Below are 288,358 nucleotides of genomic sequence, written 5' to 3'. Positions count from 1 at the left end.
CCTAGGAGAGTCCATGCTACATATAATTCCTGAGGGCTACCAGGTTAAAGGATCTCTCCTATTTTATTTACTTATTTTATATTTATTTCATTTTTTTGAGAATTTTATGCAGGAGTGCTGATTTACATAATTTCTGTATCTTTACTTCTCCAGTGGCACCCCTCTATTTCTCAAGTTCAAGGCATATTCTTTATTATTGTTTTACACACACACACACACACACACACACACACACACACACTTGTATGTATAAGTCCAATCTTCTGAATTCATTTAGTGTTGTTTTTTTGTGTATGTGTTTAGGGCTGACTACTTGGGGTTACATAACTGACTAGGGAGCAATAGGCAATTAATGGCTGCTAAGAATAGGGGTATTTCTCATTCAGAGAGGTCAGTCTTCCATTCTATTCAAGTTTTCAACTGATTGGATGAAGCTTACTTATCTTCTGGACTGCACACTCCTTTACCCTACATTCACTGATTTTAATGTGAATTTCATCTGAATAAATAAAACAAAAATCTGAACAAAAATTGTAATCATTTTAAAAGAATATAGCAAAATATGTTCCTAATTTTAGGAAAAAACAAATAATCAAAGTCTATTATTTAAAATAAAATGCAAGACGATATAAAAGGGTCCATAAATAGTTCCATTAATATGTAAAAATCGAAATATAAAAGGTGTATTATTATGGATGATTCTGTAACATTGAGGTTCATGAAAAATATATAATTTGATTCCCACTTACTTCATATAAAAAAAATCAGGGTCTGGAGAGATGGCTCAGTGATTAAGAGCACTGGCTACTCTTCTAGAGGTCCTGAGTTCAATTCCCAGCAACCACATGGAGGCTCACAATTATCTATAATAGGATTTGATGTCTTCTGGCATTCAGGTATACATGCAGACCACTCATATAAAAACAAAACAAAACAAAAAATGAACCTGTCAATTTTAAATCCTGAATATAATTAGAAAATAAATTTGATGTATTTAGTGTTCAAATTTTCTTTCCATCTACCAGTTCATATCTCTTATTTCTATCTTGATTAATATGAAAAATTATAATTACCTATAAAAGCCCTAGAGATCTTGGCAAATAAAAAAATACCCCCCCAGGGAAACATTATATTTCAGGGTTCATAGCATTCACATGCTTAAAAAAATAAAACAGCAATAACAAACTCAACTATAATAATTCACTTTTGAAGAATACCATTTCCATGAAGGATACTTTGTCAGAGAAGACTTTGGAAAAGCGCTACCCTTGAAAAGTAGCAAAATAATAAAACAATTTCAAAGATGAGATGAAGTAATTTTGAAACTAAGAAATGTAATAACGTAAAAAGAAGGAAATAAAGAAGGCATGTTTCATGAATAGATCAAGTAGAACTACAGGGATTAACGGTATAGTCATTAAAATTGAAATATCCAATAATGTATACAATATTAGATAAAGCTAAAGAAAGAATGAGTAACTAGAAGGTAAATTTGAAGAAATAAAGGGTACAGTGACAATTAAAAACAGAAAATGGAGAATTTAAAAACATTATATATTAAATAAAAGGAGCAATTGAATAATAACAATTACTGTAAAATAAGAAAGGTGCCAACTAGAAACTTTTATATGGAGGTTTAACATCAAAGAAATCATCAGAATTTAAGCTAACTCCTTACATAGCACACATGTTTCTGACACAAGTAGATAAGAATAAATCCAGACAAACACAGTGAACTGAAACATGAAATGCAAAGATAAGGAGGTATTATTAAGAGCAATTATGCCATTGCTGAAAATTAATGTCAATTAGAATAAAGGCTTTCTCCTTTTGTTACCAAAGAGTCTGAAGGTGATGGAAACACTTCTAAAAAATACTAAGGAAAAATTAAAGAAAAAGTCAATCTGGAATTCTAAGCCCTATTAAACTGTCAAGGAGATGCAGTAGAAAATGAAGATATTTGCAATGATATATTAAGACTCTGGCAAAGGAAAAAATCATGGAACACAAAATGAAAAGACAAGTTAGCAATTGGGAGAAATAGTTGCCGCTAGCAAATAGGAAAAGATGATTAAGTATAAAGCAATGGCCAATGAATTCTTTAATATATTTGATTAATAGTTACTATGGGAGACATTACCTCCCTACTAGAAAATAACCTCTGTTACTCAAATATTAAAAATGGTAATAGTCATCCCTAAGGAAGATATAGTCCAATAAGTGTTTTCCTAATATACTATGGTGAGTGGAAACTGGTGATAATATTTCTGGGAAATAATACCTAATAGAATAAAAATGAACAAACCCTGCAATCAGTTAAATTTATCCCGTACATGAATTTTGACCATATGGTTAGAAAGCAGCATTTCAAGGTGCTTATGCTCTGAACCTATCCTTATTTTGTAATATCATTACCCAATTTATTCAAATTAAACATGTAAACTAAATAAATGTATTACAAATTAAGTTAATGCCCCTTGGGTAAATATATTAAATGAAATCATGATAATCCCACCTATCTATAATTTTACAGACATTCCCCTCATGTAGATACTTTGCTATCATACTTCCATGGTGACATTTCTTTCTTTCTGTATGTTAGTCTATAGAGAAACCTAGAATTCTAGAATAAGAAATTCACTGTGACATTTAGCTGTCATTTTTTTGTAATAGTGGTTAATGCACTGTGTAAGCAACACCTCCTCTACCCTGAAAATTGTTCCTCATAGAAGAACAATCACCTGTTACTTTGTTTTTCCTATAACATTCCTGTCTGTGTACAGCTGGCTTTACTATAAAAATGCGTTTTTTTCTTTAATTTTTGATGATATGTATTTATTTTGGATGTACATGAGTGCTGGTGCTGCAGATGTCAGAAGAGGTCACCAACTGGATTTTACAAGCTTGTGAGAATCCTAATTTGGGTGCTGGGAACTGAACTCTGCAAGAGCAGTATCTGCCCTGAACCTCTGAGCCTTGATGCTAAAAATGCAGATTTGAGGGATTAAGAGGTTTCAGTAGCTTTTAAACCCTGGCAAATTTGTCAAGGTATTCTCTGAGGAAGTTGTATTTACATCCCAGATTCCTGCATTACCACAGCATGCCTAGTCCTTCTCATTACCTCTGTTGAGAAGTCAAGACTTCTAATAAATTACTTCTCAGCAAATTGTGACAATAGTCTGGTTTTGTCATTAATAATCAAAAGAACTGGCACATATTGTCATGGAATATTTTACTAAAGTTTTTGAGACTCTTTAGAAACTTTCATGTCCAATCTTCAACTTTCTTTCCAAGACAACACAGGTGCTGTGGCTGATGTACACTTCCTTACTCCCTCACTATTCACCCTGTGCATGCCAGCATGCTAGCATGTTGCTTTTCTTGAGTTTTGGCTTTTTTTCCCTCTTTGGCATTAGGTGTAATTCCCTATGCTCCCTTTTACAATGAGTAACATTTCATTTTGTCATAAAACTGGGTATAAAATTTTACAGATATTATATTTTGTTTCTTGCAGTTGTTTGTCTGTTTAATGGTAGACACTTAATTTCCATGTGTCAATTTAGGTAAATGAAAATAACATATGTTCCTTTTAAAAAACAAAGTGGTACTTCTTTCTTAAAGAACTGTAGTTGTTTTACATCATTTAGTTTTGGTAGTGGTAATTCAGCGTTTCCATTAAGAGAAAGATGTTGTCTCTATTTAATGGCAGCTCCTTTCCCTGCTGCAGATAGAATTTTGATTGTGAAATTTATATGAGTGATGGAAATGTAACATTCTAAAGAGTCTCTTCTCAAATTCAAGTGGTTTCATTAAATGAAGTTACTAATACTTTCTTACATCCAAATGTTTCTGTAACTTTATCTACTAAAACTTGTGGAGGGAAAAAAAAGAAAGGTTGTTAAAAAGATATATGCCTACTTTTTACCTTATTCACTTAAGAATTCTGGAGAGGAAGCACTAGATTTCATATATCAACTGATTGCCAAACTGCTTAGCTTCAGCTCCTAGCAATAGGCAGAGGCCTCCTGACAGAGCAAATGGCAAGTTCAGTGCCTAAGAAACAAACTGCTAGTCTTCTCTTCCTGGAGATGCTTACTGAGTCATCAGGTGGGTTCCTGTTGCTCCTGCAGCATTTTGTTCAATCAACTTTCCTGGCAGCTTAAAAAAGAAGAGAGAGATTAAACACAGACACTGAGGTATTAAATGCAATTCAGGACAAAGGTGAAGACCTTCAAGGGTTTAAATACAAAATTTTCTGCATTATCATTCTATTAACCTAATTGAAGTACTCTATATTTATCTTAAAGTAAATGGAAGCCTTTTACTTTTTATACTTCTCTTACTTAAACAAGTCTACCTTTTCAGTAAGAACATCAGTGTTTCAACTTTAGTGAGGTGATGCAGTAATCACTCTCCTGTGCCTGGAATATTCCATTCAGCTCCATGGCTTGCATGTTCACCCATGCAAGAGTTCCTTCTCTTCTTGCCCTCTGACCTCTTCTCTTCTTCCCTTCTTCTTGTCCTTCCTTTTGAGGCTTACAGCATTCCATTTTTTGCTTATTTGCTTGTTTGTCAGAGACCCAACTTCACTGGCCTAGAATTTGGTGTGTAGAGCAGGCTAGCTGCATACTCAGAGATCCACATACCTGTCCCTCCTGAGTGCTGGACTTACAATAGCACATGCTGACCATATCTGTGCACATTTTTCATTAGTCAAGTACTTCTTAAGGAAACTAAAAGATATGAATAACGTTGACACAGCTTGGTAGATTAAAATTTCATCCTTCACAATTTTTTGTGAAGCCTTGTCCTAGTTCCCTGCAAGTTCCCAGAGACAGTGCTTTCCAGGGACACCTGCAGTGTCTAGTGCTGCTGGTACTCAGTTCTGTCACACAGATGACTGGAATTTTAGCTGTCTGCTTTGTTCCTGACACATTAAGATAGTACTAGTATTTGACAAAGCTCACTTAGCCAATCTGAAATAGAAAAAAGGCCCTTGCATTTGCATCCTAGGGTGAGTCTCTGACTCATTGCTAAATATATCCTTTTCTTATCCTGATTAAACACAAGTGGTGGTATTGTGTTCCCCAAAATATTGTGCACTCTAATAAACTTATCTGGGGCCAGAGACAGAACAGCCACAATATTAAACATAGAGGTTAGGCAGTGGTAGCACACTCCTTTAATCCTAGCATTCCAGAGGAAGAAATCCATCTGTTCAAGGATACAGCCAAGCATGGTGACTCTTACCTTTAATCCCAGAAAGCAAGCCTTTAATCCCAGGGAGTGAAGGTAGAAAAAAAGAAAGGTGTTCAAGGCGTGAGGGCGGAAACTAGAAGCATTTGGCTGGTTAAGCTTTTAGGCTTTGAGCAGCACAATTCAGCTGAGATTCATTCTGGATGAGGACTCAGAGGCTTCCAGTCTGAGGAAACAGGATCAGCTGAGGAACTGGTGAGGTAAGGTAGCTGTAGCTTGTTCTTCTTCTCTGATCTTCCAGCATTCACCCCAATAACTGGCCACAGGTTTAATTTTATTAATAAGACCTGTTAAGATTTATGCTACAAGCACAAATACACAGGTTGATATCACAAGGGCCACCTGAACTGCCCTCTTCTGTTTTGACTCTCTCTTGATCTTTCCCCTACTCTCTGACCTTGCCACATGAAGTAAATAATTCTTTGAAATGCTCAAAACACATGATACCTGATTTTCATTCTTATCTTTTTAGTGTCCTTTTCCACATAGTTTACTGCCTCCACCCAAAGCCTAGACTTATTTTTGTTGACCTATTACTTCCATCCCATTCCACACGTTGTGAATTGGTAATGCTCTGACAGGCATCTTCACTGTGCCAGTCCATAACATGTCTGGTTTGCTTTATCTCTTTCTTTCTTTCTTTCTTTTTTTTTTTTCAATTGAATGGGGAATGCCTTCAGGTAAAGTAAGAAATTCAAACTCATTTCACCAGCTATTTCCTCTTCACATATTTAGGTCTCCTGTCTGCCCCTGAAGTCACTGGATTTATTACTAGAACTTCTCTTAATTAAAGCTAACAAATGAATCACTCCTTGTCTGCCTCTCCTTAGTTCAATTAAGTCTTTATTAGCCCCTTTATACGATCTAACATGTCAGAAGAAGTGAGATGGGGGAAAGACAGGATGATTTTAATCTCTGCAGCTAATAGTTGCAGAGATTTTAACAGGATGTAGCTTACAAATAAAAAAAAAACTCATATTCAAATGTGAGTTATTTAAGGATGTTTTGACATTGCTTATGGAAGAGCATATACAACAAAATTAACAAAATTCCTCTTTCTAAATAAGGAACTCATGGATATTCAACCCTCTCAAACTCTGTTTTGGCAAGTGAAGAGATTGAGGCTAAATGAGCAACTATATCCTCACTACTCATGAACAAGAGACCCATGGAATCTGTCTCAGTTAGGTTTTATTGCTGCAAAGAGACAGCAGGACCACAGCAACTCTTATAAGGAAAGCCTTTAATTGGGGCTGGCTTGCAGTTTCAGAGGTTTATCCTCATGGTGGGAAGCATGGCAGCATACAGGCAGACATGGTGCTGGAGAAGGAGCTGAGAGTTCTACATCTTGATCCTCAAACAACAGGATGCGCACTGGCTTGAGCTTAGGACACCCACCCTAGTGACACCTCTTCTTGAACAAGCCATACCTTCTCCTACACGGCCTCTCTCCGTGGGCCTATAGTGACCATTTTCATTCACACCACCACAGAGTCCCAATATTGTATTTAGGAATTATGTTGTTATTCAATACAGTATTATAATTAATATGTTGAATCCATTGTTCTAAAAAGTATTCCAGTGTAATGCCCCTGGCTTCCTTAAGAATAACACTGATAATGCATTTTAGTATCCTTTTCCTTACTCTGTAAGACTCTAGCTTTGGTATAGAAAGGAAAATGAAGGAGCGGAATCAAACACAAGTGGAAATACTCATCACAGGTCCCGTGTTGGGTGCTTTGCAAAAATTGCCTACTCTTGTTGGTCCAAGGACACATTCATTGATTAAGAAGAAGTGAAGGAAAGTATATGATCCTAGGCTTATGATGAAGTTTCATCTTGACTAACCTACTATATAATAATTTGAAATGATCATAACTACCAGAACATGACAGTTTAGCAATACAGACTATTGTAGCAGGCCAGTTATGTGTGTAGCTGTAAGTGTTCCTGTGTCCTGCCTAGCCCACAGTCAGGACAAATCTCTTTCATCCCCAGTCTCACAGCTGCTTATAAAATAATTACTCAGAAGCTTGTAATAATTATAACTGCTTGGCCACTAGCTCAGACTTATTACTGACTAGCTCTTACACTTGAATTAACCCATAATTTTTATCTATGTTTAGCCACATGGCTTGGTACCTTTTCTCAGTTCTGCCTTGTCATCTTGCTTCCTCTGTGTCTAACTGGTGACTCCTGAGTGAGCCTTCCTCTTCCCAGCATTCTCCTCATCGGCTTGCCTTCCTATACTTCCTGCCTGGCAACTGGCCAATCAGTGTTTTATTTACCAACCAATCAGAGCAACACATATGCACAGCATGCAGAACAACATCCCGCAGCACTTGTGATCAAGTGGTTTCATAGGAGCTGGGGCTATTCGTTACCATCATGAAACAGTGATTTAAATTGCTAGTCTATGAAAAGATCAAAATTCAAAGTTCAGTTTTTCAAATTCACATTCTAAAACTGAAGTGGTTGAAAATCTGAATGTCTTCCAACCTACCCATTTCAAAGTTGAACAAATTTATGTCAAATCATCTTAATTTGGAGACCCTTGGTAGAAGAATGAATAAGAGAGGGTTGGGTGGACCTATGCCCTAAGTCAGTGCCATTTACATCAGAACAGAGGTGTTATAGCCAGTGCCAATTAAGGGACATCAGTAAAGAGCTGCAATAGAACCAAGACCTGAAAATGTATATAACAACAAACATAAAAGCCTTGTTCTTAAATACAGTACTTGTGGCTATCCAACCCTCTAAGCCTGTTTCTAATTTAGTAAGTAAAGAAATCAAGGCTAAATGAGCACTGATGTTTACATGCAGGCTTAGGGTAATCATGGGAAAAGTAAGGTTTAATATATTAATTTATTTATCTTTTTTGTTAATGTAACTTTTATCCACTGTTTCTGAGATTAAAATTTTAAAAAATTAAGTAGAATTTTGAGGTATTCTAAGTGTTGAACACAGTCCAGAGGTCTTAGTTAACTAAATTATGCAGCACTCTGTATAAATGTGTTAAATTTTATTCACAAGGCTCAGATGAAGAGATCTGGTACTTGACCATCCATAACTGTCTTTCTAAAAGTAAATAAGATCTCATAAGGCTGAGAGGACTAGCAAGCAGTCCTAGAACTTGTTCTGATTCCAGATCTCCACTGTTCTGTGTTTGTATCAAAAGGGGTGTGTATAACTTGGTTAGCAGTAAAAATATCCACTTAGATAGACATTTATCAGGCTGATGGAGACTCAGAGACTCCTTAACTCCTCATCCAAGGGCTCTTTGATCACTTTGAAGTCACATATTCCCCATCTGTCCTTTCATGTACTTTTGTCACTCCCTAATGTGTTAAATGCATTATTTGGAACATGACATCTCTCAGATGTGTCTAAAAACACATGTTTCCTTACATTCACCTCTGGTGCCTCCTTCTCCACAAGGCTTTTCTCACTGTTGAGCTCTGTGGTTCACCTTTTGCTGCTTTCCTCATCTATAGTCATAGCATCATTGTATGTGATCAAGCTTCCTGAATCTAGAGGAGTGTTTATTGCCCATGTGAGGTTCTGGCTTCGTCTCAATGCAATGGCATTCTTAAGATACAAAAGTGACAATGCCTAAACTCACCTCTGTTCTCATGACTCACAATCTATTGGGTTTGTAACTAAGAATCCATGTTTTTAAACAAGTGCCTTAAATAATTCTGAACCACACTAAGAACTTTTGAGGGTTAATGAGGGATGAGGAAAATGATTGACTGAATAAATTGTGATTAAAAACCTTAATTTGATTCTTAGGCATCACCGCCTGTATGTTTCCTGGTTATCCATAAGAAAAATACTCTGAATTACTTCTAGTTGGAGTTCAAGTTCTTTTAATTGTATGAGAATGACCTTAGGTAAGGCATTAAACCTTCTATGCTCCACAACAGCCACAACTCTGCACTCCACCCCTGCAGGAGTCTTTCACCAGGGTGCTTTCTTCTATGACCCTGACTCCACATCTCATGAAGGAGCAGGGAAGGTACAGCCATTTCCACTCAAAGCAAAACAACTTTAATGTCCACAGGCAATACAGCCACTGCAGAATTCCCTCTATGTAGGTCAATGTGCGGGTTAGTTTTTGTCAACCAGTCACAAACTAAAATCATCAAGAGGAGGGAACCTCAATTGAGGTCCCTCCATCAGACTTGGTGGTGGGCGTATCCATTGGGGCATTTTCTTAATTTCTGTTTGAGATAAGAGGCCCACTGTGAGTGGTGCCAGCACTTGGCAGGTAAACATGGCTTATACAAGATCGTAGGCTGTGCAAGTTATGGAGAGCAAACCAGTAAGCAAATTTTCCCTGTGTTCTCTTGTTGTGTTCCTGTCTCCAGGATTCCTACTTGAGCTCCTGCCCTAGCTTGCCTTGATGAAGGACTCTGATGTGGCTGTGTAGGCTGTTAAGTCTTACAGAAACATGGGACAAATGGCTGCCTATTAGCATATGAAAGTGGACAGTGGATGCTGGCCACCAGGCTCTTAGCATGGCAAGTACCTGGTACAGAGTCCTGGCTTCTGAGCACTTCTCACCTTGCCCCCATCCTAAACCTCTCCAGCCTCTGAGCTTCGCTTCCCTTCCTGCAGAATCTTTTCTATATAACCTCAGCCATTTGGGCTACAGCTCCCTTGGTCTCTTGGTTCTGCTTTTAGCTTCACTCCTGGACCTCTCTTCATCTTCCTCTCTAGCTCCCGCCCCCCTCTCCTCTCAAGGCCTGGTCTGTTCTACCTACCGGCATGGTTCAGTCTAGATACTTCCAGATGCCTCTAGCTCTGCTCTTCCCCATGTCTACAATAAAAACCCTGGTCTTCAACCATACCTAGGCATCTTCTACCATACCTAGGCACCATCATGTCCTCACTTTTCATTCACAAGCCTAACAGATCCCTTCTTCCTCTGGTTTGCTCAGTTTTAATCAAAGCAACATAAACCCAAGTAGTAATATAGGGAAACCTGGGTCCTCTTTGGGAGTTCTTAGTATTTTTTTCCTTTTTATTTACTTTTTTGGAGCTGGATGTGGTGACACACACCTTTAATTCCAGCACTGGAGAGGCAGAGGCAAACATATCTTTGTGATTTTGAGGCTAGCCTGGTATAAAAAGGGAGTTCCACAACAGCTTGGGCTGTTACACCCAGAAACCCTCTCTCAACAAAATAAAAACAAAACAAAAACAAAATTAGATTTTTTTTCATTCTGATTATGGTTTCCCCTCCTCTATGCCCCACAGTTCCTACCATCTCCTCTCCCATCCAGATCCACCCTCTTTCTGTCTCTCATTAGAAAACAAACAGGCACCTAAGGAATAACAATAAAATAATTCAAGAACAAATTGGATTATGGCAAAACAGTCAAACAAGAAAAAGAGCCAGGGAATAAATGAATTTAAGTTACAAACTCCTACAGTAGCTCAAGGTCAAATTTTTTAGAGTTAAAAATAAAATAAAACAAAATAAAATAAAAACCCTCACGGCAGGCAAGCTATAAAGCCCTGGAAGTTGCCTGAAGGAGGAGAATGGAAGAGAAAGAAATGAAGGCATGCCATTTTAAGTTGGCATGGATGTTAGAGGGACGGCAGGTAAGCTCTGGCAAGGAGGGAGGCTTTAAAGGAATCAGAAAGCCTAAACTGTTGGGGACAAAGCCCAAAGTGTTAAGGAAAGTATGCTTAGAGAAGACACAGAAGAAAGAAAAGGAAGTTATGTTTTTCTAAATAATTCAAAAACCTGGGCAGGGCATAAAAAAATTAATAAGGAAGCACATGACAGTTTCCAGGTATGGTGGAGGTGAAAGTACTGTAATAGAAGAGAGAGAGCATGGCCAGAGGCAGGGCCAGCTGGGAGAGTCCAGAGTGGACATGACCCTGACCCACACAATGTGAGGAGAGAAGGGAAGAAAGAGAGGAGAGGAGCCACTGACCCAGAAGGGTAACCTGGGCCAAGAAACTGCCCAAGAGCAGAAAGGGTCAATCAAAAGGGCCAAATTCTCCAGACAGCTGGATTATAGAGGGAAGGGCAGCTGGGGGAAGGACATCTCAGCCCCTGGGCTGGAGTTTAGGGTATGGGGTCAGGTATGCCAGCAAATCCCTGTAACAGGTAGGGTCTGAAGGATGCAGGGAGAACCTGGAGGCCAGGTCAGCTTTGATATGCTAAGTAGGTACCTCAGTTAGTTGGTTGTCTTGGGTTTGAGCCCTGAAGTCAGATTTATGATCTGTATGGCTCCAGCCTACAAGCTCCTGCATTAGAAACAGGAGTTCTGGGGAGGAAAAACCACAGTATCTCATAAAATGCCTAATTATTCTTCCTATCTTGTTAGCATGGCCTAAAGTGAGCCTGCTTCCTAAGAGTGCTTCCTTGGCTAAGTGATTGACAAGGACCAGCTAAAACGTGTTTCTAGCCAGGCCAGAGATTCTATTCTCTTGACTAGGAGATTTTTATTCTAGCATTTCCTTCTCTGAAAGCCTAACCTTAAACACATTTAGGAATCAAGTGAGAGATCAGAGCCCGAGCACTTTAGCATCTCTGGCTGCCAAAAGGACCAAGAATATCTTTTTGTTTTCAGACAAGAAAAAGTATTTTTACTTTCTTGGGGTCTTTTTACCCTAAACTGCTTGGCAAATTTCTACTTCTTGTTCTCATCACTAGCGCAGAAACTTGTACCGGAAAGCAGGCTATTGCTGTAACAGACTTGGCTATGTTGTCTGGGGGAGACTTGTGGGAGTAACTGGAACTGGAAGAGCCATTGAGTGTTCAAAGTACAATGGGCTGTTCTGTCGGAGCTTGGAAGGTAAAAGTGTTGAGAGAAATCTGGATGATGGAGACCTGGCCTGTGAAGTTTCAGAGGGAAGAAAAGGTTCTGTCAGAGCCAGTCATGTTTCTAATGCACTGGGGTAAGGGAAATAGTTACGATGAACATGAGACCAGCACCACAGAAGTGAAAAGAGTTTTCAATAAGAGTGCCCCGTCACAGCAACAATATAAAAGCACGACACTCAGCATCTGTTGCTCAGCCTGCTGATTGCTCTTCACAGGACATGGATTTGCCAACCAAACTGTGCTGGTTTCTGTTCTAGAGAGCCCATCACTGAGAAACTTCAGTCTACATGTTTCATATGGGTTGGCTTCTCTAGACTGGAGTGGTTATAAATCCATATCACAGCATGCATGACTTGCTGGGTCCCATCTGCAAAGCTGAGTCTATCATAAAATTTCTCTTGTTTTCCTCCCCATGTTATTTCTTGAAAAAGTGTTCTTCTGCCAGTAGATGTTGTTATGAATATAGATTTTCTGATTAAGTTATCTTCATACAGATCTGTTATTTTCACCCAAACGCCTAAGCATGTGATAGAAAACTAGTCTTTCCTCCTGAGAGAAATGCTTGTTTTTAAACACGTTGCCAAGTACTTCTATCTCAGAAGATCAGAGTTCTTTCCAATATTCCAGAGTAAATTACCCACGAAAGTCTCTGCAGATCTTCTGCGCATTATCTTGAAATGGAATGAAAAGGTTTTTCTGTTGAGAAATACGCCATCCTTGGCAGTGTTTGTTATCTTCCCACCACACTACAGCAATATCAGCAGCCACACTTCTATTACTCACTTGTTTCACTTTGGTCCTTCCTATTTAAGCTTTATGAATGCTATCAGAAATGTGTTCAAAAAATTTATTATAATAAATACAGTGCTGCGGATTTGGCCCTTGGGTGGAAAAAATGAAGCCATTACTGAAAGGCTTTGTTTATAACTGAACCATTAAAGAAACTACCATTAATGAACATTCTCATCTTAGTCCAGTGGGCTGAGGAGGCTTCCACCTTGGAAAAAGACTTTAGGCTATGACTTTGTAATGGCAAAATATGACAAAGGTGGAATACTTCCTACTTGCAGAACATATTTAATTTTGTCCAGATGCAAATGTGTCCCAATTGCTAAACTTCATATTCAGTGGGCCAATAACAGAGTATCCAAGTTTATATTACCCAATTTTCCCTGCCCTACAACTTTCCTTCACTGAGCCATTAACAGACTCCTACAGAGATTTACAATGGCAGGGATATTATATGCAAGGAAAAAACAAAACAAAACAAAAAAATATGACTGAAAAATGCCACAAAGGGCAGAATTTATCATGAGTATAACTTTATGTGATGGTTCAAAAAAATATGATGAGTCTTGTGTTTCCACTCCCCCAGAACTGTTATTTTCAGAGTTGTACTGTTTCTTTTGCACTAGAATACCTCCACATACACTCCTTAGCATCCTGTTTAGAAACCCTTCTGGAATTTTGCAGGAACTTCGAAGATAAGAAAGGGCTCAGAAACAAAAATGAGGCAGACATCCTGTTGAAGCTCATTCAGGTAGTGGATCCTATGGGTCTCGCTCTTCACCAGCTGCTCCCACATTCTCTGCTGAACCTAGACTAATTTTACACACAGAGTTGAGTTAACGATGCACATTGCATGTTTGCCAGATGCTACCAAAGAATGTGGAGGAGATAGCTACATAATCACACTGAAGAAAGAATTTGAAGATCACCTTGTCCTTTTAGCATCAGGGATTCAGCTAAACAAGATGACCGATTTATCGATGCATCTCAAGTCATTATTAAATAAGCAAAAAATACAAGCATGCTGTTTCCAACAGTGTGATTGGTATGAGTCATGGTACCTGTAGTTTAGCACTCATATTGTCTAGCTCAAACAGGTGCCATTGTCTGGCAGATGGCAATGAGGATTTAGTTCCAGGGCTGACAATTTCCCTCAAAATGCCTTGTGTCTTTCAAAATGTGTGTTAATTCGCATTGATTCAGGATTATATTAGCTCACTGCGTTTTCTCTTAGTGTTAATTCAAGTTTGTTTAAAGCAGATATCTGGAACCTATTACGTGACATGTACTATTTTAGACTTTTAAGATATACTAATATAAAGAAGTCAACGTCTGTAACTTAGATGTATTAAAATGACCTACTTTATAAAAATAAAATACTTAATTTGAAATCAATATTCCTATATACTATCACTATCTGACTTTTGTAAATTGGCATTGTTGGATGTGTATTATTCATATACTTTCATTTTCAACCCTACTGAAGCTTTTGTTTATTCCTGTTTCTTATAAGCACATCAGTTTCTTTATATATATTTGCAATATTTCTCCTTCAAACAAAGAAATTCCATCCAACTATGATTTCAAAACTATTGATATATTTGAATGCATTCATATAATTTCCATATTTAATGAAGGTCCTGCTCCCATAATGCAATTTCTCTTTTTATTCTTTAAATCCCATTTTATCACTTAATTGTTGTGCTAGAAACTTGACCCCTGGTGCAATAGTCCAGGGAAATGGAGTCCTTAGGTGGTGTGTGACATGGGCCACAAACTCCTCATGGCCTGTACAAAAGGCTTGCAAAAACAAACTCTCTCTCCAGCTCTACTCCTGTGTAAGGAGGAAGCAGGAAACCAGTCTCCACATGCTTGAACTTTCCAGATGCAGGACTTTCAGCTTCAGGAACTGTTGACAACAAATCTCTATATTTATAAATCACCCAGTCTCTTTTATTTTGTTATACTAATATAAGTGGACTCTCATATTATTTAAGTTCTTTGTTCTTCCCTATTCTCTTTTATGAATTTAAAATCATGTATTGTATTTGCCTCTTTTTCTTGAGTGTTGAATGGAATGCCTTAATTGTTAGTATATAATTCTTGTAACAACATTTAACATGAATGAATATGCCCAATAACCTTCCTCAACACAAAGTCATTAAACATTTTAACTCAGCAATTGCCCATCTCATCTTCCATGTCTATATTTTGAAGGTAAACACATCGAATTTGTCACCACTTGGACTGTACAGATAGCTCAGTCTCGAACCTTCTTGCCTTGTAAATATAAAGAATTCAGTCTAATCCCTCGAACCCAAGTCTAAAAAAGAAAAGTTGGGCAGGGTGTAATTCCTGTACTGGGGAGTGGTGTGAGACAGGAGGAAACATGGTGCTCGCTGGACAGTGAACCCCTAGCCTGATGAGTATTATACACACACACACACACACACACACACACACACACACACACACACACTTCATTGATGTCACTGTGCTTTGATGTCAAGACACTTAGTAGTAGTCTTAATTATTTTTATTTTATTTTAAATGTATACTTCATACATTAATGTGTACTTTTTATTTCATGTGTCAGCATGTTCTAAGTTAAATCCCCCTCTCTTGAAGTGCTTCTATAATGGGCTTTCACAGAAATCTGTGAGTTGTTTAGCCTTTGATTGAAAACCTATTTTACCTCAGTCATGATTGAAAGCCTAACTGGGGATATAATCCTAGGCTGACAGATATTGTCTCACAAGACACAGAGTGTAGTATTCTTCTGCTGTCTTCTCTCCTCTGTGGTGGTTAATTCTAAGGCTGCTGTCAATCCACTCAATCAGGGTTGTTAGCAACCTTCAGGAGTTTTGTCTCTTGTATTTACGAAGTTTAAGTCGTTTTTCTAAATTAAGTGGTTTCAGTAGGGGCATTTTTATTTCACACATTTAATTCATTTCTTCAGGACGCCTGTCTTCCTTTGTGAATGATTTTGATTCACTTTCTTGATTCACCTCTCTTCTCTTGGCCCGGCCCGCTTCTTCCTGATTGCTGTGCTTCATATGTCATCCTTCTCACGGTGCTTTGTGTACTAACTTCTCTTGTCTGTATCATCCTCTGAGTTCAGTTCTCCGCATCTCATTAGTTCTATATTGTTACTTCAATACATTTATCATCATCTGTTTCTAATTTATTTTAAGTTTAGCTAATAGGTTTTAAAGCACTTCTTTGGCATACTTCATTCAATGTTTGTACTTGTAGAATGATGCTATGCTAAATAATTGGGTCAACCCTAGTATTAGAAATCTGTGACTCTTCTTATGAGCTAAGTAAGGTTTTGGAGGGCTTCAAACATAATAAAATATTGTTGTCATAAATACTCCTAACAGACAATAAGGATAACATAGTAATGGAAATGGTGGGACAAGGATATTGACATATTTTGTAGAAGGTATATTTGTTTACTAAAGCTGATACATAAATTACCACCAGCCATGTGTCCTGAACAACAGGAAGGTACTCTCTCTTAGAAACTAGAAGTCTCATTCTTTTTGCACTTATATGGTAGAATATTCCATGTGCCTTTACTGGCTTCTGATGATCTATTAGAATCTATGTCTTAGCCTCTGCTGTGTTACATCAGTTTCTTCCCAAAGCTTCACATGGCCTTCTCCCTGAGTGCACATCTGTGTCTAATTCTCCCCTTTTCTGGAAGTGTCTTGTTTTATAATTCAACCTGGTTTCTATGGTTTGTGTTTTCAAATTCTGTGTAGTTGGGTGCCTATTGGAAAGATAGCACCAGGTTTTAACACAAAGATTTTATTTATCACAATTTGTCACTGAGTGAGAATGACTGAATATTCCAGGGCTATGGCAATCACAGTGGACGGCCAGTGACCCATGCAGCCCACCTCTGTCTACCTCTGTTTCTTGTGCTTGGTTTGTTTATTCAAGGTTCTTTCGATCCACTGGCTTTAGGCAAGGCGAGGTGTCTGTTCATGCACTATTGCTCAGCTATAGTAAATGTGTACTGGCAGCAGTATTTTAGCAGCGACCTTACTTTTGCATTTAACTTAACTGGAAAATATTGAAAACTGCTTGGATGAAATTTCAAATATTTCCTTCAGAAAGTACAGTATTTGTTTCTGGAAGGTTAAGAATCTTTAATTAGTAAACTTCGTAGATTTTTTAAATTACGTGGGGGTAAAAAAGAGATGAAATGTAAACCCATAATTGTATGTATCATTTAAATTTCTCTATCATATTTGGACACACAGTGACAAGAATCCTTTCTCCACATTTCAGGTCTTCATGCTATTTTCTGTTCTTTTGGTGCAGGGTTGCTCTCTTGCTTCTGTGTACCCTAAGTAAAATATACCCCATATTTCTGAATGTTTAATGTGATAAAAATAAAATAAAAAAATCTTATTATTAAAAACAGAAACAATTTTAAAAAGTGGCTCCCTCACCTAATACAGAGTTCAGACATTCTTTCTAATCTCAAGAGCAGTGAAGGTAAGGGCTAACGTCGAGTTTCCCTACACCTGCAAGGCTACCAGGTATCAGCAGCATTTCCTTTTCCGGATTTGGCCCTCTCTCCTGCTCTCTCACTCTCTGTCTCTCCTCTCTCCTCTCTCCCCTTTCTCCCTTCTTCCCTCCCTGCTATCTCTCTGTCTCTCTGTCTCTCTCTCTCTCTCTCTCTCTCTCTCTCTCTCTCTCTCTCTACACACACACACACACACACACACACACACACACACACACACACACAGAGATTATATACATATGTATATATATTGAAAGACCCCCGGAGAGGTCTCCCCTCAGGAGAGACCCCCGGCTCAAGGAGCACGCAGCGACCACGGATCAGATGCAACAGCACGAGGTTTATTTAAACACAGGTACCTGGGGCAACCAAGTCTCTCGGAAAACTTGCGCGCCTCTGGGTTGGTAAGATGGGTTTTTATAGCAAGAAGCGCGGGAAAGCATTAGTCAAAGGGTTCTGATTGGATAATTTAAACAAGGCGCGAATGGTTACAAAGCTCTGATTGGACAATTCAAAGTGAGGCGCGAATAGTCAAAGGGTTCTAATTGGACAAAGCTCTGATTGGACAATTCAAAGTGAGGCGCGAATAGTCAAAGGGTTCTAATTGGACAAAGCTCTGATTGGACAATTCAAAGTGAGGCGCGAATAGTCAAAGGGTTCTAATTGGACAAAGCTCTGATTGGACAATTCAAAGTGAGGCGCGAATAGTCAAAGGGTTCTAATTGGACAAAGCTCTGTCAAAGTGAGGCGCGAATATATGAGCATAAATCAAATGGGGCGTGAACTCAGGCTCAGGGCGGTTTGTGGGTTTTTCCCTTGGTAACCAGATATGTGTGTTGGCTCAACCCCTATCTAGAATTCCAGCTGCTCTGGCCCTCCCGCACTGACGCCAGGCAGTCTGCCCCTGACATCCTGCTTATCTATCGGCTATCTGGGCTGCGGTGGGGCCATTCTATTTCCTGGAACTGTCTTTTGTTCCCTTATAAGCCTTGCAAACATAGCATTACTATAGGGGTGCCGGGGGGTCTTTCAATATACATATATATAAAATTCATATGTGTACATTATTCACCATTTTTGTGCTTGTAGCACACCAGACGTAGGATTGTACATCTTTCATATCCCTTGCTATTGACGTCCTGAACCTTGTCTCTGTGAATATGCAGTTATATATATTAGACCATGATCCCCTAGACCCTCTACAAAAGAAATAGATATTGATTGCTTTAAGATAATAGGGACAACAACAACTGTGCTTCCTTTATCTAACATGCTAGCAGTGGCTACCCTGATCTCCTACTCCCTCTCCAAGATGGCAGAGCATATTGAGTGCATTTCACTTGGTAGAATATTCATGTATTTCTTCAGAATAAAAATATAATCTAAGCCCTCTTAAATTTAGGAAATACTGAATATAACTTAGAAATAACTATTTCTAGTAGATTATAGCTACTTCCTGATCAACTCAATTGACATAAGCATGCTTTTCAGTGTCGCCTACTATCCCATTTTCCCGTTGTTTGAATGCCATAAAGCTTGTGGTGTCTGCTCTATTTATGTACACAAATTGATCAGTGTATACATACGTAATTTTGGAACTTCATAGATATTTATGTAATACTTTCTCTGCAATATTATGTGCTCTTAGGAATTCTTGTGAACTGAGAAAAATGTCATCTACAAATTGGTGATTCTGAATATTAACCAATAATTAAGTAAACATAATGTCTATTTTTATACCTCAATTTTGATTTTGTGGGTTTTTTATAATTAATACTGTATTAATATCATTTCTACCCTTCCCTCTCTCCTCTCAAACTCCTCCCTTCCCTCCATTTCCTATCAAATTCATTACCTCTTTTTTAATTGTTGTTACACATACATACACACACGTGTGTGGTGTGTGATGTGTGTGTGTGTGTGTGTGTGTGTGTGTGTGTGTGTGTGCAGCCTATTGAGTCCATAGCCATTAAATTCCTGCAGCTCTTTATAAGTAGTACCTCGTGAGATTTCCCCATCCATGCTGATGTTTCACCTGGTGTTGTCCTTGTGTGGGTTTTGTTTAGGCAGCCATATTTTTGAGACTTCATGGGTGCAGCCTCCATGTCATATGTAGAAGACATGTATATACATGTTGTATGCATCAAGAGTCTTCTGGCTCTTACTGTCTTTCTGTTTCCTCCTCTGTGATGTACCCTGAGCCTTACCGGTAGAGGTCATGTTGTAGATGTGTCAATTAGAGTTTGGAATCTCAAAATCAGTTGTCCTTTGCATTTTGACTTGATGTGGATTTCTGTAATATTGTCCATCTACTGTGAAAACAAGCTTCTCTGATGAAGGGTGAGAGCTACACTCATCTTTTGGTATGAGGATAAGTATTTAGAATGCAGTCAGAAATTTCACTAGTTTAGGAATGTGCCAATAGAGGCTTTCTTCCTGGTCCATGACCTCACCAGTCCCAGGTATTTGGCTTGGATACAGCTCCAGTCCTCCAAGTCCTACATCTGGAGTGTACAGTGTCTTCAGATACAGACTCTTGACTTCAGATTCTCAGAAACAACCAAAGGCAGTGACAATAGTCAATATAAATTTGGAGTCTCTTTGACTCCCTTAACACACAGATCAGAGGAGGGTCTGGCACTACTGGGGTTTTCTTAGCATATGGCTCTTGGCAGTAGAATTAACAATCCAAGTAGCATAACTTCATTCCCACTATACATACAATACACATACATACATATCCATATATAGTGTGTGTGCATGTGTGTTTGTGATTTCTTATAGACATACATTTGTATATAGTCATTTGTAAGTAAACAAAATATTTCCCCATGTCTTCTTGAACAGTTTTTGTGTTAGCCATTCCTACCCTCTCCCTTTCCTTCTCCCTCTGTACCACCCTCCCTTCCTCATTCTGTGTGAAATCCCAGCCTCAGTTTTCAACCCAAGAAACTGTGTCATGAATAATAGAGATTTAAAACCATCTCTGTCTTTGTTGCTCTATAGCTAAGATTAAAATATAAATAGACGTTTTTATGATGGTAACAATGTTCATTCATATGCCTTTGTTTGTAAGTGAATACATTTAATTCAGAGTAGGATAAATGGCTTTTAATAGTATAAAATAGCTTTTGTTGATTAGCTAATTTTTAGCATGTAATAGTTCTTAGGGAGAGCAAACATAATATTTAAATAATATTATATTGCATAAAATACAATAGGAGAATAAATCTATTTTCTTAAAAGAATAAGAAGAGCAAAGGTTTATAATTGTAGTGTTAAAAAATCACTAGAAAATCAACATAAAACAAACCTCTGTTCATTGCTGGGTACAAAGAAAACTTTCTGTTTATCCATGAGAGTTGATTGTAATGACAGGTATGGAGAAGCTATAGTTACTCATAAAGTTCTATTTAAAAAGTCTACCTGTTAAGAAACTCTTCTCATACCAGTTTCCATTTTCTTTGGCCTGTATATAAGAAGCAAAGGTTCTCGGTAAATCTGGCATTCTAGGGTATGAGGGCAGATACATGGAAGAGACATTAAACAGAACTCATGGAACAAAGCTCTTTCAACTGCTCCCTTTTGCTGTGGGATAAGGCTTGTACACTGTAAAGATCTGTCACTCGAATTGGTTTAATAAAATGCTGATTGGCCAGTAGCAAGGCAGGAAGTATAGATGGGGCAAGCAGACTATGAGAATGCTGGAAAGAGGAAGCGGGGAGTCAGGAGTCACCAGCCAGATGCAGAGGAAGCAAGATGAGAATGTTAAACTGTGAAAAGAACCAAGCCACATGGCTAAACATAGATAAGAATTATGGGTTAATTTAAGTGAAAGAGCTAGTCAGTAATAAGCCTGAGCTAATGGCCGAGCATTTCTAATTAATATAAGCTTCTGTGCGGTAATTTGGGAAGCAGCTGCTGGGTATTTGGGAGTTGTTGACAAATAAAAGAGTGAGTATACAGTGATCAGACAGCCTCAAACTTTGGCACTGGTAGATAATGTAGGCAACACCTGTAGTGACTCAACCCAAATTTGAGAACGTGATCTCCATGTTCTCAAATGATCTTGTTGGAGTAGGTGTGGCCTTATTGTAGTAACTGCATCACTGGGGGTAATCTGTAAGGTTTTAAAAGCAGAAGTGCTGTGGATATCACTCTGTATAAATAAAATGCTGTTTGGCCAGTGGCCAAGCAGGAAGTATAGGCAGGACAAGAGAGAAGAGAATTCTAGGAGGTGGAAGGCTGGAGCAGAGAGGCTGGCAGCCACCACCATGACAAGGAAGATGTAAGGTAATGGTAAGCCACAAGCCATGTGGCAAACTATAGATTAATAGAAATGGGTTAATTTAAGATAGAAGAAGTAGATAACAAGAAGCCTACCACAGCCATACAGTTTCTAAACAATATACGTTTCTGTGTGTTTACTTGTTTGGTTCAGAGCATCTATGGGCCTGGCAGGTGAGAGAGATTTGTCCTGACTGTGGGCCAGGCAGGAAAACTCTAACTACACACAAGCCAGGCTCAATGTCTCTCTTCCTGCTGCCTATGAGTCTGGTTGTAGAACTCTCAGATTCTTCTCCAGTACCATGTCTGCCTGTGTGCTGCCATGCTTCCTGCCATGCTAATAATGAAATAAAGCTCTGAAACTGTAAGTCAGCCCCAGTTAATTGCTTTCCTTTGTAAGAGTTGCCATGGACATGATGTCTCTTCACAGCAATAGAACAATGACTGAAACAGGTCTCAATCTCAGCTACATCATTTAAAATTGGGACCAATTCTGGCCATGAAAGTATGGTTACAAGAGGTGAGTGACTGCCCTCATTGGAAACTGAGGTTTGCTCTATTACTATGGATTGAGTAGTCTGGAATGTCGGGGCAGAGGGAGCTAATCTTGGTTTTGTTAGAAACAATCAGCTTCTTCCTAGACCTACAGGATTGGCTTTGTAGGGTGGTATCTTTTTCTGTATGGTGAATTCCACAGCATAATTATATCTGTACCCTTTCAATTCAGGATAGAACCCCCAGGTCTAAGCTGTAAACTAGTGTTCAGCATTCAATTCTTTCCAGGCCATAACCCTTAAAGTAATGGGTTGCAGGTCCCAGGCTTAAACCCCAACAAAAGTCTTAGGAAGGAATTACCATTGAATGGGAATTTATGGATTTTTATCCATCCCAGGCAGACTTAGTCTTACAGCCTGTAGAGGAGCAATGATAATCTCTTTTCCACTTATGCCAGTAGTCAGCTCATTTGCTGTGCATGCATAAAATTGCAAATTCCATAGTGACAGTTTCTGAATTTTAGTCCACAAACCCTGGGTAAGTTGAATAGTAATTTCCTCATTTGGCCATGAGTTTATTGTTACCAAAGAAATCACACATGTCAAATCTAAACACAGGTTAGGAGGTAGTGTTCCAGAAAACACTTACTTTTCTGTCTGAAGTCTGGAACATTTCCTAGTCCCAGGTCTCAACATCTCTAGTTAACCACTTAATGAGAATCATCTGTAAAGATTTCCAACCTTGGTGTCAGTCTCAGTCCAAGATATGAATTAACCTCACCATTGGGGTGCTGGGAGCCCCACAGGACCTTCCAACTTTCACCCTTTTCATAGTTAGTCATGTCTGTTTTTAAATGGAAGTGATGGATCCAAGCTCCAGTCCCTGCTACCTCAATAGATGTGAGTGTCATATGGACCACAGGGTATAAGTCCTTCAAGGAAGGCTCTAGAGTCCTGATGGGCAGGCAGCAATCCCACACCAGGTTTCTGTGGGCTGGGACTTGGTACTGATTCTGTCAGGGCTGACAAGGGTGATGGAGGTGAGAGTCAGTCCAAATATTTCAAAAAACTTGTCGAAAGACCTGAAGAGACCCAAGGAAGGAGTAATTAAACATTTCAATGGGATGTGAGCTTCCTTTTACAGGGATTAGTGGAGGTGGGCTACCAAACATTATCTCAAATGGTGACTGTCTTGGTAAGTGGAGCACCTGATTCTGAGAGGAACAGTGGGGAGTTGCTCAATCCACCTTTCCTACACATTGCCAGTTTCTGCCCAAAATTTGGTTAATGTTTCTTTATGAATCTATTAGCTCTGTCTATCTGTCATGGACTCTGGGGACTATAGGCACAGTGTAATTGATTTTAGGCACTTGTGACACTTTAGCCATGGAGGCCAAGCTGTGGTCTGATTCCAAAGAGGAAGAACAGCAGAACCAGGGAATAACTTTTATTGGCCATATTTTTATGACTACACTAGCTCTTTCTGACCTAGGCCTCTATCTACCTTTGTAATTAGAAGTTTTTCTGTGTCCCAGCTGACTGGCAGTTAGGACAAATCTCTCCCACTCACGGCCCCCAAGTAAACACACACTGAGGCTTCTCTTAATTATAACTGTTTGGCCATTAGCTCAGGCTTATTTCTGACTAGCTCTTGAATTTAATTTAACCCATAATTCTTATCTATGTTTAGCCACATGGCTTAGTACCTTTTCTCAGTTCTGCCTTGTCATCTTGCTTCCTGGGTATCTGGCTGGCAACTTCTAACTCAGCCCTTCCTCTTCCCAGAATTCTCCTCATCTGCTTGCCCTGCCTATGCCTGGCTGCTGGACAATCAGTGTTTCATTAAACAAATGTACAAGGGCATTATCCCACAGCACACCCTGAAAAAGTATCTACAAAGACTAGCAAATACTGGTTGTCAAACCTTGTTGCAGTGACTTCAGAAAAGTCCACTTCCCATGTTTACCTGGACTAAGCCCACTCAATGGACTCCCATAGGTATAGGTTTACTTCCTTTGGGGTTTACTTGAAGCCCAGATAGTATAAGGGTAGGTAGTCTATTAGAATTTCTCATCCAGATGAAGCAAGAAATATCTTTCTCTGATTAGCTCCTTCAGCTTGGTAGAGCCCAGATGAGGGCTTTGTTAAATTTGAGAGAGAAGAGATGGCCCCAGAGTTCTGGGTAGAATAGGGCATCAGTCCAGAAGAACTCAGCAGTCCTCTGTCTTATTGGGCCCCTGTTGTCATGCCCACTTTTCTTCTTCATCCATGTATTCGGGATGCTCCAATAGGTTTGGTGCCAGCAGGAGGATGAGAATCTAGGAGGAACCTGGTATTACAGTGGCCTCACTGGTTCTTTGTTAGCACCCACCACCACCACCCCTGCTCTGGCCTTTGTAAATCTCTTGCCTCAGGCTCAGAGGAATCTCCTTTCTGGTGTTGAGGCAGAGAATAAAGGCAGGCAATTTTACTGGCCAAATGGCTGTCAAGGAGTAAAGATTTCTTCCTTGTTTTTAAACTCTTTTCCAGCCAACATAAGTAGGTGCAGAGTGATATAATGCACCACAGATATGTGCAGTAGCAAAAGCACACTGGCTGTCAGGACAACTATTAACTGTGCAACCATTTTCCTATCTATTAACCTATTAATTTTGCTTTCTGGGATGATGTTACCTAGCCAGGAATTGGGCCCAAATTATCTTGGAGAGTATCACCACTGCCACTCCTGCATCGCTGACCCCTTCCAGTATATAGCTGCTTCTGTCTGTATGAAGGGTTTATCTTCTTTCTCTGGGGGATTGTCTCAAAGGTGGTCAAAAACCTGGATATAGTCACTGGCTAGCTGCTCTCTGGAGTCAGGAAAGAGGGATAGGTGCTGTGGGATGTTCTGTATGTCAAATGTGTTGCTCTGATTGGTTAAAATAAATAAAGTGCTGATTGGCCAGTAGCCAGGCAGGAAGCATAGGGTAGGCAGGACAAGGAAGAGAAGGTGGGGAAGTGAAGGCTGAGGAGAGACGCTGCCAGCCACCGCCATGAGAGAAAAGACATAAGGTACTGGTAAGCCACAAGCCATGTGGCAAAGTATAGATTAATAGAAATGGACTAAATATAAGAGTAAGAGCTAGACAATGGTAGGCCTGAGCTAATGGCCAAGCAGTTTAAATAATATGAATGTGTGTGTGTTTATTTTATAAGTGGGTTGTTAGACTAATAGGGCTTGGCGGGGACTGGAGAGAAGCTCTCCAACTACAGATAGGGATGCTGGATTCAGTAATGCAGAAGGTGAAAAACTGATTCTCAGGGTATCTAGAGGGAGAGCCCGATAGTCAGTGATTTAAGCATTTGATATAGAACATTCAGGGGCTTGTGATGGCCAACTCCTGTCCCCACAGTCAGTTTATCAGTCACTTTCAGCAGCAACTCCATGACAATAATGATCCAAATGTAGGCAGGGCACTGTGTGGCAACAGAGTGAAAGTATTTAGACAGATATGCCATAGACATTCTCCAGGGTCCAAGAGTTTGGGGCAAGATACCCTTGGCCCCTCCATGCTGTTCATTTACAAACTGGCAGAAAGTTTTGGTTATGCCAAGGCAGGGGTTGACATCAGTGCCATCTTAAGGTTTTGGAACACCTCCTTTCCTTTCCTTTTCCACTTCAGAGGGCCACCCCTAACCCAGGGTGCTCGTGTGTGTGTGTGTGTGTGTGTGTGTGTGTGTGTGTGTGTGTGTGTGTGCATGAGTGCTCTGATATAATGGTTTAGCTATTTTTCTGAAATTGGGTGTCCATAATTTGAAGTATTCAACCCTTCCCAAAAAATTTTCACTTGCCTCTTGTAGTGCGGCTCAGGAATGTTTAAGATAGCTTGGATCCTTCTCAGGGACAATTTCCTGCTGCTCTCCAGACAGTACCCCAAATAAGTTACCTTGTTAGAATGAGGTTGGGCTTTCTTGGAAGATATATGATAACCCAATTGCTGGAGCATTTCCAGCAGTTTTTCAGTGGCTTGTTGACATTCTCCCATGGCATGGGTAACAATGAGAAGATCATTCACATACTGTAAGAGGGTAACATTCAGGTGCAGGTCAGTTTGGGGACCTTTTCTCCTCTTCTTTACCTACACTGCCAAATTTTTTTCTTCCAGTGTCCCTTTTCCTGGAAATAAGCATGTCGGTCTTTGTCTAGCCTTGCCTGAGCTAAGTTGTCCACTTAAGGTACTTTCATTCCCTGTCTTCTCCTTCTCTCAGTCACCATTACTGGAGCAGGTCTCCTACCCTTTCTTTCTTCTGGATCTCTATTGTTGAAACTCTTTCATTCTATTTCTGACAACTGCAACCCTTTGAACCCCTCCGACTTCTGCAAATGTCTGGGGCCCCCAGCTGAGTCACAAAGGCAATATCAATAGCCTGCTGGTTTTCTGGAGCATCAAGGTCAATGGGGATTAATTTCCTGTAAGCCTCCTGTAGGCTTTCCAGAAACCCAGCAGGAGACTCCTGATTCCCTGGATAACATCAGACACCTTGACACCTTTGAGGGTTTAGTTTGCTTCTTAGCTGCAGCTTTTATTCCAGTCAGTGGGGCCTGAAGGTAGGTGTCTAGAACTCTCTTACCTTGGTCAGTGTTAGGATCTCAGTTTTTTCAAGTCGAAGGCAAGATACACTTGACTCTTGCCTCAGTGTCCTCCCCTTATGCTTCAGAGCTTTCCATGGCTTTGTAGGCTTCAGTTAAATCTCGTCCCTCTCCTCAGCTGTGAACAGGGTGTCTAGGAGTTGCTGGAAGTTTTTCCATGCTGGCTGATTGAGTAAAGAAACAGTTTCCACCAAACTGGTAAGGCTCTAGAGTTTTACAGGAAAAGGAGGGAACAGGGTCTTCCAGTTACACAAATGATTGGTTGAAAAGGAGTCTGGAGGGCTCTCTCTCCCCTCTCTCCCTCTCTCCCTCTCTCCCTCTCTCCCTCTCTCCCTCTCTCCCTCTCTCCCTCTCTCCCTCTCTCCCTCTCTCCCTCTCTCCCTCTCTCCCTCTCTCCCTCTCTCCTCTCTCTCTCTCTCTCTCTCTCTCTCTCTCTCTCTCTCTCTCTCTCTCTCTTTCTCTCTCTCTCTCTCCCTGAGGTGTGGGAGCTTCTGTTAGTAGGTGCTTCTTCAAGAGGAAAAGAAAGCCAGAGGTGCAGTCTGGCTTGGCTGAGGCAGAGCATTACCTACCTGGCTCAAGGTATTCAGATATAAGAATAGGGCAGGGTAGATTACAGGGGCTGGAGCTTTAGGTGCAGAGGGCAGGCCAGAGCTGAACCAGCTGGGTGTGAGGGTATTAGGGTGAGGAATGTCTTCCTCCTCCCTGGGGGTTAGAACTGGGGATCCAAGCTTCTCCATCAGATGCCGGATGATTAAAACAGTACAGCCCTGTTTAAGAGTGCAACATTGTAGCCAGGGTGGAGGTAGAGGAGAACCAAGAGCCAGCTATCAGAGAGCCAGCAGTCCAAGCAGGGGAGCTGGTCAGGATGACCAGTGTAACCCCCGACTCTTAGGGCAGTTTGGAGATTGATCAACTTCACATCTGGCCATTCCATATTAAAAGAAAGCCAGTCTAGTTCAGAAAGAGTAATGGAACTTTCCTGGAGACACCTTAACTCAATAATCTCCCTCACAGAACTCCTGAAAATGATACAACATGCAGCCCATTGGAGTATTGGCCGTATAACAGCAGGATCCAATGTCTGCAACAAAACTGATGGCCATGCCAGAAAACACAAATCCACCAGACAAGAAAGAGGAACAAAAAGGAGAAATACACCAGTACAGACATTGAAGACCAAACTAACACAGACTGATGGTGGCCACTTTCAATAATCACTCATACACCTAAATTCGAACCAAGAGGACAGGATTATGGCTATATATTGCGTACCCTAATAAACTTGCCTGAGGATCAGAAGACAGAGCCAGCCACTAGATTAGACATAGAAGCCAGGCAGTGGTGGCACACACCCTTAATTCTATCACTCAGGAGGTAGAGATCCATCTGGATCTGTGAGTTCAAGGCCACACTGGAAACAGAGCCAGGCAGTGGTGGCATGCACTTTTAATCTCATTACTAGGAAGCACACATGCCTTTAATCCCAGGAGGTGATGTCTGGACAGAGAAAGGTGTACAAGGCATAAGGAAACAGGAACTCACTCTCTTTAGAGTCAGGATTTCATAGAGGTAAGAACTAGTGGCTAGCTGTTCTGCTTCTCTGATCTTTTAGCTTTCACCCTGATGTCTGACTCTGGGTTTTTTGTTTTTTGTTTTTTATTTTTTAACTAAAATAGCATTTTAGATTCTAACAACATTTGGCACCCAATGTGGGCTAGGATTAAATGTGTGTGCCACCCGCCAAGCAGTGATTCCACCCCTGGAGGGTACTTAAGGTCCAGCTCAAGACTCCCTTTCATGGTTTTCCCTCTTGGCTTCTCCTCTTCCCCTGGGAATACCTGGGAACTCTCTGCTCAGATTAAACTTACTTGGATTTTTTTCTCTCTCTGTGTGTGTGTGTGTGTGTGTGTGAGAGAGAGAGAGAGAGAGAGACAGACAGACAGACAGACAGACAGACAAAGACAGAGAGATTGTACTAGTTATTTGTTGCAGGTGTGTGCACATGAGCATGAAGTTGTGCATGCTTGTATGTGTTCATGCATATAGAAACTAGAAGTCAATTTCAGGTGCTTCTCCCTAATTGGATAGTACTCAGGTTACAGAGATGTTCTACCATGCTCAGCTTCTTACATAGTTGTTGGGAATCCAAACTCAGGAACTTGTGCTTGCACGGCAAGAACCTTACCTATAGAGCCATCTCCCCAGCCCACTTAAAAATTAGTTAAAAAGGAAAAGCACTACATAAAAAAGAAATGCATGATGAAGAAGTCTATTAATGACAGCACTCAGGGAGGGGGCTATGCAGTTGGATCCAGTGCCTGATGCCTGGAACAGCTGCTCCACAGCCTTCCACTTAGCCTTCACCCTAGCCTTCAGGTATTGGCTGGCTTTGTTATCTCATTTTCTCTAGCTAAATTCAGAGCTGATCTGTTTTAAGGTCAAGCAAAAGAGACAAGGCCTTTGAGGTCCTGTTGCTTCCTTTTGTTTTGTCTTGCTTTGTTTTCCTGCTTGTAGCATGTCAGCTGCCCTGAGAATGTGAAGAACTACCAGGCAACTGTTGAAGAAATAACTACTTATTTACAGTAACTACTTAGGGAAGGCTAATGTGAAGAAGTACCTTCGATCCATGGAGAATATTCAAAGTCTGTTTGTTTCTTTAGGAAACAAAAGAAGACAGCCAGGGCCTTCTTTATCCTGGAAAACAAAAACAGAGGACAAAGCCTGTGAATCAGAAAGTACCAAGAACGACAAAACTGTTTGAAGCTTTTCTCTCTTATGGCCTGCTTCAGCCAAAAGAGACTTGGCCTTTGTCTGGAATATTGACTTAGAACCCCTCAATCTTTCTTCCTGCCACCATATCCTTCTGGTCTCTACTGGGAATGCATTCTTTTCTTCATAATATCACTTCTGGAAGATGGAATGTCAAGAGATGGACTGAGGGTGGAATTTTAAAACAGGGTGATGGGGGAGGAGGTTGGGGAGCAAGCTGAAGAGGAACATCAACTCCATTTCACCTCAGTTCAGGCTCTCTGAAGAGATCCCCCCACTTTACATATGGAAAAATAGAGGCAGAAAGTACAGGTTTAAAATGTATGACTTTATGGCTTCTGCATGTATAAGAAAGTCCCAGCTCAGTTTAGTATCTTGCCACTTACACTGGCCTCATTTCTGTAAATCTGAATGACTCTTATTGGAACATTAGCAGTTTGTAGAATAAGGTAAAAACACTCTCATAACAGTTTAAAAACCATTTTCATGCTTTTAGATACCAATAACTACAATTTTAACATGCTATTTTATTTGTTCAGCTGTTAGCCCATAATATTTTTCAAATAAAGATGAATAATTTAGTGCTCTGAAAGTTTGGTATTGGCAAAGGCACAGTGTTTTCTGTAAAGAAGCTTGTTTGTTTTAACCCTTGAGGACCTGCACTACATCCTTATAGTCATTGGGCGTATTTCAAGAGTACATGGTAAAGTCTAAGGCTTTGTTTTCTTCAAGAATGTTAATATAAGTGAATAATGTTTGGAAAATAAATATATAGTATAATGATATTTTGCTAATTTTAATTTTACATAACTTTTTGTTAGATCTCAAAGCAACCCAAGACAAGTCTCACTTGGTACCTGTGGCCCCTCTCAGAACTTCTCACCCCACCCCTACCTTTAACTTCTTCCCAGGGTGGGCCTTCTGCTTCCCTTCCCCCAGCCTGATCCCCACCTATCACAACCATTTCGGCTACACCTGTCACTTGGCCTCTCGGCCCCAAAAGCATCTCTTGGTCAGCAGTTCCTCCTTTGCTCTTGCACCCCGTCTCATATCTACAGCAGCATTCTCTTCCACCACACCTGAAAGCAATCATGTTTTTCTTTTTTTCCTCCTTTCTTTCTTTCTTTCTTTCTTTCTCTCTCTCTCTCTCTCTCTCTCTCTCTCTCTCTCTCTCTCTCTCTCTCTCTTTCTTCCTTCCTTCCGTCTTTCCTTCCTTTTTTATTCATCTGGTGCAGAAACACTGGACAAACAGCTGAGGTGTCCATTAACATATCAATCTCCCAGCCATCCCTCAGTCCCAAGAGGGTCCTCCTGGCTGGCATACCCTGTCACCTACCCTAAACTTCTCCAGCCCAGGGACTGAGCTGGGCTGCCCTTTCTGCGGCTGCTCTTCCCTATATAATCCAGCCATTTGGGCTATGCTGGCCCTTTTTCGCTCTTTCTACCTCTCAGTCTCCTGGTCTCCCCGGTCTTCCTCCTCTCTTTCCTCTCATGGCCCAATTTAGTCAGCTAGCAGTGATCATCCTGGCCTCTTCCCTTTGCCTGCTTTCTCCCTTATCTCTACAATAAAAATCCTCTCCACACTTTAGGAGTAGCCATGTTTTCATCCTTTTATTTCATTTTTTATTAATTTTTTTCAATTGTATTATGTATCTTTATATTTCAATCCTAAACTAGGAAAACTACACACAGCAATTGCAAAATATGCATTCTCTTTTTGTTTGTATAAAATTCATGTATAATATTTTCAGATTATCTTTCTTTGAGATTTCAAGAACATTAAGTACAAGGAAGGAGCTTTTCAGTTGTGCTTTAAGAGGATATTGATGTTTTGATTTTTTTGAGACAGGATTTCTCTGTGTAACTCTGGCTGTCCTAGAACTAGCTCTGTACATCAGGCAGTCCTTGAACTCCCAAAGATGTAAAGGCGTGCACCACTACTGCCTGTCTGACATTGATATTTTTGATGGGAAATGCATTAACAAAGCATAGTGGAGGGGTCTCATCATGAATCTTTGGAAGGAACAAAAAAAAAGAAGGAAAGAGAGCACATGACTTAGAACTTCAAGGATTGCAAATGAAGGAAGGATTGAAAGCTGCTATGATATCAGGTAACTCCTGAACAGATGTTGTGTGTGATTTCCAAGAAGCATTCTTGAAAGGAGCCAGGAAGATGAAGATTTGGATTTGGTGAGGAAGACTTGAAACGTTCTTTTTCCAGAACAACATTTTTCTTTCTCAATCAATTCAGGTGTTGGGTTTCCTGATAAACTACAAGGTAGCAAGTATTTTCATTTAAAAATTCATAAGTATACCCCAACTAACACATGCAAAATATTGTATGGCTGAATTTCTAATAAAATATTTTGACCTTTATTTTAAAATTGTTTCATTTGATATTGTAAACTTTCTCTGCTATTTCTGCCTTCCAAAGTGACATGGTACCACCTAGAAACTGTCAGGGCTGTACATGATGACAAATGAGGGCTAGCCATGAGAAAAGGAAGTTCTTCATTATGTCCTTAATATGTGGTACACATATAAGCAAATAAATTTTAGAGCAGCGAAACCATGAGAAGTTTATCATGATCAGAAGACAGCAAAAGGAAATCAATTATTAGAGATTCTATATTACTGACTAAAATTGTGTAACATGTAGCAGATATTATATTTTTGTAATACATTATTGATTTTTATTCTCGCGACTGAGAACAACATCAAGCTCTTTTATAGGTTTTATTATTTTAATCTGATGTTTCCCTAAATTCTGAGTTCCCTGCAGTTTTCATTCTTCATACAAAACATCTGGGGAAGGCACTCTGTGGGGTTTACAAGAAACAATTGCATATTGTTAATTGGGTCAACCTGTGCATGGGCCTTCACATTTACTCAGCTAGGAAAGGGGAAAATTAGCATATTTATGAAGACATCACACTCTCTTTTTGTTGTTGCTGGGGCAAAGGCATGCCAATTTTAGGTGTTTTTTATTTGAACAAAACTGTATTGTATGTCGTGTAAAACCTGGCAAGTGTAATTATTGCCTGAGGGATGATTTGCTCAAAATGGAATGGCAGATGGTATATCCTGATATATTATTATAACACAAAATATTCTGCATTATTTTCATCATCTTCATCTCCATTACCATCATTGCAGTATTAGACACATCTGGAGCCATCTGATCCAAAACCATAGCTCGTGGTGATTTCCCCTCAAGACGATGGGAAGGAAATTTCTCCTCCTCTGCTCTCCAGTTTACCTCATCTCACAAGGACCATTTTGTATGTTCCTTCCTACCCCAAGCTCCCTTTTCTCTATCTAATTATGTTAAGGATCACTTCCTACTGACTCCTCCAGGCTTAATCACTGCATGTTAAAGCAATAACTTCTGTGACAAATTTAGACTTATTTTAAAGAAGAAAAAGTTGATGTCCAGAGTGATTGGTTAATGGAGGCAAGATTGAACAACTAATTACAAGGAGAAAAGAGATTGGAATATTTATTTTTGTTTTTGTTGTTGTTTTGCCTTTTGAAAAGGGGTTCACTGTATAGTCCAGGATGTCCTGGATCTCACTCTGTGGACCAGACTGGCCTCAAACTCACAGAAATCTGCCTGCTTCTGTTTCCACAGTGCTGGGATTGAAGGCATGTGCCACTACCTCTAGACTACATTATTTTCTAACCAATCAGTTTTAACATTTTTACAGCATATGTGCTTTTGAAATTCTTTTGTATCTCCCCAAGTGGTAAATCCAGTAACTAGAACAGCAATTGCAGATAAATGTATTCCAAGTTGTTCCTTTTTTAAAGTTTTATTCTTATGTATGTATTTATTTATTCATTCTTTTTTTTTTTTTTTTTTGAGACTGAGTCTTTCTGTGTATCTATCTCAGGCTGTCTTGGAACTCACTCTGTAGAACATGCTGGCCTCAAACTCACAGAGTTCCATCCACCTGCCTCTACCTCAGAGTGCTGGGATTTAAGGTGTTCACCACCATACCTAATTTGAAGTTCATCTTAATCAGTGCCTGGAGGGTAGATAAGGGAGGGTGGTAAAGCTTTTGGAAACTGCCATTTTTGGTATTTGTCTATGTTATCTTTGTGCTGTGACATTACATTATTTGTAACTATGAACAAATTACAGGATGAAGACATCCATCCTTCCAGTTATAAACAAGTGAAAAACACTATCATGGATTCATGACATGTAATTACTCTTAAAATGCAAAAATTGAATTTGTGTGAAGAGGTAAATAGTTTAAACAATAAAACTAATTATGAGGAAAAATATGGCTAAAATCTTGTTCTCTTCAATATTGAATCTATTTTAGAGAAATATATGTTTATTAATAATCAAAGTTGGCTTTCATTAGTTTCAACTTACATTTAGGCTTCCTTCCTACAAATCCACTATGGTAATAGAAGGAATGGGTCATTACAATGTTTAATGTCTATGTAGGTGCCAGCTGGATGCCAGCTGGACTTAATTTGGTGTTCCTGAAGGAAAGAGGAAACATAAGGGATCATCAGTAACTGCTCCTTTGATTAGAACTATACTAAAAGGAACTCCTGTCAATTCCACAGAGTGGAGGAATTAGTTATTTGAATATGTGGTCCTGGAGGAGGAAGGTGGCTCTCTTGGAAAAACCTTCGTTCAAACCCCAGATCCCATGTAAAATGGTAGGTGTGATAGCACATGCTTATAATCCTAGTGCTTGGGAGGCTGGAGGATGCTGGGGCTCCCTCATCAGCCAGTTTGGCCTAACTTGTGATATCTAGGCAAACCAGAGAACATAATCTCAAAGGAGGTAGGCAATGTTTGTAAAGACAATACCGGTAGTTTTTCTCCATTGTCCACAGGCACACAATACAAAGAAACATGCTCACATCCATGCAAACACACAAAAGGAATGAAATATCAAAATACCTTAACATTCACTATCTAGTAATGGAAATAAATTAATAAATGCTGTATTATTAAATAGCTGTTGATGCTGTGTTTAAGAAAGTAATTTTTATGGTAAAATATTGTCAACTAATATGGAATATGCTTTTGCTTCAAATAGTAGCTGGAGTGTTGGCATTATTTTTCATAGTATTTAGTATATAGTAAGGTTAAATTTCAGTGTCTCCTGGGGAGTTATTTGTGATGCAACTCAAAGACAACTACATAGCACAGCTCCTTGAGAGCCCTTTGAAACAAAGGCAACCTGAGTTATCTACACATTCATAATACAGATTATAATCAGTGTACGTGGTAAGCAGCAGTGGGCTTACTGTGGTTGCAGGTCACTCTACTCTTACATTAGCTGATAAAATATGAATAAATGATTAAAGTGGTCCTAGAAAAAGATAACAAGCACATGAAATTATACACCTAGCTAAATATGCTTAGGAGATTGGGCAAGTATACATTAACAGGAGGAAATTTACACAGCACAGGATTCCTTAAGAGGAAGTAACATTCAAAGAACCAGTTAAGAGGTTTTGTTATAACCTCAAATGGGCAAAGAATAGTAAGTTGTGCAAAAGCAGCTAAATTATGAGCAAAGGTGCAGAAGCTAAGAGTGCTATGGACAGAGTTTTCTCAGCCTTGACCCCTCAAAAGACGCTTCTCCTTGTAAAAGGAAGATCTTTCATAGCAAAGTTTTATCTCCTGGTTTCAGGCAGGAAAACGAAAGATTAGCAAGTCTTTATTGCACCTGCTGTTTCTGATGTGCTTTTTAACCCCTTGTAATTCTTATGTCAAAATGTCCTATTTCAGGGCATTGTATTCCACCACTCTGCAAGACTTCTTATTTCAAAGTGACTAAGACATGTGACTGACAGTGGGAAGAAATGGAAATCGGTATGTGGGGTAGAAATCCTACATTTTCTTCTTGATGTAACAATTGGAGAGCCAGAATTAATGCATGTCAGCTTTCAATTTTATTCATCTCATTTTTATATTGGAATGATAGTGTAGGGACACATGGGAGACCATTTGGAAGTCTACATGTCCCTGAGGGCCCCCCTGCAGGCTACAAGATGAGGTAACTGTCCCATCCATCATACCTTGGTCATGCCAGTGACTGGCTGCCAAGGCTAATGCAGAATGACACACAAATAAGATCCTGGGATCCAATTGGCCTTGCTTTTCTCATTTCCAGAATACTGTGTTCTCCCAATTTTAAAAGTTCTTCAATTTATAAATTCTGCTCCTGAAGCAGAGTGAATCAAAGCACTTGTGGCATTTGAATCTCTCTTCCTTGGAAATGATTTATTGTGTTTGAGTTTTCATTGTGCTTCTATTGGAAGAAATAGGCTGCTGCGTAAACATTTCTGCAGTGTGAAAATGTGCTCCAAGCAGCCCTGAGCATGTGCCAAGAAGTTCTAATGTTGCTTGAAAATTATGACTGCTCCATTAAGAATCCCTGAATATTTGAATATTCAATGTAACCATGTGATTAATTTGTACCTCCTCAATTCTAGATGACTGCTTTCCAAATGCTCTTTAATTTCAGCACATTTAAAAAATAATTAAAATGCAATTTACCGGTTTTTAAGAGTGTTTGCAATAGATGTTCATAAATGTTTCAGGTAAGGTTCTTTTCTGAGGGTTTCTTTCTTTCTTTTTTTCCCCTTTCCAAATAGGGTTTTCCTCCCCTCCAATTCCTTCAATTCAACATTTAACAGGTACAGCAATTCTCATAAATAAACATGTGAACTGATTGAAAAGAGTGATTAAATGGCATTCAGAAGTTAGTGTTCTAGGCCTCCTTTCCTAGAAAGTCTCGTATACATTTCAATTAAGAAGACAGAACAACCCTGAATCAGTTATATTAAAGGTCTGCTCTCCGAGAGACGTGTCCACTGTGCTGGGAGGGGGCGGAGGGTGGGGAGAAGAATTGAATTGAGTTTCAGCCCTCAGATTCATTTGTCTGTGGAAAAGACCTTTCCATCTGGTTAAGTGAAGATGAATGAATGAAGAATCACAGTGTTCTTACTTAATCAGCTTAATCACCTTGAAAAATCGAGGAAGTTATTCTGCCTACCAGGCAGGAAAGGGCCTAAGTGATATTTGCCAAGTTGTTTTCACACTGTAATAATCAAGTTGTATGTGTTGCCACAGAACTGCATTGCTTCAAATTCACTTTCACTCAGCTTTGTTGCTACTGTTTGAGAAGGAAAATAAAATAGGCTAGGGATGGGTCTTGCATTTTTAAAATATTTTCAAACATCTCCCAAAGTCTGGCAGAGAAAGAACACAGTTGTGTGTCACCTTACCTGGGCTCCATTTAGCATGAGGCAGTTCTTGGGATAGAACCTTTTCAGTACAGCAGCAGGAACAGCAATGTCAGCCGCAGGGAAACCACATGGCTGCTGAGGAGAGGCAGGTACTCGCCCCTCAGTGCTGCCACTGCACTGTTTTCCTTTAATGCTTGCGTGATTCCTATGAATTAAACACAACTGTATCACTACAAAAAAGAAAGTATGAAGAATTTAGCTTTTCCATGTTTGGAAGAATCGAAACCGTGTAGGATGCAGAGCCAGCATCATTTCTGGCACCATCTCTATCACTGCCAAAGACTGGAGCAGTCAACAGTGACATGTGTTCCTTCCTAGTCATTTCTAAAACCATCTGTTAGAGCTCACATCACTTCCTACTCTCTTCATGATGATAGTAAAGTATCCCCCAAGTCATTTGGATGTGATCCCTACCAGTCCTATTAGCTCCCACCCTCTGAGCAAGAAGGACTTCACTCAAATACATTTCTTTCACTCTACCACATTTCCTAATTGCTTTCATCTAAGATGGTTTCTTTTCAGAGTCTACTTTTTTTCTCTTATTAAAGGGATTGAAAAAAAAGATTTGAGGATGTTTATCTTGAGTACAAGAAAAAAATTGGGCTGAAAAGATAGTTCAATGGATAGAGGCACTTGCCACCAACTCTGGCAACCTAAATTCAACCCCTGGTATTACCATGGTGGAAGGAGAAAGCCAACTCCTGAAAGTTTTCCTTTGATCTCTACATACATGCCATGACATATGAGTGTGCATGCACACAATAAATAAATACATATAATGAAGTCATTTTTTAAAAATTTAAAAGAAAATTATCCATAGCTAAAATCATCAATAATTGTATTTTTGTGTTTTCAAATATAATCTGAAAGACTTTTAGATACATAGAAATGAAAACTGAAATGTTTTCAACATAGCTATAGGAAACATTGGATTCTAGATACTGTGGTAAGCATACATTATTTAAAAAAATTCATTTTATGCCAGATGTTATGTCATATGCCTTTAATTTCAGCACTTAGGCAGAGGCAGGCAGATCTCTGTGAGTTCAAAGTCTGTCTGGTCTACTTAGTGAGTTCCAGGCTAGCCAGAACTACATAGTGATGCTCTATCTCAAATAATGAAATATTAAAATAATAAAATAATACTTATTTGAATCTATAACTTCAAACTGCAACCATTTAACCTGCAGTTATCCTGTAATAGTCATTGCATGAATACAAATTATGTTGACAGATGAATGGACAGATGGATGGATGGATAGATAGATGATAAAGCTAGAATTAATCTGCATCTGCACAATTTTGTTTAGCTTTATTTACAACAAATAAAGTTTACATGGGGACAAAAAGTGTCTGTGTGTTTCGTGTATGTTTGTGTGTGTGTGTGTGTGTGTATGTGTGTGTGTGTGTGTGTACCTGTGCATTTGTGTGTTTCTAGACTTCTCTCAGTAAATTCTGTTAAGAAAAAAAGTCTCACTTTTAACAGAGTTATTTAACTTTACATTTCAAGCCAAAATTAGTAATTGTACATTTAAAGTACAGGGTTGCAAGCTGCCTACAAAGATCTATTATTGTGCAGGCCAAGCAACTGGCACTACATAAATACCATTTGTAATAAAAAAAAAAAAAAATCCTTATAGTAATTGTAATTGAATTGTGCTACTTTTTGTAGGACTGTATAAGTTTTGTTAAAATATTAACAGAATCAAAATCTGGACTTCATCTATGTGTCTACCAGGGCTATCATAACAAAACGCCACAGACCTAATGGCCTAAGCTGTAGACAGTATTTCTCCATGCATGGAGACTAGAAATCTAAGATGAAGGTATGGTGAAGAATTGTTTCTGTTAAGTTTTGTCTTCTGCCACAATACAGGCTCATTTTCATTTCACTAAAAGGGATAACAATACTGTAGGATTAAGGATATTATTATTTATCAACCTTACTTAACTATTTGTTACCTCTTTTGGGGCTCTATCTCTAAACACAACACATTAGAGAATCCACAATACATATTCCATAACTAATACATGAACATGGTTTACTCTTAATCATCTTCATCAGTTAAAAGTACCGTAAATAACAGAAAAAAAAAAAAAGTGCCGTAAATCACTGACTTGAAGGATATGCAGACAGAAAAATATATACCAGACAGGGAAGAACATTCTTTCCAACATAGTACAAAGGTAATGTCATTCATAAAAATCATGAGCCATAAAGATGGGTAGAATGATTGAATTGTTTCCTCTTAGATGTTTCATATAGAGAAACAATGTCAGGCTTTTAGTTCCAGAGATCTTAGCCCATTTGAGCAACAGTAGCAGGGGAAGTTCAGACACACCTTGACTTCGGGATTAATCTCTAATGTAGAATCTTTCCTGTGAAGGAGAAAGGAAGAAGCTAAGTAAAAACAGTAGGATCAGCGGAAGATGAGTTCTACGATGAAGGAAATGCAAGTGTGGTATCTTAGAGCCTCTGCTAGATTCTTTGCAGACTGCATGGTGCAAGCCTATTTATCTCTGTGAAGTCCCTTCCTTGCTACAGATGATGACAACTATGCTTAGGTGAAAAGCTAATCCAAAGAGCATGTATTCATCAACCGTGGTAGTGAGCATCCTTGTTTTCTAGTCTCATGATTTCTTAATGCCAACCAACATATTTTCTATGAAAAATGTAAGCAAAAAGATGTAAGCTAGCTGGGCGGTGGTGGTGCACGCCTTTAATTCCAGCACTTGGGAGGCAGAGGCAGGCGGATCTTTGTGAGTTTGAGGCCAGCCTGGTCTACCAAGCAAGCTCCAGGAAAGGCGCAAAGCTGCACAGAGAAACCCTGTCTGGAAAAAACAAAAACAAAAACAAAAAACAACAACAAAAAAATGTAAGCTATAGTTTCTGCTATCATTCCCTCTGTGGTGGTTTGAAAGAAAATGTCCCCCAAAGGGATTGCCACCTTTAGGAGGCGTGGCCTTGTTGGATGAAGTGTGTCATTGTAGGGGTGGGCTTTGAAGTCTCTTTTGCTCAAGTTTCCTTCAGTGTGACTGTTAGTCAACTTTTTCTTGCTTCTGAGTCAAAATGTAGGATTCTGAGTTCCTGCACCACATCTGCCTTCACACCTCTGAAACTGTAACTGCACCTCCCTCAATGAAATGTTTTCATTTATGAGAGTTTGCTGTCGTCATGGTGCCTCTTCACAGAAATAAAAACCTAACTAAGACCCTCCCAAAATGAAAATAATAACTAAAAAGACTTGAATAACCAACTTTCTGCTGGATATCCTCTTGAATCCAACACAAAACTTTGGGGTTAACCCAAAACAAATTCCAGAGCTTAGGAAGTTATAACCATATGTAAGAAGAAAGGAAAACCATACCACATATGAGCTAATTTTTGTTTTTGTTTTTGTTTTTGTTTTATATGAAAGAGCACAAAGGAAAGAGAAAAGCAAGATAAGCAGAAAAGGGCAATGGCAAGTAGGGCTTCCTTCTGGTACTTAGAATGCACTTGAATGTATTTACCAGTGTTCTTTCAAGTCATCTGAGGAAAATTGCCTTACCTTTAAAGCCCTACAGAATAGCACATACCAGCAAGCACTTACTTTCTTTTCTGCTATCAGTAATGAATATTAAGACTGTTATATACTGGCACACCAACAGATATAATGAGATTCTTAGAATTGCAACCTATGGACAAAGCAAGAAACCAAAAGAATGGGATGGTAGAGAGAAATGAGTTTTATGTCAATATTGAGTCATAAGCTTGTGCTGTGAGAAAGCTACATCTACATTTCTGAATTCTAAGTCTTGAGTTACCCCACGTATACTCAACCCACTCACTAAGGAAAAACTGATCTGAACACCTGTTATTATTCTTCCCAAATATGACAAAATATATTATTCAAAAGGCTGTCTTTACAGTGAACCCATCACTGTCATCTCAGCTCTAAGCAACAGAATGTTATACTTCAGTGAAATTCTTTAGCAAACACTAGGGCATATTTGTGCTGTTCTTGCAATGAGTTGATCCTGATTATACCCACAGTAGAAGTTTGTCATAAACAATTTAAATGAACCATTTTCTTGTCTTGTTGTAATGATAGATTTTTGGGTGTCCTCTGTCTTGATACAGCTGTTATTAATATTCAAACATACATTCTCTCAGATATTTTTCATATGCCAATGCACATGTGATTTAATGCATGTGTGGTTTAATGAAATGTAAATCAACCACATTCGTGGTCCTAATTTTTTTTGCATTTATTTACTATCATATTTTGTTTATCCTTGCCTTCCTGTCAATACATATGTTAGATTCCATTATGGAAAGAGGAAAACACTATAAATTCAAGTTCACATTTGTAAATCTGTCAAACGTCTGAAGTATGATTCTCAGTTGGACCAGGGACCTCAGAAGGGAGATCTGCTCAGAACAAATCCTTTGAGGACAGGTTTTCTTACAACAGACTGAAGAATATACACGGTACTCCTGAGAGATATAGTCAGGTACAGAATATTCCCAGGAGAAGATAATTCTCTTTAAATTTATTTAGTTATATTTGGTGTACAAAGCAACAGATTTTGTAATGACATCTTTATTCAAGGGTACCATGTAGTTTGACTGTATTCACTCTCTATTAACCTCTCTTAACCTCTCCTCTTCTGCCATTTCCCTTCTGTCCCCAAAGACAATAGACCCTCTTTGGTTTTCATCTTTGTGTGTGTGTGTGTGTGTGTGTGTGTGTGTGTGTGTGTGTGTGTATCTCTGCGGGTCTATATTTGTGTATATCTGCACACAACCTAGGTTCCATACATGAGAAAAAATGTGTCATATTTACCTTGTTAGTTCCACCTTATTTTTACTTGATGTGCTCACTGCCAATCCTATGCAATACTGCAATTCCTCTTGCCTCACTTTGGTGCTCACTGTGTACTCACTAACTTGCATCATCTTGAAGAATATTTCTGCTTCTGTTACAAGTTAGGAAATAGAGCCTCCAAGCTATGACTTACCTAATGTAGATATATCAGTAAAACACGCAGCAGGAGCTTTGGTGTAGACACTTTGTTTGAGTGTAAATTTAAATACAGTTACTTGAGATAGACTGTTACTATTAAGGTCAAATATAACTATGCCATAGAGTTAAAGCAACTTGAAATGTGTATGTTGGTATTTTCATTATTATTAATTAGAGGATTGAGGTATCCTTCTGAAAAGTGCTGAAGTCCACCTGCTGATAATCAGGGGGTAAAAGGCAGGAACATTTTTGCATAGGAATAACTTATTCTCAGACAGATACTAAGAAGAAGGCTATTAAGTTCATGTCATCAATGAATTTGAATGTCTTAATTTCCAAGAAATAACTCCCCCACCAACCTCCAAAATAGCCCTATATTCTATTGATATTCTGAGAAAAATAATTGGAAAATAGGTAGATACATGATACAATTAATGAATGGTATGTTGTCTAAAAATAAAAGAAAAGGAAATAAAATTGATTCGAATATAAATAATCTGAAAATTAGATTATTCGTTTATCTAACATTGTGTTCTGGACTCATGTTTGCAAATGCAGACTGTATACTAGTTACTAAAAGTAGAATTGTTAGCCCTAGGGTCAAAAAAGAAACATGAATGCAATATTTATATTCTAAAACCCTATGTGGATATTTGTTTATTATTGTTTATAATTATCACTTGACCCATTTCTAAACAGATGATACAGACTAAATATTTATAAGAACTGGCTCATAAAAATAAGATTTTGCAATTCAATGTGTAATTGGTCACAAATTAAGTTTAACTGAATAAACTTTAATTTCATCTTATCAAAACATAGAAAATGTAACAGTACCTAGCAAAGTTGCTTTCTTTCTTCACCCAGTTTGTCTGAATCTTTGGATGTTGTCGATAAAGTACAGCTAAGGGATTAAGTGAGAACAGCTGAGGAACATTTAATTTATATTTATTATTTTTGCCTTTGGCCCTACTCCAGTTGATTTTTGTGTGTTCAATATTTTCTTTGTTTCTTGATAGCAAAACAATGCATTTAGTTTTCTCCCTTTAGCTTATGCTTGCTTGAGTGAATTTTTAGTAATGTTCCCTAAATATCAAACACATTGTTCGATATTATTTTTCAAGTCATTATAGTTGTTTAATTGTGTTTAGCCAGTATGTCTTGGGGACCAATGTATCTCCTTGAGTTACTACTTCCATCAAAAGACTCATTTTACTTTTTCATTCAAGGGCCTTCTCCTGGATTGGCTTATGCTGAATGAACTAGTTGGTTTCTATCTTTCTCTAACTTGAATACTTCACTACACCTACTTGAGTTTCCTCATTGCCGTATCCTGCTCTTGCTTTTTCTTTACTTTTCACTGCCCCTTAGATCCTCTTCTCAAGCCACAGTTCTCATTTTGTCATCTCTGTGAAACCATGTCTACTCAAAATAGACATGTTTTCACCATTAAGTATGTTGTGTCTCCTGATGGTCTCTTCTCTCATTACAACTTCCCAGCTAACTCATACACAGATTAAGAGCTCTTGATTTTCTGATAATGACTGTTTTACTAGTAGGCACATATAAAGCATTTACTAACAGTTTGAAAATTATTTAATTTTAGAAATTTTCATGATGGAACTAAGTAAAAATTTAGGTTAAATGTCATGACAATAAATCTTTCTGGAAAAGACTAGTGAGACTAGAAGCAGATGAAATAAACTTTAAGTAAATAAATAATGCTCTGCAGATACAGACATGGCAGGCTTGGGCAGATCCTCTGGATCTGCAAGTCTGTGGTGTCAGTGTGCTTTATGCAATAGGCATGAGAAATAGTAGGCTTCTTTGTGTTGATTTTTGCTGCTTCTGTTACTGTGATTTTGAATATAGCATGACTAGATCTATCTGAAAAGTTCTGATACTCAACAGGTATCTAGTGTAGTGTCTTAAATGTTAAACACTACATATATGAGGAAATATAGAAAAATAATGGAGGAAAGACTGTCATAAGACTGTTGTACTCATAATATTTTCTTCAGTTTTTGAAGTTCAGTCACTAAGAAAGCTGTTTCCTAAAAATATTTTTTGAGACAGAATGCGAAATGACAATACATTTGTAGACTAGATACAACGTTGAGCTGACCTTTGTTGGCAGCTTTTGTGTTGTAGGAAAATCTGTTCTGTGTTTTCCCATTTAGAACTTGGAAACAGGAACAAAAGAAATCCTCAAGAGCAGATGGCTGCTGAATGCTGTTCATACTTAGGTGCCCTTTCTAGCCCACTCTTTCCTGATGCCTCACTGATCAGTCTTTCTCTTTTCTATTTTAACTTCCCTTTTGTGGTTTAGCTTGGTCCTTACACTGTCATCATAAGTCTCCTTGATTTCACCACCAGTTTGGTTGTGAGGACCACACCTTGATGGTTTCCTAGTTGAAGAACACCACTGACTATTTCTGTTCACTTAGCAGGAGCTTCTTGACCTATTCTTGACTAATACAAACAGTGCTTGATGTTGTTTAAGATTCCACTTGTTATATAACTAATACTTGATTTATAATTAATATATGATTGTGACTATACTATGTAAAAAGACGATGTATTAGTCTATATTGTGCAGCATTTAAAATTTCCTCTCTTTTTACAAAAAACCCTGAATTTTTGTTGTTGTTTTGTTGTTTCAGTTTTCCTTTCTCAGTGCTAGAGATCAAATCCAGTCCCTTAAGCATGCTAGGCTAGTATTCTGCTACTCATCCACATTCCCCAAACCTTGATTTCATGCCAATATGGCTCTCAAGTTGGCCTCACTATATGGCTGACACTGGTTCTGATCTGGCTCTCCTCTTATCTTCACCCCCATGTAGAGAGGAGGTATACACAACAACCCCTCCTAGAAAAGGTAATTTTAAGAAGTTACTTACTGAAGATTTTTCTGTAACTTTTACTCTCCAAAGAATGCCAGCAATATGGTATTAATATGCCTTTGACTTGGTGGGCATGTATTTTATTGTATTCTATTCTGTTCTCACCTGAAGGGGCTTATGGTAGCTGGATATTACACAGGGTACCTGGCATTGTGCTGCTGATGCAAACATTTGCTTACTTATTAGCCATGTACTCAGTGGTATATTGATCATATTGACTTCATTACTGCGTTCATCAATGATAACAATCTATCTTTTAAAAAGGTATTTTATGCAATTATTTTAATTGTCTGTGTTCATTTAGTATATTTTATAATGTAAACAGGACCTATGTGTCAAGTATTTTGCTCATTCTAGAGACAGAAAATTTATATTCAGAGCTGCTTAGATGGACCCCAAACTAATATATATAATGGACTCAAAAGAATACATATTTCTTTCCATGTTGGTTAACAATAGCTACTTGTTTGAGTTATATTTGTTAAATTCACACTGTAACATGCAAATCCATTTTTTCATTACTGATTCAGAGCAAAGAAAGCCAACAGGATAGCAAACACTAACATTTTGCCTCTAAGTGCTCAAGGACATAAAATAAATGAGCCATGGCTATTGATTGTCTTTGGCCTACATTATCTGCACAGGAACTATTAAGGAGGCTTTTCCATCTTCCTTTCATGCCTCATTTTCTCATACTATCTAATGAAGAGCTTCACTTAAACTATAATGTTCTACTCTCCTGAAAGTACATTTTTATGGCACTAAAAAGCAATACTTGCATACCAAGGATGGTTTTCACTGCTGTGTTTATTGGCTTGTCCCACTGTATGAAATTATAAGCCATTTCTAGATAGCTGTGTGCTATTATCAGCTCTTTTAATTAATTTCTGGCTTTAAAATTTATTTTGTCAACCAAGCATACTGAATAACAAATAACACCACACTGTTCACAAATATTTGCTGTGAGGGCCCAAGTGACAAATATGTATGAAACATATATTTATTTTGAGATATACTTTGTTTAGGTTTCTTCCCCAAAAGTTGAATGGAGAACTCAATATATCTATCATCATTATCTATACTGGGCAGAATCATGTCTAGTTATTACTTGTTGAAGCCAGAAAAAAAATTGGAGTATTTGGCAAGAGAACAACATAGGGGAGATGCAGATAATTTAACATGTAAGGGGTGGTGAATAGCACTATCCTGGAGAATGGGGAGGCAGAGAAGGGATGCAGATGAACATGGCATCCTCATGTGTACTTGATGAGAATATGGCATCATCATGTATACCTGATGAGAATATGGCATCATCATGTATACCTAAAAAAGTCCTTGGAAAGTGGCAAGAGGTCCAATAGGAGAGATTGTCTCCTCTCTCTCTCCTCTTTTCCTGTTTCCTTTCCTCTCTTTACTCCCTTTTCCTCCTCTCCCATTCTCTCCTTTCTTCCCTTGTCATTCCCTCCCCTCCCCTCTGTTCCTCTTCCTGCCCCTAACCTCCTCATCCCTCTCCTCTCCTCTCTCTTTTCCTCTCTGTTTCTTTCATTTTGAGGCCTGGAAACTAAACCTTGGATTTGGTACCAACTCATTCTCCTATATAATGCTATCTCCTCCTCCTCTTCTGACTATTTTGCCCCCTCTTCCTTTCCCCTCCTTTCTCTTCCCTTTCTTCCTTTTCCTCTGTCCTCTTTAGTGCTTTCTTCTCTCCCTCCTGTTTTTTCTCTTTAAATTTTACCAATGAATCCAGGAAATTGTCACACATTTTGTGCTACCACATTGACTCTCAAAGTTGATAATTTATTTTCTATTTATTGATGATATACTTCTCTTTTGTGGATTGTCATACACTCAGATGTACAAGTATTATAAATCACAAGTCAGTGAGTTTACTAAGAATTCCCAAGCAATACAAACAAATAGGCAGCAACTAAGGACATATGCCAACACTGGGTGTTGACTCAGAAATCTAAGAAGCATAAATAAATGTGCCAATTATCAGCTGGTAAGTGTATTGTCTACATATTGATGTATGGACATGTAGGAGTGTGAGTTTCTGAGGTTGCCTATTTTAAACTGGATTTTTCCTTTCTTTCCTGAAATTGAGACTCTCGCTTTTAAGGGGGGTGATTTAATGAAGCATGTTCTCATTACAGTGGTAACACATTTTTAGAAGTTCTTTTGCTACTGAAGCTTAGATTCACCCCTTTTCTTTCTTTTTACTTGAAATGCTTCCTTCTCCCTCACCCCTTATCTCTATACCTTTGTGGGACTAATGCAATGTTCTTTGCTCTGTTATTTTGTTATACAGATCCACAATTTCTTTACCTTGTAACACTCTGGTGGTAGCAGTCTTTGAGACTTTACTTATACTTTGTCAGTTTTTGAGTGACAGGGTCTCACTGAGTGTCTCTGACTGGACTGGAACTCACTGTGCAGGACGTTCTGTCCTCAGGTTCTTAAAGATGTTACTCTGGCCTCTCCAACTGGGATTTTAGCCTGGTGCCACCAGTCTTGGTTGACTTATACTTTTGATTATTTTTAATGTATTTATTATTCTTTCATACAATATAACCTGACCACAGTTTCCTGTACCTCCATTCCTCCCAGCTCTCCTACACCTTTCCTCTCCCCCAAATCCACTCCTTTTCTGTTTCCCTTCAGAAAAGGGCAGGCCTGCCAAAGATATCAGCCTAACATGTCATAACAAGATGCAATAAGACTAGGCACACACCCTTATATCAAGGATGGGTGAGGCAACCCAGTAGAAAGAAGAGGGTCCTAAGAGCAGGCAAAAGAGTCAGACACACCCTAACTCCCACTGTTAGGAGTTCCACAAGCTACACAACCATAACATATCTATAAAGGATCTAGCAAAGACCTATGCAGGCTCTGTTGTTCTACCAAACTTGCAATTATTTAGAATTAGTACCTGTGTCCAAGCAAAGGAAAACAGCATGCTTTATCTTCCACAGGCCCTGTTTAATTTTCAATTAAGATACATTGTTTCTTACTACTAATAATTTGTATATGACGTTTCATATATATTTCCATATATAAAGCATAATGATAACAAATGTGCTTAAAAGTGTTTCATGGATTTTGTATATTTATCTATATTATTTTTTCATTTTGCTAGACTATATTTTTTTAACAATTTTCTTTTCAGAAAGAACAGTCAGTTCCCAGGTAAAATGTCATAAAATACTTTTGTACATTTATTTTCTGGGTTAGAGTTTTTGAAGACATTACACTTTTATCTTCAGTCTTCCCTGGCAACTGCTAAAATATCTCAAGCTAATCCAATTTTCATTCCTTTGAATTCAGCCTGTTTTTTTTTTCTTCCTTATAGCTCTGTATAATTTGGTTTCTGAAACATGGCCACATTTTCAATTTCTTATTCTTTCTGCTCTGTACTAACCAGTCTTTATATTTGCTGTCATCTTATTGTTCTGATTTTGGATTTTTTTTGAAAATCATCTCCTTTATCATTTCTATGATATTAAAGATTATATTAGATGGAGTTTGGAACATTGAAGTCTGTCTTTCTTGTATCAAAGCTGTTCTATTGTCTGTCTTTCCTTCCTTTTTTCATTTGTCCCTTTATTTCTTCATTCTTTTGTTCCTTTCTCCCCTCTTCTCCTCTTTAACTTTTGGAGTATATTCTGAGAAAATTTCTTTGTCGTAAGCTTCCAACATCAGCTTAACATATACATATATAATCTATTAATATTTATAATAAATATAACACCAAAATAAACATAATTGTGATCAACTCACAATTCTAAGACTTGAACAGGTTTAGAACTATATTTCCTGGTTACATAACAAACTATTGCTATTATTATAACCTTACTCTGTAATACCTAAGAAGCTCTTGCAAAGATGGATAGGCTTTGGTACTATATGAACTAAAAAGTTTCTAGTAAATCACTGGACTGTTTTTCAGATGGTTGATGTCATCACCAGATGCCAAAATATCCATCTTCATTTGTCCTCTGTACTGCATTTGTTCTTTAGTATTTTGGCTGTGACTATCGTCTTTAATGGCCGAGTCTTCTTTCCAGTCTTGTACCATAGTTTCTTAAACTGTGAATCATGACTTGATGTCCAGTCACATAGTTGATTGTGGGGCTGAAAAAAAAGCAATAATAAAAGTAATGGTTTATATTGCTTGCCAACTGAAATAGAATCTAGAATTAATTGGAGACAAATCTCTGAACATGTCTCTAAGTGTTTCTAGATTGTTAGTTTAAGTTGGCATCTTCCTCTAAGTGTGGGTAGTACCATTCTATGGAACCCCTTAAACACATTGGTAGAAGTGTAAACTAGTCTAACCACGACAGAAATCAATAAGAAGTTTGCTCAAAACACTAAAAGTTGGTCTACCATATGACCCCGGTGTATGAGTCCTGGGCATATACCTAAAGGACTCTATATCCATCCACAGAGATATTTGCGCACCCATGTATTATTATTGTACTATTAATATTAGCTAAAAAATGGAATTAGGGTAGATGTCCATCAGCTGTTGAATGGATAATGATAACATGTTAAATATATACAATGGCAATTTATTAAGCTGTAAAAAATTGAAATTATGAAATTTGATGGACATTAATGAGCCAGGAATCATTATATTAATGATGTAATATAAGACCATAAAGAAAGTCCCATGGTGGCACAATGCCTTTAGTCCAGCACTCAGGAGGTAAAGGCAAATCTGTGAGTTTGAGGCCAGTTTGGTTTACATAGTGAACTCTAAGCCTACCCAAGGCTGTATAATGAGAACCTATCTTTAAAAGAAGAAGAAGAAGAAGAAGAAGAAGAAGAAGAAGAAGAAGAAGAAGAAGAAGAAGAAGAAAGAGAAACATCAAGTATTTATTCTCTTTCACATGTAGATCATAGCTGACAAATTTTTTGGTATATGTGCATTTAAGTGGAAATATATGTATGTGTATAGAGGCCAGGAAATTGGAAATGGGTCTTGAGAGGGAAGAAAATAGGCTTTAAGAGAGATGTTGGATAATGGAAAATACGTGAAATAAAAGTGAAAGGGATGGAATCAGGGGAGGCAGTATTAATTGCACTGAAGGGCAGGGAGATGGGGAAGAGGGGGGAGTAGAGAAAGGACTAGTGAAAATATGTATGAATTTGAAAGAAATGTTTAAACAGAAATATCCTATGTGGTTGGATGAAGCTGTTTCCACAAACCACAGGTTATTAAAGCATACCTAGATACTCAGAGAGGGCTACCTTGCTACAAACAGAGAAGTCACTGAGGCTCCCATAACCATAAATGCATTTCTTATGTTTGTTGAAACCCTGGGAAAACTAGATAGTAAGACTGACCGTACTGCAGGAAACATCACATGTTTTCCACAGACACAGAGGAATCAAGCTGGGACCGAGAGAGAAATTTTCTCCCCATGTCTAACTCTTAGTGCATGGAGGTGCTGTGCCAGTTACTGTGGGAAGGTTGTCATCAACACTGTTACTCAACTGTGGACCCTGAATACTATATTACCAACCCACCAGGCAAGAAGTGGCCATTGATGTGCGAGCAACAAGTCTTTCTGAGCAGATGTGAGATCTGCTTCACAGAAGGGAGTCTATCTAGTACTCTAACCCTGAGCAAAAGCTCATGGCTTAGGGAAGTTATAGGCACTATTGATATAGTTATTGATATGGCTGGCTAAATGTACAGTATGTGCTCAGCTTATCAAGTTGCTGCCCGATTCATGGTGTTTATATTCACAAATTAGTGTTACTGTCACCATTGGTAGAGATGCTCCTTTTTGTAGCAGCCTAAGCAGTGATATTGTTGCATGCTCAAACATTGATTGGATTTCTATATCACTTCTTCCAAGGCTCAAGAAATATCACAGATGACAGTATGAACAGCACAAGACAGCCTGTTGTGGAGTGGGATAGAGAAAACTGTCTTTGGAACATTTCTTTCCATTCTTAATCCCAGTGTAGTGGAGATTACATACACAGTATCTACTCAACATTAGTTCTATCAATACCCTTTTTATAGAGTTGTGAGGATATTATGAACCTCCACACATGGATGTATAGACCTATCTAATGGAAGATAGCAAGGCCTGTCTCTTGATCATTAAATCCCTATCATTCACTAAGTATCTATAGACACTGAAGGGGCCCTTTGGGGAGAGGGAGCTATTGTCTTTTGTGATGTAGCCACTGGTAAAACACAAACCTCTCAGTCAGGATCCTGTAAGCAACCCTAACGCAACTGAGGTGGGAGCTTTCTGGGGGAGGAGATAGAGGAAGAAAGCAAAGGGGGGGGGGGGCAGGAAACAAAAGGGATAAGAAAAGGTTGGAGAAATGGCTGAATGGTTAATGATTCTTCCAAATGAACATAGTTCAGTTCCCAGTCCCCATATCAGAAAGCTTACAAATGCCTTTAACTCCAGCTCTAGGGAAACTGATCATCTTCCCTCCATGGACCACCTGCACCTGTGTTTACATACCCTCCTACCTAAATACACATTGTTAAAAATAATAAAGAAAATTTGAAAGAAAGATGTAAAAATAGAGGATAGACAAGGTAGAAAGCAGAAGGGGATGAGTGTGTGAGCAACAGAAAAAGAACAGTGTAATGAGGACAAATATGATAAGAGGCATATGTGGGCATGAAATGTCATAATGAAACGTGTGTGATAAACATATGCTAGTCACAACAAAAGAACAACAATCTCAAGCAAATGGCTATGGATTGGAATAGGAGATATTTGTGTCTTTCATGATATTTTTTAATATGCCAATCACTCAAAGATTTTGAAGTAAGTAAGTGCCTGTTTATAAGAGTTCTTTGGGTTTTTGCTTATCTTTAGCTAGATAAACACAACACACTCTGAATATTTATATAATTCTATGGACTGTGCAAGCTACAGTTATTTTTAAGGTAATTGTTCAATAATTTAAAAAGTCCAGTAGTACACTACTTTTCTCTTTATAAACTTTGTTTTTTGTTTGCTTGTTTGTTTTTATAGTTGAGATTTCACTGGCTTCTCTCTTGTATAACAGATGGACAACAGTCCTGACCATGCTGTACAGGTCTATCACTTTGTCTATTTAGAATTCCCAGACCTATGACAATGAGGGACTCTCTTTAGTTGAACTCATTTCAAACATCTCCAGGACAGTGGAATAATTAACAGCTACCAGTATTTCAAAAGTTAGAAGCTTGAAGGGCATCGCAAAAAGTGATTTTTCAAAGCCTGCTTTTAAAATAATCACCAAAGTTCAATTCAATATGACTACATGTGGTGTTCAGCATAACATGAAGCTTTGTTATACAGCTCTAGGTTGTCAACTGCGTTGCCATCATGAAGTAGTTGCAGGAATTTATATAATGTCATATGTTGCAATAGTTTTTGATTCTTTATAAAACTGTGTCCCGGGATAGCATTCAGTTCTCAGATATTCATCATGTGAGTTAAAACAGTGCTGTCAATCCTTTGTTAACACAATGAGTTTCCCTGTGCAACAAAGAACTGGGAACTGGATAGTTCATGCAGAATAATCAGATATCATTATTATTCCTTAATCTACCTGGCCCATAGAAGATACATGGCACACAATGGAAGTCAGCTTTTATAGAAGATTCCTGTCCACTTCTGTTTCTGTTGGGAATCATAACAAAGAAGAATGAAAGTGAAATTGTGAAATGTGATTTGGAATTACTTTGAAGATGTAATTTAATAAGAACATCAAATGTTCATGCAATAATGTGCATGAGACATCTTCCACTGAATTGTCCAGATGTTTTAAGAAGAGAAAATATTAAAAAAACAAAACAAAACAGGAGTTTGTAGCTTTTTCAGGGGCTACAATGTACAGTTAGATTTAAAGCTTTTGATGTTGAATGTTCCTAAATAATTAATGGTTTCTTTAATTTCTTATAGTAGCACAGCAAACTTAATAGGAATTTGTATTACCAATAAATTTTGGGTTTTTTTTTCAGAATGTTGCATTTTGTCTTTTTTTTTTAATTGCAATAAAATAATATATATTAAAAAAATCTTAAAATCAATATTTTTATATTCATCATTACATACCCATGATGGATATAAATGTTAAGTAGTTTTCTAGAGTTGAAATTATTGGAGTTGAAATTACAGGTTATGGGCAATAACCTGGCAGTTCTGTTATATCCAGAAACATTATCCTACTGAATGACTCAACTAACATATGCAATCCAGAGAGATCTGAGTTTACCATTTCTCTGTGCCTTTGGCTATACCATTAAAACATACATCTTAATATATACATTTATAGTGAACATTTCCTGGATCTATTCACTTAACATATGAATATTTATGAATATACTGCCTTACACATAAAAAGACTGAGCTCATAACATGTTAACTTTAAGGAATTTGTTATAAATCAATACTGACAAAGAGGCTTGTAGTTATAGTATTGTCACATGCTGGATATATTGTTCTGGGTAAACATCTTTCTCCAGGTGCTCAAATTCCTAACTATCAATTTCACCGGAAGAAGTTTTAAAATGAACATTATTAATTCACGTACATTTATTCACTCAGAATCTCTTATAATAGAAACTGTGAAATTTTATTTTTAAAATACACTTGGGTTTATTCTTATGTAACCAGTAAGCAATAATATCAGGACACAATTAGGCAGCAGATGATTTAATATTTATGAGACTATTAATTTTTATTTTGTTAAATCACATCTATATATGATAAAATGTCTCCTGTGCTTTCATCCCTTCAAATCCTCCCATATATTTCTACTTGCTCTCTTTCAAATAGATGGCCTCTTTTTCTGCTGGTTGTTGCTACAAACATATATATATATATATATTCTGAAATATAACCTTGGTCTGTATGATGTTAATTGGAAATATACTTTCAGGGCTATCCATTCAATATTGGATAACCACTCAGTGTGTTCTTCCTAGAATCAGAATATTTGCCCTGCTCTGAGCATTGCTTGGTTGCCTATAGTACTTTGTGCAGGGTTGAGCCTTTGTAGGCTTTCCCTAGTTCACTTTGCCATACCTACCATTACTTCCTTCATTCAACTCATCATTAGGCAATGTTATTGGTGAGACTTTATGGGCATAGCTTTCAACATTACTAGGAGACACAGTTTCATAGCAAACACCCTAACCCTCTGGCTCCTACAGTCTTTTAACCCACTCTTTCTATAATGTTCCCTAAGTCTTGGGTACAGGAGTTGTTTTGGAAGTATGGCCATAGATAATGGGCTCTGTTACTCTGAATTTTGATTCATGTGGTTTTCTGTGAACATTCTCTGTTTTCAGTAAAGAGAAATTTCTTTTATGAGTGGTAAGGATTACATTTATCTGTGAGTATAAGGACAAATATTTAGAATGTGGTCAGGGATTATTCTGGTTTAGTAAAGTTGTGGTTGTAAATTCTCTTCAATAATCATGATTTCACTAAACCTGGGTAGTTGGCTGGGTTTCCAGTATCGGGGATGTTTTCCCATTTGTTGAGTGGATATTAAGTCCAGTTAGAGAGCTGCTGGTTACTGCCAATCTATGCATACCATTATTGCACCCTAATGATTATTGCACTATGCTGGTTGTTGTCAATTTTAAGGTGTCAAAATTGAGTAGGTTCTTTGGTTGCTTCCCTCCTTTGGAAGCTCATATGGTGTCTTCTGGTACCACAAAAGCATCTTCTCAGGGTGGAGGCATGTCAGATCATTTCCAAGTCATTTCATGTCATTTGCAGGCTCCTGCCTCTAAGCCCTGTGTCTGAAGTGCATGGTGTCTTCAGCAGACTTACCTTTTATCTTCAGAGGGAAGAGGGCAATAGAAGTAGGCTGTATGTTTTAAGAGTCTCCTGGAAAATCTTGACCAACAGCTCAAAGGAGGGTTTCTTGTGCCTGGTGCTGGGAGTTTTGTTATGTGATTTTTTTTCTCTTTGTTGTGTCCTCACCTGGTTTTGCTATTAGAATAATACTGCCTTCATAGAAGGAATTTGGGAGTGCTCCATCTCTTCCTTCCTTCTTCTTTTAAATAGTTTAAGAAAGATTGGCCATAGATCTTCTTTGAGGGTCTAGTAGAATTCTGCTATGAATAAATCTGTCCCTGCACATTTATTTCCCCTGGAAGGCCTTTTATTATAATTTCATTCTCCTTATTTGTAATAGGTCTGTTTAGTTTGTTGACTTCTTAGTTTAATTTTGGTGGTTTGGCTGAATCTATAATTTCTTCTATCCTTTTACTGAAAGATGCTTAGGCTTATATTTGGGGCAACTAGTAGTAGGAATACTATCAAAATACTAACAAAAGTAAGAAAAGCTATTGTCATAGGTTCCTCGCTTGATTCTAAATTTCTATCAGCATCTGAGTTGATTCTCATGACTATACAATGTGCATATTGTTTCTTTATTTTTTCACTGAGGAAATGGTTTCCTAACTAAGTCAATAAACAACCAATTGATGACAGTGCTAAAAACCTTAATTCTAGAATTCCCTGAAGAGTTGGTGATTTAAATTTTATACCACACAAAATCTCCTTTGCTGCCCTAGGAGACCTTACCTTGGGGGATCCTATAGAGTTGGGTCTATTTATAAAATTTTAGGTTTTGTCTTATCATATTATATTTTATTTTGTTAAAATAAAAAAAAAAAGAATGACTGTGTGGGTGAATAAAGAAATGAATAAAAACCTAGTCACTAGTGTAAAGATGAACAATGGGACTGTTACTTACACCTGCTGGGAGAGGGAAAGTCTGTCTTCTCCGATAGAGTGACACTGGGCATATCAACCCCTGCAGGACAGGCTTCATGTTCAGGAGCAGTGGACCAACATACAAATGACTCTGCAGTCATGTTTGTGCTTTTATTTAAGAAAGAACTTAAAGTTGTGTGGGTAGGGAAGGGGAGGATCTGGAAGAACTTGGAGGAGGAAAAGAATATAATCAAAATATATTTAAATTTAAAATTTTTAAGCAAAAATATAGTAAAAATTATAAAAATTTAGTTAAAAAGTAGTAGATTTTATTCATTTAACATGTGAATATTTATGAATATGCTGCTGTATACATAAAAAGGCTGAATTTATAACATGTTAACATTAAGGAATTTGTTATAAATCAATACTGGCAAAGTGGCTTCTGGTTCCAGCATTGTAACATGCTGGATTTATTGTTCGGGGTAAACCACTTTCTCCAGTTGCTCACACTCCTAACTACCTACCAATTTCACTGGAGAAATTTTAAAATAAACATTATTAGTTCACCTACGTTTACTCAATCAGGAGAAAGTGCTATGAAAACTGGTTATTGACCTGTAAAAGAATGAAGCTAGACCCTTTTCTCTCCATGAATACAAAGAAAAAAATCCAAATAGACCAGAGATTTAAAATAAAACCTTATACTCTAAAATGATGGAAGAAAAAGTAAAGAATATACTACATGGTGTAGGCACATGTAAGTGCTTTCTAAATTAAAAAGGCAAAGCAAGATGAACATTGCATGTTTTCTTCCATGTGTGGTCCTGGCTTTGAATCTTTCATTATATATGCTTAAATTGGAGCAACTGTAGGAGCCAGTAAACTAGAAAGCGGCCACCAGGAGAAACATCTTAAGGGGCGGTGGCTAGTGGAAGGTAAGTGATAAGAAAGCAAAGGAAAGGAGTATTGGTGTAGAGAGGTTCAAGTAGGGATGGACGGGTGTACTGGGCAGAAGAGAGGGAGAGAGAGGGTTAATTAAAGTGGAACATTTATGGAAAAGCTTTGTGGAAACCTATTACTAGGTGTCTTTTTTATAACAGATTTTTTGTTCCATCCCTCTCAGAGGATTGGCCATTTTAAAGATTTAACAGGCAGTGTAGATAAGTGATTGAAATGTCTGTGTGTTATAAACAGTGTACCCATTGCCACTTCCTCTCTCCCCACCCCCCACAAACATGAGTGCACACACACACACACACACACACACACACACACACACACACAATACCACCACCAAGCTGAGACTTCAATTTCTAATCCACTAAAATGTTAATAGATTTTTCACTTAGTTCTTCTTCTGCCTATTTTTGTGAAAAGGAAATGATTTTAACTTTAGACCTCATTATCCCTCACAAACCAGAACAATTTTCCATTCATCTTACACTGTTCTGTTTGTGCTGGAGTTTTAGAAATGTTGTCTTATGCATATTTTCAAAGGACACATTGATAATTTGAAGTCTATCCAGAAGAAGGTAACCAGAATAGTGAAATTTCTTTTTTTATTGTAGATAATTCTCTTTTTTTAAAATTAGTTTCTTTATTAAGAAATTTTTTATTCATTTTACATACCAACCACAGATCTCCCTCTCATCTCTCCTCCTGCTCCCCACCAGCCTTCCCCCCACCTCCCAGCCCATACCCCTGGCCCTCCTCTGAAAAGGTAAGGCCTCCCATGGGGAGTCAGCAGAGCCCAGTTCATTCAGCTGAGGCAGGTCCAAGCCCCTCCCCCTACATCAAGGATGGGCAAGATGTTCCACCATAGGTAATGGGCTCCAAAACGACAGCTCTTGCACCAGGGATAGATCCTGATCCTACTGCCAGGGGCTCCTTAAACAGATCAAGCTATGTAGCTGTCTCGATTATGCAGAGGACCTAATTCAGTTCCATGCCGGCTCCACAGCTGTTGGTCTAAAGTTCATGAGTTCCCACTAGCTTGGTTCCGCTGTCTCTGTAGAGTTTCCCATCCTGATCCTGATGCTGCTAGCTCATAGAATCCCACTTCCCTCTCTTCTGCTGGACTCCTGGAACTCATCCTGGTGCTTGGCTGTAGATCTCCAGAATAGTAAAATTTCCACTAACTCATCGTGTAAGGAATGTGGCTATCATTTGTGTTCAGGATGTTCCTGCTGCTAAGGCTGGAAGATGCTGCGTATCCTGGTGTGGCCATGACAGCTTCTTTCAGTGAATTGGAAAACTGCCATTTATATATTGAGTAGTTATAGAAAACAATCCTTGGACCAAGGTGTGACAATTTCTCCAATAGTCAAAGCTGTTTATTCAGCTCAGCTGGTGCCAAGAGAGCTTCAGTGTATAGCATCTTGTCAACACCAACATCCTCATAGAGAGTAGGGAATAGAAGGGATGACCTACATCACTTGAAGGCTGTGTGATTGTCTCTGTCACTGAACAAGTCTCCAACAGATGGCAATCAAACTTCAATGAGCAATCTTCCCTCAGCACACTCAAGTGAGGAGTGTCCCAGGAAAGATCAGGCTACTAGAATCCACTGCTTATGCCGAGGCAACTGGTTAAGTGCTCAGGCTCTAGACAGAACTGAGTCTACTGTCTTGAGGTGGCATTGCTTCCTCCATATCTCCCTTACCAGACTCTGAAGTTTTTCCTACAGCAGCAGAAAAAGTTCTCTAGGAAGCTTGTCTCCATCGATCTATGTGAAAGGAGTAGAATGTCTTTAAAATAACCTCTTACCCTACAATCTTTTCAGGTTAACAGTGTGTACCCAGGGCAGCTTATATAATACAAGCATAATTTAATGAGCTACAGCTACGGAAGTGCTAGAAAATGAATCAACGTGTAACTTACGCCAGAGGCTTTGAAATAAATAAAGCCATGTTTGGGTGTATTTGAAATAGTGTCACAGCGAGGCAGCATATATAATATAAACACTCTTTCACTTCTCACTTGGATTAGAATAGAAAATACATATGACACCTAGGGTTTTTTTGTGTCATGAATCTGACTCAAGTTACAGTTTGTTCCTTTTATCTTTCCCTCCTTTTACTAAGGCAGCAGGCAGAGCTCATATTTAGGCTTAATAGAGATTTCATTGAGCACACTGGTTCCATGGTGGAGCTCATTTTATTAGACTTTACACTCGACACAAGGCATCAATTGCAGAAGGTCACACTGCATCTTTCTAGCCGTCACACCAATATCTTCCTGAGTGCCGTCTGCAATATCTCAGGCTCTTTATTTATACTGGAACTCATTTAGTTTGATACAAGCTATTTTCAAAGTGCCTGCAGTACACACGCACACACACACACACACACACACACACACACACACACACAAAATATCTCCAGACAGTCCATTGCTGTGTGGATCGGAGTACTAGCGAGATTCTTCCTGGTTGTGGAGCTCCCAACAAATGATGATAAGACCTATGAGGAAAAGCAATCTTAATTCTCATAAAACCCATAATAAATGACAAGAAAAAGGTGGATCAAAGACAGTTGAATACATCAAGCTTAAGTTTCATTAGAAACCAGAGCTCGGTTCCCTACTTCTTTTATTTCACAGCCTGTAACAGTTTTAGTAATAGGCTAGCAAGATTCTAACTCTGATTTAAAGATATAATCTGATCAAATTGGTGGAGGGACTCAGATATGAAAAAGAGCCAGTGTTGCTGTTGATGAAGGTGAATTGCATAAGAAACTACAGCCAGGTGTAGCGGCAGCAGCTTCAGTGAGTCAGAAATAGACTCAGTAATGTCCTCCTTTCAGGAAAGTCTAGCTACTGTCGATCAAATGGTACATTATTGAAGGTCATCAAAGCCTGAAGGAGGAAGTTAGATCCTAGAAGAAGTAAATGAAGTTAAATTTAAAAAGTGGACAGGAAGCATGGAAACATTTGAGAAAAAGGCTAGGTAGAAAGGAAACTGGATTCTAAGGAGCTGGAAGCAGGTGAGTTCCTTCTGTAAAATCTTATCTCAGATTCTTCCTCATAGTTAGGGGTCCCCTTTCATATTCCATATTTGGAACACGCATATACATGCCTATATACAGTTTATATTTTCCATTTGTTACAATCTAAAGTTTTCTCAGATTTTTGTTTGTTTGTTTGTTTTTTTGTTTTCTGAGACAGGGTTTCTATGTGTAGCTTTGCACCTTTCTTGGAACTTACTCTGTAGCCCAGTCTGGCCTCGAACTCACAGAGATCTGCCTGCCTCTGCCTCCCGAGTGCTGGGATTAAAGGTGTGCGCCACCACTGCCTGGCTTGGATTTTGTTTTTATTCCTACATTTGCATCATGAATTCTCTAAATGTGTTAGTATCGTATCTGCTCTTGGAAAGAATAAACTTTTCAGAACAATAGATTTTCAGAAATAACCAAAGCTAAGGTGCTATGGTATAGGCCACCTGGATGTTTTCTTTCAGAAGGATAGCTTCAGATAATATTTGAATTTGCAAGGAAAGATATGAAATGGTAGGGTGGGTCTCTGGAGTCATGCAAACAAGATGAATTGTACTAGCATATTGGTTAGACTGTATCTTTCCTGTGCTGTTAAAATGTCTTGATTAGGTATTGAATACAAGTAAAATCAATTTTAACATACAATAGTGATAGTGGAAAATGTTTGTAGATACTAATTAACCTCACATTAAATTATAACATTGCATAACCTATTAAAGTAGACAATAGTAATTCAATATGATAATTGAAATATTGCATATGAAGTAACTCTTAAACGTTCCCCCAAATATAATTTTATAAGCACATGTGAATAAAATGGTTCACTAGCTATCATATACTTTGGGAATGGTGCAGCAGTATACATAGGGAAAAAATGGTGATGGCAGATATAACACATTTCGAGACCTATTGCATGCCTTTAATCTCAGCACTAGGGAGGGAAAGGCAGGCTGAATTCTAAGTTTGAAGCTAACATGGCCTACATATATTCTAGGAAAGCCAGGACTAAATAGTTTGACCCTGTTTCCACAAAACATATTTGATTTAAAAAAAAAAAAAAAGATGTGCACACATGGTAGCTCAGGTTGGTCTTGCATTTCTAGTGTCTTATTCCTCAAAGTAATAAAAAAAACTAACATATACCTTGGTGACAGAGAAAAGTATAAATCCATATTCTGGATAAATATGGCAACACATTGCCTTTAAAATGGAAAATACCAAACCCATGAAATAGGCTAATCTCTACTATTGTTTTAAAAGTTTATTAAACCAGTCAAAGGTATGGGAACTCCAAAGATTGAAGCATCATTTCATTTTCCTTTTTCTTCCATTTTTTCCTTGCAGCATAGTAAGAGAATTATTTTTAAAAAGCTTCTAAGATAAAGAGCACAGGTGGCTACCACCAGCATGAGGAGCCCACTTCAAATTGGTAAGTGGACAAATGCAACTCTATGCTTCCTTTTCTACATGTCATGACTTCTGTCGGTACTGTTTTTTGTTTGCCTGTTTTTAATACAAAAGATCCCCTGGTATATTGATTGTAAAGATGACAATGCTTCTCAAATTTTGCCTGTGAATTTTATTCTTGTGATTGGAAGACATTTATTTCACTGAAATTGTGTTTCCTTTAATCAGTTTCTCCATCAAAATTCCTTCTCCAAAAGTCCTCATCCTTTACTAACCTATTCTACATTCGAGTTCTATTAGTTCAGTCTTCATAAATTCTATATATGAATAGGTTCCTGTGGTATTTTGCTTCTTGTTCCTTGATAAACTTCTGTTGGGGGGAGGGACTATTACAAATTGACAGGGACTTAAAGTAGTGATGCGATCATGGGAAAATGTTTGTATTTTTTGAAATTTAGTTTGTTCATTTTATAGAAGGGGCTATGCTTGCCTTCTTAGATTTCTTAAGTGTCAAACAAGAAACTGCATATAAACATTCTAGTAGTTTTCTCTACATGTGAAAAGAATTTAAAGACAGCAGCTTAGCTTATACTGAGTATTTTCCACATGCCAGGTAATACACCCAAGATACTTTACTGTATTGCTTTGTTTACCTGTCACTATAAACTGAAACGTGGTAGGTGTAATGACCCTTGCTTTAGCAGGCAGAGAAACTGCACTGTCAACATGTCAGTAAATTGCCTTGGAATCCCTGTATTTCCTGGGAGCTTTCTGATCCATTTCTTTTTGGTGGCAGTTTCTGCTCTTACATTGATTTATAAAGTCAACACTTTGGAGTAGTTAAGATACACTAAGTTTCTTTTAGATGAGATGCTATGCTACTTTCCAGAGGATATTTACTTAGAATATGATGCTTGTGTGTTTATATGCAGTCCTATAACTTTCAAATGGCTTATAAATATGTAAATGCATCTAGTATTCACAGGCTGATAAGAAAACAGGGTGGGATTTGTTCTTTCCGTTTTCAAAGATAGGGAAGCTGCAGTCCTGAGGGGTTAGCTGGCTCACCAGATATCTTATTTCTCTGAGCTTCTCAGACTTTCTGTAGTTCGGGGTCAGTATATTTTTTATCCATTGCAGACTGAGTGTTTTTGTAAGATTACTGAAGAGTATTTGCAAGATATGTGAGAAGATTTGAAAGCAGGAGGTACAAACATCCACTTTTAATTCTCATCGCTGTTATCACACAAATACAAAATAACTGCATTGCATTTTTAGGAATATTTCTAGTGCTTTCTCTCAAAAATCGACATTCCTTCTGATGTCCTTAGTAAATGGCAGACACCAGACTGTAAGTCATAGAAAATGGGGTCAGCACTGACAAAGGAACACCAGGAAGTCTAACGCTGAGTCCTAACCATGAGCTTCTTAGCTCTTGCCTGCTCCTGTTGCTCTAGACAAGCCTTAACACATGGCAAGAATCTTACCTTTTAATCTGTGGAGGAAGAAGATTGAATTTCAAGTTGTTAAAAATGAAGCTGGTGTAAGGAGAGAGACAAGGACAGCATCCCTGGAAAGAGAGGTTTCAACCAATAGACAGGAAGAGTATGGCCACTGGAGTTGATAGGAATGACTTCTAAATGTCGAAGCTAAAATGTCTATACAACTTCTAAAATTTGAGACATGTTGTTGGATTGCTCAAAGAGTGTTGATTTCTTTTTCTTTTCTTTTACTCTTTTAAATTATTTTTATCCTTTAAAAAAAAAAGTTGGGTTGTATTAAGAAGGCCAGGCCTTGTCAGTTTCCAAACATCTCAGCCTTGGGTATCCTCTAAGATGTACAAGTGGCTCTTGGCCTGCTCTGAAATGAAAATGATCTATGTTTCTCCACTACACTGAAGAGGCATGAAAATAAATTACTTGTTCATTTCAAAAACTACCAAAAGAAACTGAAGCACTTTTGTGTGTAAAGTGAAACACACACTGAGGCAGCAGTGAGAATTTACTTTGCTGGATGTGTTTTGAGGCTTTCTCAGCTCTCCTGAAATGGATCCAAGCATTTACATGTACTATTTTATTAATAATTATTGTATTACTATGTCAAAGTATTACTGCACATATGTTCTTGGAGACAAATTTCTAAATGACCTTATTAATAGAAAACATGGAGTCAGATATAGGGGTCAAAACCTGAGAGAGATCAGAGGAATAAGAACAGCCACATGCTAACCTCACCTCACTAACTCCGCAGCTTCCAAAAAGTGACGTACTTCCTGTCTTTCCCATGCCTATCTGCCTTGCTGTTCTGTTATTTGATTTGTTCTTTCTGTCCAGCTACATCACTTTCCCTTCCTGCCCAGCCCTGTCACTTCCTGTCTGTCTGTATAGGCCTCCAGACGTCCATAGTTTACTAGTGTTGGAATTTAAGGCATGAATCACCATGCCTGGCTCTGTCCCAGTATGGCCTTGAACTCACAGAGATCCAAACAGATCGGTGGCTCCCAAGTGATAGGATTAAAGGTGTGTGCTACCATTGCCTGAGTTCTGTGTTTACTTATAATGGCTGGCTTTTTCCTCTGGTCTTCAGGCAAGCTTTATTTATTTATTAAAGCACAAATAAAATATCACCACATTTCAGCACAAATAAAATATCACCACATTTACCCTGTTTTTTCCTAAAAAATAAAATAAAAAATTATAACTAATAGAAGAAAAACTATATACAATAAGTACAATAACTATATACAATATATACAAGCAATAAATACATGAACAATGTCTCGTCCATTTGCATTTGACAAATTCAGAGAAAATATTCCATTATCTATCCTATCTTGGTGAGTCCTATGTACCTATTTCCTTTATATCCTAACTTATATTACCAACAGAAAACTATCTTATGGTGTCTTTTAAATCTACATACTTTACATCTCCTCTTGGTGAGTTTCTTTTCTGAACTTGTTAACAAAGAAATCTGTAACTACAACTATCTAATCTTCAACTCCCTCAGAAATCCCCAGAAGAATATATTACCTAAGCAAATAGGAAGAGCATTGTAAGCAACTTCCAAAAATCCAGAATGACAGAGACAGTTGGCTGCCTGGACAGTCACCCAAAGTTCTTCTGCAACATTAGGGCAGCCATCTTTAGCCCATAGATCTAGCGTCTCTCAGTCATTTTTCCTGTGTCCTGTAGAATGTCTGGCAGTCTCTTCTGCAAAGCAGGAACCTGAATGACCATCTCACCTTGCAAAGTACAGTGGTTACCTTCCTATGGGTACTACATGTTCAGTTTATACAACATACTGTCAATCAGTCAACACAATGGCACTTTTTTGCCTACTGGCTAACTTTTGCCACAAAGAAAGCAAACTCCATAATTAGTTTATTCAATGACCATCAGTCTCCTTAAAGTAATTGGTACTGCCAGGAGTATACATGTCTCATTGTCCAGAAAATTCTAAGTTTTTAGAACATTCTAAATGCCATATTCTGTAGGTCTTTGAAGTATTTGAAGATTACCTACCTAATTGAATTGTATCTATGTATACCTAGAAAACTTAAGTAACATGACTATACATGATGATAATTATTAATTAGATGACTAATTATTAATCTGTATTTCTTAATTCTTTACTACAATTTAAATGAGTTACATAAACATAATACCTTAAATGAAAGTAGGAATATATATACAGTATAACAAAATTAACTTTAAATTTGTATCAATATACTAAAACCCACAGCAGTGTAAAATATTTTAAATAAGTTGTTACTCTTTATCCCATCATATCTATATCCCTTTTATTCTTTAGTAAGAGATTGCATTTATAATCAATCCCTTTTAAATAAAAAAAAAATATAAACAATATTTTGGGAATTTGGGCGTAACATCTCATACTACTTCCTGCTGGTTGAGGGCACTGGCAATCTTATGGGGATCCTGAAAAAATTAAGAATTATGGTCAATTTAAATGTAAGAGCTAGTCGGTAATAAGCCTGAACAAGTGGCAGAGCAGTTATAATTAATATAAGCCTCTTTGTGTTTACTTGGGGGACATGAGTGGGAGAGATTTGTCTCGACCGCAGGCCAGGCAAGACACTGGAAAACTTCCAGCTACATGATCATAATAGCTCATAATTATGAGTAAATATTAGAGGAAGATTAGGCTTTTCCTCTAAATGATGTTGATTGAATGTTTTCTGTTGTTGTTTAAGATGTCAGAAAGCTACATTTTTTGTTTTGTTTTTATTTTTTTAAGTTTCACCTGCTTAATGTTGCTTTCTGTGTTTAAACAGACTATACTTAGGCTATAATCATGTTTCAATGGATGTTCAGCTATACACACATCACACACATATACAAGTGTATACATTCATGTAAAGGCTGTAAGAGGTTTAAGTTAAATATGAAGATGTATAACATTCAGCCATCATCAGAGAGGCTTCCTCCTAAAGTAGGTGGGAATACATACAGACATTGTGGAGAGAGAGTTGAGGGGTCAGGAAACACACAGCACTCTAAATGGGAAGTCTCCATCAAATCCCTACTCTCAGGCCTCAGGGCACTCTGTGGAAAAAGAGGCAGAAAGATTGTAAGAACCAGAGAAGATAGAGGGAACCAAGAAGACAATGACTTCTAAACAGAACAGGACTGGCATACATATGATCTTACACAGACTGTAGCAGCATACACAGAGCTGCACCAGGTAGAGTCCCTATGCAGAGAGGGAAAATGGACACAAGCCCCCATCCCTAACCCAGAAGCTAGCTCCAATTGATAACTGCTCCCAAAGGAAAAATCAGTTTTCTCCAAGGAAGTCACTGTCTATACAAACTGTACTTGAAGGCAGGTTCCATGGCTAGCAGGTGATAGTCAACCAAAAATAAACTCACTCAAATTTTTGGAGGTTCTTTATCTCATAATGTTTTGTCAGAGCATTATTGCAAACCATACAGGTCCTCTGCATATATATTATGATTTCTGGTTTTGTGTCCTATGGGATTTCTGTGTGCAAACGTGTATCTCTGAAACTATATGATCTATATGTATTTCTTGTATATTTTCCTTTGGCTCTTTTTCTTTTTGTTTATTTTGTCCTGTTGTAGTTTGTTTGATTTTGTTTTATCCTTCTTATTTATCTTTCTTTTATCTTCACGCACTCGCTCTCACACAAACACACACATACACACACAATTTTTTGCTTTGTATACAGTGTTGTGCCTACGTGTATGCCTGCATTCCAGAAGAGGGCACCAGATCTCATTACAGATGATTGTGAACCACCATGTGGTTGCTGGGAATTGAACTCAGGACCTCTGGAAGAGCAGCTAGAGCTCTTAACCTCTGAGCCATCTTTCCAACCCCATGTATACATATATTAATAATATATATATTAGATGCCTACTTGTTTTCTAACCAAAGAGAGAAAGAAAGGGAATGGATTTGGGAGGGAGAGGAGGTTGGGTGGAGGTATAGGAGGGAAAACTATAATAGGAATATACTATATGAAAAAATTACTTTCAGTAAAATAATAATGGAAAATAAAATTTATGACAATACCTGAAACTATGACATTAATCTATTATTAGCTTCTGAGAGGACTCTACATTGGTAACCTGAAATTCACAATTAAGTAGAGTCTACCAAAGGCCTTAAGTAAGTGAAGGAAGGATTTAGCTGAATATGTTGTATCCATGGAAGGAGGCACATAGGCCAAGCAGGCATTGGAAATGGGACTAGAGTTGCTTGTGCATGTGTGTGTGCAATACTCATTTAGGTTAAAGTGAGAGGACTGTAAAGCCAGGAAGGAAGAGGTTCCACAGGCATCATGGCACAGATGCTTTCTAGGAGCAGGCATTTGAGCATCTGAATTGAACCTCTCTCATCTTCATTGGTATTATTGCCTGAAGTTGTTCATGCAAGTGTAATCTTTGGTTGTGAAGCATAAGGTCTTCCTGTTAAAGTTCAAGCTACTAGTGATGAAAAGGGTTGAAAGTTAATCTTATCCATCATCTACTAGAAAATAAGACATTTTCTAGGAATTTGCAGAACCTCAGAAATGACAAAAAAAATAGCAAGAGTATCAGTGAAACTTGTCTAAACCTAAATAATGGTGAGAGAGAGAGAGATGAATGCCTCAGAGGACAAACCTCTGTAGGACAATGAGATAATAAAGAACCAGAAAGAGGCCCATTAGGAAGTTGTTTGCTATTCTTCTGTATTCATGACTAATGATTTAAAGCTCAGTGATTCAAGAACATGAACTTCAAAGAACGGAAAGGAGCATTTAAATTTGCCTTTGGAGACAACAAAGGACAATAATCTATGTGGTCAGAAAGTTCCAGGAGTTCTCAGCTTCTTCAGAACCACAGACAGCAAGGGCAGATGATGAAAATGACAAGGGGCAATAATGGTCAAGACTGAAAAAGAAATAAAGAGCAACAGGAACTGTTACTTAAAAATAGAATTAAAAAACAAAACAAGCTGGACAGTGGTGGCACAAGCCTTTAATCCCAGCACTTGGGAGGCAGAGGCAGGTGGATTTCTGTGAGTTTGAGGCTAGCCTGGTCATCAAAGCGAGTTTCAGGAAAGGTGCAAAGCTACACAGAGAAACCCTGTCTCTAAAAAAAAAAAAAACACAAGAAGAAAAACCCCCCAAACAAAACAGAACAAAAAAAAATCCAACCAAACAAGCAGGAAGTTAAAAAATAAGCAGGTAATTTTTTTTGTTGTTCAAATATAAATGGAAAATATTTTTAGCATTCTAGAGATTACCTACTGCAGTCTCAGAATTTTGTGTGGGGATGATGCCATTGGGATCTTAGGTCCTGTTGTTCCACCCAAAAGCTTGGAGACTGCAAATAGCATAAAGAGTTAGACTTATTTAGATTGTGGACCAGAACAAGAGACAGAGAAGTTCTAAATCTCTCTCAGCCTTGCCCATAAAAGTGCTAACAATTTATATTTGAAATAGTAAAAACAAAATACAGGGAATGGTCATATCAAATTTATCTCCCAAGATAGCCAAATTGGGAGAGAAGTCTTTTCTCTGTGGTTCCTGGAGTTGACAGGTTTCTTTATTATTAATTTTTATTTATTTATTTTACATCCTGGCTACAGTTTCCTCTCCTTCCTCTCCTCTTATTCCCTCCCCAACCTCCCCTCCACCCTCACCCCAAAATCTACTCCTCCTCTGTTTCTGTTCAGGCCTCCGATGGTATCAACAAAGCATGACATACCAAGTTGAGGTGGCACTATGCTCCTCCTCTTGTATCAAGGCTAGGCAAGGCAACCCACTATGAGGAATTGGTTTCCAAAAGTCAGCCAAAATGTTAGGGACAGCCCCTGGTCCCACTGCTAGGAGTCTCACAAGCAGACCAAGTTATACAATTGTCACACATTTTCTTTGTATGTGTGTATGTGCATGTGTGCATGTTCATGTATTTTAAGTGTGTGTGTGTATGGCAGACAGAGCCAGGGGATCAATTCCTCAGATACCATATACCATTTTTGGGGATAGAAACTCTCAGAGGGTTTAAACTGCAGAGTAGCTAGACTGCTGGGCTTGAGAGCCCGTGGGAGCTTGCTGTTTTTGTCTCCTCATTATTAGGATTGTAAACTTGCAGTAGTACCAGGTGGAGCTCCAGGAGTCCAATTGTCGAGAAAGAGGAGGGACTGTAAGAGCATGAATTGTTGAGACCAAGATTGGAGAGGCACAGGGACAAATAGCCAAATGAATGAAAGCACATGAATTATGAACCAAAGGCTGTGGAGCCCCAAGCTGGATCAGGCCCTCTGGATAAGTGAGACAATTGAATAGCTTGATCTGTTTGGGAGGCACCCAGGCAGTGGGACCAGGACCTGTCTTGGTGCATGAGCTGGCTGTTTGGAACCTTGGGCTTATACAGGGGCACTTTGCTCAGCCTGGAAGGAGGGGACAGGACCTGCCTGTACTGAATCCACCAGGTTTAAATGAATCCCCAGGGGTGTCTTGGCACTGGAGGAGATGGGAATGGAGGGGAAGGGATAGTGGGGGGAAGGTGGGGCCAGGGGTGGGAGGGGGGAGGACAGGGGAACCCATGGCTGATGTATAAAATTAAAACACAAATATAATAAATTTTAAAAAAGGGAAAAAATTAAAATAGATTCTTTGCTCATACCATATAATCCTGTTTAAAGTTTCCCCTCTATCTACTCCTCTCAAGTCCTCCCACCTTCCCTTCCATCTGGATCCACCCCCTTATGTCTCTCATCAGAAAAGAATAGTCTTCTTGTTTTGTTTTGTTTTTTTTTTTTTTTTTTTTTGGTTTTTTTTTTGAGACAGGGTTTCTCTGTGTAGCTTTGGTGCCTGTCCTGGAACTTACTCTATAGCCTAGGCCGGCCTTGAACTCACAGAGATCCACCTGCCCTTGCCTCCCACGTGCTGGGATTAAAGGAGTGTGCCACCACTGCCCAGCAAGAATAGTCTTCTAAGAGGTAATATGACATAACAAAATAAAATATAATATAAAACAAATGTAGCTGGAGAGTTTCTCTGCAGCTCCCAACAAGTCCCGGCAGCCCCTCAGCCCACTTATAAAATAAACACACAGATTATTTAATTTAAACTGTTTGGCCTAATGGCTCAGGCTTTTGGCTAACTGTTCTTATATCTTAAATTAACCCATTTTAATTAATCTATAAGTTGCCATATGACTCGTGGCTTACTGACATGATAACATCCTCTCATGGCAGCATCTCTCTGATCTAGCTTTCTAACTTTCCAGTATTCTCCTCTCTTCTTGTCCCACCTACACTATACTCCCTGTCTGGCTACTGGCCAATCAGCATTTTATTTATCAGTCAATCAGAGTAACACATTCAGAGCATACAGAACATCCCACAGCAAAGAAAAACTATCACATCAAAGTTGGGCAAGGCAAATCATCATCAACAACAACAACAAAAAGAGCCCAAGAGAAGGCTATTAAAACTACTAAGCTGAAAGCTATAATATATATGCAGAAGTCCTGGTGCAGACTCACGTAGGCAGTATTTGCTGCTTCAGTTTCTATGAGTTTATATAAGCTTTGTTGATTTAGAGGTACTTGCTCTCCTGTGTCCACCATACCCTCTGGTCGTTCACTCTTCTTCATCCACAGGGTTCCCTGAGCTCTGAGGGGAGGGGTTTGATGGAGACCTCCCATTTAGTGATGTGTGTTCCAACATCTTTCTCTGTGTAATGTCTGTCTATGGGTCTCTGTATTTACTCCATCCACTGCAGAAGGAAGCTCCTCTGAAAATAAGTGCTGAATAAGGGACTAATCTATGAGTATAGTAGAATATTATTAAGAGTCATTTTATCACTACTTTTTTTTTTTTAACCAGTGCTATTTGGTTATACCCTAGGTCTATGATCAATCTAGTCTCTGGCTCTTTGCTATTCAAGCAGTATCAGGTATGGGTCCCATTTTATGAAGAGGGGCTTAAGTCAAATCAGACATTTTTTGGTTATTCCCACAAGCTTTATGCCACCATTGCATTAGCTTATCTTGGCGGCATGATACCATTGTAAGTCAAAGAGTTAGTGACCAGTGTTTGTTTTTCTTTTGATAACCTTCAGAGTACCTCCCATACCAAAGACACTAGACTGTAGGGTGAAGGTTCTATGTAGACACCAGCTCATCCTCTCCACGTTCAATGAGTTCTAGGGGTTTTTTCTTCAGTTATAGAACATTGCTGTCAGTTTGTGGAGAGCAACCCATGGTCTTGGCAACAGTCTGAGCCGTTTGAGGATTTCTATGGGATCTCTTTGGCCAACAGTTCAATTAGACATAACCAAGTGACAGTATTGGAAGCTTCATTTGATGACAGGAGATGACTAGTTAAGATTCAGTCTCTCCTACTTTTTGGAGACTTCACTAGGCACTGCCTCATATTTTATGGGAAGTTTCCACTGTACTAGGTTTCTGTACCACCCCTCAAATGCCCCTCAATTCTATCTATTTCTCCCTGAATTCCCTTCCTCAAACCCACCTCCCCTCCTATTTCCCATTTGATCTTCCCTTTTCCTGTCCCTACATTAATATCTACATTTAATTGAATATCTACCATACTTATCTTTATTGGTCTGGGTTACCTCACAGAATATTTCACCTAGTTCCATTCATTTGCCCACAAATTTCATATTTTTTAAACATCAGAGTAGTAGTCCATTGTGTAAACATACCACATTTTCTTTATGCATTCTTCTATTAAGGTTTATCTAAGTTGTTTCCAGTTCCGAGCTATTATGAATAGAACAGCAATGAACATGGTTGAGTACATGTCCTTGTGGTGGATAAAGCATCCTTTAGATATATGCCCGAGATTGGTACAGCTGGATAGTAATGTAGATTGATTGCTATATTTTTGAAAAACTGTCAAACCAGTTTTCAGAGTGGCTGTCCAAATTGGCATTCTCAACAGCAGTGAATGAGTATTCTCCTTATTCCCGTCATCACCAGTATGAACTGTCACTTGTGTTATTGATCTTAGCCATCCTGACAGACATAAGATGGAATCTCATAGTTTTGATTTGTATTTTCTCCATGGCTAAGAAGTGTTTTTCAGCCATTTGAGATTCCTCTGTTGAGACTTCTTTGTATCTGTACCCCATTTTTAAATTGGATTACTCGGTTTTTCAATGTCTAGCTATTTGAGTTCTTTTTATACTTTGGATATTAGTCCTCTATCAGATGAAGAATTCAAAAATTTTATTTCCCATTCTATAGGCTACTGACTTCTATTCCTGGCTTGCTAATGACCTCTGATCTCCAGGCAAACTTTATTTATTAACATTCAAATAAAATCACATTTCAACACAATCAAAGTGTCACTACAAGAATGTTGATAGGGATCTCATTGAATCTGTAAATTGCTTTTGGTAGGATGGCCACTTTTACTGTGTGTCTGTAGGAAATAGGGGCACAGGGTGAAGGAAGACTGCAGCAGGTGTTCTATTGCAGGGCTAGGGGTGAAGCTGGGGATTGGATTTGAAGGAAGAAGAGGGAGTGATAAAGGTCTTCAGTTAGCTTACCTTCTCCCCTGACTTGCTCAGTTGCTTTGTTCCCAAAGTCTACCTACAGACTTTGGAGGTTGGGATAGTGGGATGGGTTGGGAGAAGGAAGGTTGGATCAGAAGATCTTCTTGATCTGTTGGAGAAGGGGTCTGAGAGAAAAGGAAAACCATAGTAGGTGTCCTGCTTCAGAGCTGTGTATGAGACTAGAGGATTTGGTCTAGAGGAGCAGAAGAGGTAAAAATCTGTAGGTAGCCTATTTGTTTCTCTGGCAGGAGTCCACACTTAGCTTTTTAATGTGGGTTCTAGGAATCAAAGCCAGTTCCTTATGAGTTCATTTTACTGACTAAGCTGTTTCCTCAGCTCCAGATTTTCTTACATTATCAATATTTGTTAAGAGAAGTAAGAAACAAAGGCTATCAACATGGGACAATTGTCAGTACAGGAATACATCACAAAATGCTGGCAAGTGGAATACATAATTTTTCTTTTCTAGTTGTCTCTTTTGCTTAATGACGTATACAATAATTGTCCATCTTAATTTCTATCCATGTTATGTGGAAATACATAGAAGAACAGTGCACAAATTGTAAGTGTATGGCTCAATGCATTTTCCATTATGTCAATAAAATTGTAATACCGCTCAGACTAGGAAACAGATCTTGACAAAACATTGAAATGACACTTGATGCTTCCCAACATGAATCCCAATCTTTCTTAAAGTAAACCATTTCCTGAGATTAAATTATGTCTTTTTAGTCTGATTTTACTTTTATAGAAATGGAATAATAATAGTTTTTACTCACATTGTGTGTGGATTTTGTTCTCAGTATTATAAATGCGAGATTCCTATGTGTAGCAGTAATTTATTTTTCAATGTATTTCATCATGAAAAATTCATGGATGCTAAATACTTATGTGTGTCTTCTGGGATTTTATGTGAAAAATCTTAGTTGGCTGTGCAACTTATTTTTGTGACTTGAAAGTGTATTTTTATTTTTAATAATAAGCATTTTATTAATTCTTAGAATCTTTCATATAACACATTTTGATTATATTCACTACACACTCCTTCCCCCAACTCCTCCCAGACCATACCACCTTTTCCTTACTCTCCTCCATTTTGATTGAATGGACAGTCTCACATCAAATACCCTGGTCCCCTGTCTCTCACCATCTTTGCATGCGTGCCTTCTTGTGTGATGTCCCCTGAGCCTTAGGTGAAGGGCTGTGTTGGCAATGTATTAACTGGGTACAGGCACCCCACTGTCACTTGTTCCCTGCATAAGATTAGTGGCAGCTTCCTTGTACTGATCTCTGTCTACTGCAAAAAGGAGCTTCTACAAGTGCTGCACTTTTCTGTGTGGATGCGTGTAAGAATTAGAATGCAGGAGATATTAGACTGATGCAAGAGAGTGGTCATGGAGCATTTATTCTCATTACATACTGCGACTTACCCAAATGTAAGAATTTAGAAAAGGCATTTAAGAAGTATGACTGCAGACATTCACCCCTTGAAGTCCCACAAACTCTGTAGTTCTTTCTCACTTTCACTTAATAAATCTTGATAAGGGGCTGCAGAGATGGATCTGTGGACAGCAGGCCTTTCTTCCAGAGAACCCGGGCTTGATTCCCAGCACATCTGGCACTCACAACCTCTGCCAGTTCTAGGGAGTTTGTGGGACTTCAAGGACATGTCATGCATTGTATGAACATGGTACACAGACATGCATGCAGACTAAACATTCATAATACATAAAATGAAAGGTTTAAATGTAAAAATAAATAACTTTAATACTACATTTACTCTGCAATGAAAAGAAGCAGGAAATATGGTGGCTTTATTTACACATGATGAATACACAGTCTAAAGAAATTCAAGGTTTTATTTGACATATATAACATACAAATTGAGGTTAAATAAATACAAACCTGGCAATTCCTTCAACTTAAAATTAAACATATTCCATTTATCCAACTTCAATTTTTTCCACTAGCTAATTGATGCTTAGTAATCTATCAATATTTTTTTTGTCTCACTGGCTGCCAACCAATCTCATGGCAGTGGAATCATAGCTGAGTAGTAATGATTGGAGTCTGCTGAGGGAGAATGATTGCACGTTCCATTTTTACATTGGGAAAAATAATTATTTGTCCAGTCATTTGAAACTATAATAGCAAATGTGTAACAGGCATGAAAATGCTCCAGAGGGCACATGATTTTATAGAGGTCTGGGGTTCTCACCCGTACAGCAAGTATGACAGCTCTGCCGCTTTCCTAGACATTTCTCTGGTGGCTGGCTGGATGCTTCATTAGCTTCAAGTGTCATTAATTTCCACAGCCTTAAAACTTCACGTCCATGCTGTTGAGAAATCTTTGATATGCATAATTTGATGTTACTCTGTCTTGTGGCATACTTTCAATGAAGCCATAATATTTGGAATTAGTTTAATGCATCTTACAGAGCAGGTACTATTTTCATGACGTTTAAGTGTATGGTTCTAAAGGATTAAATATATTGCTATTTTTGAACAACTATCATCTCCATTTATTTTCAGAATTTTGCCACATATGAGTATGAAAATTTTACTCATTCATCATTCTCCATAATTTATGGTATTGCTGTAAGCATTTTATATACTGTAAATCATTTTAAACAGATATAATTATTTTAATTCATTTGCCTTTTTAATCTTAGGAAAAATATTAAGTGAAATGTAAACAAAGTTACAATACTGTTATTTGTATTTGCCTATGCATTTACCTTTTCTTTATTTTTGTATGACTGTGTGTTACTGTCCAGAATATTTTTATTTCAGTTTGAAAAGACTCCCATTTACATTTCTTGCAGGGACATCCATTGGCAATCCACATTCTCAGTTTGTTTGGGAATGTATTTTGCTTTTGGCTTTAGAAAGCTGTGAGAGGGGCTAGAGGGATGGCTCAACAGTTAAGAGCACTGACTGCTCTTCCAGAGGACCTGGGTTCAGTTACCAGCCCCCATATGGCAGCTCACAACTGTCTGTAGCTCCAGTTCCAGGGGGATCCAACACCCTCATATAGATATACAGTCAGGCAAAAAAACAATGCATATAAAAATAAAAAGAAAAAGAAGAAAGTTGTGAGAAATGTGGAGTTTTAGTTGAGCAATTTATGTTTACTTTTGCTTTATTATGCAACTGTACCAGTGTGCTTTTCTGTTCATATTTCTAGTTAACTAATTTGTTGATAGTTTCACTGAGAAACCCTTGGCCAATTGCCCTCTGACTTTTTGACAGTGTCTCAGTATGTGTCTCTTTGTTTTGGGGAACCCAAGCCCTTGCCCAGAACTCTGTCTGTAGCCTGAAAGGCTGTGGAAAAGACCCAGCAGGATGTAGTCCCTTGGCTGAGCAAGATGTGCTCTTGAGCCCCCAACTTTGGGCCTAGCCCTAGTCACAATAAAAAACAAAAAAACAAAACAACAACAACAACAAAAAAGTTACAACTAGCAAGCTCATCCTAGGGTGTTCAAATTGTCCTAACTACCAAATCAGAAAATAAACATGACCACACACACACACACACACACACACACACACACACACAATGACAAACAAGACAGGCAGTCGTGTACAGATCTGAAAATGAGTCACTGGACTAACAGCTTGAAGTTGTGACCTGCTTAGTCTCTCCAGATGAACAAGGGAAATCCAATCCCCCTCTAAAGGGTCTCCTGACCCACCATCAGGGCCTTGGGATGTTTCCCAGGACCCCATCCCGAGATCTGCCAGTGTGTCCACTTAGATCTTTTGCAGGCTTTATAGAATGTCAGAAACAGCCAGAACCAGAAACCAGAAACTGAAATCAGAGCATGCCTGGGCTAGTAGGCACCTCAAGACTGAACAGAGGGTGGTCGTGGTGGGTTTGGGAAATCTCAATGGAATCTCTAAATGTGCCTAGAGTCCGGACTCCCAAAGTCCACCAAGAAACCAAATCCGATGCAACAGCAAAAAGTCTTTTATTGCAAGTTAACTTGGGTCTCTCCTGCTCCACTGCTGTGACAGACAGAGGGGAGCCCCGAGTTAAATCGAAATAAAAGATTCTTTGCTATTGCGTCAGATTTGGTCTCTTGGCGGACTTGGTGGTTCTGGACTCAAGGCACAACAGTTTGTCTTATTTGGACTTTGTTAATATTCATAGATTCATAGGTTAATGAATCTTTTTCAATTTGCAAACTTCACAATTATTGTTTCTTCATATGACCTTTCTTCCTTCAGAATACCTATGTTGGTTGGCTTCACCATGTCCCATACCTCTCATGGGCTCTTTTGTTCACCTGTTTTTATTTCCTCTTTTTGTTTCCTAGACTAGATCATTTGAAATGGCTTGTATTTGTGTTTCACTGATTTGTTGTCTGCCTCTTTAAAACTATTGTTCATCACCGTTAATGAAAGTTTCAGTTCGGGCGGGCAATGATTTTTGTGGTCCCAGAATTTATATTTTATTTTGTGTGTTTTCTGCCCTAAGATAGGAGACTGGGAATGTGGCCACTTCTTTCCAACTGTGAAGCATGGCACAGCATAGAGACTGGAAAGAGGCAAATGAAACCACAGAATTTCTCATCAGTGTGAACGTGGTTTCTATGGGGCATTTGGTTGGCTTCTGTAAATATTGCTACATCTGTGATCATGTTGTTTTAATTCAGCCCATAGTTTCTGATTTGTTCTGTGTTATACTATGTTTGTGTGGTAAAAAACAAAGTCTTGAGTTTCATATTGGCCCACCTTGCTGATGGTCTTTTTTCTTTTTAATTTTGATTCCTATTCATTTTGGATAAATTGAAACATTCTATATTTTGTATAACATTTTGATATATGGTTTCAGAATTCTCAGGAGAACCCTGCTGACCAAAAGTATAAATTTTCATCATAGGAATGGGAGAAAAAGTAAACTGATTATGTCAGTGTGATTCCTCCTGCATTGCTTGTTACTCTCATATAAATTTAGAGACTATAAACTCAAGAGTTAACAGGTTGAAGGTTTAGCAGTAGGTCAGATTTACCCATGTCTTTGTATCTTATCAGCAGAGCTAGATAAAAAATTAATACTCATTAAGCAATAGTCATAGTCAATTTCACCACACTCTTTGTAGTTAAACATTATGTACATAACATAGAGTTAATTTCATTATTTTATATATGACTTTGTCATATTATTCAGAAGAAGCAACCTTAAAATTAAAATTCAAGCAACAAATTCAGAAATGAATGTTTTGTTTTGTTTTGTTTCAAGACAGGGTTTCTCTGTATAGCTTTGGTGCCTGTCCTAGATCTCGCTCTGTAGACCAGGCTGGCCTCAAACTCACAGAGATCTGCCTGGTTTTGCCTTCCAAGTCTTGGAATTAAAGTTATGTGCCACCACTGCCTGGGCAGAAATGAATGTTTTTTTATTCTTAAATTTAAGCTATTATTAGTTTTCAAAATTAATTTCCCAACTTGAAATTAAATGTTAGTGATAAGCTTTATCAAAACATAATAAGAGATTAAAAGTAGAATAAAAAGAAGTAAGAGGCGATGTTACTAAAGTTCCTGTTATATTACTCTGATTAATACGTGAGAAATTATCATAGGGGAAGATAATTTCCATTCAAAATTTCAGAGGTTTCAGCTCCATTGTTTCTGGGTCTATAATGAAACATTACATATGAGAGAGAGCATATGAGAGAACAGAGGAGGGGGGTCGGGGAAGACAGAGACGTGCTTGTAATCCTAGCACTTAAGAGGTTGAAGGAGAAGGATCATGAATAAAAGGCCAGCTTGGGCTATATGGCAAATTACAGGCTATCCTGGGGATGCTTAAAAAGACACTGGAGTAAAATGAGTAGACCAAGGTCTGAGTCTCTAATTGCATTACCAATTTATTCAATCAGCACCTATACCATATTAGTCTCTTACCAAGTGTTGTGCTTTGAATATGAAACACCTTTTGTAGACCTGCACATGTGGTCTCCAACTGCAACTGTTTGGAAAAGTTGGAGCACCTGTAAGGCAGGAAGCCTTGCTTAAATAAGTGGGTCACTGAAAATGAGCTTTCAGGTTATATATGCTGTCTCACTGCACACACAGTGTGATCAGTTGTCTTTTATCTCTGCTGCCATGTCTTCTTTGTCATGATGGACTGTATTCCCTCTTAAACTGTGAGCCAAAATAAATCCTCTTTATGTTGCTTTTGTAAAAAACAACAAAAACAAAAACAAAAACCTGTGCAGATAGTGTGCCTGTAAGCACAGCTTCTGTGAGAGTTTACAATAAACATGTCATGTCCATCATCCAGCACTTCAGAGCCCTCCTTACTTACCATTCTCCAGCTTTTACTTTCTTTCTTCCACCTCCTTTATGAAGTTCTCTGAGAAGATGGGAGTTTGACAGAGGTGAACCATCCACAAATGAGCACTCATTGTTATTGATGCCAGGTTCTTTGACCAGATCTGAGTCTCTGAGTCAACCCACTGCAAAAACAAAGTTTATCTGGCTAAAGTTTATAGCACCGGAAATTGAAAGGTATGTGAATAGGATGTATGGGAGCATATAGTCTTCTCATTCAAGAGAAACGTTTAATCAGTAGGTACAGTAGAAAACAGTGACTGGAAAAGAGAGGAGAGGGTACTTAGAGCTAAATGTTTATGTTGAGATTGGAGAAAGGAGAAGGTAGGGGGTGAGTTAGTCAAAACTAAGGGTACACAAGGAAGCCTATGGAAATCCACTAGTTTGTAAGCTAATTTTAAAAGTACCCGGCATGGGTGGACATTGCTGCTCCCGGAGCTATGAACTATTAGATGAAAAAGCTTCTTTGTTTCCATTTTTGTTCTTTTTTTTATTAAGACTTTTTTAAAAATTCATTTTACATACCAACCACAGACCCCCCTCTCTTTCCTTCTCCTGTCCCCAACCTTCCCCCAATCCACACCCCCAGTTCCTCCTCGTAAAAGGTAAGGCCTCCCATGGGGAGTCAGCAGGGCCTAGTATATTCAGTTGAGACAGGTCCAAGCCCCTTTCTCCTGAATTAAAGTTGTGCAAGGTGTCCCACCATAGATAATGGACTCCAAAAACCCAGTTCATGAACCAGGGATGGATCCTGATCCTACCGCTAGGGGATAAGGGCAATTTATAGCAAAAATGAAAAAGCTTTAAAAACACCCATAACTACAGAGCCTACTTCCACGGCACTTGGTTCCCCAAAATACCTAGCTAGTTAAACCCACTGGTACAATAGTGGCACCATGGTTATGGGGTAACCACCCAATTTCTGTTAGATAGGAAATCTATTCCTCAAAAGGCATTTTATGACTGGTACTGTAAATTTGGTCACAAACGTTGACTACAGAGATTATAAACTCAACGAGGGAACCCATTGTTATTTTATTAAATCTTCACAGATAAAAGTGCATTAAATATTTATGTTTAGAGCTGTATATATTTTATACGCAGCTTTATTCCACAAGAAAGTGACCATTTAAGAGTTCTTCTTACCAGGTTATTATTAATTTCTTGGTAGAAAAGAGGAAAGGTACTTTGGTAATTATAATATTGGAATAAAATTTATGCCAGTTACTCACTATCATATAGTCTATAATACAAGGGTTCATAGTGTAGATTATTAGAATGATGGTGCATTAAATATGTCTCTGAATCAAATAAAATGTTTCTTCCGCACTAAGTGTTAGGAGAATGACTAGTCTTGATTCTTCTCTAAGAATCCCACCAATATCTTGACACTATATCATTGACAAATTTTCCCCTCAGAGAGGCATAATGTGAAGCAAGATGAGGTCTCAACCCTACACAAGGAACTTACAGGCAACTAAGGCATTTTGAGAAGAGGAGAAATACCCTTCATCAGGGAAAAACACACCAATTGCCATCCAATACCAAATTATCAGCTGTGAAAATATACAAGTAACTTTATATAGTCTGGCCAGGTTAGATTTAGGACTTAATATGTATATACATATACCTACCTGTATACATATAATAGTTATTAATGACAAAAGATGCCATGAATTTGAAAGAGAGCAAGAAAGGGTATATGGGAGAGTTTGGAAAGAGGGGAGAAGGGAGAAATGTAATTATAACAACTAATAAACAACAGCCTTACTTCCCATAATTTAAAATAAAAATAGTAATTATGAAATAAAGAATATAAAGAGCTTTAAATATGAGTCATCTTAAATAATTTTCCTCCCATTGTTCTCAAAACAGTTAAGCATATTTTCATTTCATAATTATATTCCCTTCATTTCATTGTATCATCAAATTATAACATTTCATATTTCTCACTTTCTCTCATGAGACCACTTAGTATGTGTATTTTCTCATATAACTCTATACATGGTAACATACTTGTATGTAAATATATTTGATTGTGTATTATTTAAGTAAAAGTCTGTGATTTTTCCCTCCTTTATTGTAATTCCGATTGCTTTTCTCAAGGTCACTTTCTCCTAACACAGAAGTGGATCCACTTCTGTGTGATTTTAATAATCTTATCCATTTTTCAGCAGAAATGGGAAGTGCTGGTATACCTAGAATCTGGAACAAAGATTAACATTTCCATAATTTCTCCATGTTTGTACCTTCTCCCTGAATCTTTTAACCATGATCTATTGTCCTACTGCATTGTTTGTCTACTGTCTGAAGGAAACAAAACATATTCAAACATCAGATTAAAAAGTTTTTGATAAAATACTTCACAGTAGCCAGACAGTGGTGGTTCGTGCCTTTAATCCCAGAACTAGGGAGGCAGAGGCAGGCAGATCTCTGTGAGTTCAAGGCCAACCTGGTCTACAGAGCAAGATCCAGGGCAAGCACCAAAGCTACACAGAGAAACCCTGTCTCAAAAAAAAAAAAAAAGCTTCACACTAATTGGAAAGTAATTGTTAAGCTCTCCTACATAATGCATAATGTCATTTTCTTGATAAATAACATTGCATGTGTTGGTTAAGAATTATAAGTACTAATGACAAAGAATAGGAATAATATTTACAGAACCTAGAATTTATATTACCATAAATCCACTGTTCTACTCAATAAATGGTAGCAAAATTACATTATTAAGAACTTCATGGTTATAATAGTTCCAAGTAGGAATGTCTTTGGTTAGTCCGAATGTATACACACAAACAGACACATACACATGCACCACACACACACACACACACACACACACACACACACACACACACACACACACCACATTATATGCATATAATAGAGCACAGTGAACCCTAGTGCTCTATCATCTGAACTCTTCTGTTGCCCATGAAACAAAGATAATGGTGTGGATTTTGACTCTTTATTCCCAAATTTATGCCAAGTTACAATTGTAATCTCTGTTATTTACCCTGGAAGAAGAGGGGCTTTGTAACCGTTGTTGACAATAGTAAATGAAAGCTGCATAGTTGTTTCTTGTTCGTGCAGCATCAGTTGTCATTAAGCTCTCTGGGATATTCATGCTGCCCTTCTGAACTATGGACTAAAGAGGTAGCCTACATGGGACCAGATAATAAGCAATGGATAGAGATTAGTATTAAGATTGGGAATAACTTTGGGGGAAAAATGAATATAGTTATTGTGCTTCAAACCTTGGCTCTGATGGTATCAGTTGAATAGGATCAAATCACTGATTCTCTGAGCCTGATCTTTCATTGGAAAAAGGGGGGGGTGCTGACATATAACTCACAGAATACTGGACAAAAGTAAATATGGAAAAGTAGGTGGATATGCCATAGACTTTCACACTAACTACTTTTCTTTCCTAAAAACTTTGACCATACAATCAAGAAACACTATTTTAAGCATTTATGTCTTTTGGGCTTTCTTTTCTTTTCTTTTCTTTTCTTTTTTTTTGTAATTTTCATTTGTGCTATGCCTTGCACACTATTCTCGTTTTCTTCTTTGCATGTCCCTTCCAATTAAAAATGTGAGTGCCACTAAGACTCATTCATAGACTGCTGAAGCCAAGTTAGAAAACGTATGAGGAACTGACCTTTGTCTTTCAGGATCCGGATGCCCCTCATCTGACAGTCAGATATAGCAGTGCAACCTTGAAGAGTAGAGAATATCATATTTTTAAAGAAGTTTAAATCTCACAGAAAAACTTTGTATCTTTTGAGCCTTTCATGACAACTCTCTTTGCCACAAAATGTATTGTTATCTTCAATAGACCATATCAAAAAACTCAGAAGAGATGGAATACTTCAGTTTCAAGAAAATCCCTAAATAAATGACATAAAGGATGAATTTGGGAGAGACAATATAGAGGCTGTGGAAAGGCAGATGCTACAGCACTTTAGACTCTGTGAGGCAGATCAAGAATTTCCTTACTGCCTCAGTATTGTGTAATACATTTTAAAGTGCCCATCCAGAACATTATTTTGATTTGTATTCCTTTAGAATCAACTTCAATTTCCAGTGCTATCATCTATCATTTTATATAGTTATAAATGAATCAAATATTTGTGGCAGACTGTAGGTTTCTTTTTTCATTAGAGACAGAAAAAGATAAGGAAGGAAGAGGAACATGCAGGAGGTTTGCCCAGAAATATTTAGGATCATGTGTTTACAAGAGTCTCCAGGTGCTTTTCCCCCTTGGGTATTCCATTTGTTATTGTGCTTGTTTAATGATACTGAAGAAAAAGAAGAAAAGAAATGTTGAGCTGTAGATTATTTTAGTCTATTTATATTATAAAGTTGAGTTATTTCACCTGCACTTTTTTTCTTTTGGTTTTTCGAGACAGAGTTTCTCTGTGTAGCTTTGCGCCTTTCCTGGAACTCGCTTTGGAGACCAGGCTGGCCTCAAACTCACAGAGACCTGCAATTTTTAATACCTTTCCTAACACAACAATATTTGTCCAGAATTAGACACATTTGCCAATGTGGAACACTATCTACCTTTAACCTTCTATAAAACACATATTCTAAAGGAATTACTTTCCAGAGGAAATTAATTATGTTTTATTAAATATGTATCATATTTTTTCTCTTTCTTTTTTATTTTTGAGATTACAGTATAATTAAAACATTCATCCCTTTTTATTCTTCCCTCTAAACCCTGCTATATACCCTTCTTTGGCCTCTTTTAAATTCATAGCCTGTTTTATCATCACTTGTTATTACATGCATATATTATATATATTCTTAAATGTAACCTCCTCAGTCTGTATAATTTTACTTGGATGTTTATTTTTAGGGATAATCATTTGAAATCAGATAAATAATTGGTGTGCTCTTTCCTAGGGAAGACGATTTCTCCTGCTTTCAGCATTTCTTTTTTCTTTTCCTTTTCTTTTTTTCCCTCTCTCACATTTCTTAGTTGCCTGTAGAGTTGAGGCCCACAGGCTTTTCCATGTCCAGTTTGGTATATCTTTTCATGTGATCCTTGTTCAGGTCATGTTTGGGCAGTCATGTTGGGGAGACATCCTGGGTGTAGGTTTTCGCATTAGCAGAAGACAATTAATCTCAAAACAAACGACCTCATCCTCAGCTCTTAAAATATTTCCATAGCCTCTTCTACGATGTTCCCTGAGCCTTAGGTATTGGACTGTTTTGTAGATGTATCTGTCCATTGGGACTGGGCCCCACAACTCTGCATTTTGATTGGGCGTAGTTGTCTGTAGCGGTCTCATTCCGTTACAAAGAGAAATCTACCTGATGAAGGCTGCAGACTGCACTGATCTCTGGGTATGAGGACAAATGTTGAGATTATTGTTCAGGATTATACTGGTTTAGAAAAGTCATGTAGTCTCTCCTCTAGTATCCATCACTTCATTAGCACTGAGTATTTAGCTTGGTTTCTAGTACAGGCATTACTTTTCTCTTGTTTATTCTTTAGTTGCTTAGTGAATTGTTGGTTACCACCAAAATGTACACAACTCTACTGCAACCCTAGGATCAGGATGCCAGGCATGGTACAAGGAGGTACCTCAGGGAGGAAGCATGCAGGTCAGTTCTGGTTCAGGGGTCTCTGGGCCCTGTTCCTTTCTTTTTTGGAGGTGGGGTGGGAGGGCTGTTTTTAAAGTGCTTGATGTCTTCAGCAACAGAGACCTACCTTCCACCTCTGGGAGGCAACAAAGCGCAATGTCAGTAGGCTGTAAGTTTTGAAGTCCTTTGGACTTCCTTGGAAAACAACTCTAAAAAGGGCTTCTTATGTATTATATTTTTATATTGTATCTTTAAAAAATTTTAAATTTTGGGACTAATATTATATAGACTGAGATGTTTGTATTTAGTTTTAGGAATGTATATAATATGTGCACATATATAACAACAGTCAAAGAAAAAGAGGTCATGAATTTGAAAGAGACAATGAGAGCTGAAGGGAAGGAAAGGAAAGGGGGAAATAATTCAATTATATTATAATTTCAAAAAATAAAAATATTATTATAAATGTCTTTGAGTTTACTTTTGTAACTGATATACAAAATCATGCATGTTAATAGAGTAATGCAACATTTCAATCCATGTATGCAGTGTCTAATTGGTCCAAACATATCTATCTCCTCAAGTACTCATTAGTACTTTTGGAGAAATCATTTACAATCATTTCTACTTTTGTAGTTTATACAGCAAACAATTTATCTCTATAACTGTGCTACTGTGTATTAGAACACTCTCAGTTCTTACTCCTGCCTGCCTGAAACAATACCCATTACCCAGATTTTCCCCATCTGTTTCTCATCCCACCTTCTAGTAGCCATCATTCTCTCTATGGAATACACTTCTCTAGATTGTTCATAAGAGTATTGTCACATGGCTTTGCTTTCTGGGTCAATATCTCATCTATTGTAAAGACTTCCAGATGTATCCTCATTATCTTTTTTTTTTTTCCAAGACAGGGTTTCTCTGTGTAGCTTTGCATCTTTCCTGGAACTCACTTGGTAGCCCAGGCTGGCCTCAAACTCACAGAGATCCACCTGGCTCTGCCTCCCAAGTTCTGGGATTAAAGGCATGTGCCACCACCACCCATCGTATCCTCATTATCTTAAGAGACAGGACATCACTTTGTGTAGGCTGATGTTCAGTTATTTATGCATACTTTTTTTTTTTTTTTTACCAATTCCTGGACTGACAATCAGACATTTATGTTAGTTTCACTGTTATTCTATTGTGAATATTGTTTCAGTGAACACTAGGATGTGAATGACTCTTGGACATAAACTAATTTTGTATATTTTTAAAAATTTGTTCATTTTATTATTTTATGTGTATAAGTGTTTTGTCTGAACACATATATGTGTATCCTGTGTTTGTCTGGTACCCCTAGAGGTCAGATGAGGACATCAAATTCTCTGAGACTGTAGTTACAGTTATGTGATGTGAAGTTGGATGCTGGGAATTGAATTTAAGTACTCTGGAAAAGCAATAAGTACTCTAAACACTAGGCCAACTCTCCTTTCCCACTTTCATTTCATTCATATATACAAAGAAAGAGATTTATGGAACATATCGAAATCCTACTTTTAAATTTTCAAAGAAAGTTAGGTGTTTTTCATGTTAACTATACTTACTTGTATTACACAGCCGTGAGCACGTTCCTTTCCCTGTATCCTAGCCAGCACATGGTACCATTGTTTTCCTTTCCCAACACAGCATTAAAAATAACTTTCTTACTATTATGAGATGATATACCATTTTTATTTTATTTGCATTTCTCTATGATGTAGACAATTTCATATGTGCCTTTTGGCAGAATCTTATTTTGAAGTGCATATAATATGTCTATTACTGATGTTTGAATGAGAATTTGTTTGTTTGTTACTTTGGAAGATTCTTATATGTTCTGTCATATAGAGGTTGCACACATTGTCTCCCATTCTGAAGTCTTTTTCATTCTGGTGATTATTTAATTTGCTCTGTAAAGTTATAAAGTGTGATATAGTTTCCTTTTCCATTTGCTTTTTTTTTTTTTTTAGTTTTTATTTGTTTGTTTTCTTGTCCAAATAAATCCATGACTATTCACTATCTTAAAACAGTCTCCTGATTCCTTCTAGTGTTTATATTGCTTCTATTTTTTTTTCAGTCAAATACTTAATCCATTTTGTGTTGGTTTTTCTCCATAGTGAATGATGGAGGTATAATACTTTGCATACAGGACCCTAATCCCCCTAGTGCCGTTAATTAAAATCATTGTTTTCCTCAAATATGTATTTTCAATACCCTTATAGAAAACCATGTGGCTAGAGATATATAGGCTTATTTCCTGGCTGCTGCCTTCCACTGCTTTTAAGTCAATATGATGCTACTTTATTATGGTAGCTTTACAACATATTATGAAATTATAGTAATATATTCTGTAACATATATAAATGTTATTCATTTTACTCCACATTGTTTTGGCAAATCAAGATACTTTCTTTCACATTTTAGGATTTTTGTTGTCCCTAGTTAAAACAAGTCACCAGTAGTACCAAAGGAATGACATTAAATCTGCAGATCACTTTGGGTGGTATGAACGTTTTATTTCTTGTCTACTTCTTGAAAGGTGATGACTTTCCATTTTCTTTATATCCTCTCTTCATTTTCTTGCATCAATGTTTTATGATTTTCATCATAGAGGTATTTTCTTTCTGTGGTTAGATTTATTCCCAGATATTTTATTTATTCTTATATCTATTTTAAATGGCTTTGCTTCCTTGAGTTCTATGTCAGGTAATTCAGTGTTACTATTTACATAGAGTCTTTTTGTTGAAAGGACATTGTTCTAACAACAGGCTCTGGAGGTTTTCAGACTCCTTCCTTCTTAATAGTCTGAAGCTCTTTGTCTGCTTCCTGTCCTAGTGTGCTGTAGTCTCCAATGTGATGCTGCAGCGCTCTTCTTTTTAACAGGCAGCCTGAGGCTGGGCTTCAGTTTGTCTTCACTGCAAGGGGTAGTTTTCAATTTGGGGAAGGAAGTTTAACTTACTTATGTTTTTTCATTTCCAATTGCAATGGCCACACTACGTTATTGTGGGTAGTAACCCAAATGCTTTAAGGCCTCTAGATGTTCCTAGGACATTGCATTGCATGAGACCCCATATAACTATTCATTCATATTGTTAGTATATTTGCTTCATATCTTCAGTGAGTCAGGTACACTGTTTACCACTAAGAAAAATAACTTAATAAGGCAACATTCCTAATTTAATGAAGCAAAAACATCTTCTTGTAAGAAAACAGGTTTATATGAATATCCATAATGTATGTCCTTCTATCAATTTAAAAACTTGAAATGAGACAATACAGATAGGAAATTTAGGACTATGATAACTTAATATAACTAGTGTTTATAACAATGACCCAAACTACCATCTTATTTATAATTTTCAAGTACTCAGGGAAGAAAAAAATTAGCATTATTCTTATTGACCTTCAGCACCACACTCCCTTTAGTTTAGAATCCTCTGTTTTAAAGTGGCTATGGATTATCTCACTTTGGGAATGAGTCTGATGGTTCACATGGGGAAAAAAAACTATGTGAATTACATAGCACAAACCATTTACTATGAGGCTCAAAGTTCAGATCCCTGGAACCCTTGTAAAGCCAGGTTCAGTAACATTTATCTGTAGTTCCATCACTCCTGCAGTGAGATGGTAAGTGGAGAATTTCCAGAGATTCTTAGGCTGGTTCCCCTGGCATACACATCAGTGAACAAGAGTGTTGTCTCATACAAGGTGAAGTGGAGGACTGATACCTGAAGTGTTCCTCTAACATTTACATGAATTCCATGGCACATGCTTGCTCTAACACACACACACACACACACACACACACACTCATACTATAAATATATAGAGAGACAGAGACAGAGAGGAAAAGAAAGGAAGAAAGGAAAGAAAGAAAAGCACATTGATGGAATATGGGTTTTTTTGCCTTTTGAAGTCTACTTTTTATTGTTTTCATAATTTAAACATCATATTTTGCAAATTAATATAGGATAATTTACAGCGCACCATTAGGAGTGTTGGATTCAGATATCTGCTTAATGGTGCCCGAAGTTTATGGATAGTTAATAAATAAATCACGTTGTTGTACTGAAATTCAGAGTCATAATTCAAATTCTGGCTCTGTGTCTTTTTAATGAATTCTCATGTCTCTCACATTCTTCAAGGATTGGAGCACCGTGTGTTTCTTGTTTACTTTTGACTTTTGTTCTCTCTAATATTTAAAATATCTAGCCTGGAAGCACAGTTCAAAGTGGGCAATTAGTTTTGTATCAGAAGCACAACAGATCTTCATGAATATACAGTTGATGGAGTAAAACTCAGAAGTAGAATGTAAAAGAATGTGAGACTTTTTCCCAAACTGCTCAAATCAGCTTGGCAGTAGTCTTCAGACAGGTGTCTGAAGGCTAGGGAGCAAACAGTAAGACCTCCACTTCCATGATGACTGGGATCCAGAGAAGGACCTTCAGATTCTAATAGGACCCGTGGAAGATAGAAGAATAATGACTCAATTAATGTAACAAATAGATTTCTCATGATTGGGGAGATGAACGTTTGTTTAGATAAACAGAGGTAAAAGCTATCATGTGATGAAGAGCAAGGCTGATTTGAAAACCATTATAAAGTTCTTGAGTTGTGAATAGGTGTTAGTCATGAGCTGTATAAAAATGTAGAAACAATGAATGTTCAAGAATTCTATACTAACAGAAAATCCTCCTATATATAAAAAAGTGGTTGTTCTATCTTCAGAAAAAAATTATATCAAGTTATGTGGGATCTCAGGAGCCATATCACGTGTAATGCATCCTTTGATTTAAGGCAAAAATAATTTGTTTTTAATTGATTAAAAGTATTTTTACCACTTAATAAATTCCTATTAAGTTTTTTTTTTTTCAGGTAGTTTTCTCCTTACAAACTACAAACCTGAGTACCATGGAAGGAAATTGATAATTACAGTCCCCTTTGTAATTGGCTCTGTACAGTATTCTCATTTAGATTCTTTTTTGCTACCCTGCCTAGATTGCTAATTCTTTTCAGTGACATTGCTTTGGCTGAGTTGTGTCATTAATCAAAATTTATGCCTCCTACTAACTTTTTCTATGTGAGGAAAAGAAATTAGTGTTGACACAGGAGAAAAAGAAAGCATTAATATTAAATTCACATATAATGCTGTTCTTGCTACCACCACCACCCAAGCGAGACGTAGTTTTATATTCCTGGAACTGATATCTATATTAAAAACGTGTGGCCTGGTAGACTATTAAGGATTCGATTGTGCCACATTTGTCGGTTTCGTTCACACACCCGGGCGCTCCACTGTATGCTTTGCCAGTATTTCAGTCTTCCCTGACAGTTTCCTTTAACCCCGTGATGAGCTGTGTAACTGGTTATCGCTCTTGTGCAATAAGACTCTCATACATAGAGCTAATGGGCGTGTTTTAAACCATTGCGACATGTCAAGGTGTCTCCCTTATATCCTTGGCTGTACAAATTTCCATGATGTACTACTTGACTGGTTTGCTTCTAGAATTACTCTGTGATGGATCATGTTCACTTAGCACTTAAGTGGCTATGTAACACTTGAGCAATTTCAGAAAATTACTCTATCCTCATAGGTTACAGAAAATGTTTCTTACTTCCATTGTTCTAAAGACGACACTGAGAGCATACAAAGTCATATATTATTTTGAATAAATGCTGATAAGCATGAGATACAAGATGATCCATACACTATTACAACAACAGTGGCCTTTCATTATGACAGAAGTGCTTCCCATTTGAGAGAGTGTGTGCCACAAATCATACCTTTTACTTCACAGGTAACTGTACAGTTCAAAGCTTCACAATAAGAAATACTTGCTGGGGAGTGGGGGTACACGCCTTTAATCTCAGCACTCAGGGAGGCAGAGGCAGGTGGATCTCTGTAAGTTCAAGGCCAGTTTGATCTACAGAGTGAGTTCCAGGACACCCAGAGCTACACAGTAAAATCCTGTCACAAAAAACAAAAAGCAAAAAACAACAATAAGGAAAAACAGAGAGAGAGAAATACTTCAATACTTAATATGTTTATACATTCAGTTTGCATCACCCAAAAGAATATTTGGGGACATCTAAAGGCATGGTTTATAATGAAGAGATGGCCCTGGTTCTAGCTGGTTTATCATTAGGCAAGTTTCACACGTGTGCTCTAAGAAGTAAACAGAATGGAGAAAAAAATTCATGAGCAATTTTTACAATCTCAATTTTCCATTTTAACACTCTCTTTGCATTTTTATTTCTTCTCTGTCCACTCAAAGTCTTCTTGTACTTATAAGAAAGCTATAAATGGAAGATTGCAAGAATAAAGGTGTTCAAGGAAGTATGTTAAGACTGTAAATGAGACAGTCCTAGAGGCAATGCATATGGTGTTGGAAGCATAATATGAACAGGCTGAGCCAGGTCAGTCTCTATGGTTACTAAGTTTAATCTTAGATAGTGCTGGCATGTGAAATTAGTGGATCATTTTCGAGTTTGCTCATCTTTACAAAGCAATAGTAACATTGAACCTAATGTAGTTGATATGACATTGATTAGCACAATGTTTGTGTAGGATTTAACACATACCTAGTTTAAAATTACCAGAACTTATCACATGAATCCTGGAAATGAACCATACTGGTTGAAATTTTAAATACAACATGTCTGAAGATGAAAAGGGAAAGTGAATTACTTCAGAACTAAGGAAATAAAAGTGCCAATCTATTGAGTGGAGTCTTTAAAACAGAACATATCTACCTGGCAGGAAAGGACAACTTATACCACATACAAGGGATAAAGAAATAAGTGAGTAGGGAATATGAGGAGATAGCATGGCATGGGATGGAGATATAGCTCAATGATATAGTCCCTTGCCTAGTCTGTACAAATCCTAGCTTCCATCCTATTAATAATAATAATAATAAAACATGACATGAGTCAGAAACTACATAAAAGATGTAATAGTATATCAGTAGTCTGGATGTATAAGGATGGAATGACATTGATAGATTATCATAAAAGGCCAGCATGCCTTGCTCATTCAAGACTGTCACAGGGCAAAGGTTTAAGTAATGAATGTGTTGCTGTTGATGCAGCCTCTTCTCAAAGCCCTCCTGTTGTGCTATTCATTTTATTTTATTATTATTCACTCTGGTGCATACACCCATCTTTTCCCTTCTTGGCTCTTGACTTTAATTGCATCCTGCACTCATGCATTGATTTTGATTGCATGTCTGGGCCATTTGTCATTTAACCACAAACCCAGTTTGGCTGCTGATTAGATAAGTGCAGATTTCCTGTTAGCACATTAGAGGAAGCTTAGGTTTTTCTTCATGGTTCTTGCAGGAGTGTTTTGATAGAAATCATGTTGATGCTCAGATTACTCTGTAACTCAAAATTTGCACATGATATATTGAATTTATATTAAAATGGAATCATGTCTGTCAATAGTGTTTTTTAGTTAGAAAGAAAACAGATCTACTTGAGGAGTGTTTTCTAAAACAGTATACATAGAGGAAGTATGTTCTGAGAAAATTGTGACATCAGAACCACTACAAGAGTTTATGTCCATTGTTTCTACATGAACACCTCTCACTAAGTTCTACAACTCATATCTATACAGCAAATATAATGATTCTCCCACAGCCAAGAAGTGTTAAAAAGTCAGAAAATGGAACAAAATAAGGCTAGTAAAGATGTCTAAAAGAATACTAGAAATATCAAGGAGAAGGAAAAATTATTGGAGCAGCCATTAGCGTTGACTCTTAACAGTAACAGCGGCATTTGGAAATTCAGCTAAAGGAGCTGAGAGGTGTCAAAGACAGTTCACATTATGTCCTGGCAGATGGTTAAGTAGTATTTTTTCATTAAGCAATTCATCTGAAGTTCTTTCATCTATATTAAAATTGTCTCAAAGGAAAGAAGAAGTTTCAGATATGTTTGTGATCCTTTATTTGGGGACAAATCCATTTTCTATGATTTCTGTCAAGTACAAAAACCTATTTAAAGGAATTAACTGTGATAATTCACTGCTTTGAATTGATTCCTTTTGTAGTATTGCTTCCCATGCTGTCATGCAATTTCATTAAACTCAAGAGACTTTACCTTGCAGCTCCATGCCAAAATCTATAAATACACATAATCTGCACATTGCTTTTATCTATAAGTTACATGTATATATGCACTTTCTCTCTTTATCTCTCTCTATATAACACACACACACACTTATATATATTTATATATGCATTGCAAATACCAATAGTATATTTCAAATGCAGCATCCAAGTGCCTGATTTTTGTTATTCTTACTCTAATATTCATTTATTGTCTGTGCTTTGATTTTTAAAGACAATTCAATCTTCTTCAAGGATTCTATTAGTTCTCTTATAAGTTCTGAGTTCACTATTTAAAGAATGTGTGTGTGTGTGTGTGTGTGTGTGTGTGTGTGTGTGTGTGTGTGTATTGTGTTGTATTGTTGTATTATGTTTTGTTGTGCTGGTCTTTGTATTTTTATCTGTCTGTTTAAATTTCTTTCTTTGGAGTAGCAATAGTAATACTGCTTAAAACTAAACACAAAAGGTGGAAAGCAATTTAGTAAAGTTTCACACAAGAATATTGACAACAGAAAAGGAAAATGATGTGTGTTTTATACAGTGACATTTATTGTGTAATAATCTTAGATTCCCCATCCTGTGTGTCACATACATCAATTTTTTGAGCAATTGTTCTGTATTCCAATGCTGTTGATACTCAAGAAGGATGTTGGCCTGACTCTTGAGGAGCCTGTTTCCAAGCTCTTATTCCTTTTTAATCTTTCAGGGATCTGAATTGACTATCCCAAACATGAATGTAACTACAGTAAAAAATTACACATGAGTCGATATGAAATACCAACATGGTTTAGGAGAACCATCTGAAAGATTAAAAAATGGCACTAATCAGAAAAAGGAATCCAGTGGTACTGGTTCTTGCACAGATTTATGAATCTCTTTATATCATATTCTATAGGCTCTGAAGGTAGCTGCCAGGGAGGATTTACAATAGCTGCATCAAGAGCATCAATAAACTGGCGGTAGTGGCACACCCCTTTAATCCCAGCACTCGGGAGGCAGAGCTAAGTGGATCTCTGTGAGTTTGAGGCCACCTGGCCTACAGAGCAAGATCCAGGACAGGCAACAAAACAACACAGAGAAACACTGTCTCAAAAAAAAAAAAAAAAAAAAAGAACATCAATGAAATAAAGAATTCAACACACATTTGGAGAAAATCAGGTTTGATTGTAAATTGTATCATACACACACACACACACACAAACATTGAATTTGTCTCTGAGTTATATCCTGAAACCTTTGCAGTGTTTTCATTTGCTTGACCATCTGATAATGTATTGAAATTTTACAATTCAACAAGACTATACAGTGGAATGTTGCATCTGATACGCTTTTTATCTGCTTCACATACCTAAAAATATCCATTCAACTCCATCTACTTTACACACCTAAAAGTATTATTGTTTCTTTATAGTATGAAATATGAGATGATGAAATTATACATAAAATATCACTGTACTTTGCATCTTCATCTGACTATCACTCCTAATAAATTGAACTTCTTGAGAAAAGGAAACTTTATTTTGCATCTCATATCCCTAGTACCTACAACATAGAAGTAATGATGAAGAAATTTTGAAAAGTATCAATGTAAACTACAAGTTACCAAAGTTTATTGTAATTATATATGTCATTTGAAATTCTAATGACACCACCTCAAATCTGTTATCTGCAGCTTCTGATCATCATTAGTTATTAAACAAATCCTATTAAGAATGTTTATAATTGTACGTATTTGTCATATCTCTGTATGTCTTTGAAAATCTTATGCTATACAGCAAAAATGTCCATGTCCCTTCTAAAACAGGGCACAGAAACCTACTGTTGTCAACTTTGTTTCCTTTTTCTATTTTAAATTTTGCTTCTTCTCAAGTGCTCAGTGTGAGCTACATCTAAGCTTTTACACAGCCTCTTACACTTTTCGTCTGCCTCCTGTATCCAGGACATTTCCCCTCATATTTCAAGATACATCTTGGGCATTTCTGCAGTTTTAAAAGGTTTTTTGACTTCTCGATAATAAAAACCACTCCACAATCACTTTCCCAATTTATACTTTTATTAAGAGACTCCACAGACCATGGTCCTGGAACCCTGGTTCTGTAAGAGTATAAGGAATACATCAAAAGGTATCAGGGAACAGGAAATATCAGTCTTAAAATAAAACTGAAATTGTGTGTGGGCATGAGAGAAAGAGCAAGTGTGTGTGTGTGTGTGTGTGTGTGTGTGTGTGTGTGTGTGTGTGTGTTAAGAGACTGAAGCTTTAATAGAAGGAATTTTCAGATCCTCTTCAATATTCATGTCCATTGGGAATTCCCATGAGTAATCACTAATATGTAGTATTTGTCATAAGTGTTTTCTCTGGAAACAGTTTCCACACAGCACTAACCACAGGTGGGGTGGGCACTTTACAAAATGTACTTTGTGAAAACCCCATTCAATAATTTACTTACTATTCCTTAAAGCCTGTGAGCCATGCCAGTTTGGGTAGTAGTAACACCTTCCGTTGTTCTTACTTAATACACTTATTTAGGACAACTAGACTATGGCTCTCATATTAACGTAGTTTCCCAATAAAAATATTCCCAGTCACAACTGCATATAAACATGGAAGCAAATAACTGTCACATTTCCATCCACATTCTTGGTGTGCTCACAATGGATATTCCACATATAACTGCTGGATAAAATGGTAAATCATGTGAATAAGATGAACAATCACCTTTTTAAAAAAAATTCATTTTATAATTTAATTTAATTTTACATATCAGCCATGGGTTCCCCTGTCCTCCCCCCTTCTGCCCCCACCCTCACCTTCCCCCCCACCCACCCATTCTCATCTCCTCTAGGGTAAAGACTCCCCTGGTGATTCAGCTCAACCTGGTAGATTCAGTCCAGGCAGGTCCAGTCCCCTCCTCCCCCAAAACTTCAACCAAGGAACTAATACAGCTTATAAACACCTTTAGCAACATAGCAGGATACAAGATCAACTCAAAAAAAAAAAAATCAGTAGCCCTCCTATATACAATTGACAATCAGGCTGAGAAGGAAATCAGAGATACATCACCCTTTACAATAGCCACAAATGATGTAAAACACCTTGGGATAACTCTACCTAAGCAAGTGAAGGACCTCTATGACAAGAAGAGTTGTGTTATAATAGCCTTCAAGTGACTTTTTGGCTGGTGTTTCACTTTTAGTAACAACCATTACACCGGCTTCAAAACTCAGCAACATTTATATACTACCTTCTTTTAACTCAAGCAAGACTTCAAGATTTTGTATTTGCATAATTTTCAAAAGAATGCAGTATGTTAATGCTGCTTTTAGTTTTCCTTGTTCCATCCTTTCAAGATATTTTTGGACTTAATGAATTTTGCCAGTAAATAGACTAGGTCTCTGCCTCAAACCCCCCCAACCCCTGCCTGCCACATACACACACACACACACACACACACACACACACACACACACACACATCCTACAGTTCCTCCGTTCAAATTGTATGCTCAGAGAAGCTTATCTCCTCTGTTGTTAAGCCATTCATTGATAAAAATGAGCAAGGCAGAGAAAAGAATAAAGCACTCTCTTCTTGTTGGCATCCATTGAAATGAGCACACTACAAATCTTCCAATATGGCTATGATTTTCCATTCTGGTTACAAAGACACCATGAGAATACATTTCACTGCCTTTCTGTAATCAACATATGTTCTTGCTCATTTTTTTCAATGTGCTTAGTGAATCCCAATAAAAAGAGAGGTTAGTCTCTACATGGATCAAATAACTGAAAGCTATGTGTTATAAGGCTGTTCACATTTCAGTAATTTATATAGTTGTCTGTGAACTTAGGTTCTTTTCCTTGGTACTGTTCTTTTTTCTTAACTGAAAACATGAGCTCTTCTCTCACCTCATGTACCCTGATTGTAGTTTCCCTGCTCTACTCTTCCCAGTACAGTTTCCTTCCACTCTCCTCAGTTCCTCCCCATCCCTCTCCCCTCCAGAGCCATTTCCTCTCTCTCATCAGAAAAGAGCAGGTTTCCAAGAGATAATAATAAAATATAAGATAAAACAAAAATATCACCTCAAAGTTAGACAAGAAAAACCAACAGAAGGGAAAGAGGCCAAGTGAAAGCACAAGAACCAGAGAACTGTAATTCATGTCAGCTTTAGTCAATCCTGACAGAGAGACTGTAGCCGGATAAATCTCTCCCAGCTGCCAGTACTCAAATAACCAGCCAGAGGCTTAATATTAATTACAAACTATTTGGTCTATGGCCCAGGCTTATTGCTCGCTAGCTATTATATCTTAAATTAACCCATTTCTATTCATCTATGTGCCACCACGTATCTTGTGGATTTACCTGTATTCTATTACATCTTGCTTCCCTGGCAGCCTGAAGCTTCTCCCCTCACTCTGCTTTCCTTCTCTCTGTATCTTAGCTTGGATTTCCCACCTGGCTATAACCTGTCTCGCCATAGACCAGAGCAGCTTCTTTATTAACCAATGGTAGCAACACATATTCACAGCATGCGGAAAGATCATCCCACAACAATAGACAGTATTAATTCTTTCAAAAGAAGAAAAGTTAACATTTTTACTTTCATATGTTATATAAACTATACTAGGTACACAGGATTTTGTTTCATTTATTTTGCTTTGTAGTACCAGAAGTCAAACTCATGCCTTGTGCATGCCAGGTAAGCACTCTATCACTTAGCATAGACCCAGTTACCAAATAAACTTCCATTTTACCATATGGTGAATAACACCAAATGACCTACTTACTTTTGCATATTTGAAATAATTGAGTTTGCTTTACTTTTTCTATGCCGTTAAGTAATGCTATCTAAAGTCAAAATAAAGACCCACACTAATGTAAACCAACACCTACAAAAACAGACAGAAGTCTAACTTTTGTCAAAATAGTTAATAAATAGTAATGATGGCTTCTTAATGGGTGAAAGGAACTGTGCACAATGACAGAGGCATATTTCATTAATCATTACCAAAATCTCATTAATAAATACATAAGTTTTTATTCTACAAAAATCAACTTGCTTCACTCATGTATCCATTACCTGTTTATAATTGTCTGTGTCTCTTCAATATTATTTTCTTTAGCAATTCCATTAAATATATTTAGATACAATGTAGAATTTTTGTCACATTGCTGAAGAAATTTTAAGTAACTATTCACAGAACAAATCAGTTGTTTGTTTCTGTCTTAGTCCATTTGAGTTTCTGTATCAAAATCTAATAAACAACATGACATATGAATAGGCTGGTAGTTCTAAATAAAAGCAGCAGTAGATTCCATGAATGATGAAAGATGGCTCTTTGGCCTCATTTCTGTCATCTTCTAGCTATGCCCTCTCATGATGGAAGGGCAGAAAACTCCCATGGGCATCTTTAATAAAGGCGGTAGCAATTCCATTCATGAGTGATTTGCCCTCGTGACTAATTATCCCATAAATGCTCCATTTCTTCAACTGCATATTCAGATTCAATATATAAATAGGCATTGAGTGGAGAAAAGAATGACATTGAAACCACGGAAACTGCAGTTTGGGAAACTACTAGAGTGAATCTACTGCCATATCAGAATACCTAACAAGAAAACCTGCTCATTTCTGTAGCCAGACTGTCTTTGGACAACCAGCTCTTCACCGATAGTATGCTTAGATACATGGGCCCCATGTTGGTCATTAAATGTAGTCAGAATTTCTGTGGACTACCAGGTCCCAAATAATGACATTGAGACTTATTATTAATTATGAAAGCTTGGCCTTATGTTAGGCTTGTTCCCTACTACCTCTCACAACCTAAATTAACCCATTTATATTAATCTATATTCTCCTATGTGGCTTGTTACCTGTCCTCCGTACTGTATGTCAGCATCTTCCATGTCTGGCTGGTGAATCCCTGCCTCTCTGATTCCTTTCCAGAGTTCCTATCTCTTCCTAGAAGTCCTGCCTATCCCCTCCTGCCTAGCTACTGACCTTTCAGCTCTTTATTAAACAAATCAGAAGGTGCCTTCTTAGAGACACATCTTCACAGTATAATCAAATATCCCACAACAGGGTCTAAGAAAGTTTCATGAGGAAATGACATTTTATCTGAATCATAATCACAGTTGTAAACCACAAAGGGGAGAGTGACAGTGAAGTATGGAGAGTGAAGGCAGATTGGAGTCGAAAGGAACATATGTAATCAGCTTGTGACAGGGTAGGATTCTAACACTTTTAGCACAATAATAGCAGCTACTATGACTGTAGTGCTGAATGAAATAGAACTCAGAAAAGCTGCCAGTCATATATGGCCTTTCTGCAGGCCTGTTGATTTTAGGTTCTAGCCTAAAGGAATGAAGGATATAGATGCTTATTTGCTTGTTTATTTAATTAGCAGTGAAATGCACTCACATCTGCAGTGTACAAAGATCACTGTGGCTGCTCTGTAAGGAATGGATTAGAACATAGCAGCAGAGCACAAGTGGGTAAAAGGATAACACTTTAGGGGCATTTACAGAGTTGAAAAACAACAGCAGTGCCCATGAGCAGGTAATAATGAAAGGTGTTGAGAAAAAAGAATGGGAGTCAAGAGAAGTTTAGGAACTACAATTGGCAAAAATGTTGTTACTGACTAAATTAAGTGGCCAGCAAGAGGAAAAAGCCAAGGCTTGTTGTACAACAGAGTGGATGTTAATTGAATACTTGCCCAAGGACAAATAGCTAATATATGTGAGGGATTTGGACCTTGTTCAAAATGTGTGTACTTTACATTATACTCCTTTGCAACCCATATTATGATGGCTAATCACTGCAGGATCTGAATTTCCAGAAGAAAATGATGTACACGGACATGTACAAGGCCCACTGAAGAGATATTTGCAAATTAATTGTGAATGGTTCATGGAAGAAATCCAAGTCATGTCATTCGGAATTTGATGTGATTATACAAAGCACACAGTGTGGGGATCTTTCATTTTACATCTATCTTCTTTGTATGAATAATATTCAGAGGTGAGTGACTGGGTTCATACCCAATGAGGCCTGCCCCTAGGTCCCATCCCAGGGCCACAGCCATTCCTGGGGAAGACCAGTGCAACTTTGCCTCAGTTGGAGGCCAGCAGGCAGGGCTACCACAGGAAGGTTCTCCTTCTCCAAGACCCCCCTAGAGGGCCCTGCACTCTACACGCCTTGCCCCCACACCCATCTGCCCAACTCCCACCACCACCACCACCACTTCCTGAGACTTGGAAACCAACCTCCAGCTCCCATATGGCCAAGATCCCCCAAAGAACCCACAGAGCTCCTGTCCAACTCAGAGAGCTCCCATTCAGCCCAGAGAAAGAGAGGGGTCTCATTGGACAAAGAGCCATCATTGGACCAAGAGTAAACTCAGGAGACAGGGAATCTGCCAGCCCTGATTAGACCAAGAGTGGCTTTATGAGAAGTAGAATACATGACCTCTCATTGGACCAAGAGAGGCTTCCTGAAACGCAGAATCTGTCAGCTCTGACTGGACCAAGAGCCCTGATAAGACCAAGAATGAATCCAGGATTTGCAGATTCAAATAGCTGAGGTTGACCCAAGAGCAGCTAGCTGAGACACAGAAGCTGCCTTCTCCAATCAGACCAAAAGCTAAGATTAGACCGAGAACGGCCCCCTGAGACACAGACAAAACAAACACAGAGTGAACCAACAGCAACTCGCTCAGACACAGGCACCTCTTATAACTATTAGATGAGGACATGGGCAAACGTCAAGGCAGAAGTACATACAACAACATAAAGAGCAATACAGCATCACCAGAACCTAGCCCTCCTCCAACAGCTAGACCTGAACATCACAAGGTAAAAGAAGCAGAAGAAAACAACCTTAAGAATAGCATCATGAAGATGTCAGAGGCCTTTCAAGAAAAAAAATCAAAAATGAAATTGAGGAAAAGATAAACAAAAAGTGGAAGAAATCAATAAAGAAACTGAGAAAAAGTCAAACAAACAAAAATGGGAAGAAATCTATAAAGAACTAGAGGAGAAGACAAATAAAAAGGTGGAAGAAAACAATAAATCCCTTAAAGAAAACCATGAAAAAGCAATGAAACAGATGAGAGAAACAGTTCAAGACCTGAAAAGGGAAACAGAAACAATGAAGAAGACACAGACAGAGGGAATGCTGGAAATAGAAAATCTGAGTAAACAAAGAGGAAACATAGATGCAAGCATAACCAACAGAATACAAGAGATGGGAGAAAGGATCTCTGGTGTAGGGGATACAGTAGAGGAAATGGATTCATCAGTCAAAGAAAAAAACAATGCCAAAATGTCATAACACAAACTATCCAAGAAATCTGGGACACCATGAAAAGACCAAAACTAAGAATAATAGGGATAAAGGAAGGAGAAGAATACCAACTCAAAGGCAAAGAATATATATTCAACAAGATCATAGAAGAAAACTTTGGAAGGAAATGCCTATGAAGATACAAGAAGCCTATAGAACACCAAACAGACTAGACTCCCCCCACAAAATAAAGTCCCCTCACCACATAATAATTAAACAACTAAACATACAGAATAAAGAAAAAATATTAAGAGCAGCAAAGGAAAAAGGCCCATCAGAATAATGCCCAAATTCTCAATGGAGACTTTGAAAGCCAGAAGGACCTGGACAGATGTAATGCAGATGCTAAGAGACCATGGATGCTAGCCTAAACTAATATACCCAGCAAATCATCATAGATGAAGTGAACAAGACATTCCAAGACAAAACCAGTTTTAAACAATACTTATACACAAATCCAGCCATACCAAAAGCACCAGAAAGAAAATCCCAACCTAAGGAAGTCAGACACACCCACGAAAACACAGGCAATAGATAACATCACAACAGTAAACCCTAAAGAAGAGAAGTACACACACACTACCACCAAAAGATAACAGGAATGAACAATCCCTGGTCATTAATATCCTTTAATATCAATGGACTTAATTCACCTATAAAAAGACACAGGCTAACAGAATGGATACAAAAGCAGGACCCATCTTTCTGCTGCATACAAGAAACACACCTCAAATTCAACGATTAGATACTACCTAAGAATAAAAGGCTGGGAACAGACTTTCCAATCAAATGGTCTTACAAAGCAAGCTGGTGTAGCCATCCTAATGTCCAGCAAGATATACTTCAAACTAAAATCAATCTAAAGAGATCAAGAAGGGCATTACATACTAATCACAGGAAAGATCAATCATGATGAAGTTTCAATTCTGAACATTTATGCCCCAAACACAAGGGCACCCACATATGTAAAAATAAAAATTACTAAAGCTTAAATCACATATAAAACCCTACACATTAATAGTAGGAGACTGCGAAATCCCACTCTCACCACTGGACAGATCTGCCAAATCAAAACTTGACAGAGAAATAAAGGACTTAATTGATGTTATGACTCAAATGGACTTAACCGATATCTACTAAACATTCCATCCTAACAAAAAAGAATATATCTTCTCAGCACCCCATGGACACATCTTTAAAATTGACAACATACTTGGCCACAAAGCAAATCTCAATGGATAAAAAAAAAATTGGAATAACCTGTGTTCTATCAGACCACCATGGTTTAAAGTTAGATTTCAACAACAACAAAAATTACAGAAAACTTACACTCTCATGGAAACTGAATAATGCTCAACTGAATCACCAATTGGTCAAGGAAGAAATAAAGAAAGAAATTAAAGACTTTGTAGAGATCAATGAAAATGAATATTACCACATACCCAAACTTATGGGACACTATGAAAGCAGTGCTAAGAGGAAAATTCATAGCACTATATGCCCACATAAGGAAGTTGGAGAAATCTCACATTAGTGACTTAACAGCACACCTGAAAGCTCTAGAACAAGAAGAAGCAAAGTCTCCCAGGAAGAATAGATGCCAGGAAATTATCAAATTGAGAGCTGAAATCAATAAAAAGAAACAAAGAGAATAATACAAAAAATTAATGAAACAAAGAGTTGGTTCTTTGAGAAAATCAACAAGATATACAAGCCCTTATCCAAACTAACCAAAAGACAGAGAGAGAGCATTGTTAGTTGTTATGTCTCCCTTTTCATTTCTGATTTTGTCAATTTGGACAAAGGGAGACATAACAACTAACAATGAGGAAATGCAGAGAATTATCAGGTCATACTTCAAAAACCTCTACACCACAAAACTGGAAAATCTAAAAGAAATGGATAATTTTCTGGATAGGTACCACATACCTAACTTAAATCAAGACCAGATGAACTATTTAAATAGTTCAATAACCCCTAAGGAAATAGAATCAGTCTCCCAACCAAAGAAAGCCCAGGATCAGATGGTTTCAGTGTAGAATTCTACCAGATCTTCAAAGCAGAGTTAATACCAATACTCTTTAAATTGTTCCACACAATAGAAACAGAAGGAACATTACCAAACATCTTCTATGAGGCTACAATGACCCTGAGAAGTACAGACCAATCTCCCTCATGAACATTGATGCAAAAAGACTCAATAAAATACTGGCAAACCAACTCCAAGAACACATCAAAACAATAATCCACCAGGATCACGAAGGCTTCATCCAGGGATGCAAGGGTGGTTCAACATATGAAAGTCCATCAATGTAATACACCACATGAACAAACAAAATGAAAAATTAAAAAACACACACACACACATGATCATCTCACTAGATGCTGAAAATGTATTTGACAAAATCCAACACCTTTCATGATAAATGTCTTGTAGAAATCAGGAATACAGGGAACATACCTAAACATAATAAAGGCAATTTACAATAAGCCAACAGGCAACGTCAAAGTAAATGGAAAGAAACTCAAAGTGATCCCACTAAAATGAGAAACAAAGCAAGGCTGTCTGCTTTCCCCATGCTTATGCAATATAGTACTTCAAGTTCTAGCCAGAGCAATAAGACAACATGAGGAAATCAAGGAGATACAAATTGGAAAGGAAGAAGTCAAGCTTTCACTATTTGCAGATGACATAATAGTATACATAAGTGACCCCAAATCTTTGATCCAGGAACTCATACAGCTTATAAACACCTTCAGCAACATAGCAGGATACAAGATTAACTCAAAAAAAAAAATCAATAGCACTCCTATATACAATAGACAAACAGGCTAAGAAGGAAATCAGAGATACAGCACCCTTTACAATAGACACAAATGATATAAAATATCTTGGGGTAACTCTAACTAAGCAAGCGAAGGACCTGTATGACAAGAATTATAAGTCCCTGAAAAAAGAAATTGAAAAAGATGTCAGAAAATGGAAAAATCTCCGATGCTCTTGGATAGGCAACATTAACATAGTAAAAATGCAATCTTTCCAAAGGCAATCTACAGATTCAATGCAATCACTATCAAAATATTAACACAATTTTTGACAAACATGGAAAGAACAATACTCAACTTCATATGAAAAAATAAAAAACCTAGGATAGCCAAAAGAATCCTGTACAATAAAACAACCTCTGGAGGCATCACAATCCCTGACCTCAAGCTCTACTATAAAGCTATAGTAATAAAAACAGCTTGGTACTGGCTTAAAAACCAACAAATGGACCAATGGAATCGAATTGAAGACACTGACATTAATCTGCATACCTATGAACATATAATTTTTGACAAAGAAGCCAAAACTGTACAATGGAAAAAGAAAGCATCTTCAACAAATGGTGCTGGCATAACTGGGTATCAACATGTAGAAGGCTGGAAATAAATCCATATCTGTCACCATGCACAAAACTTAAGTCCAAGTGGATCAAAGACCTCAACATAAATCCAGTTACTCTGAACGTCATAGAAGAGATAGTAGGAAGTAGCCTTGAACGTGTTGGCAGCAGAGATCACTTCCTAAATATAACACCAGTAGCACAGACACTGAGAGAAACAATTAATTAATGGGACCTCTTGAAACTGAGAAGCTTTTGTAGAGCAAAGGACATGGTCAACAAGACATATATATAATGAAGTACTACTCAGCAGAGTAAAACAATGACATCATGAGGTTTGCAGGCAAATGGATGGATGTAGAAAAAATTATCCTGAGTGAGGTAACCCAGACTCAAAAAGACAAACATGGTATGTATTCACTCATAGGAGGATACTAGATGTAAAACGAAGATGACTATACTGCTACTCACAACTCCAGGGAGGCTACCTAGAAAACAGTACCCTAAGAAAGACACAGGGATCGCCCAATGACAAAGAAATGGATGAGATCTACATGAGCAATCTGGATGTGGGGAGGGGGGTAATGAAGGGCAAGGGTCGGGGAAAAGAGAGCTTAGGGGAGCAGGAGATCCCAGCTGGATCAAGAACAGAGATGGAGAACAAGGAAAGAGATACCATGAAAATGAAAACCCCATGGTAATAGGAAGAAGCAAAGTGCTAGAGAGGCCCCCAGAAATCCACAAATATACCTCCACAATAGACTACTGGCAATGGTCGAGAGAAAGCCTGAACTAATTTTCTCTGGGAATTGTATGGCCGAACCCTAACTGTCATGATTGAACTTTCATCTAGTGACTGATGGAAGCAGATGAAGAGATCCATGGCCAGGCCCCAGGTGGAACTACAGGAGTCCAATTGGCAAGAGAGAGGAAGGATTGCAAGAGAAAAAGATATTGAGACCATAATTGGAAAAAGCACAGGAACACATACCCAAACTAGTAGAAACATATGAACTATGAACCAATAGCTGAGGAACCCCCATGGGACTGGATAGGTCCTCTGGATAAGTGAAACAGTCAATTAGCTTGAACTATTTATGAGGCCCTCAAGCAGTGGGACACGGACCTATCCTTAGAGCAAGAGCTGGCTTTTTGGAACCTAGGGCCTATGCTGGGACACTTTACTCAGCCTAGGTGAGAGAGGAGGGGACTGGACCTGCCTCAACTGAATCTACCAGGCTGAGCTGAATCCCCAGAGGAGTCCTTGCCTTGGAGGAGGCGGGAATGGGGGGGGGGTTGCAGGGAGGGGGGGGGAGAGAGCCTGAGGAGGGAGGATAGAGGAATCTGGCTGATATGTAAAATTAAATTAATTATAAAAGAAAAAAGTATAATACTCATAAATATAATACTCACAAACCTTGAAAAACAATCATGTCCTAATATTCCTCAATAAAAGAACAATGCTGGAACTCTCATCCAATAACTGATGGAAGTGGATCAGAGATCCTTGGCCAGGCCCCAGGTGGAGCTCCAGGAGTCCAATTGTCGAGAAAGAGGAGGGACTGTAAGAGTGTGAATTATTGAGACCAAGATTGGAAAAGCACAGGGATAAATAGTCAAACAAATGGAAGCACATGAATTATGAACCAAAGGCTGTGGAGCCCCCAGCTGGATCAGGCCCTCTGGATAAGTGAGACAATTGAATAGCTTGAACTGTTTGGGAGACACCCAGGCAGTGGGACCCAGACCTGTCCTTAGTGCATGAGCTGGTTGTTTGGAACCTGGGGCTTATGTGGGGACACTTTGCTCAGCCTGGAAGGAGGGGACTGGACCTGCCTGTACTGAATCCACCAGGTTTAAATGAATCCCCAGGGGAGTCTTGGCCCTGGAGGACATGGGAATGGAGGGGAGGGGCTGGCGGGAAGGTGGGGGCAGGAGCGGGGAGGACAGGGGAACCCATGGCTGATGTGTAAAATTAAAACACAAATATAATAAATAAAAAAAGAACAATGTCCTAAACCAGAAAACCATGTTTACTGTATGTTTTATATCACTAATTTAATAATAATGTTTATTATTTACTATTAAATAATAATATCATTTAACAAAAAATTGTAGCACTAATCTTAACAGGTCGTATTAATAAAAACAAACCTGAGCCAGGTATTGGGGTGAATACTGGAAGATCAGAGAAGCAGAACAAGCTACAGCCACCTCACCTTGCCAGTTCCTCAGCTGACCCTGTTTTCTCAGACTGGAAGCCTCTGAGTCCTCATCCAAACGGATCTCAGCTGAACTGCTTCTCGAAAAGCCTGAAAGCTTAACCAGGCTAGTTTCTGGTGTTCATGCCTTATATACCTTTCTGCTTTCTGACATCACTTCCTGGGATTAAAGGCATGAGTCACCATGCCTGGCTGTTCCAGTGTGGCTTTGAACTCACAGAGATCCAGATGGATCTTTGCCTCCCAAGTGATAGGATTAAAGGTTTGTGTGCCACCATTTTCTGGCCTCTGTATCTAGTGGCTCTTCTGTCTCTGACCCCAGGTAAGTTTATTAGGGCACAGGGAACACAATACCACCACATTTCCCCTTTTTTGTCTAAAATTTTAAAAAAGCTTATAACTAATACAAGAAAAACTATATCCAATAAGTATATATAATATATACAGTCAAGAATTACATTAACAATGTCTATTCCATTAACATTTGACAGACTTAGACAAAAAACTCCATTATATATATTAACAATGTCCAGTCCAGTAACATTTTATAAACTCAGACAAAAATTTCATTACTTATCCTAATTAAAACAAGTAGTTCCTTTTTAAAAGTAGATTCAATAGTTTACCTTTTTATCTTATCATATCCATATTTACTCTTTTTTCTTTTCATAATAGATTCAATAATCTACCATTTTTATATCTTCCCCCTTTTCTTTTTACAATAGAATCAATGATATACCCATTTATCCTATTATTTCTTTATCTTTTTTTCTCAGAGTAGATTCAATGATCTACCTCATATCTATATTCTCTTTTTTTCTTTTTCTTTTTTTAAAACAAAAACTCTGAATCTAATCTCTTTGTTCAGCTTTTTTCCTGACCATTAACAATTAACAACTTGTAACCAACCATCATAAACAATGACAATTATCCACAAGCCATTGGATGACCAAAATCTACCCACCCTGCTTTCTGCTTTCTGGGGGTGAAGGCATCTTGAGGTAATCCTGAAAAGAAAATTTTGGGTGAACTGTCAAGTCCTGTATCATTTGTTCAGTTGCTGCATAATGGTAAAAGGTAGGGTTTGTCTCAAGTCCTCTTTCGAGTAGTCTGTCAGGCTGGACCATCTCAGCTAGCCATCTCGAAATTGTCCTGAGTAGTTTGTAGTCCAAAGTCCATCTTTCCATGGTGTTAATCAGCTTAACAACTTTACCATAGTCCATGTGGAATCATTGTTGTGGGATCCTGTCATTCTTTTTAAGATTTCAAAGTTGCTATTAGTCATGGTCATAGTTCCCACAGAATTTCTTTTTGTATGTGTGCCTCATGTGTGGAGAAATCACAGTCTGATAAATGTCTGTCTTTCAGAACTATGACCATTCTTCCCTAGAAGAGAAAATCTTCACAGCAATTTCTCCCCACCATTTGTCTTGCCAAACTTTTCCATACTGACCTTTGCCGATGCTTTCTTATAATACGATAGTCCTGGCCATTCTTCTCTGAAAAAGCAGCAGTAAATCCTTCATCCCAGGTAGCAGCATCACCGCAGTCACCAACACGATGAGAAGGAGCCAGCAACTCAGAGCAGCAGCTGCTGCCTCCATGATCCCACCGCCACCATTTTTGGGCTTGGCCCAAGCCAAAGCTTCTCCTTAGCAAGCCTCCTAGGCTGACCTCTAACTCGGGATCTCCCTGCCTCTGCCTCCTTTTTTATTGCCTTTTATATTATTATGCATCTACTCTCAAAGACCAGGATAATTAATTATAACTAAGGTTAGGTAAAACGTTTTTTAAATTGCAAATAACCATGGAATGTGAGATGGCAAATCATCGACCTCCTTGGCCTTTTCTTCCTCAACCAGAGAGCAGCTTTAAAGGAATTATAACCACAGAAATTCATTCTGTATATTACCACAAAACAACAACTTCTGCCATGAAAGTAAACATGCCTTAAATTGTTTAAATTTGCCTCCACTATATATGCTTTAAAGTCTCTTTCATGGCTCCAAATACTGTTTCACATACAATACAGTTTTGATTTAATTGAACACGGGCACTGCACACATTAATGGGATGGAACAAAGGGAGCAATGAAATATGTTTAATTATTTTAAATGTTTATAGACTACCACAGATGGTGACATAGGCTTGTCTCCTTCCTAAGCCTGCTGCTGGGCATCCAATTATTTCTCCTGATTGCATTTGTCCAACAGAGATAAAACAAGACTGTGCCAGGTTGTACTGGATCTCTGAAAGATGAGCCAATTCTGTGGTTTTTCACTGAAGGCCTCAGTCTGGTTTTATCTAAATGTCCTGCCATGTGGTAACATCCCTCACACTAAGGATCAAGCAATCAACAGATGAACCTTTGGGGAACTGACTAAAACATTCCCAACTATAGCATATATATGGTTATCGAAGTTTCACCAAAGAAAGTATTCATATTCATAACTGAACCAAACTCCCTGCTGAAGTGTCTGATCTCAACTAATGAAAGTCAATGAAATTATGATAAGGGAATGTCTCACTGACACAAAATGAATGTATGCAGACATTAACAGTCCTTAAGATTGTAAAGAACTGAAAGGGACCTGTTGAACTGGCTGAGGACCTGACTCCCCTAAAATAGTCTCTTGGTTGCTGTTGCAAGCAAAGCATGTATGTTTATGAAGAATGGTCTTTCTTATTCCCTGAAAAAGGAGATAAACAGAAATGTAACAAAAGCTAGGCAAATGGCCATTAGCAGGGTCTATTTACTTTTATAATCTATAAAATTAGAGTGTTTCCATTAACTTCAGGAAGTTTAAAACAGTCTTCAGAGTGCATGGGGAGAGGATAGAGCCTATAAAGTTCAGTCAAATCAAATGGACAGAGTCATACATACAAAGACATTGCCCCTGGCAGAAAAGATTTCTAACAAAATAATAATAAACAGACCTAATCGATATAAATATTTAAAATTATTCACAACAAAAGCAGTGGATGAAGTTAGGGCTGTGTGAATTCAAGGGAGTCAGAAACAGTTAACACAATTTTGAGTACGGTAAATTTGAAACATCTAATTTTTGCAATCACAGAGGTACCCAGAGAGTTGTTTATTTTCAATAAATCTCAAATAAGCAATCTGAGAAATAAATGAAAGCATGGTTTACTCGTCATCATGGAAAACAAATCAATAACATGCAGTGTTCATTTCTCCCCTGTTCAGGGATGTAAAGATTATGAAAGAAGGGTAACTGAGATGCCTGAGAAAAGAATAACTCAATGTTCAGGAGTCCAAGATAGCCAGGCCTCTGCTGCAGGCCATGTTTCCCAGCAAGCAGAACCTAGGCCCCCAATTGTGGAAATAACTTGGGAAATGTGACCCTGTCCACCAAATGAGGCTGCCCAGTGTCAAGTGCTCTAGGAAGCACCCAAGGCAATTCTTGTATTCACATAAGTTTAATAATAAATAATGTGGTGCAGATCTAAAGTCAGTCAGAGTAACAAAGTAGTAGATGTCACTCTTCTCCATTGATTGACAAAGAGCTTCTTAATTTAACTGAAAGTTCTCGTGGAAACCTCCCCCGTGGGGGAAGTCAGCTCTTGCATCACATATAGTTGAAATGCTATGGTTGTGAATAGGCATGCTGCTTGAGTTACACCTCTAGGTCATTTTCATTCAAACTCTGTTATATATTCTGAATTAATATGTGAGCTGTGAAACCCTTCAAATGCCTTGTCTCATTTGCATAAAAGATAGAAATAAAATGTTCCTGTTAATCATTGAGGCATATGTAGTGTGTTCCAGCTGATTAGTTTCACTTGAATGTGATCCTTGATTATCTCTTCTGGTCCCTCAGCATCCTGGATGCAATATGCAGCATCCCCTTAGATGTCTGCTTCCTGTAGCTACTATATACCAGGGTAAAATACTTCTATTTTCAGAATATTTTGATTCTTTCCCACTGCGGTATATCAAAGAACAAAATTACAATATTTTTAGCTTCGTGATCTTCCATGGCTCTATCTCATGAAGGTAGAATAGGTATTTCAGCAGACTTAGCAGAGGAGATTGTTGTAGCCAAGAAGCCCTCACGAAAGCAGGAACAAAGAATGAAAGGCCTGAGGAGCATGGGAACACTGATAAGTTCTAGAGTCTAAAGGGCAGAGAATATAGACATCTAATGTTCAAGATGAGAAGTTTGTCTAATACAAAAGGAGAGACTGAGAGTGAGAAAGATATAGACAGAGACAAAGGAAGTGATGCAGGTTCTCAGCACCTGTGTTGGGCAGCTTACAACTTTCTGTAACTCCAATTATGGACTTCATATACATGATATGTATATGTGTGTATATATATATATATATATATATATATACACACACACATGTATTTGTGTGTGTCATTATATATAAGTCATATATATGTCATTTCCATATATATACATATATATGACTTATATAATGATTTCTTCTTTCCTCCAAGGGCACTGTGTTCATATGTATGCACAAACCCACACATTGTCACACACAAACATACATAATTAAAAATAAAAACAAGTGTTTCTTCTTTGAAGTCTGCAGTTCCTATCAGGTAGTTCTAGTCTCAGAGATGTGCTTTCAAAGCCTCATCACCATTTCTTTCTGGGCACCTGGGCATGATAAGGGGGTCCCACTCCTGTTAGCCCTTAAGAGGTAGCACAATATTTGATTTTCTATACCCTGTCATACCTTTGCAAATATTCTCCTTTATTTATCCCTGTCAAACAAATTATCCTAGGGTTTCTGATGGAATCTGGTTGATATATTCAATGTCTTTGGGTTTTATGACACATGTTAGTTCACTGTCAGCAACAGCAAGGGTTTTAGGAGCAACTGATTAAGATTTCATGTTCTTATCATCTCAATTCCTCACTGTTATATAAAAATGAACTTAATTCATGACATTACCCAGTTGAAAGGAAAACAACTATTTGAAGTCCATAAAATTACAAGTTGTTGTTATGGATAATGTTTTCAAAACCATCCAAGGAACTGTACAATGGGCTATTTATTATGTAAAGAACAGGAAGAAAGACTATATATTAATAAGGTTTCAGGTTAGGAGCCTTGATAACAGTTCTCCAGAGTAGATCACTGCTGTGAGACACAAATAGAAACCACAAGAATGAAATAAGTGGCCAGAATGCTAAACCAACATGCCAATCAGTCAGCAAGTATTTACTGTTCTAAAACTCCACATTTTCCCAGTCCACTCTTTCTATTGATTTATCCAAGACTTTCCCAAGTTTTGTTCATTCTACTTTCTTTCATTTTGATTCTTATAACTCTCTATTAACCCCATTGCACATAAAAACTAGTATCTTTCTTTTTTGGTATCACTTTCCTTCTAAGTCTGATGCTTCATCCTCCAAGGAGAAAATTATTTTATGTACAGAAGTAGGAAAAGATATTCTCATTATAATTACATAAATCAGGATTTAAAATCATGGGACTAATGTATAGACCTGTGTTCCAGTATCCAGTCTATATTGTGAGGTTCTCTTACTTTTTCTGTTGCATTTTTTAATAATTTATTTTTATTTTATTTTCATTGGCATTTTACCTGTATGCATGTTTGTGTGAAGGTATCAGATCTTGGAGTTACAGACAGTTGTGAGTTGCTATGTGGGTTCTGGGAATTGAACCCTGGTCCTCCAGAATAGCATCAGTGCTCTTAACCACTAAGCCATCTCTCCAGCCCTCTTCTTGCTCTTTTTATTGAAGTGTGTTAAAATGACATCTAGGCACTCAGTTCTTTTGTTCAGGGTTAATTCGATATTCTGTGGACAATTCCTGTTTGATGTACTATGTCTGCATTTCTTTAACTTGAAAATTTGAGACTTCATACTTACTAATAACCTATGAGTTTGCTTGACAGCAAAGTACAGTAACAATAGCCCTTCTTATATATAGCAATACATCTAAATTAAAATCCATGTGATTCTTTAATACCAAAACTTTTACGATACTAACTACATCATTAAGTAATGAAATATTCTTCAAGTGACTTATTATAAACAAAACAAGTTTCTATACAGTTCAATTGAAAAGGGTTGTATTTAATTAAAAAGCCATTAGTAGGCCTAACATGTTGAATTTGGTCTCTGGTGCTTAAATCTTCCAATGCTTTTGTTTTAATATTTATACTGAATTTTTCTTCTGTGTTCTTTACTATGGAATGTCTACCAGTCAGATTTTTCCAAAAAGTAGAGTTTTTTCTAAAGAATAAAGGTAGGCCTTTGAAAAAGAGAATGAATTCTTAGCAATGCATCTAGATATGAGAAATGTGGAATGTAATGATTGTGTTAGATCAAAAGATTGTGTGGAATGGTGTAAGCTCATTCGTTGATAGGTAAAAATGCCTTCATGGGATAAACTAATGAGCCCTCCCAATTGTCTTTTGTACCAATATTCTGTGAATATATGCATGGGGAGTGTCGTGTGTGTGTGTGTCTGTGTTATGGTTTGAATGAAAGAATAAAAATACCCCCCCCACACACACACACATAGGCTCATGTGTTTGAATACGTTGACAATGCTTAGGAGGTGTGTCCTTCTAAAGGAGGTGTGTCTCTGGGGGGTTGGACTTTGAGGTTTCAAAAGCCTATTCCAGGCCCAGTGGCTCTCCCTATCTCTCTGTTGGTTGCTGATTAGGATGTAAAGTTCTCAGGTACTTCTACAGCACTATTTCTGCCTACATGCTACCACACTCCCTACTTTGATGACAATTGACTAACCAAAACTGTTTGCAAGCCCCCAATTAAAAGCTTTATTTTATAAGATTTACCTTGATCATGGTGTCTCCTCAGAGCAATAGAACAATAACTAAAATGCAAATGTATGTAGTATGTTTTTTAATGTGTGGATGTGTTGCCTGTGTGTGTGTGTGTGTGTGTGTGTGTGTGTGTGTGTGTGTGTGTATAACAGGTTTGCACCTGGTACTGGGGTAGGACAGAAGAGGGTGTAGTATCTTCTGAGACTGAGTTATAGATGGTTGTAAGCTACCACATGGATACTGGTAATCAAACCAAGTTCTTCTACAAAAGGAGAAAATGCTCTTAAATACTGAGTCATCTCTCAAGCCCCAGAAATATTTTTTAATGATAGATAAAAACATAGATAAGCAAATTATAAATGGGACTAGAGAATAAAATTAAATTGACTCCAAATGATGGAGCAAAACAGAAATGTTTGAGCATGAGAGAAGGCTCAGCAAGTAAACTTTCACCAAGCTTCACACATAAGACTGAATTCTGGAACCCAAATGATGAAAGGAAAGAACCAATCCCCAAATTTTCCTATAATTTTTGATCACATGTGTTATGAAAAATGAGTACATCCACAGTAAATAATAAATACGTAAACATATAAAAAGGAGAAAGTTTTGCAGTAAGATTGTTTTAAATTCTTATTTGAAAAACAGACAAAAAAAATCATGCTGAGAAATTTGGCTCCTGGAACAAAAGAAATGCTTGGCATTTATAGAAAATATGGAAAAGTAATGATCTCATTTTGGGCTTCCCTTAACTTCACAGTACTTTTCCTTTCTGTAGAAAGAATTGAGAAGACACACACAGAGTGTGATGTAACATAGGCCAACTGTACTGTAAAGTACATTTAAAAAAGTAGTTTAAAGTACATTTTTAAGGTGGTGAGAAAAGACAATGGCCAAAGAGGCCTTTGTGATGATTTATATTGTTGGTAGACGTGATACTATTTTAAAAACTTTTAGTATAGACAGCCTTCTTGGGAGCACTATTTCCTAATGCTGGTAGGCTGGCAATCGAGTTTCTAATACGTGTTTTTTAAGAAACATTTCAAATCATGTCATATGCCAATCTGAATTCTGGGGCAGGCACCAGATTTTAATAGAATAAGTAATTGGCAGTCCTGATGGTTTAATCTTTGTAGAAAGGGACAATGGCATGCAAAGCTTCCTGCTATATAGTAATGATAAGGTTTAGGGCTCCTGAAATCAAGTTTAGAGAATTAATCAATGAATGACCATCAGAGGGTTACCTCCCAGGCCCAGAGATATGACTTAGCTCCTGTTTCTCTGACAAGTAATGACAGTCTTAATAGTCTACTCCTTGGTTTTAGAAGCTATTGACTGGGGAAGGACTGAAGCCCTAAAATTTTCTGACCCTGATACTAACTATATGCTTTGCTTCAAAGTTCCATATCCACTTTCCAATCAAGGTTCTCCTTTTCTTATTTAGAAATACACATCGTATTTCTTCCTTGTTTTCTTAACAATGGTTGTAGACATAAGCCCCTAATTAGAGATACCAATTTGTCTCCATCTGATTTTCTGATGAAGCATTGATTTCTGACATGTAGAATGTTTACAAATTATTTTTGTTGAATACAAAATGAAAGAGCTTTAGATGATGGTTCCTATACCTCCTTGCAAGAAATTGTGCATATATGGTGTCTCAGTTAGCATTACTCTTGATGTGATGAAACACCATGATGAAAAAGCAAGTTGGGGAAGAAAAGGCTTGTTTGGCTTATACTTCCATATCATTATTCATCATGGAAGGAAGTCAGGACAGGAACTCTAACAGGTCAGGAACCTGAAGACAGCGATTGATGCAGAGGCCATGGAGGGGTGCTACTTACTGGCTTGCTCATTATGGCTTGCTCAGTCTGTTTCCTTATAGAACATCAGACTACCACCCACATGGGCTGGGCCCTCTCTCATCAAACACTGATTAAGAAAATGTCCCACATGCTTGCCTACAACCTGATCTTACCAAGGAATTTTTTTTAATTGAGTTCCCTCCTCTCAGATGACTTTATCAATTGACATAAAACTCCTCACCACATATGGATATTGAAGATGATAGCCAGGAGAGAGAACAGGCATAGCCAGCTTGGATTTTTTAATTTGTCAAATCTATTTATAGAATCCTATTTAATAAATTCTCAACTGTTAATTTTATAAAGTAGTGCTTTTCCATTAAATATCTCCTATCACTTCTACATCTTTTATTAGCCAGTGCTTTTCATAGATAATGGTCATTTTGAATGCTAACAAGTGCCAGTGAAGTTACTATGTCTAGTCTTTCTGAATCCATACTTTTTAAAGAAACACTAAGATTCCAACAAAATGTATATTCATATGGGCTTTGTAGAGGCCTTTTGTATCTGCCTCAACTCTCTTTAAAAAAATAAAACAAGATTTCTCTACAAAATTCACTTTCCAGCAGTATAGTTATTAATCTTTAGTACATTTGGCTGATAATAAATTGTAAACATAGTCAAGCTGGAGATAGCATCTCTTTTATCTACTGTGTTCTGTTATTGAAATGAATCAAAATCAAATACAAACATAATCATTGTGCAGCTTAAACACGCAAATTGGCATAGTACATATGGATGTTATGACTTTTTTCTATTTTCAGTTCATGATTGATATGAGCATAATGCAAAGAAAATTGAGGCAGAATTCAGTCAGAAATCTTTCAGTTTGAAAATATTCACTGTCCTTTATTAATTCTAAAGTTACAATCTAATTGATCCATGTGAATAAATTTATTATTTGTACATCTAAATTGTCAGCCAAATCAGTCTCAGTTCCCTTGAACTGGAGATGATTATCATTGCCTCTTTGAGTAATAAGCAGAAAAGCTTTGCTGTAAGAGTTATCTGATATATGTTCTTTCTTTTGCTTAAAAATCATAGTGAATTTTTTTTTTTGTTTTTTGTTTTTTGAGATAAGGTTTCTCTGTGTAGCTTTGTGCCTTTCCTGGAACTCGCTTTGGAGACCAGGCTGGCCTCGAACTCACAGAGATCTGCCTGCCTCTGCCTCCCGAGTGCTGGGATTAATGGCGTGTGCCACCACCGCCCAGCTGTAAAATATTCTTAATTTCTTGGAAATAGTAAATATTTTCCATTTAACAATTTGAATCACTGATGATTAGGACAGAACAACATATTGAAACACAATACAACTTCATTTCAAAAGATATTGATATCATAATGAGCTTTTAGTAAGATTTAATGAATTTTGAGAAGTCAGATCCATAACTTACCTTCCTTAGATTCCTCCTTTCTTTGGAATAAATTGCCAAATCTTGGCATAGAATCTTTTCCAAACTAAATGTCCGAATCAGGTCTCTTTTTTGTGATATTTTCTCTCTAGGAAGATCTATTCATCTTTGCCCCATCACTCTGCTGTTTCCTGTACAGAATGTAGCGAGGTGCATACACAGTAATATTGTGGTTATTTTTTTCACATGCTTTGTGATTCCAGAATACCACAGCCAGTAATTTATAACAAACTCAAGGCTATTGGTTTGCAATTCTAAAGTCATGGAAGTCCAAGATCATGGGTTCACACCATCCCAGGATTGGGAAGCAGACAGGGGAAGAGAGCTGAGGAGAGGAAAAGATAGGTAAAGCATAAAAGATGAAATTTATCCCCAAGCTTCTTCATAATCAGTTAACCCACTGATGAGAATGGGACTTTTATAAGGGAATTATGTCCCATTCAGCACTGTTTCCTAATGCTGGTAGGTTGGCAATCAAGTTTTCAATGCATGTTTAAAAAAAAAAAAAAAAAAAAACACCTCAAACCATATCATATGGCAATCTGGATTCTTCAGACAGGTATCAGACTTTATTTTTTAGTTCCTATCATACTCATATTTAGAGAGAGGTAGAGAGAATGAGAGAGAGAGAGCAGATTTCAGGTAAAATGTCATATCAAGTGGTATGGGGACAAAAGACTGAACAGCTTTTCATTTTGCTTTTAAGGATAAATCAGCTTAAATTTGAATTCACTTTGGATAAAACAATTGAACTTCTATTTATTACACAGCATTACATCTATAAATGTCAGTGTTTCAGCCACAGGACCTTCAGAAGAGTCATAAAATGTTCTGTGAGGAGCAGCCCAAGGAGACGATGACTGTGCTGATGTTTCTTCTACTTCAGTGATTCTGTTTCCAACCTGCATAAGAAATTCTGCTGTAAATGCCTTTTCTGTAAGATCCTATACTTAAGGCTACAATGCTAGAAATCTTATCTATATCCCAATTGTAATCATGACTAAGATATCAAAATTCTATTGCTCCATTCCAAACAATATTTCCATAGACTGGCCATTTCCAGTCATTTGAGGGGTTAAGGAGTAATTAGACCTTGGTTTCCTCTATTTGCCCATCTACCTATTTGCTTTTTCCTTTGATATTTTCTACTCTTGACACTAAGCCATGTGAACACAAAGTGCAGCTCTCACCACCAAGGTAATTAAAGACAATTTACTATGAAGCAAATATGAGTGATCGTGGCTCTAGAACACAGATTCAAACTAGTCCAATTATCATGTTCCAACATGGAAGTGGTAATGGGTACTTTTTAATCACAACAGCCACAAAATCATAACTGAGAGCACTTAACAAATATATTGGTGGGTTACAGCAAATCACAAGGTCTGCTATAGGTCTCAGATGTATCTGATGAGTCTGAACTTGTAGGTTTGTGTAAGCTATAGTCATATTACTGTTCCAAAAGTTTCTAACTGATGTTTGAAAGTATGTTGTTTCTGACATAGAAGTGGGCAGTGAATGTCTGTTAAGGTGACTAATAATCCAAGATAATTTGGGTTCTACATCCATAACATTCCAACTCTTCATAATCATAAAATTCTAACCAACCAATTAGCCTGGTAGAATCCTCAAAACAATTGTAATTTTTGCTTCAGAACTTTATTTTTTGTCAAGAATAAGAAAGACATAGAAATTGAATTTGACACAGCCCTTAAGCAGCTTTTCCAGTTGAGAAGATGCTATATAGAACATAACATAGTACGTTATATGGTTATACGACACCCTGTTATGATTCAAACTTCTGGTATTCTATCTTATCTGCTTCCCTTGCTTCCTGTGTAACCTAGAAAAATTGCCCTGCTTTTGATGGCTGCACTGTGAGAAAGCTCATCAAAAACTGTGGGCTCTACTTTAGTCTCTCTCTCTCCTTTTGCTGGAGCAAACAATTTGCTATTATGTAAAACTGTCTTAGAGATGCTCATTTGTGTAGCAAGAAACTGAAGCCATCAATCCACACAATTCTAAAGAATTGCGGGAATCATTTACTCCCAGCTAAAATGACTGCATCTCTGATCAGCACCATGTTCACATCCTGGTGGAAGCTAGAACCACTGACTGAGTATGTCCTGGGTTCTTAGTATGCTCTGAAAAAATTAACAGTTGTCCTGACTTTTCCTGGGATACATAAAGAGATGCCTCTTTACCCCTTATAATACACTTAAAGACCAACGACAAGAGTTCATCCAAGTCTAGCAGGTGATCTAGTTGTTAGAAATAAAGAAGAACAGAATGGCAGGTTTAATAGAAAGGAGCTGGCTAGAGTTACCCTTCATGAAACCTCAAAATATGGGTCCAGAAGCAGCAGGAAGGCCCTTCACGCACAAAGAGGACCTGCTTTATGGAGAGCATTGTCATAGACACCATGCAGGCCCAAGATGCTTTCAAAGCCCTGAGCAAAGGGAATTTCGACTTCTGCAACTTTTATGGGTGGTGGTGAGAGATTCTGTGCTACTTGACTTGACTTCCAAACTCAAGCCTACCTGTCTTCCATAGAATGTAGTGCCCACCACATCCCTGTGCTGGAGTACCTCAGCAAGGGGGAAGGAAGGAGATAAACAGAACTTCAGGTGTCAGGTGAGCCTCCCTTTCAACAAGGAATATAAACAGCCTCATTAACATTATCATGACCTGGCTATCACCTTATTGATGTGTTTATTTGTTGCTGTGACTGCAGGCTAAGGTATTCTGTAGGTCACCACAGCAAGCTGGCTTCCTGATGACAGATGGTGATGTCACACAAGGAAAACAACTCTACTACAATATAAGCTGCTATTTATTACTCAGTAATAGATGACTAATGTGATAGTATAAGCAAGTCCATTCATTAAATACAGCATTGGAAAGGCCTCAGAAAGATAATTACAGGAAAACCAGAAGGTTTAGATCTCTTTAAGATGGAGTAAATTGAAAAGGCTTTTAAAGTTGAACTTGGAATATAAAATTTTCTCTAGGAGAAAAGCATTGGAATGAGGGGAAATTATTCCAGATAAAGGTCCTGTGAATAACAGCTCAGAGATGGGAAACAGTATGGCCTGCCAAGTACACTGGAAAGGCTTTGTGTGGTTTCTGAACTATGGCAATGCATGGAATTGAATTCCTTTGTACATCCTTTATTTCATACCAGGAAGAATGAATTTCAGCCTATGGGTCCTGAGACAGTAAATTTATATCAAGGAAATCAAGTAGATATCTTCTACATATCTCCTTGACAGGGCTGCCTTCATTGGGGGCCCTTTTTGCCACACCCAAAGGAATCCTTTACTATATTGTCCTTCAGATAGATGAATATAAACTTTGAGAATTGTAAAATACCTTAAATCTCTCTCTCTCTCTTTGTCTCTCTTTGTCTCTCTCTGTCTCTCTCTGTCTCTCTCTCTCTCTCTCTCTCTCTGTCTCTCTCTCTCTCTCTCTCTCTCTCTCTCTCTCTCTCTCTCTCCCTAATCCCCTCTCTATCTTTCTTCCCTCTATTACCATTTCCCTCTTCCTCCCCTCCCCTTGCATTTGTTTCTCTTAGGAAATCAGCCTCTTCCCACCATCTTGCCTTATGGGTTACTTTCTCGGGTCCTTTTGTCTAGTCTGTCTAAATCATGGTGATCAGTTGGCAGACCCACCACCCCCTTGTATGAAGGCATCTGTTGTGCAGAAATCGGCCGAATAATTAAGAGGAGCTGCAGCACATCCATCAAAGACAATGACCATCTTGACACAAATTTTCCATCTTATTCATCACAAGAGAATATCTTGAGGGCTAAAACACTGCCTTAATACCCCAAGGGGAAGGAGGGAGGACATGGTTGTTACTCTGCCACTGTATTTGTGCTAACCTTTGAAATGCCCAGTTAGGGTCCAGGTTTGAAAAGTCTGGGGTATCCCTCAGTTCCTGAGAGTGTGAAGTGCCTCTGCAGAGCATGAGTCTGCAGCACAGGCTGACAGCTCTTTATGTCGATCTCATTTTTCTTCAAACAGGTAACAGTGCTAGGCCACCATTAAAAACCTACTAAGTAATTAGGATGATTTATTAAAATTACTCTCTCTGATTTCCACTGTTATGATATGATTGTCAAGAAATTCTTAAGTATACAGTGTGCTCTATATCCAGCCCAAGTTATTTAATGATGTGGGCAGATAGTTAAAGAAAGATAGAGAATTGTTCCCTTAAACTACCTGTTTGTATTGGTACAGATGGATTTGATTAGGAGCTCTGAAGAGGCCTAGGATACACTAATATGTTACTATTTCATAATTATTTATCTGCTGTCTCTAAGTCACAGACATTAATTTCATCATTCAGCTTAAGAAATGGAGTCGTGAAAAGTCCAGCTAAGCTGCCAAGAGTCATTTATTAAATGGCAGGGTTGTTTCTGTCTCAGGGCTGTCTGACTCCACAAGTTCCTACTCTCATACCCCCAGCAACTACACATGATCCCTACAAGATCGTGATGATAAAGCAGAATGAGTCCTCAGAGGAGCACTACCACTCTGATAAAGGCTGAAGAAATCACCCATCTTGTTGTCAGCCAAGGTTAATGACAGACAAAACACTGCCTTGATAGGGTCCAGTTGTTTGATCAGATGACTTGCTCAGCCACTAACCATTCTCATGAAACAGAGAACTGATCAGACATGAAAATAGCCTACCTCCGGAAAATGGAAGCATGGCCCAAAGCAAACTCCCAGCCTTCTCCAGTGAAGCCGCAGATCTGCTCTGTCAGACTGAGGGAGAAGGCAGGCAGGATTACCATTACTCCTTGCTTATTATTCACATGGTGATTTCTTTAATCGCGTTTCCTCCAGATTTCCCAAAGAATCCTCTCAAATATCACAAACCCTTGTTCCTGATCCTGAGATGGAATATAAAAATAAATAGATGGCTGTTTTGTTTATTGTTCTGTGAAATTACATTATTAAGAGGGGCATCATTTTAAATTAGGAAGTGATGCATGGCTATAGCCTGCTTCAACCCGTTACCTTTTTATGATTAGAGAATATTTTGCTGTGTTAGAGAACTCTGAGGAAATGATTGGAGATGTTTCAGGCTGTTCCTATCTTGAATATATCCAACGATATTATACACAGAGATGCTGTCATGAAAACTCAGGTGTGATAGTACCTAGGAAAGTACATGATAATGTATTTGTCTTAGTATGACTTGAAATTAACTTATGACCCAATGGTGTAAATCCACAGTCATTAGAATGAGACAAATTTGTACAAAATTAACCTATGTCACTTTTAGTTGCTTGAATCATAATGAATAATTTAGCTCTTATAAATAGCTTGAAGCCCTTGTATATGAAATGCAGATTATTACTCCATAGAATAATGGAGAGGATTAGGAGAGAGCATCTACATCAAATTCTAAGTATGTGATGTTGTTCAATAAGTAACAGGTGTGTAGCATGAATCTTAAAGGTACTTGTTAAAAAAAAACAAACCTGAGGCCAGGTATTGGGGTGAATGCTGGAAGGTCAGAGAAGCAGAACAAGCCACAGTTTCCTCAGGCTGGAAGCTTCTGAGTCCGCATCCTAATGGCTCTCAGCTGAACTGTGCTGCTCCAAAACCTAAATGCTTATCCAGCCAAAATGCTTAACCAAATGCTTAACTAACTACATGCTTTACTTACTTAGTTCCTGGTCCTCACACCTTATATACCTTTTTCTTTCTGCCCCCACTCCCTGGGATTAAAGGTTGGGTTTCTGGGATTAAAGGTGTGGGTCACCATACTTAGCTGTTTCTAAAGTGGCCTTGAACTCAGAGATCCGGCTAGCTCTGCCTCCCAAGTGTTGGGATTAAAGGCCAACTTCTGCTATGGCTTACTCTTCCCATTTGCTAGCCACCATTTTTGGCTTTGTTCTAGTGGCTGTCTGTTTTCCGACCCCAGATATGTTTATTTCGGGGAACACACAATATTTCAGGGAACACAATACCTACCACACAGGTGTTTGCTTGGGTGAGGAGGAGTTGATATTCTTACATACTGGCCAGTGTAGCTCCTCAGCGAGGGCATCTGTGGTAGAATGGACTGGATCCTTTGATGACCCCTGTGGCAGAGCCTCAGGCAGGAGGAAGCTTTTAGTGGGGCTTCACTTCCTTTGGATTATGGATGTTTTCATGTTCTTACAACCCATGCAGTATCTAATGGGATATCTTATACCCAGGAGGTACTCATATTGCTTTTAAGCAATAAAATAATAAATGTGACAGAAAAGATGATTCCTTTGGAGCTGGTTAGGAGACCCTCTACATTGCTTCTTATGTCCTGAGTGCTATGAAATGTATTAGCTAGAAATAGTGCTCATAGATCAGCCCATTTTTAGACCACACCCCACCCTCCAGAAAACATACTTTAATAAGTCACCAGGCTGCCTGACAGCAAGCAGCAAATTCTGAATGCCTGTGTTTTGTCCCCAGATTATAGAATTGAACAAACTGTTGCTACTTTTCATTGCTCTGTCAGCTATTCAGCATTGTTTCCAGAGATTCATTCAGTCTTTACATAGCCTTTTTTTGTAGTCATAGTCTGTGGCGGACCCTTTGTTAATGCAGGCACTCATTCCATACTTTGGCCATAGTGGATTTCTTTCCTACTATCCAGATAGGCTCCATCTTACTACCAAGACTTCACATGGTTTGCCCTGCCTCTTGAGCATCATGTTAAATGTTCTCTCTACCAAGAAGGCATATTTTTGAGACTCTAATGCCACATTATAGCTTCCCCTTTGTGATTTCATAGAAACTGGCTCTTCACAGCAATAGATGTGGTGATAGAGTCATACCATGCCTGCTACTTACTGTTCCTCGGTAGATGTATCAGCTCTTCACGTTTGCTTATATTTTCACTGTCCTTGAAATTGTCTCTGGTTTATAAGTTGTCAGTACATATTTATGGGATCAATGAATAAAAAAACATGGAAGCTTAACGTTCTTGGTCTGCCATTTGCCTAACAAGAGTCAGACAGGCAGATGCTGAGAATGTAAGGATTTTGGAAGAATATTATAGTAAAATACAAACTTTCCAAGAAAACTATGACTATCATCTTGATTATTCAAGAATTTTAAGAATATAGTAATCTATGTTCTCCTTCTTTGTTAAAAATAAACAGGTAAATAAACAAAAACAGAAACTCCCCAGGCATAAGAGCAGAGACTGATGCCTGGTGTCTTCTATGCTGTGAATAAACATTATAACCAAAAGCAACCAGGGAAGAACAGGGTTTATTTTAGTTTATATGCCCTAGTCACAGGATGCCAAATAAGGAAGATGTTTTATTTTGAGGTGAAATATTTTATGTAGCATTTCTCACTACTGTTTATCGTTAGGGTGAATGATTGATTGTCATACTGTACCAAGTGTGTATCATTCGCTAAGCTGCCATTTGATCTTTTATTGGCCAAAGAAGAATTTCATTTTAAGTGTTTGATTTCAGTGATAAAGATCAAAGTATCTTAAATGTGTTCAACTTCAAAACAAATGACTCTATCTTCTCTGAAGCAAAGCAAATTATAGTTACAGATGGATTTAATCTTCAAAAGAAACATAGGGAAAGTGGATCTCAGGAAGAATTGAGCTGAACAGACATTTCTTTTAAAAAAAAAGGCAATTGGTCTACATTTAGCAATAACAAAACAAAGCCAGTGACACTCAGAAGAAATTGCTCTGTGAAGAAGTTTCCATCTTGACTCCTCTGGATACCTGTGTTGTGAAGATGTATTTGATGAACACAGGTCATAAGCAGCTGTAGCACTGAGTATTAAGATATTATTTCTTAGAAAAGATACTTCAGTAAAAAAGGTCTAAGGATTTTATCTTTAAGCATAACTTTACTTTTGATTTTTAATAGACAAATGACTTCCCCTAACTGTCCCACATTGCTACAGTATCAGATAATACCCTCATGAGATGTTTCATGTGAAGATAAAAAGAAAGGCCCTAGAACACAGTACTCAATGCATGGAACTCAGCAGAGCCTGCCTCCAGCACATCATTAGCATTCTCAAGGCAAGGAAAGGAACTTATTTCTTAAGATGTCTCTTTTTTGCCCTCTCTTTTCTAAAATGTATATTATAATGGTATCTCCCTTTTAGAGTTAATGTGCATATCAAATGATACAATAGATGAATATATTAAAGACACATATGTGTATGTGTTCAAACTGTTTCTTTATACCTTTTTCTTTTTATTTGGCTACTTTCTTTTTTCTTTTTTAATACATGTGCATTCATATGTGCATTAGTGTGTCTGAGTGCAGATAGACAAGTGTGTCAAGATGAACATGTCAGTCCTTGCCTTCTACCTCATTTGAGGCAAAAATCTCATGTTCTGGGTTAGATGTCCTGAAAGCTTCCTGAGATTCTCAGATAGAGCTTTGGGATTGCAATTATAGGCTGTAATTTCTGGATTTATGTGGGTTCTTGTGTATAACTCAGCTTCTCAATGTTTTTCAGTAAGAGCTTTGCCCATCAACTCATCTTCCCAGCTGCCACTTTCTTTTTGTTTTTAAGATGCAGAATATAGCAGAATTTTGAAAAATAAGTGGGAATTATAAGAGTTAAAACAGTGCATTACTTCCCTAATATTAATCAGAAATAGCAAAGCTATAGTGTATGACAAAATGTTTGAAATAAAAAATATAATGATCATTATACATGAGAAATTGTCACATGGTTTATCCTGGTAATTATAAAGTAGTTATTAATATGAACATCTTAATATGATATCATTATTCTAAATTTATTAAAGAAGAAATAAATTAATTTTCTCATCCAAGACCATAAATCCAACTTATGATATGAAGATTTCAGACAAGGTCTTTTTTATGCTGGGACCTGACCACTTAAATACTGCATTATAATGTCACTCATGTAATCATCATTCATATATTGAACTCACTGATATTGGTACAGTAAGCAGAAGGCTTGGATTTATAAAGAGTTCACAAGGAAAGTCAAGCCTGTATACTTGATGAAATTCTAGATCACAATTTTTTAAATGGATGTGTTAACATGGCATGAGCTTCATGTTTATTATCAATTTATTGCTTCATAGAATGTTGCCCCCAAATACTGTGGCTTAAAATCAACTGCCATTCATTAGTGGCTATTCTACTGCTCTATTGTTTTAATTAGAGATGTACTCTGTGTTGGTAAGCTTCATCACATATGTAGATGATGGGTACCATTTAGCCACATTAACATGGTCTGCAATTAAGCAACTGTTGACTGAGGCACCTTGATTCTCTCATACATGATCTATTTCCCAACAAATTAGTTTGGTACTACTCCTGTGGTAGGAACAGTCCAACAGTAGAAGTTGTTAGGCCTCCTCAAACCTAGATTTGTATAAGTCACTTACTTTAGCTTTAGACAAATTAAATTACATGGTCAGCTCAATTTCAATGGTTAGAAATAGATCTTTCCTCTTGAAGATAACTAAAAATACTATGGCATTTAAAAAATTCTACTGTAGTGTATATAGAAATTGCCTTATCAAATGACTTAGATTCTTTATGAAATAGTATGTCAGATGATGTGGAGATGAGGAAAATCGTGCATGTAAATTATTGCCATGAACCCAAGTGATCAATCCTATAGCACTAGTAACATAGATCTGGGAGAATGCACTTCCTTGATGGAGGCACTCCATAGTCAGGATTAATTTTCCAAGTTCAAGTAAATATGAATTTTCTAAATACCATCTACTCAATAAATTGGCAAGACAAATGTTATTGTTGACTAATTTTTTTCTATACTTTTTCCTACAGTGACTAGGTAGATTGCAAGGTCAATAACATCTAAAGCTTTGTTTATATTAATATAGATATCATCCAAAAGAAACAATGAACATATTATATTAATTAAATCTTAGAAATACTTTACATGTTTTTCTTTATACTAAGAAGAGAAGATTTAAATACATTAAATGCAGTAGACATAGGCACTAATAGTAGGGATGACAGTCCCCTATGAAAGTGATAGCCACTTAATTGTTTTGTTTAGGAAGGCTATCCATACACTCTGGATCCTTTGTGTTGAATATGTTGGACTCTGCCATAGATAGACTCCTTTGTCTGGGTGCCACAGTTTGTAATGCCTTGACATGTTGCATTTCTTTCCCATTTTCCCATTTGGATGAATAAAAACAAATGCTATGTGTAAAAAAAAAAAAAAAGGCAGGTCTACAAAGAGAAGAGCTGCCTATGGTTGATATGTCAGAATCAAATCACCTAAGCAGTTGCTTTCTCTGCACTGGGCCAACTTGAAGACTTGTGATGGTGCAACCTGGGAAGTCTGAATCTCTGCAGAGCCATAGACTTCTTCTTTGAAATCTGAATTTATCTCAAGTTGCTTTGTGTCTGCTGCATACAAATGTGTTTAGTTTTGTGGGATGTACCATGTTACTGGATGATAACCACATTGATTCAAATGTAAATTACTTGGGATCTTGCTGGAGGACTTTGCCAAAACCAGGCCTATGGGTTTTTCCATTTCAAGTATTTTCATTCTTACTTTAAGGTTTCTTTCTTTACATCTTTCCTTCATATCAGGTTTTCTGTCCTACATATCTGTTTGATAACTGGAGCCATTAATTACACACATTAAGTGGCCATTTGATGGTGATGATGATACTCTAGCACTTTCCTTTTCCTTCCCTGTCAGGATGAAGGTTTGGTGAAGGAGTGAGCTGCTACACTATCAGTGTCTTGCTGGTATTTTCACTGATGTGAACTAGAAGGAAGTATTTGTTTATTTTCTTATGTTTCCTTGTTATCATGAAGCAAACCTGAATATCCACTCTCCCATTTTGTTTGTTAGAGCTCTTTGTAAGAATTCATTGTCTTCTCTAATTAGGCCTAGGAATAGTAGCTGAACTGTATGTTTTGAAACATCTCCTTTGGCCCCTTGTTTAGGATGGTTGAGTCAGCTATTGGATCACTGGTATTGAAAAAGCAAACCCCCCAAATGGAAAGCATCCTGGCCAACTACAAGTGACACCTGCATAAAATCCATAAGTGCAATAGCTAGCTAGCTTTATGCATTTTAAGGTTTTCTAATAATACTTCAAAGGAGTAAATTATGGAGGAATCATGTCAGAGAACTCATTATTTTATTTATAATTACTGAAGTTACGGTTGTAGCTGGAGTTTTCTCTCCAGGTCCCACCAAGTACAAGCAGTCCAACAGCCCACTTATAAAATAAACACACAGATGCTTATATTATTTAAACTGTTTGGCCCAATGGCTCAGGCTTCTTGCTAGCTGTTCTTCTACCTTAAATTAACCCATTTCTATAAATCTATACCTTGCCACATGGCTCGTGGTTTACCAGCATCTTACATGTTGGTAAACATGGTGACTGCTGGCAGCATCTGGCAGCGTCCCCTGACTCAGCTGTCCTGTTCCCAGAATTCTCTTCTCTGCTTGTCCCGCCTTTACTTCCTGCCTGGCTACTGGTCAATCAGCATTTTATTTATACATAGTGATATCTACAGCATATGGTAATAAAATATGAGATATTAATGGATTCTTTTCTCCTCATTCTTTTCTGATCAAGTCTTTATTCTTAGAAAAATTAATGAGAAAGTAGAAATTTTTATTTCCAGGTATAATTTTAAATGAACACTTCCTTTTCCTCAATGAATGCCTTTTTCTCTCTTAATAATTTCACAGAAGTACTTTTATGCACAGCAATCTAAGACTATGTCTCTCTTATCCCATGTCATTGATAATATTATTTCCTGTTCTTGTTTATCCCCATGTCTAATTCTTTCTTCCTTACCAACCCATGTTCCAACTATTTATCCTCATGTGAGAGATTTCAGTACAATTATCTTTCATACTTAAGTGTCTCACATAAAACTAAACACATCTACAGAACATTTTAATCTTTATTTCTGTCTATTTAACCAAATTCTAGGACTGTCTTGACTCTAATAACTTGTCTTTTCATGAACTATATGGCGCTGAACAATACATATATCTAGTTCTTCCTAATGGAAGATGGTATAATCCATTCCATCTCATACATATCTCTCTCCTAACAGTCCACATGCAACTGAACATTGGCAGAATCCTATACAAACTAATTATTTTCCTAGCTGCATTATTTATAAATTTCACAGCAGTATGTAATTGAAATAGGCTTTTTATCTGGACTCCTCACTGTACTGAAGTAAAAGGTTTCTCTCACAGTGATTTCTTCTCACTAACTCCACTCTAGTTATAATCTACGCACTCATGTTCTCCAAAATTGCAGTATCTATATACTTACAAAGGGTGATATGTATGTGTCCATGTATCCTTTTTATAAGTACAAAGAACTGGGTATATATGTATAGCTCATAACCTTGAGTAGAGTAGGAAAAACAAGTATTGTAAATTTTCTTAAAAGGAGAAAGGTGTTTATAAGCTTTAGAAGTTCCCTGCTAGATTTTTAAGGTCACTTATGTATGCTATTTTATCATCTGTGAATAATGATCACAGTTTGTATCCCCTTGATTTCCTTTAGTTGTCTTATTGCTCTAGCTAGAACTTCAAGCATTATATTGAATAATATGGGGAGAGTGGACAATCTTGTCTTGTTCCTGATTTTAGTAAAATTGCTTTGAGTTTCTCTCCATTTAATTTTATGTTGGCAATCAACTTGCTTTATATCACTTTTATTGTGTTTAGGTATGTCCCTCATATCACTGATGTCTCCAAGACTTTTATCAAGAAGGAATGCTGGGTTTTGTCAAAGGCTTTTTAGAATCTAATGAGATAACCATGCTTTTTTTTTTTCTTTTAGTTTGTTTACATGATGGATTATATTGGCAAATTTTTGTATGTTGAACCATCCCTGCAATCCTGGGATGAAGCCTACTTGATCATGGTAGATGACCTTTCTGATGTGTTCTTGGACTTGGTTTGCCAGTATTTTACTGAGAATTTTTGCATCAATGTTCATTAGTGAACTTGGTCTGTAATTTTCTTTCTTTTTTGAGTCTTTGTGTGGTTTGGGTATCAGGGTGACTGTGGCCTCATAAATAATTTGGCAATGTTACTTCTGTTTCTATTTCGTAGAATAGTTTGAGGATTATTGGTATTAGCTCTTCTTTGAAAGTCTGGTAGAATTCTTCACTAAAATCATCTAGCCCTGGGATTATTTTGGTTGGAAGACTTTTAATGACTACTTCTATTTTCTTAGGATTTATAGGTCTATTTAAATTTTTTATGTTACTTGATTTAACTTTGGTGAGTGGTATCTATTAAGAAATTTGTCCATTTCTTTTAGATTTTTCAATTATATGGAGTATAGGTTTTTGAAGTATGACCTAATGATTCTTCGAATTTCTTCAGAGTTTGTTATTATTCTCCCCTTTTCACTTCTGATTTTGTTGATTTGGATATTCTCTCTCTGCCTTTTAGTTAGTTTGAATAAGTGTTTATCTATTTTGTTGATTTTCTCAAGGAACCTATTCTGTTTTATTGATTCTTTGTATTGTTCTCTTTGTTTCTATTTTGATTTCAGCCCTGAGTTTGATTATTTCCTGCCATCTACTACTTCCTCTTGGGTGTATTTGCTTCTTTTTGTTCTAGAGCTTTCAGGTGTGCTATTAAGTCATTAGTATGAGATCCCTCCAAACACTGAATTAAGGCACTAAGCATAAAGAACATGATACATTATACACCTTTCTCTTAACAGCTACAGATTAAATATAGTCTAATAAAAGCAGATTCTTATTCTGTGCAGATCTTTCTTCACTTTTCATTGTTTTCCAGACAAGAGCTGATCTTTTCTAAGGTACTTACAGGGAAGGGATAACATGTCAATTCTTGTTCTTGATAGATATTTTGAGGGCTTTTTGTATGGGATTTTATGCAGAATGCTCTGGAATAGAATCCTTCTCATTGTAATCCATCAGGAATACTTTGTAATCATGAATTTCCCTATCTTTCTCTAAAAAATAATTAATGTTCCATAGAAGGTAATATCTCCAAAAGCAAATTTAATTTAAAATCTATCTTACATGATAATGGAACAATGATGGCAGACATTTAGAGTACTGTAAGAAACCAGTTAACTGTGTGTGTGTGTGTGTGTGTGTGTGTGTGTGTGTGTGTGTGTGTGTGTGTCTGGTGCATGTGTGTGTAAATGGATGCTTTCTTATATGAGTTTTTTAAATAGAAAAGAATCACAAAAGGAAGAAACCATAGAAATTTTGTTCGTTTCAGGAATGTCACTGATTATAATAATAACTAGTGTCCATGCAGTAATCTAACATCTTTAATTAAAGAGAAAAATGAGGAACTATATTTGTTTAACAGAAAATATTCAGATTTTTAGAATGTGTTTTTGGCTTTGCTCATGCAGACAAAGAAGCCAGATTGTTTAGTGATTTGCTACAACTACTCCTGATTTATAAACAAGTGGTTAAAGGAGTATTTTCCTAAATAAGCATGGGAAATAACATAAATTTCTTTTCTCTTTTCCATAATTGTTTAATAAAATTAAAGCTCTATAATTAAAAGGAAAGGGGGTTTGTTCGAGCATTTAAAGGGTGGTATATTCTATGAATTAAAACTTTAATACTTTACAGCAATTTATAGTAATAAATTACTGTTGGTCTAGATGAATGAAATAGAGGCAAAAACTACAATTCATGTGATCATACCAAAAAGACAAGAGTTTCCTTGATACACTGATACAGTAATTACTCGTATACCTTCCATTATTCAGCTGCTGAATAAAAATGGTTGATAAAGCACACATCATTGTAACTCTCTTGGAAGCTATAGCCAACACTCCCTTCTGTAAAATCCCCAAAATGATTTAGAAGTAAAAAAAAAAAAAAATGATTTTGCCATAGAAAATAAGAAGAGAGAATATATGGCCTCTTTTGCTAACTCAGATTATACTTGAGATGATAATTAAGCTTTAACATGAAAAGATGAGCAACTGAAGGAATATTTTAAGAAAAGGGAATGTATAACCAAAGATTGGTAGGGGGAAGTTTAGAAAACCCTTGGCCTTTAGAACCATATAAGTTTCAACTTGAGTATAAGAAAATGAGATGGCCTTAGGGTCAGAGTTTAAGAAGTGCCCTAGAGGCCCCAGGAAAAATTTTAGAATGCCTATTTCAAGTCTTACTTTCCAAATTTCATTTAAAATATATGATACTATATAGAGTCTTCAGAAGAGTTTTAGGATGTCAAAAAGGAGAGCAAAAGTGCTGGAGAGGCGAGGAGTGGAGGACCTCCATGGTTAGATTTGCAGAGAAGGTATTTGTTTCCTCATTCACATCTCTATCCAATGTGAGTGACTCTCACCTAACTAAAGACAGAGAAAATGACATGGAGAAGTATTCAAGCTGTAAATGTATTGTGAAGAATTTGCTGTTGTACAGGAATTTTGTGCAAGTCCCTCTACAGCAGTGGCTCTCAACCTTCCTGGTGCTGCAAACATATAATAAGTTCCCCATTTTGTGGTGAACCAATCATAAAATTATTTTGTTGCTACTTCATTGCTGTAATATTGCTACTGTTATGAATCATAATGTAAATATTTGATTTGCAGGATACACTTTCATTGTTACCAATTGACGTAAAGGAGTTACAACTCACAGATTCAGAATCATTGATCTAGGGTATCATGTCAATTATACTCAAGTTTCATATCCACAACGGGTATACAATCATTTAAAAATGTAATTAGAATCCATCTCCTCCAAGACCCAGCTGTAGCACTCTTGGGCATATACCCAAGGAACGCTCAATCACACCACAAGGGCATTTGCACAGCTATGTTCATATCAGCATTGTTTGTAATAGCCAGAACCTGGAAACAACCTAGATGCCCTTCAACTGAAGAATGGATAAAGAAAATATGGTACATATACACAATGGAGTACTACTCAGCATAGAAAAACAATGACATCATGAGGTTTGCAGGCAAATGGATGGATCTAGAAAAAATCATCCTGAGTGAGGTAACCCAGACTCAGAAAGACAAACATGGTATGTACTCACTCGTAGGAGGATACCAGATGTAAAACAAAGACGACTAGTCTGTACACAACTCCAGGGAGGCTACCTAGAAAACAGGACCCTAAGAAAGACACAGGGATTGCCCAATGACAGAGAAATGGATAAGATCTACATGAACAACCTAGATGACAGTGGGAGTAATGAAGGTTCAAGGGAAAGAGAGCTTAAGGGAGCAGGAGATCCCAGCTGTATCAAGAATAGAAAGGGAGAACAAGGAATAATAGACCATGATAAATGAAGACCACATGAGAACAGGAAGAAGCAAAATGATAGAGAGGCCCCCAGAAATCCACAATGATACATTCACTGTAGACTACTGGCAATTGCCGAAGGAAAGCCCTAACTGACCTAGTCTGGTGATCTGATGGCCAAACACTCTAACTGTCATGCTAGAACTCTCTCATCCAATAACTGATGGAAGTGGATGCAGAGATCCTCAGCCAGGCCCCAGATGGAGCTCCAGGAGTTCAATTGGTGAGAAAGACAAGGGATTGTATGAGCAAGGATTGTTGAGACCAAGATTAGAAAAAGCACAGGGACAAATACACAAACTAATGGAAACACATGAATTATGAACCAAAAGCTGTGGAGACCCCAACTGGATCAGGCCCTCTGGATAAGTGAGACAATTGAATAGCTTGAATTGTTTGGGAGGCACCCAGGCTGTGGGACTGGGACCTGTCCTTAGTGCATGAGCTGGCTGTTTGGAACCTGGGCCTTATGTGGGGACACATTGCTCAGCCTGGAAGGAGGGGACTGGACCTGCCTGTACTGAATCTACCCGGTTGAGCTGAATCCCCAGAGGAGTCTTTGCCCTGGAGGAGATGGGAATGAGGGGAGGGGGAGGGGAGAAGGCAGAGGCAGGGGTGGGAGGAGGGAGGACAGGGGAACCCATAGCTGATATGTGAAATTAAAACACAAGTATCCATATAAAAAATAAAATTTGAAAAAAATGTAATTAGTGACTACCCCTATACATTATTATATACTTATTATAATGACACTTTATTTCTCAAAGGCTTTATTTTTATTTATGTGTGTAAACAGGGGAGAGGGGATATGCATTTGCCTGTGGAGGTTAGAAAATGGTGTTGAAGCCCTTAAAGCTGGAGTTACAGGGGGCTGTGATCTGCCCTATGTAGCTGCTGGGAACTAAACTACTAAACTTGAGTCCTCTACATGAGAAGTACACACTTTTAACTACTGAGCTAATTCTCTAGCCCATATAATGCCATTTTTTTATTCAAATAGTAATTATTTAGATTAATACACAGTTAATACCTGTATCTTTTAAATTCAACTTGTACTTAACCAAAATCTTAATGAATATCCTTAGTGAACTCATTTTTTTCTTTTTATTATTATTATTATATTTGTGTTTTAATTTTATACATCAGCCATGGGTTTCCCTGTCCTCCCCCTCCCGTGCCCGCCCCCACCTTCCCCCCCCCAGCCCCTCCCCTCCATTCCCATCTCCTCCAGGGCAAAGACTCCCCTGGGGATTCATTTAAACCTGGTGGATTCAGTACAGGCAGGTCCAGTCCCCTCCTTCCAGGCTGAGCAATGTGTCCCTGTGTAAGACCAAGGTTCCAAATTGCCAGCTCATGCACTAAGGACAGGTCCAGGTCCCACTGCCTGGGTGCTTCCCAAACAGATCAAGCTATTCAATTGTCTCACTTATCCAGAGGGCCTGATCCAGCTGGGGGCTCCACAGCCTTTGGTTCATAATTCATGTGCTTCCATTTGTTTGGCTATTTGTCCCTGTGCTTTTTCCAATCTTGGGCTCAACAATTCACGCTCTTACAGTCCCTCCTCTTTCTCGACAATTGAACTCCTGGAGCTCCACATGGGGCCTGGCTGAGGATCTCTGAATCCACTTCAATCAGTTATTGGATGAGAGTTCCAGCATGACCATTAGGGTGTTTGGACATCTGATCACCAGACTAGGTCAGATCAGGCTTTCTCTCGACCATTGCCAGCAGTCTACAGAGGATGTATAATTGTGGATTTCTGGGGACATCTCCAGCACTCTGCCTATTCCTATTCTCCTGTGGTCTTCATTTATTATGGTCTGTTATTCCTCATTCTCCCTTTCTTTTTTTGATCCAGCTGGGATCTCCTGCTCCCCTAAGCTTTCTTTCCCTCAAATTTTGCCCTTCGTTACTCCCACTGTCATCTAGGTTGTTCATGTAGATCTCATCCATTTCTCTGTCATTGGGTGATCCCTGTGTCTTTCCTAGGGTCCCGTTTTCTAGGTAGCCTCCCTGGAGTTGTGTAGCAGTCTAGTCATCTTTGTTTTACATCTAGTATCCTCCTACGAGTGAGTACATGCCGTGTTTGTCCTTCTGAGTCTGGGTTACCTCACTCAGGATGATTTTTTTCTAGATCCATCCATTTGCCTGCAAACCTCATGATGTCATTGTTTTTCTATGCTGAGTAGTACTCCATTGTGTATATGTACCATATTTTCTTTATCCATTCTTCAGTTGAAGGGCATCTAGGTTGTTTCCAGGTTCTGGCTATTACAAACAATGCTGATATGAACATAGCTGAGCAAATGCCCTTGTGGTATGATTGAGCATTCCAAAGAGTGCTACAGCTGGGTCTTGGGGGAGATTCATTCCCAATTTTCTAAGGAAGCGCCATATTGATTTCCAAAGTGGCTGTACAAGCTTGCATTCCTACCAGCAGTGGCGGAGAGTTTCCCTTGTTCTACATCCTCTCCAACATAAGCTGTCTTCTGTGTTTTTGATGATCTTAGCCATTCTGACAGGTGTAAGGTGGTATCTCAGAGTCTTTTTGATTTGCATTTCCCAGATATTTAGGGATGTTGAGCAATTCCTTAAATGTCTTTCAGCCATTTGAACTTCCTCTGTGGAGAATTCTTTGTTTAGTTCTATAGCCCATTTCTTAATTGGACTGTTGGGCATTTTGATGTCTAATTTCTTGAGTTCTTTATATATTCCAGATATCAGCCCTCTGTCAGATGTGGGATTGGTGAAGACCTTTTCCCATTCTGTAGGCTGTCGCTTTGTCTTGTTGACTGTGTCCTTTGCTCTACAAAAGCTTCTCAGTTTCAACATGTCCCATTGATTGATTGTTTCTCTCAGTGTTAGTGCTACTGGTGTTATATTTCGAAAGTGCTCTCCGGTGCCAATGTGTTCAAGAGTACTTCCTACTTTCTCTTCTATCAATTTCAGAGTAACTGGATTTATAGTGGGGTCTTTGATCCACTTGGACTTACGTTTTGTGCACAGTGACAGATATGAATCTATTTGCAACCTTCTACGCATTGACATACAGTTATGCCAGCACCATTTGTTGAAGATGCTTTCTTTTTTCCATTGTACATTTTTGGCTTCTTTGTCAAAAATTATATGTTCATAGATGTGTGGGTTAACATCAGGGTCTTCAATTCGATTCAATTGGTCCACATGTCAGTTTTTATGCCAGTACCAAGCTGTTTTTATTACAGTAGCTCTATAGTAGAGCTTGAGGTCGGGGATCGGGATTGTTTTATTGTACAGGATTCTTTTGGCTATCCTGGGTTTTTTGTTTTTCCATATGAAGTTGAGTATTATTCTTTCCAGATCTGTGAAGAATTGTGTTGGTAATTTGATGGGGATTATGTTGAATTTGTAGATTGCTTTTGGTACGATTGCCATTTTTACTATGTTAATCCTGCCTATCTATGTGCATGGGAGATCTTTCCATTTTCTGACATCTTCTTCAATTTCTTTTTTTCAGGGACTTAAAGTTCTTGCCATATAGGTCCTTCACATGCTTAGTTAGAGTAACCCCAAAGTATTTTATAACATTTGTGGCTATTGTAAAGGGTGATGTATCTCTGATTTCCTTCTCAGCCTGTTTATCTAATGTATATAGAAGGGCTACTGATTTTTTTTAGGTGATCTTTTATCCTGCTATGTTGTTGAAGGTTTTTATTAGCTCTATCAGTTCCTTGGTTGGATTTTTGGGTCACTCATGTATATTATCATGTCATCTGCAAATAGGGAAAGCTTGACTTCTTCCTTTCCAATTTATATCCCTTTAATCTCTTGATGTTGTCTTATACTCTGGCTAGAACTTCAAGTACTATATTGAATAAGTATGGGGAGAGGGGACAGCCTTGCCTTGTTCCTGATTTTAGTGGTATTGCTTTGAGTTTCTCTCTGTTTAATTTGATGTTGGCTGTTGGCTTGCTGTAGATTGCCTTTAGTATGTTTAGGCATTTTCCCTGTATTCCTGGATGTTATAACTCCAAGAATGTTATCATGAAGGGGTGTTGGATTTTGTCAAATGCCATTTCTGCATCTAATGAGATGATCATGTGGATTTTTCTTTTAGTTTGTTTATATGGTGTATTACATTGATGGATTTTCATATGTTGAACCACCCTTACATCCTTGGGATGAAGCCTACTTGATCATGGTGGATAATTGTTTTGATATGGTCTTGGAGTTTGTTTGCCAGTATTTTATTGAGTATTTTTGCATCAATGTTCATGAGGGAGATTGTCTGTAGTTCTCTTTCTTTGTTGGATCTTTGTTTGGCTTAGGAATCAGGGTAATTGTAGCCTAATAGAGGGATTATGGTAATATTCCTTCTGCTTCTATTGTATGGAACAATTTAAAGAGTATTGGTATTATGTCTTCTTTAAGATCTGGTAGAATTCTGCAGTGAAACCATCTGGTCCTGGGCTTTTTTTTTTTTTTTTTTTTTGTTTTTTTGGTTTTTTGTTTTTTTTGTTGGGAGACTTTTAATGATTGTTTCTATTTCCCTAGGGGTTATTGGACTATTTAAATGGTTTATATGTTCTTGATTTGACTCAGCTATGGGGTACTTATCCAGAAAATTAACCATTTCTTTTAGATTTTTCAGTTTTGTGGAGTAGAGTTTTTTAAAGTATAACCTGATGATTCTCTGGATTTCCTCATTGTCTATTGTTATGTCCCCCTTTTCATTTCTGATTTTGTTAATTTGGATGCTCTCTCTCTGTGTCTTTTGGTTAGTTTGGATAAGGGCTTGTATATCTTGTTGATCTTCTCAAAGAACCAACTTTTTGTTTCATTAATCCTTTGTATTGTTCTCTTTATTTCTATTTTATTGATTTCAGCTCTCAATTTGATAATTTCCCGGCGTCTGTTCCTCCTGGGAGACTTTGCTTCTTCCTGTTCAAGGGCTTTCAGGTGTGCTGTGAAGTCACTAGCATGAGATTTCTCCAACTTCTTTATGTGGGCATTTAGTTCTATGAATTTCCTTCTTAGCACTGCTTTCGTAGTTTCCCATAAGATTGGGTATGTGGTGTATTCATTTTCATTGATCTCTAGGAAGTCTTTAATTTCTTTCTTTATTTCTTCCTTAACCCATTGGTGATTCAGTTGAGCATTATTCAGTTTCTAAGAGATTGTAGGATTTCTTTGTTTTTGGTGGTTGTTGTTGTTGTTGAAATCTAACTTTAAACCATGGTGGTCTGATAGAACATAGGAGGTTATTCCAATTGTTTTGTATCTTTTGAGATTTGCTTTGTGGCCAATTATGTCATCGATTTTAGAGAAGGGTTCATGGGGTGCTCAGAAGAAGGTATATTCTTTTTGTTTGGGTGGAATGTTCTGTAGACATTAATTAAGTCCATTTGAGCCATAACATCAGTTAAGACCATTATGTCTCTATTAAGTTTCAATTTGGCATATCTGTCCAGAGGTGAAAGTGGGGTGTTGAAGTCTCCCACTATTAATGTGTGGGGTTTTATATGTGATTTAAGCTTTAGTAATGTTTCTTTTACATATGTGGGTGCCCTTGTGTTTGGGGCATAAATGTTCAGAATTGAGACTTCATCTTGGTGGATCGTTCCTGCAATATGTATGTAATGTCCTTCATCATCCCTTTTGATTGATTTTAGTTTGAAGTCTATTTTGCTCAATATTAGGATGGCTACACCAGCTTGCCTCATAAGACCATTTGATTGTAAAGTCTTTTCCCAGCCTTTTATTCTTAGGAAGCGTCTGTCTTTGAATTTGAGGTGTGTTTCTTGTATGTAGCAGAAAGATGGGTCCTGTTTTTGTATCCATTCTGTTAGTCTGTGTCTTTTTATAGGGAATTAAATCCATTGATATTAAGGGATATTAATTACCAGTGATTGTTCGTTCCTGTTATTATTTTTATTTTTTTGATGGCAGTGTGTGTGTACATCTCTTTTTTGGGGTTTACTGCTGTGGTGTTGCATCTATTGCCTGTGTTTTCATGGGTGTATCTGCCTTCCTTAGGCTGGATTTTTCCTTATAGTGCTTTCTGTAGGGCTGGGTTTGTTGATAAGTGTTGTTTCAATCTGGTTTTGTCTTGGAAGGTCTTGTTCACTCCATCTATGATGACTGAAAGTTTTGCTGGGTATATTAGTCTAGGCTGGCATCCATGCTCTCTTAGTGTGTGCATTATATCTGTCCAGGTCCTTCTGGCTTTCAAAGTCTCCATTGAGAAATCGGGTGTTAGTCTGATGGGTTTGCCTTTATAAGTCACTTGGCCTTTTTCCTTTGCTGCCCTTAATATTCTTTCTTTATTCTGTACATTTAGTTGTTTAATTTTTATGTGGCGAGGGGACTTTTTTGGGAAGTCTATTCTGTTTGGTGTTCTATAGGCTTCTTGTATCTTCATAGGCATTTTGTTCTTTAAGTTGGGAAAGTTTTCTTCTATTATCTTGTTAAATATATTTTCTGTGCCTTGAATTGGTATTCTCCTTCCTCTATCCCTATTATTCATAGGTTGGTCTTTTCATGGTGTCCCAAATTTCTTAGACATTTTGGGTCATGACTTTGTTGGTTTTAGTGTTTTCTTTGACTGATGAATCTATTTCTTCTAAGGTATCTTCAACACCAGAGATCCTCTCTTCCATCTCTTGCATTCTGTTGGTTATACTTGAATCTGAAGTTCCTGTTCATTTACTCAGATTTTCTATTTCCAGCATTCCTTCTGCTAGTGTCTTCTTCAATTTTTCTATTTCCCTCTTCAGGTCTTGGACTGTTTCCTTGATTTTTCATGATTTTCTTTCAGGGACTTATTGTTTTCTTCTGCTTTAATTGTCCTTTCCTCTAGTTTTTTATAGCATTCTTCCCATTTTTTGTTTGTCTGTTCCTCCACTTTTTTTTTATTTCTTCTATATAAGGCTCTAGCCTCTTCACGGTGTTACTTATAAGGTTGTTTTCTTCTTCTTCTTCTTCTTCTTCTTCTTCTTCTTCTTCTTCTTCTTCTTCTTCTTCTATTCTGTGATGTTCAGGTCTAGCGCTGGTCCAGGTGGGAGTTCCAGGGCAGGATGAGAGCTGGGGACTGGTCTCTGAGTCTCAGGAAATGGGTGGGTTCTCAGGCAAATGGGTGTGGGCGCAGGGTATGGAGACTGCAGGGTCTGCCTGCAGTTCTGGAAAAACCCTTAGCAAACTCTTAAAGTGATATTATTTAGATGAAATCACCACTTTCTCAGAAGGAAATAGTCATCACTGCCATGGTTATAAGTACAGACTAGGGAAGTCCAGTGCAAGGGAGGATCTGGCGCTTGGTTCTTTCATTAAAGGAGGACTCAAATCACATGGTCAGTGCCCTATCCCTCACTGTTTTTTTCAAATCTATCATGATTTAGACTTAGAGTTCAACAACACAGTTATCAAATGTCAGGCTTGTGAATACTAAATATGTATTTGGTAAGAGATATGCTTTCTTCAGTCTCCTAAAGCAGCTCATGATTTGGAAAAGATTCACAAATATCAGCCTATTCATTGGCATGCTCCCTATGCATCAAGTTTTAAAGTTGAACAGGAACATGCAAGCCAAACTACTGAAAATATGTCATCTGTCTGTCATCTGTTCATCTCCTGTTGATTTATTTATCTATTGTTGGCTTTGCATACAAACAATGTTTCAGCATTTTAGCAGCTTTATTTGTTTGTTTTTAACCCTCATTTAACATAACCTAGCCTTTAATTTTTATCTCAAAGAAAAATTTTAGGACATGAAATACTAAACAGTAATTAGATATCAATGCAATAAATCAAAGTTTAAAAGAATCAAAAGCTTTGTGGTTTTTTGACTTGTTTTATAGGTTGAATCAGAATAAGTAGAGGCGAGGTAGACAAATGTATGCATGTTGGAAAGAAATGGAATTTAAAAAAAAAGAAAAAAGTCAGCCAGCCCTGCCACCACACTAATGACAAGAGCGGAGTCTTAGTATTTTCAATTGGATAGTTAAAAGCCTTGTACAGAAATCCTAGGGAAGAAAGCTTAGGGAATCTGTCTTTCTCATTTGTCAAAAATATAAAAACAGACTAGCTGTTGTTTTGCTTACATACAACAATAATTTGGTACAAAATCCTTTTCTGGGGAAGTACTTTTGTAATCCATCTGATTCAGAAACAGGTATAAAATGAAGAATAGCAGTTTCTCAATTAACACTAGTTCATGTAATAACTTCTTCCTTTTTAAAGTATAATTTCAAAGTCTTAGGCTTTTCACAGGCATAATTTAAAAAATATAAGTGGCAGGATCTTGACTTCAAATGAAACTTATAATCAAGAATCAATGTGTTACATTGGTAGGAGCTCAGCCTCTATGAAGTGTGTGTGTGTGTGTGTGTGTGTGTGTGTGTGTGTGTGTGTGTGAAGAAGCAGCGGCATCCATTCCACCTTCGCAGCCAACTGTTTCCTCCCATGTTCTAGACCCCAGTCCTCATAAGCTTAAAACAGACTGTTGTACCTTAGACCTCTGGAGTATAGCTGGTAAACCACCATGGCTGCCTGCAGAGAACAGGTGACAAGAAGAAAGACCCTTTCCTTTTTTTTTTGCAGATGAGAAACAAAAGCTCAGGAAGAGTAATGAATGGTTAGTTTGTTATTATGGGGCTACTAAAAGAAGAGTGAAAGACTATGGATGGAGAGTTCTCTGCCCGAGGGAGTTCAGTTACACTTGCATATGCATGAGGTCCTAGAGATAAAAGGGGAAAGTAGCCTAGAATATAAGTAAGATGTAGCTCTGAATCTATTTATTAATCTGTAAAATCAAAGCTTAACTTGTACATAAAACACAACAGATGCAAATCTGAATTATTTGATTTGTTTGTTATTTACAGGAAATGACAAAAGGAAATTAAAATTTGACTTTCAAAATTATAATTCTAAATGTTTTCTTATAAATATATTTTGATAAAAATTCTTAAACAGCCAGGGGCTGATTTCATAATTTTACTTTTATGTTGATAGTTGTGAGTTTGTGGGAATGCAACTGGTAGTGTGATAACTACCTGTACTCCACAGCGTATGTTGTTTGCTACCTCTAACATCTCTTCTATGGCACGTTCCATTTTCTCATATAAGATAACGTCATCTGAATAAAGAAATATGGTAGTTCTTTTCAATTTGGAGCTTTAACAAATTTCTTTTCTTTATTACTTATTCTAGCTAAGACTTCTTGACAAAATAATCTATTTATAAATGAGCAAAGGATTTGAATACTTTTCCAAAAGACACATATGAAGAGATGTTTCACATTATTGATTACTTTACAAGTAGAAACCCAATGAAAAGGTATGCTATACAAAGCATGGGGATACTGTTGAGAAAATGATAAGTATTGTCAGAGATGCAGAGAACCTGGAAGCCTTGCACATTGTTCCTAAGATGTAAAATGCACCTGCTGTAGAAACAGAATAGCAGTATTTAGAACAAAATCCAAATTTACTAAATGAACCAGCTTGTAGACACATACCCAAAGAAACTGAAAGTGAGGCCTTAAATGGAAATCTATTCCCTCATGTTGTTTGTTCATAGTGGCATTATTTACAATGATGAAAATATGAAAGCAACCCCCTTGCCCATTAATAGATCAATGGATAAACACATATGGCAGGCCATTATTGTTCAGCCTTAAAAAAAAGAAAAGAATACTGACATAAACTGCACCTAGATGAGCCTTCAAGACATTGTGCTAAATGAAATGAACCATTCACACAAGAGCAGGCAGTGTATAATTTCATTGATATGAGGCACACAATTGTGGGATCCTGTTTTCAGGTTCCTCATGGCTTTACCCAGCAGGTCCGCATAGAGGATGATTAGGGCCACAGGCCTGAGTGCAGGTGTCTGAAATGGTTTGCACTTGGCTGTGCTGGGGGAGGAGGTCTTTTGCTCCACCCTTTGCTTGGTGTCTCTACAAATACCCTGGGGCAGAAACAGTCAGACTGTTGGAAAAGGTTCCAGGCCCTCTAGAGGCTATCCTGTATTTTCTATCTGTATATCTCTGCATTATAAATCCTTCTATCTAATATTTCCTGCTGCTCACACTCAGGAAAACTCTGGGGGTTGTGGGATTGGTGGGTAAATGTCCCCCACACAATATACACAAAATCATACAGGCAAGACTGAGTGGTAGTTGCTAAGAGTTGTAGGCAGGGAGGGAGGGTGCTATTTAGTCAGTATGGAATTTCAGTTTTATAAAAGGAAATATTCTGATGATTAAACAATATAAATGTATCTTAATAATACTGACCTGCATTTAATCTCCCAACATTAGATGAAGTGATATAGGCAACCAATAGTTGCTGAAAAACAGAGAATTTATCTTCATCAAGGACAATCGTCCTGATAGGTTATTCAATCCTAATTAATCAGCCTTAAACACACATACATATCAGCAATACTAAATGAACTCAGCAGAATGTGTGTGTGTGTGTGTGTGTGTGTGTGTGTGTGTGTGTGCATGCACACCTGCACATGTCTGTAAGAATAATAAAGGGGAGGTCATGAGGGCAGCATAGGAGTAGAACATGGTGACAGTGGAGGGGAAATGATGTGAATATAGTATTCATCTATCAAACTATTTAAAAATTTAAAATTATGAAATTAAGAAAGAAATATTAAGATGGAAAATTTCAATATATATACTTAAACACACACATATCCAAAATATTTTTTAAAAATGAAAAATTCCAAAAAGAATCTTTTCCATTCTGAACCCCAGTTTGTACATTAACTTCTATAAAGGGATACATTGTGCACTGAATATCTTGCTGTGGATTTGCCTGGTCTTCTGATGATTAATCTGAGCAAGCTTTTCACATTCCTGTTATAATTGCCATACACTTGTTTTCGGAATGCTTGCCTAATATACGACATATAATGATGTGCTGTCATGTTTAAGAATAATGAAAGCAAAAATTAGGGGCTTGCACTGGGGATTGGGTTCTGCACCAGCAGCCTCAGAGGTCGCTTCGGAGGTGAACTCTCAGCAGCGTCTTGAATCTCAGCCAGTGTGCTCTGTTGTACTTGCTGACAGTGGGTGGAAAGCAATTTGTGAGAGAACCAGATGGTTTTCCTCGTCAACAGGCTACTGTGAAACGGTGCACTTTTGTTTCACTTGCAGAAGTATTGAATGAAAAATGTTTAAGTTGTTGCCCGACAATTGACTTTTCATGTTTTTTATAGAAACGTGGAGAAAGACAATCAGAATTTCAAAACATCACAGTGAATCTCCCAAGCTTATTTGCAATAGAGAGCAGGTGGAGCCTCCTCATTGTGCTGACTGTTCTGATAGAGAGGAGACTTTCCCTGATGTCAGTCTAGTCTTCGTCTTGGTGATAACGAGCCACTGGCAGTCACACAGCATCAGGCTTATGTGTTTCTTAATCACAGAGATCTCATGGGATTCTTGGCTCTGGCAGTTTTGTTTAGTGGTATGTCTATTTTTTACAGGTGAGTAAAACATCTAAACAGGCTTTCATCTGGGTTAGGAAATAGCAAAATCTTCCTATCTTTATGCCTCTGCTGTCCTATTAATGACTATCAGAGCTTCAGGATGAGATCTTGTAATCTTTGTAGCCAAAGACGCTAATATAACAAACAACTATCTGACTCTGAGTACTTAGTAACTGACTTGTGGGAAACCTATAAATTAAACCAAACAGTTTTTAACACTTTTTTTTTTTCTTTTGTGTGCACACACATGTGGAGACTAAGAGAATTGGTTTTCTTCTTCCAGCATGTGGGTTTTGTGGATCAAATTCAGGTAGTCAGGCTTGGAAGGTCACCTGGCTTAGGAGGAAGTGCCTCTACCCACTGAGCCATCTCACCAGTTCAACAGTAAAGCATTTTTAAGAGCACTGAATCTAATCCTTCTCTCTCATCTCTGCCTCTCCTTCTTTCTTATCTTCTCCTTCATTATTTTACTTAATAGCAGAGCTCCTGATTTTCATCACAAGGAAATTATTGGGTTGGTTGATGTCTGCATTTCACCCTGCTCTAGAGGGACTGTGATTCTAGCAGCCAGCTCAGGAGGATGTTAATATTCCCCTAGCAGGTGAACACTGCTACTGGATTCTGTTTCCCTTTGCCATGATTCAAAAAATCACAAACACACATGCATGTATAAACATTTATTAAGCCAGCTTTGTAATAAGAACCCAGATTTTAAATATGATTGTCAACTGACAAATAATCATATTTATATTCATACATACACATATATAGTGTATATATATGTGTGTATGCTATATCAAAATCCTATCTACTAGCCATATATAATATATATATATATATATATATATATATAATATATGATATATATATATATACATGTATATAATTTATAGTTACATTGCTGTGCTCTGATATTAGAAATTATTCTTCATATTCCACTGCACCCTTCTTCTTCTTACTCAACTCCCAGTATCACCCTCCTCACACTTTTCAAGTTACTGGTGGCAGGATTCTACCCTCCTCTTCATGAGATCAACGTTCTCAGCTTCAACGAATGAGTGCTTGTTTGTACCTGGCTTACTTTACTTAACACAATACCCTCCAGATTCCCCTATACTAATGCAAATGAGAAATTTTCATTCAAATAATAAGCAAAGAAACTGAATCGGTAATAAGTTCCCAATGAAGAAATGCACAGAAAGAGATGAATTTACTACTAAATTTCACCAAACTTTTGGAGAACTAACACTAAGTTTCAAACTATTCTAAGAAATTAAATTTCAAATAATTTAGCAATTATTTAAGCAGAATCATGGGTAGGAAATAGAGTTAAATTTTTTAACACTTGAAAAATCCAAATGAGATTTAGTAACAGTAGCTCATATGCACCACAAGTGACTACATGTTTGAGTATAAATTATTAAATTAATTATTAAAATGTATATGCTATCATAAGGAATGAGTAGGGATCTACTCTCTCTTTAACCTAGGAAATCTAAGATAGCTATTAAAATTATATTGGCTTGTCTTTCTGAAAGGTGAAGTACAGGACAATTTAAAGATATCCATCTTTTGAATGATAATTTAGACAAGGAAATGACCTGTTAGGATAATTACATCAGAACCTGTGCTCATGACAAGTGTTTGCTTGTTCTCATAAAGTTTAAGTATTTTAGTACATGACTCATGAGTTCATATTTAATACCCACATAAAATATGTCTACATAAAAAAAATCTTTTACACAAGTGCCCAATGGAACTAAGGTGATATGAAAATGGAGAAAATTATTGGAAGTCTGTCCTATGTTCTGAAGGTCATTCATTAATAGGCTAGATACAATATTACAACAGATGAATTTCACTTCTAAAATTTATAGAATATTTCTGAGAAAATGCTAGAAATTCAGATATCACCTTTGAGGGTTAGTTTCTAAATTCTTCATCCTTTATGAACTTCAGAACTGTCTTCTCTTTTGTAATGTTGAAGGAGTATGGGTCAGAAAGGTGTCTTCCTATTCAGATTGCATTGGCAAAACTGGCCAACATCCTTTGCTTGAGATCCCTTGAATCCTCTGAAGGCTTTCCCCAAATCCACCTCTCTCCATCTGGAGCATCCCCAGTGATACATAAGATCATTCAAGTACTTCTCTTTTGTCCTGCATTTTACTACATGCTCTGTAAACTGATGTCAGCCAAGCAAACATAGAAAGGTAAATATTGTATTGATGATAGTTATTTTTTTTTTAAATATAAGTAAAATGAAATGAAAATGAGACAACTGGTATACCATAGTGCCTTTGTAACTTACTGACCTCACCTGAGCCAGATTGCAGGCGGGAGAGCATGTTGTCACATTAGTCCTACATCATCCAGCACAGCCTTCCTTGCAATAAAGGTAATGAAACAATAGATGGCTTCCATTTTTTTTCTTTTCCTCTCCTCCTTCTTCTATTTGTCCCCCCTGTGTATCTCATTATGCCATGATTTATTATGACTAGGTTCCCTGTATATTATTTCAAATCCACTTTATTTTACTAGTTTTTGCTCCCTTAGAATTCTTTGGCCAACTAAGATTTCCATGGAATGAATCTTATCTGCTTGCCTTCACAGTGGTTTATGAGCAAACTCAGACAAAAGCTTATTTAGAAAATTACAGTCATTCAGTGTGCAGTAATGAAAGGAAAGGGCTGTGGTTGACTCTAACAAATTAAGCAACCGCTTAAAATAGAACCATTCTTTGCTTCCTCCCTCTGTACATCTCTTCCCTCTAGCATGTGTCGTTTCACACATTCACACTTGTTTTTGCTATGTGCTGCAAATTAGCAGGAGCCCTTGAGAAAATTTGCAAGTGTTGGCATCATATCCAAGTTTCCTTTCTCAAGTTGTTTGCTGTGCTGCTGCGGCCTTGGAAACCTCTCTTGCTTGATGAGCAGAATCTTGGCTCAGGAAACTAGGTGAGCTGTGAAAGCTGTACTTTAACTCTGTGTAATCATGCCCCCCCCCAAAAGATCACTCATTACAGAGCATCAATAACCTTAGAATAATGCCCTGATGCACAGACAGTTCCCCTTTCAGCCTCATCTTGCTGAACTACCCAGAAGTTCATGTTCCATAGCATAAGTGATTTGTTCTGCAGCCTCATTCTGGCTCTGGCTCCAATGTATTACAATTCTGACACTTTTCCCTCTTTGCCTCAATGGTTCTTTCATCTGTCTCTCCTAGTTTTCTTTTTAAAAATTTCCCTTTTCTTTTCTTTTTGTTTCTTCATTCTTCCTTGTCTTACATTATCTATCTATCTATCTATCTATCTATCTATCTATCTATCTACCACTCTACATATCTATCTTCTATCAATCTATCTATCTATCATATATATATATATATATATATATATTCTAAGCCAACATAATAATACTATAGAATATGTTTATTCTAGAAATGTAAATGTAACAACTTCATATCCCTTTGTTCATAATATTTAGCTCCTGCCATGTCAGAGTTATTGAGAAAACCCAGCCCAGTGATGGATGTTGAGACTTTTTAGGTAGTCATTCTTTTTAAATTCATCTATTTGTTTTACACCCTGTCTGCCACCGCCCCCATCCTCCTATTGTAGTCCATCTCCCTGGCTCACTACCTCCAACCCACTAATCTTCTTTTCTGTCTCTATCCAGGAAAAGGAAGGTCTCCTATGAGTATCAATAAAACATGGCACATCAAGTTTGAGTAAGACTAAGCACCTTCTCATGTATTAAGACTGGGCAAGGTGACCCAATATGAGAAGTAGGGTCCCAAAAGCCAATATAAGAGTTAAAGACAGCCCCTTTTCCCACTGTTAGGAGTCCCATAAGAGGTCCAAGCTACATAACTGTAACATATATGCAGAGTGCCTATGTCAGTCCCATGCAGGGTCCCTGGTTGTCAGTTCAGTCTCTGTGAGCCCCTATGAGCCTGGGTTACTTGATTGTGTGTGCCTTCTCATGTGTCCTTGACCCCTCTGGCTCCTAGACTCCTTTCTCCTCTTCTACAGGATTCCCAAACTCCACCTAATGTTTGGCGGTGGGTCTTTGCATCTGCCTCCATCAGTTGCTGGATGGCACCTTTCTGATGATAATTGGGCCAGGCACCAATCTGGTCAGAGAAGGCAGCCAGTTCAGGCTACTTATCCACTACTGCTAGAAGTCTAAGCTGGAGTTCTCCTCATAGGCTCCTGGGAGAGTCTCCTGCCAGGTTTCCACCCAACTCCAAAATGACACCCCAGCAGTCCCCCTCAGCACTCACCCCTCTGTGCACCCCTCCAACCTGATTGTTCATGCTCCTATCCCTATCTGCCCTCAGTCCATTCATGAAATCTCTTCTATTTCCCCTTCCCAGGAATATTTGGCTATCACCCCAATGAACTATCATTGTTACCTAGTCTCTCTGGTTCTGTGGATTATAGCACAATTATCCTTTATTTTATAGCTAATATCCACTTATGAGTGAGTACATACCATGTTTGTTTTTATAGTTCTGGGTTTGCGGTAGTCATTCTGGAGATCAGAAATGTAGAACCATTATGAACTATGAGAGTCAAGTTTCAGTAGAAGAATACAATGGAAACATTTGGGAGACTGCTAGCTAGTATGGTATCTTTTACCCCAGCCAATATGGTTGGGAAGAAAGGACAAATGTCTTCTTATTATGGAGCATACCCACCTAACTGGGTATTTAGCCAGGACATTCAATGTCTGATAGAGAGTAACATAAAGGAAAGTCTTCTTGGAGAATACTCAGACAGCCTGTCATTTGTAACAAGGTTTGTCTGAGCAAATCTATTTATGTCTGAATCTCAGGGAATGTGGTGTAAATATACTTGTGTTTATTTGATTGTAATTGATCTGAAAGTATGGCTTCAGAAACTATCCAGTGGAAAGTGTGTTACAAAGGAACTTTTAGAAAGAAGGAAATAAGAGCAAATATTGAGATAGTTTGAATGTAAATAGTCATGCAGAGGCCTGTGTTTGTCTTTGATCCCTAGCTAGTCACACTGTTTTGGGAAGTTGTTGATCCCATGGTACTGAGTGGGTCACTGAGGCCAAACTTAATATCCATACTTTGTTTCAGCTCGATTGCTCTGGCTTTTGATCCACCAAGATGTCAATACGTCCCTGAAGGTCTCATTGTCATAAACGTATCCATGCTAGTCACCATGCCTTTCTTGCCAGGAAGGACTGTCTCCTCTGGAACTATGAAAAGATGGGCCTGTTTTCCTTGAAGCTGTCCATCTGATGCTATGCTAACTTCTTTTCTTGTTGCTCTGGCAAAATTCCTAAGAAGAAGCAACTTGAGGGAGGAACTTCAAGGAGATGCAGCCCACAGATCAAGTAAATCCTGACATCAGGGGCAAAAAAGGAGTGGTCACATTATCTCTGCGGTCAGGAGGTAGACAGGAAGAATGCTGGTGTCTACTGCTTGGTCCAAGAACCTACTGTGTGACAGATTGGCACCACACTGCAGGTGGGTCTTCCAACCTCAGTTAACTCAAACTGGAAACTTCTTCATGAGCAAATCCAAAAGTTTAACTCCTTGTTGAGTCTAGATACTGTTCAAGTTCGGTATTAATGACCACAGAAATTTTTGTTGCAATGATAAGAAAAGTAACCAATGCAAACATTAATGTAGCACTAGATCACAAAAGAACTAGATCCATGAAAGCAAAATGGAAAACTTGGGATGCGGCTCAGTGCTAGATCACTTACTTAGAATGCTTTAGCATAATGAAGAATTAAATTAAACCAAGCTCTTGCCAATTGTTTGAATGATTGAAATAATGTGCTAGCTTCTAATTTGCATACAATTGGCAAGATATAAAAATAGAAGTGTAGAAAGGTACAGCATCAAAAGGGAGGCAGCCTAAATAGGGATGGGATGTGGGAAATAGAGGTGTTAAAATGCCATAAAACAAATAATCATGAATCCACTAGCAAGAGAAAGATCTGTTGTATTACAAAAACACTCATATCAAAGCAATTTTTAATAGAGAGTTTAAAAACCATGCAACAATATGATAACTGAACATTATTTGCACCTCTTTAATCCTCAAAGGTGTGTACTTGTGTGTATATGTGTGTGTTGTAAACGTGTGTGTGCATGTGCATTCACTTGCATGTGTATTTCCACTATGTGCTTTAATTCAAAGGTATTAGCAATAGAGATAAATCTAAAATATTCCTAAGAGAAGAAAGTTGAGTTAGATTAAGGAGTTGGTGAGCTATTATAAATAATGAGTTAAATTTAATTAGAATAACAATGTGACTTCCAGGTGGAGGTGATGGCCTGTGTCCCCTGAGAAGACAAGGATGAAGACACACCTTTGGATTTAACAATAATAGAGGTCAAAAACAAAACAAAAAAAGGCCCACCTATATTTGAATGTCTTGATTCTATTTCAATTAAGAGAAATCATATTAATATAATAAAGTTGAATAATATTGCCGTGTTGCTAAAACCCAAGAGAGAAGAAAAAATAAATTGCTTAATTTAAACATGCAAGTTATTTTAATACACATTGGTGTTCTTATGATGTTTTCAGTTTGAGAATATTAAAATATCAGCAGGCATAATCTAGAGATCCTGTGTAAGGGTCCTGACTTGTTTGTCAATGTGCCATTCCATACTTCCTTAAGGTAAAGGAACATCTCCCTTCATTGGGAATTAAAATTTCTGATCTACTCCAAATGGAAGTCTTGAATGTGCTCTCTCTGTGTCTCTCTTTCTCTGTCTCTCTCTCAAACACACACACACACACACACACACACACACACACACACACACACACACCTTTGAGAAATAAAGAAATGAAAATAAAGTCCAGTTACCGTGTTGTTGCATGTTTCTTAAATTCAGTATGTACTTCAAATGTATAGTCCTGGAAATATGTCCTCAATGTAAAATAAATAAAAAGCAGCTAGACTTCCAAGTCTCAGGTTTCAGAAGCCATATTCATCGCACATTCAGCAGACAGTACTTTCTACTGTGAAGGTCACCGGTACTAACTGTGGAGGAAGGAACTCTGCCTTTCCCTGTTTACTGTGGCAAATATTACATAAAGGCAGATTATAATATAGAGCTGACTTTCAAAATGCAACTTGAACACAGATGCTCAAATGATGCAAATGCCCTTTCTAATTACACATTTCAAAAGGGCTATGGTTGAATCCTCTGTGGCCACATCTGAAATACCTTACCATACTTGTAGTGATAGTAATTGCTTTTACATATTTGGTGTATTGTGACAAACACACATGAAATAATTCATGTAGAAAGCATATTTCTGATATTTGAAATGGCAATAAAATTAGAGTTTGCCAGTATTAAAATAGATTACCTAGTAGGATTAGTACTTTCCTTAAAAAGTAAAAATAACTTACCAGATTGATATATAAGTAAGCTGACTTTATTCTCATTAAACTTCTTTCCAAAATGATTTGAGAGTGTATATATTCACTTGTTGTTAAAAATATTGCTTTTCAATATAGAAAAAAAATGGAGAGTAAGGAGCAGTGAGAGAAAGATCCATTACTAAGAGGGCTGCGTGTAAAGTGTCAGATAAGATGAACTGAATTATACTATACTGAAATTCCCAACACCCTGTAAGAGATGTGTTGAATGAAAATTATGAAAGTCTATCATCAACTAGAAAATCGTATTGCTGTGTGAGTGTTGCCCACATCCACTTGGCCTTTGTTGAAAGGAGATTTTGACTGGCTGTAATAGCTACTTTTTCATAAAACAAAAATCTAGGCAGTGAGATAATCAGAGATAATTAAAACAAGCAAAGAAATTACATTCATCTCAATTATGAAGAAATGTGGAGAGAAAAACAAACCTGCTAGGAAAAAAATATTTAATTGAGAAAAAAATTACTTTCACACTCAGTAAGCAAATAACAGTGCCAAGTGCTGCAAGTGTTAAATTGAGTACAACCCTGTCCCTGACCTCTAGAAGGCTCATCATTTCACAAGCAGAAACCAGATTCTATTACCCAGACTTCACTACTTGTCAAAATAGATTAAAACTCTCTGCCTTTATATTGGGAGTCCAGTAAAAGGCTCAAATAGCTGCTGCCATTCCTTAAAGGATACAGCACTCTTGGAACAACACTTTGAACAGGTGGTGTTTTAGTTGCTCTTTGAAGACAAAGTAGGTCAGGCAAATAAGCACAGAAGACCATGAAATAGCTACATTTTAGCAAAGACAACAAGTGCTGTGATGTCACCAGTCAGAATCCTAGAACAATAGATGACACTCAAATGGCAAGACAGAAAGAATCTGCAGAGGAAGATGTCAAATTGAAAACTAGCTGTAGCCATGAGGAAGGGCCATCTGATGGTTACTACAGGCTTTTAGATGGAGTACCACAACTCATGCTATCTTGCCTGGTAGCATGGAGGGAATGTTAGGAATAATACCTCAGTCTCTCCTCTTCCTGTTTTCCATCTTCTGCAGGTAACACTCCTTTCCCTGATCTTATCAGATCAGGAAGGACACATGCCAATTTATTGAGTCCACGAAATTTAACCTCCTGGGATGTAGAGGCAATGGGGAAAACAAAGGAAAAATTTGACAGGGCAAAGACAGACCAGCTAGCAGAGCCATCATCTTTATCACTTGAAGTCAACAAAATCCCTGAGCATTAGAATTAACAGTTTGCTTTGTTACCACACTCACCTCTCACAATAATTCTCTTTCACACAATAAAGACTTGGAGGCACTGAGAAGCTGACTAACTTGCCCTTCAAACCACAATGACTAGGTGGTAGAAACCAGATATGAAATTCTGCCTACTCTCTGCTCTGTGAACTACTTTCTTTTCAGTGAAAAACGTAAAAACTGGGAATCATTGAGACTTGGGAACTTCTTGTCTGTATGTCACTGAGAATTAGATTTCCCTGGGGAAAACAAAGTGAAAAGAGAAGAAATGCTGTCTCCCTGAACCTGTGTCAGGTCAGATGTGTGTCTTACAAAAGACCACATCAAGGTGCTGCAAAAATAGAGACGGTATATTACAGGGTGGAGTGAGTAAAGGCAAAGAGATAAGGGGCAAAGTGCAAGGAAGGAGATAAGGAAGGAAGGAAGCTAAACGGAAGGAATCAAAGGAGGGAAGCAGGGAGGGCAAAAGAAGGGGGCAAATGGTGTCTGCTGGTGTGGGAGAACAAACCAAAACAGAAAGAACAACAACCACACAACCAGCAAATTCCCTGATGTTGTGTTTGCGGGGAGTTCTGCTCTTCTGCTTTTCCCACTGGCACCCAGGGATAATTCTAGCTTCTCCAGTCTGTCATCACCACCGTCATCATCTTCCTCATTTTCTTCTGCTTCTCCTTCTTCTCCTTCTCCTTCCCCCCTCTCCCTCCCCCTCCCCCTCTCCTTCTTCATTGTCTTTGTCTATAGCAGGGTCCTTGCTGTTGTTCCCTTTGGGGGAGGGGGCCAAGTAGGCACAGAGTCAAACCACACAGACTATTGGAGAATATCAAAACAATCTCAGTTTATTCAGGAAGAGGCAAAGATCCATGTTTCTCATTTTCAGATGAATTCTCTTCACAAATAATCTGTAGTTCAAAGATACAATTGTATCTAGCACTGGTCTTTTTGGTGCCACTGGCTCACAATAGAGCTGCTGGGTTTCAGCCCCTGTCATCACATTCTACAGTCCAGCTGCATCGTGTCCACATGGGGCGACCTAGGTTCCTCTTCTTCCAACAAAGTCATGTGGCAAAATTAAATGGGCTGCTCTTGTTAGTCCATAGACCTTTCATTTTCCAGTGTGATGAACTAACTTCTTACTCAACTATTTTTATCAATTATTCCTAATATTTATTCCTCAGGACACACCATCCATATGTTTATAATGATTTCAACTTAAAAAACGTTTCACACTACAAAGATATAAATTAGGATCTTAGAACATTGAAGACAGAATGACCCTTAAGCACCCTTAAGTCAAATCCCATAATTTAAAATCATAACATGATTCCCAACTCTAGTTCCTAATTACTCTTAAATACTCTGCAGTTGCAATATAAAACTTTCATTGGTCATCACAAGAAACATTAACCCTTTAGGATCTGATAGTCTCCAATGATATAACTTATCACTTAAATTGATATGACTTTCATTACTCAGAACATTTTATTGATGTTTTCTGGTTATTTTTATTTCTTCTTTAATAATTAATTATAGTCATGCCTTCTCTATGTTTCCCTGTGTTATTCTTAATAATTTACTACTGCATATTTTGAAACATAAGTCTATAATTTAGTCCAATTATATTTACCTAATCATTCCTTTACTGATGATATTTATATATTTTATGTTCTTTATTTTTATGGCTGCAAATATGATGTGACAAAAATCTGTTTATGTTTATTAATAGTTTTCTAGAATGAGTTTCTAGAATTTCACTTGAGGCACAAGCCACAGAGATATGGGTATCTTTGCAGAAAATGACTGACCTATGGGCCTTCATTTTCTAGGCTACTTTGATTTGCAGAAGAATGCATGTTTATTTAGTATTTGGTAGATGGTATTGAAAACTTTCTTTTGTTAGAAGTTCTCTATTTGTGGGATATCTGAATATTTTAATCTTGTTTGCCATCGAGGAGGTACACAGATATCAAATTCTCCCAATGTGGGGGAAAGTTAATTAATCAATTAAGTAATGTATTTCTTTTTTTTTTTTTAATCTTTCTGACTCTTTGATAGCTATGTGTGAATAATGAGCCATGAAAGAAAGAAATGAGTGAATTTAGAATCTCTGTAAATTTGGTCACTTAACAAACTTGAATTAAGTGGAAAGATGATTATTCTAAGTAATATCACCATTACCCTATCATCAGAACATCAGTCTTTTAGAAAATACTTGCATGCTATCCCTAAAAATCAAACTCTCTGGAGACTGGAGAGGAGCCTCTGTTTCAGAGCTCTGCTGCTCTTGAGAAGACCCAAGTTCAACTTCTAGCTTCCACATTGGGCAGCTCATAGCTACCTTTATTCCAGCTCCAGGAAATCTGACTTCCTCTTCTGGTCTGTGGGTTCCTATGCATATGTAAACACACACACACACACACACACACACACACACACACACACTCACACTCATGCAAACACACACACAGAGTGAGCAAGAGTGAGAGACAGAGAGAGACCCGCAATCAATAAAAATGAAATAAATCTTTAAAAAAAAATCCCTGCAATCTCCCAGATGAGTAGACATTGAACAAACATACATATAAATATCTAAGTTGTTAATGGAAGAGATATGCAAAGAGAGGACCTCTCTCTATCTGGTGGTCCACCTTATCTATACTAAGAGTATCTGTTCATTAAACATATATTTCTGCCTCTTCTAAGCACATTTCAGTTTTTTAAAATAGTCTGTTGGCTTCAACTGAATAGCTACAACATTTCTTTTCCACTTTTTCTCTATTGATCAACTCTTTTTGAATAGACCTTACACTCTTTAACAAATTATCTTACTAACCAGACAGTCTCTAAACCAGCGCTTGGTCACAATCAAATTATATAAACAGGATTTGTGAAATAAAAAAGGCAAGGAGAAAAATCAGAATTAGAACTGTTCACTGATAACCAGATTTAAGAAAGAATTAAACATCATTGTTGTAGTTTGTGCCTAAAATGTCATCTCTACAAAGGTTAGCATTAATTAACCACTTGATCAAATTTAGAGTCCCCTGTGAGATGGGACTCTGGACATGTATGTAGGAATTTTCAGGGTTATTTAATTTTATAAGATAAGACACATTTTAATGGTAGGCAGGCACACAGCCAAGGCAAATATAGGCAAGAAGGCATGTTTGTCAAGAGCACGGATATATTCTTGACTTCTGGACTGCAGATGCAATGGAAGTAGCTATCTGAAGCTCCTGCACCCCAACTTCCCTGCAATGGTAGTATATACTGTGAACTAAAGTAAGCCATCAATTCCTTAAGTTGCTTTTGTCCAAGTACTTTATCACAACAGCAGAAAAGGAGGCTGAGACAGCACTATAGGCCCATGTGTTAAATGTTTGAGCCCCAGTTGTCACACTGTTGGATGGTGATAGAAACTTTAGATTATGTGGCACAGTATAAGAAATTAAGTTGTTCTTTTCTTGCCTTTAAAGAGGATAGTGTACCTCTAGTGATTTCCCCCCAAGTGCCTGCCTTGAGGGGATTTCTACCAGGGTCTAGAACAGATGCTACAAGCAGCTAAGGATACTAATCTGAAGGATAGTGAATGAATCTAAGCACACTGAGTTAGTTAGTCCATTCTCTTTATTTTTCTAAGTCAATTCCATCTACGCTGTTTCTTTTCTGTTTTCTCAGCCCCAGCCTAGCATTTATGGCCACATTCTTTTAACAAGCAAACTTTCCTCCAACACCAATATTCTTTTCTTTGACACTGATGACCTTGTCACTCAATTTAAATGGTGCTTATTAATGACTATTGAAGTACATGTTTAATAGCACTACATACTACAGAGGGATACAAAGGTCATGGGGCTTGAGGAAAAGACGTTCCTCATGAGACCTGTAAGGCAAATAGACTTGGAAGACACAGGAAATAATAATAAGCCAGATGTTAGACAAGAAGTCAAGTGGATTTGCATGTCATGTATATAATATTTTCAATAACCCAACAAGTGAAATAGTCTATTTCCATTTTATGAAATGGGATTGGAGGGTCAGAGAGGGTAAGTGAGGTCTCCAAGTTCAAGCAGCTAGAAAGTATTAAAGTCACATAATGCTGCTCTGGGACTTAAGGAATATTGACACATTCCCCTTTTCTGAAAAACTCATCTACACTATGCTATGCATATTAAAATGCATTCCTCTCCCAAATTATATGTCATTTTCAGGCAAAATACTCATAAACATAAAAATAAAAATAATTTAAACTACTTCTCAAAATGTAATTTTCTCCTTAAAAACTATAAAGCTTTTTACAAATTTGCTTTTAAAAATGATTGAATATGATTTCTCTGAAATTTTTGTACATGTAAAAAATCATTTTTAAATACAATATTTCTCTTAGTATAAATCCAACCATTACATAAGTCAGTATAAAACATTTTGAAGATATTATATTAAGCATTTATTACTGCTTTCCTGGGCATATTTGTAATTGTTAAAGTTAACATGAGTAATGAAAATATATTATCTTACTGCTGCTCACTTCCAATAATGCCTCCACACTGCATTTACATTCTAAATTACTCAGATTTAAATTTATTATACCTTCTACTTCCAATCAGACTTTGAAATATAGGGATGCTGTCTTACTGCTTCTGCTGTTTCTATGCCTGTTAATATGAGCTACATATACTACAAAACTCACTACATGCCAAATGATAAAATTTAGGAGAAAAAAAAGATCTAAATGATAAATGTCTGTAAATAGAGCTACTTTGGAGGCTGAGGCAGGAGGATCCCCAAATCAGGGCATTTCCTGCATTAGTTTCAGCCCACCTTGAGCTTTAATAAAATCCCACCTTAAGAGTAAATCATAAAACATTAGCTTGGGCTCTCTCTCAATGACACAGAACTTGCTTAGCATGCAGAAGGACCAGGGGTGACTCCCCAGTCCTGAAGGGAAACTAAAAGAGAAAGAAAAGAATGATTACTGAGTTTAGTGTGTCAAGGATAATGTGTACAATACATTGTTAAAAGCATACAGAGAGGCGGGGTGGGGGGAGAGACAGAGAGAGACAGAGAGAGAGAGAGAGAGAGGAATAGGCTACAAATGCTTGAAATTTCCCCATTTGGCTTTGCATCAGATACAGAGCAACTCCAAGTACTGTAATTCCAGTTCCTACTCTGTATTTCTCTATTACTGTCATTGAACAAATTGGCCAGTGTGATGGTTCGTAACACCTCAAGTATGTTTCCATCTCTGAACACTGCTCATCTGTTTTGCCTAAAATTCCTCCAGATGGTTGAATGTTACTTCCTATTCAAAATAGACAATTCCAAATATAACATGTATAGCAGAAAATAAGGTACCTGACCAGATTATCTAAACAATCCCATCTATCTCTAGATTTCATCAGATTTGCATTGCATCTCAGTCATGATCTTCATAACTCACACTTTTGTCACAGAGCTTAAGTGAATCAATATATGCAAAGTGCTTAGAGCAGAACCTGATACCTGGTCATTCCTATGTAATTTCCAAATACTGTTTATCATGATTTCCAAAGAGGAAATGAAGTCACACCGGTGAAATGAGACATAAGTGGTTGAACAATTTGCTCAGTGGTCTATTAGCCAGACTTCTGTATGAATCATGACAGTGATATTAGTTTTCTATGGTGATATTAAAATACTATGGTATTTTAATATCCATAGAAGCTGGATAGTTTTAAAGACAAGAGATATATTCAGCTTATCATTTTCGAAAATAAAATTTAGAACAGCATGATTCTGGCTGGCAAAAGGGTCACCCTGCATACATACCTTCATGGCTTATGGCATTATTGTGGGAACACTTTGTGAGGGAGAGATCTAGTTTGAGATCACATAGGAAACTGGAAGGCAGAAGGATGGAGAATGGGGTAGTTTTACATTTTGTAGCAATATATTCTCCAATGAAGTCTCTCTTTGAGAACAGTACTTATTCTTACCTGTATTTTGAAAGCAAAAACTCCAATGACCTAAATACTACACAAAATCCCCCAGCTCTGACAATAGTTCTAATAACCTGAATTCTGACTATAGTCCCAATATCCCCCTGACCTCTGGCTATAGTCCCATTATCCCCCACCTCCAAATATAGTCCCAATATGTCTCCTTGACCTCTGACAATAGTCCCACACTACTTTTAAACACTGTCTCATGATCTCACTTAAGGAGAAACCTACATAAGAACCATGGCTGTAATTACTGATACCTCTTCCTGATTTCTCTTGCACAGTGTCTACCCCAATTTCTAATATATTTTTGTTGTAGTAGCTGTTATTGGTTTTGGTACTTTTGAGACAGGGTTTCTCTATATACCCCTGATTGCTCTGTAGACAAGTCTGGCCTTGAACTCACAGTGATCCACATGATCCACCTACCTTAGCCTCTCTAATGCTGGTATTAAAGGCTTGTGCCATCATTGTCCAGCCTCTAATATTGTTTAACTGCAACAACTAGATAGAAATCTGTTATAGGATACATTTCTGGCTATACTAAACAAAACCTAAAGAAAGAAAAGAAGAAGGCTAAATTTAAAGATCAATATTAGGAATGTGTAGTATTTCCCCAAAGCAAGTAAAACAGTATATCTTTTAAAAAGGAAAAGTTTACATGATGAGAGTTCAACAACACTAATAACAAAGCTCAATAAGTACTCTTTAAAAATATACATCACTAATGCCAGAGGGTTGTGAGTTTGTCCTGAAGATATCTAGGTAACAGCTAAAGAGATAAAATACAGTCATAAAACTTATGTGAATGATAAGGGTTTATCTTAAGAAGTTAAGAAAAGTTTGTACTCAACATATTAATATATGAATGTTAGTTTACTTATATAAATAATGCTTTAGACTATCAACCAAAGAAAATTGGCATTCTGTGAAGTATCACTTTGTGTATTACCTTGATGAATCTCCTGTCATGCTGATGTATGTTGAGGAGATAAGAGTCCTCAATTTGAACACCATGGATTTTTGTTTTGCTTCTATTACTTAAGGGTTTTCTTTCACATTTTTTTCTGTATAGTTGTATTTTTGAAATACACTTTACACAACAAATCCATCCTCTTGGCAATCAATGTGTGTACTAATATTCTAGTACAATGATACTGAAGAAGAAAGAGGATGCTAATGTTTGGGTGAGTAATGTAAGAACAAACAAAGTGACATTTCCCAGCACATCTCTAACTGATGACTATTTCCGTATCATTTCCAAACTATTATTTACACAGATTAATTTGTTATCTCCTGTGTTTCCTATAAGTATGTAATTGACCTGCCTTACTCTATGAACCTGGCGCACACTTTAAGGAATAGAAAAAAAGACTTTTATCAGTTTGTCAGGGGGTGGAGGTAGGGCATAATCATCTCTGATGGCAACCTGGAACTGATATGTTATGAGCCCCTTAGAAAGCTTGCTCATGTTCAAAACATCCCCTGTGCCAATGATTCTGTTTTAATAAAGTAGGAATGTCTGGGTTCTATTCTACAATGCAAAAATCAGAAGCAGTTTGAGCTCTGGTAATCTAATGAATTAGATAGCAGTGGCTGCATGCCAAATGGGAGTTCAGTACAAAAGGGTGGGATGAGCTGAGTTCTTCTGCCCTGCAACAAAATTAATATACTCTCCCCTCATGTTCATTCTACTAAATAAGAAAATGACAAAGGTTTTCACCTGGGGATTCTACTATCAATTCTCTTCCTCCTGTCAGCTACCCTGCTCTTATTTGGAAAATGAAAGGGATTATTTCCTTCACTAAGGAGTTTCTTTTTTAATAAGAATGTGTGTGTGTGTGTGTAACATTGAGTAATAAAAAGGAGATCTAGGTAGAGCCCAATACTAATAATTCTTTACTTACCTGGCACTTCTATCTACCCCCATGAATCCTCTGAGAGATTTGAAAGACAAAAGACATTGAAGGATGAAAGATTAATCAGCTATCTTGTATCAGCCTTGTAACAAAGGAAATACCTTATTTCAGAAATGCTCTAATTTGAGTCTGATTATTTTTACCATCTCAAGAAATGAAGGTAGGAAGACAGTGAGGCAGAGAGAAGAGATGGCCCCTGAGAGGACACTGCCCATCTCACTGGGGGAAGCCTGGGGTTGCAGATGTGTGCGATGGTTTCTGGTTTTGCCTAGTGTGTAGGTTTTCAAACTCATCCTCACACCATGCAGTAAGCGCTTGGCCCACTGAGCCATTGCTCTATTACTTATCATGTTTTTTTTTTTTTTATTAGCCATATGTCAGTTATATAATAATGTGTTGTTTCATGACATTTTCAAACTTTCATGTAGTGTGTGTGTGTGTGTGTGTGTGTGTGTGTGTGTGTGTGTGTGTGGTGATTCAGTTGGTTTCACAGGGTTGCTTACAGGAGTGTGGGTGAGAATTTGTTTATAAAATGATGCAGCCTCAATTTTTAATTTAGTAAGTGGGAGTGATGCAACCTTCCCCACTGACATCTTGGACAACCATAGGATCTCAGATGCAGATAGAAAAATGTGCTGGTAAAATATTGGGTTTCTTATTTTATATTCCAGAACATGAGCTCCAGAACTGATCACTATTCTGGCCCCAAGCAAAGGAGTTTACTTTCCATACTGTAGATACAAAATAGAGGCAATAAATATTTAATAAAGGAAACATATGAGTGTATTGTCCCAAGTCCAAAAATTAACTAGGGCCCTTGCTTGCTGTTTGATTTCTGGAACTTCTTTTCTATTTTTTTCTATTTCAGAATGTGTGTGTGTGTGTGTGTGTGTGTGTGTGTGTGTGTGTGTGTGTGTGTGTTGTACATGTCTTTGGAGGGGACCCACGTGTCTGTAAGTGCCCATATACATGGGAGAGCATGTATGTGAAGGCCCAACATTGCTATCAAGAACCACTTAGGACACTCTTCTACATTATCGTCTTACACTTAGTCCCAGAGCTCACCCATCAAGGGTTTCGTCTAATTTTTATCAGGCACTTTCTGGTAGACTCACCAGCCAAACTTCATTTTTCTGACAAAGGGTTCCTAAGACATGACATTGTTTCTAAGTGTGTATTCTTTCTCTAATTCCACTCACAACCTTTCCTTTGGTAGTATTTTATTACCTACAACTAGTGTTAAAGAATTTTAAGCAAGTAAATTAATTATTATTGATATCTGACACACAGCTCCTAAAACCTTTGAGGTTTCTTAAGCAAAAATGGTGCCTAAAATGATTCATGTAAAGCCTCTATAAAGCCCGTTGCTAATGCTCAGAAGATAGGCCTCTGCACAGTCTTAGAATATGGTCACCAAATGAACAATCCACAGAAGTTTTGAGATTTTATCCACACTCACTGGGTGGAAAGAGATACAGACTAGGAACAAATCATAATAACCAGGCCTTGAGAGTATGGTTGATTTGCAAGAATACAACTTCCCTTTAATTGTTTATCCTTAATGGCTTGACTGGTACATCTGTTCCCTTTCACCTATCATGATCAATATGAGGTTGAAATCATTATTTCAGACTCACTAAGGTGTAACTAATAGCTCAGGGACACTTCTTGACTTACACGGGAACAGCTAGTAAATACAGGGCTGTGACTCCAAGAGTGTGATTACAAAGTCAGTGTTAATGCGTTAAATGTGAAACATGACTTTTCTGAAATAAGCAGTCCTACCTGCCTTCCTCCAACACATTGTCAACTGTAACCTCATTAAGAGAAACTATCTAAAATGCTAAGATGGTAATGGAAAGAAAGGTTTTCTTGCAGACAGCATAAAATCAGGTATCTTTTAGTAAGAATTATTTTCCACCTTTACAGTCTTCAATATAGCCCATCTACCTAGAGGAGATAATAATGCTGTAAAAATGAATCAGGTGTTGTGGTGAATATCTTGGTTACTAACTTGACAATCACTGGAATTAACTAAAACTGAAGCACTTAGGCACACAAGTGAAAAATTTTACTTCATTACATTTTTTGAGGTGGAAGACCCATTTGAGTTCAGAAGACTCATCCTAAATCTAGGCCACACCTTTTGGTGGCACCTTACTTAAAGGGACATGGTGGAAAGGCATTTTTGCTTTCTGCCTAATTGCCCTCATGCCCATTGAACAGTTCGTCTACCCTGAGAGATTCCTTTGCTGGTGGTAGAACCTACTTCTTTGAGATTCCAATGTGATCTGAAAACTCCAGGGATCTTGCACTTCCCTAGGTATCAAGCACCAGATCAGTACCACTGAGACTAATCTCATGTACTGAACAACTACTGGATCCTTGACCTTTCCATCAGGAGACAGCATTGTTATATTACTGAGACCATAGCATGTAAGCCACTCTAATAAATACCTTACTAATACCTATATATGGAGGTATATATTAGTTTATTCTATCAGTTCTATTCATTTAGAGAAACCTGATTAATACAGATATTTATTATCACTGTACTGAAATTTAATTATCAAATTCTTCTATGTACCAAGAAAGTGTCTTGCATTGTTCAATCAGGAAAACATTGGCAAAAGAATAAGTGTGATTTTTAATTCTAGAGGGTCTCAAATCCAGTTGATTGAGCTAGATCTTAAATGAATACCTAAATATACACACACACACACACCCAAAAAAAAACTGTGATAAGAAAAACAAAGGAAAAAATGGATTGGAACAAGAAAAAATTTGGATATAACATGTTTATATGTATCCATCCCATCAATAAATGTTAATGATTTAAAAAAGAAGATGAAATAGTACTGGAAAAGCTGATGATTCCCACTGCGCCAGCTGTTACCTTTCCAATGAAGAATCCAGACAGGGAAATTTTGAATTCAAGGTAATGCCATTTATTTAAATATAAGACCTAGCCAGGCAGTGGTGGCACACGCCTTTAATACCAGAACTCGGGAGGCAGAGGCAGGCAGATCTTTGTGAGTTTGAGGGCAGCTTGGTCTACAGAGCAAGATCCAGGACAGGCACCAAAGCTAGACAGAGAAACCCTGTCTCAAAAACCAAAATATGAATATATATATCCTTATTTCTGTTGAGTTCTGGTTCTATGCAATGAAGCATGAGGAAAGTTTCTGATGAGATGAAAATATTGTACATCTTGATGAGTCTAGGGGTTATTATTTGGATTTACACATTTGTCTCAGTTCATTGAACTTTATAGCTAACCTGTGTGTCTTGTATTATACATAATTTGTATAAAAATAAAGTTGATTTAAAAATACAACTAGATGTAAGTTATTGGGTAAATAAGAAAGCAAACTAAAGATGAATTAGAATTGTTCTAATAATTATTGGCATCTATAGTTTCATGAATTTACACATCAGAAAAACAGGTATTATTGTACCGTTTCCTGCATACAGATTCCTTTTACATCTCTAACAATAGTTCTTTCTGGCTTGTCAAGTGTATAAGATGTCTTTTTTGAAACTAATGCTTCTAAGATAGGAAAGGAAAGAAGATAAAAGCTTTTTCAATGATGTGCTAGGTTGATTCCCGCACTCCCTTGGCTGTATTTGTGAGGTTTTATAGCACAAGTGAATAATAACAGGAACATCACGATAATGTCTTTTGTTTGTAAAATTTTCAGTTCTGAAAAACCAAATTGCTTTGCATCCATATCTTCATTGAATAGTTTCTACCTGAGTGAAGTCAAATGTGCATTATCATGTTTTATAGGGAAGAACTAGGCACAGGGAGGTTTAAGAAATGTAAGACTTATGTATACATCAAGATCTACCCAGGCTGCAATCGTAGCTTTTCCCTTTATTTTGCTTTATTCTTTTTTGCATTTATGTAGCATTAAAAATAGACCTATTTCTACTGCTTATGCATATGTCGACATTTCAATAGTAGGGAGCAACAGAAGCTATTCATAATCCCCAAAGCTAGAAATTTTGGTCATGCCATTTCTTTATTCCAGACTTGATAAATTGATACATAAAGTGATTTAAGCAGATAATTATTAAATAATACCAGGCTTCAAAGTAAACACTTATTATTCATGGATGTGAATTAAGATTTCACAGTAAAAGGTTCTTCCTTTGTTATTTGCCAAATAATTCTAAACCTGCTTGTGCTGAAAGAAATAGTTTAATTTCACAGTCACCTGCTGGATCAGGCAATGGGGAGGCGATTTGCTCACTGCGTGTGGCAGCATTCTAAAGTGGCAGGAAACGTGGAAGCAGTGACCTGAGGTAGAACCCAGCTCAGGCATTCACTGCTGGGTGATGTGGGCCATCATGTAGAGCTCTAAGATCAGGGAAAATGTGTCAAAACACTCACATGTTGTCTGACAGATAGGAGAGATTGGGGCAGATGGAAACTCTTATACTATAATGGTTCTTCAGGTTCTAAAAACTGACCTGGAGGCTAAGTAAAGGTAGAATAACATTGCTCCGTTAAAAATACTCGTGTTTCTCCATGTCAGAGGAAAGGATCTTTTTTTCTGGTGTGATTTAAGCTAACTTAGGGAAATTTAGCAGTTCCCCAAGCCTTAAAATGAGGAGAGTGGAATGGGAGATATAAAATATAGAACACAGAGCAAGGATATATTAACATTTTTATTTACTTTGTAACCAGCACTGTATTGTACTCTTCATATATAATTTAAAATAAAAACAGTATTCAACTGCCTAATAAAATCCTAGATGACTGTAGAATTTAAATAGTTTCACAATATTTAATTGTAATGCCCTGTATGCACTTATGAAGTATGAGGTTGCCTTTATTTAGCTGTGGAAAGCTGAAGTGCTTAGCTGGCTGGTATTCTAAGAAAATGACTATACTCTTATCTGAGTAACACAACGCTGAGAGGGTTTGACTGTGGAATCCTCTCGGAGGTGGGGCAGAAAATCAGGGTCATTAACGGCGAGAGTCCCTGAGTGAGCAAGAGTGGTACATCTGTGCCATGACTGTCCTGTCTTTATGGAAGGTATAGTTTTCAGACATGAGTTTGGATCTATCCCACACTATTTTCTTTATTTGAAGTTGTGAAAACATTTGAAAGATAAATTATGATTGAATTATCTTTATAAAAGATCATCTATAGATATGTTGATGAATGATATACTATACGTGGTACATATTTTCATAAGAATTAAGAATAGTTGAGATATTTTAAATTTAATTATTCTTTTTAGTGGAATAGTGTAACTGTTTTAGATAAAAAATCACCTAGGGCTTGTCTAAGATGAAAGTCTAAAAGAACTGTACCCGACAGTTTGAGGATGCTTTTTATATAAAGTAAAAATAAGCTGTTTACTCCAGAGAAAATGAAAAATAGTTGCCTTCTTTAACCTTGAAATTTAGCATATTAAAAAATAAAAGTCCTTGTGGATTTTAGTAACTTCAAGCAGGCACAGCTGTATGGTATGTGGTTTAAATTTATTCTACTTGAGGACTTTGATCAAACCCTTAAATCAAATCTCAAAAGTGATCACAGTGTATGATATTCTACATGAAATAGAATGTTATGGATGAAAACTCAGGTGTCAGCAACCTTGTTAGCCAGGAAGGTGTACATTAAAACCAAAAGTAAGATACAGGATGGGCAAAAAAATTAAAATCTCTAAATATCAACTTTTGCCAAAGATGTGAACAAAGTTTTAAATTTCAGTTTCTCGGACAATTTTGAAAAACAACCCCACCTTGTCAGAGGGACTTAGCTACATGCATACCCTGCGATTCTGTAACTCTACTCCTACTTACAAACTTCAAGGCAAGTCCAGTTTCCAGTTTGCAGGATTTCTGAGCAATGAAGAACATTGAATAGTCACAGAGTGTGAAATGTGCACCCAATAGAAAGAAGACTTCAAAGCTGCATGAAAAATTCAGTTCCGTCTTAGAACATGATACTGTGAGTCAGAAAGGAAAGGGGAAATCTAAGTGAGAATATTATAAAAAGCAATGAGGTTGTAATAAATCTCTAAATCTGCAGTTTAGTCTTCAGGGAGAGTAAGAGCGACTGAGGTCAGAAAAGGAATCGTGGGGCATTAGTGGCGATAGGAACATTTAGTGTTTAAATTGGTTATGTGGCATAGAGTCATCATTATGTTCAATTTCTTATCCCATACACAATGTTTACAGATATTACATAATTGTAATATATGCAAGAACAAGTTTGTGAGATTTATATATTCTGCAGGCTCAATACTTAGGTGATAGACTTCTTTCCATATGTGAAGCAAAGCAATTATTTTGTTAATAAGTTTTTACATAGTCATGTATATGGTTTGTTCTAATAAATCTATACTTTTTATAGGTGGTTTTAGTTGTTTGGTTTATTCCTCTTTGGGGAATTTATTTTGTCATGTTTTATTGAAACAGGCTCTCCCTTTTAGTTCAGAATGGATTGTAACTAGCAACCTGTCTTCCAAAGCCAACAGAGTGCTTAGATTACAGGTAGGCACTAATACATCTAGAAAGCATAGGTAGTTCAAAAAATCCAGACACTCAAAAAGAAATATGAAATAAATTCTCATACAGTACAAGATGTAGTGTGCTTTATTGATGTGACCCTCTATAATTGTTCCTACTGGCTACAAATATGTTCCCTTTCCCTTAGGTGAAGACCTTATGGCAATTTTCTTTCTATTATGTAGTCAACTCTTATTGAGATAGCATATTTCAGTAACAGTAATACGTCCTGTGTCTTTAGAATGAATCACTGGATTGCACATTTATCAGATTCTCACATTTTCAATAGCTATAAGTAGAAAATAATTCGCAAAGTTTTAGGTAAAATGGAACACGCACAAATGCACATGCCCACACACATACACATGCAAAGAAGGAGGCAGGGATGCAGAAATATAGAAATATAGATAGATAGAAATATAGATAGATAGAAAGATAAGATAACATATCATAAGATAAGATAAGATGAGATGAGATGAGATAGAGCCCCTTTCTGCAGAATGTCTTAGTAGCAAGAATAGGTGCTAGCTAAATGACTGGCCCTTGTCATGTTTTCAGCCAGATTATCAGGGTTAAGTTGCACAGCCCTTGATGTCCATGAACAGTATGTTTATCTTTTCCCTTTGAAAGAGTGAGCTAAACATGGTGGCTTATACTTGTAGTTCCATAACTTGGAGACTGAAGCAGAATGAACATCTTTTAGTTATTGGCCAGCTTGAGCTACAGACTGAGACTCAAAAACCAAAACAGTAACAAAATCAAACAAAAATATATGCGGGTAGGGCAGGCACCATACTTCATCAAATCTTTGCCAACAGGTGGTCCTCAGTCATTCTGAGGTATTTAAGTCAGTGATGTGTATGCTACGAGGTTTCCAATATTAAAGTCTAATGTTTGGAAAGGAAGGAAGGAAAGGAAGGAAGGAAGGAAGGAAGGAAGGAAGGAAGGAAGGAAGGAAGGAAGGAAGGAAGGAAAGAAGGAAGGAAGGGAGGGAGGCAGACAGACAGGAAGGAACTAAGAAAGCAAGAAAAGGAAAGACAGACATTCCTGCTTGTTGCTATTCCTCACAAAGACAATTATCTGTTACTATCATGTTGAAGATCTTGGATGGTGCAGAACTACAGTATTTTATTGATGACATTCTATAAAAAATGTATACTGAATTTTGTTGCTTCACTACAAATAAAGTCTGCACAGTTTCCAGGGATATATACTTTTCCCTAAACAAATCTAAACTGCCATGCCTCCTTTCTCCCTGGGTCCATTTTCTTTTCCTCTTGTAAGTCTCTGGATAAGCCTTGCTCCACTTAACAAGGAGGGTATGTTAATGAAGCTCATGCACTGATACTTGCCTATGATTATATCTAGTTCTTCATGAAAAGAAGCACAATTCATAAAGGATTTAGTACATCTGAGACTTCCAGGGCAAGAATATATTTTGAATATTTATCTTTTGTTCACTTCATTTTCTTCTGCTTCATTATTTTCCCTAAGCTACACAAAGCTTCTTCCTGGCAAAAAGTCTAATTTTGTTTGCCTAGAAGAGAGAGAAAAAAAGCATGATGAAAACTAACAGTATTTTGCCTTCTCTACTCTTCTTAATTCAGAGTGGAGGCATGGAACTGCTCAAGGCAGTCTTCTCATGCACCCTCTGATTTTGTGTTCCCCTTCACAAACCTGACCTGAAAGTGAATTCACATTTCAGCAAGTATGAGAAGACTGGATCTAGTCTGGACTAGTCAAATGAATTTTAAGTCATTTCAGATGAAGTACTAGTCACAGCCTAGTAATGACATGGCAGGCAGTAACTCTTCAAGATAACAAAAATCAAGAAAGACTTCCTTTAAAATCATCTTTTGGCCAGGCGGTGGTGGCGCACGCCTTTAATCCCAGCACTCGCGAGGCAGAGGCAGAGGCAGGAGGATCTCTGTGAGTTCATGGCCAGCCTGGGCTACAGAGTGAGTTCCAGGAAAGACGCAAAGCTACACAGAGAAACCCTGTCTTGAAAAAAAAAAAAATCATCTTTTGAACCTTACGTTTTTTGTTTGTTTGGTTTTGGTTTTTTGTAAATGTATTCCACTAGGGGAACTCAGTCCATCCTGGGCACTTGGAGTACCACAGAGAGTACAGAAGTATCCTTGGAAGGAAAAGAGAAAGAACAGAGAGAACTACATCCATCAAAGAACAGCAATCAGCCCAGCCTCAAATGGGGAAGTACAGCATGGTTTTCAAGGAGAGGACCAAGAGCTGTTTTCAGAGAGTGAAAGACTTAGGACCTAGAATTTAGTGTTCAAATAATTGTGTGAATGTTTGTGAGGGCCTAGTATTTATCTCAATAATGAAAACAATTAAAATGACCTGGTGCCCACACTAGGACCAGCTAATAAAGTATTTAAATGATAAAAGAGGTAAATCTTAGGAAATGTTGAGAGTAAAAAATATTGTTTTTAAAGGCAATTATTATATCTCCTTAAATCTTGTTTTTAAAAATGCTGAGAGCAAAGGAAAAAATACAAACCTACATAGCTGAAATTAAAATTCTAGAATGTTAAAATCAACATCATAGGAGGCATATTTGGAAATAATTCAAAGAATGTAATATGTAGTGAAAATATTATTTTAAAATCAACAAGGAGCCAGGTGGTGGTGGTGCACGCCTTTAATCCCAGCACTCCGTAGGCAGAGCCAGGCAGATCTCTGTGAGTTCTGTGAGTTCGAGGCCAGACTGGTCTACATAGTAAGATCCAGGACAGGCACCAAAACAACACAGAGAAACTCTGTCTTGAAACCGCCCCCCCCCCCCCCCCCCCCCCCTGGCCGGAAAAAAAAAAAAAAAAACAACCCAAAAAACAATCAGGAAATAAGAAAGAAGATAATTTCCTGAAATAGAGTAACAATAAAATTGAAATAAAATTAAATATAGAGGCAGGTAAAAACATGCCATTGTCTACAATAAAATATTAACTGAAAGATGACCTAAATAGTTACTTATCATATGATTATATTTTTAAAGCCTAAACTTGATTAACGAAGATGACTGTATGTAGCATTAAAAAAAACAAGAGGATAAATGTGGAGTCCAGAATGCTAACTACCCTGGAGATCAGGCAAAGGACTTCATGTGTCTCCGCCCCGCCTTGTGGGCGTGACCATTACCAAAGCCTCAATGGGGGTTGGAATTTCTAGGCCAATGCTGGGATGGCTACCCACTACAGTTTCTTAGCTTTTGTTTTGAGTGGTGGGTATATGAGCGACACTATTTAAAATGATTAATTATTTACATACCATTTTCAAATCATTTGAAATAATTTAAGCAAAATATGAGCTAATAGTATAGTAATTTTATTACAATTTAATATTTATGAATATATATCTGTTGTTTATATAATATTCTATTTTAGAGAATATAAAAGTAAGGACAAGTTTTTTTTATGGCTATAATACTGGCCTCACATTTTATAACTTTATTTTTCTGAATTTGCATAAATTTACATGTTGCTCTGCCCCAAATTCTCTTTAAACTTGAGATTGCTAGACTAACCTGAACACTGCAGGTGAGGGGGGATGCATATGCAAAACAGATGTGCTTTCCAGTACACAGCTTCCTTACACTAAAGTGTCTGTTTAATTAATTTCATACAGTTCTCTCTGCTTGACTTTCTCCCTCTCTCCAAGCACCCCTGGGATTATCTGAAATACCGTACAGATGTTCCTACAGAGAATTACATTGCCAAGTGTCATTAACATGAGTCAACATTCAACATTAATTTCATAGTTGAGGCATGGAGGTGACAAGTATCTCCATATTCATGTACATTTATAGTTTCATGAAATGGGAATTTCTGTGTGTGGAATACTTCCTTTCCAGGTCACCTAAACAGTGACTTCTTACTCCAGAATCCACTGGGCTTCTCAATCTCTACTTCCTTAAATGAGTAGGTGTCCTTCAACAAGTGACCTCCTTTCCTGAGCCCACAGATTCCCTTTCCTAAGTCTTCTGTACAAGATAATAAAGAAAAGAAAACATTTGGGTCGAAGACTGGTATAGAAAATAAGATGCAGAAATCTAGTATCTTGTGCACAAGAGAGGTTGAAGGTCTATTGTATTTCTTGAGAGAAATGAAGTACAGCACTCTCTGGAATTCCAGCAGAAGCCACCAGTGAAGGGCCTTGAGCAGATGCTAAACTGAACAATCTCTATGCTAAGCAAAGAACAAATGACAACATCTGATGTGAGGATTTGGAACCAGAACACTTGACTATAGATGGAGATTGAGAAGCACCAGACTGATCATGGAGTGGAGAAACAATTCCTTTGTCTTTTTGCTGCAAATTGCCAGGTGTATATTATGTGTTGTAAATCCACACAAAGTGTGAAAAACTGTGACAGTATTGATATAATGATACCAGTGTATGAGCACTTTAGCTAGAGTGTTTCATTGGATGCTTGTTTTAGCTCAGTGGATAGACCTTATCCTTTACTCTGTCCATTTTACAGATTAGGAAACCGAGGCACAAAAGTCACATAATTTGGCAAATATTTTATAGCAATTTGAAGAGTCATGTCGATGCTAGCTAAAAGCAAAGCATGCATTGACAACTACTATGTTTTGCTGCTTTACCTGACATGTACCACATGGTCTATAGGACTAAATTATACTATCACTTAGATGCAAGTAAATATTGAAACCTAAAGATAATATGAGAATGAATGCTCGTGGAGATTAAAGTCCTTGCTGCAATTATTGCTTACATTCAAATAGGAAATATGAAGTATATTTCATTAGTGTTTGGTTCATTCTGTCTGTGGGTATTATTTCTGTCCTTAATATAAATGAGTACCTATTAATAGCCCACAATGTGTTGTAGTTGTTTAGCTAATCTCATTTAATGGTGATAATTATCATTATAATTCTTTCACAAAGACATATTTAATAAATGTTTCTCATAAATACTTCTACCTGAAAATATCCTTAACAATAAATTTTAGATGTCTGAGGAATTCCTATAATGCTTCTACAATTTGCATCTAACCATTGGTGAATTTAGTGAATCAAGAAAGCTAAATAATCAGAAAACTATGAACTATGAAATGGAATTTCACTAATTCTCAAAATAAATTTTAAGAAGGTAATCATTTGAGTCTCAGTTTCCTTATCTATGAAATGGGATTCACTCAGATGATCTCAGAAACTTACTCATGTTTACTCTATTGAGAATTAGGGATAACAGGCATGGTGGTGCATGCCTTTAATCCTGGTACTTGGGAGGCAGAGGCAGGTGGATCTCTGTGAGTTCGAGGCCAGCCTGGTCTACAAAGCAAGTTTCAGGACAGCCAGGGCTGTTACACAGAGAAACCCTCTCTCAAAAAACCAAAAAAAAAAAAAAAAAAGAAAAGAAAGAAATACAGCTGCTGTAATCTAATCTACCCAGGTCCCTCTGAATGCAGACAGAGTCTTCCTTCATTATATGGTAATGCCCCCAGTCAGATGTGCTACATGTAAAGTATAATTATATTAACATAAAAACAGGATGTTAGAAGCGCAAAGATTTCTGGGGGAAAAGAGCTACTTCCCAGGAAATAACTATTTTGGTGAAAGACTGCAATATGAGCTGTAGTATACATGTTCATATATCATCTCCTGTAGGACCATATTGCCACCACTGGGATCCAGACACAGCCTCTGTCTTCTGTGAGCAATCCATGCTACACACTGTTATTAACATTCCCAACACATCAATTTGTTTTTGTGTGATCACTTTTTAACAAAATTTTAACTTTTAATACATTTTTGAAAGGTCTTTCAGCTTCTTTCTGACGACAAAACAACCTGGAAAGTATTATAATAGGTTTGTCATGAAATACATGATATGTCTTTTCTCAACTTTCCAGATATATCTCTTCTTCCTTCATAGCCTCACTTCCACCTTCTGTGGGATGGTCTTTCTGTACATTGTGAATATGTGTTGTTACCATTGGTTAATAAGAAGCTGCTATGGCCTATGGCAAGGCAGAATAGGGCCAGGTGGGGAGTCCAAGAAGAGAGACAAGGAGAAGGCAGAATCAGTGGAGATGCTGAACACTGCTGGGGGAAGCAAGATGTAATGGAACACAGGTAATGCTACAAAGACACGTGACAAAATATAGATTAATAGAAGTGGATTAATTTAAGATGAAAGAGCTAGCTAGCAAGAAACCTGAGCCATAGACCAAACTGTTTGTTTAACATTCTCTAGTTCTGTCCATCAAACAAATACTAAACAAACAGCCATGCTTTCACTTCATTGTGGTTGTTACCACTGCAGCCCAAGCTAAATGCTTTCTCATGTCCAAGTCACTCCTCTGAACTCTTTAAGAACCCTTTTTCTTCAGAGCTCACCATATAAATGTTTATGCTATTCCAACTACTCTCTGCTGCTCATTCAAAAATTTAATAAATTGTAACGTCTTTTAAAAAATAATGTTCTTACATAATTTTCAATCAGATATTGTCTGTTCTACATATTCATTTATATTATGAAATTACTCTAGGTGACTATGTGCATACATATGTGTGTGAATATTTTTGTGTTTTTGCATGTGTGTAGGCATTTGTGGTGTTATATATATATATAGGTTTATGGGTGTGTATTTGTGTGTGTGTGTATGTATCTATGTGTGTTTACTTGTGTGTGTGTGTGTGTGAGAGGGTATCTTTGCATGTATGCATGTATGTGTTCGCGTGTTTGCATATATGTAGGTGTGCTTGTATATGTGCATATGTGCACATACACGTGTATGTGTATGCAGGGGGAATGGGGTGTGCATATGCATTCTTTATCTTTTGTCTGCTTTGTTGGTATGTAACATTGTGGTGTTAAGCATACCATACTATTATGTACTGTTCTGGGAGTTGTGGGAAAATGTGGTTATCACCTTTGAATCTAAGATATTGTTTACTGGAAAGTGCAGAGCATCTTGGTGAACTCAGGTGTACCACATTAACTGTCAAAAAACCTTTTTGTTAGTAGGTCATACCTGTCTTTGCACCCTGTTTCCATTGTGGTTTGAAAGAAACTGAACTCAAAGAGAATGGCACTATTAGGAGGTGTGGCTTTGTGGTAGTAGGTGTGGCCCTGATGGCGGAAGTGTGTCACTGTGGGGGTAGGCTTTGAGATCTCATATGAGCTCAAGCCACAGCAGTGACACAGAGCACCTCCCATTGCCTGCAAGATGTAGAACTCTCAGATACCTCTCAGGCACCCTGTCTGCCTGTGAGCTACCATGTCCCACCATGATGATAATGGACTGAATCTCTGAAGCATATGGCATCCAATTAAATGTTTTTCCTTTATAAGAATTGCTGTGATCATGGTGTCTCTTTACAGCAATAGAAAGCCTAACTAAGATATCCCCATCTTAATAACAATAAATGGATATTAATATCTTTTCCTGTCATTCTGAAGTTTATAAGTTTACATAAAGTGAATCTATTTAATAAGCAAATATTTCTGGAATAAAATTGGAGTCTGGCTTTATAAATTTCTGTAGTCTTATCAATTATTAGGTAAACAATAGCCTAAGGATGGCCAATGAAGGTCAGATACTATGTTCAATTCAAAGTTCACTTAGTGGAGTGTGATGGGCCAAACCTATTACTTCTCCAAGAGAAGTCCTTCATTAGCTTCTTCCTTCTGAAGAAGACTATGTGATACAGCACTGACCTGGCATGCAGCTTCCATGGAGAGGCCATGCAGGAACCACAGTAGCAACCTCTCAAGTCCCTCTGGTCTTTTATAAATTCTCAAAGCATTTCCCATTAAAATAGTACAAACATTATTTTGTCCATTAGCTTGAGACAGTGATAGCCCCAAAGGTAGCAAGCACTTCCTCCATGTACAACTAATGCCCATAACATACATCCACTTCCAGTACATCTCTTAGGATTTCCTTATGTTGTTTTCCTTAGAGGAATCTAATGTAATGTTTTGCATGTGTTTTTATGTTTAAGCTCTCCTGAGTCTACAGCAGTGGTGGATTCACATGAATGAGCCTTTGGTGCTACACACACTTCAATAGAAAAATCATAATAATTTTACATGGAATTAGAGTTGATGGGTAAAATAAAGGAATGGAGAATTTATTGAAGAACTGAGTGAAGTATTGTTCAGTGGTTATAAAATGCACACTTTCTGAAAAGTGCATTAGAATTAGGTAACCTCTGCGTTCTGAATGTAAAGGCTGCCTCAAGTAATGTTTTACTGAGCCATAAACCGTTCTGACTAAATTTCATGCCTGATAAAACCCTTGCATTTATAGCATAAAATGTAAGCCCTTGTCCCATAACTAATCTGTTAAGTTTCTGAAACATAGAAGTCTTGAATCTTTTTGCACCACGAAATTAAGCTAGTAAAAGTCATCATATGGGTTTTTAAAACAGGCTAGCATAATTAGGAATTTTGTTCATCATAATCCTGCCATTAGTCTTGAGATATATTTTGTAAGATATATGTATATATTCATACATGCATACTTATATGTATAAGTTTATATGTATACATTATGTTTTAATAAGCTATTATAAATTAGCACAGTTAAATATTTACTAATTTATCTCAGTAAATGCCTCTTACTTAATAGTTATATAAAAATTAGATTGATCTTCCAATAACAACATACTTGCCAATATTATATAGCATTGAGTAATATCTTTTTATTTACAGACTTAAGTATATCATCATTATGTACACCTACTTCGTAGATAAAATGCATTGCAAACTAGTTCAAGCTTTTTGATAATATGGACATGGGGAGCTATGATGGGAAGTATATGGGCTTTGGAGCCACACACAGCCATGTTCCACTCTTAGATCTATGTCTCCTGAATTCTGTAATCTTGACTGAGATAAATTTCCCTCACAATCTCTGAAGTAGAAATAATGTTGCAGTCAGTTTACTGTGCTATGCACTCAGGATCTGTGTACTTGTAGGTGCCCCAAATCAAACAAAGGGGGAGTAGTTGGATGGGAGCTGCCATTAGGAGGAGAAAAACCTCGATCACCATTCACTCCCTCTGGCAGAGGGAAAAACAGCCTGGGAGAAGAAGTCAGAATTGAGCATCCATCAGTCAATCCCTCTAGCAGCTGATGACATGAGTCCTGGTCTCAAGGAGAACAGAATGACACCCTGCAGCAACTGCAGGCTTTGTGTCTGTGTGTAGCATCTGACAAGAACTCATTCCAAATCCTTGAAGGACACCTTTCTTGAAGGACACCTTTCCCGAGGACACCACAATGAGGAAGACATCTTTTTCTTTTCTCTTTTGAATTCTTATTTAATTTGAATTCTTATTGAAAATAGATATTTAATACAATATATTCTGATTAAATCTCTTCTTCCCAAGCTTCCCTGAGGTCCTCTTCACACACTGCCCCCCATGCACAGCCACACCCTTCTTGACTTCCCTTAGAAAATAAACAGGAATCTAATTAATATTAATAAAATAAGATAGAACAAAATCATTTGAATAAGACAAAAGAAATAAACAGAAAAGAAGCCATAGAAAATTCACAAGAAACATATGCAGAAGCAGAGATACACATACATTTGCACATCCAAGAACCCCATAAAAACACAAAACTGGAAGCCATAATATATATGCAAAGGACCTGTAAGGATAAAACAATCACAACAACAAAAAGAATGCCCTGGTAAAGCCCTATGAGACAAAGAGCCTTCAAAGATGCCATTGAGTTCATTTTGTGCTTGTCATTTATTGCTCTGTATTTAGACTCTCTCGGAGAAAAGTAATTCTTCATGTGCAAGTGGTTGTCTATTGGAGATAGGTCTGGGTTAGGGATAGGGGTGAGTGTTCACTTCTCTCATGCTAAGATCTCATCCTTGCCTACCCATTAGGAAGATTACTAGGAAGCAGACTCTGTCTCTGGGACAGTTTCAAGACTGACCACACCTTATTTCTGTCACTGCCTGATCATCTTTTTCTTCTACTGTCCATGCTAGAATTCATTGTGTTCAGCCAGCACCTCCACTGATGATGGTGGTTCACCTTGTGAACTGACACCCGCTAAAACTCTGAAATCCTTCTCACCATTACTTACACAGCCTATTGTATTTTGCTATATACTATTAGAAATAAGCAGGGAAAGGTTAAGAAACAGAGGCGACTTATCTTGGTGGATATAGCCCCATTTTCCCCACTGATGGTTTAGCAGCTTCTCCCTCTCCTCAGCTGTTTGCCATAGGCATCCAAATAGTTGTTGTTGTTCTTTAAAATCAGACATATCTTAATAATTAATGAGCCTCCTATTATGTCCTCCACATGGGAGTATTTGAAAACAAAGGTAGCTGGGGGCACAGAACCCAGTTTTTAAGAATGGAAAAACAGTTCCTTGCTTAGCCAAGAGGAATAATTCGATGTTGACTACTCAGGTTCCCCCACCTTCATTCCTGGATCCACATAATCTAACCTTTGAAGATGTAGGGGATGGGGAGAGGGAGGTGAAACAGTCATTGATTTAAAGTATTTAAATACATCCTTAGGATAGTATCTCACAATTGTGAGACACTTCATATGTGCCATTGTTTGGGAGGGGTAGAAATTAAACCAAGGGTCTCTCACACACAGGCAAGTGCTTCAACATTTAGTCATATTTCCACCCTCAATTATACATTTAGAAAGCTATCCTGTTGCTTTATCGGGACAGCATCCCCTGGTTTATACCATTCATACTGAGCTGAGTACATACATCACACGATTAGGTAGCCACTGCTGTACCTCAGTTCAAAAATTCCATTTGCTTTCAGTGACATTATGCACCTTTGTGTATTGATGTCATAAACGTGTAGACTATAGTACTAAACAAGGCTGAATGCCAACCAGACACGGTGGCAAATACCAGCATCATCTCTCTCCAGTGGCTGATATTGGGAGATCATTAGTTCAAGGCCAGCCTTGGTTAAACCAGGGAGTTCAAGACCTTGTCTAAAACAGGCTCACAAACTGTCTTAGGGAATTTGTTTTGGGTCTAGACAAATGCAGTTACTTCCCTTTCTCAGTTGAAAGTGATTGAAATAATAATCAGATAAATGGCTAGTTGGTGGCTCTGAAGGATCATGCTAAAATTGAGGATCAATATTGCTTCCTGTGGCTGTCAAATTGGATCACTTATCTACTTTCTCATGTGTGAGAAATCAGGGGCAAATTATTAAATGGTCCCCATGGAACAGAGGAGAGCTACTGAGGAATGGAGAAGACATGTTAAAGGGTGAAAAATAAATTATTTGGGAGACAGACGGAACTTCCTGAAGAGATACTTGAATTATAATAAAACTGAGATAATGGGTAATCTTGGAAGCTCTTAAGCTATGCATGATGTAAGAAAGAAGCAGCAGTGATTTCTGAAAACACTAATTTATGTATTTCATTCTTGGATACTTTATTTCCTATTTTGTGGCCCCTAGTTTCTTAGTTTCCTTTAATCTTACTTTAGTTTGTTGTTTGTTTTTTTAATTAAATCTGGCCAATTGTGCCAAGATATAAAAGAACATATGACAAATTGGCAAATTTGAGCAAATAAATTTGCTGAGCTTAATTTATTGAATTAAAATAAAATCACGTGTATTGCAACTGTGAGATTTAAACTGTCCATAAAGGATTTTTGCATAGTAGATATGATCTGTGCTTATTAATAAAAAAAGGCTGTGGCTTGAATCCTTCCTGCAGCCGAAACCATATACTGCCTGGCCTAGTGAGTGGCCTTCCTGCTAACTGGCCTTGGACCATATGCTTTGTATCTTCGTTCTAAAAAGTTATAATTTGAACATTACTTGTCTGTGGTTCTAATATGCATACTTTAAAAATCTATTTCTTGTTACAAAAATGTATATTCTATAAGCATTTCCTGCACAAATATTCTTATTATAAGGACAGAACTCACTTCTCTATCAGTTAGGATAAACTTAAGTATTGACATCTATTCTACAAAATTATTTGTATGCAAAATAAGTGATTACATATATGTAAAAGCTAATTTTTGACACTAGTAAGGTAATGTCATATGTGTGAATGTGTCAGACACTGTGAACCTTCAGCCCATGGTGCTGAACAGAAGTCTCAAGTCTTTTGTTTATAAAATCAGGATAGTACTTACTTCATGGGTTGGTTGTGTGAGTTAAGTGAGACACCTATGTAATTTAGATAATTCTTTGTGAAATGTGTGTATGCTGCATGTGTAACTCATGTAAACCTGATGTGACACATTGAAAATAACAGCTATTCCTCTTTGCCTGAAGACACTTCTGAGATCCCAAAGGGACGCTTTATGTCAGTGTTTTCATCTCCTCTCCCATTCCTCAAAGAGAACAATGACTTAAAAACATTGGCTGAGTAAATACTACATTATCATAATTACAATTTCCCTGAGAAAAGTGGCTTGCAGTTTGAATATTCAGCATCATAATTACGATTTCCATAAGGAATGTAGAACAGTTATTATAAACAACACAATAATCACTTGGTCTATAAGGGAGAACAGTTTACTAGGGGAGTGAAGAGAGAATGATGTGAAGCCTGTGTTCTGATCAGCATGCAGGAGGAGAGTATATTACAATGTCCTCAGAAAATTGTCTTGCCCAGATTTATGGAGAAACGATATCATGACGGCATATTCACATGAGCTGACTAAGCATTGCCTGTATAATTTTTCCTTTTATATAATTTTGTTAAACATTCCCATAATTGCTATGCCACCAAGAAATTTTACAGAAGTAAACTACCAAAATAGCAAAGGCACATTATCAGAGAGGAAAATTTTATCAGGTGTTTTCTTTCCACAGTTAAATGTTTGTTTTCTGTCCTAAGTAAAATGGTGAAACTTTATTAATTTTTTTAAAAGATGGCCTTTTTAGTTTGCCTATTGCTTCAACTGTCTCTAACTTTAATAGTTGTCTTTTCTTTTTCATTTTTAGATGAAGTAAAAGAAGCAAAATGCAGCGTTCAAGGTTGGTACTTTCCATAATGCCTGAACACACATTATTATAAAACAGAACACGAAAGTGACAAAGCCGAAATATCCTCAACTTTTCACAGATAACAGAGATACTATGTTTTCATCTTCTCTACTACTGAATAGAAATTACAACATAAGTTTACCATAGAACAGCACTATCATCTAATATATTAGCTTTGAATCAAATTTGGCAATATTGTATAGATAGAAATGTTTAGAATTTTCCATTCCATTCATTCAGTTGTCTTTATTTGTCCATCTTTTATATGTATTTATCAATGATATTTACTGAACACACATTGTATTCAAAACCATGCCACATTATTTCCTTTTATTCAGACTTTATCTGGCCTTCATCAAATTAACAATACCCTCCCTGTTCTAACAATGCCTGATAACTCTAACAATAAACTGTACCTATTATCATAGATCCTTGATTTAATTTGCTATAGCTGACAAATAAGTAGGATTTCCTCAACATTGCTTAGCTGTGTTCAGATATCTACTCTCAAATAATTTGAACTCCTTAATATGATAATAAGGACATTATTTTATACATATCTAAAATCTATCTGTGTGTTATTTTTCAAAATTGTGTGTGTGTTTGTATTTCAGGATAATTTAGTAATTAACAATACCAAATATACTTATATAGAATTCTAATATATACATATATAACATAAATATATATTTATATGTAAGAATGGTAGCAGTACATTGAACAGTCTCTATGAGAGGCAGACACTGAAAACTATCTATTAAGCAAGGGTAAATGGAGACTAATACTAGAGAAGTTGTTAAGCTAATTTTAAGTGGAGAGTTATAGTGCTGTTTTAATTAAGGGATTTTGCTATTTCTTTATTTGAGTAAACATTAAAGCATTTATAGATTTCACTACTCCTTCACACATAACATCTTGGAATACTCAGCAGAAATTCTGCCATCAGAGGTGCTTTTGCTAAGAACTAAGAATTGAGAAAAGAGTCCCATATCAGTCTACTCGTCTAATTTAATTTAATAAAACATCATCTCAATCACTTCAGCCATCATTATACCTAATTGCAGTACTGAAAGGCAGTAAGCAGTGGTTGATAGTTGGGGCCCCAGACACAAAGTGCTTGGATTTGAAGTCCATTTGCTACTGTATTGTTTATGTGTCTTCGACCAGTTTAGAACCTGCAACCCCTGATTTCCTCAGTTGAGAAATAAAAAGAATAAAAGGTTTTTATGAATTAAGAGAGACAATACATTTACAAATCATTTCATCATGTCATAGAAATGCAGCAAGTGACAGTCACCACTCATTACTTTGCTATGTTACATTTGCAGTTCATACTGTACTGTGAGCAGGCAGCAACTTCACTATCTAAAGGAAGCTTCTCTCCTGGCCCCAATTTATCATGTTTCACCTGCAGAGATGCAGTCTTTATGTGATAATGTATTTGTTCCATATGAAAATGTAAATAACTTGGAGCTGTCCATTAAATTGTGATACCTTGTTATGGGTTGCTTTCATGATAGAAAACTTCGGTGACTGTGACTAAGATGGAAGAAATAAACAGCTTGGTTTTTTGCTAAAGGAAGAAAAGGTAACACCAAGGTATAGGAAAACAGAAGGAAAGAAATTTGGCTCCAGGTTCTCAATCTCAGTCTGACACCAGCATGGCTGTGGCTGTGTGTGTGGTGACATCCCTCTTTCCTGGTGATGTGAGAACAAATAAGTAGCAAGGAGACTTCAGACAGGTAGAATACAGAAGAAGGCTAGTAGATGTTGAGAGTCATTCTTCTCTAGCTAAGGAAGAGTAAAGGATAAGAAGTCTGAGGATGCAACAGGAGAGTAAATATTAAGGAAGAAAAATAAATACTCATTCCTCTGTGTGAAGTGCGTAGGAATCTGTGTGTATGACTTGTCTTTGTGTACCAATATAGGCTGTGAAAGCAATACTCCCTTGGTTGAGACTGGAGAGATGTGTCAAGCTAGCTCAATGACATCGAAAGACCTTGGACCACCAGCCCTTTACTAAGGGGCCTTCACAATGGGAACAAAAACAAGAATTGAAGTGCCAAGTATCCCCTTTGTTTACCTTGCCTTATTAAAGCAAGTGGAATTCCACAGTTGGCTTGGGAAAGCAGATTGGCCAGCTTCAAGAGCTGCCATATATTTCATACATACAAACACTGATCATGAGCATGAAAATGCATCAAGATTAGATTTTCTGTGGAGATGGACTACTCCTTATAGTTAATGGAAAACGTGAGCCTATAACCTCTTATACTCAAAAGCATTAAGTGCTCAATAACTCAAATGAAAGATAGTACTAAAAATTCTTAGCCAGGCACTTGAGATGGGAAATCTTTTAAAATTCCTAACCACTCCCCTAGCTGCATGACCACACTGTCCAGGAGCCAAGCAAGAGACCTAGTCATTCCAGGGCCTTACATACTACATACTATATAATCCATATGCTGTGTGACCACATAATTTGTGTATAGATTAATCATGCAATCTATGTGCATGTGTGGTGTAGCTACATAAGCCCGTATGATCATGTGCAGGGGAGGACCTATAAAAAGCAGGTTCCATCTATCCCTCCTCTCTCCTCCTGCATGATCTTTCAAAAGGCATAAGCACCTCCTTCTGTTCGCTTCCCTTAATAAACTCTTACAGTGGGTTTTGTTGTACCTTATGGCTTTTCTCGCACGGTAAACAGTGTCGCTTAATGAATAACATACAAAATCCAAAACTATAAGCACATTTGATAAAGGTGCAATATGTTGAAGTACAGCTGTCCAAGGCAAAAGTAGTAGGGACCCTTTGGGAAGACAAGGCAGAACTGCTCATGAATAGGGAGAGTGACTTTCCAAAATAGGTTCCCTACCATATGTGGACATAGGAGACCTTGTTTATAGACATGGAAGCCTGCCCTATAACCTAGGGATTTCCAGCCTCTAAAACTATGCAAAATATTCATTTGTTTTTACTAACCACTGCTGCCCAGCTGTAACATCAATTCTTAAGGGTCTTATAAGAAAAATTCTGGAGCCAGATATTAGGGTAAATGCTGAAAGATCAGAGAGACAAAGGAACAAGCCACTGCCACGTCTCACCTCTAGGACTCCTCAGCCTGAAAAGGCTTCCATCCCTGTCTCCTCATGCTTTATATACCTTTCTCCACACAGCCATCACTTCCTTCATAGTGCTGGGATTTAAGACGTGTGTCACCACTACCTGGCTCTGTTTCTTTCCTAGACTGAATCAACTTTATGTAATCCAGAGTGGTTTTCAACTCACAGAGATCCAAATGGATCTCTGCTTCCTGAGTGCTAGGATTAAAGGTGTGTGCCACCACTCCCTGGCTTCTAGGTTTAATCTAGTGACTTGATCTGTTCTCCGATCTTCACACAAATTTTATTAGGGTACACAAGATATCACCATATTTCCCCTTTTTTGTCTAAAATAATAAAATAAAATTATAACTAATATAAAAAACTATATACAATAAGTGCAATAAGTATATACAATATATACAGTCAAGAATTACATTAACAATGTCCAGTCCATGAACATTTACACGTTCAGAGAAAATAGTCCATTGTTTATCGTATTTTGGTGAGTCCAAAGTGTTGTACCTAATTCACTTTCTATCCTAACTTGTATAACCAATCGAAACTATCTTTTGATGCCTTTCAAATTTATATAATTTATATGTCTTTAGTGAGTTTCTTTTATGAATTTGTTAACAAGGGAAACTTTAACTGTAATTATCTAGTCTTCAACTCCCTTAGAGACCTGAGAAGGGAATAATATTTACTGAGTAAGCAGGAAGTGCAAACAAGTGACTTCCAAAAAATGTGAAAAATGACAAAAACAGCTGGCTGCTTAGACAGTCACCCAAGATTCCTCTGCAATATTGGGGCATCTATCTTTGGCCTACAGGTCTAATATATCTGACAGACTCATCTGTGAAGCAGGATTTTCTAAAAGACCTTCCTACCTTGTCTTGGCAAAGTTTAGCAGTCATTTCTTTTGTGTCCTGCTTGTCCATTTGGATAGCATACCACAGTCAAGGCAAGGACACTTTCTTGCCCAGTGACTAACTTGCCACAAATACAGTAAACTCCATAAGGAATTTCTTTGATGCCCATCCTCTTTAATGTAGATTGGTTCTGCCAGGGGCAGACATGTCTCATTGCCATAAAAAGAAAAGAATCTGTTATTAAAACATCTTAAATGCCATATTCTATAGACCTCTAAAAGGTTTGAAGATGAGCTATCTAAAATATATCTCTGTTCGAGCTGGAAAACAAACCTAACCTGACAAGTTCCATTGTTCTAGGTGACTAACTACTAATCTGCATTACTTTATATCTTAATTAGTTGGTAATAATAAATTTCAAGGATGAGAAATTTGCATTACAATGTTAAATGAACTGTATAGGTACAATATTTTGAACAAGAATAGACATTTATATAATCTTTTTCTAACAAAATTAATCTCCAATTTACATCAATATACAAAATTTATATACAACATTCAAAAATCCAATCCAATGTAAAATATTTAAAACTAGTAGTTGCTTTTTAAAAGTAGATTTAATAATCTACCATTTTATCATATACCTATATTCCTGTTTTTTCTTTTCAGAGTAGATTCAATAATCTACCCTTTTGTCCTATAATGTCTATATCCAATTTTTTATTTTTCTTTCTTTTTCAAACAAAAAAACCTAAATGGTCTGAGACATCATGAGGGTACTCCTCTAGGAGGATTTAAAACATCAATGTGCTGAAATGGAACTATGATTGATTCTGATCTTTCAAAGTACAATGTCATTGTAAATAAATTGAAGAAGGTGGAATTCTAGACAGTTTCTGAATCACCACCAGGATGCTTGAACGTTTGAAGAGACCTGAATTTTGAAGCTGCCTGAATGTATTGCTTTAACGTATAAATTCTCTCAACTATTTATACATTATACAGGCATTGTTATTGGCTCTTTTAGACACTACAAGTATCATGCCCTTTTCCTGAAAGGAAATCATTGATTTTTAGACATAAAATATACCACAACTATCTTAACTTTAATCTGTCTTTGTCTTCAAGTAACAAAATCTAGGTCTACAGAAGCCCTAAGCATGTGTTTCTAAATTATAGAACAGACAATAAGCCTGTAGTTAGAGTTTTCCTGCCTGGCCCAGTCAGGACAAATCTCTCTTACCTACCAGTCCCACAGTCGCTCAGACCCAACCAAGAAAGCACACAGGAACTTATATTGCTTATAAACTGTATGGCCGTGGCAGGCTGCTTGTTATCTACTTCTTTTATCTTAAATTAACCCATTTCTGTCAGTCTATACTTTGCCACATGGCATGTGGCTTACCAGTGTCTTTACATGTTGCTTCTCCTGGCGGCAGCTGGCGGTGTCTCTCTCCAACCTTCTACTTCCCAGAATTCTCTTCTCTCTTGTCCCGCCTATACTTCCTGCCTGGCCACTGGCCAATCAGAACTTTATTTATACAGAGCGATATCCACAGCATAAGCCAATAGGGATGGTCATCACATCACTCAATGTCCTACTTATGATGGAACATGCAGACCAGAAAATAAGTAAGAGGAGGCATTTGGGAGGATGAAAACCTTCTCAAACACTATACCCATGCTAGCTGCTAGCTGCTTGCCTGAAATTGTCTTCATTCCTAAGCATCTCTCAAGCCATTTTTCTTTCTTTTCTGACTCTATGAGTTATCTGATCATAGAGTTGATAGCTGTCATGTTTCTCTATTTTTACCATATTTGAAAGTTCTGAGTAAATATTGGATAGTTTCATTGAGGCCCTAAACCTTGTCAAGAACAGTGAACATCTCTGTCTTCTTCTTCTTCTTCTTCTTCTTCTTCTTCTTCTTCTTCTTCTTCTTCTTCTTCTTCTTCTTCTTCTTGGTTTTTCTAGACAGGGATTTTCTGTGTAGCTTTGAGCCTTTCCTGGAACTCCCTTTGTAGACCAGGCTGGCCTTGAACTCACAGAGATCCACCTGCCTCTGCCTCCCAAGTGCTGGGAATAAAGGCGTGCACCACCACCGCCCAGCTAAACATATTTGTCTTTTATCCTGTTGAATTGTATTAATTCACTGTTGATGATCAATGGCAGTGGGGGTGGGGCAGGGGTCTCTGAAGGGGATCAGAAAGCAACCAAAGAAAATTGGATTTGAGTTTTAGTTTTATACATGTGTATTTTAGGATCTATGTAAGGAGGAGGTGGTCTAAATGAATTACATAAAAATTTTCATTTGGGGCTGCTGTGCAGCTCAGTGATACTGCACTTGGTTTGCCAAACACAAAACCATGATTTGACACACAACATCAGTTACTTGGCAACTAATGTATTGGGCATCTGATGAGATAAGTAAATACCATTGAAACCATGTACATTTGGGAGATAGCCATGTAGTTCAAAGGCTGAACTCCAAATGAATGGCCTTAAAAAGTTTAAAAAAAAATGTTTAAAAACAAGAAAACTAATTTCCTTTTATTACAAATTCTCAATCTAATTTCCTTTGGTCCTTCCTGCATATTTGAAAGAGAATGTGGCTCTTATTTCCATGCTAGAGATGTTAATATTTTCACACTGACAGGATTGTGTTTATATTTGAACATCATAAATTTAGAAGACTATAAATAACTGCATTTGCTCTACAAAATATACAGAATGTCATTCAACAAAGCACTGATTATATGTGACTATGAATTAAAGAGAAATTTGATATTGACTTGAAGACTTCAAAAATCATTAAAAAGATGGTCAAATTGATATCTCAAAGCAATTCCTTCATAAGTCTCTTTTATAACCCTTTAGATTTTCACACCTGGAAATATTTTTAATCTTCATCAAAACACAAATATTCCTTCAACCCTTGGTTCTCATCATCATTAATCTTCTCTCTGTACTTTTTAGAACATATGTAGTTGAACCGATTCTCTTCGCCCAAACTTTCTTTTTTCTCTCCATCCTCTCTGAGTTTATCATGCTATATATCTTTGGGTTTTTCTGTGAGCAAAGGAGAGAAAAGCAGATGTGTAAATGCTAGATTTACTCAGAACATAGACACCTCTCTTGTTATATAGTTATGTAGATTTTGTAATAGAAATAAAAATGGTGATGACCTTAAGACCATGCTATTGGTGGAAGAGCTAGATAGAGGCCACATGAACAGAAGATGGAAAATGAATTCACTTGCAGTCAACACAGCCTCTGTCTCCACATCCTCACAAAACTTAAACAAATAAAAATAAGGAATAGAGTAGCCATAACCACCCAGAGTAGTCAGGAGCAGGGAGAAACCAGACCTAACACCACAAGGTCAGTTAAAAGATGCAAAGTGGAAGGAGAAAGGGCACTTCCACCCACATACCAGACAGTTGCAGCAGAAACACACAGAAAAGGAGTGTTTGAATTGCTCAACCTTCAATAGCTGGGGAGTCCGACACACTAAAGACATGCCTTATAAAAAGAACTGAGCCCTGATTCATAAAAGTAGAAAGTTGATAAATGGAGCAACTAGAACCCCACATCCTTATTCTCACTTTACAAATCCAATTCAAACCCCTCACCATTTCTCTGAGACTTGGGAGATAAAAGACTACTTTTGCATCCAGCATGGCTTGGTCCTGGCAATCTGACTGGTAGGTTGAGATACAGAAGAAAGGACAGAAATGCATATAAGAGCATGTACAGAAAAGCTGGGGTCAGGTGGGCCATATTTGCCCTGATGGAAAGGCGTCAGCTGTGCAACATCTTAGAACCTCAGAAAATTTATAATGTATAATGTGAAAGTGAGGGGTTAGATCATCTTTGTGGAGGGTCTCTAGAGGAGATCAGTCTCAGGCTGTGTACAGCTCAAGAGAAAAGATGGGTGCTTTCTGCATCCTCAGTCAACATTCATATACAGACTAGAGCAAAAATTTGCCAGTTACCTGACCTGAGGAAGACTTTGAGAGTTCCCATGAGTCTGAGTGATTGCACTCTTGTAATAATACATACTCAGTCAGGACATCATTGCATCCTTACACATTAACTCAGGGCTTCTTTGACTCCACACAGACTATAAATGAATGAATGAATGAATGAATGAATGAATGAGAGGAGTATTAATAATGAAAAGTTAGGTCTCAATATATTTATTCAACTTAGCTTTCAGAACTGTGACAGTTAGTCTTAAGTATCCGAATTAGGAAAACAGAAGACTCTTTTTTTCTGGAGATTCTGAACCCAGAGAAAAATAACTGCAGACATGGAGACACAGAGACACAGAGACACAAAAACAGACACACACAGAGACGCAGAAACAGACACACAGAGAGACATAGAAACACACACACAGAGACACAGAAACAGACACACACAGAGACATAGAAACAGACACACAGAGACATAGAAATAGACACACAGAGACACAAAAACAGACACACACAGAGACACAGAAACAGACACACACAGAGACACAGAAACAGACACACACAGAGACACAGAAACAGACATACACAGAGAGAGAGACAGAAACACACACACATAGGCACAAACAGACACACAAACAGGCACAGGAACACACACACACACACACACACACACACACACACACACACACACACACTGACACATTCTCTTCTTCCAGTAAATAGACATCTAGGTGTGTTTGTTTTGTTTTGTTTGTGAGCTATGCTGGGTTTTATTAATTGGTAGATCCCACTAATGGACCAGAAGCATTTGTGTCTTCTAAAACATGAAGAGGGAACTATTTCCATGAAATAGAGACAGCAATGTGAACAGAAAACAGCAGACTGGCAGAAAGAATTAGGAATATTATAATGCCATCAAGTTTGGAGCTATCACATCCTCCAAAATAAAATACAATACTATAAAAGAGAACTGTTGCATGAAATTTTTAAATGGTCTTATAATAAAAATCCCAGAACCAGATATTGGGACAAATGCTGAAAAGTCAGAGAGACAAAGGAACAAGCCACTTCCAAGTCTTACCTCACCAACTTCACGAATCCTCTGACTGAATGCCTCTAAATCCTCAGCTGAAAGACTTTGAGTTCCTGTCTCCTCACACTTTATACACCTTTCTCTTCCCAGACATATCACTTCCTTCTTACTGCTGGCATTAAAGTCCTGTGTGCCCCCAAGCAAAGGCATGAGATCTCAAGTGCTGAGATTAAAGGCATGTGATTCACACAAAGATTAAGAACAGGGAAATCTCCAGCCAAGACAATGGATTTGGAATACTTATCACCATAGTCATACCAGTTCAGAAAGTGGTTAGAGGTGAATGATTAAATAATAACCACCAGCTGACTTCCAGAACCTAGATAGAATTTCCAGGGCTTCAAGGTCCCAGTGTTCTCAACCAACAAATGAGAAAAATATGTCATCATAAAACTTCAGAATACAATGGACAGAGAATACCCACTATGCTGCTGAAGCAAGAAGAGAAAGGAGGTGCCAAACACACTGTGACTCCTCAGTATCAATTCAGTGCTCCAAAAACACAACATGTTCCACCAAGAGAAACAAATAAATGGTTCTCAGGAAATGTCTTTATATATATATATATATATATATATATATATATATATATATATGTATATGTATATGTATATGTATATGTATATGTATATGTATATGTATATGTGTGTGTGTGTGTGTGTGTGTGTGTGTGTGTGTGTGTGTGTGTACACAGCCCATCCCTAGGTTTCCAAAGAAGTATGTTCCAAGCTGCCAGTGTGCTTTCCAGAACAGCCCATGCTAAGCACTCAGGCAGATGCTCCAGGAGGTGAGTCACATGGCTAAACTCAGCAGCAGCAGACCTCAGACCATAAGCTGTACATTCCTACATACTAAGCGGAACTTTTCAGTTCTGCAGGAGGATTTGAGCTAGAAGTTTGGTAGAGTGGCAGATCTCATTCAGGCTATAAAGCAGGGCAATTATTGATGCCATGGAATACTAAAAATGAAATACATTTATGAAACATAACACTAGTTAGCTCTAAATATCCCTAGAGTCTTGGTATTGTGAAAATGATTGAGTTTAACCAAAATTATAATAACCTTTCCTTTTTATGTGGTTGTATAATTGAAGTAGCTGAACTTCATTTTCAATTTCATAAATTGATGATAATGATGATTTGCTCATGTTATTTTTAAGAATTTTATCATAATAAACAACTGCAGGAAACTGAGAGTAGAGTGACTTTTTATCACTATAACAAGATATCAGACAATTAGTATGATTGAGAAAAGAGGTTTATTTCACGGACCAGCTTGGAAGTTCAACAGCTGAGGTCAGGGATCTCTATTTGGCTTGGCCTCTGCTGAGGGAAGCAGGTGACAGTGTGTCATGACAGGAGTACACACATGTGTGGGGCACTCTACACATTAGAATGAGGAGAGGGAAGCTGGTATGTAGGTAGTGGGCAGCCATTCCGGCTTTGATCTGGAAGTTCCAACCCCCACTGAGGCTTCGGGAACTGTCATCTGGATGGGTGATGGGTGAGCACTCTTGGTTCCTGGACCCTGGATGTTGGAGGTACACCAAGCAGAGTTCTCCAGAAAACACCCCCAGACTGTGCTACACCTTTCTCAGACCCTGTACCTATCCTTTCACTTGTAAGTTACCCAGCAAAATAAACCTCCCTTTTAACTACGTGAAGTAGCCTTAATATTTTAACCAATACTGGTATCCCACAAGCCCTTTAGAATGAACATCACTCTCAGCGCCCAGAGCACCTCCCAGTGGACCTCACCTACCAGAAACTTCCTCATGTCCCAATAGTGCTACAATGTAGACCACACTTGCTTCACTGTGAGCCTTTGTGAGAAAGATACTCACACTACATTTAAGCCTTAGCAAAGGGATGCAGTATTATGCCTTGTTGTTACTTTATTATTACTACTATAATTATGACATTATCTGACTTTTTAAACTATAAATTCATACTATCTTCATGAAAATATTGGCTACCTTTAAGAGTATTTAATATAAAATTACAATTTACATGCTGGCTTTTCCACTTCCCTTGGGAAAATCACTTCTTTAACTGTTGTCTTGTGAGTTCATGTGCTTATTTGCTGGGTTTTCTTTTCCTTTTCCTGACAAGAAAACAAGTGCATGTGAATGATGCTGACTATCTAATACAAAGCTGTGATCCTTGCACATTGATTTTCATTTCCTTCTTGAAGAAGCTGGGAAATACGTTAGCGGTTTCAATATCTGAAATGTCTTTTGTTGAAAAGAAGTGCAATTTGGCCTGAGGATCGAAATGATAAATTCAAGAAGTCAAAGACTTAAGGAGCCATCTCTAACACAATATAAAGAAAAAGAAGGCCAGGCAGTGGTGGCACATGCCTTTAGTCCCAGCACTCCAGAGGCAGATGCAGGCAGATCTCTGTGAGTTCAAGGACAGCATGGTCTACAGAGTGAGTTCCAGGAAAGGCAACAAAACTACACAGAGAAACACTGTCTTTAAAAATGAAAAAAAAAGAAAGAAGAAGAAGAAGGAGGAGAAGAAGAAGAAGGAAGAAGAAGGAGAAAAGGAGAAGGAGAAGGAGGAGGTGGAGGAGGAGGAGGAAGAGGAGGAGGAGGAGGAGGAGGAGGAGGAGGAGGAGGAGGAGGAGGAGAAGAAGAAGAAGAAGAAGAAGAAGAAGAAGAAGAAGAAGAAGAAGAAGAAGAAGAAGAAGAAGAAGAAGACTGCCCAAGGGCACAGGGTACGAGTGAGTTCTCCTTCATAGAGTCCCTCAAGTACAACCAAAATGCCAGAGATCAAGGTGAACCATGGAAGTGATGTGGACACAGGTGGGAATACAAGCAGTGTGAGATAGCCTTCCTTTGGGACAAATGCTTTATTTAAAAGGCAATATGTATATTTAAATGTGGTAGCTGTAAGCACTAAGGAAAGTTGGAAAAGGAGAATTAGAGAAATTTGAACTAAACTCTATGCTACATTTAACACTAGGGTAAAAGGGAAGAGAGAGTGCAGAGAATGAGGTGCCATCCACTCTGCAAACAGTGCGGGTCTCTGGGGAAGATACCAGAGGAGGGTCCGTTTCACAGTCCTTTTCTAGTCTCACAAGGTGGACCCTGACTTGTGCAAACCATCATCCTATGTTTTTCTTTTTCTCCTTTTAAAAAGCCTGCAAACTTGTCTCAGGCTGGATCCATTTTGATAGGGGAAACACACACACACACCACACACACACACACATACACACACACACACACACACACACACACAAACACACACACACACACACACACACACACACACACACACACACACACACACCACTCAGAAATGAAAGGGACAGCCCGCACACCAGTGCAGAGACTCACCCCAAACTAACCCCATTCCCTAGGTACCTGTCTTCTGTTTTGCTTTCTCCCAGAACACTCATACTATCTTTTTCTCCTCATCTGCTACCTCTATACACAGACACACAGACATGGATACACAGACACACACACACACAGACACACACACACACACACACACACACACACACACACACACACACACACACCAGACAGCCCATTTAACTGAATATAAATGTGGCTTCAAGCTCTTATATGAGGGGATGCCACAATTACCTTTTGAAATTCACAAGCCATTTTTACATTCTTACCAATGTGACTGTGCTAACTCCTGTCCTAACTTGGACCAAGGTCTCTTTGCATTAACCACACTCAACTCCACATTCTCTTTCACTAAGAATTCCCTTCCCCATTTTCTGCTTTCTGATGAACACTAACTCAGGCTACTCAGGCTTCTCTCCCCGTTCTGGGATGCCTTCTAACACTCCCATTCAAATCAAACTAGAATGCTTTGCCTTCCAAGACTTCACTCACACTCCCAGCAAAGCATTTCATAGGCTGTAATATAATTATTTTGCCAGAAGTTTACATTTTCCACTTGTGTCTCAATAAAACTATCCTTTTGGAATTCACAGTACAAAACACTTGGTGGTTTATAGCAGGAACCCAATAGATGCTATCTGAATGAACAGAATAAATAAGTAAATGAAGGAGAATGTACATTTTATTGTTTGCCTTTTCAGACAAGAATCTCAAGGATTAATCTGTATACATCTTGCACATCTGGGCAATTAGAGCACATAATATTATCTTAGGAGGCAAAGAAATAGTCTCTTTTTTATCTGTTGAAATAAAAGGGTTTTTTTTGTTCAAGAAAAATCACATTGAAAAATCCATCTACAGTACAAGAAACTAAGTTTATATCTTCAGGGACATTCTCTTGTCTTTTTATATTAGGAAAGTGAGCAAGATTTAAACCAAGAAGTCAGTGTGATGCCAGACAGATAATAAAGAGGAAGATTATAAGGCTGTATCAGATGGCAGGTACCTCAACAGACTCCGCATCTTAGACATTAAACACAGAACAAAGCCATACTGTTTCCCAGTGACCACCAGACGTGCTTGATGTCAGTTTTAGCAGTATGATGCCACTTTGACTGTGGCCTTCATCTTACCTTGCATCACAGCTGGAAAACAACAAAGAGAAAAAATAAAACAAATATCACCAGGTAGTACTCAGACCAGACAAAACATCTGAAACAAAACCAGACATTTATAAAACAGAATGAAAAATCATTTTCTGTCAATCTCTTAGAATGCATCCTTCTCATCCCTGGAATAGCCTGTTATGTCTACTCAAACAAAACACCTCAAAAAGTTATCTGCAGATATTCTACATCCAAGGACTAGCTTAATATGACAGGTTCCTGCAGAGCTTAGACTTACAATCATTTATAAGGGAATTAAATTAGGGTGGTGTTTCTCTTGGTAATCTTTATGACCCTAGGAGTCACAGCCAATTTCCCCAAATAGCAAATAGAATAATACCTCACATTTTGTGCAAAATGGATATAATTACAATAGACATTTTCATGTGTAGGCTTTGAGTACTGAAAATGTAACATCAAAACCATCTCCTATTTGGTGCCAAGTAAACACAGAGGATAGTTTAACGTGATTTAAAAGCCAAAACAAAGAAAGGTTTACACAATAGAAAGAGATCTGGGTTCAGAAGAGAAATATTTCTTGAGTATATACTATGTGCCAGCCATCATGCTAAATAACTTACAAAGAATATCTCATTTTATGTATATTGTAGCATGAATCTTAAAAGTTCTTATTAATAAAAACAAACCCAGAGCCAGGTATTGGAGTGAACATTGAATGATCAGAGAAACAGAACAAGCCATAGCCTCACCTTGCCAATTTCTCAGCTGGTCCTGTTTCCTCAGACTGGAAGTCTCTGAGTCTTCATCCAAAATGAATCTCAGCTGAACTATTGCTCAAAAGCCTGAAAGCTTAACCAGCTCTAGTTCCTGGTCCTCACACCTTATATACCTTTCTGCTTCCTGCCATCACTTCCTGGGATTAAAGGCATGAGTGACCATGCCTGGCTGTTTCCAGTGTGGCTTGGAACTCACAGAGATCTGGATGGATCTCTGCCTTTGGAATGCTAGGATTAAAGGTGTAAGTGCCACCATTTTCTGGCCTCTGTATCTAGTGACTGTTCTGTTCTCTGACTCCAGATAAGTTTATTAGGCTGTACAATATTTTGGGGAACACAATATCACCACAGTATATTTGTCTATTTTATATAATACAAGATTAGAAAATCTACCAGTGTGTGTAACATAAGGAAGCACTGTGGCTAAATCAATCTTCTGTGTAAGGAGTACAGATCAAGGCTTTAATGTACATACAAGTTTATAGCTAAGAATTTCAAATACAAATTGGGTAACATTGAACACACTTTCGTGTTTAGAAGATACCTTAGAGTTTTAAATTCTTTCCAGGAGAGGAATCTGAGCTTACAAAAGTTGCAGAAATTATTACTTTAATAGGTACTAAATATTGCCCCAAATATTTTGGCCAAGTTATTTATCATAACTTAATTTACTTAAATAGGTTCATTTAGAGCCAGAGAAAAATCCTTGTCTACTTCAAGAACACTCACTGAATACAAAAGAAAAACCTGAGAAAGTACCACAAGACACAATGGTATAAACAATATTTATGTCCTGGAGAAATTTTTTTTCAAATGAATATTTGCATAGAGTCTGATCTAACTAGCTCATGCCAACGGCGCTACTAATTGATGCAGGTGTCTAATTTGTAGAAGGGAAAATAAGAACGAAGTATTCTGAGCTTTTCTTGTGTTCAAAGAAAGCTAGTTTTCTGTTGGCTAATACAATTATTATCTGCTTGCCTGTTGCTGGTGGCCAAAGAAAACTGATACCTATTGGACCAATGCAGTTGGCACTACATACCAGGAGAGGGGTCATCTGCCACTCCACTGTGGCAGCAGTGGCTGCTTCTGTGTCATTTCTCATGTATCTTCACACTTTTTTTCCAACCCTCTTCTTTTGGTCTAGTTCTTTGCAACAAAACTGCTGCTTCTCTGGTATATGATCGTTTTCCTCACTTCTGATCTGACAGTCAGTGGAGCAGAAGCTATGGGAGTGAGCGATCTGGACTGGAATCCCAGTTCTTCTATTATTGTGTGTGCCTTTGGACAAGTTGCTTAAAATTACTGAACTTAAGTTTCCTCATGCATAAAATTAGGGGTACATCCTAAGGGTTTCATGAATATTAAGGAGGATAATCTGTTTACTATGCTTGACCTGTCTTGGAGACTCAATTGGGGTTATTACCGTAACTACATAATTATGCTGGGTTAGAAGAAGAAATGTGAAGGAAGATGCTAAATCAACAGTATGACTGTGGTCAGAAACAGTTCCCTGGAGCTCATATTCAGAAATGAAAATGCTGCAGCCACCTCTTCTTTCGCTCCAGTGCTGGGAATATTAGAACCGAATTAATGTTGTCAGAGTAAAACCTTTCGAAAAGACTGATTTTTACCTTGATTGCGACATCAGAGTCCAATTTAAAACCAAATCACTTTTCTAGCAGGCTACTTTCTGTTGTCTCATTTCTTGTTCTGTTTTCTTGTTTTACTTATAATTATATCACTTTTACTTGCATTTAATGTCTAGGTTCATTCAGATCTTTCTGATGTAAAACAATGAAATCATTACTTATACCTCCAGAAGTCTTGTGGTGACTGACAGTGTCTCTCTCATGCTTTCCCATTTCCCATAATCACCAGTTCAGGGAAGTGATGCTCCAAATCTGACTTTCAGCTTCTCTGGAGATTTTCCCGAAGTTATTTATTCCCTTGACTTGCCCTATAGGTTCAAATTCTGTGGAATCTGTTTTCTTGGCAGGTCCTATTTACCTACCATACCCATGCTCAACAATACTCCCCCCCCCTTTGGAAATCAATGATCTATGAGGGGGAAGGAACAGAAATAAGTATGGTCTCTAAAGCAGAACCAATCTGCAGCCTTAAAGAATTACTCAAGCTCTCTGAGATTCAGTTTCTTCACCTTAAAAAGTTTGAAAAACCCATAAATGCATGATCTACTCTACCTAGATTATAAAGTTTCTATAAAAATTAAATACAGTAGTATCTAAAGGAAGAAAAAATATTAACTTCATTGTTTTCTACTTTTACAATATTACAAAAGAAAAAGCTGATGTAATCATCTGTGTATTGCTCCCAATCAAGCCCTGATCCCTCGCCAATGTTTCTACAGGCTACCCTAATTAAATGCAGACACACACACACACACACTCAAGAAGAGGGATTTAGTAGGAGAGGAGAGAGAGATAATGTGCATAATGTGCAGTAATGAGGAAAGAGACCTTTTACAAAAGGAAAAAGACATAACTATGAAATTATAAAACTATATTTAAAATGTTTAAAAAAAGAGCAATGTGTGAAAATCAAGACTACATAGCTGTAACTTTTGATTGTTCTCCACGGAATAAGCAAGTCAAACCTCGACATTCTTCATTGGAGAATTCAGCATTTGAAAAGTACAGTAGACTGGAATGACACAAAAAGGTAGAACATATCTGAGAACCTTGTCAGCAGGAAGAAATTGAAAACACTGTTGCTTCAACACTGTCCTCTGCTCTTGCTACATCCTAAGGAAGGGAGCCGTTTGTTTGAATGTCTAGGCTTTGTAGCTGTAAAGCACATTACAAAGGATATACTTTGCAGGGATAAAATTAATGGCTGCTTATTCCTGGGGTCAACAACTATTCTTTTTTCCCCAACTGCAGCTACTGAACCCCACATCCAGGATAACAATGCAAAATAGAGCTCTTTCTCGAGCTACCAGGCTGAGAGAATGGTGCCACAATATCTGAAAATGAGATTTGGTTTCCCTTTTACTCTCATTTTGAGAAATTAACTTCAATCTACAATAGTACAAAGGGATAGAAACAAAATCCACACCCAGTTCTCTGTCATCATTGACTAGCTCACTGCCTCAACTCACAGAACCAACTAGTGCTGGTACACTAATATGTGAAGGTCGTTGCCGTTAATAGAATTGTTTATTTCTCTTTTCTTTTTTGTTTTACTTATTCGTGTGTATGGGTGTTTTGCCTGCATGTATGTATGGGCACTACTGGTGTGCAGTGCTCACAGAGTCCAGAAGGGGTCATTGGACCCCCTGTAACTCAAGTTACAGACTCTTGTGAGCCACCGTGAGGATGCTGGGAATCCAACCCCAGTGCCCTGCAAAAGCAACCAGTGGTCTTAACCCCTTAGCCATCTCTCCAACCCTGATATGAGTGTTTCAAATTTGGAACCATGCCTACAAAATCAAACAGCCATGGTTAAATTAAAGCACTATGCCTTACCCAGTCAGCCTCTGCTGAAAATTCTGACATCTTTATTTCATAGCTGTACACCTCATGTATGCATGTGCCTTGTTTCTTCATGGATTCCAAAATTTTTAGAAACCGCCTTTTGCCTTCTAAATGTTAATTTTGTAGCATGTGCCATAAATAAACCTGAATTCTGTCACCCAAATGATCACATGTTAAAATGCACTTCTGGTTTATATAGTTAAGAAGTAAAATGTCTCATGTATTCTTATGATCTAATGAGCAAGGTTAGAGCAGGTATATGTATGTGGAGGAGACATTGTAACTCTGGGACCAACAATCTTGTTTGTTATGTGGACCTTAAGGAAATGGATAGTAATTTGCTGCAGAAACCCTGTTATCCATGCTTCCTTTGAAAGCTGTGAGATCATCTGGATACCTATCACCAGGAGCCTTTGAGGGTTGACATGACTGAAACACCTTTGACTAGCTTTCAAAGTAGCATGAATCTGGATCTTACAGTAGCTTTCTCGGTCCCTCCCTCCACCTACACCACACAGCACAGAGTTTTGTGGGCACCCTGTCCAACCATGCAAAGGCCTCCTGAAAAGCATGTTAATGGTTCCTTTCTAAGCAGTTTTAGGTTAGGCAGAGGACAAGGAAACAAAAGTGCTGATTTTCAAGGGCATCTAGCACAAGAATATTTGCATTCTGTGAATCTTCTTAGTGTCCCTGGTGTCTCAAAACAATCTGGAATTAGCAAGCCTTGACATGGGCTAATGAGAACCAACAGACTCACATAGATTCCCCTAAACAGCAATTGGATTCAACCTTTACAAAACAAGTAGATCAGCCTAAATAATGTCCTTCTGAATGAACAAAAAGGTTTCCTAGACTCAAACAATCGTGCACTGAGGAGTCAGGTAAAGCAGCTGAACTGTGATAACAACAAAACCCAGAGAGTGTATGTTTTCTGTAATATACCCATAGACAGCTCTCCATGGGCACACACAAGGTTTTTACATTAACTTTGTAGGATGGATACTACTGTTGCCCCCACCATCATCTCCATCTTGTAAAAGAAGGTACAGGAAATGAGGGTTTACAATCTCTGCCTGTGGTCCACATGGCTTCTTTCAGGGGCTGCGGGGTCCAACTAGCCCCTTTCCAGTCAGTTAAACCTAGAAGATATGTCTTTAGATCCTGACCTGCTTTAATGAAGTCACCTCTCCTCTGAGAGCTGTGCGAAGCTTGGTTATAGACGAGTGTATCTTGAGCATGGTACACAGTTCACCCCCCTTTACCTTTTTGATGATGGATTGAAAACTGATGTGAATCTGCTGTGAGTTAACACTGTTGTTTTAGGACAGAGGATACTGATGAAGGGCTGAAGGTGAACCTGGCACCAGGCTTTCTGCATTTACAATCCATTGAAAGGTTATGTCACCCTGGAGTGGGAAGGGAACTTTGTGGGTTCCTGTTTTCCCACTGAAGTTGGAGAGAATGACAGTATGTACTACATGGACTAAATGAAGTAGTCAATACAAGTCAGTTAAAACTCTAGCTAGCACTCTGAAAAAACCCAATACATTTTATTGTTACAGTTACTAACCATCTGCTTTGGAAGCTAAAAATTGTTGATTCTTTTGATGTAGATCTGTTGATCTACATGGAGGGGAATTGATTTAATCTGAATCAATCCTCTTCATAAAATTACTTCAGGTTTAAAAACATTATTGAAAATAACCTATACTTTATAAAGCCTTACTTAAATTATCCTTTTAAAGCCAGGAAAGGCACATATATTTTAAATTTTATTGATTTATCAAAATGATCTGATTATTGGAATAATATATACTGATTTCCTAGTAAAATGATTCACTGAGAACAGTGAACAAAAATTCCATGCGAAGAGTTTTAAAAATCCATCAGTGTCTGCTGGCACAAGCCATTCATCACTGCCTTTTGGGGCTAATACTGGAAGATCTTTAGTTCAAGGCTAGCTTTAGCTAAAATAAATTCAAGACCATATCTAAAACAAGCTCACAAACTGAGATAGAGTTTGTTGTGGAATATTATTTTAAGACGTGATACATTTTTTTTCTACTGCTTTTGTTAACAATGCAAAGACATGTTACACTGGTTTGATTTAAAAAAAATTAACCCGCAGTCAGGAGGCTTGCTGACAGGAAGTGGTAGGGAGGCAACATCTGTAGCTAGAGTTCTTAAGTGGGGGCGAGGCAGGAGGGTGCTGGTTTTTTTGGAGGGGGCGGGGGAGACACAAGCTAGAAGAGGTTAGCTACTTGATATTTAGTCTCTCTGAGTGAGCAGAATTTCACCTCAACCTTTGAATCTTGAGTTCTTTAGAGGGATAGAGATCTAGACTAAATTTCCCTTGGTGGCCCTTGAGAGAGCTGATACCTGAGGGACCAGAATTCCCTCAGCTGAGGCCCTTGCCCCCTAACCACTACTTGTAGCTGTGGAATTGCAATGCTGATGAGGACAACAGTTGCTGAAAGGGCAGGGCGGCTACTGAATTGAGTGAAAACAATAAGGGCTGCTGCTGCTGTGATGAAACCCCATGACCAAAGCAACTTAGGGAGGAAAGGCTTACACTTCCACATCACTGTCCATCCTCAAAGCAAGTCAGGACAGGAACTCAAACCGGGCAGGAACCTGGAGGCTGGGGCTGATGCACAGGCTGTTGGAGGAGTGCTGCTTTCTGGCTTGGTCCTCATAGATTGCTCAACCTGCCTTCTTATAGAACCCAGGGCCATCAGCTTAGGGATAGCACCACACACAGTGGGCTGGGCTGTCCCACATAAATCACTGATTAAGAAAATGCCCTACCACCTGATCTTAAAGAGACATTTTCTCAATTGAGGTCTCCAATTGACTCTAACCTGTGGCAAATTGACATAAAACTGTCCAGCACACCAACAAACCCCTAAACAACAACTAAAACAACACAAAACAAAAACAAAAGAAATTCCTGATAGAATCTCTATGAGAATGTATCCACTTTTTTCTACTTGGTATTTTTTAAAACAATGGTGTACAACTACAATTAGTATAGGACTTATCTATAAATGATGCTATAGACTATTAACAAAATGATAATTTATTGAATCAAATATTGCTACATTCTTACAATTCAGTTGTTCAGGGTAAAATATTGTCTAATGGCAAATACTGGCCAGTGATGTGATGTGATGTGATGTGTGTGTGTGTGTGTGTGTGTGTGTGTGTGTATGTGTGTGTGTGTGTATACCTTAAATCTAGTCTGTATTACATCCACTACATATGATTATTGCTGTTTATGGCTAAATAGTTTAAAACAACAAATTTGGGGCTCTGTTTTCATTTATTTGTCGCACAGAAAATAGCACATCTAGGTTATGAATTATGTATAGTGAATCTAACATTTGTGAGATTCTTGTGTGTCATTTATTCTGATTCTGAAAGTGTAGTCTATATTGAAATTGTGTCTGCAAAGACTGGCTATCTCCAAAATATGATGTGTGTTTGTTTATTTTTGCTTCTTTAAGTGAAAAGTTTCTAGATGCTTAATCAATAGAAGATTATCTTTTATAATTGTCTCTATTTGTACATGGTTAATTTAATTTAATGGTTAATTTAAAGTAAGATAAGTATACTTAACTCACTTTGAGATCTTGAAAGAGCAACAAGTTAGAACACTTGAACAATTGATCTCTTTTATCTTCTTATATGTTTATCCTGACACCAAGATTGGCACCTCTGAGTTAGATGGCAATAGATGATACATTCTGGAAATCTGGAATGCACTAGTGAAATAAGTACATTGGAACATTGATTACATAGGAATCCAAATGTGTGCATCTAAATAATACATAGTTTACTTTGGAGTTAATGATAGTATTTTTAAAATACTTAGAACAGTATTTACCCTATTTCTATATTTTTGTTCTAAGAAATTATGTTCCAGTCAGTGGAAGAAATGCCAAAGTTATCTTGTATTTCCCCAGATGGTAAAAGTAGAATCAAATAGTAAAAATTTTTGGGAGAAGTCTTCTTCCCAGTAGAAGGAAGATCAATGCTGGCACTGGACATATTCAAACAGAAATAGGGTCATTATTTTATAGAAATGTGGTAGAAAGAATAAATGTCGAATATAGGTCCTTGATTAAATGATTTATAAATTCAATTGTAAATCTAAGATTTTTCTTTGGATTGTGAGACCCTTGTCTATCTTTAACTTGTTTTTCATAAAGAGCTGCATGGTAGAATGTTTAATACATCAGTTTTATGGAACTATATAAATATAGTTCTCACTATCTTCGACCAGCTGAATGGCCATACACAGTAAGTCAGTTTCTTCAGAAATTAGCTACAGTTTAAAAGAAAAATGCATAGTGAGTGAGTAAGTGATGACAACTAAGTATATATCTGTGAAAATAGCCTTTTATCCATGAAAATTGAGTCTGTGTCTATAGATCTACAAGGTAACATGATTCAAAGGGCATAGTGAAATGTGATTGAGAAATATACTCTGGTTGGAACTAGTTAATGAGATAGTTAAAATGTTGGATAACATTTTTTTTTAAATGTGATGTCATGTGATTGCTTTGATACATACCAAGTTTGAATAATGAGAAGCAGATGTGTTTTGAAAGATTTATAACAATCAAGACACTTTAGCAACTGCATAGATGAGGACAGATGATGGATTCCTGTTTTTCAGAAGATGATTCTATGATCTATTGCCTAATCAATATCTCTTTACAGATGTCAGAAGTGATTAAATACTCAACCAAATATCATGTACTTCATTGTAATAGTTTTAGAATCTAAAAATCACATCACCTTTACATTCATGTTTATTTCTCTTTGCCATCCCAGCTTCACGTGATTAATATTATGAATTCCTGGCAAGTTTGTGGCATGATGTTACACATATAACAATTAATTAGAATCATAGTTATAGATGGTTCATCTCCATGCACACATTCACATGCCTTAATACAAGCACATTTCCAAAGGAGCACAGAGTGAGCATTACATACAGAAAATACACAAACTGTCTTTTACAGTATAGGGATTCTTTTCTCTGTGAACACTCCTGGAGCTGGCTGATCAGCATGCAGAGCCAAGTTCCAGAGAAAGACACAGAGACCTCCGGGGACCACTGTCCACCTGCAGGGAGAGAGCAACTCCATATTTAATTCTTCAATCACATTTTCATGTGCCCTACCAAGAAACCTTCTGTTGTTACATTGGTGGTCAAAATAAATGAGTTTTTCAGCTGTTGTGTACCATATTGTGGCAAAAATATAAATGTTCAATGATTCACTTTATCAGAAGATTTTACATATTGTTTTGGAAATGAAAATGTCTCCAAAACAATGGATTTATGTGTGTGCACACATACAGGGTGAGGCAAGAAGTCATACACTTGGAAACTAATACTTGTAATGACTATCAATGGAAAAAATGAGATGAGTCTTTTGGACAAGAGTTATGAGTTTCATTCTGTTCTTGTAGAGATGTTGAATATTATTAGCAAGTGCATAGCATCCTCTTTTTTCTTATTTGTTTGATATTGATACGCTCAGAGTCCAGAAGATGCTGAGAACTTGCTTCACCATGGAGCTGCAACCTCAGCCTACTGAGTTCTTTTCTTCTAGACATTATGCTAGCAGCTGCTGAGTTTAGACTGGTTCAAGTGTGAAATAAATCCATTAACAACCATGAAGCTTTCCAGGACTGTGTTTTTTATATGCTATCATTAGTGTCTATTTGACTACTTTCAGTCACTGGCAATAATATAGCCTATATTGAATTTATTGTAAACTAGGGCATGATAGATGTGAAATTATATCTTCTAAGTTTTTTTCTTTTATTGAAAATAATTTTTACAACATATTCTGATTATTTTTTCCCTCCCTAAATCCTCCCAGATCCTCTCCACTTCTCCACCACCAGCTCTGCAACTTCTTTCTTGTTCCTATTAGAAAACGAACAGGCAAACAATAAAACCAACAAACCATATTTTTACAAACATTAAAACATACATACACACACAAGAAAAACAAAACCCATAAAAACACAAAATCAGAAACCATAATATATAAGCAAAAGACCAATAAATGAAAAATGCCCCTCAACAAGGACATAAAAAAAAGGCTACAAAAATACAACTTTTGTATTGGCCATTTACTGCTAGGCAAGGGGACTGCTCTAAATGTGGTTAAAATTTCTAGGGAGATTCCAGTTGAAAAAAGTGACTTTTGTTTTACAAGCTGATGTCAGTTGAAGATAGCTTCCAGGTTAGTGGTGGGGGCTTGTACCCACTTCCTCCTCTTACCACTGCAACCCAATCTGTCTTGAATCTGTGCAGGCCCTGTGAATGTTGTCAGACTTTGTGAGTTTATACGTGCATCGGTCCTTTTGTGTCTGGAAGACAACTCAATTAGATGCAAACCATTCCTGGTACTGGATGTTTCTCTTGGTGGCAAAATATATTTAGTTGGGGCATTGTCTCTGCCATTATTTGGTGACTCCACTTAGATTCCTTTCATATGCATATATTTTAAAAAGCTTCTGTAGTAATAGGTTTCCATTTGACTTCTCAAATTTCCCTTAGTGTCAGGTGTCCCTCCCTGTATTCCCCCCTTACCCTCCTCTTTCCTTCCCTCTCCTTTTAATCTTTCCACGCCAGTCTCCGCCATCCCATCTCTATATAACTATGCATTTTATTCTCTTTCATGGATTATTCTCCCCTCCTTTCTAGTCCCTTATAATACTCAGACTCTCTTTGGCTATAAGTATTGGAGTGTGCTTAAAAGCTAACATCCACACATAAGAGAATACATACAATATTCGTCTTTTGGGGTCTAGGATACTTATTTTACAGAGTAGAACAAACTTGTAGAACTCTAAAATACTTCACAAAATGCATATTATACATGATACTTAGAATAAAAGGATGACATTCACGTGGGGTTGTTTTATTATGTTTATGTAGGTAAGTACAGTTAAAATAATGAGACAGCTTTTAAACATTATTTTAAAGTTTCTGAGCTGGGCATGGTGGCTCATGAAGGCAATCTCTACACTTGGGATGTTGATGCAGGAGGATTGCCAAGAGTTTTTCTCTAGACTGGGCTACATATGATGCTCAGGCCATCATGGGATACAGAGCAAGACTCTGCCTCAAAATCTCTCAAAAAGAAATGTTAAAAATATAAAACTATTAAATATAATTGCATGATTTTGCTTTTAATAACAATTTTGAAATTTTATCTCAAATGTTTCTGTTGAAACTCTGAACTTAAGATTACAAAATAACAGAACAGTGAAGTTGCTTTGAAGTCCTTAAATACCTGAAGCTATTATACACTATTATTTGTAGTTTTCAAGCGACAGTATTTTGTAAAATCGTTATTAGCTTATGTCATATTTGTTTTATATCTATAAAGCCATATATGAAATGATTTTCATATTTATAATAAAATAAAAACAAAATTAATAATAATGAACACCAATATGCTACATCTTTGTACTTCCTAAACCTATTAATAAAATCACATACTTTCTAAAACTAAAAGCCTAAATTTTAGAAAAAATATAGATTGCTGTGAGGATTTTAAGTAGAACTCATATGAATGAATAGTGCTTCTCTTTTTATGGGAGATTTGTTTCTCAGATTACAGTCTCTGCTTTTATTCACTATTTCTAAAATACTGTGACATGCCTACCTAAAAACTTTAAAGCTACTTTTATTTTAGGGGATAACTTATTCCAGTATGTTAAGGTTTATTACAATGGCTTAGAATCCAACACTTTGTGTATGTTATTTCTATTCAAAATGTTCAACTCTATCTCAAGAGAGGTAGCAATTGATACAGGAAATACCTCTAAGCATGACAACAGATGGGACACTTCTCATCAGAACTCAGTACACAGGGCACATGTAATTGTTGTCAATGTCTGTTTTCCCATTTGCATGACTCTCAGCAATAGTTTCATACTATAGGTGCCACATGTTTAGTAAAACATCAGTACATCATTGTCATCCTACATATTCTTTTTTAAATTAATCTCAGTATGGAATTCAGGGATCAAAATAATAAAAAGCTGAGGCAGAGCTTATTCTGACTTGTAACTCCCCCCATTCATTTGATTGGGAATTCAATAAAAAAACAAGACAACTTCTCTTCTATGAATAATGTGATGCATGCCAAAGAATGGAATCAGCAAATATGGATGGGTGGCTGGGTGGATGGATGGATGGATAGATGGATGGATGAGTGGATGGATGGGTGGATAGATGGATGGATGCATAGATAATTTAAGAAAAATTATCCTACTTTACAGTTCTTACTTTTTTGTGTCTTTGCTTGGAAGGTTAAACTACATGTTCTCTTCCTTTGTGTGAAATTTTTTTCTGAGACACCAGTAATGCGGCTGTCTAGTTATTGTATCCTTAATGGTAAGAAGAACTTTTAATGGTGAGAATTAGGAATTTTTTGAACAGAATAATATGCATGTTAAGTTTAACACTTCTGTTGAATTTTAAATATATGTATTTTATAATATCTTGCAGGGATTTTTATTTTTAATTATTTTAAATATTAATTTTGATTAATGTGGTATACTCTGAAAGATGTTTGCCCCTGGGAGAACACAGGAAGCTTGCATGTTTATGTCTACACAAGTAGTTCTTTTAGTCTTCATTAAATTAGAAATCTGTGTGCCATGCCTTTAGTCATACAAATTATAATAGTGATAATTTGTCTGAGGAATTTATTTTCTCTCGATCTTTTTACTTAAGAAATAAATCATGAAATTTAATTATAGTTGCTGTCATGTGACACCATGGTGTGTGTGTGTGTGTGTGTGTGTGTGTGTGTGTGTGTGTGTGTGTGTGTGTATTTTGGCTACTTTTCTTTTGGAAACATTTATTTTAATTAATGCTTCCCCACTCTGACCTCTAAGCACACACAAAGTCTCCAGAGTCCCGGAAGCATTAAAATTTCACATAATGAAATACTTTGCATATTCTTATATGTAGGCCACCGATTTTTTTTTTTTTCATGGCACTGAGAATCAAGAGTTCCCTTTGGTGAAAGAGTATTAGACAGAAAGCTAGTGAGACTTGAATATCACCTAGATCTTCACTCAAGATTCCTTTCCTTCTGAGCCTCATCTTTCCAAATCCCTGTTTTGCAATGGAATTAAACTGGAATAGCTCAGCATATAATTACCCATTTCCAGGTTCCATTACAATTACAAACTGATCTAAAACTGCCAACTTGATACAAGATTGTTGCTGGTAACCCTGTGCTTACAAAGATTCTTCCTACTGGATAGAATTTTGAAATTCATTAATGAGATTAACTAGAAATTTCTACAATAGTTCATACTGCCCTTCCTGTCTGAATAATAGTTGCCTGGTAAAAGATACAGTCAATAACTTTGGTCATCAAATTGCTTGCCCCAGGGAACTTTACAAAGATTTATGTGCTATCATTTTTGTAACTATTTGGAAAGAGTGCATGTAAGTGAAAAGAAAAAAATAATACTTGCTTTAAATAAACACTGTTATGGGCCAGACTCTCTGTCAGGTCTGCATGTCCATCAGGCCCTGCACAGCTTCTCAACAGTTAGGTTTAGATGGTATAGTGGTTTAAATAAAAATGACCCCTACAGGTGCGTACATTTTAATATTTAGTCACCAGGGAGTGACACTATTAGGAGCTGTGGCCTTGCAAAAAGTGTGTCACTAGGGGTGAGCTTAGAGGATTCAAGGGCCTAAGAAAGGTCTAGTGTCCCTCTGTCTTTCTGCTGTCTTTGGATTCAGACTTAGAACTTTCAGCTACCATGTCTGCCTGAATTCTGCCATACTTCCTGTCATGAGGATAATGGACTAAACCTCTGAACTGTAAGCAAGCCCCAACTAAATACTTTGCTTTATAAGAGTTGTAATTGTCATGGTGTCTCTTTATAGAAATGGACATTGACTAAGACAGAAGTTGGTACCAGGAATGGGGTATTTCTGTGACAGGCCTGACCATGATGCTTATTGATGGAATGTGGACTTTGGGACTCTGGAATAGGAAAGCAGTTGAATGCTTTAGCAGGGCATAATGGGCCATACTAAGAGGAACATGGAAGGCAGTGGTGCTGAGGTTGATTTGAACACTGTATGCATGTGTAGTGGAGGGCTAGTTCAAGAAGATTCAGAGGAGAGTATTAGTATTTGAACTAGAGATCATTTTTGAGACATTTTGGCAAAGAATGTGGCTGCTGTTTGCCCTTGTCTGAAAAATCCACCTGAGGCTAAATTGAAGACTTTGGATTAATAGCATTGGCAGGGGAGATTTCAGGGCATGACACTATTGTGTGGCTATTAGTGGTGATTCCTATACATATCTATAATGAAAAGGAGGAAGCTGAGCAAAGGAAGATACAAATGTACAGTTTGAGAAGAAAAGGAGCAAAAATAATAGTAAGAGAGCTAAGTCTAGTGCTCAGGGAAATAAATAAATTTAAAGAAAAGCCTGATCCTACATGCAATAAAGGGAGTGGTGACCTCGGGGTGAGACCCTACCCAGCTAAGTTTCTAATTTATGAACAAGAATTAAAGAAAAGCTTAGGGTCAGTATGATGATGCATACCTTTAATCCTAGCACTCACAAGGCAGAGACAGGTGGATCTCTGAGTTCAAGGGCAGCCATGTCTACAAAGCGAGCTCCAGGACATCCAAACTTAGATAGTGAAAGAAACCATCAAAAACAAAAAGCTGATAAAAATGTATTTGAATAAAGGGCCATGTTCCAACCCCAGTAAGCAGAAGAACTTGGCAGCTTCTGTAATGTAGTTCTGGTTTTTAGAGTCAAGAATGCTAGAAAGAGCTTGTGGAATTTCCCTTTGTGAATAAGGAAAGCCTCTGAGGCCAGGAATAAGTCAGGATTGTGCCTGCATTGAGGCCTAGAGAGGCTTTTGCCTGAATCTGTGAAGGTGAAGCCTGGATTGGCTTGGAGACCCCAAAATGTTGAAGATGCCAGAGCCATTGGATACTTGCCGAAGAGCTGCTAACAGGGAGTGGAACCAGCCCAAGAGAAAGAAGTGTGTTCCAGTCAACAAAGCTGAAAGAAGTTGTATATCCAAAGAACTCTTTGTCATCAATCATGGAGATGCAGAGTTTGAAGTTTGAATAACTGATTTTTGGTCTTGTTTTGGTTCAGTATTTCCTCATTATGGCCTCTTTCCTCCTATTTGGAATGGTAATATATATTATGTGCCATTGCATGTTGGAAATATGTCATCTGCTTTTCAATTTTGCTTTTACAGGATTTTACAATTAAGAGATTGCCATGAGTCTCAGAAGAGACCTTGGACGACTTTTAAACAATGTTGAGACTGTTACAGACGATGAAGGCTTTTAAAGTTGGACTGAATGCATTTTTGCATTTATGGTATGGCTATAATCTATAGGGGCCAGGGAGTATAATGTGGTAGTTGAATAAGAATGGTACCCATAGGCTAATAGTTTTGTTTTGAATGCTTATACTAGGGGGTAGGTGTGTCCTTGTTGGAGGAAGAGTGCCACTGGGGATGGGCTTTGAGGTTTGAAGAGTCTAGGCCAGGCCTAATCTCACAATCTCTCTCTTCTCTCTGTCTCTGTCTCTGTCTCTGTCTCTCTCTCTGTGTCTCTGTGTCTCTGTCTCTGTCTCTCTCTCTCTCTCTCTCTCTCTCTCTCACACACACACACACACACACACACACACACACACACACACACACCTTCCCTGCTGCCTCCAGATCCAGATGTAGAACTCTCAGGTACCATGTCTGCCTGCATGTGGTCATGCTTCCAGGCATGAGGATAATGGACTAAACCTCTGAAACTGTAAAGCAGTTCCAACTAAATACTTTCTTTAAAGAGCTACTGTGGTCATGATATGATATCTCTTCATAGCAATAGAACATTGAGTAAGACAGATAACATGTCCAGTTTCAATTATTTCTAAAGTGCTGCTTGCTTTTTCTTCCATTGGTCACTAAAAAAAAAAAAAAAAAAAAAAAAAAAAAAAAAAAATCAGGGTTACAAAAATACATGTCATTAAAAACAAGATCTAATGTTAAGACTGTGACCTACCAATGCCTAGTGATTTGCGTATTATCAAACAGAAGTTGAGTCTAACCTACTTTCATTAGCTGTTTTGTAAACACCTTTGACATCTCTCTGCTTTCATTGCAGCACTCTGAGATGCTTTGGCACACAATTGGAGAACTACTGAGGTGAAGTGTGTGCTAAATTCGACATACTAAATTCGAGAGTAAGCTAGGGCATATATAGGGCATATATTGAACAATGAGACCTAAGGAAAACTAGGCTTCAAACTTAAATTTCTAAATCATTGAGTCTTTATTGGCTGAAACCAGGTATTTTTCTTTTCAAATTTAAAATTTGGTGTCATTTACTCATTTATGTACTTGGGAATGTGTGTGTGTGTGTCTGTGTCTGTGTATCTGTTGGTAGAACTAAAATCCAACACCCAGTATCTAGTTGACAAGTACTCTACCACTGAACTGCATAAGCAATCACTCATTTTATATATATTTTGAATTTTAATTTTGGCCCTTTTTTCTGAGACCAAAGCTCAATAAACAGGAAATAATAAAGATAGTATTTAACCCCTCAAATGAGAAGAAATACCATCAATATTTATGTGTATGTATGTATGTATGTCCAGATTCTTTTATCCTAATTATGGATGAGTAGACATATTCATCTTTCAATATTTTTATTAATCAATATTTTCTTGTCTCATATATTGTATCATGACCACAGTTTCCTCTCCCTCACCCGTCTCCTGTTCCCCTCCCCCCCAATGCCCATCCACTCCTCCTCCATTTCTTCTCAGAAAAGGGCAGGCCTCCCAAGGATATCAAACAAACATGGCATATCAATTTGCACTGTCCCTCCTATTAAGACTGGACGAGGCAAACCAGTAGGAGGAAAAGAGTCCCAAAAATAGGAAAAGCAATCAAAGACAGACCAATTCCCACTGTTAAGAGTCTCATAAGAAGACCAAGGTAGGTTGGGGATTTAGCTCAATGGTAGATTGCTTGCCTAGCAAGCAAAAGGCCCTGGGTTCGATCCTCAGCTAAAAAAAAAAAAAAAAAAAAAAGGAAGACCAGACACATATGCAGAGGATGCAGAGGTCCTAGGTCAGACCCATGAAAGCTTCCTGAATGGTGGTTCAGTCTCTATGAGCCCCTATAAGGCTAGGTTAGTTAATTTGGTGGGTTTTCTTGTGGTTTCCTTGACCCCTCTGGTTCCTAAAAATCCTTTTATCCCCTCTTCTGCAGGATTCCCCAAGCTCTGCCTAATGATTAGCTATAGGTCTTTGCATCTTTTTCCATTAGTTGTTGGATGAAGCCTCTCTAATGATGGTTGTGCTAGGTTCCAGCCTACGAGAGTATAGTGGAAGATCATTAGGAATCATTTCATTGATTTTTTTCTTTTCTTTTTTCTTTTCTTTCTTTTTTTGGCCAGTCATGTTTGGCCCTATCCTAGGCATCAGGATTATCCAGCCTCTGGTTCCTGGCTCTCCAAGTAGTGGCAGGGGTGATTCCCTTTCATGATATGGGTCTCAAGCTGGACCAGTCATTGGTTAGCCACTCCCCTAAATTCTGCACTCACCTTTATGTCAGCACATCTTGTAGGCAGGACAAGTTGTAGGTCAAAGATTTTGTGGCTGGGTTGATATCCAAATCCCAACTAGAAGCCTTGCCTTGTTACAGGAGATGACCAGTAGGCTCCATATCCCCATTACTAGAAGTCTTAGTGATGGTAACCCTTGTAGATTCCTGGAAGTTTCTAGGTTTCGAGCTCATTTCTGAGATAACCCCAGTTCCAGTTTTCTCTCCCAGTACTTTGTCCTTCCAATCTCCCCCATCCTGATCCCTCCTGTTACCATTCCCACAAACCCTCAGTGTCCCCTGTGACATCTATTCTATTTTCCCTTCCTAGGGAGATTCATTTAATTGTTTAGTATTTAATAATCATCTTGGGGTGTTTGGGGCTTTTTGTTTGGTTGCATTATTTGAAAAAGCTGAAAGGGACAATAATTCTCAGAGTTGGGGACAGGTTTCTAGACAGAGACAGAGAAGCATTATTGGATAAAAGAGCATTGTTTCATTAGAGGGTTTTTCTTGAATATCTGACATGACTGTCCTAAGATTGTTTGGGTAAAAATGCTAAATTTTCTTTGCCCCAATGGAGGATATATTTTATTTGTAGTATTTTTCTATTGACTTACCCAGTATTTCTTACCACTATATAGGTAGTTGAATGTAGATTATTTCTGGGATTCTTCACTCCAATGGTAAGGGCAGCTGGAAGAAGCTCCTGGTGTTCTCTATAGGATTAATCAGCCCAAATCCTTTCCATTAATGTCTCATTTGTTCTGTTTCTCATTTAAGGCTTTAACACATCATGCACATGGGTGAATTCTAGTTTTTAGGAAGACAAGTTCTTTTTTTCCAAATATGCTGATTGTATCATTGTATTGAGAAAGTGGACAGAGTTTAGGATAAATAGACTCTTAGAGGTGAGATTCAATTTTCCTACCAGTCCTGTAAGCCACTGTACCTACACACCTACAGAAAGTTTTACAAAAAATGTATATGTGTATGGAACAGTGTATGAAAACTCTGGCTTTGCTGATCTGGGAGAAAGCACAATATTTTCCCCTAAGAGTTATTGTCAGGTTTACTGTATTGATTTTTTTTCATACTGGACAGAGACAGAATTCCTTAGTCCAAGAACTAGAACATAGGTGTGTGATATTTTTTTCTACTTGTTTTCAAGGAGAGGGAGAGGGAGAGAGAGAGAGACTAGTTGGGGAGCATGTGTGCTATCAACTGCATTTTCTGTTATTGGTGATGTCACTCACAGACCATCAGTGAAAATGTTTAATTTGACACTAGCTCATTATAATCCTTCATTACAAGGTCCATTACCATGACTACCTTGATGATATTCTTGATTTACAGATAGACAGAGCTATATGACAGACCTTAGAGTTTCTGGTTTCCCAGATCCTAGAGAGCATGTGGGGGACACTGAAAGAAGGTTATTGTCATATGATTTGTAAAACTGCCATAATGAAAAGCTGTGTTCTGATTACAGTGGATCTGTAAGTACATCATTCAATCGAGCACAAGGCTATTATTACTATGTTTCATACAGAGCTTCATGATAATGCCACTTTCTTGAAACAAAGGAAGAGTTTGATCAACAAGAACAGCAAATCCTGATTCAGCCTTTCATGTTTTATTTAAATAAAGAGAAAATGTTCATTCAGTGAGATTTTTTTCTCTCTCTCTCTTTTTTTTTTTCTAAAAGAGGAGCAGGGTAGATTTATTTATGCATTCTCATTTACAAACTGTATCATATTGTGCTTAAACCATAAATCACTTACACAGCTCCCCTTAGGTGCCACAATCCACCCTAGGTTATTTTCTGATAGGAAAATATCTTAGATATGACGCAACTTTACATTTTATATGAGATGGAGCTAATAAAATAAATTTCAGCTAAGACATAAACTTACACATCTACCATAAAGAGACTTGAACACAGATTTTAGGTTTCAGCACCACCAACAGTAGGAGGTCATTGCCCAACTTCTGAGACTACAGATATAGATAGGCATGGGATATAAGATAACACATACAGAGAGATTATAATGTTTGGGAGAAGCTTACAGTTGCAGTGTTCATATGACAACAAAAGTGGCAATCCTAGAAGACCAAGGACAAGTGATGGTGTTGACTAGATCACTGTTCAAGACAGTGCAGACATGCAGAAAGGCACTGTGTTTTTAAAGTTTGCTCTTTACCTCCTTGGATTGTGAAAAAATGAAGACAAATCCTTCATGTGGAGAGTACATTTTTAGACAAAAAGAAAAAAAAAGGTTAAAATTTACTCTTCAGAATGAACAGACTTTCTCTTAGCTATTAAAGAAGCTTTCCTATTCCTTTTTGAGTATGTGATGTTGTATTGGAAAAAAGCTTGGCCCTTAAGTAACACTTTAATTCTACCAGATCTTTGGAGAAGAGGGATGTCTGATTACTTACAGCCATGTCAATGAAAACTTAAACATGGCAGTTCCAATGAGAGGGTACCAAAGTTGACCTCCTTCTGCAAACGTTCTTGCAGGATGGAAACATCTTAAGATTTGTGTTTGATGGACAGTCTGTTTGTTTGTTTGTTTGTTTGTTTTCAGTTGAGTTAAGAAAAGCAACATAGATGATGTGATTAGAATGACCACAATGATAACATTTTGATGTTATTATGTTCTTAACTATTGGATATTCTTTTAAATGGCCAGTGCTTTTCAAGCTGCATCTTTTCTGAATATGTTTAAAACCATAATCACTATTTTTTTTACTCCATTTGTTTTGTTAGCTGCCTTCTGAGGACAATCGAGTCCTTTGTACCACGCAGCATATCTTCTCTTGATTTGTGCTCATCTGTCATTGTTTCTCTGAAGGCACCATCACAGAGCTGTGTTTCACAGAATCATATTATCAGGCCAATAAAGAATGGATTTAAGTGAGCTAAATAAAATATAGCCATAATATGTGAAGGGAAAGATAGATTATGTGTTAGTTGGAAATAAATTTGTATGTGCTGACTCTTATTAGTTTGCAGAAGTATTTACTGTGGTTCCTCTGTTGTCACCGTATTTTAAAAATAAAGTCATAGGTTTCATCACTTTGTTGTATGTGATCAAAGATGGCTTTAAAAATGACCCATCCATAATTGTGGTACTGACTTAAGATTTATCTGAGCTGAAAACTTGCTTGTTTTAGTTAAGGAACTTCTGTTCATTACACAGTCAAGATAACGGAATGTAATGAGAAATTACTGCTTGTTCGACTTAGCTTTTTGTTTCACAGAGTATTTTTCTTTGGGGATTCATCAGTTTGTTTTATTGCCTTGCATTCTATTTGCACTTTAAAGAGAGTGTGACAAGGCTTCATTGAGCTCTTGAACCTATTGCTAACTTTTTTTAAAGAAAATAATGTTGTGAAAGAATGATTGTGTTACTAAAATATCAGTAACATTATTGCATCTATTGCAGTACTAAGTAACCTAGTAAAAATATTTCTGCTAAAATATTCACTACTTTACATATTTTTTGTAATGAGCATCAGAAATTGAGGGTGCTTCCTCACTCTCTGAAGATAATATGCAATTCCATGGAGTACTGCTTTCATTGAATGTTTACATTACAAAGATATTAGCTAAACTTTTCTTACCTATGCCCATTTGCTGAGGTTGGATAAACCCATAAAGGGGAGTTATTGATCAGGAAATTTATTATGAATCCAATAAAAGGATAATTTTGATAAATTCTACTTCCAATAAAATTTAAAAATAACCAGTTTAATTTTTTTCAGATGCTATACTTTAGAATATTATTATTTTTTACTTCAAATTAAACTGTAAATTTACAGGCATTTTATGCCTTGTTTAGACACTGTGTAATGTATCCTTGGATACTTTTTTTTAATAGAATATGACTATAGAACTGTTTCCTAATTTAATAAGCATATAACCACCTACCACTATTGGAGGATTAGATTCCAAACAATGTACTTAAGAGCCTTATATATCTCATATGTAATCCTCACACTAACCCTACAGTTAGTAATGTTCAAAAGGATATTAAGACCCTAGTAAATTTCCTAATCTTACTGCAATCACAGAATGCATTTCAGAATTCAACCTCCTCAGGTCTACCTGACAATGAAATGTTCTTCTCTCCCATTCTTTTCTGCCTGGTGGTTTAATAGTGTCCTGGAAGTATTTTTCTGTCTTTTTAAGCTACAAGGTTACACACTGGTCTTTCTTGAGACCAAGTACAACTAGAGGGAAGGTTGACCAAAGACAAGGGGTGTTGGGAGAGTAGTGGAGCAGTAGGGTGGTAGTACATAGAAAGCAGAGGAGAGCCCACAGCCATCTGTACTTAAACGTGTTTCAGACCTTTCACGGGGAACCCCTTCCTTCTCTGGTTCCTGCGTGCAAGAGTTCTCACAGTACAGACTCACGTAGTGTTTGGGAAAAGGTGAACAATTTCCACTATCATTTTCAGGAGATTGCAGATTTTATTATAATACTTTAAATAGAGATTCCTTGTAAGTTTTCTTGAACTCAGAGTTTGTCTAAATGGTTCCTCAGTTGATAGGTCCTTAGATGATTATTTTAATGGACCTAGAGTTTCAGAAAGTGAGCTGACACTGAAAAGTGTCCTTACACCGCTAATGCCAAGGGCCAAATGACTGTGCTCAGCAACCCGGAGTGTACCCTGAGAGCTCCGACAGGCATTCAAAAGAATGCTTGAAACTCACTCTAGTGAGTGTCATAACATTCTTGTGGGATGGTCTTTCATGTCACCTGTCTCAAATGTAGAAAATATGCCCAAATTTTGATTTCTGAATACTACCCACTATGGACTATTTTGAGGAGACTGAAATGGATAATAAGTGTAAAACAGCACAGCTAATGTCTAAGGCAATAAATGCTTACTCTTCACCATAGAAGTGGTAAATATTAGACCCATTAAAAACATAATTTACTAATTTTGTTTGTAGACTTACATGTACATATGAGTATATAATTCAGAATAGTATAACTATTCCAAAAGGAGTTAGGAAACTTATCAAGGGACTATATAGGGATATCTTCTTAGTGAAATGCAAACACAATCTCATGATATTTAAGATATCCCTAAATACCTCAGATCTCAAGATTAATAAGCTCACATAGTATGCAGTCCAAGCATCAAGACAGGAGACATTACTTAGTTTATCTGCATCAATTGAATTTTTTCATCTGTTGTATTAGTTTCTGTGGTAGAAGTGGAGGGAGATTGCAAAAATTAAAGTGATGGGAACTTATGATATAGAATTTAAATGTACTACTGGAAGATGTTTATTAGATAATTAGGTAATTAAAACATACTAGCCCAATGAATTTGTTTCTATTTTATCACACAGGGTAGATATTACAGTCACTAACTAATAGGGATATTCAAACTATTCAAACTTCTAAGAGTTTTCATGAATAGAAGCTGAACAGAAAATAATATGGTTGTTGGGTTTCAGCATTTTAAAAGTGATCCTTTAATCATTACATCCAGCCACTAATAATTGCATCCAGCACTATTCTCTTTACTTGTCCCTTCACTGCTTTCCACCCAGCAGAGTTTAATCATTATCCTCCAGCAAGAAAAAGTTTTAAAGAAAATGTTCTGAATTTAAAGAAAGGGATATTTCAGTTTGCATCTTCTCAGACATATCAGGCTTTTGTACTCTCTGCCACACATAGAAAGGAACGTGCTGCTTTGATTAGGTTTGTGTTTCACAAATTTTAAAGTCTCTCTCTCTCTCTCTCTCTCTCTCTCTCTCTCTCTCTCTCTCTCTTTGTCTCTCTCTGTCTCTCTCTCTCTCTCTCACACACACAGAGTGAAGGGGAGGAGAAGAAATATAAATCAATCCTTTGCCATACTAATTCATAATTATAAAGTAGCTTATTATAATTTTGTACTTGGAGTTTTACATTTTATTTAGAGGGTCATTTTCTCACCTAAATCTTATCATTTTATTTAAAACATTACTTTTTCAAATGACAGAATAGGTGAACATTGCACAAAATTCATGAAATGAAGAAAAGCACAAAGAGAAACAATGTTTTATCCTAATTTTACTCTTTGTAAAATGTACACCATGTTTTTAGAAGTTCATATATGTGAATAAATATAATATAGTATGTCATTTATATCCTATTGCTATGTTAAATAATATATACAATATTTTAGATAATTAAAATATATAAAAGTTACCTGTAAATTTTTAAATAAATTGGATCAAATATTAGTGTGTCAAACCAGTGGCTATATAAAGAATTATTGATAGACATTTTCAAGTGATAAAAATTGCCTTTGTAATATTTTAATATATAATTTTATTAATAACATCCTAGTGAATAAATAAGATGTTTTAAACACTTTTGCTATGCAGAAGAAGGTTTTTCTATGTATAACTTGCACTGCTAATATTTAAGCAGCTTATGACAACTATACTTCTGGAATCCAGAGGTATGTGAATGAACTGCACAGCAGACAATTCTCCATCACTGTAATGAAACACCTGAGAAGGGGAAATGAATTAGAGTGAAAAGGACTTGGGGTGGGGGTATGGAGGTTCTAGACAAAGCTCAGGCTGGTTCACTGCTTTGTGTCTGTAGGTGGTAATGTATGTTATGCAGGAGACTTGTGTCTCCTTCCAATAGCATCGCCTCCTCTCAGCGTCAACCTGGGGACTAAGTCTTTAACACACGGCCCTTGTGTAACTAGTCAGTAACCCACATAGCACTGTAGAACATCCGTGTCAGTATCACTCAGATAATCAAAAAGCACAAAGCCCTGATACATACAACTCAATCAGCTTTAAAGTCATTGTGCTCAGAGAAGAGTCAGCATCTTGCATACAATACGGACCTGAAATGATACAATTATAGGAGTGAAAATTAGAAAAGACACTGCTATGGTGTGAGGAAATGAAGGAGGGCAACACCTATAAAGCACAGGGACAAATAGCCAAACTAATGGAAGCACATGAACTACGAACCAAAAGCTGAGGAGCCCCAACTGGATCAGGCCCTTTGGATAAGTGAGACAGTTGATTTGCTTGAACTGTTTGGGAGTCATCCAGGCAGTGGGACTTAGTGCATGAGCTGGCTGTTTGGAAACTGGGACTTATGTAGAGGCACTTTGTTCAGCCTGGAAGGAGGGGGCTGGCCCTGCCTGTACTGAATCCACCAGGTTGAACTGAATCCCCAGGGGAGTCTTTGCCCTGGAGGAGATGGGAATGGGAGGGGGGCGGGGACAAGGCAGGGGCTGGGGCAGGAGGGGGGAGAGCAGGGGAACCCATGGCTGAAATGTAAAATTAAATTAAATTATGAAATAAAATTTAAAAAAAAAAACAAGAAAAGAAGGACGCTGTGACACAGTCCCTTACAGTGATGGAAAAGCTCGATTTGTTAATTTTGTGATCGTGAATACTGGAATCTGAACATAGATAAACAATTCTCATAAAAATACACACACAGAGATATTTTGTTTCTTTTTCCTAGTAAGTTTTGTACTTTTAGATTTTGTTTCTCGTTATTGTTTTTTATATATACTTTCATATATGTACACTACATAGTTTTCCTCTTTTTCCCATTCCCTTTCCATTTCCCAACTTCCTCTTAGTCACTTCCTCCCTACAAATCTCTATCCCCCCATTTATGTTGTGCGTGTGTATGTGTGTGTGTGTGTGTGTGTGTGTATGTATGTAAGTATGTGTGTGTGTGTGTGTGTGTGTGTGTGTGTGTGTATGTATGTAAGTATGTGTGTGTGTGTGTGTGTGTGTGTATGTATGTAAGTATGTGTGTGTGTGTGTGTGTGTGTGTGTGTGTGTGTGTCCCATGAAGTTTAATGAAGGCTACCTATGTGATTCTGAGTTTAGAACCAGTCATCAGAGACTACTGGCCACTTTAGTGAGTACACAGATTGATACCATGCCTCACCTTCTCCCAGAATCTGTGTGTTGCCAACAGAGGAAAAGTATATATGTGCTAGGTCCCTGGGGGCCTTTCTCCCCCTATAGCTTATGGTTTGGAGGGCATGATTTCTGTGGCCCCGTTGTCAATAGGCAACACTGCTATGAGTCAATGGTTCCCATGTCTATGTACTGCTTAGAAGATAGTATGTTGCAGCCCCTCTCCCCTTCTATAGCTATTACATTGTTTCTATGCCTTTTCTGAAATGTCCCTGAACCTAAAGGGTTGGTATAAATGTCTTTTCTAGGACCTCGCACAATCCTTTATTCTCAGCATCATGTACAGCCATGGGTCTTTGCTTTTATCTAGGCTCACTACAAGGGAAAGCTTTTCTGTGTATGGCTTAGAATAGCCTTTGTCTGTAACTATACACATAGATTTTAGGAGGTAGTTTAGTGCTCTATTAATTCTGCTAAGCAACCACCTTAGGTTCCCCTATATGACAGTTGTGTCACCATTACAGCAGTGGGCCTATCTTGCCTGGCAGGTTACTATTATAATTCATGGAGTTCACACCTGGGTTATGCTATTGATGTCTTTGGCTCATAGCAGTTTGCATAGCACCATTTATTGCCATGAGAACAGCCGTCAAGAAGCCATCTTTTAGCTCAGTTTCAGCTTCATTTCTCCTCATCTCAGACATGTGATGGCTACAGCAGTAGGGTGTTTATCAGGGTTTTATCTCATTCTGGTATGTGTAATTAAGAGGAATGGTAAGAGCCTGTATTTTTTTGGAGGGGTGCCTCAGGGGTCTCTCTAACCAACAGCTCCTATGGAGGTAGCCCACACTTAACAGGTGAATTTTAATTTTTAACAATCCATTGCTTCTAAGACTTGTGTTGCCTATTCTTGCATGATATCTGCCTTCAAACCTTATGTTGTTTAGTTGGATTACCAAGTAGATATTAAGCAGTGTTCTCTTTTGTTTATGCCCACCCCATTCCTTTCTCTCCCCCACCATTCTCCCCGTTTGAACATTTCAACCCACAATATAATCACTCTCCAACCTCAATTAACCTATGTGGTACAGTATGTCCCATCTTAAGGTGCCTGAACCCTTTCTAGATCCCAGATTCCCTAATACTCCAAGGTAAGCACACAGAAGTAAAGCATAGGGGCCAGGCTCTGCATATGAGAGGAGACATGCAGAGATTGTACAAGGACTTTTAAAAACATATGTGCTTATAAAATATCAACAATGATATCTCTTGATTGACAACTGAATTTTATTATTGGTGTTCTTTTGCTTTACTTCTTTTTCTACTTTATATATAGTTTTCAGTTTGTTAAATATTTGCCTATATTGTTTTCATAATTAAAGTATTAAAACTTTTAAGAAAGAAAATGTAGTTTTCACACTGCAGTATAATTTCTATTAAGAAAACCCCACAGTGGTGTATTAAGTTCATAAGATTAATAAATCTGTTCCTGATATATTAGCTTTATTTAACTATTATGGTGGTAGATATGTGGTAGAATGCATGGAATGTTTTTTGGGTTTTTTTTTGTTTGTTTGTTTGTTTGCAGTATGATGTCAAATTCATGAATACTTACAAAAAACCCTACTTGACTGAAGTGAGTACCTTACACCTTTAAGGCCCCACCAGCACATACATGCACTCGCCTCTGTGTTCATTCTTCTCTTGGATGACACATTGTATGAAGCACTCTTTTGAACAACATACTTCGAACAATTCCTCAAATTCCAGAATTTTGTTGTTCTCTCCTGCATCTAACAAATACTGAGAAAATGATACCAACTTTGCTCCTACACATCCGTGTTAAGCTTCTACCTCAGGATATGGACAATGTTAATGGGACTGCATTCTGAGATGGGAGAAGAAGAAGGAAGAGGAAAATAATATAAATTGTAGTGGGTGTGAGACTCATTTCAACAATGGAAGAAAGAAGTATCACATTTCTTTATTACTAGGAATCAATTTAACATCTATTCCCGCTTCTCTCTCACTGGCTTAGTGAGGAATTAGGCTTTAATCGCTTTGGAGGTTTTTTCGTTTCAGCATCGCATCAAACCAGTTCTGTGTTTTATGGATGGGTTCTGGTTTTAAATAGTACTAAGGTTTCAAAAAGTTCCCCTCCTTAGCTATCTGGGCACTAGCATCATGTCCTCTGTCATAGCTCAGGAGCCTTAACATTCAGAGCACTTCCCATGCCTACCTTTACTTTGGAAAAGGCAAAGACAGCTCCTTGGGGCACATCAATCCATTGCCTTTGATATCTGCTGTGAGTGTATGCTCATAGGACATCAAGGAGGGATTCCACAGAGAATTCTCACTTACACCTAAAACCCCAAAAGCCTATCTCTAAGAAAAAATGTTTATTTAATGTGTATTTTATCCCAATCATTGTTCTAAATGTGTTATCACTTTGGCTCATTCCCTAGCACTCCAGGTACTAAAGATCATTATTCCACCTTACCGTCTGGAAATTACCTACAAGTCCAATATATAATTCAAATATTTAAGTTTAGGAACACATATGTAATACACACTTTAGGTACACAGATTTCTTTGAGATATATAATGTAATTATTTTCTCAGTAATATTCATCATTCTTTGGCTGAAAGATAGGCATTTTGATGTGCTCAAGTAGATAGTTTATAGTTCATAACTTAGTTTCTCAACTCTTCAGAAGAATTAGAAATAGAAGTTGCAAAAATAACATTTGTTTGCTGATATACCTTTTTATGCTCATATATCTTATTATCTTCATGAGATTTGAAATCCCAGTTTTTTTCTTTATATACCATTTAATCTCCTATAGTCCTTATGTATATGCTTTCAAGCTGTTAAGACAGATAGAAGCTCCTTTCTTGCCAGAAGGGAAAAAAAGCAAACCTTGCAACAAGAGGCAATGTCTGAATCTGAAACATAATCATTAAATGTTTTTTTGTTAGTTTTGCTAATGTGCACTATACTCCAGTAGTATGGCCACGTTCTTCTATGCAAAAGTAGGTAAAAGAAATTGTAAAATCAGGTCATTTGTAAGCAATGTTGTCATTTCCTTCCTCTTTTCAAAGAACTCTAAATCTAGAATTAAGTCACTGGGATGCCTGTTCATGCACACTTTTAAAATCATTTGGAATGAACATCTTACCCCTTTCAGGATGCCTTATACAGCATTTGTGTGGGTTTTAAAGAACTACATACCCGTAAATGAAAGGCCATGCATGGCTATGACACAATTCCATTCTGAAAGTTCATTAATAATATCCTTAGAGAATATCACAGGCTTGATAGGCACACTTGAGAATTGGCTGATATTTAATTTATTTTAATTTCCTATATGGTAATGTACATTTTCATTTGATGTGTTTTCAAAACTAAAGAGAGGGTTAGCAGTTAGCACTGGATTAGAAGGAGTTGGACAAAGTGACTGTTTCTATCAGCTCCTCCAAGTAATGGCTATGACTTGATCTTGCCACATAACTGTCCTAATGTCTTTGTATTTTACCTCTGAATATACCTTTGCCTCCTACCTACATTAAACTAGAACCAAGGCTCTGGTGTGTGTTATAGAATTGCTGACTGGTTGGGATTATTTTTCTTGTATAGATCAACTTTAAAGAGCGTTTAAAGCAACTGTTGCTTCTATTTTCTATTGAATCATAGTCTCTTCCTGTTAAATCAACCAGTGTTCATATTTTAAGTATTTACTTACAATTGTTAAAACACAAAGACATGGAGCATGCCATTTGCCTAATATAGTTGCTCTTCTTTTTATGTGACTCATGACTTGTTAGGAAGCTTTATTGTAATCTTTCCTTTGGATGTGCCTCTGCTTCCCACCAACTGAGTTTGAAGAAAGCAGCTGGATTCTAATCAGAAAAACTACACAAATTAAAGATAAATGTCTCTGAATCAGATCATTTCCATTTTCCTGTTAAGATAGCTTTAAACTTCCAGGGTGAGAACAACAATCTGATTCTCATTTTTCTCGTTCTGATTATACTGGAGCATCAGATCACAGACCTCAAGGATGACTTGAGATCACTCTTTCAGCTGCCATTCTCAGGAAATATGAGCTATGAAACCATTTCCTTTTCTGGGCTTGAGTTTTACAGATTTGCCTTAGAAACATACTTAGGAAATTATATCATTAGCCACTTCCCTATGACTAGACATTGTTCCTTCTTCAATCAAGTCACTTCTTTTCCTCTTGCCCTGTTTTGATGGAGAGACAAGTCAGATTTTGATAAAAATATAGATGTTTTTAGGGTGTTTGTTACTGACCTTTTTCTCATCCCCTTTTAAACAGTGCTTAGAATGATTTAAGTATGCCCTATATAAATATATACCAATAATATAAACCTTATACCATGACATAGTTCTTTATGTATATTAGTGGATTGGAGCTCCTGTTCTCACTTATAAAAAAGCCTGTGATACCAAATAAGGCTTCATGTGGTGTCTCAAATCAGAAACTGTAATACCAGGGCTATTGACTACCTGCCAGGTAATGTATGTGCAGATTGTTTAAGACACTCTAATTTCTCATTTTCAAAATAAGGACATCAAAAATGGATTCATTATTTTTATAGGAGTTTATCTGAAATTACTTTGAAAAATGTAGAACCTCAATTCAAATGGAAAACTTTGTGTTTATTAAACAAACAGATGGAGGTCAAGGACTAGGCTGAGAGGCCTCTTGAATACTAAAGCACAAACTGTGCCAGTGACTGAAACTAACAATCACAAGTTTCCTAATGCATACACACACATAAAGGAAATTGAAATGAAGTCACCAGATAATGAGATAACAAAGCCCCAACTTGATATCTCATGCCACCAAGTAAAACCTCCAGGAGCAGGGTAGGTTACATTTTATTGAATCTTTGGCCAAACAGTTCTCATGGAAACCACAACCATCACTGGATATTATCAAAGATATTTCTTGTTCTCCACAACTTGATGGTAAGGCCCTGTTACTAAGGACATTAAACATGCATGACATTAAACATGGAGAAATTGGTCTGATGCCTAGCTAGTAACTTCAACCCTATTGACTACCATTTAGGGTACTAGAAATTATTTTACATGCTATAGGTGGAGAAAATGAATCATCAGTTTCACCCAGCTACAAATCCTGTGATGAACAACAGTGGCCTGCCTGTAAGATATACTACTATAATAGTGGCGCAAATATTAGAGGATCAACCAAGCACTTTTTAAATTGGATTTAAGGCACATAGCATGAGATGAAAGCCACCCATACCTGACACTGCTAAAATGGTCAAGAACCTGAGATTAGACAGGTAGGTCATGGGACCAGAGGAAATACTATTATTCTGCTAAAGTACTATAACAACAAAATGTCTCTTAATAATGTATTGCTATAGCCATGGTGCATCATTAAACCCTCATCAAGAAACTTCTTCTTGGAGTAGATGGGAAATAACAGATATGCATATCTGGAAAATGGGCAGAAACTATAAGACTTTGGAATATTTACTTTTCATCAAACCTCTTCTCCTGGGGCACAGGGATTTGTGCCCAAGAGGAAGTAAAAAGATTTTAAGAGCCAGTGGGATGATTCCAAGAAAACAGTGTCTTCTCCATGTAAGACTTATGCGCATATAAACTCACAAAGCCTGTGACAACAGGTACAAGACTTGGTCCACACCAGATAAAAATCCCAGCACTGAAAAGGAGAAATAAGTTGAAAGAATGTACATATAAAAGGGTTGTCTGTAAGTATTGTGGTTTGAAGTCTTAGATAATTTCAGTATCAAATAAGAACATGATTCTTTTATAATTTAATTTGTGGCTGATATTTTTTCCAGAGCCAAATATGTCTATTCACTACTTAAAAAAAACTGTTAAGGAAACAAGACCAGTGAGAAAGAAGTTTTCATCCCTGAGAAAATAAGGGGATTATCATCCCTGAAACAAAATTCATCCTCAGGTGCTCCAGTACATTAAATGACTTCTGCAGGAAGAAAGGATTAGCAGGGGAATGTGGTCAGGATTGCTACATGCTAAGTGGCATCATTCATGGTATGATTTCCCTGCTACATGCTAAGCAGGGGCCATCATTCAGGGTGCAGTTTCCCTGCTACATGCAGTGACATCATTCCGGGGGTAGTTTCCCTGCTACATGCAGTGGCATCATTCAGGGTGTGGTTTCCCTGCTACATGCAGTGGCATCGTTCAGAGTGTATTTTCTCTGTGACACACTAATTAATGTCCTTAAATTCAGGGTGTGTTTTCCCTGCTACATGCTAAGCAATGGCCATCATTCAGGGTTTGTTTTCCTCTCTTTACATAATAGCCTTGAGGAAACTATTTTTGTTGCCCAGGCCAGTCCCTATATTTTTTTTAGACAAACACATTGCTTCCTTATAAGTTAAGCCTTATTCTCCTTTTAGTTCAAGAAAATTAGCAAATACTCAGCTCATGTTTTTGTCTTATCTGAACACTATCAAATGTTGTGGGCTCAGAAAAAAAAATTGAAGATTATTGATTAGGGAGGGTTTCTTGTGACAAATGTTTATCTGATTTTTGTTTATGTGATAGTTGACTCTGGCAATTTCTCATTTATTCTGTGGTAGTTTTCTTTAGAACATATAATTCCAAGAATAGAGCAAAAATAAATAATAGATGAGTGGCAGTTTGAAAGTAGAGCAAATCTAAATTAGAGTGACATGAGACAATGTAATCATATTGCCGTTATTTTAAGATTTATTTTATAAAGCTTTGTGCAAGTCTATTAAATGTCAACTTTATGACTTTATGAGTCTATTAAGTCATCAAAATTAATGTATACTGAAATTTTAAGAAATATTATGTTTTTAGTATGTTGTAGCTTGGATTTCTATTGCTGTGAAGAGACACCATGACCATAGCAATTCTTATAAAGGAAAACATTTAACTGGAGCTGGCTTACAGTTCAGAGATTTAGTCCATTGTCATCATGGCAGGAAGCATGGCAACATGCAGGCAGACATATTGGTGGAGAGGTAACTGAGTTCTACATCTTGATCTGTAGGTGACAAGACATGTACTGGATCCCAAATTGGGTATAGCTTGAGCGTATGAGACATCAGAGCCAGCCCCCATGGTGACACACTTCCTCCAACAAGGCCACACCTGCTCCAAAAGGCCATACCACCTAATAGTGCCATTGTTTATGAGCCAAGCATTCAAACATATGACTCTATGGGGGCCATATCTATTCAAACCACCACATAGTAAATACACTGTTGTTTCCATTGCAGAATATGTCAATAACATTATTTGCAGCTTCCACCAAAGAAGTCCCATACACCAGCACAATAACACTTAGAATATAGTCAATGATGTACCCCCCAAAAGAACCCACAAACACTAATCTAGCAGTTGGTTCCTTTGTTGTCAGCTTCATGCTTTTATTACTTGGTAGAACTTAAACAAAAATATCATTTTAGTTTTGAATGTAAGTGACATTAACAGATCTTCTAGAATTTTTCAGTCTTAATTGTACATATAGTCTGGAATATTTACCATTGTCACATAACTTAAAATTTTTGAAATTCTTTTCTTGATGGATAAAATTGCATTTATAATGAATAAGATGATGTTTTAATATCCATGCACAAACATGCATATGTGTGGCTAAATCATACTGATAATGTATGTATTGCCTTATACCTTCATCATTTTTATATCATTTAATATTTCTTTTTAAAAATTTCAAAAATAAGATTGGAAAAGCACAGGGACTAATAGCAAAACTAAAGGAAACACATGAACTATGAACCAAAAGCTGTGGAGCCCCAGACTGGATCAGGCCCTCTGGATAAGTGAGACAATTGAATAGCTTGAACTGTTTGGGAGGCACCCAGGCAGTGGGACTGGGACCTGTCCTTAGTGCATGAGCTGGCTGTTTGGAACCTTGGGCTTACACAGGGAAACTGCTCAGCCTGGAAGGAGGGGACTGGACCTGCCTATACTGAATCCACCAGGTTTAAATGAATCCCCAGGGGAGTCTTTGCCCTGGAGGAGATGGGAATGGAGGGGAGGGGCTGAGGGGAAGGTGGGGTCAGGGGCAAGAGGGGGGAGGACAGGGGAACCCATGGCTGATGTGTAAAATTAAAACACAAATATAATAAATAAAAAAGGAGAAAAAAGTTTCAATAATATGTTGTTTTTCGCTATATCCATCATATTATATAGATCTAAATTTATTACTCCTCTCTAACAAATTTATTTCTTTTGATCAATATCTTCTAAACCCCACCTGCATCCCTATTGCCGCAGCCTGTGGTCATATGACTGGAGTTTCAGGGCAGAAGTCCTGGCTGTTGAAGTCCCAAAGGACTAGGCTCACACACCATCCATATCTAGCAACTAAAGAGTCATGATGAAAGGCAGAGAAAGAAGGTTTAATAAATGTGATTTGGGAAGAGAAAGACATACAGAGTGTCAGTGACCTCAGTTTTCTTTGGGATATTGATATGTGCTTTAGAATTAAGGGAGGAAGAATTAGAGTTAAAAGCACTAAGTATGCAGAATGAAGTCAAAACTAAGTACTCTGGTGTTGGGGAATGGAACACTGTCCTTCATGCTATAATCTTCAACTTAACAACTCTGACTATTCACATGAGAAATTAGAATCTGACATTCACTCGCAGAAGAGAGTGAGGAAGGTCACTAATTGAGATTTTGTTTACTCCCTCTTCTACTTCCTTGCCACCTTTATGCAATTCTGCCCATGGTCTCCTTTCAGGAGGTGCTGGAGTGAATAGACGGTAGGAAGGTAACTGAAGGGGGCATCCCATCTAGGCAGCTATGAGGAAGTCTTCCTCCTTACTAGAATAATACTTTTCAATGGTGTGGCAGATTTGAGGTCACTCACATTCCTATACATAGCCTAATAAATCCATAGGGTAAACTTGATGGGATTGTTACTTAGATTTGTTCAACACTTGGGCAAGGTGTGATATGGTGGATTGTCATGTCAGTTTTTCTTTGCAAAGTGACTGAAAGACATCCTTATTGATTAGGTCTGATTCTCAGGAGATGAATACTCATGCTCCAGGGTCCAGCCTCACCCTCATAGGTAGTTACTGTCATCTGTGGTTGAGGATGGTCTGTCCTGAGAACTTTGTTGTTCCTGGACTCCAGGGTGACTGCAGTTGTAGAAGAACTAGAGATCTTTGCACACTACTTGGAGGTTTGGAAGAGAACATTGTTGAACGTTACAAGATACCTTAGTTACTGTTAGCTTCAAATCTTCGTCCTTATAGGGGAATGAGATAGGTTTCTAGTATTGGTTTACTGGTTTCTAGAATGATTAACAAGCCTGCATGCAGAGGTATCCCAAAGAAATGAAGACTGGATAAATGAAGCAGAGATGACTTCTTTCCATCTTACTTTTAGTATACTTGGCCCAGACGAGGAGCAAGTGCTTTTTAGCAAGAAGTTTCTTAGTACCTAGTATTGTAAGTACCATTCTATCCTTTATTCCTTAATATACATACTATTCTGTTTGAAAATCAGTCAGGGTTTGCCATGGGGAAGAAGAACTTCTCCCTTCATTCCCCTAGCTGTCACATAGCACTCTGAAGTGCATTAAGTAGTAAAAAATAATGACAAAATATAAACTAAGTTTCATACTTATACACGATCTAGTAAGAGGGGGAGTGACCCAAAGAAATTAGAACTTATCTTACCTGCTCCAAAATCATCTATTGCAAATTAATTTAAAATTCTCCTGGGAGTTTAGCTAAGTGGCAGATAAGTATGTGCTTCAATTAATTGGATAGCATCTTAAGAGGATATACTATTAGGAACAAGATTATTTTGCAATTGGGTATATTATTTTAATGAGAGATCAGTATAGGTATTTTATTATCCACAAAATGTTTTAGTTGAATAGCCCTTAAAAATTACACAAGGCAAAAGAAACTGATTTGAACCATTTATGCCTTCATTTTGTTGTATATGATTTTTAAATCATTATTAGTTACATAGAGGATTTCACACATACATTGGGAATTCCTTCTGTTTTGGGAAGTCCACTTTGTACAGTTCAAAGTCGCATCATTGGACACTATTAGGACAGGTTCAAAAGGAGCAAAAGGTGTTTTTAACTTGATGCAGTGCATGATGAGGGTGTTTCTTTATCCTTTGTTTGCCGGTTTGAGTTGTTTGCTTATATATTATCAGCCATAAATTATGGTTGAACTAAACTTTTTTTTCAATTAATAATGCTTAAGGTTTTTTGAAAAAGAAACTTTCTTCTCTACCACTGACAATACTTTGAAAAGGGTAACCCCTTGTTTCAGTGAGATAATTTTAATATTTGTGTGAAACTGCTGGCCTTTGGTTAAGTAGTGAATAAATATTTTGGCATATCACCTTTAAATGTCAGCTTAGTGAGAACATAAAGAAAATTTAGAGAGCTCAAGTTTGTCATCATCAAGAAAAACACAAAAGTAGATTCTTGCAAAGTGTCTCAGCATAAATACCTCAGCCTTTTCCCTTTTATGACTTTTTATTAATACCTGTTCTGAATTTATCTAAAGGCAAGTGCAGCTCACTTCAATCTTCTCTTGTGGACCTTGCCTGAGAACGGTTGTCTTGGGTAAGGAATGCTGACCCCAATAGGGCCTTTTCTCTGTAGTGATTTCTCTTAGATCTACATATAATTCCACCTTTCCTTAAGACCACTTCTTTCTTCCCTTCCAGTTTTTCCTCCCTTCTTTACATTTGATTCATGAACATCTACATTTCTTAGTAGTGGTAATTTATTGAATATTAAATATGATGTCTTTACTGACAAGTGATTTCTGCCTTCTCCTACTGTCTTGGTACAATTTTAAAAGGCTGATACAGTTTATTCAATAAAACTAAAATTAGAGAATTGTTCCATATATTTGCTATAGGAAACCCTTATCTAATATCAGTGTAGACTTACTATAAAGCTATCTTAAGGGTGACAAAAGCATATGTACTCATTTCTCAGATGTTTATAAAACTAAAAAATTTCTGGAGGGAAAATGCCAGCTTTCCTGTACAGAGAATCATACCATGAATTAAATGCTGACACAAATAACTCTCTGGGGAGAGTTAGTGCAAAACTAAGCTTGGAAGAAGATAAGGCTGTTCTCCACATTTACTCACAATGAGCATCAGAAAGCAGCCCTGCCTTCTGGTGGGAAGTCTGGTGGAAGTGACAGGCCCTTGGGTCTTGAGTCATAACTCCTGTTCTTTTCTTTCCATTACCCTCCCCTCTCTCTTCCTCCCCCATCCCTCTCTGGTTTTCTCCATGTTTTAATGAAATTCTCTTGTCTACTGATGGTTCACTTCATACCCAAAGCTATAGACAGGAATTGAGTCTTCAGACTTGTCTTATCCTATCCGGTCTATAATCAAATACTTGAATCAGATACTTTGGATGGGGCAGATTATAATCAGCTGCAGTTTGTAGTACATGAACGATTTTGAAAGCATTGATGATCAGGAATAAGCCACTAACAGGCTGTGGCTGATAATGGCCTCTTTCTCATAGATGAAAACTTCTTACTGCATTGTCACACCATGGAAGCAAGGTGCAAATAGGATTCCTTGGGCCACTCTTATAAGAACACTAAACCCATTCATAAATCAATGGCCTTGATGACTTCCCAAAACCCTACTGAAGACTACTACCATGTAAGAAAAAGTTTCAAAGTATGCATATGGGAAGGCACAGCATTCAAATCATGGCAAGGCTATTGTCCATAAGAACTAAGTGAAGGAATCAGTCCTCCTCTAAAGCTTATCTCAGTAATGACATCTCCATGGCTGGGACTGAACCATGTGACCAGCATGCTACAATTGTCAATCATGATGCCTATCATCCCAATTGTCTTATGGCCACAATACCCACAAAATAGCAGAGCTTCCTAATATCTGTGATTGTAGATACTATGACTGGGATTGACAATTACTGATGCATTTGAATCAGCAAATGTTTGAAAGACTTACTGTGTGCCTGGAGTGTATTATAGCACTGTAGTCAATGCTAAAGATTCAAAGTTAAGTAAGACAGCACAGAAATCATATATTGTCTCTGATCTCATTGAATACACAGTCTAATAGAGGGGCTAGTCAATAAGTGGGCAAAGACCAAATAGAGGAATTACTTTTTATAGAGGAAAGAGAAAGAAAGAAAACAGAAACAGGGTGTGGTGGTATAAAAGAGCTGTTCGTGGTTAGGGATGTCAGATAAGCCAGACTGAAGTGAGCATGGATAGGAAGTGAAAAGCTAGGAGGAAGTAGAGGATCAAGACTAACAACCCTGTGGAAAGAAAGGCATTCTCATATGTTAGAAATAGATACTGCTCTGAAGCCTTGTAAGAATAGCTGGTGTCTGCATTGTCAAGAATAAGAGTCCCCCGAAGGCCAAGGGTAACTTTATTCTAGTCTGTCACTAGAGGGGAGAGGGATTGCACTGGGCTCTGATGAAGCAAAAGGTGAGAGACGTGTTGCATCCTTGGGGTTAATGTACCAATGGATAAGGACTGACAGAGGTTATGTGGGATCCTGGTTTGTGACTCCTAGGCATTCTCTGCTTAGTAGTTGGCATTTACAGACATTAAACTTCAGCGTTTCCACAGGAAGCAGAGAAAAGACCATATTTCTTGATTAACTTTTGCAGGATGGCTCTAAGATTATCGAGAAAGATATTGCTGAGTTGTACATCTATTAACAAGCCAGGACAGGGTTAAATCTCAATGTGGCAGAAAGAATTGACAATGGGAGTTGTCTAGTTGAGATACTTTAAGGGAAGGGCTATAGTTGGGGGGCCACAGAAACCGACTAAAATAAGGGAAGAAAAATGGAGGCAGAAAAAGAACATGTGAGAGAGGTTACAGGGCACTGAGAGACAGTTAGCTAAGTGGGAGAAAAAAAGAAAGTACCAAGAAAGAGAAGGGAGAGCCAGGGGTGGGACAACACATTCGTTAAATACACTTTATCACGCCATCCCTGGTACTGATGCCTGGTACTGGTCCTTTCACCATTAAAAGAGCCAGAACTGAAGCCAAAGGCAAGTTCTGAGTAGCTTGAAGCAGTTTGGTGGGAGGTTGTGGGTGTTTGAAAAGGAAGAAAGCTTTAATGCAAAGCTGTGAGAAGGGCCATGACGTGAGCTATGGAAGCAAAGGGCACTGAATCTGAAATTCATTTGCTTCATGGTTAACCTCCTCTAATTCCTGGCCTTACTAATCCTCCTCCTAGATTTTAGACAAATATTTTCCATAGTTTAACAAACTAATTGCAAAAATGCCAGCAGTTCTATGGAAGGTGGAAAACAAAGTGAGATAGGGCAAAGCATTGTATTACTCAGTTTTCATGCTTGCTTTATCAACTTATCCAGATTCATATCACCTATTAGTACTTTAAGGGTAGTTTTATTTTCTTTGTAAAGCCATACATTCCTTTGTCAGCTCCTGTACCAACTCTGCATTTGGCAGTTGCTTCTGGCTCTCATCTTCTGATGCATGCCACTTCCGGCCTCTGCTTTTTAAAGTAGACACAGGTGATTAATTGTGATTGGTCTCTGTCTTGTGACCATTATCTCGCCATTGTTCTCTGAAAGCATATTTGCTTTGATGCTCCGGTATTGAGTTACTTATGGCTATTTTGAGACTCCTTCAGGTGCTTTTGGCTTACTTCCTATGTCCTATTATCAAAGTGAATATAGTTACGGGAAAAGAGCATGAGAACTATATATAACCCTGTGTTATGTATATTTATATTCAGATTTAAAATATGAATTCCCTTGGGATTGTTGTAGAAATTTTTAAATTTTTTTCTTCACATTAGAAATATATCTTATATGTCATAATAATAAACAGACCCCTCTACAATTAAATTCAACTCAAACTCATTAGAAATCATCAATGCAAAACAGGGTTAGTTTTCGTAAGGGTATGACCCCCTGGTAAAAACCATGCTCCAGACTAGGTCCCATAACCAAGAGTATTAGGCTAGATGGATTCTTTTTTTTTGGGGGGGCGGGGTTCAAGGCAGGGTTTCTCTGTGTAGTTTTGCACCTTTCCTGGAACTCACATGGTATCCCAGGCTGGCCTCGAACTCACAGAGATCCACCTGGCTCTGCCTCCCGAGTGCTGGGATTAAAGGCGTGTGCCACCACTGCCCGACTTAGATGGATTTTTAAAAGATACACAGAGAGAAGAGGATTTTGGGTAAGTAGGGAGGTAGGAATAGGTCTGGGAAGAGATGGGGAATACTGACAAAATACTACATCATATGAAATCCTCAAAGAATTAAGTGATTGCCTCTGATCATTGAATATCCTGACATTTCAAGATGAACAAACAAACAAACAAAACTCAACCATTTCCAATAGTTTGGATTGCCTGTTCCCAAAGAGCCTTAACCAAGATAATACATCAGTAGGATTGCAATAACTGTTAACATCAGTGCTAGAGACTAATGCTGAATCTTCTTCAAACTATCTTCTCTGTGTATTCTTTGAGGTGAATGCTGCCTCACCAAATGCCATCTTCCCTTCCTGAAGCATGTGAAACTTTCTGGCTTAATCATCCTTGCAGCAGTCCTTGTCAAGGGATTGACTTTTCAAGCAGATCTTTGGCTTCTTGATTCTTAATTTTTGAAATAGAAATGTGTTTGTGCATTTTCATAGTGCAGTTATAAACAAACAAATGGGACAGTTTGTTTGTAACCCTTTGTTCAGCATTTCTTTAGTCAAAAACAAGTGTTTCAGTTGAATGGGGGGAGGGAATGAATGAATGCAAATGGGTGAGTATGTTAATATTAAAAGCACCTAAAGTAGCAAAAATTAAAGCAACTCTTCCTTATTCATCCTAAGAAATGTGATTAAATGAGCTATCATTATTTGCCGTGGATTGGCAGCTGCAAGACAAAGTGCATTCAATTATTGCTGCTGTCAATCAGACTATAATTCCAAACTGTAAGAATCTTTTTGGTACTTGAAGCCAGCTAAAAGGACTTGCAGAGTTACAGGGCCCTACCATGATGAAACAGGACTTTTTAACATCAAGAAAGAAACAGAAGGGGAACAGATGTGCGAGGGAATTGGCAGGTAAACAAATCCCCAGTCTCAGTCTGGATTGAGAGTCCTCTATTGAATTGCATCTTTGAGAAGAGATCTTTTGAAGGTAATGAAGCTGCCATTCATGGAGAGAGGGATCTGGCTCCTATCATTAAACTGTGCAATGCATTAATGCTTCTGCCTTTTCTTTTTCTGAGTCCTGGGCCTAAAGTTAAGATCCCTATTTTATCCCTAGATCTTGGGTAACTACAACATTAAACAATCCCATTGCCTGATCAATTCATAGGTAATTCTAACTTTGTTCAGCTCTACTCCTCAAGGTTTAAGAGCAAAACACACATCTGGAAGAATAAATGCAACTTCTAGAATTGTCACCAATTATGTATGCTAAGTACAGCACAATCATAATGCTGGTGGTTGCACAGGTGTTTCATTAATGCTTAAATATACAGATTGACAGCAATAATTATGATTTCCTTTAGAATTTTAAGAATTTTCGGTTCTTTCATAGAGTATTAGACTGGTGTTGAGAGACCACAACTCCACTGTCTCTCCAGCTAAACAAAAATGTGACATCAAGCAAATCACTTTTTTGGTTTCTTCTTTAAATTTCCTAGGTATGGAGGCTGTTTACCCATTAAAATACGGATCTAATGGATTGTCATAGATTAGCATAGCTCTGAAAATGGAGAAGAGGGCCACAGGATGGACAGTGTGGGTGACTAATCCTGTGGCATAGAAGCCACTGTTTTGCCATTGTACCTTATGATCTGATAACTTTGAGATTTTCTGTATTCCTTAGATTTCTGCTTTAGATGTTTGTTACACTTTTTGTTGAGTGACTAATATTTTCTAATTATTTCTAGTAAGTAAAAGAGGTAAATTATTATAAAGGTAAGAAATGAATTTAAATCTATGAACTAATAGAATAGGCTTGGATTTCAGCCGTGTATTCTAAGGCCTCTTCTGCCTCTCAGTGACCATGCAAATTAGGCAAGTAGGTCACTTTTTCTAAGGTTTCAATTTTTAACTTGTAAAGGTGGGAAATAATAACAGTTATTGTTATGAGGACTAAATGAAATGTTTTGTCAAGTAGATGCATGATCCAATGTCTGGCCCATGGAAAGCACTCAAATATTGGTTTTGTTATTATTATAATTATTAGTAACAAACATTTCCAGTTGTTGCTTTTCATTGCCTCAAATTTTCAAATATCAGAATCCCTTCTGCTGAACACAACTACTTGTTAAACACCCACACGGGCAATGATGCCAGGAAGAATTGATTTTACTAGCCAACAAAACAGTTGATTTTACATTTGGAACTTTTTTATAAGTAGACACGATTGATTGTGGTTTTGAGAAAACCTCCAATTTAGATTCAGGCAGATGAATACCATATTCTACTCCTTACAGAAGTCCTGGACATAGGCAAGGCATTTATCCTCTTGAGTCTCCCAATAGAAAATGTAAATTCGGAAAGTTATGGTGAAAGTCCTAAGAGGAACACAGCACACACTTTGCAAACATTCATCCCCTCCTAAGAATATAAATTTGGAGATTAAACAACAGAATGATGCATGTTCATGAATAAATCAAACAAAAGAAATATGTGTATAATTTAATGTGCATGGCCTACACCTTTTTCAAGTGCTAATTTACAATGCAGAGTTATCACTCAATTATTGGTATCCTAGAGAAATATTGAAATTAAAGGCATTCTCTCCTTTGCATCTCTTAGGTGTTTATGAGGGTAGAAGTGCTTCAAGTCATTGTTGTTCCAAATGTAAGGCAAATTAGTCAAATAGTAGCTAGATATTAACTCAGCCAACCTTGAAAGGACATGGAAATCCTGGTGGGATGAAGGGGCCAGGTACCTGTTTCAACTCAGTTGCTTCTTGTATGGCTACAGTGTGAGGGTATTGCTTGCTGATGGCCTTTTGATGTGAATCACTGCACAGATGTCTGTGAGAGTGGCCATTCAAGCTACCTCTTCATCTCTTCTTGTTTTGATATGCTTAGTGCCAACAAAGCCTGAAACTGATTTTGCTGGGACTGCATTACTGAGGCTTTAAACATTGGTCCACACTCTGTGGCAGGAGAAAAAGTGTGACTTAAATCAGTAGACAGGAGCCTTTGAAAGTCAATACATGCTAACACTACTAGGCCTTCTTGTAATGTGTATGAATTAATGCAGTATTTCATCTTTATCATCAGCCCACCTTTATGTGAGCAAAGAAAACAGATGGGAGAAAAGGAGAACAGAATTAATATTGATTGAAAATACCCTTTTTAAAAGATTCCATTTTTCATGATAATGAAGTGGCAACCAGATCCATTAAAATCCAGCCTCATTATATTCATATTTGAATTATATCCATAGAACTTTTGTGGCATATCCTTACCTTATTTCATTCATCATAGTTCTGCTTTTTACTGTCTTCCATATTTTTTTGGGAACAGCAAACCTAAAGACTTTACTGATAAAATGAATTTGCAAAACACCTTATTTAAACTATACAAAAATATATGTCACTTTGATGAGATATTTGGTCTTTTGACAGTCTTGTTTCTTATATGAAGTGTCTCTCACAATGTTTCCTATGGGAGATAGGACCTGGTGTGCCTATGATGGTGCTGCCTTGCACCCAGAGCCTTCTTGTCACTCTCTCTGTTTCCTGGCTGCCATGAAATAAACAGCCTTCTTCTGCCACATCTGGAGTCATCATGTACTGCCTGGGCACAGGCCAGTTACATGGAACCAAAGGGACTTATCATGCCCTGGCATCTCTTCAGCTAAGGTCTAAAATATGTCTGTTAGCCTTTAAGTTACTTTCTCAAGTATTTTGTCAGAAAGAAAGAAAAGCTGACTAACTCAAACATCTCCTCCAGCTCTCCAAAGTGAGATAAATAAGGTTAATTTAGAATTCACAGTCTGTCCAGATAATTATACCTCCCTCTTCTGGCAAATATGTATTGAAACCCACACTGACATTACATTGCATGGCATAATGTAACTTAGTAATATGCCTCAATGATAGTTGTGCTGAATCATCGAAGTTCAGAATTAATCTTTGCCTACGTAATGGTTTTTTTTTTCAATAATTAAAATGTAAAAATGTTGTGAAATCAACTTTGTTAGACTTTTATATTCTACAAAAGAAAGTTATCATCTTCCATATGCCATTAGTACTGAGATGAGTGGTTAAGAGCACTTACTGCTCTGCTAAAGAACTCACATTCAGTCCCAGAATCCTTATCAGGAAGCTCACAACCACCTGCCATTTCAGCTCCAGGAGATCTGACACTCTCTTTTGGCTTCCACAGCTATCTACACTAAAATGGCATAAACACATATGCAGACACACACACACACACACACACACACACACACACACACACACACACACACAGCAACAAAATCAACCCATCAACTCCAAAGTGAAGGATATAGGCTGTCATGAATGAGAAGCAGAGTGCTAGCATCGTACTTTATACACTGTATATGTCCACCTAATGGGAAGATGTTTGGTGTGCTAGCATAGTACTTTATACACTATGTATGTTTGGTATGCTAGCATAGTACTTTATACACTGTATATGCCCACCTAATGGGAAGATATTTGTGAGATTAGAAGAAGCAAATAAGTAAGAACCGTTATGTCTTCTCTAAGTCCACAAGACCAGAGTAGTTACTTGAATTCAAGGTATTACCATTCAACTATCAGAGTGTCATTTTGGAATGCCTTGCAGAATTCTCAGTGTATATTATGTGCCCTTCTCTACACTCTTGAATGCTTAGTCTCGCTGAAATCTTCTGTTTGGGTCATTATTGTACTTCTCATACAGAAAAGAGTTTTGCTGCACATTGTACTCTATGTTACTGGTTTACAAATGTGGTTTGTTCTTTAGTTGGCTTTCTCTCTGGCATTTTCCTGACATCTTCATACACTACAGTGCTGCATTCCCTATTTCCTTTTGCACATTTTTTGTTATTGCACCTGTATGATAGAACTTTTCAGTTTCTCAAATTAGATATTGTTTTTATATAAATTTCACTTTTAGCCTTTCTACATACCCTTAAAAGACCAGGTCTTAAAAGCCGAAGTTTATTCATTTTAAGTTTTAATTCTCCGAAATTCTAACAGCAATCATTTATAATTGGGCTTCATTTTTTTTTGTAAATGTGTATTATGTTATCTCTTTTTTACCTACTCACATAAATTTTCTTGTGTGATTTTTGTCAAAATGAGTGTTTATTCTATTTTCAAAATTTATAGTATATATATATATATATACTATAGTAAATATATATATATATATATATATATTTCATATTATATATTTAGTGATTGCTCTTATAAGGAACATTTACAAAGTTCTTATTGTTTACTAAATACTTTATAAAATTTGTTTGCTTTAATTTTTGGCAGTCCTACAAAATGAAAAATACTATACATTGCCATTTGTGTTTGCAGATGGGGAATTTGAGGCAAAGAGAAGTTCTGAAATTGGCATGATAATCATAAGGTTAAGTAACAAGTAGGAGTGTCACTTTAAACTTTAAACTCAGACAGTCTGGCCCAGAACCACAACCTTTACCCACTAAGGATTTTATCTCTTTATGCATCATACAGCTTTATTGTAACATGAGTGAAGAATTGCATAGTTTTAATAGACATAAATTGAATTCAATAAATATGGATAAACTTGAATTTAGGGATTATTTTTAATATGTGTGAAGTTTCTGGCCTCTTCATGCTGAAATCCAGCAGTGTTCTGGGGCAGCCTGGACCTCATCACACGACACTTCAGTATTCTTAATAAGATGGTCTAAACCAGCGAATGTTCCAACCAAATACTCTAACTATCTCATTAATTTTTGACCAAGGAATCTTCTTTTTATTAAGACCTAGATGATATAATAAAATTTCAAGTGACACAAATAACTTAAACTTCTTCGGGAAAAAAAAAAAAAGGACCTCATCAGTTTAACAACTTCTAGAGACACAAGGTGAGGTTCAAGAATCCATGCTTGTCTTATGAAAAGTGACAGCACATTGATCAGAAGATGTGTTTTTCTCTTCATTGGTATTTGATAATGTTGCCTTTGATTGGGAACTATTGGAGTACCATGAGAGTATTCTATCCTCTTGATAGTTTCAACATTTAGTCTTTGCCATAGTTTTTTTTTTTTTTTTTTTTTTTTTTTTTTTTTACTGAAATTTATAGATTTAGATTTTAACAGAACAATACAAGAGTTCTATACTTTATTCTTAGCCTATACCCCTAAGCCTAGATTAGAGATACTGGATTTGTGACGTTGTATTTCATGTGCATATTTCATATATAGAGATCACATGTATATGTTTATATATCTATTGTAGGTGTATAAATCACAAACTGACTGGAAGAAACTACCTCACCTGTCCAGTTTTATCTTTGTGACTGTAAAACAAATGCAATGTCTTGAATACAGATGCCGCTCAATGGTATCTTGCAACTGAATTAAGATAGCTGAAAGGAAGAATTGGCATCTCGAATGGAGTTGCTTGCTCTAAAATTCAGTAACTTCCTGAGTTTCAAGACTTTGTTTTGAGTTTTAGATTATATCTGAGGATTTAGTGATAGACATGGATGCAGCTGTGTCTAAGTCTGTTATCCCCTGTTCTAATCATGTTACAGGATTCTGCAAGATCAAAAATCACTTCTAACTGGTCACCACTGTGTTTGAAGTTATCACTGTGTTCCACAGCGGCCTATCCACATTTTAGGTCTTCTTCAAACAATCACGGCTCTCATGCCTGTGCAGAGTCCTGTAAAGCTGGCTGAAATATGGATAAGACATCGGCTTATTATTCATTGGCACTCCTTACATTCATCCAGTTCCAATTTGCATTAAGAAAAATTTATTACTTGACACTGACTCCATTTATAAGCTTGACAAACACCTTCCTTCAAAATAGAATTTCAGAAGGAGAAGTTTGCGGGTAACTATGAAGGCATCCATCACCTTTACTCAACAGTCTAACAATGGGCAATGTTACAGAGAGTGACAATGATTGAAAGATTTCAATTTCTTCTATTATTTATGAGTGTGGTGTCAGGAATTGGAGTCATTCTAGAACAATTGCAACAACAACAAAAATGGGAATGGTCAACTTGTTCCAAAGTTTAACGAAGCCTGAAGACTTGAACTTTAGTAGACATTTATTTCACAGAATTTCATATGTTATACCGTTGAGTGAATTCTTCCACGGAGTAACAAAAACCTTCTAGGCCTCTTGGATCTTGCTTAAAATTCACTTAAAATTTTGAATGCATAAACAAGAAACCGAGCATCCCCTTCATTAAATATCTCCCTACCTTGTATGTGCAAAGTATCTTCCTGAAATGATTCAGTTTCCTAGTTTAGTAGCTATGCTTCCAGATATAATTATGTATTAGCCAGGGATATGAATTCTCTCACTTGTAATTATGTGGTCTCATTAGGAAACTGACTGTGCAATAGGAAATCAGTGATTAAACTTTCATTCAGCATAGTTTCTTCATCAGTCTTTGGAACAGGTGTCAGCATTATTCTCTGTTGGTATTTTGCTAGGTACCTGCACTGTTAGTTTGTATGAAAAATTGTGATGATTTATTATGTCTGCCTTAGATGCTGTATATTTTGTGGGTTTTCATGGCATTTAATGCAATAAATAACTCCCTTTGGGTCATTTAAAGCAAGAAGGTCAGGTTTTTGTTTTTTCCTGACATAGCAGAAACCTGATTAGGTATAAAGGCACAAGGTGATTTTGTCTGTTATGAAATTCCTATGGGATAAGAGTAATGTAAGTGATTATTTCAAGTGGGAGCTGTAACTGGGGCAGCCCACTAGTGAGTCAACTTTGTCCTATCAGGCAATAATGAAATCACATTGGTAGTCTTAGAAGTACAACAGTTTCACTATGATCTTGGGCAAAAATTGAAATAATTTTTGATAGGGCTTAATTAAAATTTAACCTAATGATCTTCTAAATGCCACAAGCCCTGTACTCAAGGTCAAACAATACAATATTATATAGTACTTTCTGTATGTCATTGTACATGAATGGATTCCTCCTAGTCAGCTACTCGAGTTCCAGCTTAAACATTAATTCAACATTTTCATTCATAGTCATCTACTTCTGCTTTTAAATTTTTCATGATATTTTTATCTTACTTCAAAGTTTCAAACATCTGACCAGAAATCAAATTCCAATTACTTTGGTTATCTATAGTATTCCCCTCAATCTCTTTTATCTTTAATTGAAATTATTCTCACTTTATAAATAAAAGCTTTATACACATATATTATAACCTTATCAAAATTTTATTTTGAACTTACAATATAAGGAACTCAGGTGGCCAGCTGAAATATTCACTTTGGTAAGACTACTTTCAATTAAAAAAAAAAAAAATGAAGCCTGGCGGTGGTGGCACATGCCTTTAATCCCAGCACTTGGGAGGCAGAGGCAGGCAGATCTCTGTGAATTTGAGGCCAGCCTGGTCTACAGAGTGAGTTCCAGGAAAGCTTCACAGAGAAACCCTGTCTCAAAAAACAAACAAAAAAAATTGAAAAGCTATTCATTACCTTTTATTATTATTATTATTATTATTGTTATTATTATTATTATTATTATTATCTCATATATTACATTCTAACCACAGTTTCCTCTCTCTCCCCTCCCCCAGCCTCTCTCCCCATTTCCCCTTTTCTCCAGATCTACCCCTACTCTGTCTCCCTGAGAAAAGAGCTGGACTCCTAGGGATATCAACCAAACATGGTATACCAAGCTACAATAAGACCAGGCATATACCATCGTACCAAGGCTGGTTTAGGAAACCCAGTCGAAGGGAAAATGTCCCACAAGTAGGCAAAAGAGTCCAAGACCACTGCTGCTTGTACTATTAGGAGTTCCACAAGAACACCAAAAGCTACTTAGCCAGAACATATATGCAGAGGACCTAGCTCAGACTCTTACAGGCTACCTGATCTTTGGGAGCCCCCATGAGTCAGTCTCTTGATTCTGTGGGCTAGATACTCATGGTGTCCCTGACCCCACTGGTTCCTCTGATCCTTCCTCCACCTCCTCCACAGGACTTCCCCAATACAAAAAAACTAATATCTAGGTAAAGAACACAGGCACCTGACTGATAGCCAGTGAGACTTACCTAACTTCAAAAGAGACCTATTGCTACAATAGAAACCAGTTGAACATTTCAGCAGCACTGGGAATTCCATTCTAGAAGAGAGGTGAATTTCTGCGTAAAAGAATGTTTTGTCCTTGATCAGACCTAGTATCATTTTCCTTCATCAATTAATATAGACACAATATTTGTAATGAAATACTTATTTATTTGAGAATTTCAAATAATGTACCCTAATCATAGTCATCACCTATTCCACTGTTCCCCAAATCGATTACAATCTCCCTGGCCCCCTTTTCTCTTTTTCTTTAATAATTATTGTTACTGGTATACATATGTATAACTATATAAGTACAACCTACTGAATTCATTTAGTGTTCCTTGTAGGTATATGTTTTTAGATCTAACCAGAGCAAGATCCTCTAATTGCTTATTCAATACCAAGTGCAGTATTTGGCCCTAACTCTTCATCTAGGAATGAAGGGAGGACAAAGGAATCTGTGGCTGATATGTAAAATTAAAATAAATTTTAAAATAAATTTTAAAAATGAAAAAAAGAACTACTATATTTGGTAGCTTCATGTGTTTTCATCTTCTAAACTTTTCCTTAAAATTTCTAAGATTTTTTGGGGGGAGGGGGTATCTAGTCTATGTCTTTGAATTTCCATTTGAACATTAGAGTCTATAATTTCTTCAAAAATATCTGTATAGTTATGATTGTATTACACGTACAGATCAGTTTAAGGAAATAACGTAATGCTTTACTGTGGTGAGGTTTCTGATTCACGAGCATCTCCTTGGGTTGACTTTACATTCTTTCAGCAATGAGTTGTAAATTTCAGTTTTCAGATCCTGCATGTGTGCTGTGCAATATTTATCCCCCAGTAGCACATTTTATTTTGTATTGCTGCACATTGTATTAGAAGTCTTTTTAAATGTCACTGCCATATCATTTTGCTACTAGATTCTAGAAATATAATTGCTTTCTAGTGTGGTTGTTGCATTTCACAAAATTGCTAAATCTGCCTCAATTTGTTCTAGTGGATTTGAGTGGGTTACCATGTTTCCTCTACTTAGATGTTCTCTGTGATGAAGATCCCCTTAGCCACGTCTTTCTAATTTGAATTCCTTTTATTTCTTGTCATGGTGAACTGACTAGATCCTGCAATACAATGTTGTGTAGAAGTAGAAGGATGCGTGTCTGTGTGCATAGAGAGAGAACACGAAAGGGAAAGAAGTACTGGAAAATGAGAGATTGTGGTCTGAAAGGGAGAGAGGAGAGAGGGAATGGGGGGGGGCAAAAGACAAATCCCATATTTTCTTTCATATGCAGAGCCTAGAAAATCTATAAATACACACAAATAAACATATACACATACATATACACATGCATGCATGCATATATACACATGCAATCACATACACACGTATACACATAGATGCACACATACAAACACATACACAGACACACAAGCATATATAAGCACACATATACATACACACGTATACATACATACAAACATACACATGTGCACAGCCACACATATACACATATATACATAGACACACATTCACACAGATAACATATACATGATACACACATATACATACTTAAATACATATAGTCATATATATACTTACACATTTACAGATATATACACACATATACTAAAAAAACAAAAAAACAAACACATACTCATACATATATACACACAAATGTAGAAGGGAGCCTGGCTATTTGGAACAGGAAGACAACCAGCAAGAAAGGAATCAAGAAGACTATGAACAAATAAGATCAGGGTACACTGAGATGTGTGGTATGTGTGTATGAGTGTGGGGGTATATGTGTATGTGTGGCATGTGAGAGTGTATGTGTATGGTGGGGGTATGTGTATGTGTGGGGTGTGAGAGTGTATGTGTGTGTAGGGATATGTGTATGTGTGGGGTGTGAGAGTGTATGTGTGTGGGGGATATGTGTGGGGGGGGGTATGAGAGTGTATGTGTGTGGGGGGATATGTGTATGTGTGGGGTGTGAGAGTGTGTGTGGGGGGGATATGTGTATGTGTGAGGTGTGAGAGTGTATGTGTGTATGTGGATAGGTGTATGTGTGGGGTGTGAGAGTGTATGTGTGGGGTGTGAGAGTGTGTGTGTGTGTGGAGATATGTGTACATGTGGGGTGTGGGTGTGTTTCTGTGGAGGTGGTGTGGTTTATGTTCGTGTGTGTATCTCATAATGACACCAATAATTTTGTACACTAACCTTTCAGTGAACAAACATTTTAAAAGTAAATACATAATAGTCCAAAACAGGCAAAGGAGTTCACATAGCTGCCTTTTTCTAATTGTAAAAGCAAATTATTCTGTTTTGTGAAAAATTAAGTAAGATTTTAAAGACAGTATTTACCAAAGTGAGGAACTTCACTTCCCTATCTGCTTAAAGTTTTCCTAGGAATGAATTTTGGGACTGTTACATGCTTTTTCTTTGCGTACTGAGGTAACTGTGCTTTTTCCCTCCTTTCGTTTGTCAGTGTGCTCAGTATCAATGCATGGGTTACTGTTCAAATGAGAGACAGAATTTGAATTTCTTGAATAAAAACCAGTTGGTAATGTTGTAAGAACACTAAAACGGTATTTTATTTATTCCTTGAAATGTTCACACTTGTATATAACTTATGTTGATCTTATCTACCTCTACTTTCCATGTCTGAGTCAGACTTGCTTCCCCCAAAACAAGTCCCTCCCAACTCCAACTTCCTGTTTTCTTTGGCATTGTTTGTTTGTTTGTTCGTTTTAAACAACTAAGCCCTGTTAGTGCTTTCCAACTGCTGGAGCATGAGTAACCTACCAGTGGCCAGAATCACACAAAGAAAAAAAAACCCTCCCTCCTTTAGTAGCCATAAACTCCCAATCAGTAATATCTCAGCTAGGAGTGAAGCCTTGGTAGTCTCTCTCCCATGCATGGTGGAGCTTTAGCTGGCTTAACCTTGTGATGGCTTTGTGTACATTGCTGGACATAATTTTCTCAAATTTTGGATGTGAATTATACTACTTAAAGAATTCTTCACCAAACCAGGTTTGCCACAGTCTTTCTTATTTTTGTTATATGAAACACACAAGCATATATAAGCACACATATACATACACACGTATACATACATACAAACATACACATGTGCACAGCCACACATATACACATATATACATAGACACACATTCACACAGATAACATATACATGATACACACATATACATACTTAAATACATATAGTCATATATATACTTACACATTTACAGATACATACACACATATACTAAAAAACAAAAACAAAAAACAAACAAACACATACTCATACATATATACACACAAAAGTAGAAGGGAGCCTGGCTATTTGGAACAGGAAGACAACCAGCAAGAAAGGAATCAAGAAGACTATGAACAAATAAGATCAGGGTACACTGAGATGTGTGGTATGTGTGTATGAGTGTGGGGGTTCTACTTTTCTTTCTTTCTTTCCTATTTCTTTCTTCATTTCCTTACTTCTATGAGTACCTCATTCTTTTCTTACCATCTATCTCCTCTTGCCTCCATAACTCCAAATCTTTATTTTATCATACTCAACAATTATTTTGGACTTCCAAATCATGTATGCTCCAGTCCCTATTCTACAGAACATTTTGTATCAGGTAGCAATACAAACGGCAAGCAGAGGATCAAAATTTTTGATGTAATTCAGTGTCCGTGTGGAAATCTGACACTCTGTTACAAGAATCCTTACCTTCCACCACCCATGTGACTCTGGAGCTAAGGTTTTCCAGACAAATGAAACAAGCAAGGTTTTCACAGTCCATGAGAGGAACATTGAAAATAGAAGAAGAGGCGGCAGCAGTTCATGACTTGGGAAGAGCAGGAGGATGGCAAGCAGTAATGTCCCTAAAATTTGTATGCAGATTCGTAACACAAAGGGCTCTGCATCTTAGACTAAAGAATGTTTAATTCATCCTGTGGGCAATCACAGTCAGACTCATGATTCTGAAAGATTCTCCTGATCAATGTACGTAACTTTAGTTAGTGAGGGCTGGAGTGCATACTAGAAAACCATCGTGGACACTAGCAATCCACAAGCAAACAAACAAACGGAGATGAGCTGACAAAGACATTAAGAATCACAGTGAATGTAAGTAGGTGCTCAATAGGTAGGGAGGATGAGGAAGAATATGAATTTCCCTTGACATTTATATTTTTAAATGTAGTTTTGATTGATGCTGATCAGGTTTGTTCAATTATTTGTTTGTTTGGTTGGTTGGTTGGTTGGTTGGTTTTCATCATCTATTGGCACAAGAGACGTTATAAAAGAGGTTTTGGAAAATGTAAAGTTGAGTTGCTTGCCTAGTGTCTGGGAAGCATGAAGTATATAGGTAGCTGGAAATAACCATCTGATTTCCACAAGGGATTGCAGAGCCTTAAGATGAAGACTAACAAACAAATGCATCGTATCTGCCTTAGAGTAACCAGCAATGTAGCATCGTGCATCAGGCTTGGGCATAGAGACACCTGCTTCACATGAAATTGCAACTAAAAATGACCCCCAGGTAAAGGCTTCTCCTGAAGGGAATGAATGTCTTGTCCATTTTGAGGATCTGTAATGCAGCACTAGTCTTTCTGAGGTAAAGGTTACATGCTATTAGAGCCACACATCATACACACACAGATTGTTTTCCCCCCAGACGCATGCCACTGCACATGTATGGAGGTCGGTCGGGAGAGGGCTTTCTGCTGTGCTGCATACTTTAGGATAGCTGACCCATGAGCTCCTTGCTGAGTTGCCTGTCTCCACCTCCCTCTTCGCCATAGGAGTGCTGGAATTACAAACAAGTGCCACTTTATCTAGCTTTTGTACATGGGTTCCAGAGATTGAACTAGGCTGCCTGGCATGGAGAGCAAGGGCTCTTACCTGCTGAGCAATCGCCGTAACTCCAGTGTCTTTTGAAGGAACTATTTCAAACAAAAGTGGTAGATAGTGGTAGGGAGCATATTCCATGAAGGCCCAACTGTCTGGATTTAATCAGTGCTGGTATTTCATCACATATGCTTCATTTTTCCGTGTTTCTGTGAAAGCGTGGCTTTGCAACTAGAGGAAAATGCTGTCTTGCAGCCATGCCTGGTTTTCTTTAGCTCCCTCTGTAGCTGATGTGATCAATGAACTGAATTTATTGTGTGGCCCTCATGTCGGTGTTGTAGTTTATAATAGGCAGTGATTTAAAGTGATTATCCATGTAAATGTCACTGTTTTGAAATTTCTGTGCTTTCATTTTCACCTCCATGTGTCAGTATTCCACCGTCTTACTTTCACTTCATACAAAGTCTTAAGTCGGGGATTTCCATCTGTATCCTGCTTTCTTTTTCTCTGGTCATCTTTGTCTTTTGCATTATCAGAAAACATTTTATATCAGATTTACAAATTTCAATGAAATTTAGACTACTGAGATTTATTTAGCTCCTTTTAATTTTTTGCTTTGCAACATTAATTTTTTTGTTGTTGTTGCAGAGGTATTTAGAGTTAGTGTGTCAATGATGGCAGATTTCTCCTGAACAGAATTATTTTCCAAGTCCCCATGACTACGGAAAAGAAGTCATTTTCTTTCACTGTAGGACTCATGTGGGGCTGTGTCTTCAAGCAAACAGGAAGTTTCCTGAACTTTGTCTTTCTTTCATAGGCTCATCTGATCAGCCAGGCTCACTTAAGACAGTTTCTCTCTCTTTGAAGATGTGTTTCAATTTGTGTGTAACTGTGAAAGTGGTATCCCACAATGGTATCAGGTCTCCACCCCAATGAAAGGGGGAGAATTCTATAGGACATGACTAGTAAAGGAATACATTGCAGAGATTGTGTTATATTTCTACCTACCAAATGCATCTTTTATTGAAAATTTTAGTCATGATTTGGGGTGCTATAACTGTATTTTAAAATATTATTTATGTTTCTTGTTGGCATAAAGAAAAACCTCATTTATTTGTGTATTAGCCTTGAATGCTATAATCTTGAGAGGTTTACATATCAATTCTATCAGATCCTGCAACTTTGTGTTCAAAAGTATGCTCACTGAAAATGGCATCTTTGGTAGAGTTGAATTGTGGAGCTGGGTATGATCTCCTGGCAACATGCTTGACTTAACTTGTACTAGAGGAGAGAGATCAACTCTTGAACCCTAAATGTGATGTTGACTGTAACTTGACTTTCCCCAAATTGAAAAAAGCCAATCAGTTCTTCCTGATCGAGAATGTTAGCAATCCCTGTCAAATTTTATCAAATATTTTTTGTTTGTTTTTTAAATATATTTTGCCTTCAAACAAGCTTATGGATAATCACATTCAAATATTGAACTAAAATTGCTTTTCAGAGTAAAGCCCCCTCAACATGACATGTTAGTCTTGGTACATGGATGGCTGGATTTGATTTTATGGTGGGATGATATTTCTTTCTACATTCTTAAAGGATCTTATCCTATAACTATCTTTCCTCACATGTTTTATTTTGAGAATTTCATTAGTACATGTAATGTGTTTTGATCAACTCTTTTTCAGTTCCTCTCCTACTTCCCTAAACACTGTTTTCTCCCAGTTTCTTGTGTTCTTTGTAAAATACACTAAGCCCATTAGTCCCGCCTGTATGTGCCTTGGTGTCACAGAGGGAGAAATAAAAATGTCTGTGAAATGAGAAATATATATTTTTAGTGTTCAAAATCTTTATCCATCTGATAAATGCAAATTAAAGCTTCTTTTAGATTTCATCTTACCACAGGCAGAATGACTAAAATTGAAAAAAAAAAAAAAAAAAACCTGCAATAAATGCTGTTTTGGATGCGGAAAGAAAGAACCCCTATTCCCTTCCCTGTTGGTGCTAGTGCAAACTGATGCATCCACAGTGGATATCAGAGTGGAGGTGCCTCATAGAGCTACAATCCAGCACATCATCTATTCAGACAACTCCTTAAAATTATTTTGTTAGGCTTTGAAAATAGTTGGGTTTATTTTGTTCTCATAAAATGTCTTGGAAAATGTTTCTCTGTCTTTAAGCTAATAATTCTGAAAACAATGATGTGTGTTAAAATATTTAATAACTTTGTACAAAGGTTTAAATGATGGGTTCAGTTTGTCTGATGTAATGAAGTTGCTTAGTTCTAGAATGCTCTTTAAGGGACTTATTTATTTCATCTGAATTGTCAAAATTATAGATATAAAACTATTCATAGAATGCCCTACTGCCTTTCTAGTGGCATTAAGGAATCTAGTGTTAATGGAATATTTGTAATTTGCATATACTGTGTCTTGCAGGTTTTTAGTACTCCTCACAGAAACAACCTTAGGCCTTGTCACTTTTCTCTATCACTTGCGTTCTATTTCTTCAATTCTTGGTCTCATTGCTGATCTTTACTTCCTTTTATTTAGTCTTAATTTGAACACATTTTCTAGTCCCAAAGGAAGGAAACCTTGATCCATGACACCAGACATTTCTTCTCATCTATGAAAAAAAAAATCTCAAAATTGTAAACCTCGCTGAAAATACTGATTTAAGTGAATCCTACTCCACACATTTGGGTGTGAAATGTTTTCTTTCCTTTTCTATTACAGTAGTGAAATGCATAGGAATCCGTGTGTGGGTTGAGAAAGGCACAGATGAAGGGTCTCAGTTCATCCTGAACAGTAGAGCCAGTAGGAGCATGTAGTCACACAGTGTAGCTCCCTCTCTTGTCAGCCCCAGCCTGACATGAAATCACTGTCACTAACCCAGAGAGTAATAGAAGAAGCGATGGTCTCCCTTCTGTGTTTCCTTCTCTCAAAGATCACTGGCCTGCGCTACACACCTGGTGACTCAAAACCGGCACCTTATTTACCTTCTTAACAATTTTTTTAGTTGTGTTTAGTGGCACAAGAGGAGAACACAGGTTGAAAATACGCCTGAAAAGGAGATGCACCTCAGCAGAGAACAGCTGCAAAGTGTGAGGTATTGATGCTTCCATTTATGGAAATACAAAGTAGCCAGGAATGTATCCTGTTAGAGTTGGCAAGATTGCATACCATAATCAAATCAGAATTGCATACCTTTGATTAGAGCTGAAAACAGGGAGAATCATTTGTGGTTGAGTCTGTAGCCAGCCCTGGATTCAGCTGTTAATGGAATTACCCTAGATCTTACTTTGTGTCACTTAATAGACTCCCTGCTAAGTTACAAAATGAAAATTATATTAGATGAATACATGGAAAGATTATTTCAAGTTTGTGGTTGCTAATAACACAGCTGAATGTACAAAATGGGCATCAGCAAAATACCAATGTGTTATTTATATTACAGTCTAATCATTGGTTTTGTCACCATCTAGTAAGACTGTGTTCTCCTCGTGTCTGTACTATTTTAATTGGAGAAAGTGATGAGGGAGATCATCTGTTGCTTTCAGCAAACTCTGCTCATTTAATATGTGTACTCAGATATGCTGTTGTGCTGTTTATTGGCTTTGGAACTTTCTAAAATAAAGCTACCAAGAACATAGTTCTTTAAAATCAAGTACATTGGAAATCTATAATGTTGTTGGGACACCATGCTGAGAATGCTAAAGGAGAACTGGTATTGGAGAGGCAGGGGAGGGGCATCCTGCCTTTAGGTCTTCACATACACCCTCCTGTGATGCAAACACCCTCCTGTGATGCAAACACCCTCAGATTTGTCACTTCACTTTCCTGAGACTAAGGTCTTCCTCTAAAGACTGAGATAAGTGCTCAAATTCGATCTATAAGCATTTAATTGACAACATAGCACTATTAATTAAGGGCATCAGAATCCTGACTGCAGTTTTTCAAAGACTGCTTGTCGTTGGGCGAATAAGTCAAACATTCTGATCATTGCTTTCTTCAGCAGAATGTGATCACAGCTCATAGTTCTTGAGCAGGTGAAATAGGAAGCATTACATGAAAGTGCAGCTCGTGCTGTGACATCTTAGTGGTTCTGGGTGCCTTCTGCCTGCTAGGGAAGAAAGGGTTGCTTCTTGGTGTGACTCAATGAAGGGGGAAAGAACTATGAAGAAATTGTTTTGTAGCTAAAAGGCATGGACCCCCTCTGATGTTTAAAAATCATTTGAAGACCTAGATTTTAAATTACAGAGGATTAAAGAACCCTAAATTTGATCATTGATAATCCAGCCCTTGCCACATTTCCTATAATTATGTTTTTGATGTTTGTTTGGAGAAACGAGTAGCTTCCATACATATCTTGCAAAACACACTGAACAGTCAAGTCATTTAACAAGAGCAGTGAGCTCACAAAATGCTGCCTACTATTTCAGTTCTGTTAGCTGCCCAGGGGGCTATGCAACATGCCTCTGTAGGGAAGATGAAACACATCCCCTAGACAATGTTTAAAGACCAACAAACCAACAAGTGCAAATCAATAGCCTATAAAGTGAGTGTCTAAGTGCTGAGGGGATCTTTTGGAAAGCTTTCTTCAAAGCAATACGATAGACTGAAAAGGCTGTAGTGCTGTGTATAGGGGGAAACAAAGAAAAGTAGAATTCAATTGAAGACCACTTAAGGGTAGAACAAGTCACAGAAATAGGGGTTTGTGCAGATGTGCATTGTTCTATGTTTGTGTTCAAGCTTATTTTTGTCTTGATTAGTTTTTAATTTATAGATAATAGTTTACCAATAGTGTCTGTATATCATGTCTTCTGTATACCATGGAACCTTTTGGGACATAGCTAAAAACTTATTCAAAATATTTAAGTCAAGATTATTGAGATTTAATTTATAAAATAAGATACATTCATTATAATTCATTTTCAAAGAATACTGGTTTCTCCAAAACAAAAATTCTATTGAAAATAAAATGCTTTCTGGGCCAGCAATGTGGCTCATTAGAAAATGGCCCTTAACCACAAACATCACAGCCTACGTTTGATCCCCAGAATGGACAAGACAAAAGGAGAGCAAACTATGTTAAGATGTTCTAAGACCTCAACAGATTTGCCCATCATGCAGTGTATACATGTGCTATTCTATTTTGCTTTCTGTGGCTATAATAGAATGCTAGCCAACACCAGCTTGAGGAGAAGGGGTTTGTTTGGCTTTCACACTGTGGTGGTTTGAATAGGAATGGCCTTCATAGGCTCATATATTTTATTACTTGGTCCACAGTTAGTGGAACTTTGCCCGAACGATTAAAAGGTGTGGTCTTGTTGGGGGAAGTGTGTCACTCGGGGTGGCCTAAGTAAGCAACAAAAATATTTTTCCTCAGTGTGGTGTCTCAGACTCCACTGCTTCATTATTATGTGAGTTTGGATAATCTTCTAAGCTCTGATTTCCTTATCTGTGAAAGAGTACTGAAAAACAAAAAAATACAATTAAAAATAAAATAAACCATCCCAGCCCCAGTATCCCTGTCTGTTGCCTATAGATCAGGAGGTAAAGTTCTCAGCTACTGCCTCAGTACCATGTCTGCTTGTTTCTACCTAATGCCTCTGTAATCAAGCTCCCAATTAAATGCTTACTTATATAAGAGTTGTCTTGGTCATGATGTCTCTTCACAGTACAGAACATCAACTAAGATTTACTTCCCAGTGACAAACCATCATAGAGGGAAGTCAGTAGGAACCAGGAGACAGGAACTGAAGCAAAGCCATTGAGAAATGTCTCTTACTAGAATATCCCTAATGGCTTGCTTAGCCTGCTTTTTGATCCTTCCAATGACCACCTGCTCCAGGATGATACTGTCAATAGTTTACTGGGCCCTTGTACATCAATTGTTAATCAAGATAACATCCCACAGACTTGCCTACAGTCCAATCTGATGAAGGCATGTTCTCAATTGAAATTGCTTCTTCCCAGAAGATCCAGACTTGTATTAAGTTGACATAAATAAACAAATAAATATTAAATAAATAACAAAGCAATCTAACCAGCACACATGCACGTACACACACATGCATGCACACACACACACACACACACACACACACACACACACACTCACACAAATAAATGAATGCCATTTCTTAGTGTGGACATATAATTTAAAATGTATATTATTGCTTATTTTATTATGAATTTTATACATAGGTATTATTACATATACATCACAGCTCCTCTCTCTAAAGCCTCCATTTCCTCCTGTGTTCCACCTCTATTTCCCCAATTCATAATCTCTTCTTATATAGAACAATAATAAACAACAATCTCTCTCTCTCTCTCTCTCTCTCTCTCTCTCTCTCTCTCTCTCTTCTCCTCTCTTCTCTTCTCTTCTCTTCTCTTCTCTTCTCTTCTCTTCTCTTCTCTTCTCTTCTCTTCAGTGTTGGTGTATGTGCACATGTAGATATGGCCAGTAAGTACATTTAGTATTGTTTGTATGTATATGTGGCCAAGATTGACCACTGGGATTAGTTAATCTATGTGTTAGCTAACTCATCTCACTAGGAAACTGACTCTCAGCAACCTTGACTACCCTCAGTTCTTTATTTAATGATGGGACCTTGTGGACTTTTCCCTGTAACCTTCGGCAGGTCAAGCAGTGTTTTGACTATGCTAGTCATGTTCAAGCAACCATATTGTTAAAACATCATGAGTGAATTTTCCCTGTCATATCTAGGGGAAAACATCTACTATCAGTTATCATAGTCATCTGACTCTTACAACGTTTCCTTCACATTGATGTCAATTTTCCCTGAGCCTGGGGTATAGAACTTGCATTTCAAATACCATCAGTTGGAGATGGGCACCCTATGGTAATTTATTTTCTACTTTTTGACAAGTTGTAGATCCCTGTAAGTCTCCATCTGTATCAAAAAAAAAAGGATACTTCTTTGATAAGGAGTAAGAGACACAATCTGTAGGTATAAATATTTAAAACAGAAGACAGTTAGAAACTGTGTTGGCTTAAGAAAATGGTGGTAGTAGGTTCTTCTCTCAGGTTTATGACCACTCTAGCCGAGGGTAGTTAGCTAGGTTTCCAGTACCAGCATGAATTCCCTTGTATTGTATGAGCCTTAAGTCCAATAGCTATTGGTTACTTCTAAGACTAAAGTACCGCTGTGACACTACTCACATATTTTGTGAGGTCATTCTTGTAGTTTGTAGACTTTACACCTGGGTAGGACTACTGATTCTTCCCCTATCTAGGCAGCCTATGTAGTACCTTTAGATACTAGTAGAGCTAGTCCTTAGGGAGGAGGCTTCCATGTAAGTTCTGGCTCAGCTCCCCTAAGTCCTATGTCTAAACCATCTATGTCTTTGACAATAAGTTCTAGAAGTCAACCAAGAGGAATGACAATATCCCATACTGTTTTTGAAGATTCTTGCATTTTCCTGACCAACAATTCTAGAGAGGTTTCCCATATCTTGCACTGGGGTTTTTGTTGAAAAGTGCATAGATATTAGCTGCTGGTATCTTGTTGCTCCTTGGGCAGTAGCTCGTGCCTCCCCAACTCTGCTCTTCTTGGACTGCAGGGCTGGGTGGGACTGGAGAAACTTACACTACACCACATAGCATGCTCCATTAGTGTTTATGTGTGTGTGTGTGTGTGTGTGTGTGTGTGTGTGTGTGTGTGTGATTGTGTTGTCTCTCTCTCTCTCTCTCTCTGTGTATATATGTATGTACATGAACATATATAACATATATATATATATATATATATATATATATGTTTTTGTATGATTACATTTTAACACAACTTTCCCCAAAATTCTTAGTGTTATTTGCCTGTCTCTCTCCTACTATTACCCCTCGTCAACCCTCCCTAGTTATAGTATGTGGTATATCAAATGAGAATGGCATCCTTAGGCTGTATGTTTGAATTCTCATTTCTGAGAAGCCAATTCATAGCACTAAAAAAAAAAAATTTCTTTTAAAGAGTACAGAGAGATCTCACACTAGCAACAGAATGGCATATATGAAAACTCTAGAGCAAAAAGAAGAAACAATACCTGAAAGGAATAGACAACAAGAAATAATCAAACACAGGACTGAAGTCAATAAATTGAACAACAACAGAAGCAATATGAGAATCAGAGTTTTGGTGGCAGAAGCCAACCAGTCCTCCTTGCCTTTGAAGCACTGGTGGTGAGCACCACTACAAACAAATACATGATGGAGAGATGTGAAAATTAGAAACACAGAGTGTAGGGTCGGCCTGAATGATATGTAGCAGCCTGGAGCTTATGCAGAGGGCTCAGGCCCCAAACATGAGGCCCTGCAGTAGGATTGCCTTGGAAATGGGCAAACACAAAGGCCCAACATAAGGAAAGTTTCACTTTCTGAATTGGACCTGCTCATGGGACCACGGTGGTCTGTGATGCCACTGGAGACTGTGTTGGTGTCTGTGGTCTATGCTAGTGCCCTAGACCTTGATAAAACTTGAGTTCCATGTGGACATATGCGGTTTGTGCCATTGACTGAGGCCTTGGTGTTATCCTCCATGGGCTTTGCTGCCTCAGAGGTCCATCTGAATGTGAGTGGCATGTGTAACCACCTGAGACCATGTTGAGGCCTATGGTACATGTAGGCACTAAGAGCCATGAGTGGATTGGTGGTTCTGATATGGCCAGGGGCCATGTTGATGTCTGTGTAACTCCCCAAAGGCTATGTGGATGCCTGTTGGTCTGGGCAGCCAATTGAAGCTGTGTTGATGTCCATGGGCTATGCTGAGCTTGCCCCCACACTGCAGGAGGAGGGGTGGTGTGGGTTAAGGGGAGCTGGCTCTACTTCTCCTTGGCTGCCACATGACTCTCCACAGTTGATGGTTTCTGGTGGGGGTGCAGGTAGAAAAAGATTCACCTTCTCTTGGAAAACTGGCCACTAGGTGTTTGGCCATACTCCAGTGAATATGTGGACAATACAAAATGTACTTTTTTCCTTTTTCCATTCTTTTTTTTTTTTGGTGGGAAGAGTGGATGAAATCACAAGAGAGTGGAGCAGACATGGAAGACTAGAAGGGGAGCATGATGTGAGATTCCAAAAAAAGAAAAAAAAGAAAGAAATACAAAGAATCAATGAAACAAAGAGTTGGTTCATTGAGAAAATCAATCAGATTAATAAACCCTTAGACAAATTAACTAAAAGATGGAAAAAGATGATCCATATCAACAAAAGTAAACACAAAAGTGGGAACATAACAACAGACACCAAGAAACTCTAGATAATCATAAGACAAACTTTAACTGAATATACTCCACCAAAAAAGTAATCCTAAAAGAAATGGAGACATTTCTTGATATACACTATCTGCAAAAGTTACATCAAGATCAGATAAGAGATTTAAACAGACCAATAATGTCTAGTGAAGTAGAAGCAGTCATTAAAGGTCCAGAGGCAGATTAATTCAGTGTAGAGTTCTCCCATATTTCCAAAAAGAACTAACTCCACTATTTCACAAATTTATTCCACAAAAGTAGACACAGAAGGAACATTCCTATTTCTTTTTACAAGGCCACAATCATTCTGATACCTAAACAACATAAAGGTCCAACAAAGAGAATTGCTGACCAATTTCTCATACGAACATAAATGCAAAGATTCTCAATAAAATACTTACAAACCAAATGTGGGAACACATCTAAAAGATCATCCACCATGATCAAGTAGGCTTCATCTCAGAGATGTTTGACATAGTAAATTGATCAATATAATCCACATATAAATGGACTGAAAGAAAAAAAGCCACACAATCTTGTCATTAAATGCAGGGAAGGCCTTTGAAAAAATCCAACATTCCTTTATGATATAAGTCTGTGAGAGACTAGGGATACAGGGGTCATACCTCAAAATACCAGAAGAGATTTATCACAAGCCCACAGTCTACCTCAACCTAAAGGAAAGGCACTCAAAGCATTTCCACTAAAGTCAGGAACATGATGAGGTTGTTCACATTTTCCATAGCTATTTAATTTAGTACTTGAAGTAATATCTAGAGCCATAAGACAATTGAAGGAGATCAAGGGATAGTAAAAGAAAGTCAAAGTATCTTTATTTGCAGATGATATGATTGTATATGTAAATTACCCTAAAAGCTCCACTGGGAAATTTACACAGTCAATAAACAGTTTCAGTAAATTTGCCAAATACAAAATTAACCAACAAAAATCAGTCACCATCTTATATACAAATGACAAAGTGACTGACAACAAAATCAGGGAAACAATATCTTTTGTAATAGCCTCAAAAACATCTTAGGGTAACTCTAACCAAACAAGTGAAGGGTTTGTGTGATAAAAAATTTAAGGCATTGTAGAAAGAAACTGAAGAAGATAGTTAAAAAAAAAATGGGAAGATCTCCCATGCTTGTGGACCAGTAGGATTAATAGCCACCCTACCAAAAGGTATCTACAGATTCAGTATAATCCCCTTCAGAATTACAATTTGAAAATACAGAAAAATGGGATAGCTAAAATAATTTTGAATTATAAAAGAATTTCAGAGACATCATGGGCCCCAAATTCCACCATAATACAGACCTGTAGTTAAAAAAAAAAAAAAAGAATAGCATTGTTGTAAAAACAGACATTGACCAATTGAATCAATTTGAAGACACAGACATACAGTCACACACCTTTGAACACCTGATTTTTTTTAATCCAGAAATACACTCTGGAAAAAAAGACAGAATTTTCAATAAATACTACTGGACAAGCTAGATGACTGCATTCAGAAGAAAGCAAATAGATCCATTCTTAACACCCTGCACAAAACTCAACTCCAGGTGGATTAAGGACTTCAGCAAAAGGACAGATGCACTGAACCTAATAGAATAGAAAGTGGAGAATAATTTTTAACTCATTGTCAAGAAAAAAGACTGTCTAACCCAAAGACCGTTAGTGCAGGTACTAAGAACAACTAATAAGTGGAATCTCATGAAACTGAAAAGGTTCTGTATGGCAAGACACTATCATGAAGACAAAGCAGAAGGCTGCAGGATGAGAAGAGACTTTTTACCAAATATGCAACCAATAGAGGTCTAATATCTAAAGTACAGAAAGAACTTAAGAGAAAAGAAATAACCCAATTTTAAAAAGGTACAGATCTCTAAACAGAGAGTTCTTGAAGGATGAATCACAAATATTTGAGAAACACATAAATGTTCAACATCCTTAGTCATCAGGAAAATAGACACCAGAAATATTTGGGGATTTTATCTTACAACAGTCAGAATGGCCAAGGTCAATAAAACAAATGAGTGCTCATGTTGGTGAGGATATGGAGTAAGGGTAACACTCACATATTGTTGGTGTAGTGCAAAAGTATACAGCCACTGTGGAAATCAGTGTGGCAGTTCCTCTGGAGGCTGAGACTAGATTTACCTCAAGATACAGCTATACTACTCTTGAGCACATCGTCATTAGACTCTACATCCTACTACAGATACACTTGTTCATCCACGTTCATTGCTGCTCTACTCATAATGGTTAGAAATTGGAAATAGCCTAGATGTCCATCAACAGACAAAAGGACACAGAAAATGTTATATATTTACATAATGGAATATTATTCAACTGTTTAAAAAAAAGGAATAAAATTCACAGGTAAATCAATGGAGCTACAAAAGTCATCCTGAGTAAGATAACCCAGACCCCAAAATAAAAATATAGTATATATTTGCTTATATGTGATATTAACTTTTACATTTTTGAGAAGCAGGCTATAATCCATATACCCACAGAAGTATAGAGTGAGGTATTAAGGGTAAAAGAAGGATTGCGAAAGGAAGGGAAAATGGAATATACAGTTACAGATGGACTAGGGGAGGGGAGTGTACCAGGCTTTTTCTTTTGTACCACCAACCAGCTCCCAAATCATGACACAGAGACTTCTTATTAGTTACAAATGCTCAGTCCAGCTTAGGCTCATTTCTGGCTAGCTCTTTTAACTTAAATTAACTTGTTTCTTTTTATCTACCTTTTTACTTTTCTTTCTGTCTGTATATCTTACTTCCACTGCTTCTCATGTCTGTCTGGCTGGCTGGCAGTGACCTGGCAGCTCGCCCCAGGCATGTCCCTCTCTTTCACCCTCATTCTCTCCTCCTCCTTATTAGCTCATTCCTCTTCCAATTCTAGATTTCTCCTTGTAATTATCCTCTCTGCCTGCCGGCCCCACCTATCCCTCTTTTGTGTAGCAATTGGCTGCTCAACTTTTTATTAGACCAATCAGGTGCCTTAGGCAGGCAAGATGAAACAGCAATACACCTTTTCATAATTAAACAAATACAGCAAAAACAAATGTAACACATCTTTACATCATTAACAAAGGCAGCAGAAACAAATGTAACACACCTTTACACAGTCAAAATAGTAATATTCTGGGGCATAAACAAATTTAACATGTCTTTACATAGTTAAAATAATATTCCACAACAGGGAAGATTAGAAAAAGAGGATTAAATGGACAGGAAGGAAGAGGGAGGCAAAGAAGGGAATGGAGGGATGGACATTTAAAACTAAGGCCATTTGTGGGATTATATGGAAAACTTCTACAGTAGAAGCTTCTTAAAAAATATACATATATAAAATGAATTACCAAATAATGAAGGAGACAAAGTTCCAACTAGACATCTCTCACCACTAAATGAAAATTCCATTAATGGGAAGGAGGTACATCTAATTGAGTTTTGGCCAAAGCGGGCCCCTGGGATCCCCACAGCCCAGGTTGGTTGCTTACCACAAACTAATGACAAGGCCCTATTGCTGAAGACAACACATATTTTACTCATTGGACATGGAGAAGTTGAACTGAAGGCCTACTGAAGCCTTCACCCCTCCTGACTAGTGTTCATAGTACTGGAAGGTACTCTGCATACTAGCAGAGGAGAAAGGTGAACACCAACCTAGCTGCAAACCCTTCCATCTTCAATGGGATATGCTGGTGAGATAGTGGCACAGACATTGTGCAGGTAACCAAGCACCTGACCGTACTTAAGATCCACTCCATGAGAACTAGTCCATCCCTGACTCTGCTCAGGTGGCCATAAACCTGAAACGAGATAGGCCACGAACCTAAGAAAACCAACTACTACTGTTCTACTAAAGGAATTTAGTAATAAAATCACTCCTAAAAACATTCTGCTACACTCATGGATCAGTGTCTTGCTCGGCTATCAGTAGAGAAGCCTCCTCCTGCAGTAGACAGAAACAAATACAGAGATCCACAGCTGGACAATGTAGAGAGTGAGAGACCTTGGAACATGGTCTGAAATGAGATGTCAAATCTCCATCAAATCTCTTTGGATCCCTGAGGGAAGAGAAGGGGGAAAAAGGTAAGAGCCAGAAGAGATGGAGGACCAGGAACGAGGCCTTTTAAAAACAGCATATGAACTCACAGAAACTGTGGGCCTGCAATGGTCTGAGGCAGATGGAGCCGCAGCGCCGAGAGGAGAGGTGAACACAAGCTCCCATTCCAAATCCAAACTATCTCAGCTAATAACCACTTGTAAATGAAAAATTGGTTTTCCCCAATGAGGACATGGAGTTTCACTGGATATACACACCACCCTTAGGGCCAGGCCCAATGCCCAGCAAAGGACAGACAGCACTAACTATATCAATGGTGGTTTTAGAGGTATTTTGTCTCATAATGCTTTGTCAGTGCAATTTTTTTTAATCTTACAGGTCATTTGCTTCTTTTTCATGATTTCCAATTTTATATTTTTTATGGAATTTCTGTATGTGTAAATATTCTTTTTCTTTGTTTTATTTTTCTTCCTATTTATTTGTTTTGTATTATTCTGGTGTATTTGATTTTATTTTTCTTTCTTTACTTTTTATTTGTTTTCTTGGTTTTTCAAGACAAGGTTTATGTATGTAGTCCTGGCTGTCTAGAACTGGCACTATAGATCAGCCTGGCCTCAAACTTAGAGATCTGCCTGCCTCTGCCTCCCGATTGCTGGGATAAAAGGTGTGTGCCTGGCTATTTATTTCATTTTAAATGCCTGTTTGTTTTCTAATGAGAGAGAAAAAGGTGTAGATTTTGGTGGGTGGGATGGTGGTGAGGGTGTTGGAGGAATTGCCAGTGGAGAAACTGGTTAGAATGTATTTCATAAAAATCTGTCTTTAATACAAAGTAGAGTAAATGAATAATTTTCAATAAATCAATAAGCAATAGTCACTGAAGAGGAACTACAAAAACACCCCCTTCTGAGAATTGATCAATAATATTCCTTTTTTAAACTAAAATAAAACAACATTAAAAGCAAATTATGTCTTCCAGGACCAAGACACCCCTGGGGACTCATTTAAACCTGGTAGATTCAGTACAGGCAGGTCCTGTCCCCTCCTTCCAGGCTGAGCATGTGTCCCTGTGTAAGCCCAAGGTTCCAAACAGCCAGCTCATGCACCAAGGACAGGTCCTGGTCCCTCAGCCTGGGCGCCTCCCTGGAGGACATGGAGATGGAGGAGAGGGGCTGGGGTGGGGGCGGGAGGCGGGAGGACAGGGAACCCATGGTTGATGTATAAAATTAAAACACATAATAATAATAATAATAATAATAATAATAATAATAATAATAAAATTTTAAAAAAAGCAAATTATGTTACTTTTACCTTTTTATAACAAGAGACTGTGACAATGTGTGAGAATCAGTACCAAGTTCCAGATGGCTGCTTCCAAAGCAGGCAGCTCTTGGAAATTCCTCACCCCAAAGCCATTTGTGTAGCTTGAAAATTATGCTTCTAAATTGCTTCACTGTTACCTGTCTACCAGATTTCAAGAAGCTTCTGCTGTAGTAGGTTCCCATACAATCTCACAAATGGCCTGAGTTTTAAATGCCCATTCCTCCATGTTATCCCACATGGCTGTCAAGAAACTAAAAAGAGTGCCACTTATGAATGTTGGTTTCCGTTATTAGATAATTGATTTGATCATTTTTGAGCATTCTCAAAGCAGATAAGTAGAAATATTTGGCATGAATAAAAATAATTTTCATCTACAACAAAATTAAGGTTGTAGGTTAATAAATATCAGAGCTTGAATTGACAGATTGGAAATTTCAAGTCATGTGTGTGTGTGTGTGTGTGTGTGTGTGTGTGTGTGTGTGTGAGAGAGAGAGAGAGAGAGGTAAAATACTTGTTTTAAATTGAAGCGTGAACATTTATTATCCATTATCCCTATACACAACTCTGCTTTTTCTGAAATATTGTATTTTAATGAGGCATGAATTGGACTGGACTTCGGACCCTTGTTCTCTTACCATCCCTACTGAAAAGGGACAGTCACTATCTCACTGTTGAGACTTTGAACAAAGTTTCCATGTTGCCTTATGGGAATGCAGGTGCATGGTAATATTGTGGCTTATTAAAATCAGGTTTTACACCTCTGTGTCCATGATCCTGTAGAACATAACCATTCAAAGGAATGTCCCAATGGAATTAGTAAAAAAAAGAATAATTAGATAGATCGATGATAGATAGATACATAGATGGTATGGTTGTAGGTTTTAAAAATAAAGGCATCTGTTCTTAGAGATTCCTCTGGGAAGACCACCAACTAGCCATTCCTGTAAGTACCTTTCAGCATTCCTAGTGAACTCTGTTGTTTGTGTGGCAGGCATCAACACAGGAAAAGTTGGTGATTGTGCTTAGGGATTTTTCTCCATCAATGGATGTCAGAAATATCTGTGAAGTTTAAACAAAATATGTATCTATATGGACATTGACTGGATCATTAAATGTGTGATTGATTGATTGCTCCAAGACTGTTATATGATCACTTTCTTAGGCTCCAGCCATCCCTTTGTGTAGAGACACTAAGTCCAGTACACTTGGAGCTGGTAGAGACTGTGTCTCAGGGAGCAGCTGATCTTGGATGATCCATTCTCTTTATTATCTTGTCATCTGTATCTTAACATGGAGAGTCAGGGCTGCTGAATTTATAATAATACTTCACATTTTCCACTCAAGGGTGTTTCTCACACATTTTGTTAAAAAGGTGACCTAAATTTTCTACTCTAAATGCTGACTTTTTGTGGGATGTCAGAACTCACAAAATATACTGTTTGGTCCATATCATCCTGTGAATTCTGCTGTTGCTGCTGATAGATTTTTTTTCTCTGTGGTATCTCAATGCTCAATTACCTTGAAAGTATTATGGGTGGAGTCAGAAAAATTGAGTACTGGAGGTGGTCAGTTACAGGAATATTGATGTATATTTAATAATATGAGTGAGTTTTAATATTAATAGCATTTATTAATACTTGTAGACTGAGCAGGTGACTGAAAGCATGGCAATGAAAATGTGCTCTGCACAAACACCGTCTGAGAAGGACACACTTCAGCCTTCCAGCTTTGTGTTTCTCAGCATCCTGAGTGGCATTGTATAGTACCTTACACAGTACTTTATAATTCCCTTATTGATTGAGTAGTGAAGGCCCCTGGTCCTAGGATGTGGCTCACCATTTTTCAATTATAATGAAGAAATGTCTTGTTTGTTGCAGGCATGTTTCAAGAAGTTGGCTTGTGGGACTTTGAGAGATGCTGCTATCTGTGACAGGCTGGAAGTATCATGATCAACTACTCAGTTTGGATTTCACCCAGTGGCCATGAGCTTTGTTTGGTAGACAGCAGGGGCTGGATTTTTAAAAAAGAGCAAACCAGGTAAGGCATGAGGGAGACATCTGCTCATTCATCACTTGCTCCAAGGGCTTTGGTATGCTTCCAGGATGTACTGAATAATGTATAGCTTTGCTATTTGTTTTCTAAGTCCACTGAAGAGGTTGTTGAAGAATGAGAGTTTTTTGCTTCACAATGTAGACAGTAGGAATTGAGACTTTTTCTCTCAAGGGAAGCATGGATTTATTTTAAGGTGTACATTAAGCATGCTTGAATATACTCTAGATTTTAATTTAATGTAATAGCCAAAACTTGCAGGTGATAGAGATTTCCTCTGTAAGCAGGTATTCTGAACTCTACTGACATCAGAAATCATACTTTTGAGGGTGCAGTGGGGAAAGTGTTGACTTGACATATTCATATTATATACAACATAGAAACATAAATCTGATTTCATCATATGTGATCCTATAAATATTCTTTATGCTTGCTTCAATTCAGAAAATTATACTATCATTCTTGCATTTATTTCTTGAAAGTATTTATTGCTCTGCATTTTATTCATGTAGTACCCAAAATGATAATGCATACTAAGATTGGTTTGGTTCAAAGAATATATAAGAAGAAATTCATTCAAATCTTACTTAATTTTGGGGTTTCACTCTGGAAACTTTTAATCATTACCCATGAGCAGACATTATTTTTCACATTGATTCTATTTCACTCTAAAATACATTTAAAATGATTTGCAATTACCTGTGCAAGCCACATTCTCTTTGACTTGTATTTAATGCTTCCCTGTGTTTAATATGTTGGAAAATGAAGTTTTCTTTAGATTCAAGTATGGACACAGAAAGCATAGGGACAATTTTTTAATGTAGAAAACAATGGGATGGGGTAACTGTATCATATGAATATTTGAGTTCTTAAAGCTTTTTGCAGAAAAGCCCTTTTTATTTTCTGAAAAAGAATGATGGCATTTTCTCAATATACTATATGTATGTAAAGTACATTAGAATCTAACATATTTGCATGGAAATCGGGCCTTCATGATATCTTGCATATTATATATTAGAGAATGACACATTATAGTCTAACAATCATTTGGGTATTAAGTAGGACTCCCAAGCTGTCAGCAATAAATTAATTATAAAAAATATAACAAGAATAACTTCCAAACCATTTATCAACATAATGATACCAACCATGCATGCAAAAAAAATCACAATCTCATAGATTCCAAACTTTTTGGAAATTCTGTAGATTGTCAAAAAACATGACAGAAACTTTCATGTGACAGCCTGAGCTAATGGACACCTTGTTCTTCTCAATGCCACAGTGTGTCATCCACATTTTGAAGTTTTACAGATCTATAATAGATCAAAATGCCAGATTCATTACTGGGATAAAGATCAATCCAGCCTTATAACACTCTTCGATTCAATCTTTATCAAAATTTTGTATTTCACTCTGGAAACTGCTGATTATTACCCAAGGTTAGACCTTATTGTAATCCTTACATGTTAGACTCTCTGGTTTTTAAGCTTGCTTTTGATGAATACAGAGTGATATTTATCCTAATTGTGTTTATTTTAGCATTTGCAACAAATGGAATTCATATCAAAATTTCAAAGTTGTTAAGGAGAGTATTGAAAGGGAATAAAATTGTCTGTTTCCAAGGAAAATGCTCATGTGACAATATAGTTAGTCATTAGCTTTACACAAAGGGAAAGACCTCTATTGTTTGTAAAGTTTAGTTTTCTGTAGGATATTTTGTTTCTGTGAAAGTCATTAGTTTGGGGAAAAGGTGCAGGAAGCAATTTGATCCAAGCAGTATAAGGAAGCAGCTTCCTTTGCCACAGTCCTTTGAAATAAATTTTGTTAGCGACAGCACACAGAGATAGCACCTCCTCAGTAGTGGATGAAAACACAGTTGATAGGTATCCTCTAGAACACATTTTCAGCTAAAATGAACTATTTTTAGAATGAAAAGAAAATACATACATTGCCATTTTATCATTTTCATTAGTATTGCATTCATTTCGTTATCTATTGTCTGAATGGCAGCTATCTGATTTTATTGTGACATTGCTTACTATTTTAAAAAAGGCAACCTGAGCTTGACCTAATGTTTGGCTGTGGGTTTCCGCATCTGTTTCTATCAGTTGCTGGATGAAGCCTCTCTGGTGACAATTGAGCAAGACATCAATCATGTTTGTCTTTCTGGGTCTGGGTTATCTCACTCAGAATGATTTTTTTCTAGAAGCCAGAGAAGTCAAGAACACCCCTAAGAAAACCTACATAATCAACTAACCTGGGCTCATAGGGGCTCACAGAGACTGACAGACAATCGGGGAACCGGCATGAAACTGACCGAGGGCCTCTGCTCATATGTTACAATTGTGTAGCTTGGTCCTCTTGTGGGACTGCTAACAGTGGGAGCAGGGGCTGTCTCTGACGCTTTTGCCAGCATTTGGGTCCCTATTCCTCACACTGGCTTGCCTTATCTAGTCTTAATTTGAGGGGAGGTGCCTTGTCTCACCACAAATTGATATGCCCTGCTTTTGTTGATATCTATGAAAGGCTGCCCTTTTCTGAATAGAAAAAGAGGAGAGTGGATGGGGGGGTCAGAGGGAGTTGAGAAGGAGGGACTGGGCAGAGATGAGGGGGGAGGGAAATGTGGTCAGGATGAAAACAAAAAGTGTAGTCTTCCAAGTTCTATTTCTAAAAAGTTTATAACAAAGCCATGAGATTTTTGCATGATTTGTAAGCTTAGAAACAATTTTTCTTTCTGGAAGCACTCTTGAAGGAAAGGTTTGCCTAGCTCAGGATTATATTACTATATGTTTGAACATAGAAACAATATTAAACTATAAAGACAGAGTATGAAAGGCGAGATTGTTTTCCAAAGTACTTCTAATAATAGTTTATCCCATGTAGTGGAATAGAATCCCCAAGGCAGTTTGTGAAAAAACATTTGGGTTTCCTCTGTATGCAGTGTGTCTGTCCTCACACCCAGTCCATTGCTTCACATTCTGAGGCCTTCTGAAATATAATCTTGAAAAGTTTAGTGGAGCAGTTGTTCTAGCATGAAGAAAAATTACATGAACTTAAATGATTTCTGATGACATTCAATGGCTTCCAAACATTCCTGGAATTCCTAACCAATGTGCAACGATATGGAGACAGAATAAATTAATAACTCTTCCTTTTTCATTAAGCAATTTCTTTCTCCAAAAAAATACACAGACAGACCAAAATACTTTAAGACATATTAAAGCTCATTTTGAAAAATTATGTTAAAACCATTACTGAAAACTTTGTCCATAAACTGAGATAGATTGTGTAGTTGGATGGACTTTCTTATTAGTCACCAGCACCCAAGTAATGACATGGAGACTTCTTATTAATTATGAAAGTTTGGCCTTTAGCTTAGGCTTGTTCCCAACCAGTTTTTATTAATCTACATTTTACCATGTGGCTTTTACCTCTCTCCCATTCAGAATGTCTGACTTGCTCTGAGTCACCCTGGTATCTCTCACAAGCCTATATTCATCCAGTCATGCCTATTCTCTCCTGTCTAGCTCTTGGCCTTTCAGCTCTTTATTAAACTAATCAGAAGGAACCATGGCAAAGACACATCTTCACAGTGTTCAAAAGATTATCCCACAGTAGGATTGTTAAACATACAGGGTTGCTAAAAAAAAGGTTTTAAAATGAAATAGAGTGGGAAGAATTTTAATGGATGACAAATAGATGTAAAAGCACAATAGTCTCATTACACTATCTGACTATCCCAACATAATGTTAAAATGAGCGTCACATCTGAGCATCATGGACACTTGACCCTGGGGCACAGGATGAGATGGAAGACTTGGCACATAGGTAGTGGCTGGGCTTAAAGCCTTTGTGTATATGTAGTAAAAGCAAAATAAAGATTAATGCCATTAGTACAACCCAACTACCTCTTTCAAATATATCCTGGCAGAGGATATAGTGGAAGCATGAAAGGTGTGTGTAGAAAGGAGAAATAAACAAAGGATGTTCAAATACTTTGCAGAAACTGTGTATATAATAGCCATCTGCATCACCACAGCCAAAAATGTTTCTTCTCTACAAATGGCTTTCCTATCCCGTCAAATGCTAACTAAATGAATGTCTTTTCCTGACAGTCGATATACTCCTACATCTCCAACTTTTAACATGTTTAGGAATAGTTTTAAAATTCTTCACACAAAAGGTGAGATTTCTGACTATCTTGTTTGCAGCGCACTCATGGGCATAGATGCACAGAGGCACACAAACTCTGAGTATGTGCTTGAAATTTAACCTCAGATCCTCTGTTTGAAATTTATGCTTCAATTAAGATGGGGGCAGCTGCTACCTGCTTTATTTTCCCTTTGAGACTTTTATCTCTCCAGCTTTATCCTTCCCTTCATCACTTTATCATCACATCAATCACTGTGTTTCATTCCCCGGGAGTCCAGCATGCATGGCAGGCACATTTTTATGGCCAGAGAGCAAACCTACCCTACTTAGCATGTACTGCTTGCTTAAACCTAATTAAGTAATTCTGCTGAAACCATCACATCCTCCCTACCAAAATGAGCACTGGAGAAAATAATAAGGAACACATGAAGGCTGTGGAAGTCATGGGGAAAAACGAATGAAAATGTACAACACAGAAAGGTCACTATCAGTCTATACTGTCTTCATATACGCCTCAATGAGCCAGGACACATTAACACCTCAAGCAGAGGAACTTCACACCTTGCAACATCACCTTCATTCCAGCCATTTAATTGGAAGTTACCACAGCTGCAAAGCTCCTCTCAAGTATACCAGAATCAGGGTATTTGTGCGTCTATTTTTAGGTGCGTTCTCTGACAGTCCCAGTAAACTCTAGTAGCTTTACTCTAAATACACAGTTAGGGAAATATTGATATTATTCCTTAAAATGCAGATTCTCAAGGCTGAAAGCCTGCGGCAGTCATCCTTAGTACCTAGTTCCAGAGCCACATATATATTCACCAGATGTGTCCATGACTGACTGAATGTTCAAAGTCGTTTTTGTATTGTTTTTGGTTTTGGATTTATTTTTTTTTTTTTTTTTAGCAGTAGATAGCATACCTGTCTCTTGTTGGTTGGCAGGATAGTTTACCACTTGTATCTGGAAGTAAATGAAATGGCCAAGGACTGAGCTTTTGGTTGTAAATGCTTAGTTAGTGTTTGTTGTTGTTGTTAATGTTTTGTGGTCATTATTGTTATCATTCCATTTTAAGTTCTGGGTTCTTTGAAGAAATGTTTGTTGAGTTCTATAAACTTCCTACTGAAGAGGTAGTAGTTTTATTAGTCTTGGTTATGGTTATAGCTTTGAGGTAGTGTTCTATTTAACAACCTATTATTTTATTCATATTACAATCATATTTCTGGGGGATTATAGTATCATTTTGTTTACAATTAAAGATCACAAGAATGCTTTCTCTTACCAAATTAGTGTTTACAGTCAATAAGACACATTGAAACTGTCTAAATGAAATGTTAACACAACCGTACAGTAACAACACAGGTTATGAGCCTGTTCCATAATTCTCTGATCCAGAAATACAGGTCCCATATATGTACATAGAGACAGCATTTGGAGTCTCTGATCTCTATCAAGGCAGATCTATTAATATGCCTCTGTCTTTTTTTCTAAATATAGAAGAAAACTGTTATTGAATTTGAAATGAAAAGTTAGAATTAAAACTGCATTCATCATGGTCAAATAATACTTTGAAAGTAGCTTTCATGATTAATTTCATGTGTCAACAAAGACAGCACTAGGAGAACAATGAGAGTACATCAAAGATAATTGCCCAAGTAGCTGGCCAGTGGACTCTTGGCAGTATGAAGCTCCACTCTTCTTAGTGGACAAATCTACATTACCACAGATATGATGAAGGAAACTGTAGATCAAACAATGGTATTGGGAGGTGAAGAGTGAATTAACCAGAACTGAATCAGTGGACCTTCTAGGGTTGGAAAATGTCTGTCTGTGACAAACCAATTCTGGATTCATCTTCTCTTAGAAGCTTACTGTTCCCCTCATGAGGGCAGAAGGAGCTGATATTGGTGAAGAACTGGTCATGCTTGTGAAAAGGGGTGGTGTTGAATGGATTAAAAACCAAGCAGCCACTCCAGCGAGTAACAGTCTGATAAAATATGTGCAAGAGGTTTTGGACTGAGGGGTAGCAAATTACTGAGTGAGAAAATTGAACATTTCATTAGAATGGCTTTATTTATTGAGGTTTAACAAGAAATTGTCATACGGCAGCTAGAAATCTTTACAGAGTCTCTTCTACTGAAATATGGAAGGGACAATAGCCAGACTGAATAAATCATCTCTTTCCATGGAATCTAACATGGTAATGAAACAATAATGATAAACACAAAAAATTAAATATTAGTTCTGTGTAAATCTATATTTGCCTTGCTATGTAGGCATAGTTATAGCCCTTTTCATGATGAAGAAGCTGCATAGGAGAATAATATATTACCAAGGCACCCAGCTCATATTAGGATTTGTCCCCAAAGATCTGGTATTTAAAAAAACATATGAAGTTTTCATATCATTTTGGTTTTCAGGTTTTAAACTTAAAATCCAATCCCTTTTCCAATATATATGCTTACAGTTTGCTTTTTTACATGATAAATTAATAACATGCTGTCTAACTTGCTGCTTCTGTTTATGTGTATATTTGCATGTCTGCTTATGTAAGTGTGTGTGTGTTTGTATGTGTGTCTATGTATACAGTACTTTGCCTTGAAGTGTTTAGGGGAATAGGCTTCTTTTGTCAGAAGACCCATCGTTTTTAATTTTCTTTTTCTAAATTGTATAATTTAATTTAATTTTACATATCAGGCACAGATTCCCCTGTCCTCCCTCCTCCCCCACCAACTCCCTAGCCCCCCCATTCCCATCTTCTCCAGGGCAAGGACTCCCCTGGGGATTCAGCTCAACCTGGTAGCTTCAGTCCAGGCAAGTCCAGTCCCCTCCTTCCAGGCTGAGCAAAGTGTCCCTGCATGAGCCCCAGGTTCCAAAGAGCCAGGTCATGCACTAAGGACAGGTCCTGGTCCCACTGCCTGGGGGCCTCCCAAACAGTTCAAGCTATTCAATTGTCTCACTTATCCAGAGGGCCTGATCCAGTTGGGGGCTCCTAAGCTTTTGGTTCATAGTTCATGTGTTTCCATTAGTTTGGCTATTTGTCCCTGTGCTTTTTGAAATCTTGGTCTCAACAATTCACGCTCTTACAATCCCTGCTCTTTCTCACTGATTGGACTCCTGGAGCTCCACCTGGGGCCTGGCCATGGATTTCTGCGTCTGCTTCCATCAGTCATTGGATGAGAGTTCTATCATGGCAGTTAGGGTGTTTGGCCATCTGATCACCAGACTAGGTCAGTCTGGGCTTTCTCTCGACCATTGCCAGTAGTCTATTGTAGAGGTATCTTTGTAGATTTCTGGGGACCTCTCTAGCACTTTGCTTCTTCCTATTCCCATGGGGTCTTCATTTATCATTGTCTCTTTTCCTTTGTTCTCCCTCTCGTTCTTGATCCAGCTGGGCTCTCCTGCTCCCCTAAGCTCTCTTTCCCTCCAACCTTGCCCTTCATTAGCCCCACCCCCACTCACGTCCAGTTTGCTCATGTAGATCTCACCCATTTCTCTGTCATTGGGCAATCCCTGTGTCTTTCTTAGGGTCCTGTTTTCTAGGTAGCCTCCCTGGAGTTCTGAGTAGCAGTCTTGTCATCTTTGTTTTACATCTAGTATCCTCCTATGAGTGAGTACATACCATGTTTGTCCTTCTGAGTCTGGGTTACCTCACTCAGGATGATTTTTTTCTAGATCCATCCATTTGCCTGCAAACCTCATGATGTCATTGCTTTCCTCTGCTGACTAGTACTCCATTGTGTATATGTACCACATTTTCTTTATCCATTCTTCAGTTGAAGGGCATCTAGGTTGTTTCCAGGTTCTGGCTATTACAAGCAATGCTGCTATGAACATAGCTGAGCATGTGCCCATTATTACTAGGAATATAATGCATAGTGATTTTCAACACGTTTGCTAATGGTCTTGTCAATAATCACCAGTGTTCATGTTGTGAACTGGCCATACACTTTCTCTTCTGCTGCTGCCATTATCTCACCTCTCCTCTTTCCTTCTCACTTTTCTTCTCTCCTTCCCTCTCCTCCATTTCTAGAACCTCTCATCATTCCTCTATATGCCCACCTGTAAACATACTGGCATATTTTGCTTCGGGCTTCCTGTGTTTATATCTAAGCTAACTATCACCTACAGTAGCAGAGCCTCCCTTGAGAAATAAAAGGTGTCAAGGAACTTAAAATTTTATTTTATATTAAAGAAAATCCAAGCCAATGTTTTCTACTCTCTCTACTTTTGATCACAGGGAGATAATCATTTTCAATAGTCTGTAAAGACTGAGTTCTTTTCCAGGAGAAATTCCCTTGAAAGGGAAGCTCTACTTTCATAGTCTTTGTTTCTTAGTTTTTAGAGACATGATCTGGTGATGTAGTCCAAACTAGCCTTAAATTTATTATGAAACCTAGGCTGACATTGAACTTGCAGCAATCCTTCTACCTCGGTTTCATGGCTTTCACAATCTTGCCAATAGAATTCAATATTCAGGCAGCATTTTATGTGTTCAGGTACAGGCTACTTCCCCAACCAAAGCCAATTGTGTCAGCTGAATCATGAGTACCATCAAGGCATTTTACTGAGCATTGTTACATAGACTCTAGGGTTTGGGTAACAACTTCAGTCTGCCTATTTTTCTTACAAATAGACTCAAGACAAGTTTTATTTTAAATATTAACTTTAGTTTTAAGGACTTATGATGCCAATAACAATTTTAATGCACACATCACATTATTAAAAGGCATTACTAATTCTGCCAATCAGGGTAGAAAGCAATAGCTAATTAGATTCAGGAAAGGTGTGGTACTGGGCTGGAGCTTGCATAAAATCTTTGTGAAGTTTTAGAGTCCACAGCTGGACCTTAATGTAGGTGTAATAAATCACACGAATAGCAAAGAAACTGTAACATGTCTTGGCAAGAATATAGTTAGAACAGAGGCAGAAAAGAATGTGTCTGGTTTAGGAGAGAAAAGCTGGATACATTGATTGTATGGGAGAATTTTCAAAGGCAGGTATAGAACAAAAGAATATATTTGTGAGCAAGATTTGGGAGGTCAAGACATGTCAGGGTAAAGATTCTGGATGGGAATTCTGAATCTGTTTGCTAGAGATTAATTGAAATGTTTGATTACCAGGAAATATGTAGAACAATGTACTTCAGGGAAGTTAAATCAAGTAAGCATAGCTTTTGCAAAGTATTTATATTTTAATCTACCCAACAAATAGATAAAAAGGGCCCAGTCATTGAGAATGATAGATTACAGTTGAGCAGGAAGTCTAAATGAGCTTTGAGAATTGATCAGAAGAAATATCTGATTTGAGTTACAAGAGGCAACTTGGATAGTGCATCCATGAGGCTTGGATGAGAAGCTGTGGATTTAGACATCTCATCTTTTTACTCAGACTTTATACAAAGTCATGAGATGTGAGTATATGCCAGTTCTTGTCATGGGAAATTTTGCCTTCAGAAAGACTTCATAATAGGCCTCAAATACATCCCCTTCCACCAATAGCTCAGTCTCTGCTGCTGTCACTACAGCTACTGCTTAGATGCTGTCACTCACAGAACCAAGGAGAGGTGGGGGTCATTCAGTATATCAATACCATATATTGTACTGGGTGCTGGGAGCCTAAAATAAACTAAATTCTGTTGTTGGTATTGTAATAGAATTTCTTGACTACTTTAGAATTAACTTGGACAAAGGTGAACTATTACCTCTATTTAAGAATTTACCTACCTGAGAAACTTGCTACCTCTCTGCCTGTCTGTTTTTCACATTTCTTTTGCAATCTGTTTGTTCTTCTCAAGCTTCAGTGCCACACCCATAATATGGACCCCATATTTTATTACCTAGATTCATTTGACAGTTTCTGCCTTTAAAAATAATTTTCCTATCTAGAAGACCATCCAGATACCAGAATGTGCCTTTTTTTTCTTTTCAAGGCTAGGTTTCTCTGTGTTGCTTTGTGCCTTTCCTGGAACTCACTTGGTAGCCCAGGCTGGCCTCAAACTCTCAGACATCCTGCTCTGCTTCCTGAGTGCTGTAATTAAAGGCGTGTGCCACCATCACCCAGCTAAGATGTGCCTCTTAACATGGAAGGATTTAACAAAAATTATAGTCAACAGAAGATGATTCATAAAGTGTGTGTGTGAGAGAGAGACAGAGAAAGAGACAGAGAGACAGATAGAGAGACACAGACAGACAGACACAGAGAGACAAAGAAAAACAGAAAGACAGAGACACAGAGAAAGAAACAGAGACAACTTTCTTTCTGGTAATGATCCTTTAATATCTCTCCATGACTTCAGGTTTGTTGATCATCTGTTCAAAGCCCACATTGAAAGTCATTGTCATGCCCTGCAGGATAAAGTGTTTAAATCTGAATGCAGTACAATAAGTTTATGTGATCAAACACTTCATTTCTTGGTGTTCATAATTTCTTTGCATCTTCCTTAATTTTTGCCTCTGTTCCTATACATTCTTTGCCCTCCCTTGCTGTGACTGAAGGTCTTAATTCCTCTTCATTGCCCACTAGAACAATGTCCACTACATCTCTTTCTCTCACTAGCAAGTGAGTTCTCTAAAGCAGGCAGCAGTTCCTCTTAGTCTTTGCTCTCCCAGAACATTTATAGCTCAGATCTGACACATATAAATGAACATATGTCTTTTCTTCTCAGTCATATCAAGATTAACTCATATAATTCTTCATCAATTTTGATGACTAGAAATCAAATTCTTGTCTCCTTGTTGTCTTTACTTAACTAAAATGCCATTATGGGATGTGAGAAAAGAACAGTAGGTTCTAGAAAGTCAAGTAAAAAAATATTGTAGGCTGGAAAATATGATGTAAATGATCAGCACTGAAAACAAAATTTTATCTCCTGTACTGAATATACTACAGAAGTTATCAATGAGACTCAAAACATGATTTTAGAAAACTGACAGAATTTACATGAGCAATTAAATTTGTTTGAAAAGACTGATAGAAAAGTTTTCATTTTAATTGCCTTTGCTGACTCCTTGTGACTGAAACTAAGCTAGACTTTAAAGATCAGTGAACTTTCTTTAATATATTCTGCTTGAATTTAACATAACCAATATCATATATGTATCCCCTTTCTAGACAGCTGGTCGAAAACCTTAAATAATAAAACACTACAATGTGAATTATATCTGTGAATAAGTTTACTATCATCATCTATGACTTAAGTAAAGTTTGCCTAAGATTTCATTGTTCTTTCATGCCAGTTGTCCTAACTTGGCAGCTAAAGTAAGAAAGTATAATGAATAGCATACAGGTATCACAAAAGCAATTTATCCTAATAATTGAACACATTCAATTAGTTTATGGAAGTTTTGTTCTAAGTAGAATGGTACACAGTGAAGGTTGAGGTATATATCTCAGTGGTGCAATGGGCATAGAAGCAGCTAGGTTACCTGCCCCCCCCCCCAGCATTCACAGACATACACACACAATACACACACACTAATGAGTATGCAATGTGAATATATAAGAGCAATATACAGCAAAAATAAGTTTCACTTTCAAACAATTGCAAACATAAGCATGGGAAAAGGTGGGCAGAATTTCTTAACCAAGAATTCTGATAACTGATATAGATGTCCCTTCACTTACAATGCAAGTTGAAAGTTATTAAAGTATTTCATATACCACTCCTATTGAACACCAAAGCTTAGCAACAGTACACTGTAGAGTATTGGGTGTTTTCTCTTATGGTCACCTGGCTAACTGAGAGCTGAAGCTATCTACTGCTGCCAGGGATCTCCAGAGAGTACGTACTGTATTGTGTGTCCATAGCCTGGGAAAGCATCCAAACTAAAAAATTCTTGGGCCAGCAAAGTTGTTTAATGAATAAAGGTGCTTCCTTCCAAAAATTGTGACCTAAGATCAATTTCCAGGATCTACATGGTAGAAGGAAAGAACCAACTCCCATAATTTGTTTTCTGTCTCTGTCTTCCTCTCTCTCTCTCTCTCTCTCTCTCTCTCTCTCTCTCTCTCTCCTCTCTCTCTCTCTCTCTCTCTCTCTCTCTCTCTCTCTCTCTCCTCACACACACACACACACACACATACACAAAAATGCATGCACACACAAATGCACAATGCATGCATGCATGCACACACATGTGCGCATACAAACAAATATGTGCACACAAAATAAATAAATGCTAAAAAATTCTGAGCATCATTTCTATTCTACTGAATTCATATTGCTTTTCACATCATTGAGAAAGTGAAAAATTGTAAATTTAAACTCTGAAGTTGGAACTGGATGACTCACTGCTTCCTAATAGTTTCCTATCATAATCCTGAATATCTCCAGGATATAGTTACTAAAATTTAGATGTGAAAATATGATATTACACAAGTAAAGGGATCACAGTTATAGTAGGATAGTGTGCAAGCTAACTTTGACTACTTTTTATTTGAAAAATAATTTTTATTTTCAGGTGTGAAGGTGTAGCAAAATAATAGCATGCCTCTCTATCAGAAAAGGTAGTGTTTTTTCTCCAACTCACCTTTCATCAAACAGAATTCGTAATCAGGATTTGGAGACCTTCCACCATTACTGTCCAGAAAAAAAGCAGTAAATTATAGTCTGATTTTATTTGTCCCAAATTCTGATCATCACTCTCCCATGAGTGATAGTTGTCTCTTTCCTGTGAGATATGACCTATAACTCATCCTTGTCAATATGATCCATTTAATACTAAATGACTTGAATCTTAGAAATACCTATTTCAATCCATGGCTTTTAATTAATCAGAAAGTAATTCCATTGAATATCATTCTAGGTGTCAAGTATAATCATATTCTACCCTGGTGAGTCTGTGTATATCCTGCTTTGTAAAATTTAATCAGAACTCTGATTTGCATGTGACTCCAGACTGAACATGAAGTTTTCCCAAAGGTTGTGTTATAAAGATCAGTAGAAAAGTCAGCTTCCCCTGACTACATGCATGTTGCTCCCTATTTGGAGACAGTTACAAATTCAAGAAAGCATTTTGCATTGAGAAATCCAGAAACCAGGGTGTGAGTATTTCAATGCAAAATGCTAGCCACATAGCAGAGCTACTTAATTCCAGATTATATCAAATGAATGTAACATTTGCTGTGTGCACCTAGGATGCCATAAATCACTTAAAAAGCTGAAAATTTTGGACCTCCTCTTCTCTGTACTAGCTGCTATGCCAAGTTGTTTTTCCCTTACTCACTAGACCTTACACATCTTAAGGTCAAGCACTGATTTTTATCTCACTCTTAATTAAGTACCTGGAAAGCGGTGACATCACTAATTGTTTGAATAAAAACACGCTTAACAGTATCTAGCAATCCTTTGGCTTGTATATTGATAAGTCAATCAATTGCTTGATAAGATAAGGAATATGCAAATAGAATTTATCACAGTAGAAATGTTTTGTTAATAGGCCATTGAATGGTTAAAGGACTTGTTTTCTTCGTATTTTAAGAACTGATTACTCACATTTGAACTCTATATTAAAATATTGAAAGTGCTAACTACCTTGCAAGGATTATGAAAATGCCTGCTTCATTAATTTGTAAAGATAAAGATCTCTTCCTGTTGGCATAGCATGGCTTCTATAGTGTGATTTGGTGTGTGGCAATATGTTATGCATATATCTACTTTTACCTTCCCTCTTGTTGGGTTCTACTACTTATGCTCAGAGGAAATTAAAATTAAATAGAACAGCTCATTTTCAGAGTTTGCAGTTTGGTTCAGGAGAGTGTACATTTGAATGGAATTCATTAAAAAGGACTTTTGAACATAGCTATAATAAAGATTGCATTGCTTGCAATTAGTGCTGGTAATGCAGTAAGTGTATAAGTGGTGTGGTTGTTGTTACATAAGGAAACAAATACTAGTTTGTTTTGTTTTTTTTATATTATAGCCTGAAACAGATTGGAGAAGGGTCATTTAGTGGTGGCTAAGAAACTACTAGAGGAACTCAGATATTTTGCAGTTATAAGGCAGAAAAGTCACTGTAGAAACCTGAGCTCTGGGATGACACATTGAAATTCCCCAATTGCCTTAGAAAAATAAAATACTTAAGTTGTTTCAGAATTACATCTACTGTACCATCAATACACACCACATGTATTTACTCCTCAAGATGTACCTAACTCAATTGCATTACATGTATCCAGGCTACCTTAATGTAATATTGTCAAATGTTTTCCATCCACTCAGAACCCTTAGCACTAAAGAAGAGCATAAAGGTGTTTTCAAAACTGCAAAGAATCTGAATGTAGCCATATATAAAATAGTCACACAAAGATGAGCTCCTGATGACCCAATGACCTCATTTGTAGTCCCCTGAACTTATATATAGGAACTTAAATTAATGACACCATGACATTTTGGGGTCCTTTTCATATCTATGCTTCTCTTTTACCTTGTCTGTATTTGTTATAACTCTGAGAGCATGAATTATTCTTTTGAATATATGAAGACATCTTGTTAGAATAAAGGGTATTTGTCATCACTGACTTTTTTATTGACAATATATTCCAATCTGTATTGAAGTTTGGGACATTTACACATGAGAAGAAATGTTTTCCCATGAGTAAATTAGTATTTTCCATACATTACTTTTACATTATTATAGACGAATTTCTTTTTTTAGGTGGAGTGAAGAAATGCATTTATTTGGCTTAGATTTTCATATCATTGTTCATCATCAAAGGAAATCAGGACAAGAACTCAAACAGGGAAAGAACCTGGAGGCAGGAGCTGATGCAGAGGCCATGAAGGGGTGCTGCTTACTGACTTCCCCTGGCTCACACAGCCTGCTTTCTTTCTTTCTTTTTTAATTTTATTTTATAATTAATTTAATTGTACATATCAGCCATGGATTCCCCTGTCCTTCCTCCTCCCACCCCCTGCCTTCTCCCCCAACCCACCCCCCCATTCCCATCTCCTCCAAGGCAAGGTCTCCCCTTGGGAGTCAGCCCAGCCTGGTACATTCAGTTGAAGCAGGTCCAGTCCCCTCCTCCCTATACCAAGGCTGAGCAAAGTGTCTCAGCATAGGCCCTAGGTTCCAAAAAGCCAGCTCATGCACTAAGGACAGGTCCCATTCCACTGCCTGGGAGCCTCCTAAATAGTTCAAGCTAGTCAACTGTCTCACTTATCCAGAGGGCCTGATCCAGTTCCATGGGGGCTCCTCAGCTATTGATTCGTAGTTCATGTGTTTCCACTAGTTTGGCTATTTGTCCCTGTGCTTTTTCTAATCCTGGTCACAATATCTGTTGCTCACATAATCCCTCCTCTCTCTCACTGATTGGACTCTTGGAGCTCCACCTGGGGCTTGGCCGTGGCTCTCTGCATCTGCTTCTATCAGTCAACTGGATGAGAGTTCTATCATGACAGTTAGGGTGTTTGGCCATGTTATCACCAGAGTAGGTCAGTTTGGGCTTTCTCTCGACCATTGCCAGTAGTCTATTGTGGAGGTATCTTTGTGGATTTCTGGGGACCTCTCTAGTACTCTGCTTCTTCCTATTCCCATGGGATCTTCATTTATCATGGTATCTCTTTCCTTGTTCTCCCATTCTGTTCCTGATCCATCTGGGACCTCCGGCTCCCCTAAGCTCTCTTTCCCCTGACCCTTGCTCTCCATTGCCCCCTTCACGTCCAGTTTGCTCATGTAGATCTCATCCATTTCTCTGTCATTGGGTGATCCCTGTGTCTTTCTTAGGGTCCTCTTTACTGGGTAGCCTCCCTGGAGTTGTGAATTGCAGTCTGGTTATCTTTTGCTTTATATCTAAACATTCTTAGTAAATAAGAAACACAGAGCCAGATACAGAGGAAATAGCCAAAGAGATCAGAGCAATAGCCATGACTAGCTTTAGCTTACCACCAGAAGTAGCTTCTCCAGAGAGAGAACTTCTTTCTGTCTGACTTGTCTTTTTATTACCTTTCTGTTCTGCCTCCTCATTGGCTCTAAACCCAACCACATGACTTCCTAGTCACTGCCTGTCTATACAGACCTCCAGATCTCTATGGTTGGTACTGGGATTAGAGGTTCGTGTCACCACCCTTAGCTGTGTCCTTGACCACACAGAGACTCTGCCTGCCATGTGATCAGATTAAGGGCATGTGCTACCACCACCTGACTCTGCTTATGGGTCTCTGATCTCCAGGCAACTTTATTTTTAACATACAAATAAAATCACATTTGAGCACAAATAAAATATCACCATACATTATTTTCAAATGCCCCTTTTTTGTTGTTTATCCATGTCTTCAAATTATTTAAATTATTTTTTTCACTCCACTAACTTCCCTAAAAAAATCATTTACAAACAATGGTAAATTTTTCTGTTTTATAACACTGTGTGCTGTTTCTTCAAGTTTGGTATATTTGTTTTATAGTTTTAATATAGCTTGCTATCTGGGGGAAGAAACAATATAGAGCCATATGAAGATGTTCAGTTATGAAACAAAGAAGGAAATCATTACAGGGAATACCAGATATATAGATATAGATATAGATATAGATATAGATAGAGATAGAGATAGAAATAGAGATAGAGATAGAGATAGAGATAGATAGATAGATAGATAGATAGAGATAGATAGATAGATGATATAGATACAGATATAGATAGATAGATAGATAGATAGATATAGATATAGATATAGATAGATAGATAGATATAGATAGATATAGATGTAGATCATGCATGCTACACACACATACAAACACACACACAAACACAGATGCACACACACATCTGTATAACAGACAGATAGAGACAGACAGGCAGGCAGGCAGGCAGGCAGACAGAGATCTCCAGTTCTCACTGTCTTCTCTGCTTTCTCAACTTAAGGCTTTCCACACCCAGCCTCTATGGTTGGCCAGGTTTCATATCTGAAGAAAAGCGGAGCTCTTTTTTGTTCATAGTTCTCAAGTTAGGGATCTAACGGCTGTGGCTGGTACACTAGCTAAGGAAATTAGTTTTTACCTCCATATCTGGCATATGAGTCTCAATATGTTGTGGGAAAATCACAGGACTTTCTACAAGCATATTCTTTGGTGAAGGATACCAGAAACCATTCATTTAGGTACAACTAAAGGATTAAATCCTAGTTTGCTGTTGCAATGCCTCCAATTGTATAAGGGAATACTCAAGTTCTACACTTTCTCATGAGGGTTCACATGGAATTACCTTGTATAGTCCTTTGGTGACTTTCAGGTTAACTGTTTTGGGCTCAGGGTAGTCCTGACCTTTTGGAATAGTGCTTGCTATCTTAGGAATCAAGATTGCAATGGGACACTGTTCTTTAGTGAAAACTACCAGAGAGGTCTGTGATGTTCTTTTTCTTTAAGTGTTATTAACTTTATCTTAAAAAACAAAAAACAAAAAACAAAAAACAAAAAACAAACAAACAAAAAAAAAACTACTGTGCCTTTTGCCTTGGAATTAAGCTCTCACAGCTATTTAAGTGGTGTGAATAGTATAATGAAGTGCCACATTTGGTGAATTCAAGAACAGGATAGTATCAATGGGTATGAAAGAAATAGTCTTTTTCAAGAATCAAGGAAACGTGGTCAGTTTATGTGATTAACAAGGACCAATTATATTGGGTATTCAAGACAATTTTATATTTTTACAGAAATTATAAAAATAAATACCTTTGATTGATTAATGGATTTAATGAAAAAGAAAATCATAAAAAAGAGTTATTAAGGAGATCTCTATATGGAGATTACAGGAGAGTTTCAGAAGGAGGAGTCATGTAAAGATATGGAGACTGAACAACTGTTGGTGATCAGTGCTTTGAAGGAAAATAAGCAATGTGTGAGACAATGGTACAGATGGATACTTCATAATACAGTTTACACTCAGGTCAAAGAAAGGCCCCTGAAATACTTTTAGCATGGGAGTAACACATTCTGGTATTCCAAATGACAAAAGATTCTCCTTGTTGCTGTGTCATATCTGGACATGATTGGATCAGTGGGGAAGCAGAGACAAGAGTTATGCTGCTAAAACAGCTCCCCTGAGAGGTAAGGGCATTTCCTGCCGAGGCTAAGGCAGTAAACATCATGTCTTTGACATGCACAGAGGGAAGAAGAATGCTGGAATGTTCATCCTGGCATCGTCCCTTGCGAGGTGTAGCAAGTGTACAAGAGACTCTGGTGAATGTTTCGGGTGGGAGTTATCAAACTTCAGTGTGGTTCCAAATGATCTGGGTGTTGCGTCACACTGTATACTCTAATTCAGAAGTTCTGAAATGGGACCCATGATTGCAAATCATGACAGTGTTCCCCAAGGAATACTCCATTCCCGGAGGCTGTAATAGAGACTTGTTTGACATTGCTCTCCTCTTCAGCTGTCTGAAATACCATGAGAACGCAGAGACTCTGTACAGCCCTAATTTACTGTCTTTTCCAACCTTCAGTGTAAGGCACAGAAGCTTTTCCCGGCACTGCTTACCATCCAACTGAACTCACTATGACCTCTTAGAAGGCTGATGCTGAGTAAATTTCTCATTAAAATTTTTTAAATGGCCAGGTGGTGGTGGTGGCACACACCTTTATTTCCAGGAGGCAGAGGCAGGCAGATCTCTGTGAGTCTCAGGTCAGCCTGGTCTACAAAGTGAGTTCCAGGACAGCCAGGCCTACACAAAGAAATCCTGTCTCAAACAAACAAACAAACAAAAACAAAACAATTTAAAAATTAAAAAGTGAAGAAGATACTTAAATTTTCTTCCCTCTAGATGTCTTCACCTTATTATCCTGAAGTTAATCCACAATATTCTATTTACATGCACTGTTGTTCCACTGGACGTTAAGTACAGACAGAGTATTTGCCTCTAAAAAGTAAGAAAGTCCCTTGAAGTTGTGCTAAATGGCTTTAAACTAATTTCTTTTGCATAAAAGTGTCACTTATAAAAGCATATATATGGAACAGCATGAATAATTATTTTCTCCCATGCGTTTAACATTAATTAACTTCAAACTCCCACATTTTTGTTTGTGTGTTTGTTTAATTATTTCCTACAGTTGCAGAGCAAAGAAGAATGACCCTGGATCAAGAGGGCTATTTTCTTAGCTTATAGAAACATCACAATCTTACATTAATATGTTCCTTTAATTTAATGAAAGTGTATTCAAAGCTAAACACTTGAGATACTAGCAAATACAGAGCCTTTCTTCTACTTACCACATATGAACTCTGACAAATTAGTCTGACTTTCTGAGTGTAAGGGTATTCACTGGTAAAGTCTTAATTACAGAGATACATCATGGCTGGGTGATGGGGGTGCACCTTTAATCCCAGCCCTCAGGAGGCAGAGACAGGTGGATCTCTGTGAGCTCGAGGCCAGCTTGGCAACATAGTGAGTTCCAAGCCAACCAGGGCTATGTAAAAACACCCTGTTTCATTAAAAAAAAAAAAAGAAAAGAAAGTTAGAAAAAAAGAATGAAAGAAAGAAAAGTACATAGTGAATTTGATAAGAATTAAGGAGGCTTGTTTAAACTAAGCATGGTATTTGGTACACTGTAAGCTTTCACTAGATATTAGATATTAATCTTAGTAGTATGATTGTTAATTATTACTTTCCCAACAAGAACACATTTGATTCAGGAAGAACTGGTTGGCAGAGCCTTTGAAAAATATTCGTGATCTGGAGCTCACGTACCAGCTGCTAATTTGCTTGTTTATTTCATTTGATTTCCCTGAGCTGCACATAAGGGGAGTGGGTGGCAGAGCTTAATTTATTTGTCCCTTTTTTGAAAATGTGGGCTTTTGGCTCTCACACTATTTTGAGGCATGGCCTGGTGGTGGCACTGGGGATGTGCACACTTTGGGAAGGTGGGAGGACTGTGTACCTCTCCGAGCGCCTCCAGCGGCGTTCATTCCCCAAGTGATCATCCCAGGTGCTACATGGCTGGTGCTCCCAGCCAAAGGCCTCTCCTCCCACAGATCTGAAAACACATGAAAAGAGCCATGACTCACGGGCTACAACTTTCTCAGCTGCTTGATACCAGCACTGATAGGCTCAGCTCCCATGTCTGCATCACCCTTCAGGCTGCCTGAAGGGGAAAGGGCTCTCTAGCTTTCAAATACAGTGCTTCCAGAGGACCACTGACACACTGGCAGACACTGTGGAGAGGGTGGGACACAGATGCTGTCCCTTTGCTGGAGTCCACCGAAGGACGAGCTGAGGTGGTAGGAGGGTATCTTCAGGCACTTAGAGGTATGGCATTTGCAGTGTTTTTAAATCTTTCTTTACAAACTGTCAGAGTCCCTGCTTTGCTGCCTTGATCTCACACCCTGAACTTTGCACATTTCTCTTAGCATTTACCTCATGCTGTCTTTTGCTGTGGTTCTGGCTATGGCCTCCCTGCCTACTGTGGACTAGGTGCTCTGCAAGGGCAAGCCTTTTTATTTACATCTTTGTTTGTATCTTCAGTCCTGAGTTCACTGTCTAGCAGACAATAGTGCTTAAATAGCAATTGCTGGTAGTAAGAATGCACAGCTTGTTAACTGGATGGATGAATGGATGAACAGCTACACCCATGAAATGAGGGAAAAGATGATGATCCATATCCAGCACAATGGATTTTTGGGGATATACAAATACTTTCTAATTAGTATAAGGACATTTGATGGATAGAATTAGCCTCAAAGTAATTTGGAGAAGATTTTAAATTAAAGAAGAAAATGTTCTAAAAAATAAAAATGGGCATTTATGACCATGTTGTATGAACATGCTATTTAAATGAAAATTAAAATGGATTTAGTTTATGTAAAGATACAATTATTGAATATATAGGAAGTTTACATAGCAGAAATATTAATCTTCAATGAGAAAAATGATTGGTGTTTACCCAGGCACTTCCTGTAATAGTGTTTATTAAATTCCTACATTGTACTGGATGCAATGAGCTGACAAATGAATTGAAGTAGATCTCAGTCACTGAGAGGCTTAGAATTAAATCAAGAAGCAGATGGGTAAATAAGTAATTGTAGCAGTAGAAAAACAGAGGTCTTAGAACTATAGAAACAAAATCTGGACATTTTTAACTATGCTCAGAAAAATCTGAGGAAGGGATAAAGTGGCAAATGAACTGGAACTTAGAAAATGTGTGAGAATTTACCCTGACTGGAGGAAGCAAGAGGTTGTGTTTGTGCAGAAGAGGGGTAGGCAGGATGAGCAGAGTGCATTCTGGGAAATGTAGTACTTCAGTATTTTACAGCAATCACAGTGAGTGTATGAGATCAGAAAGACAGGAGGAAGGGGGACTATGATTACAGAACTGATCCCTCCATGTAGAGGAGGTGTGCTTGAGGGATATAATAAATATTGCTGATTGCTGTCCCACTGATTGCAGTACAATGCTAACTGGGCAACATGTCCCTAAAACCTTTATTGTTCTACTACAACACTTGGGCAAGTGTGGGCTCAGTTGTGAAGTCCTAGCTTCACATGCCTATACTTATTTTGGCAAAAGCAATTAACTGAAATGTGATAGTTATTTAATTTTATGTATATGTGTTAGTTTATATATATATATATATATATATATATATATATATATATATATATATATATATATATATATACCATTTACAAATCAGAAAAAAATGCCTGGTAAACTATAATCATGGTTTTAGTAAATGCTCAAATGGACTCATTAACAACATTGTAAGGAGAACCTTGACTCCTGGTTTCTCCACACAGACTTCCTTATGAAACCCATCTCCATAAACACAGGAACCTAGAGATGTAGAAAGCAGTCTATTATTTTATCTACAAGGCAGATACTTTTGTTAGTATTAGCTAGAGTATCTACCTGAAGTATCCACTATAATGCTTTGTTCTGAGCACACTGTCTTACTCTGTAGCCCTTGCTAACCTCAAACTCTTGACAATAGTCTGGTTACAGCCTCCTAAATGATGAGATTTTATGTGTGAGCCTACAACACTCAGCTTGTAGTCTAGTTTCAATTTTATAAATTGTTAGTTATATAAACAATTAATTAGTCACCATTTTCTCAAAATTGGTTTACCAAAAACATCTGGTATATTAGTAAACCAAGAATTCATCTTCAAAGGCTACCTGGTTTTATTTTTTGATATTTATTTGACTTATTTTGGTTATCTGTCTACAAAGAACTATGTTTGTATTTAAATAACACTGACATTGACAAACATGGTAGGTAGACCCTTATGCTGTAAGGAATTAGTAGTATAAGTAGTTTTATTTAACAATATCAACTCATTCAGTCTTCACCTGTAAGGTAGGTAGCTTTTAACATCTCCATTTCATAGGCGAGATGTCACAGGAACCCATTGTGGGAGAAGAAGTCATCAAAACATGTGGCAACAGCCCAGCAACTTGGAGAAGGAAGGGAATCCTGTTTATGTAAGGGTGGGTAGTGAACTACAGCTGTACCTAAAACTATGGTAGGATTTTTTTTTTTTAGATGGAGGTTAAACTGGCTTCCTAGACTGGAGATTGGAATAAGCAGAAGGCATGGGATGGATGACGTAGGTGGGTTCGAGGACAGCATATATGAGCAGTGAAGGGTCAGTGGGACAATGAAGAGGATGGGAAAGTGGAGCACAGCTGAGCTGAAAGCCTTTCCAACATATTCTGGATGTGAAGCGGTGATCAGAAGATTTATTGTGCTTTGTTTTGTTCTATTTTGCTTTTGTAAGCAAAGGAGTAAGATGAGGGAAGATAAATTAAGCCGCTACATACAAGATTGATTAAATGAACAATGGGAAAGATTTGAAAGGTCAATGAGAGGAAAGGCTGATGTTCTAAGGGACTTAAGCACTTCCACATGAACAACTTAAACAGACATTTAAAAGAATGAAGGAAACTTCTGAAGTATATCAACCCTGGAATGAAAACCAAGACATGTCAGAACTGCATTCCTATAGCATAAGAAACACAGAGAAATAGTATTTCCCCATCCAATACACACAGGGCTTTTTTGGATTGTGTGAAAATCTGAAAGAAAAATCCATTCCTTACTTCCTTTCTGTCTCTGAAGCTATGAATAACACAATTCTTTAACTTTACCTCCATTGTTTGGTGACAGGTTTGCACAAGACAGATGTACAAAGGGTCACAGCTAGTACATTATTCTCAGATGTCCATGGTTGTCCTGTGGTATGGAATGATGATATATGTGCTACCATATGATAAGCATTAATATTAGTCAGAGCTTACTCAGGACACAAGAGGCCAGGGAGAGCTGAGTGGAGATCAATCTGGCATCAGCAGACTTTCTTCTCCAGGCCCCTGCGATTTCTGTTGAGGTACAAAGCAAGGATATAAACCTAATTTGGGCTTCGTATTTCGAGATGAACTTCCTGAGACTCACATATGTAGATTTCAGGATGAACAGTCATATCAGAAGAAAAGTATGAGATATTGTATGAATGTACGAAGAAAAACACTAAAGCAGAGAGAGAGAAGGAAAACATTTACTTATTTTGTATGAGATGGACTTGAAATTGTAACCAAATTGAAGTTTTCTAGGCAGTTGAGTTTAGGGTGAGGTTTGAAGGATTCCAGTTAGTACTGCCTACAAAGAACAGCATTTGAGTGGCTTATATCCATGAAGCAGGTCACAACTCATAGAGCAGAGCAAATGCTAGGCATGCTTCTTTGGATTACACAACATTTTGTAGTCTTCCTCAGAGTAAAATTCTTTTTGGCGAATTTTTTATGGTATAGAGGAAATCTTCTCACAGTGCTCCAAAGTAAATGGTCCTCTTTTGGGGATTCCATCATGTGGGGTCTTCCAGGTTATCATTTCCTCAAAGAGGAATCCTTAACAAGTCAGAACTTAGAAAAGATCTGAAAAGATTTCCTAAATGGTTAGTATATTTTTTTTAAAAAAAGAAGGCTGAGTTATAGTGTTTTTT

At 37.5% G+C, this 288,358-nt stretch overlaps 1 long non-coding RNA gene across 1 annotated transcript; it reads left to right on the top strand.

The window, feature by feature from the left end:
- The first annotated feature begins 60,854 nt into the window (after nucleotides 1-60,854).
- Nucleotides 60,855-264,276, top strand: LOC118578362. Its single transcript, XR_004944252.1, has 3 exons — nucleotides 60,855-60,935; nucleotides 179,963-179,995; nucleotides 264,113-264,276. It is a non-coding gene; the product is annotated as an uncharacterized LOC118578362 (long non-coding RNA).
- Nucleotides 264,277-288,358: the final 24,082 nt, after the last annotated feature.

This window comes from Onychomys torridus, chromosome 2 (genome assembly GCF_903995425.1).
Source record: "Onychomys torridus chromosome 2, mOncTor1.1, whole genome shotgun sequence".
NCBI lineage: Eukaryota > Metazoa > Chordata > Mammalia > Rodentia > Cricetidae > Onychomys > Onychomys torridus.
This window is presented reverse-complemented; position numbering and strand designations above follow the sequence as displayed.